General features: G+C 39.0%; 8 protein-coding genes and 1 pseudogene across 16 annotated transcripts; 5 read left to right on the top strand and 4 right to left on the bottom strand.

Annotated features, from left to right (window-relative positions):
* The first annotated feature begins 12382 nt into the window (after window positions 1-12382).
* glp2r (glucagon-like peptide 2 receptor) lies at window positions 12383-25699 on the top strand. Of its 2 annotated transcripts, none has more exons than XM_088284731.1 (13): window positions 12383-12475; window positions 14883-14979; window positions 16717-16821; window positions 17974-18101; window positions 18719-18825; window positions 20132-20288; window positions 20741-20900; window positions 21212-21272; window positions 21362-21428; window positions 22074-22162; window positions 23459-23597; window positions 23678-23719; window positions 24893-25699. In XM_088284731.1, the coding sequence occupies exons 1-13, from the start codon at window positions 12383-12385 to the stop codon at window positions 25259-25261; spliced, it is 1614 nt and encodes a 537-aa protein (XP_088140857.1). In that variant the 3' UTR covers window positions 25262-25699. The 2 variants fall into 2 exon arrangements, with proteins under 2 accessions (XP_088140857.1, XP_088140858.1); XM_088284732.1 differs by having other exon boundaries at window positions 17980-18101.
* Window positions 25700-27852: 2153 nt separating this feature from the next.
* Window positions 27853-36140, top strand: pts (6-pyruvoyltetrahydropterin synthase). The gene is made up of 6 exons (XM_088285351.1): window positions 27853-28033; window positions 29921-30000; window positions 31999-32021; window positions 33305-33361; window positions 34420-34490; window positions 35672-36140. The coding sequence occupies exons 1-6, from the start codon at window positions 27867-27869 to the stop codon at window positions 35793-35795; spliced, it is 522 nt and encodes a 173-aa protein (XP_088141477.1). The 5' UTR covers window positions 27853-27866; the 3' UTR covers window positions 35796-36140.
* Window positions 36141-38720: 2580 nt separating this feature from the next.
* Window positions 38721-39732, bottom strand: LOC148317131 (uncharacterized protein C16orf52 homolog B-like; annotated as a pseudogene).
* Window positions 39733-43379: 3647 nt separating this feature from the next.
* Window positions 43380-78446, top strand: LOC148317132 (putative uncharacterized protein MYH16). Of its 4 annotated transcripts, XM_088284670.1 has the most exons (24): window positions 43380-43477; window positions 43568-43729; window positions 48560-48727; window positions 58111-58338; window positions 60749-60835; window positions 61100-61242; window positions 63483-63573; window positions 68041-68097; window positions 70649-70735; window positions 71295-71540; window positions 71652-71769; window positions 71927-72054; window positions 72177-72373; window positions 72450-72582; window positions 72664-72880; window positions 73675-73811; window positions 73881-73984; window positions 74205-74397; window positions 74464-74667; window positions 75273-75398; window positions 75469-75639; window positions 76053-76253; window positions 76602-76748; window positions 77531-78446. In XM_088284670.1, exons 2-24 carry the CDS (start codon window positions 43658-43660, stop codon window positions 77684-77686), a joined length of 3411 nt encoding a protein of 1136 aa, XP_088140796.1. In that variant the 5' UTR covers window positions 43380-43477; window positions 43568-43657; the 3' UTR covers window positions 77687-78446. The 4 variants fall into 4 exon arrangements, with proteins under 4 accessions (XP_088140796.1, XP_088140798.1, XP_088140797.1 ...); XM_088284672.1 differs by lacking the exon at window positions 48560-48727; XM_088284671.1 differs by lacking the exon at window positions 43380-43477 and having other exon boundaries at window positions 43511-43729.
* A 2605-nt stretch (window positions 78447-81051) lies between these two features.
* Window positions 81052-129063, bottom strand: gas7b (growth arrest-specific 7b). Its single transcript, XM_088284370.1, has 14 exons — window positions 128656-129063; window positions 111678-111795; window positions 102240-102317; window positions 101774-101862; window positions 100524-100577; window positions 94854-94943; window positions 92880-92995; window positions 92594-92668; window positions 86400-86478; window positions 85388-85516; window positions 85116-85239; window positions 82573-82652; window positions 81871-81969; window positions 81052-81798 (listed from the first exon to the last, which is right to left on the bottom strand). Exons 1-14 carry the CDS (start codon window positions 128833-128835, stop codon window positions 81685-81687), a joined length of 1425 nt encoding a protein of 474 aa, XP_088140496.1. The 5' UTR covers window positions 128836-129063; the 3' UTR covers window positions 81052-81684.
* Window positions 129064-132177: 3114 nt separating this feature from the next.
* LOC148317134 (myosin heavy chain, skeletal muscle, adult-like) lies at window positions 132178-146640 on the bottom strand. Its single transcript, XM_088284369.1, has 39 exons — window positions 146623-146640; window positions 146273-146490; window positions 146062-146205; window positions 144351-144507; window positions 144231-144258; window positions 144042-144156; window positions 143854-143946; window positions 143708-143771; window positions 143518-143616; window positions 143124-143227; window positions 142910-143048; window positions 142701-142819; window positions 141818-141967; window positions 141574-141744; window positions 141191-141497; window positions 141038-141117; window positions 140871-140958; window positions 140656-140773; window positions 140458-140581; window positions 140251-140387; window positions 139923-140178; window positions 139589-139831; window positions 139343-139519; window positions 139107-139252; window positions 138945-139035; window positions 137210-137599; window positions 137016-137142; window positions 136823-136941; window positions 136542-136738; window positions 136282-136465; window positions 135995-136160; window positions 135788-135912; window positions 135402-135710; window positions 135130-135333; window positions 134330-134455; window positions 133537-133707; window positions 133263-133463; window positions 133057-133188; window positions 132178-132335 (listed from the first exon to the last, which is right to left on the bottom strand). Exons 2-39 carry the CDS (start codon window positions 146468-146470, stop codon window positions 132318-132320), a joined length of 5817 nt encoding a protein of 1938 aa, XP_088140495.1. The 5' UTR covers window positions 146471-146490; window positions 146623-146640; the 3' UTR covers window positions 132178-132317.
* A 5473-nt stretch (window positions 146641-152113) lies between these two features.
* On the top strand, window positions 152114-154474 carry adprm (ADP-ribose/CDP-alcohol diphosphatase, manganese dependent). Its single transcript, XM_088285398.1, has 3 exons — window positions 152114-152869; window positions 153329-153454; window positions 153579-154474. The coding sequence occupies exons 1-3, from the start codon at window positions 152296-152298 to the stop codon at window positions 153887-153889; spliced, it is 1011 nt and encodes a 336-aa protein (XP_088141524.1). The 5' UTR covers window positions 152114-152295; the 3' UTR covers window positions 153890-154474.
* Window positions 154475-155124: 650 nt separating this feature from the next.
* On the top strand, window positions 155125-168997 carry map2k4b (mitogen-activated protein kinase kinase 4b). Of its 2 annotated transcripts, XM_088284225.1 has the most exons (13): window positions 155125-155415; window positions 156662-156697; window positions 157915-157947; window positions 159921-160023; window positions 160628-160802; window positions 161023-161142; window positions 161249-161368; window positions 161461-161512; window positions 162375-162502; window positions 163204-163281; window positions 163416-163564; window positions 165083-165128; window positions 166435-168997. In XM_088284225.1, exons 1-13 carry the CDS (start codon window positions 155304-155306, stop codon window positions 166546-166548), a joined length of 1266 nt encoding a protein of 421 aa, XP_088140351.1. In that variant the 5' UTR covers window positions 155125-155303; the 3' UTR covers window positions 166549-168997. The 2 variants fall into 2 exon arrangements, with proteins under 2 accessions (XP_088140351.1, XP_088140352.1); XM_088284226.1 differs by lacking the exon at window positions 157915-157947 and having other exon boundaries at window positions 155126-155415.
* A 2381-nt stretch (window positions 168998-171378) lies between these two features.
* myocd (myocardin) lies at window positions 171379-200083 on the bottom strand. 4 transcript variants are annotated; one of them, XM_088284449.1, is made up of 12 exons: window positions 199731-200083; window positions 196055-196120; window positions 188274-188429; window positions 184831-185012; window positions 183145-183249; window positions 182747-183060; window positions 181745-181901; window positions 181086-181604; window positions 180013-180504; window positions 177796-177942; window positions 174417-174474; window positions 171379-172911 (listed from the first exon to the last, which is right to left on the bottom strand). In XM_088284449.1, exons 1-12 carry the CDS (start codon window positions 199783-199785, stop codon window positions 172403-172405), a joined length of 2760 nt encoding a protein of 919 aa, XP_088140575.1. In that variant the 5' UTR covers window positions 199786-200083; the 3' UTR covers window positions 171379-172402. The 4 variants fall into 4 exon arrangements, with proteins under 4 accessions (XP_088140575.1, XP_088140574.1, XP_088140572.1 ...); XM_088284448.1 differs by having other exon boundaries at window positions 171379-172989; XM_088284446.1 differs by lacking the exon at window positions 188274-188429 and having other exon boundaries at window positions 171379-172989.
* Window positions 200084-288358: the final 88275 nt, after the last annotated feature.

Genomic DNA, 288358 nt, shown 5'->3' on the forward strand with positions numbered 1-288358 from the left:
AATTGCTGATGGGTGAATTTTTAAATTGCAGAGCCTTTTTTTGTGGCATTTTTCTTGGTAAAGTTTGGGGAAAACTGTTATTGTGCCATTCACATGGTGCAGCACAAATCCACGGGTGGCGCTGTGCTTTGTTATAAAATGACAATTTCACCGCATTGAGATGGAGAGGCGCGCAAAGTAAACGGGACATATTCGTCTGACCTTGAAGCGATTCCGTGGGAGCGCCTATCGGTTGGCTGTCGAGCGTTTACGGCCCACTGCCAAATTTTTGGTTGAAATCAATGATGTCCCACTTGAATAACAAGACCATGTGTATCATGCAGCGAGAACTTTGCTGCTGACATCGGATTCCAATGCGGGTCTGCACATCGTCCTTTTTTGGCGTGGAATCTTATCTTCAGTAGACAGGAGAAGAATCTTGCCATTATGTATGAGAAAAAGGCCCTTTAACTAGATCCTCAATTTGTAATCCCTCAAAAGAAAAAGAATGTGAAATCGGCAAAGAGGGGATATCAAGTAGAAGACACTTATCGCTAAATCTACTTGGGATGAGGGGAAAAAATGATAGAAGTGGCATTCAAATGTGTTTGGACCACAGCCCGCAAACAGGCACAATTTATGATGTTTATGTTGAGGAATTCTAAGGGGATTTGGGATAAGTGTCAACAATTCTTTTTCACAGACTGTTCCTGAGTTCATCTCGATCGGCACACTTAGAGCATTCACATACAAAAGTAGAATCACTCGCTAAAATTAGAGATTTTATTTTCTTTCTCATGTGAGGACTCACAAGGAGAACGAGAGCAGCTGGGGGCATTGGGATAATCCTGATTTATGATCCTGAACGCATGGTTGAATTTTTCCCTGTGTTCTAAGTCAAGAGTATTTATTGTTTTCAACTCGTTTTTGGGAGGAAATGATTCATCCTGGAAAGAGACTCTGACAATCCACACAAAGGCCATCTGTCACACTTGGCACACGTACTCATCTTGTGTCAAAAAAAAAAAAAAAGGGCATCATATCCGTTTGACAAATGCCAGAATGTGATTGATCGGTACATTGTTTTCCAAACATTCTCACCTGTGTTGATTTACTGTCATTTTTCTGTCACTAAAATCATCACGTTTAGAAACAAAATGTTTCACGTCTTGCCATCAATCGTTATAGACAGGCTATGTAGCACCGTTATTTAAAGCGGCTCTAATCAGAACTCTCCTTTAAAAACGCTATCCTTGATCAAGATGTTTTAAGCGAGATACACACATTATGATTTTTTCTTCTTGACTGATTTTTTTTAGTCAAGTCAAATTTATTTGTTTAGTCCTTAATCAAGGGGAGGGTGGCAGAGAGGAGGATCTGCAGTAAAATAGGTCTCCATTTAACTAGACGATGAAGTAGAAATAACAATTTTCAGTCAGGATTTAAACATTCATACTGAGCTTGCCGCAATTTCCACTGGCAGAACGTTCTAGAATATTATATATAATCGGCAGACTTCCTTTTAGCCCTCCGCCTCACCAAAAGACCAGCATGTTACAAACTGAGATTTTGGGATGGAACATTGGATACCACTAAGTCGCTAAGATATGAAGGTGCAAAGCCATATAATATTTTATGAGTAATGCTGTGGCCTGGAGGTTTGCTGAGTCTCAATGCCAAAAGACACGTCACTATATCAAGAGATGTGAAGAGGGCCCATTATAAAACAAAAAACACGGGAAGCCTTCCGAACTCAAAAAATGGACATTCACCAATGTTTGCCTCCACCTAAACTGTCAGGCAAACATTTCATCATAGCCCAAGATGTTCTGATAACCTACACATTAATGTTTGGCGTGGAGTCTGAAGTATTTGTGTTGGGCGGTGTGTCCGCTGCATGCGCCACAGGGACTTATCTCCTACACTAATACACTAATGCTTGATCTTGAAGTGCTGCCTCCATGAGTGAAAACAGAAATTGTGTATTCACTGTCTGGAAGGGCTGAATTGTTCTCTTAAAACTGGTCTATTTGAGAACACGTCAGCGCTAAGTCCCCCAAGTCACAACACGCTCGCTGATCAGCATACAAGAATTCTGTGATGCCCTTTTTTGACTACATTGATGTGAGGACAACAATCTACAGCTGGACACGGAAAAAACTATGGAGATCGTCATCGATTTCAAAGGCGAGTCTGTGGAGTGGGTCCACACATTCAAGTTCCTGGGAATACAGATCTCCGGTGACCTTCTAACACTCGTCCATTGAGAGCCTGCTGACTTACTGTATCTCCACCTGGTAAGCAGCTGTACTGAGGCAGAGAGAGTGAAGCTTCAAAGAGCAGTCAAAACAGCGCAAAAGATTATTGGCTGCCCCCTCCCCTCCCTGGCGGATGTCTACACCACCAGGCGCGTCAGTAGAGCTCATAACTCTTTGTCCTGTTGCCCTCTAGCACACGCTACAGGTGCACCAACACAAAGACAAACAGACTGAAAAAGAGTTTCTTCCCGAGCGCCATCTCCAATCTGAACTCTCACCCAGTGCACTTTTTCAACACTGTTTTTGTTACGTTTTATTTTTATTTATTCTATTTATTATTTTATTTTTATTATTTATATTTGTGCTGGAGAAGGGAGCTCTCCAATCTCGTTGTACACTGAGTATAATGACAAACAAGGGCATTCTGATTCTGAGTCATTGTAGTATAATTTAAATTAACACCAAAAAGTGTTAATCAAAAGTTAAGACCGATGTGTATGAGCATTCTGACAGATTTTTGATTACTATGATCAATGTACTGTACTTTTTGAATTCCATCCATCCATTATCTGTACTGCTTCTCCTCACGAGGGCAACTGGAGCCTATCCCAGCTATCATCGGGAAGTAGGCGGGGTACACCCTGAACTGGTTGCCAGCCAATCGCAAGACACACATAGACGGACAACCATCCGCGCTCACACTCATACCTAGGGGCAATTTAGTGTCCAATCAACCTGCCATGCATGTTTTTTGGAATGTGGGAGGAAACCGGAGTACCCGGAGGAAACCCACGCAGGCACGGGGAGAACATGCAAACTCCACACAGGAAGTCCTGAGCCGGAATCAAACCCACGACCTCTGCACTTTGAGGCCAACGTGCTAACCAGTCGGGCCACCGTGCCGCTTCTTTGAATTCACAAACTGATATTTGACTTTTGAGATTTAGAACTGCATTTTTTTGTACTTTTTGCTTCCTCTTTGATCTGAGGATGAATTTGCTGTTGCTGTTTGAATAAACCAATCTTGATACACTTGGCACAGTAGTAAGCTGTCAAACTTCTGTATACAATAACACACACACATACACACGCGCGCACACATTTTTCTTGATGTTGAAGTGTCCTTCAACATGGTCTCCCTCATTGTCAAAAGCAACCGCAGCAGACCCTCGATTCCGAGTTCCATTTCGTCAGCCAACTGTCTGTCTGGGATGCTTTTAATATTAGTTTGGAACCATCTGCTGGGGCCCTGTGAACATTGTTTAGTACTACTGGTCCACAGATACATCCACCACACATAAACACCAGAATGTTTGTGTATTTTTAGCGCAGGGCAACAGCTTCATATGATCCAGGGGCTGTCCAGAGGGACATATTTAATGCTGTATAGAAAATTGCATGCTTGATAGTTTGTTTTTTTGCTGCATTAAAATAACCATGTGAGTGTTGAATATACATGATTATTTTTTGCATTAGTTTTATTAGAAAAGTTCATTTGACACTGTTGCTGTTTTTACTATTCTTACATGATGCCAAATACAAAAAGCATCCCATCTGTGCTGTAAAATAAGTTTTTTTTTTCTTCTCCCATATTCTTCACTCATTCTTCATTCTTCATTGGAACTGTCACTATCTAATTGTTGTTAACTTTTAGATATAACAACTAAACAGTTAATGAATCAACACTATCCAAATTGCCCAACAGGTGTATACAGCGCTGCCATTTGGAGTTGATAAACATCTTAGACACAAATGATTTGAACGCCATCTGTTAGATGAGGACAAAAAAAGCAAAATGTCAAAATAAAAGGTAAAGCACAAACAGCAACTATTTGCAAGAAACGTGATTTTTCTTATTCTGTAAATTGCAAAGATTTTGTGTAACCTAATTTGAACATGTTCTTTTTGTTATCTAAGTCAAACTAATTTGTCGAGAAAAATGTCCTCCTTAAACAATCCTAGACTTAGCTACAACTAAATTCTGAATTGGGAAAGTGTCGACTTAAAAAGTCATATCACCTCGAATGTAAAGGTTCTTACAATTTTGTCTGTAGTCATCCGTTTGTCTGAATATTAGTAGCAATAACCCGAGACACTTCACAGCGAATTTCGTTGTCAGCATTCATACCAGTGAACCCATTCTATTGCATCCCACCAACCACTGGTCTCTACCACATTTGACACATGCTGCGATATGCTTTGGATCATTAACTGTCACTTTCCTTCTTCACACTTCTCTACATATCATCGATGTCCCGTGAAAAACCCTTAGGTCCATATTTTTTTTCTTTTTTTTTACGTGAATAGGCTTTCTGCGTCAAAGACATCCCATGAATGTGTAAAGTGAAAAGAAATTTGTATTTTTCACAGGACAGCGACGATGGATTAAGTAAACCTTAGCAAAACTTAATGTAGCTGTCCTGTTCTTGAAAAGGCACTTTTAATTCTAATTTCATATATATTTTTTTTTATGATGCGTTATCACATGCGATATCATTAATCCATTTCCACCCAGCCTACTGCTAAAGCAGCAGCGGTCGATCCTGTTCCTCGAGGTCCACTATCCTACCTATTTTCCGTCACTCCCGGCTGCAACACACCTCATTCAAATGAACAGGATTGTTATCCATCTTCCGCAGAGCTTGCTGATTATCTGATCATTTGAATCAGCTGTGTTGCAGCAGTGAGAGATGGGAAACAAGTAGCACGGCAGACCTCAAGGAACAGGATTGAACACCCCTGCGCTAAAGCATATCTTTTTGTAATAATTCTTTTTATTACTAAATAACAATGTTCCTGGCTTAATATAGGACATGATAATTAAGGAAAGATGGAAGGGGTGTGATAGGCGTGTAGGAAGCTTTTGTACAGGTTGCGATGCATCTCAGCGTTTGCAGCCAACCTTGAATTAAAAACAAATGCAGCAGTTGAAAAGAATTAAGAGGGTTGAGTCCAGTGTCACAGCCCTGTTAACGTCCTGCGAAGTTGTTTTTATGACTTGCCGCAGGTCTTTTGCCCATGTTTGAGAGAAGGATTGGATGCTGGATTTGGACGGGCAGAGATGAAAAGGCAGATTATGTCTAGCCTTTGTTCAGACTAGACTTTGACACGTGGCTGCTTATACGTGATTTAAAAAATCCGAACCGCTCGGCATAATTTTTGTTGCATGCGGCGTATTCACACTGGCTGTGCTGTCAGTGAGTCAGACTAGGAAATATGGTGTCATGGATACCTGTGTCAAAGGTATGTTTATGTATGAAGCCCCGAAACCAAACATTTATTTGGGTTAAATAGCAAAGCAAGCATTCAAATGTTTCACAACAGGTTTAACGTGAGGTGTTATTCAGATGAGAAGTTGCAAACAAATTAAAAAGATGTCATGGGTGATATTTCACGTGACATTTTCAAGCATCTCGTAAACCTTGGCCATCCGTATGCTGTACTGTACAGCTACGCATTTTACTGCACATGCGGTCCTTATATAGCCTTGCTCATCGCACAAGTCTTTTTAAGAAGTTCCACATTGTTTGGATCCATGTCAACACTACCGCATGTGCTGTTACGCAATAAAAGGAATTAACCGAAAGCACCACAGACGATACTACATGGATCGACCGATTCCCCCCCCCCTCCTAAAAAGACTTTTTGTGCCCCGATTCAATTTGATTTTCAATTTTCAGTTCCCGATTTCAATTCGCTTTGATCCTTTTGTTCTTCCAAACGGAGAAACAAATTTTAGAACCAAAATGTTTTATTTTATCGTCTGCATTTTGTCCTTGTTACACGGACTAACTTTTTGTAACTACAAAAAAAGAACCAATAATTTTGACTGTTTAACTAAATTTCTGTCCTTTCTGTGATTTGTCAGTGCCAAAACAAAACGTGAAAATTACTAAATGTACAATAGATTGGACTGTTATTGGTCCTTTTGCGGTCAAAATTTTATATTTTTTAAATCAGTGCGTATTTCAAGCATTTTAAATCAGTTTTAAATCGGTTTTCAATAAATCATTACATTTCTAGTAGTTAGACTATGGTAAATTGTTGATTCAATTCTGCCTAACTACGGTTAGTTGACCAAATGCCTTATAGATGTCATAAGGCCTGCGATTGGCTAGCAACCAGCCCGAAGACAGCTGGGATAGGCTCCAGCACCCCCAGCGACCCTTGTGAGGAGAAGCGGGACAGATAAGGCCTTTAAATTAGTTGTACGATAAAAATATACCATAACGAGTAATAAGGATAAGTGCGTCACTGCTGTTGCCATGGAGACCAGAAAACTTGTTGCAATTTGGGTTTGAAATAAATGGTACATTTGGTAACACTTGTCACTTTCGTTAAAGTGCGGCCATGCCGGGAATAGGAGAAACTGGTCATTTGATTATTCTTGAACAACTTTGGCCCTCAGGGTTGTACCTCACCGAGGTGTCGCGCTGATGCAGTTGTTTTGGCGACCAAGCAACGTGGTGCCTGCGGCTGAATGTGGTGTTCACCCAGGCACAATGTTCCTTAACATCCATAGGCTCTGAGCTCCATTCGCTTCTGCGGCCTGTTTGTTTTTCCGACTGAGAGCTGCCATTACCCCCGCAACCGCCCCTGTCATCACTCTGCTCAAGAAAGAATGTAAATGTTCACATGCTTTGTATGTGATGAATAATATACAGATATAGTTGCAAGAAAAAGTGTTACCGTTTGGAAGAATTGCCTGGATTACTGTGGTCGTAAAATGCGAACTAGGTCACAACAATAGACAGTTTTCGTATCGGAGAAACACGAGACGTAGCTTCTTGCCTCTGCTCATATAGACAAACTTGGTATGGGGGTGGTAAATTATAAAGCACCGACAAGCTGGCTGTTTTGTTTGTTTTAAATTATCATTTTGTGACTGGACAGCCAGGTTAGTTCATTTATATATATATATATATATATATATATATATTATCACTATTACAAGATTCAAAGTTATATTTTCCCGTTAATTAAATGAATGAAAAAGATGAGTGCTTTAAGAAAAATAAATAAATAAACAAAAAAAAAAAAAACGACAACTGAAACTACAGTATATTTTATGTTTATAAAACAAAATAAAACCAACTAGAATTACGGCGAAAATGTCCTTTGTTTTTTCTCAATTTATACATGCAGAAGATGGAAAGTTGAACAGTATTTGCAACTTTATTACACACTACTTAATGCTCTTTTTTTAACTTTCACTTAACAAATACTGCATAAATCCATCAAAAATGTGATTTAAAAACTAATACTCAAACTAATAAATGCCAAACTAAAACAAAGCATAAAAAAATAAAACTAACAAATCGGCTCTAAAAACAAATTATAACTAACTGGAGGGATGAACTTCCAAAAAGGTGAAAACAAAAGCAAAACTAACTATATTAAAAAAAAATCAAAAGCGACTAAACACATCTACTTGTAAAGTACAATACAATATGTATGTATCCCTTCACATTCCTGTCTGAAACTGGGGTTTCCTTGGTGCCTCGAAAATCCAACAAAAATGCACATCCAGAATTATCCTTTCATGTCTCCTGGTATGGTGACATCTTGCAGTTGGAAATTGGAAGGTTCCCCTGATAGCTTGTTAAATTCCAAATTTAGCTCCCACTTTGGCAGTTCTGGGAACTGTGTGTTCGTGATGGGAAAATGAAGATTCATGAAGCACTTGTGATATTTTTTAGTCCTCTCGATGGTTCTCTTGGTTAAAAGATGAAGTCTCATGAAATTGAAAATAATTAAATTTTCACTGCATCTTTAAACAAAAGTACCATCTAAAGGTGTCAAAAATGATCAAAGTGTTTTATGACGCTTCATTTTGTATTTTGTTTCCCATCATCATCATCTTCACACCCAAGTGGCATCTTCATCAAATATCCGCTCTCTTCATTCGGAAAATGGTGCAATTCCCCAAATGCAGCAAGACATACCTGCAGGCATGTGAGAGCCAAACAGTTTACGCATCGGCAGTACAACGTGTTTAGCCTTCCGCATAGCGCGCGCCTGGTCTGCTAAACATTCCTGAATGCATTTGTAGAAAATGGTAAACACTCGCAGCTGTGTGGATCGCCAACTCATGCTTGAACACCACCGCGTGTGAGCTGAGAATCGAGGTAGGACACACACAGGGTGTATTGGTGTGGCCGACCCCCTCTCCACATTTACTCCACTTTCATTCTCTGAATTTATGGTTATTTGTGAGTTTTATGTAACGTCGTCATAACAGATAGTCAGCAGAACAGAATGTACACTCACCTCCTAAATTGCCCGGTGCAGCTACAGCTTACTTGGCCTGTATCACATATATAAATCTCTTCATGAGAAGAGTGTTTGGTTGCAAAGCGCACTTTATTCATGTATTTTTATTTTTTCGGAGCATTAAAAATGTGCCTCAAATTAACTATCGGCACATTTTCGGGCCAAATACTAATCTTATCCCCAGGTCATTCACTGCCATTGACGGATATATAGAAAGCAAAAAGTACACTCCTTTTACCTAGGCTGGCAGTGAATGAGTTAAAAACATTTTACAACTGACTATGTGTTTGTCAAAACTCTCTCTTGGAAAGTAACGTAAATCAAATAATCGCCATGACATCTAAACTTGAGAGTGATCTTTTAGAATGCGTCTATCAGAGAGCAGATTTGCTTTTAACATTCCTGCGAAGCTCAACACTCTTACTGTGCCAGTGCTACGTGATGAAAGAAAACAAATAAAATGATGGAGAGAATAATAATAATAATTTTGCATCAGAGTGTGAATGATTAGAAAAAGATCCTCAGTTAACACTATCATAAAAAATGAAAAACTCATGCAAGATTTTCTTTTCTCCTGACATCTGTAAAATAAAGGCGGATTCAATTTGTTCTAAATTATTTTTCTCAACTTTATACACATTTTTTTCTGATTTTGATTTCAACAAGCATAAGTGTGCTTTTAACTTAGTCTTAGTTGCTTATTCTTTATTCATTCCTGGAGAGTATTCAATTGACACTCTGAGAGTTCAGACAGTCCCCAACCAGCATAATTGAGAACTTTGTGGCTTGCTAAGAGCACTCCGGAAGTTTTGTCTCCAAGCGCAAATCGTAGATTTAATACGGTCACTTTCCAGAAACAAGTCCTTCCAACCTGAGCTTTTGAGGATTTTCCTACATAACATGTTACAGACCGTTACATCGTGGTTTTTGAAAAGACGCAGGCTCATTCCAAGGAGAATGTACAAGATGGATGCCTTGACTAATATTTCGAGTAGTGAACTTTGTCAAAGAGTGTGTTGGATGCTTTAAGACAGTGGTCCACAACCACCGGTCTGCAGACCAGTACCGGGCCGCATGGAGACGAACGCCCCGCCCCCCTTCCAAGAAAAAATATATATACAGTATATTTTTTTATTTTAGATTCATTATTCCTGAGGGGTCCATTTTTAGAAGTTGACTGTAATTTTATATGTTGTACTAAATCCTTAATAACATGTTGAATTAGTCGAGAATTATCTTTATTGTCAGTTCCAATGCTTTAAAAGTGGCAATTCAAAAGCAATGTTACGTCAATTTTTGCAACCGTCACCCATCATGCTGGCTCAAATCTGAAACTCAAGACACTTGGGAAAAATAACTTAGCATTGGCTCAGTCCTATTTGGACCCAGTTTGGGTTACTTTTGATCCAGTAGTCTTAAAGGGGAAGTCAACCCCCCCAAAAAAATATTTGCAATAATATGTTCTGTGTAACTTCGCTAGGCTAAACATCGCGTTTTGATTAATATTGCATTTGTGCTATATGAGTGAAGCAGCAAAATCCACTAGTTATTATCCATCTCGGGGCGGCCATTTTGTCACTTCTGTCTACTAAAAAATGACGTCACAGTTGCCATGATTGGTTGTTAGCCGAGCCCTGAGCAACTGTGATGTCAATTTCAGAAGACAGAAGTGACAAAATGGCCACCACCCGACGTGTACAAAAATGAGTGGATTTTGCTGCTTAATTCATATTCCAAAAACACAATTTTTTGGTTGACTTAAGAGTGAGTGCATGAATTTATTCCTTCAAATTTTCATTTATTGATTTTTTTTTTTTTAATAAAAGTCCTTTTCAAGCACATTTATTGAATAAACAGGTCATAAAAAGACAGACGACCATTCACTCTCTCATTCCTATCGTCACAGTGCGGGAAGTGAACCCACACTGCCAGCTCACTAGTCAAGCCCGTCTATTTTCCATCTGTTTGATTGTGCTTTTAGATCATCCCACAGGAAAATCCAATCTATTTGATGTATGTTTTTCTTTCTGCTCTAATCTTCGCCTTTGCTATCTCTCTTTTGATGTGGACGTATGATTCTATTCTATCCACATATTGTCATGCTTATGGAGCGAGCAGCAATTGAATTTCAGCAGTTCCTTCATGCATCACAGTTACAAGTAGAGCTGGTGCACTCGGTGCTGGAAGAAAATAATCGTAATTCATTTGTAGTGACAAGACAATTGCTCGGAGTATTTTTTTTCCTGTTTTAAGGGCGGGTCACTTGTTGCTAGGCAGAGTTCACAAGGTTTAATTGGAAATGACCAATGGGAAAAAATATTTATAAAATATATACACCAGGCAGACTAATTATAAGTATTTTTTATATGACACTTAAGTATTAATACACAGGCATCAAATATTGATTACTGGTATTGTTTGAACATGTGATATGAGCAAAAATAAAGCGAATACTCAGAGCTGGGCATTTAACCATTTTGCCGGTCAGTTCCCTGCGATCTTGGTACCCTTCTGGCCTCGACCCTCCGGCCTGATTCATAAAAATTGTCGGCCCCCGACCCCTAAAAAAAAAAAAAAAGTGTCTGTGCATGACACCGCCGAAGGAGGGATGCTAACAGCAGAGGTTTATTTAAATCTTGTAGGCTGGCTAATTTACTATTCAAATGCGCTTAATTTATTATGAGCTTATTGTCTTATTTGTCTCGTTCTTTTTTCTTGCCATAAAATAGTGATTAGGTATACTGCAATGTCAATTGAAATTGCCATATCTAGTTCTACTTAATGTTAGATTTTTTTTTTTTACATTGGTGGTGCAATTCTCTTTGTACTTAGTAGAATGTTAAAATGTTAATTTAAACTTCTTTAGAGTTAAAGGTTTTTATTTTAGCATTAATGTGAGTTGTGCACCAATAAATCCAGATTCTAGTATTTCCTATATGGAGAAACTTGAAAATTATCCAACGTTGCAAAACAAATTGTTGAAATGTATTTATTCCCCCTTATTTAAATTAAAATTGCATCATAATATGCTGCATTAAATTTAAAGCAATTATTGGAAAGAAACAGCCCCAAGCATTGCATCTGCAAGACCTCCCTTGCCCCTGATGCAGTCGACACTGTTCCTTCATTCCAAACTTTAAGCAGCTCGATGTAGTACTCATATTTGAAGCAGACGCAGTGGATCCGTCTCGCGTTTGGCTTTGCTTCTGTTAGTTTACATTAGCTCCCCATTAATATTAGAAATTGTTGGTGATGCCTTTTACTGTGTGACAAGGGAGGGGTTGTAGCACTCCCATCTTTTCTCTTCAATTGCAGGTGCTTTTCAAGAATACTGTATATTATATTTAAATATATATCTGTATAGGGATACTCTTTGCTTGCATATTAAAGTGTGTGCCATCAGGTATATTGGCTCCTTATGAATCTTCTTTCCGGGAGAACGAGGTTAGTCGCTGGGCCTTTTCTTGATTGGTTGGTTGGAAGAGGATGGGTTGGGAGAGGCGATCCGATCTTCATGCACTTTCTCAGCTGAACACACGGCAGGACATGAGACAGGAGCAGTCGTCACACACGGGGAAGAATGGATTACGGACGTAGAATTTTACTTTTTCCAGTCCAGACGAGTCAACTTTGAGACCCAAGGGATCATTGGACTCCTTGGAAAAATATCAAAGAAGCGTGGACTATTAATTTGGACATCACAAGAATCTTATAGTCCAAATATTTAAATGTACAGAATGAATTCTCGTTCAACACCATGCGAGGGGTATAGCGTAAAACAAAGTGCACCTGATTGGTAAAGCCAGCCATACTGACTAAATATGATCCGAATAATGAAATAACGGTCATTCTAAATGTAAACACGCATCGCTATGTCTTCCCTGCTGTCGATCCTGAGCGGGAAGACCTGGGCAACTTTGCAAGGGAGGCTCTTTTTCCTGTACTTTATAATCTCCAACCATCAGGTAAGTGAAAATCTACACACATGTGTAAACACAAATCGAAAGAAAACAGTAAAATGTAATAATTATATATATATATATATATATATTAGTGAAGGCCAAATGAAGCACTGAAGCAGTGATATTTGTTTACTTTAGATGATATGCATATACTGAAATGTTAATTTGGAACGAAAGAATCTACTCTCAGCTTTTATTAAGTTTTGACGATGTACAGACCCAAGGGAAACAATGGCGCTGTTCAGAAGCTGGCAGCGTTTGTCTTTGCGCATCTGCGTGTGCAGTGCCGGAAGATAAGTTGATCCTCCGTGAATTGAAATGTCTCCTGTTTGTTGAGTGATGTGGAAAGTCTTCCTAGCACTGCTGGTGGATGAGCCAGCAAGTAACCACATTTTTGGGATTGTATATGTTGAAATATTTTCTTTTCACTTTCAGTCATTCATCACAAGGTGGTGTCATTCCATTTTGCTTTCCATTTATTTGTTAACCCGAGTCCCTCCAGTTTAAATTTAATCAACTTCCATATCAAGCTTCAAACCAAGAGCCCCATCTAGTGGAGTAAAGAATATCACAAGTGCGTCATTAAGCTTCCTTTTGCCATCACTAGAGTTCAGTTGGCATTGCTAATTTTGTGACCGACTGCTGCATATTTGTTTTTCAAGTGATTAAATTGGTGAGCATTGATTGCGTGATTAAAAAAATTACTGCATACAATCTCATTGTCAACTTCAGATACTTTTGACTCACTTGGAAGGCACTATGCTTTTTACTCCATTGGACTCCATGATCGGTACTCATAACCTCTCAGATCTATGACAAATGACCAACGCCGAAGTTATAGGAAGGAGTTCCTCCTCATTCTCCAACTAAAAAATGGCAGTCGGCTGCTTTTCGGTGCACGGGCACCTCTATTTTAGGGTATACAAGGCCTAAGCCACCCCAAAATCTTGAACGTCCTAAACTGTGGCTTTAAACTGATCTGAATTTCAAAATAATTTGCACAAAATATTTGCTTATCGCGGATACGAGATAAACTACGGTCTCGCAACACCTTTACATATAAAGTCAATACAGAGCCAAACAAGAATGTCGTTGACTACGTCACCTACTCTTCAGGTAAAAATGGGCTATCAATGTAGGACAAAATAATCATTGCAGTCGGAGGGCACCGGGACTTGTACAACAAAGCCAGTTTCCAATATGAGCCAAAAAGGAGCGGGCAATATCTCCCCGGCATATTAGTTAAGTGAGTGTGTAGACTTTTGACAGCTGTTGAACCATGATAGTCATAGTTTGAGCAAAAGCGCCGGCCACCCGAATGACAATTTAATTTTTTTTTTTTTCAGGGGTCAACTGTAGAGTAAATATACAAGTTGTTTGAAGAGATATATTGCTCTATTTTCTGATTGATCGGGTACAGTTTTTTTTTCTAACCTTCTGATTGCTAATCGACCCCAAATACCCTTATCTCATCATTTCTGCTTTTAAGAAATTTGTGATGAAGAAGTTTTCAAAATAATGGTGACGTATAGATAAAATAATAACGTGAAGAATTTCGAAGTGTCCCTTGGATCCTTTATTTTTCTTTACAAGGGCCTAGAAAGAAAAAAAAAATTAGTTGCCTTGGTGAGATAACTGAAGTTGCCACTAGATGACTCCAAATACCAAAGAATATACAGTACAAATTGATAACAGTTCATTATAGTTAACAATTCATCAATGAAAATAATTTAAAATTCTTAATATATTTGCTGCTTAGACTGTGTTGAAAATGTTTCTGGGAACCAAATGCATTTGCTTGCTCATTGTACTTTTTCTACCGTACCTTCCATCATCAGTCAAAGGGACTTTTTGTTTATGTGTACTGGCCTCTTTTATAAATACATAAAAGGGAAGAAATCATTGTTTATTAGTCGACTTTAGATAGAATTTCAATGGAGGTTATTTAATTTGCAGAATTCACTGCCATTTTTATTTTTTTGGGCATTTTTAGCTTTTCAATTTAATATCCATCAGTGCACTAATTAGGCAGTCCTTTTAGCCCCGTCAAACCCGATGTGGGTATGTCACTGTCGCTGCAGTTGAAAAACATGTTTTGTTGTTTTTTTTTCCCCAATGGATATTTTTTCTTTATTGGTGTCTGGAAACGTCAACATGAATTCTCACCATGGTTTCCAAATTGTTTGTTTTTTCGGTTCGATTAGGATTAAACAAGGTTAATAATTTTTGTATATACTGTATTTTATAAAACAGCGCGATGCTATCGGGAGGTCCCCGGTTCAAATCTCAGCTCAGGCCTTCCTGCATGTCCTTAAATGTTCATAGAAGACACCAAATTGACAGAATGATGTTATAAATGAACGTCTCCAACTAAAATTTGTTTTTCTCTTTTCCTGCCCCTCCATGTAAGATAACATGCTCAGTGCTTGAAAGTCTGATAGCAGAGCGCACAGACTACTGGGTGGGATGCAACCGAACTCTCACATCAAGTGCACGCCCCAAAACTGGTAAGCTTGGGTGTCAAACTTTATTTACTGTACATAAGAACCTTTAACATTGAATAGAATACTTTCCAGGAAGATGATCAACCTCAGATTTGTTTGTTTTTTTTCAGGAGGGAATCTCATTTGAAATGACTGAAATTCTGTTACAAAAGTATGAATGTTGCCATTATGAAACCATTTTATGAAATAATTTGTAAAAAAAAAAATCTTACTTGTGATGCAAGTATGTCACTGTGAAATGCCCAATCAGCAAAACACTTCGCCTTCTCGTCTCGCTTTAGTCAATGAAAACTTAGACAATGTTTACAGTCTAACTTGTGCCTAATATTCATTCATTCACTCTCCAAACCGTTTATATCATTTATACTTATTCAACATTTTAGATTGTGACAAAAATTGTACCACATTAAGAATGTAGAAACGGCTTGGATAAATTTGACCTCACATGTCCAACAGCAGCTAACAAACACAGAAGCGAATGAATTGACATCACAGTTAACTTCAGCTTGAAGCTTGTTAACCGGTTGTGTGCGGCAGGTGTTATGCACAAAACTGTCGTCCTACTATGAAAGTTTTCACAAGCTGATTGTCCAGTAACATTATCCACTCTAAAGAATGGTGCTTAGCATGGTCTAATTTTGCGAATGGGCAAACTACACCTAATTTTAGTGGTTACACAGATGCATGTAGCTTGACTCAGTTAGAAATGGGCAGTATGCACCGTTGTGGGTGTGAAAGCAGCCGATTGACAGCCAATGAAACATATCCTCTCATTCCCTTTAAAATCTTAGCATGGCAGAAGCTGAAACTAATTTTCTGAAGTCTATGCAGGAGATTGAAGCGCGCAAAACTGAGTTTAGAAGGAACTGCAAATGGACAGCCACGGGCGGAGGATGTGAAGTTGGCCAGGTTGTAAAGGGGCCTCATGGAGACCGTCTTATAACATTATAATTGAGTAATTTAACTTTATTGGTTCCACTGTAGGACCAGTATTACCCAGTGACGGGCCGTGCATTTCACACCTAGGCCTTCAGTGAAGTCCTACTTAGTCCGACTTGAATAAATCCCCTTCTTATTACCGTCATTTATGACACTACAGTTTTACAAATGATATACAGAAACACACTTCCCCACTACCGAGTGAGTGTTGGACGACTTAGCTGCTCTTGAAAGGCCCGTCTTGAAAATGGCCTCGCAAGTGTATCTGCAATTAATCCACACTTTTCCCTCCTTCGGCCATTGTGGTTTAAAAAAGCAAGAATGTATTTTAGATTTTCAAACAGTCGCCAGTTACGACTACCGAGCGTGTTGATATAGTGCTGCCCCCTCATGAGTGAGTATACAATCACAAGCCGCGCTCATTACCTTCAACATAAGGGCCAGCGAGAAGGTCTTACGCACATCAACTCGTGATCTGATTGGCTATTGCAACTGTCCATCAACTGGAAAAGCACCCTTGAGACACAGAACAGACGCACGACTGTATCTGAAGGCCTCGGACGAATACTGCCTGCGACTGGTATTATGAAATCTGCCTGGCAACACAAGCAAGGTGAATTCTGATTGGATAGAAACTCTAACCTACAAGTGCAACACTCGGATATAATATGACATCAATGTAAAGAATATGATCATGATTTCTTGATTATGTTTGGCCAGCAGAGAAGCCCCTTGACTGCCCACCACTGGTATTACTGGTATTATCTGTTGTACCTCTGAGAAACTATTGATGCTTTGCAGGAATCTACTGTAAGGGAACTTTCGACACATTTGTGTGCTGGCCCCATTCACCACCCGGCAACGTGTCAGTCCCCTGTCCTCCTTACTTACCGTGGATCAGCATGGGTAATGTTTTTACTTTTCACAACCCACAGCTATTATATAATAGTGTTGAATCTGAAAAAACGAAATCACCGTGCCAGTCACAGGATCCTAAGTACTTAATGGCCTAAATATTTGAATGTCTGCCCTGTGACTGGCTGGCGACCAGTTCTGGGTGTAGTGCGCCTTTCGCCCGTAGTCAGCTTGGGATAGGCTCCAGCACTCCCACGACCCTGTACAGGATAAGTGGTGTGGATAATGACATGACAAATATTTGAATGTCAGATTCAGGATGATGTGGTTTTTTGTCCTGGCTGTGGAACAGTGGACCAGCTTCACACCCTCGGCAGGGTCCTCAAGGGTACATGGTAGTACACCCAACCAGTCTACGTGTGTTTTGTGGACATGGAGAAGGCGTACGACCGTGTACCCAGAGGGCTATTGAGAGAGGTGCTCCAGGAGTATAAGGTATCGGATGCCCTAGTACGGACTGTTCGATTACTGGACAACCTGTGTCAGATTTTGGGCTGGGAGTTATAAGTGTGTGTGTGGGGGGGTTCTTCGAGAGTATTAGGTACCTAGACCCCTAATATGGGCTGTTTGTCCCTGGACCACAAGTTTGTTCCGTATTGCCAGCAGAAAGTGGGATTCTTTTCCAGTGAGGGTTTGACTCCACCTAGGCGGCTCTTTGTCACAGATTCTGTTCAGAACTTTTATGGACAGAAATGAGGGTGTTGGGCCAGTCTGGTTTGGTGGGCTCTCTGCGGTGGAAGTTGGCTCAGAAATAAATGCTGCACTAGGTGCAAAAGAGTGTGACTAAGGTTTAGGGGTAAATTCCCTCTTTTTTTTTTCTTAGGGTGAATTTAAATGAAACATACTCAAGACTGGTACAAGCTGAACAGTATGCGTGTGCCTCCAGTAACATTTTAATTCCGAGAAGTATCGACGGCTTGTACATTTTCTGAATGTATTCGAACAAACAGCCTGACAAATAATTATTTATGGTCATTACGGCATGGCTAAAACAAATCTAATGATGCACTAGGACTTTAACACATTAGCGTATAATTATACATAAAAGAAAATTATACCGTAAGACCTGCATGCCGTTTAACTCTTTGTGTCCCTCCACTGATTTTATCAACAAGACTAATCGCAAACGTAAATTCCAACTAGCTGCAGACATTTCGAGGAAGGCGCACAGAGAATGCTTGGGAAATGGAAGCTGGCGGCAGAAGGAAAATTCCTCAGAACCTTGGAGGGATGACTCCGAATGTCAGGGAGACCATTATTTTAAAGACAAGGTGAGGAAAAAGAGAGCTGGAATGAATGAACTGGACTTTTTATAGTATGTATGTGTTTTGCTTTGTTTGTTTTTTCCCCAACTCGTTTATGGTTAGCATTTTTTGATCAACTTAAAGTGTAAATTAATCTGATCGACAACATTTTGATAAATGAAACATTCCGTCATATTTGAAAACAATAACCCAGTTGCATTTGATGATGACCTGTTTTTGATGGCATCTCTATGCTCAAAAAGTTATGTCACTTTGTAAAGGTTGAACAATAAAGCCATATTTGCCCCAAATAGTAAAAAATTGTACCGAAATATTTTTTTTCCTTGGGCTAATCAACCATCTCAAAAAAGTGTCATAGAATTACTTTTCTGCAAACTGACCAACCAACAAGTGCCCCCCAAACAGACATCTAATTGGCTAACAGCCACAATTCTCAAATGACCATGAAGTATTTCTTAATTTTTGATTAATTTATGGTCTTTCCAGATTCATCGCGGGCTCATTTCTAACCAGAAACACAGAAGTCATCTGCAAAAAACTTTTTTCATTCCAAATTCAAAGCAACAATTCCAACAATGCTCTGTGTTTATGCTGTCTGTTGTCTTGTGTGTTCGTGTGACTAGGAAGAGCAAATGCTTCGGCAGACAGCCCTCCGGGTCGTCTCTGTCATTGGCTATTCACTCTCCCTGGCTTCTCTCATGTTTGCAACACTCCTCATGGGCTTGTTTAGGTCAGTCATCATGTATAACAAATGCACATGTTTAAAAGTGACTCTGTATCGCCCCCTGGAGTGGAAAAACAAATTCTGATGAAAATTGGGAGGCACTGTCGCACCCCAAGACGTGCAAAAAAAAATAGTTTATGATGTCAAAGTTCATTTTCCAAAAAAGAGGAAATATTTAAGTCCTCTCTAGATGCCCCCCCCCCAAAAAAAATCAAAATTTTACATTTTATTAAAGGAAGGCTTCCTGTGTTTCAAAGTTGAACGGAAATGAAAAGCCTCGAGACGTTGATCACGCTTTACACTGAGTATTGTGACTTTTAGGCCGAGGAAGCGGCCTATATGACGTCATAACTCTCATGATTCGCCGTGACAACTAACGCTGCTGTCATTTGACCCAGATGATACTATCTTGTCATAATTTCACACATTTGATGAGAACCCACGACTCAAGACATTTACAAACGTATTTTCCGTCATAATGGTCGCAACTATCTACTGGCGAAAGGTCTTTGATGTTTTTCCTACTTGCAGATTAATAAAAGCTACCCGATATTTGCTCAGGTGTGACGAAAATGCAATTTTTACCTCATTCACTACCACCCGAGGTAAAATTAATGTGATTTTTGGCTTCTATACCCGACCCGTCAACGGTAGTGAATGAGTTAATCAGGTCAAAATGTGTATTTTCCTTCATATGCCCCTCAAATAAACTGTCAACTCTGCGGAAAGACAATAGCGTCATTGTTTGTTTACTTTCATAAGTGACAGCATCTTTTAGCATAGGTTAATTTTTGACCAAGTGGCAAGATGCCGCATTCCTCTCGCGTTCCATTTTTGTAATGCACCAAAATCAATGGACTATGCTTTTGCTGATTTATTTTTATTTTTTTTCAAATTCCCCTGCTTTTTCTTTCGGTTGACTTTCACATGGAAAGCACCCCTGATGAGCATGTGCTTTTTGATGACATCAGGCTCACATTGTCCTTTTACGCAGCCAACACGTCACACTCGGCCGATAACCGGTTCCTCTCAAATTTTTCAGTCATATTTGAAAGAGGACCTTTCGAAGCATTTCTAATTCCAATTTGGACGCCTTTCTCTTTCCACTTTAATGATATCCAAACTATCCCACTTGGATGAAAAGAGGACCTACTTGACGCGAGGGTGGGGGCAGTTTTTGACTGCTTTTGATCAATCGTTATTGTTCTCTTGATCAAAAGGAATGAAACAGTAGTTATCATCTGTAGTATCTATCATGTGTATCGGTTATATAAGAACTCTGGATAAAGAGTGGCCCTTCTCTGTTTTCCAGAAAGCTCCATTGTACCAGGAACTACATTCACATGAATCTGTTTGTCTCATTCATCCTGAGAGCCGTCGCTGTCATTTCAAAGGAAATCGTTTTATACATCATGTATTCTAACCTACCCAAGGATGACCCTGGATGGAACTCATATTCAAGTTCTCCGGTAGAGTCAGCATTAACACGTAAAATGGGGTACACACCCATATGGATTTGTAAAATATTAAAAAAATAAATAAATCAAATAAGTGTGACGCCCCACACATCACAATTGAAAAAGAAAACCAGCAAATGTGAGATTTTTTGTGTGTGTGTCCTGGGAGGAGCAACACAGCACACCACACACATAACGACATTTCCGCTTACAATCGCGAGTCTCCTCCCCTCCAACAAATCTGTTGAACCGAGACTGATTGATTTGTGAGACACGTAATACAAACACACCACACAGTCAGTCGCTTGTGTCCGGCAACAGAAAGATTTAACGTTAACAATTGTTGACCCAAACGAGAAAATAATGACTGCACCACAACATTTTAGGAACTGATTCAGATTGTTTTTGAAATAGTGATTTAATAATGAAACTAAAGCATGTTCAATTTATTTTTTTCTCAACAGATATCTCTCATGTGTAAATTCTCAAAAGTGGCCATGGAGTATTTTGTGGCTTGTAACTATTTCTGGCTTTTGGTGGAAGCTATTTTCCTCCACACTCTGCTCTTCACTACTGGGTTGACCAAACGACGCCTGTTGAAGAATTACATGCTGTTAGGATGGGGTATGTCTTTTTTTTTCTTTTTTTTAATTTTATGAATCAAAAATATAAAGAAACTAATGGCCTGATTCGTATAACATGACTACATCTTAAGTATTGCTTGCCCATTTTTCATGAAACAAAATTGGACTGGTTGGGAAAATGCAATCAGTCCAAGCGGCGTAATTTGATTTGTTCTTCTCAGATATAATATGCCAACTCTTGTTACTTCCATTTCAGCTTTGAAAACAACATTCTACTGGTGAAACAATCATCAGTATGAATGTAATTACATTTTACAGATTTAACTGTAAATGTCAATTTGGGCTTTTCAGGAATGCCCATCTTCTTTGTGACACCATGGACCGTTGTGAAGATTTTATATGAAAACACAGAGTGAGTACAGCTTCACGTTTATTAATCGAATGAATAATTTTCATCAACAGTTTCATCGTGCTTCACTATTGACGATGTTTGTTTCTAAGGTGCTGGTCAATTGTGAACAGGTGGTTTTGGTGGATAATAAAGGGCCCAATCACTTTGTTGGTGCTGGTAAGTGTTAGACCCGTCGCACACTGGACGATTCATTCGAACCCAACTTGGAATGGACTACTTTATTACAAAAAATTATAGTTGGCTACTTATACTTCGCAATGTGAATGTGAGCATGTATCGGCTTTTGAGGCGCCACATCCAATATGTTGTATTGTATCACTTTTAGTAGGTGTGCATTTTGTGGATAATGACAACAAGCTTGACTATTTCATCCACTGCAACATATCAAATTATGAAATTATAAATATAGATAAGTACTGTTCGAAAAACAGGCAAGCAATTGTCAGCCACTATTAAAGTGTCCAAATCCATCCCTTCAAACTTAATTCAAAACCTTTTATTGAGAAATCACATGCAGAAGTACCACCGCAATTTAGTCTCCGGTATTTGGGATATCAATAAATTAGGCCCTTTATGTCTGGTGAGTAATGGCTGGCAACCAGTTCAGGGCGCCCACCGCCCTCGTGAGGAGAAGTGGTTCGGAAAATAAATGAATGGCGGGATGTCTTGTGAGGGCTTCCAATAAAGAACCCCTTGTACGTTCTTATACGGTACTTAATTTGACTGATTCCTAATCTTGCCACTGCAATTCTCTTAGAATATTTGTGGTTTTGTTCACTTTACATTTGACGTATGTTGCAGATCATTTTCTTCATATTCATCAAGATTCTGCTGCTGCTGCTGTCCAAGCTCAAAGCGGATCAGGTGAAATTTACCGACTACAGATACAGGTATTTTCCCGGGAGATGAACTTTAACCATTTGCAGTTATGTGAGGACACGAACCCCGAGCAGCACGAGACTCCTTGTTAATGACTGCCACCAGTCACAGCAATGTATGATAGTGTAGCTTGCTAGATAATCGTATCTACTGTGTTCATCCTGAAGGAAATTCCTCGATTTCAAGTGTATCCCACAATCATTTTTGCCTCTCAAGCTCACCACACATGACCCGATCCAAAGGCAAGGTTGAGCGTATCTTTTCTTCCAGGCAATGCGCCAGATGACTGATTTATATCAATCCCCCGCAAAAAGTGAAACGTTGCAAAGTAGAGGTTGACTTTTTTATTTTATTTTTTTGGAGGGTGGGGGGGATTTATGTCTCTATTATAGTTTCCAAACAGAGCGTTGTTGAACAGTCGTTGATTGACATAGACAAGACGAAAGAAAATGCAGGGTCATTGCAGCCATTCAGTTCACGGGCTGCATCCACAACACAACCAATCACACGGCTTGTACGAGTGCCCGTGGGTATAAACAAAAAACAAACACTCTGAGTCAACTCATCTAAAACAAAAAGTTCTGTATTTTTTAATTATGAAAAAAAAACGCACTCCGGTTTCCTCCCACATTCCAAAAAACATGCATTTCAGGTTGATTGGACACTCTAAAATTGTCCCTAGGGATGAGTGTGAGCGCGGATCGTTGTTCGTCTATGTGTGCCCTGCGATTGAGTGGCAACCAGTTCAGGGTGTCCCCCGCTGGGATAGGCTCCAGCACCCGCTGCGACCCTTGGGTGGAGAAGCGGTGCAGATAATGGATGGAAAAATCCGCCCAGAAGCCGCAAAATGCGAAGCGCAAAATAGCGAGGGAATAAAATACAAGGGAGATCTCAGAGAGGTACGCTGGGTCGAGGCCATTTAAAGATTTGAAAATGAACAGAAATGTCTTAAGGCGAACTAGGAGCCAGTGCAGAGAGGCTAAGATTGAGGTTATGTGATCCGTCTTCCGAGCTCCAGTTAAAAGACCATCAACAACATTTTGCACCAGTTGGAGGCGCTTTAGGGAGGGCTGGCTGACTCCAAAATAAAGTGAATTGCAGTAATCTAGCCTAGATGTGACAAAGGCATGGATTACTGTTTCTAAGTGCTGTTGGGTAAGAAAGGGCTTCACTTAAGCCAGCTGTCTAAGATGAAAGAAGCTGGATCGAACAACAGCACGGATTTAAAACCACTGTCCATATACTATAGTCCCCGTTAGGTACTTGTGTAAAAATGAATCATGGTTGTGTGTTTTGATGAATGCCAGTTTAGCCAGGGCAACCCTAGTGCTGATTCCTCTTCTGGGAATCCATGAAGTAGTCTTCACTGTACTCGTCGATGAATGTATGGAGGGAAGCATTCGCTACGCCCGGGACTTCATCAATCTCACCCTCAGCTCCTTTCAGGTGAGATTAATAATGCTGATTGCATGCCTGACGATGTTTCTGTCATCTAATAGCAATTACAATGCAATTTTCTTTTACAGGGGTTCTTGGTTGGTGTGTTGTATTGCTTTGCTAATGGAGAGGTATGCTTTCATGTATTGTCTAAAATTTATTTGATTTATTTTTTAATACTAGGACAGGGGTGGCCTGGTTGTATTAGGATACACGGATATAAGTTAGGTTAAAAACGGATCGTACTTAAGCATCGACTGCCAATCAGTGGGTTAACATGGAGCCATGTATTCCGATTAGAAAGGTTCTGAATGACAAAACGGAATGAAAATGCTCCATATAAACACCGCATTTGTAATAAAAAGGCTGAATCCGAATGGAATTTCATTTGGATTCACAGGAGGCGGTATATTCCTTTTGCCAATCCGAACGAGCGTCATGTGAACAGTTCAATCGGAATAGCCAGCTCTGTCTTGACATAAATGTGTAGTGATGTCGTCGTATACGCATTTTAAATTGCCAGTTTTTTGGCAGAGTTCGTCTGCGACATGTGAACTTGTTTGAAAGTACTGATAATTCATTTTTTTCTAATGCCCCTGCGTTAATAAAAATGTTCACAAATACTGTGCTAAATAAATAAATAAATGAATGGACTCCATCTTGATGAATCGCGTGATGTTTATGTCAATCTCCCCGTGTCGCACGTGTAACACAGCTGATCTGATTAACAGGTGGAGCATGTTAACGGCGGCCCGGTAAAGATCACGTTACATGGTCACAGGTGACCAGAGAGCTTTAATGAAAATTATTTCAATCAGAATGACAAAAAAGGTTTCCATGTAAAACCGGCTGTTTATAGTGGAGTGTTGTAATGTTCGAACGTACGGCAAAGTCGTAAGAACTTGGAACTTCTGCAAGTCAAACGTACTTGCAGTATGTTCGAATGACATAGCTCAGTTAAAAGTATTTACTCCATATTGGAAGTTCCATTCTTTGATAGTGGCCAATTTAAGTCCTTTAACAGTTTTGGTCTAAAGATATGCTGTTTGCAGGTTTCACGCCACAGACGAGTTTCTTCATAACGGTCAACCTAATAAGAGCAAGCGGTCTAGAAAAATTTATGTCTGGATGTGAGTTGTCTTCCATAAAATTGAGCCAAAAGATTTTTTGCCAAAGCATTTTTACTATAGCCACAAATCCCAAAATAGAAGTTAGCGACCGCTAGCAGGCCCATTTAAAAATGCACATGGGATTTCTTTTCTCAATCTGTTCTCTTAAAATCATTATTTTCTGTTTGTGATTAGGTACAAGCCGAGCTGAAGAAGCGCTGGCAGATTTTCTTGTTCAACAACAACTTCCAGTTCTGGGGCTGTTCTCAGGGTGCTCCGCTTAAACACCTGTGGAAGTGCACAAAAAAGCACCGCTCACGGTGCCAGCGAAGAAACTCCTGCGACGAAAGGGCGACTTCAACTTTCACCGTGCATCCACACCTGCTACAGGTGGCTCTCCAAGTGAGCGGCGGAGCCCGTGAACGAGAGAAGAAACGACAGGTGGCGAAAGGATGTGACACAACGGGTCTTGACTTTCTGACCAGGAAGAGTTTGTCGAGTAGTGACGGGGAAATCACGCTGGGAGAGACTATGGAGGAGATTCTGGAGGAGAGCGAGTTTTGAATGCACTTAGCTTCTTTATAAGAGGCGATGTAGATAAAGGTATTATAAAGACTTGTTTCAAGAATTGAAAGACATTTTCCGCAATGAATGGAGGAATGTTCAACTACTCAAAAGACGTGTAAAAATAGCTGCTTGTCCGTACACTTGAACAACACGCGATTATGTTATTAATTAAAACACATTTTACCATTTAACACAGTATGCACACTGCTTTTGTTGACCACTTATAAATATCCCGACGGCAATGCATCTGGCTCAAAATCGTCTTACAAATACAATGTATTTGTTGTTCTAAATGTGAATATTGAAATATTGATTAATTAAAAGTGTTAAGCAAACATTTCATCAACTATATATTAAGTTGTTTTTAGCACAGTACAGAATGGCGTACTTTACACAAATAAAATCAGTAATATTTTGCTAGCGTGTGCAATAGCTGCATTTTAGAGTTTAAAATTATTTCCTGCTATCTTGGTCCCATGCAACCAGATGTTTTATTTTGTCAGGTTGTATTTGATTATTCCATCCCCCCCCCCCACACACACACACGCACACAATAATAGAGATTGGCTTGAGCAAAGAGATGGTGAGTATTGTTTCTGGTTGGCGAGCGAGAATAAAGGTGCAATTTGGATCATACGCTTCACCTCTGTCGTCCATTTTAGCACAAGTTTCCGTTTGTTTGTTTTTTTTGTGTTTCCACCTGGAGTTGTGGGCGTCAGCCCCGCCCTCCACCCATAGCGGTCCATCTGTCACACATCAGGCTCGTCAGGAGCACACCTGTCATGAATTTCAATTCGCTTAGTATAAGAGAAGGGCCAAGTCGACAGCCAGTGTCAGATTAGTTTTGCTTTCTCGTGACTGTTGCAAGAATTACTTAGATGTTCTCGCCATGTATTTTCTCATCTCATTTTTTTCCAAGCAAGTAATTATTATTTTGTGGTTGAAGTATTAGTCTCGGGCTTTCTCTCTTCTGTGCTTTGCCTTTTTTTTGTCTTTTTCACAGCAAGCAAATGTTATTTATCCTTGCGTTTTGCAAGCGTTTTCTGTTTTGTCTCGTTAGGCTCGTTCTCATACCGGAGTCGTTTGTTGTACTTCGCTGGTCTCGAGACTCTTTTAAAAATAAACATTTTTTTTTGTTCAATTCCATCTGAGTTTCCTGTTTTCTCTCACACTTTCCTCAAATGGTTCTTGTCAGTGAACGTGAGAGATTTGTTCTTTCCTCAGTTCATTTGAGCGTCAATCATCGTGAACGAACGTGCTGCACTGCCGTTCTCCTCCGTACATTACAGATGTTGGAGATTTGTTTGCTCTTGGGATAGCACTATGTTTGACTGATCTATGTAGCCCTGAAGGAAATAGTTGTATTTGACATGTCTTAAATGAGGTTTCTTTTTGTTGTGGTAGTTATAAGCAGAGAAAAATAATTACGCGCAAATAGTTCAAGTATTTTCGAGAGAGGCCGAGGTGTAAAATGCACGGCGTGCCACTGAGATTTCCAATTGAGCGTTTGTAATCGGTCCATATAATGACTATGACCGAAACATGGAGAGTGGAGGGGGGCGTTCCCTAATTAAAAAAAATAAATAAATAAATAAATAAAATAAAAAATAAAAAAAATATATATATATATATATATTATTATATTAGGGCTGTCAAAATTAAAGCATTTACTCAGGTGATTAATACAAAATTGTTTAACTCAGTTAAATATTTTAACTCGATTAACTCAGCATGATTTACTTAAAAAATAATTAGCATACTTTGCAAATATTGCGCCATATTAGCTGTACATCTTTAGCACGCCTCAGAACAAAACGTGTTCAAGTTACCACTGGGCCTTGCAAACCAACACTGCTGGTCTGGCGCTTATGGGCAGTTTTGAGAAATGTTTAGAAGAAAAATGCCTGTAAAGATGTCTCCATTTCGATCGTATTCAAGAATCAAAGAAAGCTATTAGAACAGTCTTTGAAATAAATATACTTCATATTGGGTGATTTTGCATCAATTCCAAGATATTATTCATGTAAATATCTGTTACAAGCTTTGCAAAAAATTGTAGTAATAAAATGTGATTAATCGTGATTAATCATGGAGTTTTTTGTGATTAATTTGTTAAAAATTAATAACTTGACAGCACTTACATATATATATATATATATGTAAATATGTATATATATATATATATATATATATATATATATATATATATATTTTTTTATTTTTTTTTTTACATATATTTAAAACAGTACGTTAGAGGAAAATGGGCCATTTTGGATCGTGTCCTCCTTTTAAAGTGCGGTTTGCAGGGCACTGGAGAGGATAAGAGCTAATGGATACATGGATAGTAAAAGAGTCAATATTTGACAATCGTGCGTGTCAGATTAATGTAGGCAAGAGGGAGAAGGAGAAAGAATAGGGGGGGAAGCTTCTTCATTTCTGTCTACCTGGCTGATACTGACTCGAGCCTGATTTTTTTTTAAAAAAGTAGCACTTACTTTTTTTCATTTATTTTTTTTTTTGCTTTCTTACGTTTCACTAGAAGGGCATCAACTGTGAGTGCGTGCGTCATGTGAACGTTTTAAGCACGCCCCGTTTTAAACCAATGGTCACGCCGCATGAGTCACGAGAGGCTTGGAGGCTCTCTCAACTGTTTAAGCGTGCTCTCCCCACACTGAACATGCCTGGATCCGCCATGAACAACGGCATCTCGGAGCCTATCGGATACATCACCCGGGTTCAGAGCTTCAGCGCGTGCCACCGCTTGCACAGGTTCGATTGTTGTTGTTGTTTTTTTTTTGCTTTCTGTTCATCAGCTGCGAGATGGTGTAGCGTGTTTTGCTGTGCAGGAAGCTTAGGACCGCGAGGAAAGCGCTTACGCAAGCAGGAAACGTGCGATCTAATCTACTCTCTCCCGAATCTGTGCGCTTTGATTTATGTGAGATTTTTTGAGGGTTTTGTTTTGCTTCCACGGAAGTCGACCACTCTGTTGCGTCCATTTTTATGGGAAACGATGCTAACAAGCATTGCTCTCTGAAATGGATTTTTCTCTGACAGGCGAAACTGATGCTTTAATTACGTGATTATTATGGTCAATGTTACGCCAAAATTTCCTATGTGCTGTACACTCCAGTTATTTATTGGTAGTTAAAATTTTAAATGTGACCTATGAGTTGTTTAATATTCTCTTTGTGGCTACGGAAAGTGTGTACAATTTCTAAGGTTAATTCATTTAAATGGTGTTGGAATTTGCCACCAAGCCAATGTGAATTACTAGGTAATAACACCTTAATTACTTAAATTTACTCGATCCATGTTCGTTTTTATCTTCCGGGAGGAATTTGTTCAAATAAAGTCTCGATAATTGATCAAAATTTGTTCCACCAGTCTCTGATTCTGTGGAGTTTAGGAAATAGTACAAGTTAGAGATATGGGCTACTTTTCTTATCCTCTTGAGGACCCGCACCCAAGATGAATGCAGCCAGGTATAAGAGCGCTCCTAAAATTTAGCCCTCAAAATATTTAGGGTACCTAACTCTAGACATTTTTTGTTAACATATTTCATGTCAGTTGAAATCGTTCTTCCTCTCTTCCCCCGTCTAACGGGTCCAAGGTCCCCGTCTGGTCTCAAGGCTTGATGTCTTCCAGCATCCTGTAATCTTGTCTTGACTGTTTGTGTGTATGGATGTCCAAATTTTAAATAGTTGTCTTTAAATGTGGTTGCCGTGGCTGAGCCTTTGTGAGCCGCCATCAGGACCCCGTTGAGCAAATTTCTTGTGTGTAATGTATGAATATAACATGTGAGAATAATATACAATCAGTAAACACAATCACTTGTCATTTCTGTGCACAGTACTAATAGTTTGATTTGATAAATAATTTTGTTTAATTTATGTTTAACATCATGCCACTAATATATTACAATCAGACACATCATTTAAAAATGCACCAATTTATGGCCAGCCTTTTCAATACAAAGTGCGTTTTGTTAATTTTTTTTAATCCTTATCCTATTTTCAAAAGGTTGATATGACTTGAAAGCCTACTAAACATAAAAACAGACAAGATATGATAAAGAGGAACTTCAAGTAATTATCGAAAACCAGGGAACCAACCTAAGCGTGCATCATAATAGTGCTAAACAGAGTTTGCCTATGGTATCAGATGGTTTGGTTTATTTTGGGACTGAAAATACATTAAAAAAAAAAAATCATCGGGCCGGAGCAAAAGTAGGTCCCAAAAAATGTTTGTGGATTGGACAATTGTCACCACATTTGTCAGACGTTTTGATAAATGCTTACATATGTATTTATGGATTTGAAAAATGACCCTTATTCCCCTAGAATTATTTTTGAACGAGCGTGATCAACTTTCTTAAATTATGGAAATATTGATCTTTTGAGCAGTTTGAAAGAATTGGGAAAAAATGTGCGATCAAGATAGTGGCTCGTTGAGTTCTTGCATAGATGTTGTGGAACATTAAAATGCTTCAAATATGGGCTTCATTTTGGATGTCAGGGGATATTATAAGTTAAGTATGAAAAAAAAACGGGCTCAAGTGTGTAAATTGAAGGAAGAACCTGTAAATCTGTTGCTTCATACTTTGTGTTTACACTGGAAAGTACACAACCTAATTCCAAATTCTCGTCTCCTTTGTAGCCTTCACTTGTCAGATGAAGATAACATAAAGGTGTACGGGAAATGTAACAATCCTCACGGCCACGGACACAACTACAAAGGTTGGTGGAGCTTTCACTTCTGCAGCGCAAAGGTCATCGCTCAGCGCTTTTGTTTTGCATGCCGTGAACGGGAATTCTTGGAAGATGCGTTCTTAGTAATGTGAGCGGTTTCAGTATAATGAGTTATTCTTAGTCACTCTTGTGATTTGATGCGATTGTGCAAATAGCATCAAATGCGGATTACAAGCCCCCGAAATCATAACATCATGGCTGACTTTGTTTAGACATTGATTAGGCGTTTGTGTACTTCTGCAAGTAGTTTGGATTGTTTTGTATGTTACGCAGATGAGAGGAGATTATGGGAATTTGACTAAATGTACTTCAACGGGGAAAATAATAATAAACAACTGACGTTTTTTTTTTTAAGGATTGAGAGGATATTCTGAACTCGTCGAGTGGAGCAGAATATTCCGCTCTGAAATAGAGATGATCAATTCATCGTTTCATCACAATGCCAGAAGACTCTTTTTTTTTTTTTTTTTTTTTTGTAGCGTTCTTGAATGACCCAATAATGTTATCAACTATCTCACACTCAAATAGAGGCTTCCTCCTTTTCCGTCAAGTGCACCAATCAGAGGTGACATGCAATTCATGAGGGCATGCAAACCAATCAGATCACAAGCTGCACAATTACACAAACACGGCGCGCCATTGCAGCTAAACATTATCCATGCGGTACACATCTCCTTTGAGGAACTAACCCTCACCTCCGTGACGTCACTAACGTCAGACGAGGCGTTGCTAAGCACGCAAAACCGAACAAGAAAGGAGAGCAGAAGAAGCCAATGCTAATCACTAAGCTAATGTTGTGTCAACAAACACCAGAAGAGTTTTTTTGGTTTTCACAGAAGTCTGTTTGGAACCACGCTATGGCGGAGAGTAGCCACATACAGTATGAATTACAAATTGGCGGGTAAATTAAGTGTATCCATAGAAAAGAAAAAAAAAAAGGATAGTTCCGCGGTAAGCGCAAACACCCTAAAACCGAAAATGAATTATTTTCATTGTGAATTATAAAATTCTTAAACATTTATAATATAAGCAATATTTCCATTTGTTTGCTCTATTCTGAAAGATAGAATCCTGAGTTACGAGATCTACACAATGATAGGTCCCGAAATATTTTTATTTTTATTAATTAAAAAAAAATCTAATCAGAAGAATTAATCGGATTCTTTTTGCCTCCTTTAACATAAGTTATTTACTTTTTAGGTTCACTAACTTGATACTTCCATTATAATTTTTTTTTTATGTTAGTTTATATCACCATAGGAAACCGCTACTTTGATGTTGTTCATAATACGAATTTTTGGCTATATTGCTCAGGTCTCCAGTCACCATTCGAGGCAAATTAATCTATGAAAAATAGTTTACAAACGGTTTTACAATCAAGTCCAATAAAGATATAAGTGTGAACATTTTTGGTTAAAGGAAATATCTTATTCTACATGCAGTATTACACATTAATTACATGTTTTTTATGTATGACAGCAGGGATTAAATATTTGCTTTACTGAACCAGTTTAAAAAAAATGTACACTACTGCCTCCTTCACACACCCTATTTAGTGTCCTTCCATTAATTATAGATCTTAATGTTTAGATTTTTCTGTTACATATTTCTATTATTTCTGTACTTTGTGAATATTGCTTCATTTGGGAAGAAAAAAATGTGAATTGAAATTGCAATGTGTCAGAAAAAAATTCCAATTAATTTTTTTCCCTATATCCTTCACCCCTACTCTAAAACATGTTTGTTTCACAGTGGAGGTATTCCCAAAATGTTGTCATGCTGGACTATTTAAGGCAACTAACTCATTGAGACTGAATTAAAAATGCCTCTGCTGGACAAGTAAAGAATTGCACTATATTTTGCATCATTATTCCAAACAATCCAAATTCTTAACAGACATAGTTATTATATCCACTCCTTCTTAATAAGAAGTAATAACTGTCCAACATTTCCCAATTATTAACCACCTCTTATTTCTTTCCGCAGTGGAGATAACTGTGCGTGGAAAGGTGAGTATCAGGCATTATTTTTTTAAACCTCCAGTAATACTGAATGCCGTGTGGAAAACATTAGTCCGCCTTGTTTTCTTCAGTTTCTTATTCGTAAAAGGAGTTTTTGGGAATACAATGTCGTGCCCGTCCGATTAATCGCCCTGCCGTTTAAATCAACCAATTATTGCCCTTCTGACATTGACAAAAATCATCGGCCGATTGTATTTCTCTTCATGTATAATTTACAATCATGTACACAGATAACCAGGATTTCAAAATTTTTTACAAAGAAAACCACGGTTGATTCCTTCGATGGGTGTGCGTATTTCAGTTAAATGCAGTCATTGGATGAGTCGATAAGTCGTAAACTTTAAATTATTTATTCATTTATTTTGCAAACGATGCGTGGGCGAGCATTATATTATTATTATGAATTCACTACAATGTGACTATCTTACACACAACCTCATGTCGTACGAAAAAGAAAGATGTTACAGTTGAATAGAATATAATGGTGCCTTTAACAAGACGACACACTTGCACACTTGTATTACTAAAACTCTGGTTAAAATTGAATTTAATTATTTGCACTTTATTTTATTTCTTGAAAAGTTATACCAGTAAGAATATATCGTTGAATATTTCTGGCCCCTGGATATTTTTTTTTTTAATTCATTTTGTGTGTTTTTGTTCAAAATAGACATTTTGTGAACAGACAGAAAAGAGAGAATAGAAAATGACGATACATTTCACATAATTTTAAGTCAAAATACTATGGGGGATTTGTTTATATATATATATATATATATATATATATATATATATATTTTTTTTTTTTTTTTTAATATATATATATTTATATATATTACTAGGACAAAACTGTCGCGTCAATATTTATTTCTTAATCCACGGTTGCATTACTTTCTCACTAGTGTTTCCATCAATGATGTTTAGACTTGAACCACTGCATTAAGTGTCCTGAAGGACATATGACCTTCTTTCAATGAGGTCAAGATCTGGTCCTGTAAAAATGATATTGCATGCTCCCTAAACGACTGCTAATCAATTTTAGCCACATGAATCCTTGCATTGTTATTTTAAGTTATTTCAGGGAAAGGCATTGAACATAAAGATCAATTTGTACTCAGCAGCCCACATGACATGATCTTTACAGTGAATTTATGCAAACAGCTTGCTACACCCTTGCCTCAAACTACCTCAACTACTATTTTTTTTCTCCAGTTCTTGGTTTCCCCTCTTTTTTTTTTTAACTCTCAATGTGCTTGTGTGTTTCTGTATAGATTGATCATACCACTGGCATGATAATGAACCTTACTGACTTGAAGAGGTGTATAGAGGTAAGAACTATAGAATATTTATATTTTTTATTGTTTTAAATATTGAGTTTAAAAAAAAAGTGAAGCCTACTAATGTACTTGGGGTTCTTGGTAAAAATGTTCTTGTTAAGCTTAATTTACATATTTGGCCCCTATTCTCTCCTTTATTATTTCACCCGGTGGTTGTGGTCACACCTTCACCTACTTGTGTTTGCTTTTCAGCAAGATTACTTTTAAACTTTAATGTGGCCTGAAGGGCAAATTTATCACCTGCTGGATCTGAGTCACAACATCCCTTCCAATGAAAGCTTGCTGAGATCTTGCGATGAAAATGAAAGATGAGCTCTACGGTAATTCTGAGAACATTTATCGTGAAGATCTCAAAAGTCCAAACTCAGGACTGTTTTGTGAAAACAAATCACGTTTCAATGATAACCATTCAATAATCTACTAGCATCCATTTTCTGAATCGCTTATCCTCAATATGAATTTTACTTTGAATCTTCTCGGCTATTCTCCCTGGGTGACGTACGGTGTTAAATGCTACTGCTAATTTGCTGATAAAAGTTGGATACGCTCCTCTTGAATGCGGTTTTCCAGCAAGACCTCTGAGACATGTACTCAGTCACCCAAGCACTTTAAATTCAGTTCTGTCACGGTGACATTGCATTAGCTTAGCAATTAGGATTGCTTCAGCATCCTGTCCTGGATTTGAACGCAGGACTAACCAGTCGCGCCCATTTATGATTTTATCGAAAATATTTTATTGTTTGACATTTCAATGCAAATGTTCTTGAGAATTGAAAGATGATTTCACTGAAAAAGGATGTACTGTAATTATTTTTGCTCCTATATTATCACTTGTTAGTGGCATTAAGATATGAAATACGCAGCACTTGTTTCTTGTGATTGTTTCGTATAATCTCTAAATTTTGATTTTGACTGGCCTAATCATGGATATATTTATCTGACAGCAGCTGATATCAAGCAAAGTTGCATTCCTTTATAAATACTTTTGTATTGTCAAATATAACATTTACAAAGTAGAATGTCATTTGAGTCATGGATTCCATTTTCAGGAAGTCATCATGATTCCACTTGATCATAAGAACCTGGATAAGGACGTCCCATATTTTGCCAATGTTGCCAGGTATGCATCTTCCTCCAACTTTGGCCACAGTATACTTCTTTTCATACGGTGGTGACTATTAAAGAAGCGTGGATGATTTTGTTTTATCAAGGCTTTTAATTACATTGTCGTACTTTTAAAAAGCACAGCTACCAACACTATTTAATGGACAAAGGGGCACATCTTATTTCTTTATTTGACACCTCCTGGTCTTCTATCCTCAAAGGAGGAAGGAGGGACAAATATTTGGAGAAATGAAACTTTTGCTACTCAGTTTTGTTATTGGTGCTCTTGGTCCTATCTCTCGTTTTGAAGACGAAGGTCCAATTTTTAATGAGACTCTAAGGCAGGGGTGGGGAAACTTTTTGATTGGTGGGCCACAATGGGTTCCAAAATTTGACAGAGGGGCCAGACCAGGAGCAGATGGATGGAGTGTTTTGGTCACCTCACCTCATCGGAGAAAAAAAATACATTTAATTTTAAAAGAAAAGGAACAAAATCATTACAACAAAATATCTGTCTTTGACACACCACAGTATTTAAAAAATAAAACATTAACAAGGTTTATTCATTGAATTTTTTTCAAATTTGGCAGGCCGGATTAAAACGCTTAACGGGCCGGGCCGTATGTGGCCCCCGGGCCGTAGTTTGCCCACACCTGCTCTAGGGACAAAGATTTTTGTGCCCCCAAGTCATAAACACATCACCACTCAGACACACAGATGAATGAAACTGCTTTGCGCATCATCTTTTATTGCTCACAAGCTGCATATTTAATCGAAAATAATCAATCAGTTATAACTACTTAATTATATTATTAAAAATACTTCACAAAGGGGTAAAAAAAAGGTTGTTTCCTTGATTATAGCTACAGCTGACCTAGTTCTATTTGGCAGGCAGTCCCACTCAGCCCCTTTGTCGGATGGCGTTCCACAGGGTTCGCTCTTGGGGCCCCTGCTGTTTTTGTTTTATTCGCTGCACCTGTGTTCCATCTTAAGAAAGCATGGTATTTGCTTTTAACGCTATGTGTATGACAGCTCTGTTCCACTAAGCAAAAAGGACACTTTCTCCTGAAGGCCACGTTTGTTCTGTCTGAAACAAATACAAGCCTGAAGATGCAGTCAATGTTTGATTTGATTATTTAATTTATTTATTTATTACGACTACGGCTTATTAACAACCCTTTTTTTCCTGTCTTCTAGCACAACTGAGAACCTGGCTGTTTACATATGGAACAACATGGCAAAGGCCATTGCACCGAAAATTCTCTATGAAATTAAAATTCATGAGACAGATAAGAATATTGTCATATATAGAGGAGAGTAGATGTCCACGTTTACTCTCCTCACAAGTGCCGTTTATAAACCTTCTCTGGTTTACCTACTGTGAACTCAAACTAAGTTTGGTTAGACGCGTGTCTTAAAAGGCTGGTACTATTTTTCGGTTGGTATAGTTCCGTTAGTTTTATACCAGATATATTTCCATTTTTATTTATGGATAACCCCATGAGATTAACAGCCATCTCGTTTTTGAGATGGTGCAAGATGATTTAAAGAGATGCTCACTGCTCCTTTAAAATAAATTTTTAATCAATGTTTGTGGACTTTTGTGTGTGTGACAAGAATATGTATGTATTAATATTGAGATTAAATTAAATTCTCCAACCACTGATCTCCAGTTCCTCTCAAATCAATTTACTCCCCTTATCGCATTGACATTGCAATGTTTACACATAGTTCCCATGAAATACATAAGCACTTATTTTGGAATTCAAAATGCCGTTTTTATACATTTCTAAAAGGTGTGAAACTGACCTTTCTCTGATGTTACTTATATTTTGAACCCAACTGAACGTATAATATTTTTCCTTAATTTTTCCAAGGGGACAAAGGCTATGTTCACACAGCAGCTATTTTTTTTAATATAAATTCCCACCTATTTGAGAGACTTGTGGTTTAATTTTTTTTTTTTTCATGGAATTAAATGTCCGTCATTTATTCATGGATTTTCGGCGATGCGCGGGTTCCTATTTAGTTCCTATTCCTGGCGAATAGCGAGGTTCCACTGTGCAGTGTGAGGCTGGTCGAATGGTCGTTTCCCAACCGAAAGGTTGTTGGTTCTATTCTCAGTCCTTGTGACCATTTTAAAGTGTCCTTAAGAAAGACTCCCGATACTCCGCCATCTCCGTCTAATTTTACTCAAGTATTTAATTCATAGCTAGAAAAATAATAGACACGCCACTACAATGAGCTCAAGTTTAATTCTGTGATGACGTTTTATCCTGGTTGTGCAGTGAAGTAAAAAAAAAAAAGTAACTTAAGTTTTACCACCAGATGGCAACCTAACCTAAAAATTGATCTACTGTCACGACAGGTAAATAACGAGAGCTATTCATTTCATTAGTTTTTGTGGAAATGTAACTCTACATTTTATTGTTAGTGTAGTATGTTATCAATCTATCTATAAAATGGAGAGCGAGTGAGAGAGAGATGAAGATCATGATTTTTTTAATATATATATCCATATATGATATGAACTGCATGCCCCTTGTTTTATTTACAGTTAGTGATGGAGATAAATGAAGGTAAGTGATTTCAAAACATTTTCCACCATTAATGTGACCAAAGAACCCGTACAACTAAAAAAACAAATCTTTTAGACCGCGGAAGTGAAAATAAATAATAGAGGTCGTTGATACATAGATGTTTCTGGTAACTGAGGATATAGCTGCGTTCGGATTTTCTGACACAACTACAAAATACTTATTTGAAATGAATCAATGCTGCCATCTGGTTCTGCTATATGTGTGTGTTTTATTACGACACGAAACTCTGACTTACATGTAAATGTATAGGATTAACATTAACTTGGCCAATGTTGACTATGTGGCCAAAGTTGAGCTAACATCCTCAAAAAGTATTAGCTAATATGTGTGTTTACTTCCACGAAGTGGGGTCGTGTCTCACATTGGTCAAAGTTCATTGAAAGGTTTCTCTCTCTGCGACTGAATATAGTATTGTAAATTGTTCATAGCAAGAACACTCATGTTTAACATTGTATTGATAGTCTGCTGTTCGTCAAGCGCGAGCTAAAACTTAAAGGGGCACTAAAACTGAAGATGTAAAAACTTCATTTTAAATCATCTTTTTCAGCTGCTGCTCACTTAGTTAATTAAGGCATGTTTTTTTTTTTTAGTCGCTGGAAACTTTTCCTACCTTCCGAAATCTCGATAATCAATTTGTTTTCAGTGTCTTCAAATTGATGAACATGATTAATTTAGAAAATAACACACAGCAAATTAAGTAAATTTCAGCAAACTTGTTTTAGAAGTGTGTATCAAACTGGTAGCCCTTTGCATGAATCAGTACCCAAGAAGTAGCTCTTGGTTTCAGTAAGGTTGGGGATGCTGGGTTTAGACAAAAGTAGTTCTTTGGTGCCATCTATAGGCAATTGCAGTGCAGTATAAACTAGGTCTGAACAATTCAACAAAATGAAATGGCTGCAATTTTTTCGGGGGAAAACATTTTTAAATTAGCTTTATTTTCTACATATATATATATATATATATATATATATATATATATATATATATGTGTGTGTGTGTGTATCATATATTTTATTTATATGTTGTCAAGAGAAGTTCAACCCTTATATAGAACCAATATAAGTATCAATCCCAAATTATTCGTAGAATAGCATGATTTCACTGTATTCAGGTATTTGTGTCTACTACACACACACAGACAGACACACACACGCACACACACACACAGAAAAGAAATCAACACTAAAATCTTCAACTAAAGCACAAAATGAACGTACGTTTTAAGGCAATTTGATCCCAAACACGTTAATGGTGGCTATACACTCGAATATATTAGACCTTTTTACTTAAGAAAGAATTAGAAAAAAGAAAATAAATACAAAAAAAAACCTAAAGTGAACAGACACACAGAATTTGTTACAGATTGTATCGTGCTGCTCACACATCAGCTCATTCCAGTTTTTGTAAACGCTGCAAGAGGGGTATCTCTTTCCTTCTGAAGATGGTCGACCTTGTATAAATCCATCTTTTGAAAATTCCCCTGCACTCCTTCACGAAGGCCCTCTGAACAAACGGATGGACGGATGTATTTCCCAATCCAATCGGGAGCATCGTGCCAAGAGGAATCACAAAAGAAAAAAAATAATAAAAAGACAGTTTGCATCTTCGGCCTCCCAATGGCAAAGTGTTCCCCTGCGTAACGTACGTCAGCCGGGTAAGCAAACCTTCACGGCGAACAGCAGGCCCACGATGGTGAAAAATATGGACAAAACGAAGAGCAGGAGGAACCCACCCCGGTGTTGTTGGTCAGCTTGTATGGCTGGCCTCCAACTTCATTGACGTAGAAGCCGATGGAGAAAATGAGGGCGGCCATACAGAAGAGGACAACTGACGTAAGACAAGGAGGACAGGGTGAGAATTCCCAGGCATGAGGGATTCAGACTTGAATTGAAACACTGGAAGAATTATTGCACACACACACACCAACAGACTGTACTCATATAAAGGGAATCATTTGAGCAAGAATAAGAAATAAATTCAACAAGAGGAAAATGATTATCATACTCTTTTGGTCCAGAGACCCCTTCAAGGAGAGATTTTTTTCTAAGGACAAGCAGGCAAATATTCATATATAAACTCAATTATTTATAAACTCTACCCAAACGACTAATATTACTGCAGCACAGTAGGTAATTGGGACCTTCTTCTACATTTGAATATATGTTTTATACTGCCTCCTGGTGGCCAAGGCAGGCACAACAGAAGAAGCACAAATTAGCATTTCCATTTATTACAATGGAGAAAGATAATTTGAATGTTTGAGTCGCTAGCATGGTCAAGGAACAGATTTACTTTATGAGTCAAGGCACCACTCCACAGTATACCATAATTCACCATTCCAAATGAATTTAAGTGAGGAGGGAGAGAGCGACGAGACACCTACGACCTGTGAAGGCGATCCAGCGCGCGTATCGGATGGCCTCACGGCGCCAGTGGGACATGACCAGCAGACAACAAGCGGCGGTCAGCGAGAGGACGCTCAGTATGATGAAGAAAAGGGTGGTGACCCACTCCGGCGGCATGTGCGGGGGAATGCAGGTGCCGTGAATGGTCTGGCATTGTCGGACCAGACAGACAGTCAGAGAGCCTGGATGGGGAAGAAAAAAAGTGTTACCATAAGAATTTTTTTTCAATGCCAATACGGGTATGATTTGCCATTGTGTCAAACTGCCACAGTATAGCATTCACTGCTGCTGAGTAGGATACACTCGATGTCAAATTATTTAAATATCGGTGGCCGGTATCGGCAGCCTACAGGAGTACCCGATACTTTAAAATAAGGCCAGTGTCAGCAACGAAGGACTGTCGGAGTTCGGTGTTTGGTTTGAGACATTGAAGAATTAGTTACTTAATTACTATACATTGTGTCTCACAATCCCAACTAAAAAATCAGCCTTCACACAATTAATGTTGTGTTAGTGGGATATGAATTGAGCAGCAAAATCCACTCGTGCTGATTCAGTTTCGAGGGCAGCCATTTTGCCACTTGCTGTTGACTAAAAATGACATCACATTTGCTCAGCTAACAACCAATGATGACTCACCTGTTTTCTGAGTTTGGTCATGTGACATTTTCAAGATGAGCCGTGATTGGTCGTTCGCTGAGCCCTGAGCAATGGTGATGTCTTTTTCAGCCGTGACAAAATGGCCGCCACTGGAGAAATATAAAGTTGGGTGGATTTTGCTGATTGATTCATATTCCATTTAAGCAATATTGTTCCGAATACCATGATTAGACTAGATAGAAGATATTTTTGTAAAGAATATTTTTAAACACAATATTAATCAGACTACCCATGCTTTGGTTAATGCCGGCAAATAGATTGTAATGTTCCCTCAGCTTACATTTTTGGGGACTGTAGTCGATATTTACTACTTCTGTTCATTAAATTTACATTACCCACCCATAACAAAAAAAAAACAACTGTCTGTGTCCATTTTGCACTCATCTGGCTTCAAGATCTCCGCCTTAATTACCACATTGTGAGGGGAGGTAATATAAATCAAATTCCACTCTGACAATCAGCAGGTAGCTGATTATTCCGCCTAAAGCACCTTGTCTCGTCTGGTCGGGAATAACCTTTTGAAATGTATCTCTTCCCTATCCCATGATGAGGCTCAGATTAATGCCTCAAGTTGTTTTGGCAAAAGTATCTCAAATCTTTAAATTGAGGTTTACATTACTTTTTTTTTAACCCACGATGATGGAATTAAATGTGATATCATCTGCGGCAGGCTGGCTCTAACCACAGGGCCACCGTGACCCGACTGCTTCTTCGGCAACAGTATGTGTTTTTTTGGGAGAAATGGCAGTGAGCCAGAGTAAATCCCTGCTGGGGAAGCAGTACAATAACACAAGGGTGTGACAAAGCCATTCTTCTTAAATCTGCAAAGTATTCATCGGCTAGGGATAGAATGTGGAAAGAGTGACTTAATTCGATTTAATATGTGCTCTCGATATGCTTAGAATGGCAGACTGCCTATTTAAACATCCGGAAGGAAGATGTGGAGTGACTTCTCTCAAATAGCATGTATTAACTATGATTCATCGATAATGTTGACGAAAGCGCTGCGCTTAGGCTGCAACAGAGCACCAAATCTTTCCCGGCTATGAATGCAAACGTTTAAGCCAAATATGAATGACAAAGTCAGAAATTGCCGTAAATCTTGCCTGCTTTTTTTTTTTCTTACTGTAAAACCTAATGAATTTTATAAAAGATATTATCAAATAAATTAAATGAAATTGTGTTCGTATTAGTTGCAAATGTGTTTGGCGAGTATAAGCGACAGAAGAAGAATGTTCATCGTAATGCTGTATGCCACAGGTGTCAAACTCTGGCAAATTTGGCCCGCAGTGTAATTATATTTGGTCCACGAGGGTATACCAAATGACTGCGATACCATTTTACGTTCTATATGATAATAGTAACATTCAAAACGATTATAGTAATTTTGAAAACTAAACATTGTATTGCATGAATAAAACCACTTATAATAACAATTTTCAATTAAAAAAAACAGCATTTCTATTGTTTTTAAAAAATTAAATGCTGGCTTTTTTCAAGTTTTACTTTTTGGCCCACTGTGTATTTGAGTTTGACACCAATGCTGAATGCGCTTGCTTTCAGCAGGCGCCTAATAAGAGTTGATGCTCTGCTCAGAGGCATGTGATGAGCTAAGATCATCATCAAAGGAAGCTCAAAGATCCTGGAGCTTACCTGGCGCACTTTGGAACGCACTAAATGTCCATCAGATTCATGGTAAACCGGGCAAACCGGTCAAAGAACGCTCTTTTGAATTCTTTTTGGTAATTTTTATTTTTTTATTTTTGAGTTTTGCTTAGGTGCTAGTTCATCAGAAGAGTGAATTTGCGGTTTAGACATCCAATTGTAAAACCAATGACATAATTCAAACGATGCACAACACATATAACAGTGATATTACTACAACTATTACTACTGCTACTCCTAATGATAATAATAATAATGTAAACCTGAACCAGAATGTGTGCATGACACTCCCCGGCGCCTCGTTAATGACCGACTGTAAATTTAAAAAACTTTTTTTTTTCATTTTGAGAGCAGAAGGTTACATTTTTGAACTCACATGCTGACATCCGTTCAACCAGAAACTGTCAACTGAGCACTTGGCAGGCAATATTCTCGCAGAGAGAAAGAAAATGGAGTTCAAAGTGTCAGGGTGATTAAAAATGAAATGAACATAAGCTTATATGAAAAGATGCATTGATTTATGTTGCCAGTCTGGGTTAGGGTTAATTGTGTCGTCTTGGCTGCCAGGATGGCCGAGTGGTCTAAGGCGCCGCGTTCAGGACCCGGTCTCCCCAGGAGGCCTGGGTTCGAATCCTGGCTGCCAGGATGGCCGAGTGGTCTAAGGCGCCGTGTTCAGGACCCAGTCTCCCCAGGAGTCCTGGGTTCGAATCTCGAATTTCCCCATTGTGGGACTAATAAAGGACAATTGTGAGTGTAACTCAGAAGCGTGACATTTCTGTCAAAATAAATCCTTGAAAAATGAGAATCTACGCCACACAATGATCGTAATTTTTTTTTTTAACTATTTGGCAAACCTTTAGACTTTTCGCGCCTATTGCAAACAATCGACAAACTCGCATAGAACTCTATATTTTTTTTCTATATTGTTCCATCCACAATTCAACCACTTTTATTAATAAATTCCGACAAATATTTTTGCAATAAACATGGAAATACCCTATGCAAATTAGACTGCTCAGTATCCTTCACAGCACATGGTAAAGTCATGAACAAAAGTTGATTACAAGGATATAAGCACAAAATAAATATATTAAAAAATAATTAAATAAATAAACAAATACAAAATAAAAATAATCCGGCAAAATGAAAGTGTTAACTCCAGATTACATTTTTTTTCAAGTTGCAAACTGTTACAAGCTTTACAATAAATAGTAGTTGAAAAATGTGATTAATCGCAATAAATGACGGATAATTTTTTTTTTGCGATTGATTAGTTAAACAAATTAATCACTTGACAGCACTACTTTAACTCGTTCACTGCCATTGAAAGAAAGAAGCCAAAATACATGAATTTTACTTATGTCGGCAGTGAGCGGAATCATTTGAAAACTGCAGTACTGCATTAATATTAAACTTGTATTGTTTACAGGGCATTGATTTTTCTATGAAATTCTGCTTAGCTCTCTTATTAGAGAAAAAAAATCAGTTCAAAGATCAAAGGTTGTGGCGACAAATTAAGATTGCGTTATAGTCAGAAAGGCAGACGCGTGTGCGCGTGTATGTGTGTGTGTGTGATGGGGGTTCTGATGAGGTAGAAGGAGGGGAGGCATGCAAGTTGGATCCTGTTTTCTTTTTAACGTATCACACTCCCTCCTAAAGCTCGGATAGCAAAGGTAACACACTTCCATGTGCTTTCACAAACTCTCTCTCCCTTCCTATCTTTTCCTTCTCGCCTTGTCTAACATACAAATGCTCCTTCACAGGCCAGAGAAAGAACACGCACACACACGGGGTGCATTTCCTCCCGACTGGCTGATGGGTGAAGACAGGATGGGCTGCTGGGAGCTGTGAGGATGGAGAAGAAAGTGTGTGTGATCCAAACGGACTTTCGTCAATACCGGCCTATCGTCAGACGTCTGGCACATGTAAGAAATTAACTCTTCTCGTCTTCGTGGTGTCCCTGCCAACGTGCTCAGTCAGCTTCGGTTATGTAGATTCCGGTGCGTGTGTCCTTGTGCAGATTGCATTTCTCTCAGTAGACAGCATGGCTCCTCCTGGCAGATGAAGAAGTCAAAGATGGGGTGTGTCTTGTTCAACATCTGAGAGCAAAGGGTCATTTTTTTTCGGGAGCTGTATGTTTTTTTTTTTCATTCGAGTATCTTTTAAGTAAAAAAACAACTATTCTAGACAGTTTCTCTCTCTTTCTGTCTCGCTTTCCCTCTTTCTTTCTGGCCATCCCACTCGCATACAGTACTTACATGCCGCAAAAGAATGCAAACACTGAGCTGCAGCTAGGAGACAACGGACAATTGTTCGTGCTTGCAGGCAGATGAGTTGTGGCAGCTCACCTTTTTAATGAAACTGTTGGGCCTCACTGAATTGAAAAAGAAGTCATAATTCACTGTAACTCACTCACTGCCATTGACGGAAATAGACGCCAAAAAGTATATTAATTTTGCCTGAGCTGGCAGTGAATGAGTGAAAGAGGGCAGATTTTTCTGACATTCATTTTACGCAAATCTTGAATTCGGTGATAAGTGGTCGGTCGTCTGGCATCCCGTCTGCTCTTCCTGGACTCAAAACGAACCATTTTAATTTTAGCAGTCCACATAATCGTTTTCTTCATTACTCTTCCGGCCGGTTGATGAGATCTTCGGCAAAATGTAACCTCTACAGAATGTTTTTTTTAGATTTTACTGGGTGGTCTTGGTGGTGGTACAAACAAGATCTTGGTTACAAGTGGCCGAAATGAGCTTCCTCCGCAGGGTGTCCTGGCTCTCCCTTTGCGATCGGGTGGAAAACTGCTTCTCTGTTTTGAGAGAAGCCAGATGAGGTGGCTCGGGCATCTGATTAGGATGCCTCCCTGGTGAGGTGTTCCGGGCATGTCCCACCGGCAGGAGGCCTCGAGGACAACCCAGGACACGCTGGAGAGACTATGTCTCCCGGCTGGCCTGGGAACGCCGGGGATCTCTCCGGAAGAGCTGGAAGATGTGGCTGGGGAGAGGGAAGTCTGGGCTTCGCTGTCGAAGCTGCTGCCTCTGCGAGCCAACGCTGCTCGCATAAGCGGCAGATATTGGATGGATGGATTTTTCTGGGGCTTCTTGCGGAGAGATTAGCTTCACACGGGAGTCTTCTAATTGTCCCAGTACTCCCAGTTAATTAACTTCAGACTGACTTTGATCACTCTAGGGAGGAATCTTTGCCGTTCTGGTTATTCTACAATAAAAATGGTCTTCCATTTCAGCATTTAGCTTTGTTTATAATTTTACTGTACGTCCCGGTATAAAGCAGAGTTGAGCATTCCGTCAGTACCGATGGAGGGTCCAACAGTTCAACTCGTGTTTTCCTGGTGAATGACAAATGACAGAAACTTTGAAACACTGACGGACTAAGTGCAGACAGACGTGGGGTTTTTTTTCGTCCGGCGTTTGAACTGTCACTCAGCCTCGTGTTGGGCACTTTGCCACTATTGACGCAAGATCCGTCAGTGGCTAACTGCTGTTTCGCTGACGACTGACTTGTTCGCGGGGGTGACGACAGTTTTGGTGTGTTTGTGTTGGCTGCTAAATCTCGCCCTAGTTTTTTTTTTTCCCCATTTATTTATTTATTTATTTTTGGTCATCTGATAAAGGAAGCTGGCTTTGCCATATTCTTTTCCGTCCCACCGGCCGTAATGACATTGTCACATATTGCTTTTATTTCACCACTCTGCAAGCTGAGTGTGGTGTCTGTTTTTAACTTGATTTTGCTGTGTGTGCTCGCGCTGCACCTGCGTGTGATGTCGGAAGTAGTATGTTCTCAAAACCGATTGGCTGTCAACTGTAATTTTGCCATGACTGGAGCATGGCTAAAATAACAATTAGGACAAGAACAATAATGGAAAATCTTACAGAAACAAACCAACAGGCAATATTTCTCTTCTTTTGAGAAGACCACCAAGGGCATAACTATATGCTAGTCCTGAGTGCAGGGGTGGGCAAACTTTTTGATTGGTGGGCCACAATGGGTTCTAAAATTAGACAGAGGGTCCGAACCAGGAGCTGATGGATTGAGTGTTTTGGTAACCTCACCTCATCGGAGAAAAAAAAATACATTTAATTTTAAATGGAAATGATCAAAAGCATTACAGCAAAATATGTCTTGGAGTGCGCCTACTACTGGAGATACATCAGAATTGCAGGGAAAATAAAACAAAGTTTATTCATTTAATTTTTTGTCAAATTCGGCGGGCCAGAATAAAGCATTTAACGGGCCACATGTGGCCCCCAGGCCGCAGGTGGCCCTTGCCTGCTCTAGTAGGCACTATTGAATAATTCACACCAAAACCAGCAGACTTTCCAAAAGCTTCTTTTCCCTTTCCATTCACTTCTTAAATAGCTGATTTGTAATTTCATTGGTACACCTTGCCAATTTGCACTTCTCTCTATAGTTCTATTTTAACAAGATAACTATTACTGCACTATTGAACACTACTTTTTTTTAAATTTAAATTAACTAATGCAAAAAAATTACCCCATTACATAGTATTGTATAGCATCTTCAATTCAGCACTGCCAATTATTTCAATCAGCGCTACAAAAAATAATAACCAGCTCTCACAGCTTTCATAACGCCAACAGAGTTAGCTTCTTCAAAATTACTTCACAAAAATCATGTCCTTGACGTGATTTATTCTCGTACCTGACCTGCGGCCAGTCAACTGCATGACTGTCCATGAAATATGACGCGCATGAGTGATCAAAGTCAGCGGCAGCGTTCCTCCTGACCTGGGTATGGGGTTCAGCCAGGGGCCAAGCCTCACCTCGCAGCCCCTACACCTCAAGCAAGTCAATAAAGAGTCTGAAGTGTGCTGTAAAATCGCACTAAAACACTTACTTACATTGGACCATAAAAGTAATCATTTATTCAACAAATGGTGGAAAATCACCCTCTTGATTGGGTGACACTGATACCGAGCCAGTAGCGTGTGAACCATGCAGGTGTGACGAGTAACTCCAATGCCAAACAGCTGTTCATGCATGTGCGAGAATGGAAAGATGGAATTAATACTTTTGGATTTGGGGAAGCATACGAAGGGAAAAGACTTTCCTATTTTATACTAGAACTGCTATTGCAGTTCCATCAGTCGGATGGAAAGTTTAAAAATGAGTTGGACGGTGAGCGAGCTTAAGCTTCTAGCCCAAACAAAACAATTTTCCAGTATGCATCAATCATCCACCAAACAAGAGTCAAGTCAAGTCAAATTTATTTATGTGGCGCACAATCACAAAAGACTCTCAAAGGGCTTCACATGCCCGCGGTTGACACATATTAACGGCATCACCTGATCTTTAACCCACAAAAAGAAAAAAAACACATCAGTGGAAAGAAAAAAAAACAAAAACTTGAGAATGGGCCGCAGAGCAAGATTGCACTACAACAAAGATCCTCCACGATTTGTTTTTATTTTGCATCCAAAAAAACTGAAAAGAAAGTTTCAAGCATGTAATTGTGTGAAAGGTGACAACACTGATATGCAACGTTCATCTTCTTTTTATTTCCCAAGACTGGTAATGATCACCATGCCAAATCCTGCACTGACAGGAAAATATTCTGTATTTGAAGTACGATAACTACAGGCACGGCATGTTCAGTGATGCGCATATGCTCACAGCCCTTCAAGCACACGTCTTAAATCCTAATTCTGACACCATGGCAATTATCGCCAACACACGTGTGGAAGATGATGCTCCCTCTCATATAATTTTCCACCGACAGAATGTAAAGATGTGGTTAGGTCGGTGGGGAAATCACTGTCCGGATTCAGCTAATGACAGCTTGTTTCCAAAAGTACAGATTCAAGCAGCAACAAGTTGTTTTTCTTTTTTCCTGTGAGTAGCCGATGTGCGTTTCTTTCATTCGCAGTTTTCACTCTTGAACTCTCTCTTAATCTTGCACTTCAAAATCAGCTCACACCTGTTTGTTTTTTTAAAAGACAGTAGTTGTATTTGTTTTAAAAACTTAATGATACATGAAGAATTGTGAGTGGAGGTGTGTGTGCGCCAAAGTGTGGCCGTATATTGACAATTTTCGACATATGTATCTTCAAAGTAGACCAAGCAAGTTCAAATTGGACTGCGACACATTAATGTGGAAGTTTGCAATGCAATGTCTCAGTCATTCAAATTTGATAGAATAGTTTAATAGTTTAGTTCAGTGCTTCTCAATTATTTTCTGTTACGCCCCCCCAGGAAAAAGGAAATAATAGGAGCCTGTCCCAGCTGTCTTCGGGCAGTAGGCGGGGGACACCCTGAACTGGTTGCCAGCCAATCGCAGGGCACACAGAGACGAACAACCATCCGCGCTTGCCCTCATACCAAGGGGCAATTTAGAGTGTCCAATCAACCTGCCATGCATGTTTTTGGAATGTGGGAGGAAACCGGAGTACCCGGAGGAAACCCACGCAGGCACGGGGAGAACATGCAAACTCCACACAGGAAGCCCGGAGACGGAATCGAACCTAGGACCGCTGCTGTCTCTCATGTGAGGCCATCGTGCTAATCAGTGGGGCCACCGTGCCGCCCACTGCAAGCTCATATGTACCCCCCAAAAAAAAAACTTTCATAGTAGACTAAAGAAAAACACAGATCAAGAAATGTATTGTCAATTTTTGACATCACAGTCAACTTGCATCGAGGCCAAGTGGGAGAGCGAACGACAAAATCCAGAGAGCAAAAGGATCTTCATATGAAATTGTTAATGATGTTTGCTCGCAGGTGGGGCAGCCGGACATTCACAAATCAGAGGACGAGATGAAGGAGAGAGAGGAATTAAGAAGAACCAGGGAGCAGAATGAGCGGCTCATTCTAATGGTTCGTGAGCTAGAGGATCACAATTTGCAACTTGAGAGGGAAAAGAACGATGCGGCCTCCAAAATACGTGCTGTGAGTCTACTTTTTGACTGTTTTTTTTTTTTCCTTTCAGCTCCTTTTCGAGTTGGTCTGAATTTGTGCTTTATAAGCAAATTTGAACTTGGTCATTAGATCAACTCAGTAGATGGTAGTGATGGAAAAATGAAGCTTCATGAAGCACTTGTGATCGTGTTTACTCCTCTAGATGGGCCTCTTGTTTTAAAGGGAAAGGCTAATGTAATGGAAATTCATAAAATTTTCACTGCAGCTTTAGATCAAGAGTGCCATCGAAAGGAGACAAAAATGATCACAAGTGCTTCATGAAGCTTCATTTGTCCATCACGAATGGATTGATGACATAAGGTGGGAAATGCTCCCATGTATAGAGATTCTTAGTTTCTCTCGTTCGAAGAGCTCTCCTGATGGTGCAAGACAATATGAGGTGTTTTATTTATTAATTTAATAATTAAACAGGACATTGCATTGGAAAAGTAAAGACAATGCCACAAGTTTGGCCCATCAATCTCGGGATAGTTTTACATTCCTGCTTTTCCTCAATGCAGCTCTTCTCAACTTCCATCCGTTTGGATGTGAGCAGTGGTGCGCAGCTATTTTCAAATCTCTCCAGCGGTGTCAAGTCAGATTCCCGTCTGGGCTCTGGCTGGACCACTCAAGATCATTCACAGAAATGTCCTCAGGCCAGAACGCTGATATATTTGCTGGGGAAAGGGTTGTTCTCCTGCTAAAAGATGAACCGTCTCTCCAGCGAGTTCAAGAAAGGCCTCAAGCAGGTGAACGACCAATTCAGGACCAGCCATTTAGAATCTTGGGAAAAGATCCTAATCTTAAAAAATTATGTGTAAAACTCCCACCATCAACGCATACACTATGTTACAACAAATGCGCAATTTAGCACCCACTATTTGGGATCTTGGTAAATCTGGTCCTTAGTTTTTCATTAAATGCGCTTTGAGGAGTAATCCTGTTGGAGTGGTGTAGTTATAATCAAGGAACTACCATGTATGCATAAAAAAAAGCCTAAAACCAAGCAACATATCGATTGCATCTTGATTGAAGTCTCAAATTAGGCCAGTTCCTTTAGTTTTCGTTTGGATCACAAGTCAAACTCAAGGCCTGCGGCTCAAATATGGCCCCTCACATCATTTAAGGTGGCCCGCGAGAGCTTAAAAGGTCCGATTGTCTTAAAATTAAGTCATGTGAAACTACATTTCCCACGATGTATACTGCAAAGTGATGGTATACGCCACTAGATTGGAATAAATGTGTATACAAATTAAAATAAAGAAAGACACATTGAAAAAGTATTTTGTTGAATTCACTCAAAATGAAAATGTAGTTAATCTTACTTACACTGAAAAAAACAAGTTTTTGCTGAATTTACACAATTTTATTTCGTCAGATGTTTGGACCGAATAAAATCATATGGATTCAGATATATATTTTTAAATAAATTCAGAGTCTACTTTAAAAACCTATCTTCAGCCTGATGATTTTCTCATCCTGAAGACACTTGGTGAAACAAAATTGAGTAAATTCGTTTTTTTACACTATGAATATACTTTAAAAAAATTATCTGAATCAGTTTGATTTTATTTGGTGTAACCACTTGTCATAATAAAATTGAGTTAATTCAACGACACCATTTTTAATTTTTTTTAGCATTCTGACACTAAAAACGGAGTAGGCTGCAATCAGCTGTCCGTCTAGAGAAAAAAAAATCAAAGAATGAAAAGGCAAACTGCAATTGCAGCTAAATGGGTTCACGAAACCACAAAACCAAGAAATCACAGGAGCTTCAAAGTCTTTTTTTTACTGGGTTGGTTTTATTGGCTATGTCCAATATTTTTGCAATGACTGATTGATTTTCCATCTTCTCACAGCATTGCTAGTCTTTTTCATACAGCAGACTGAAGAGAAATTAAAATTAAAAAAACTAAGCGTCGACATTCAATGTTGCGTATTGTAGTTGAATGATCATTTGGGCAACAAAACACACTTGTCAGCCACAGTTGGAAAATTAATTGAATTCAACAAAGATGTTGCCTTTTATAGCTGTGCATCAGAAAGATCTGAAATGTTGATTTTCTCTCATACTCAGATGTCATTACAAAAAAAGGAATTTGACCTCACTGTTCCAATACTTTTGGAAGGAAGAGTCACTGTTACACACATTCCCCAGTTTGATTTGCGAAATTTGCTTGAAATACAGAATTCAGATTTCCCATTAAAGTCAGCTCAACCTATCAGCCTTATGTGTATTCTAAAACAGGTTTGAACATGTTAGCACCAGCTTTGTTGTATGGTTGCTGATGTTAGCTTAAGCCATGGTTGGCTGCCTTAGAGTGCTACTAGGAATGCCGTTGATTGTTTATGTCTTCTCTTCACTGATAAGACATCTAAACTCAAATGGCGCCTGGAGAGGATGTACCTTCATAGCTCCAGTTACTGGCAGCAATATGGCGCATCCTGCCTTTTGGATGGAGGCAGTCATCAATATGTTTCTCTTCGTTGAATTGACTGCAAATCAAATAAGTATTTAAATCATAATGTTTGAAAGCACAACACATTTTCTTTAGTCAATAATTTGTTGTATCCACACTGAGCACACACACACACACAAACACACCCCCACACACACAATAGGCCCCCAGTCTTCTCTCCAGGGGAATTTTGCGGCGATGTGGGTGGCCATGTGGGTGTGAATGCATGAGACTCTTATATCAGTTTTAATAAAGACTGTGAGGAGGATGGACTTGGCATTTTTCACTCTAGATTCTTGTTTTTGCCATTTTGTTGTGTTGTATGATTTCAACAGGTCAAGGGGTATATTTGTAAAGTGAAATGCTTTAGGGCCTAAAGATGTCCTTTATTAGTCCCACAATGGGGAAATTTGAGGTGTTACAGGAGCAAAGATATAGATCACACAGAGTCGGCGGCGTAATGTAGCCGTTAATGTATAACATTAGCAGCAGACATTCATAAAAAGCATGCAAATATACACAGTATAAACGTATCTAAGTGTAAGGAAACACTCCTAATGCCTGTCCATTATACAGAGGGGGAAACGCTGGAATGATTGAAAATACTGCAATGATAAAAATATTGCAATGATAAAAGTACTGTAATGGTAAGAGTACTGAAATGATAGAAAAGTACTGCAATGATAGTAAATACTGCAATGATAAAAGTACTGTAATGGTAAGAAGTACTGCAATGATAAAATATACTGCAATGGTAAAAGTACTGTAATAGTAGAAGTACTGCAATGATAAAATACACTGCAATGGTAAAAGTACTGTAATAGTAGAAGTACTGCAACAATAGAAAAATACTGCAATGATAAAAGTACTGTAATAGTGAACGTCCTGCAATGGTAGAAATACTGCAGTGATAGAAGTACTGTTATAAGAATACTGTAATGGTAAACAAAATACATCATTGGTCAATATTTAAGTGCACCATTGGCTGAAAGTACAGTAGTAGTGTATATTGCATCCTAGGACTGCACAATTGCACTAATGCCCTCCCGTTTGTAGGCCTGACCCAATGTTCTTGTTAAAAAGTCTGACAGCAGTCGGCAGGATGGAGCGGCGAAATCTCTCTTTGGTACAGCTGTGGAGTGTTCTAAGAGTGTCATTGAGTGGATGGGCTGGGTTGTCCAGCATTGATGACAGTTTTGCTGTCGTCCTCCTGCCCCCCACTGAGTCCACAGAGTCCAGGGAGCAGCCCAGGACAGAGCTGGCCCTCCTCACTAGTTTGTCCAGTCTCTTTTTGTCCCGGCCCGAGATGCCTCCTGCCCAGGAGACCACTCCATAGAAGATGACTGATGAAACCACAGAGTCATAGAAGTTCCTGAGGAGTGTTCCCCGAACGCCAAAGGACCTCAGCCTCCTGAGTAGGAAGAGTCTGCTCTGACCCTTCCTATAGAGAGCGTCTGTGTTGTCGCTCCAGTCCAGTTTATTGTTCAGATGAACACCCAGGTACTTGTAAGTTGAGACCCTCTCAACGTCTGTTCCCTGGATATTCACTGGTGCAGGTGGAGAGTGCCGACGCTTGCGGAAATCCACCACCAGCTCTTTGGATTTCCCAGCGTTGATTTGGAGGCGGTTCTGCTGACACCAGTCCACGAACCCCTGCGTAACCCCTCTGTACTCACGATCGTCACCGTCAGTGATGAGGCCGACAATCGCAGAGTCATCAGAGTACTTCTGCAGGTGACAGGTTGTGAAATTGTATTTGTAGTCCGAGGTGTAGAGGGTGAACAGGAAGGGAGCCAGAACAGTTCCCTGCGGCGCTCCCGTGCTGCAGAGGAGCACGTCAGACACACAGTCCTGTGTCCTCACGTACTGTGGCCGGTTTGTGAGGTAGTCGTGGATCCATGTGATGAGGTGGTGGGCCACTCCCGCCTGCTCCAGCTTGTCTCCCAATAAGGCGGGCTGGATGGTGTTGAAAGCACTTGAGAAATCAAAGAACATGATCCTCACCGTGCCCCCCGCCTTCTCCAGGTGGGAGAGTGAAGTGTGGAGCAGGCATCATCCACACTGATGCCAGGCTGGTATGCGAACTGGAGTGGGTCCATTGAGGAGCTGACCAGGGGGCGCAGATGGACGAGGACCAGTCTCTCCAGGGTCTTCATTAGATGAGACGTCAGCGCCACTGGTCTGAAGTTGTTGAGCTCCTTCGGATGGGGTGTCTTTGGAACCGGAACCAGGCAGGATGTTTTCCACAGCTGGGGGACTCTGCCCAGCTTCAGGCTCAGGTTGAACATGTGCTGGATGATTCCACACAGCTGGTCTGCGCAGGATTTGAGGAGCTGGGAGCTAATCCCATCCGGGCCTGCTGCCTTCCTCGCCTTCATCTTCCTCAGCTGGTTCTTCACCTGAGATGTTGTGAGGAACAAAGCTGAGCAGGAGAAAGTGGTGGTTGTCTGATGAGGCTGGGAACTGGAGCCTGTGGAGAGAGAGAGGGGGGAGAGAGGGTCTCGTTCGCAGTGGCAGGAGGGGTTGGTGGGGGCTGCAGCAGGGGAGCCTGAGCGGGGTCAGGCATTTGATCAAACCTATTGAAAAATAGGTTCAACTCATTTTCCCACTGCGATCGACGTAATGAGCACCCCTGCTTTAGGCTCATCTGTCGTCACATGACATCATCCTCGTATGACCTGTTTGATCACAAGAGCAAGAAGCGATTTGGGACGAAACTTACAGCAGTGGCCTAAATCTCTATTGTGGACTAAGAGGTGGCTGTTTGTTCCTCGCAACAAGCTGGATAAACTTATAAGGGGCATTTTTGGATTACGTCAGAAGACATGAGAGCAATGGTTGACATCTGAGAAAGGGATAAATATTTGACGAACAAAGCACACAGGGCAGTCGCAACAAATCGTCACAGAGACCAGCCAAAGAGTATCATCTTCTGGATTAACGTCAGTGAGCGAATTATAATTATTTGTCCCAGAATCCACGTGGAACAACAACAACAGCTGTACGTCTAAGAACCATTTCCAGATTGCCTTTTCGTTCTAAAATTCAGGAAAAGGTGGTGCACATGCAGTTGTTGTTGTTGTTGACCTCAATCCCCTGGCATCTTGTCTAAAACCAACGGTCTCAAACTTGTGTTTTAAACTGGGCAGTGATTTTAAATTTACCGGCAAATCGGTGCTGTTGTTCGATCCAGTTTTTCATTTTCGGTAGCTGGCTAAAGTGAATCCCTTTCTTTCCCAACAGCACTCAAAAACAGTAATACATGCCTTCGTTACATTCAGGCTAGATTACTGTAATGCACTTTACTTTGGAGTCAGCCAGCGTCGCTCCAGCGCCTCCAACTAGTGCAAAATGATACTGCTCGTCTTTTAACTGGAGCTTGGAAAATGGATCACATGATTCAAATCTTGGCCTCTCTTCACTGGCTCCCAGCGCACTTTTGAACTTGCTTCAAGATACTTCTATTCTATTCGTCTTCACTGCCTCACCCCAGCGTACCTCTCTGAGCTTTCACCCCAACGCACCTGCCCGCTGCTGGAGGTCAAGCGCAGGTCCCATTGAATGTTAGGCAAGACCCCTCTCTGTCCACTTTTAAAACCCGTTTGAACACAAATTTTTATTCTTTAGCTTTTGACTCAACATGAGACTAATTTCCCACTAATTTATATGACATCACATTGAAAGCACTTTATTACAGCTCCAGCTTGAAATGCGCTCGATAATAGAATAGAATAGAAATCCCTTTATTGTCATTGTACTCAAGTGTGCAACGAGATTAGAGATAATAATAATAATAATGTTATACTGTATTGTATTGTATTCTATTTCCAACTAATATTCAATCTATACCGGATTAAACTCTTGCACTTGGTACAACGTCAACTAGGGGGTAAAAAAAAAAAATTCTCTTTAAAATGTTTTTGATTCTTTTTTTATAAATGGGTTCCGGCAAGTTACACTTTGAAAACATAAACCATCGAGTGATTACAGCCCTGGAGCATGGAACCTGAAGGCACCTATTAGCCCTCGTATCATTTTCTAATAATAGAAGTTGGGGAGCAGCCATGCAGAAAAGCCGACAAGGCACAGAACAAGTACTTTTATGGGAAAAAAAATGCACATGGAAACAAGGCTGCTTGGTAATTTTGCAAATGTCCACATATACGGGTAGTGTTTTCTTATACCAAATACCGTGCCTCTGATGACGGGTTTATAAAAAATGAATATTAACCAGAGAAGACTTGAAAATGAGATCTTTTCACTCCTGTTATGGATGGTTGCTGCTGACCATGAGCTCCAGTATAAGGCGAAACTTGTCTATCAGGTCTGCTCCTCACGTCACTGTGTTGATCTTTGTAGCCAAGCTATATTAAGGAGAGATTAGACTAACAAAGGGAAGGATTTCTTCCGGCTGCGGGGAGGATCACACATTTTGTAGCATATTTTGCGGTAAGGTTGTTTTTTTTTTTTTCTTTGTGGTTTGATTTATCTGACAATGGCAAATTTAAAATCTCTTTTAGTCTAATAATTTTATTAACTGTGTAATTGGTCAGCCACTTGTCACTCTTTGAGATATGCTTTGGAGGAGTAGGTGTATTTACCACAATCTTCTCTGTTGCATTTTGTTATAAGAATACTAATTTGATCATGGGCTGCTGATGTTGACAATGTTGGTTTTTCTAAATCAAGAGACCAATTTGGAATGTTATCTCCGTCAAACTTTCTGAACGTTTTGCCATATACCTATCGAAGAACCTTATCTATTTTGAGTTAAAGTCGGCCTTCCGAATTCAAAGGCAGTCCTTTGCTGGAAGCTGTTCAACACTTGATTTATTCTATTCTGAGCAACATTTTGAGTACTTTTTGAGTAACCCTTTAAACATTGGTAACATCATTTGTCAGTAAAAAAGATAAAAACCTTCAGACAATGCAGCAAACCGTAGCTTTGATGACTTAAGTGATGAATTACTTTCTTTATAAATGGATTGTTGTAATTTTCTCCTTGGCTTCTTGTCACTGGGACACTTCATGAATACAGACTGGGAACCAAGAGAGAGAATCTTAAACAGAGTTGCTTGGGCTCATATTTTTCCGTTAGTACTGGTTTGGAACCTTTTTTTCCACTAAACAGCTTGCTTAAGATGGCAGAAACTCAGAAGGGGAGATTGGTTATTTGAAAATGGAATGAGGCATACTTTGTTTACAATTTTAATATCATACAGTTTCTGTTTTATTTTTTAACGAGGAGTCCAGACTACACCCGCCTGTTGATTTGGAAGAGTATAACTTGTCACACCGGCGCAGGAGTTACGGACTACCTTGAGATTGGGTGTAGTCATAGCGGTGCGTACAGTGTCAGTTTTTGTGCACCATTGAGCACAGTTTCGGCCGACGTAGGAATTGGCCATTGGTTGTCCACATTGGTTGGGTGTTTTCCAACCTTACGGTTCACACAGTTGACTTTCCAAAAGATGCCATTGTATCAACCTCATTCACAAAAACACCCTCAACAATAAAGTAATGAACAGCACTGCATTACTACAACTTTTATTTGCTTCTTATATCACCCCAATCTGCTTATTTATATTATGCAATTTTAGTTCCTCAAGCTCAGGGGTGGGCAAACTTTTTGATTGGCGGGCCACAATGGGTTCTAAAATTTGACAGAGGGGCCGGACCAGGCGCAGATGGATGTAGTGTTTTGGTAACCTCACCTCATCGGAGAAAAAAAGTAAATTTAATTTTAAATGAAAGTGAACAAAAGCATTACAACAATATATATATATATATATATATATATATATATATATATATATATATATATATATATATATATATATCTTTGAAAAAAAACACAGTATTTAGAAAAAAAAACATTAACAAGGTTTAGTCATTTAATTTTTTTCAAGTTCGGCAGGCCGGATTAAAACGTTTAACGGGCTGCATGTGGCCCCTGGGCCGTAGTTTGCCCACACCTGGTCTAGATCTTAGAGTTGTTTTTTTTGTTGTTTTGTTTTTAAATAACAAGGCCCAGTTCTTAGAAGCAAAAGTGAGCTTATTAACTACTTCACTGCCATTGTCGGCTATAGACGTCAAAGATCCATTTGAACTGGGCTGGCAGTGATAGATTTAACGCGTTTAATAAGAAGTGAAATTGGGGAGGTGGGCCTTCCCTCACAATGCTCTAATAATCATTTGAACACAATAAGTGCTCCAAAAGGCCTACATAATTAGTAAAATGAGAAATTTCCCATTTGCTGAATGTAGGACCAACATAAAATTGATGCGGCTTTGCAGTCAGATTTCCTCATTTTTTTATTGTACAAAAAAATGAAAGACTATGGCAACAAAAACAGAACATTGGGTTATCTCTAAGTATCAAAGATTAATTTTCCCCTGTATCAAGACGTGTATGTAACTATCCAAAGCATCAAGGTGCGTAGTCATCTTTTTGACACACCCAAGCCCAATTTTTATCTTGTGTATTTTATTTTTTGGGGGAAGTGGGCCTTCCCTCACAATGCTCTGATTTTTTTAATATCATTAAAAACTTTCTGGACAATCACATTAATTATTTGACATGTGAAGGTTGGGCGCCCATAGGAGTCTATGCAAACTTCTAATACAGGGGGGTTCAATCCTGTACGCTGTCCTGCCTGTTTTCCATCTGTCTCTGCTGCAACACACCTGATTCAAATGATCAGGATCGTTATCCAGCTTCTGCAGACCTTGCTGATGATCTGATCATTTGAATTAGGTGTGTTGCAGCAGAGAGAAATAGATAACAGGTCAGGACAGTGGCCCTTGAGGGACAGGATTGAAGTTATCTGGTCAAGTAATTTGCGCAAGGTTACATGCGAAAAAGTAGCATCAACTAGTCCTAGTCCTCATCTAACTGTGTGCCCTGACCTTCAGGAGCTGGACGCCGCCCACGTTTCGGAACTACGCTGTGTCCAGCTGGAGAAGACCCAACGTGAGTTGGAGCAACAACTATCTGTCCTATCAGACCGTCTGGAAGAAGGGGAGGTTCGTTCAACTCAGTTGGCGCTCCACAAAGACAGGATGGAGGAAGAGTGTAACAACCTCAGACAAGACCTGGACCAATTGGAGGGTGCCCTTATTGCGTGTGAGCGGGATAAAGAGGTAGAGAATCGTTTCCACTTCTTTGAAGTCGAGGGGGTTCAATGACGTTGACTCGAGGCTGACCTCACTTCAATTGACATCTTACTCCATTTGGATGCAGCATAACAAGCACATGCAGCTTCAGCATGTTTGCTTTGAACTCTGGGCTCAACTAATTGACCCAAGTCTGCAGAATTCAGGGACCTCCTGGGTTTATATTCCTTTATCATTTCTTTAATGTAGTATATGAAAATATATTTAATGAATACATGTCAAGGAAACTTTTTTTTCAGGATTAGTCACAGTTTGTTACAGTTCAAATTATATAATAATAATATTAAAATAAATTAAAAAACAGTGCATTTCACCTGTAGGCCTTCAGTGAAGTCCTACTTGAATAAATCCCCCTCATAATACCACCATTTATGACACCACAGCTGAACAAATAATATTCAGAAAAACACTTGCACAGTACTAAGTGAGTGTTGGACGACTTAGCTTCTCTTGAAAGGTCCGTCTTGAAAATGGCCTTGCAAGTGAAAGGACCGTCTTGAAAATGGCCTTGGTATCTGCAATTAAATCCACACTTACCCCTCCTTCTGCCATTGTGGTTAAAAAAAAACAAGAATATATTTTAGATTTTAACGGTCGGCAGTTACGACTTTCGGGTGTGTTAATTCCGTATAGCGCTGCCCCCTCACAAGTGAGTATCCAATCACAAAACGCGTTCATCACCTTCAGCGTAAGGTCAGCTAGAAGGCTCACTGTAACCAACTCGTGATCTGATTGGCTATCGCAACGGTCTATCACCTGTAAAAGCCCCCTTGAGCCACAGAACAGACGCCCGCACGACTGTATCTGAAGGTTTCGGACGAACAGTGCGTGATACTGGTATTATGAAATCTGCCTGGCAACACGAGCTAGCTGAATTCTGATTGGATCAAAACTTTAACCTACAAATTCAACACTAGGATATAACATGACATCAATCAGAAGAATATGATCATGATTTCGCGATTATGGCAGGCCAGCCAAGAAGGCCATGAAGGCCTCAACCACCCACCACTGGTAAAACCAACAACAACAAAAAAACGTACATAAATCCCAGCCATATATTAAAGCATCACAGCTGATCCCTACTTGGACATGTAAACGGGTCATTAATCTCACATGGAGGCCACAATAAATTATATGCCCATTTCAGTACCTAACTAAATCTCCCCGTCTGCTTCCCTGAGGTGTAATAAAGGATTAAGATGCTATCTTTGTCCAGGAATGCCCAAAGAATGCAGGGCACCAACGTCACTGCACGCTGATGGAAAGACTGACTGCATGGTGCAGATTAAGCCTCCACAAATTTTCCACGGTTAATTTGAAGAGTTCTTTTGAGTTTTAAAATGTAGCTTTGGTGGCGAATCCTTAATATGATGTTTTTGTTGGCAAACAGGTTCCCCTGTGTAGTAAAGAACTTTACAAAAATGCTTGTTGGACAACTGAGATTCATTCTAGGCGGGAAAATTTGCAGTTTTCAGTCAGCGAAAAAAGAGAAAAAAAAATATTTCAGTATTATGTTTGTTGAGACCTTATTCAATTATATTTTGAGAATTTGATGATTTGAATTTGCTTTATTTTCTGAGTCAAGGGCAGTGCGCTCGGGTGTAAAAACTGCCACTTCTTGACTTTTGTGCCAGTGCAAGCCTCGTTAAGCATGTTTGTGAATTTGGCAGACCACACTGCGGGGTGCACCTGATAATATCATGCCTGATAGTAGACTAAACCAGAGACCCCCTAAAAGCAGGTCTAAGTGTGGTGCCGGTGGTGTAACGTGATTTTTGTGAATTCGATCCCGGTAAAGGCAAAAAAATCCTGCGCTTCATTGTTATGCGCACTGTATGCCATTTTTTAAGACAACAGCATGCAAGGAACCGTCTTAAGCATTGTAGAAATCAATTAATTGAGCGGATTATTTTATTTTATTTTATTATCACTTTCGTCATCTTTATAATACTTTTTAAAATCACCCTGCTTGACCCCGGCACAGCTATGGGGTGGGAGGGTCATTCGCAGACACAGCTTGAAGCTTCAAAGAATCTGATTGATGTAGTAAGTGAAAGGTTAAGTGCGAGTAGTTTTTCAAGATATTTACATTTGAATAATAACAACAATAAAACCGTATTTTGACCTTTACCAACCTTTTCCCAATTATATGAGTATGAGTATATGAGATCCGATTTTTAGCCTCTGACAACTTTTTCTTTCTTTCATCACAAATACGATGTTGCAGTGAGCATACAAAATAAGAGATTCAATCAGTCGTTCATAAAAAAAATAATGAAAATTATCGTTTGGCCCCGTAAGTGATGTTGTGATGATTCGTGAGTCTGAGCACTTGGATCATTGTCTTCATTGTTCTTCGTTTGTCTGTTTGCAGCAAGCTATAGAGGAGCTGCACAGTGAGGAGGAAAAGGTGGATCTACTAATCCAAGAGAAAACCAAACTGCAGAAGCAAGTAGAGGATGTGGGTGCCTCCCATATGCACTTGTCAGATTTAAGATAAATCGAAAATGATTAGTTCAGTGTCTTTTCTTACTCACTGTAGTAAGGTACGTATGCCCTTTTTGCTCAACCAACACAGAATTGAATCCATTTCATCAATCAGTTTAAAAATTAATTCAATGATTTTCATTCATCCTGAGGGAATTTTCCCAACAGGAAAAATCAAAGCAAATACAATTGCATGGCCAACTGCTGTGTCAAGTTTATTTGCATGGATTCTTTGTAGCTGGAGTATCAGCTGGAGCAGGAGCGCTATCAGCGTGAGGAGCTGGAGAAGAATATTAGGAAGATGGAAGGTGACAACATTTGCACTCAGGAGAGTCTGGAAGGGGTGGAGAAGACAAAAAATGGTCCAGAAGATATCAAAAGGTCAGATTTTGATTTGCATGAATATAAAATGCATGTTGTTTGGATGTTTAAGTTGATGATCAATTATTTATTTTCAGTTCATTTTTACGGGTAAACAAGTGAGGGTATTAAAACTAGATCCCAACAGAGTCCCCACCAAAGCCAAACAAGCCTAAATAAGTCTTGATGTGTAGCTGTCAGTCATGTGTATCACAAAGTAAGTTTAAACTGCGCCGCAAAACAAGCTTTTGCGAACGTAGCTCCACTTGCTTAATCAACCTCGGTTTAACCCACATTCCGAACACATTTTTTTTCCAATAATTTATTTATTTATTTTTACAAAATAGTGAAACTTTATGACCATAAAACCGAACCGTTATGCTTGGCACAAACACACCACCATTCTTCACCAAAAGAACACCACCCCTACAGTGAAGCATCACGATGGCCGCTTAATGCTTCAGGGTTATTTTTTTCTGCAGGAACTTTGGAGCCTGAGTCAAGGTGGAGGAAATTATGAAGAGTTCCTAACAAGCCTGTGTCAGAACTTCACGCTTCTGCTAAAACTCAAACAATGGCAGAAAGGCCTACTAGTACAGTTAGAATGGTGGCAGGTGTGCAATAACTTCCATGTAACATGAATGGATGTGATTGGTAGATTCTGAACACGGCCACATTTCTAGTTGTAAGAGAGCCGCATTATCGCCGTCGTTTCGTTTTATTTCCACTCAATGTTTTATTTATTGAGTCATACAGGTTTTACTGTCAATCACAATAATGTTGGTAATATCATTTCAATTTTTTTACATGCTATTCAGATAGAAGAATAACATTTTAAAATCTCATAGTGAGCATAAAGTAAAAACTGCTTGACGGATTTGCTACTGAACTGATGACCTGCTCTGACATATATTCATTTGAAAAATATTTCCAAACCAATCGACTAAAAAAAAAAAAAAATGTTGCCATGTCCCTGTAATGAACCTCCCGTGAAGCTTGAATGCTTCAACTCTGACATGCTGGAAGATGTCTCCGCTTTTGAGGCTCACGATCCACCCACATGCACTCACTAATAAGAGCAAACAAAGTCATCCGCAGTAACAACTGTCATAATACACCCTCTCTGACACGCTCGGTGCACACCAATGAGCAGTTTAATCTGCATCAGAAGGTTTAAACCCGCCGGTCATTATGTTCTCTGTCACTGTGATCATTAATAAGAACGAATGAGTCACTCTGTTGCTAAGAAACAGGCTTTTTCAAACAGTCCATGACTTGAGTTAATACCAAACCTGTCACTCATGTCATTTCATATGCCTTCCATTTTATTGGCATTACGTGATCATATTCTGCATGCACGAAGGAAAAATAAGTACACCTGTACAATCTCCAAAGCAAAGCATAGATAGTTTATTATTGTGGCAATACAACATGATGAACACCTAATTGTATTTAAATGTACATAGCATGTTAAATTACAATTATTAGCTGACTGTCAATGAAAAATGACAAAGCAGAGAACGGGATCAAGTGCCTCCTAAAAACAATATCTGACGAAGTCAAATAACTCATCACATAAATTTAGAGTAGAGTAGAGATGACGACTTGCTTTATGACAGGTAATAAAATCTCCCTCTCAGGTTTGGAGTTCATCGCCCAATTGCGATCTCTATCATGCATATTCGGTTCATGTCAAACTTATTGACAGCAGTATCGCTTCATCACTTTCATGTGTGAACTCATCAATGTCAGTCGAAGATAGAGTGAGCATAATTGGCGGTTTATGTTGTATTTGATCTTTTTGTGGGAACTTTGGATCTTATTGACTTTTCACATGCAGATTACAGCTGATCTGTTCTTGTGTGGAAAAACAAGATAGAATACATTCTGGATATTTGTGAATGTTCATTTTGACATCCATCCTTTTCCTATATCACTTCCTCACGCTGTCACCAGAGCCTATCGCAACTGACTGACTTTGTTCGAGAGATGATATTTCTTGTAGCTGATCACTCCTACCTGATGCACTGAGGAAACGTCTTTAGATACTGATATAGTGTTGGTTGCCTGGTTCATCACGATGAGGCTAAAACCATATGTATTGGTGATTCAAACACAGCACCAATTAATCAGACAATGAGTCATTTATTTACTTTATGACTTACAATCAGTGTATGTTAACGCTTTAATTTCTCTGTATGTTTTGGAATTATTTTTCCGTAGTTTCTAATGAAATACTTAAAACTTATTTGTCTATACAGCAAGGACACGGAGATAAACAGTACTCACTCCAAGCTTGAAGCCGAAGAGGCCATCAGCAATGGACTGCAGAAGAAGAGCAAAGAACTCCAGGTAAAAATTTAATTATTTTCCCCCGAAAACTGTCTGTCAAGGTTTTCAAAAGCAAACCAAAATGACATTATTCAACGATCATATTTTAATTTGGCAGAGTTTTGTGTGGATGAATAGTGGAGTGGGTCTCCTCGGCATTGTGGGATTTTTGGGTACATATTTTTTTGCTGTACTTGCATAAACTGTAATTGCACATACACTACAGTAGTTGGCAGTGGCACTTTCATTTTCAGTGTGCGCAGGGAGTATAAACAATGTTAATAATGTTACTAACACGTTTCTTTTTTCTCTTTATTGTTAATGGGGATACAAAGTTGAGTGGATGTATTATAATTTTATTATTAAATTATACTTGTTATAGTCATAGCAGAGAGTTGGAGGGGCGCAAAGTACTCCATGAGGCTTAATTGAGGATTATAGAAACCAATATTTATGGCTTCATTGCAGTTTTCCTCACAAGAACAGACTGTAGTAATTACTGAACGTATAAGTGGCTGGAATTATAACGTGCACTTTTAACAGGGACGTAGCTGGAGGTCAGTTTGCGTAAGGGCTCAAACTGTAACTTCCAGAGCACTAAGTGATGCATTCTTGCTTTTGAGCAGAGCTGCTGGGCTCATTGCACAGATCCAGTCATGTCAGGGGAAGGTTAAAACATAAACTCAAAGTGATAAGCATCGACTATTTCCTAGCAGTGGTGTCAGTTGACAAAGGTGAAGCAGCAATATGCTTTCTTTTTACAATTTGGATTTGCGTCTACTTATTTTGTCAAACTACACCAATAAAAATTGGAAAAGCTCTTTTAATGATTTTTTTTCTTCACCTTTGCTGTTATTTGTTTGTTTACATGCACACACACACACACAGACAGAGAGAGAGAGAGAATGTGCAATAATCATAATCGTGATCGAAGTTCGATTAATTGCACAGCCCTACTACAATTTTTGCAAATCTGCGTCATTTGAAAATTGTAGGTAAAGGCATTAACTCCTACTTAGACAAACTGGACATATGCAAAATTTAGATGGCCAGCATCATTATGACATGAACAGTGGAACAACAAAACAGCAACATAAATATCAATAAGCCACAAATTGAAGACAACAATTACTGAATAGACTGAATTGCTGAAGAAGTCATCTTTGGTGAGTTTGTTTGGTAAAACTACAAATCACCACTGAAATGACTGACACAAGCAAAAATGGTGCAGTTACAAGATAAAAGTGCCCAAAAACAACAAAAGTAAATTATACCGTTGAAATTGCACCTACATTTCACCACGTGCTGTAATTCAGTCGCCTAAACTTGACATGGTTATTTCTTTACAACAATCGTTTGCTCATAGTGGTTTTAGTACATGGTCATAAAGCAGTTAAGTTTGAAAAAACATCTCTGCAAAGTGGAAAAATCCCCCGCAAAGCCCTGAAGACGTTCGTTCTTTTATATTGATGCGGGACATAAACGCTTGCTCCGATCTCGTCTATCCACTTCATGAACTTGGCATGACATCATTTTCATTTCGACTTATTTCATCCCGTCATCAACCTAACAGCCAAGAGAACCTGTTGTCGCCTGCTGATCTCTCAAGCTGGCCAAACAGCAGTAAATTACTTTTCGAATCCCTCCACTGCCATCTGAAGACATTTAAAAAGAAGGTGGTAAATTCCGGCCGGGTTGCCGAGGACCTGAATTATGTGAGCATGTGTGGACAGTACGGAGGTCTCTGCAGGAGGTCCGCAAGGCTCGGCGTTGATGATTGCTAAGCGTTACTTGCGGTTGTTTGGCTTGTGTTTTCGCCTTTGATCTACTCAAGGGGGAATCGCAGAGGATATAACTACCCACGCCTGCTGACAATCCCATCAGACACGAGAGAAGAGACCTTAGCTACAGAGGCCACATCTGATTGTAATTCATGGCCAATTTTTCATGTTGGGGGTCCTGGCTGGGTTATTGCTTATGTTGTTCAAAGGTCATCTAATGAGGAAAAAAAAATCTTCTAAGCCAAGTTCATCTATTTTAATTTAAAAAAAAAAATAGCAACAAGTCTAAATTGTATGTATCCGCCGAATTAGCGATCTTGCCTCTGTTGTGTACTGCGGATGCCGCAATGTTTATTTTGAGGTTCAAGGAAAGCTGAAATGTAACAAGAATCAGAAATGTGAGAGTGCGCAGAAAAGAGAGGGGTGTGGACAGAGGAAAAAAATGCTTTAACAGTGTGTGTGTAGGTATTCGCGCGTGTGCGTGTGTGTGAGTGCGAGAGAAAAGTCAGTCAGTCGAGCTGCTGCGTCAGTAACCATGGCTGTTCTCTCTGCAGAAGTCCTTCGCTGGCATGTGAGTTCAATTCCTTTTTCAAAACATGACTCAATCTTCAAGAGATTAGATTCGTTTTGACTAGGAACTTTTTAATATGTCCAGAATATTTTTTTGGAGGAGAAAGTCTGCCTGCATTAGAATATTTCAATCTAGGTGATTATTTTTTTTCCTCCTCAGAACTGTGAGTAGCAAGTGAATGTCTTTCACTTGTGTTGTTGTGTGAATGGCCCGGGGCTACACGCCCCGCCAGACACATTTCCTGACAATATTACACGGGATCGAGGTTGCAGATAGCACAGGAACATGACACAACATGGAACTGACAATTTCATTCTTATTAGTAAAACAAAATACAGCTTTGGCTTGAGGTGAAGTGATGAAAGGACTAGCGTGTGTTGATGATTTTCTCGCCAATCCATCATTATGATTTCATTAAAGCAGCAATGCAATTCTTGAATGTAAAAATTCACATCTGTGGGTTTTGTGAAGATATTTTACCAGTGATGAGGGCTAACATGATCTCTGCGGGTGTTATGCTTTTACGTGCCAAGTCATATATCTGTCGTTATGAAAATATCCTGCTGAGGCGGTGTGAATATGAATCGTTTTTACAAGTTCATCATTCATTTTGAATGTAAAAGAAGCGGCTACAGGTGAATTATGTCAGCAGTGGCTCAAAGCAGCAGTACAGTCACACACAACCGATTGCCAAAATAAATCGTCAATTCATGTAACTTCTTTTAGTATATGATTTATTTATTATGGTTTTGTAAATGTGCATAAAAGATTTTATTAGTGTTATTTGGACATTTAATTTTCGTATTATTATGTGACATTCCAATGACCATAGTTAACAAAAACAAACCAAATAAACATTTTAATTAACATAAAAAAACATAAACTAACTTCCATTAGATTAAAAGTAAATCTATTTATTGAGAAAATGTCCTTGTTTTTTGTTTTTGTCAATTGATATCATGCATGAGTTTTTCGACTCATTTTAAATTAATTTATTTCCTTATTGCTGTACGTCCATACTGAAGAAGGACGGTCGAACAGTCGTTTGAGAATGGCAATTCAGTTTTCATTATTACACCAAAGGGAGTCGTCAAAATACAATCTCATATTTTTTTATTTATTTTCTTTTTATGAGTAGGCTATGTTATATTTTGTTATTAAATTGCTTTTTGTCAAAATCTGTATGAATAAAATAAATAAACTGAAAAAAAATGCTCCATTTAAAAAAAATAAAACTAATTAAAACTAAACTAAAACAAAGCTTTTTTTGAAGAAAATAAAATCTAATAAAATGTAAAAGTAAATTAAACCTGCTACATTAAAATATTGAAATACATAAACCTAACTATAATGAAAAATCCAAATCTACTCTAATGTTGGTATGGACTCAATGTTGCAAAATAATAAACATAAACACAACAGAACTATGCGTGGCATTACAGAGCAATAGTGGCGTTTACCACAATACCGCTATTATTAAAGCAAGAAACACAGTTAAAAAAAAACCAATTCTGTCAACAATGTTGGTCGACCTATCGTAAAAAAAAAACAAAAAAAAAACACAATCTTGTTTTATCTTGAAAAGGACGCCTCGGAAACAAATTTTAATTAAGTCAGATATCATCCTGTCCATTAAATCAGTCTTTTGTGTGCATTGTTAGCTCAACTAGTAGACATAAAAAATTTATTTAGGTCAGCCAATCAGAGGACATGAAAGTGAGTGAAGGCGTAAGAGAGGTGAATCTAAAATTGTATTCAATATCTACTCTAACTGGTGAATGCAGAAGAAGAAAAAAACAAGAACACAAATTCCTCAAATGTTAGGACCGGCTCCCAAACCGGACATATTCGACCTTGCCCTTGGTCAGAATACCGACAATGACTGTGGCTGCAGACATTCTTGCTCTAAATTGCTACCTGAGGAAAATCCAGAGGCATGGCGAATCCCGAGAGGCAGCAGATTGTTGGAAACCAACCGAGTGACCACACAAGAACTGTCCTGAAATAGCAAACAATCTTCTGGGGTGACCCTCCGATATAGCCAATGTGATGCATAAGATAACACAAAATCTTCTTTGTACTTTTTATATTTGAGTAAGTATATACTACATCCATTCCAAATCTGTGTCTTTAAAGGCCCGCATTGAGGAGCTGGAGGAAGAGCTGGAAGCTGAACGGGCCATAAGAGCAAAGGTACGATGCACGACTGTTTACTATAACGACGGTCCTCTCCACAAGTGAAACAAAGAGGAAATGCAAGACAGATAAAGAGCATCTCAAAATTGAGCCTGGCTCAGCTTTAGCATTCCGTCCGGCGGTGTCGAATGCTATTTGTGAGTCAAGATGATGAGTGCTGCTCACCCTAAACTATCTGCACCTGTCACAATAAACTCTGAGAGGAGACCAGGTGTTACTGATTAACAAATTTGATTACCTCCTACAGAATTAGAAATGTTGCTCACTCTTTCTACCGGAGCAAACAAAGGTGTGTCGTAATCGTGTATTGTTAAATTAGCAAATCCGAAATACTCCTTGGCTCCATCGCCCCCCGTGACCCTCGTGAGAAAAAATGGAACAGATAATGGTGATCGATCCATTTTACGTCAATTACGACATGAATAACTCCTCTACAAACATTTAGAATTTGGTACAAACCCAAACGGGATTTTTAGTTCTCTTCTTCTTAGTACCATTGACTTTATTGCCCCCAACAGACAAGTTCCAGTTTTGCCTGCCTCCTGCGCTAAATTCTAATTTCAAGTATCAGGTGCATAGACTTGCTAGTGTGGTTCCAGTTCCCATTCAGAAACAGAGTAATATGAGTGTATATTTGCAGCAGTTAGTGAGGGAAAAATGAAGCTTCATGAATCACCTGTGATATTCTTGACTCCTCTTGATGGTTCTCTTAGTTTAAAGATAAACGCTAAATAAAGCAATAGAAATTCATAAAACTTCCCAGAGACCTTTAAATCAAGAGTGCCCTTTAGAGGAGTCAAAAAACATCCCAAGTGCTTCATGAAGCTTCATTTGTCCATGACTAGTTACAGATTTTTTTCATTGTATATCATCTATGGACGACACATACATTGGATCCCTGTTTCTAATAATACTTCTTCCCTATGAAATCCATTTTAGCAACATGTCACGATTCGGTGGAAAAAAGCCTTAAAGCCAGGTGGCCTGGTTCTTATAAAGCTACTCTACCAAGGTGGGCTTTAAGTCCTTGTTGTTTCACATGACTTGCTCTTAGAGGATGTGTGTATTAAAGCCACACAACACTTGCAGCCTGACTTTGGGACTGAAGACTTGCATGTTCCGGTAGCAGAAAAAGTACATATTTCAACTGGATGTTGAATAGAACCAGAGTGGGCCCTTGGGGGTGTTTTGCCCCACTCTCCCCATTCTGGGTGGTATTTGTTATGGGGATACCCCCGCCAGCTGCCTTGAACCACATTACTGGAGAACGGAGCAAGCAAGGACATGCCCCCCGGTTTATCTGAGCATACCTCCACCACAAACATGCACTCTATTGTTTAAATCTGCCTCGCGAAAAAAGTGAGATATCATCTGGCGACACAGGCTGACAGAGACAACTAATTCCAATGGAGTCTTCTTCCACGTGGAATGTTTGCCAGTTGCAGTAATCAGTCAATGCACGGCTAAATAATATAATTGATTATTGATTACACCGCCAGCAGGCCTAGAAATGCAAAAATAGTTCATTTCGCCAGGGTTTTATCATTAACAGTAATTATGGGGACGTTCCAATGGAGACAGTTGTCCAACTCTGACTGGATTGATAACCAAGCGTGTAGTTTCTGCATGCAGCAAACAAAGGTCGTATAGCGCATACCAGGGTGAGGCAGATGTTGAGGGATGGGTGACAAAGGGGGGGGGGACGCTCTAAAATAGGGCTGAGTATCTGTTTTCACTTGTTGTGCCTTCAGGTGTGTCCATGGAATCAAGGAGCTCTGATTTTACAACGTTTTACAGGGTACTTTGAAAACGAAAACAGGTGTAAAACAGAAGCGTAAAGACACAAAAACTGGTCGTGTACGCAGCAGTTTAAGATGATAGACTGTCATGTGCATTACGTCGATCATGTTTGAGCTTGTAAGGGTGCCTTTTTGCGCTTGGGACTGGAAGCAGTCATTGAGATTTACAAAGTGAGTTTTTAATGGTACATGTCATATTTCATCAAAATATGTGATGTACAGCACATTTTCATTTAGCTTTAGTCGCAGTTGCGTTAAATTGAGTTTTGGTCAGAAATCAAGTCATTTTTATTCATTTATTTGACAAAATGACACAATTTGAATAGGTAGCGCCTCAGGACCACATGAGTGGCCCATGCAGCTGTTCTTAACAGTGAAAGGACATTATGATTTTCTAAGAATGTTGCATGTATTTATCAAACTCGTGTTACATATTTACGGTATCTGTTTCCATATTATTGTGAGAAATTACCAACAGTGTCTTAAATTAATATTGTAAATGATTAATCATAGCATATATTATTATTTGAGCACCTTTATATAAACTGAGGTGGTTGCACGTACGATATTTCTTGTTTGGTTTTCATCTTCCTGATTGCAAGAGAAGCGTGACAAACAACCCCTACAACCAGTCCCCCCACCTATCCCCATTTAAATACTTGAGGGACGACTGTTTCTTTGCGGCAATACTTTTATCAGTTTTGAAAGTGGAATTACACCAAAAGCATTTGTTTTAAACTGTTTGACAGGTGGAGAAGCACAGAGCAGATTTAGGCAGGGAACTAGAAGAGCTCACTGATCGATTGGAGGAAGCGGGCGGCGTCACCGCCTCTCAGGTACAAAAAGTATTTTGACATTTAAAAATCGCACATAGAAAGGTAGTCTATTCCTTTATAAAATTGTCATCACCATCATAAGATGTTTTAGGGAGCATTGTAATTCATTACATGCATTATTATTACTATTATTATTATTAATAATAATAATAATTATTATTATTATTATTTTTTTTTTATTACGTTATTTGAACACAAGGTCCATTGTTCAGTGGTCAAGTACTTATTTTCAAATAAACGCAAATGATAATTCTGGGTCTTTGGGCCTGTTTTTCAAGCAGTTCCTTAGCCGTGTGTTTGGACTTACATTCAAGGATATCAAACCATCAGTAGTCCAGCTGTATAGTTTTACTGAGTGGCTTAAGATGATGTTTCTAATTTCAAGAAACAGATGTGTTAAATTTGCACTCATTCTCCAAATAAAATTTTCTGGCTCTTAAGCACTGAAACTCACCACATTTCCCAGAACGGTACAACAGGAGCAGATAGACCTGTTATTCTTGATATTGCTTTTAAAAAAATTACACAGAGTATTAAGAATAGTTTTTGTGATTAACAGTTGGAGATGAACAAGAAGCGAGAGGCGGAGCTCCAGCGTCTGAGACGAGACCTGGAAGAGTCATCTGTCCAGTCAGAGACGCTGGCTGCAACCATGCGAAAACGCCATAGCGATGTCACTGCGGAGCTAAGCGAGCAGTGTGAGGCTCTACAGAGGACCAGGGCCAAGTTGGAGAAGGAGAAGCAGAACTTGAGAATGGAAGTGGACGACCTGTCCACTTCACTAGAAGGTCTACAGAAAGCCAAGGTCCGTATGTGAGGCGACAAGGAAAACCGGATTCAATCAAGTAATTTAAGCCAAATTCCTTTGCGACAAAGACAGTCTCGAGTGGGTTCACGTGTTTCTGTGTTACCGCAGATGTCCTCAGATAGTCAGATGAAAAAATTGGAAGAACAGCTTCATGAGGCCAACAGGAGAGGAGATGACCTTCAGAGGACACTCACTGAGCTCACTGTGTCCAAAAACAGACTCACAGGTACAGTTAGGACAGTGTCATAACCGTTGATGATCAATGATAATCATTGCTGATGTCTGTGATGAACGCAATAATTGGTAACAGAATTGTAATAACTGGAGATGTCAGTTCAGTAGAACTACATTGTGTTAATCTGGTTTCCTCACTGCCTCTCTAGCCGATAATACAGACACAAGTCGACGATTGGCAGAGGCCGAGAACAAATCTGGCCAGCTGAGTCGTACCAAGTCTCTCCTCCAATCTCAGCTGGAGGAACTGAAGAAACAGTTGGATGAGGAGGTCAAAGTAAGTGTCGCGGCGTGGTTGTACAAAACTCCCAATTGGAAACGAAACGGAAATTAAGTATTTAATATGGCTCGATAGCAAGTGAAGGAAATACCAAACACGTGGTATCTTGCGGTTGCCAGTGTAAGCAGGCAGTCAGTGGAAGTCTGAGCTCGGTGCGGCAGGAGTGCGAGGGGCTCAAGGAGCAGCTCGAGGAGGAGCAGGAGAGCAAGCAAGAGCTGCAGCGGCTAGTCTCCAAACTCAATAGCGAGGTGACACACTTGCGGACCAAACATGAAGCAGACTCAATCCAGTATGCAGATGAGCTGGAGGAAACCAAGTAGGTCAAGTTGATACTCATTTTCTTGAGACAGCTGCATTCACGTCTAACGATCTGAGTAATGCTTGCGTCACAGAAAAAAGCTGGCACTGCGGCTGCAAGAGGCAGAGGAGGCAGTGGAAGCCACTCAAGCTAAATGCTCTTCTCTGGAGAAAACCAAACAAAGGCTCCAGGGAGAGGTGGAAGAGCTGTGCATGGACCTGGAGAAGGTAGTGCAGAGATGTGCTTTATCCCCCCCTAAATGCCTTTGATTATAGAATTTGAAAATACGGTATGCTCTCCATTTTAAGGCAAGCGGATGTGGACAGGCCCTTGATAAGAAGCAGCGGGTTCTAGAAAAGCAACTTGGAGAATGGAAGCAAAAGTGTGAGGAGCTAGTTGCAGATGTGGAGAGTTGTCAAAAGGAGAGCAGACAACACGCAGGCGAGCTCTTCAAACTGAAGACAGTGCATGAAGAGTCTTTGGAGCAGTTGGAAGCACTACGGAGGGAGAACAAGTCCCACCAAGGTATATGTTTATATTTGGTCCACAAACTAATGACAACAGCTCCCTCCCGCCCTTATGCAGAGTGGCGACTGCCTTCAAAATAGAAATATTTGGAGAAAACTAGCTACTATCACATTTCAGGTCAACTTTTCTGAGTAAATAATCCTCTCACTTTAGATTGCTGTTTTCATTAGAGGCAATAGTAGGGGCGGGGTACAATCCTGTCCTGTCTATTTTTCCATCTGTCCCTGCAACTCACCTGATTCAAATGATCAGGATCCAGATTCTCTAGACCCTGTTGATTATCTGAGCATTTGAATCAGGTGTGTTGCTGCAGGGAGGGAGGGAAAACCGGCAGGACCCTCGAGGAACAGAATTGAGCACCTGCGGGTTATAGAACTGTGTACCAAATGGTTGAGGTAAAACACACTGGGAAAGATAAAAAAGTGGCAACGCTCAGCACAAAAAATCAGCAAAGCATCATACTTGCTAGCAAGCTTTTTGCCCACAAAATGAAATGAAATATTGTAAATATTGTTTTAAAAAGTCCAAACCCTTAAAGCCTCACAACTGCTAATACCGTACGTTCGGATTGCCTTTGTCCTCGATGAAAGCAGACAATTTGTCTTTGTGTTTTAAGTAAAGCACATCATTGGCATTTGCTTGGAAAACCACTGAACATATGTGCAACATTTGCAGACTAGTTACAATTTGTTATAAAGGAATTCAATTCATTTTAATGGCTGTAAAGGCGTGCGGGTTGGTGAGACGGACGGAATACCTCTTCGGATATGTCAAGTTGTCCTTACTTACAGAGGAGATTGCTGACCTCACGGACCAGCTCTCAGATGGAGGGAAGAGTGTCCATGAGCTCCAGAAAGCAAAGAAAAAGATCGAGATGGAGAGAGAAGAATTACAGGCATCACTGGAAGAATCAGAGGCAGCTTTAGAGGTACAGCTATATAATCCATTTTAACCTCTGAAAAATTCTCCTAAAAACAATTGGATTCATTCCTTTTAGGTTGAGGAAACCAAGTTAATGAGGCTGCAGCTCGAGTTATCGCAGGCAAAATCCGACCTGGAGCGCCGACTTCAAGAGAAGGAGGAAGAGATTGATGCTGCTCGGTATCTCATCCTCTCGAGTCCCTGTCCTCATCTTTTATGCTCACACATTTTGATCTTTTCTGCCTGTAATACTGTCCTCTTATTTCCTTCAAATCAACATACTACAGCGGTAAGCCCTGTCTCATTCTGCTTTCTCTTCCTTCAAAACCAGCTTGGTTGAACTAAAATTCATCATTTAAGCTAAGCTTGATCCTCACGCTGACCTCTTGACTTCTTTCAGAAAAGTCCACCAGAGGGCGTTGGAATCACTACAGGCCACTTTGGATGTGGAGATTAAAGGTCGCATGGAGGGAACAAAGCTCAGAAAGAAACTAGAGGCGGATGTCACTGAAATGGAGCTTCAAGTGGATCTCCTCACCAAGAGCAACACAGAGTTCAGCAAGAGCGGCAAAAAGACGCAGCAACAGATCAAGGTTTGATGACCATCGCAGTGTTGTGCTACTTTGAGAACTTAAAGGACGATTCTCCTTCTTTTGTAGGAGCTCCAGGCTCAGCTCGAGGAAGAGGTGAGGGGCCACGAGGAGCACAAGGAGGAGATGGCAGCCTTGGAGAGACGTTGCACTCTGCTGGTTGGTGATGGCGAAGAGACTCGCTCCGCCCTGGAGAGTGCAGAGAGGGTTTGCAAAGGCTTGGAGGCGGAGTTGCAGGATGCCAATGAAAAATACAGCGATCTCAACAACCAGGTGACTTTTCACTTTTCAGTTCTTGGCCAGAGAGTAGGGATGAGCATTTGAAGAAATGTTATATAATGGAAAGAGATGTTCAGAAACAAACAACTTAACTCTAAGGTCTCTTTATTGTAACTGCGCAGAGGCAGGTTAGATAGCCGGTGTTGGTGAATAAAATTAATTAAATGAATAAAAAACAAGTCGTCAGATCTGTGAGAGGGAGGGCTGCGCAGTTGTGGGAGTGATCACGGCCAGCTTCACTCTTGTCAAAACGAGACGGATCCTCTCATTCCTTTTAAACACCTCCTCCAGTCAAATCTCCAACGACACTCCTTATGCTGCATCCAGCTTGGCGCAGAACAAATTGACAAATCCGTGCAGTGAACTTTGTTCACTTAAGAAAATCAGCATCTGCCGCCAATGTGCTATCTCTGAAAATAGAGCCAAACCAAACTTACTACCTAACATAACCTTGTTGATAAATTGAACGTTAGCTAACTCAATGATTCAATAAATAATGAAATCACAAATGGAGAGTCAACTGAATCCTGAATTCATTACTTTTCTGTTTAGTTTTTTTTTTTATTGCTTTTTTTTTTTTTATTGCTTTTTTTTTTTAGTTCCAGTCAGTTCTAAGTGGCCGAAGGAAGCTGGAGGTGGACCTCCAAGCTTTGCAGCACGAGCATGAGGAGCTCCAAGGAGAGCTGAGGGGATCGGTAGACAAATCCAAGAAGGCCAGCTGTGAGGTAAAACACAAACACACGTGAGAGAAAATCATCAAGAGACGAGGCGATCAATAACATTGATTGTGGGCAGTTGGCCAGAGTGGGGGAGGAGCTACGCCTGGAGCAAGAACACACACTGCATCTGGAGAAGGTGAAGAAAGGTTTCGAGGCTCAGGTGAAAGACATGAGCGCCAAGTTGGAGGAGGCGGAGCAGATGGCCCTAAAAGGTGGGAAGAAGGTCATCCAAAAGCTGGAAGCAAAGGTAAACTTTCTTATGCGATTTATTGATCGTTCGACTGAGGCGTCTGCTGTAGTAACTCGCTTGTGTAGTGTGACCCAAGCCATATATAAGCCGACTTTTGAATCTGTAAATGAGCTGAATCCAGAAATTTGAAATTGTGAGACAGAAAGACCATGCATTGGAAACACAGATGTTCCTTGCTGTGTCATCCTATTAATTGGTGACCATAAAGAAAAAAAGCCAAAAACCAGATGTGACTTTTCAATATGTCAGTGCCAGCATGGCAAGGAAATAGTTCTTATGTGGTTTGGATTTTGTGGTGTAACTCCCCCAAAAAAGATTGAGTTGCTGCGGAAAGCAGTACAAGAGCCTCACTGACCTCTGTTGGCGCACGCTGTCATTGAAAAATTTGGGCTGTGATGCCGTGTGCGCAGGTGAAAGAGTTGGAGCTCGAGCTGGAGTCCGAGCAGAAGCGGCATGCCGAGACGGTGAAGACGCTGCGGAAGAATGAGCGCCGGCTCAAGGAACTTGTCTTCCAGTCTGAGGAGGACCAGAAGAACCAGCAGAGAATGCAGGAGCTGGTGGAGAGGCTGCAGAACAAGATGAGGGCTTACAAACGACAAGTGGAAGAGGCTGTATGTGTGTTGTTCAACTTTTCTTATCATTCTGTATTTTCCACAAAAAAAGAAAACAACTTAAAATTATTATTTCTCAGTCAATTCAAACCACTTTTAAACAGCTTGGAAAAGTCTCCAAATTATGACCCTTGATGTAATAACTTCACTATTTCTCCCAAAACATAATTTCCATGAGAAAATAATCAAATGAATTGATACATCAAAATTTGCCTCTCTCCTATATTTCAACTATTTTCTTTTTTTTAAAGTCAACCAACATCGTTGCTTTTTAGCATCTGCTCTTCAGCATTAACACCCAATTTTTGGTAGCATCAATTAATAATACATTCCTCAAAAATGATGCAGGAGGAGCAAGCCAACATGAACTTGGCCAAGTACAGGAAGACGGTCCACGAGCTGGATGATGCTGAGGAACGAGCTGACATCGCCGAGTCCGCACTTACTAAGATCAGGACTAAGAAGAGAGGCAGCTTCAGCAAGGGATACTCCTCTGTACGTAAAAATAATGATAAAGTCTGTACTACATGTCAGTGTTTTTGTTGTTATTTTCTTCCCTCCTTCCTGCCATGTGCTTTTCTGTTATTGTTTTGTCAGCTGTGTAGGGGCGTTTCCCTCTCAGCCTTTTCGTCCTCACCAGCCACGCACCTGTTCCCTGTTAATCATCACGCACCTGATTCCCATCTGCTCCCCTGATCACTCGGTCTATTTAAACCTCCCAGACCGACAACGCAGTGTCGGGTCATTGCCGCATTTCATGGATTTCCACGACCGCGTTTGTTTTCTGCCCTGTTCATGCTCTCCGCCCTGGTCTCCTGTCCCTGTCCGCTTAGTTTGTTCCCGTCTCGTTTTGTTCCTTGTCCTTGTGCCCGTTCAGTCTCGTTTAGTTTGCCTTTGTTATTTTTCACCCTGCCACGTTGTTTGTCCCTGTTGAGCTTTTCAATAAATCCCCTTTAAGTTACACCTTCCACTGCTTCCTCGCATCTTGGGTCCCCCGCACCCTCGCCGCAAGGCGACCCGTGACATAAAGCCACTCAAATTGGCTGTGTTCACACTCACAACGGCGCAGAAGTGCCTGATTGTATGAGTAAAGCGTCTGCGACTAAATTCCAAAACATATTTTTTAAATATATATATATATATATGTATGTATGTATGTGCACGTTGCAAATCCAAATTCAACTGCAATTGCGCGTCCAAATGATCTTGTATTTAGTTTTGCATGTTCATTTAACTCATAGCATTCCTCTTATGTCTTTTTTGTGGCCCACCTGCAGGGTTACAGCACCCCGTACCCGGGTGGTCTGGTGCGGTCGGCCAGCTCCGTGGGCTCTGAAGGCCGAGGCGACAAGATACTCAATGACGGCAGCGAGTCCGTTAGCTCTCTAATTCCGGCTTATCTCAACTCCCTCAAGAAGCTGATGATCGACTAGACTGTGTGACATTTATCACATCTTGATGCCGCTTGAGGAAATGACGTTCAAACTGTATGAAGTCTTGAGAGAGAGACTTAAATTGTATTTTTACTCCACTTTCATATTATGAACAAACCCCAGCATTTAAATGTGCACTTTTAATTTTGTCAATGACAACACTTTTTTTTTTTTTTCAAAACACACTTACTTCACCTTATCCTGTACCTCCTGCGTATATTGATGATATTGAATAGTGTGTTCAAACAGATTACATAATTTTTTTCTCATACAGCGGCCTTTTATCTAATACAGGCTAAGCCCCAATTAATCGCAGTGTGCTTCACATGAATAACTAAAAAACTTTTAGCAGATGTGCACCACTTATCAGCTAGGATGATTTCGGTTTTGAAATGTAACAAAAGTGTTATAACATGACATAACAATTATAATACATGAACTATTAGCTGGGTCAAAAAAATAACAACATCACCTGCTATTAAATTTTTTTCAACGATGCAATCTCTTTGCAGAAAAGCAAAGAAAAATAACTCATGTGTCTCACACATAACGGCTAATAAATAAATTGCGGTTCTTGTAAAGTTTGACATAGACGTGCCACCCTCATGAGCCGCTATTTCATCTAAAAACGTTGAATAATATTGCTATCTTTTACTTTTAAGCACATCCTAATACCGCCCTTGACTGTAACAAAGCTTGACCAAACTATTTTACTGTTGAATGAGAAATGTTGTTTTGGGAAATAAAAGATGTTCTTTGAGTTGGTAATTTTGTCACCCATCAATTTGACTTTTGTGATTTGCCCTTTAAAAGTAGAAACAGCGGAGCTGAAACATCGAATATTGCATTTCGTGCATTTTAAAGTAGCAATTGAATAACAGTCATAACAAATAAATACAGACTGTACTGCTGTGCGCACGTTGGCCTCTTGAGGGCAGTGTGGTGCATGTTTATAGACGTCACTTATTTTATTTTAAGGAATCTCACTCCCGAAGTCGATGCTTATTTGCCGTTAGCTCGTCAATGGGATTTTACATTGATTTTAGTATTAGCGCTAGTGAAATTTTAAACAATGAGCAGTAAACAATGTCAATAAACAGCCTAAAGTACGCTCAGGCAAAGCAGAGTCGCATACGTTACACCAGAGGTATTCAATTAAAAGTCACAGAGGTCCACAACGAAAATTTCTTCCAATTAAAAGGTCCGAACCAAAGTCCAACTTCCCGAAATGTCTAGCCCATGTTCACATTTTTATATTGTTTCAACATTTAGTCATTTTCAACAGAGCGCACTTATATACTAAATATTTAGCAATGTTCCCATTAAACACCTTTGCCAGTCAAACAAATATAAGGCGTTTATTTCACATTCAAGAACATGTGGCTCCAGGAATTTAAGGGTGCCACTTCCAGAAAAAACTGTAAAATATCTCCTGCAGAAATATATCAAGTGCTAAGCATTGAGTTAACATCTTTTACCTTTTTTTTTTTAAATCAAAGAGTTATCAGCCTAAAAAAAATGGAAAGCCTAATTATCCGAGTAAACCAGGTCAACATGTTCAGTACACAATCAATAAAAATGGCTGTCCTCTTGAAAAACTAATTCAAAATGAGCTTTGACGCCACTTTTTCTTTTGAATATTTTTTTAACTTCTCTTAATGAGAAAAATGAGTTTGTGACTGCCCTGCCAGTGATTTAAATCTGGGTTGGAACGGAGTCAGGGCCATTGGGATTTGGTAGATTATTTCACACATCTGGGTTTTGTGTTTTCCTTTAAATAATGTTTGTGCAACCACATTTAAGAACTCCTTCACAACTTCCCCATCACTGAATGTTTTTTTTATGTTTTCCCAAAATCCATGATACTTTTACTGAATATTCGTTTGCATGCCGCTGGGATGTAAACGAAAATGTAAAAATCTGTTATACTGCACTCGAAGTTCGATGTTTTTGCCTGCGCTCACCTCAAACTTCAGCAGATAACTGTGCACAAAAGGGCGGTGCTTTGTTTCGCAGTGGCGCTTCGCAATGTTGCGACGGTTTCGGAGCATATGATGCACACTGGTTTTGAATTGGCTGCAGCCAGAACGAAGCTAAATTTCTCCGTCAATTCATTTAAAACGACACGCATCGACCTAGCTAACTTTTTAGCAAGGCATACTGTCAGCAGCACTCTCTTCCGGTCTGCTGCGCAATTGGCAGTGGATCGTAAACAAAAGATTTGATTGGCTCAAATCAGTGACGCCTTTTCCGTATTTACTAGAAATGCAGCGCCAACGTTTGCGAATGCGCCCTGAAAAAAATTCATCATAGATTGGCCATGGGTCCGGTCCGAACCATCATTTGGTGATGCCTGCGCTACACGCTTGCTACACAGAGCAACATGGTGCATTCAGGTTAGCTTCTCAGTGTTGGGAATTTGCAACGCGTAGTGCCGTTCTTCACATGAATTGTTTTTCTTTGATTCTAACGTTTTAAAATTCAAGAGAAATCAAGAAGTAATGCTGTGCAATAATTAGTTTCCAAACAGCTGTGTCGGTTGTCTTTTATTTTTATGTATTTTTTTATATCCTTCAGTCTCTTCAGTATTGCATATCACAATTGGACAGTGTCTCGTGATGGCCAAATGAAGCTGCATTTTTAGATGGCACTCTTGGATTAAAGATGCAGTGGAAATTTAATTTAATTTTAATTGCATTTGTGTTCCTCTTCAACCAAGAGTACCACCTAACAGGAGTAAAGAAATATCACAAGTGCTTTAAGAAGTTTAATTTTTCCATCACTGCCTTGCACCATGCTCCCCGAATAAAATAAATGCATTATTAGAATTTAGATTAGTAATTAGAAATGCATTTCAGATTTGGCTTCAAATTTGCAATTTGTAGACTTTCTAAATTGAAAAGTTTTAAAACAGATTTTTATCTTGCAGTGATTGCTTCACTAATCAAAATGTGTTGCAACAATTTCCCATTGAAAATGTGACAAGAACTGCAAAATTATATTAATTCTGCTGCAATCATTAGTAAGCCTTTCTACATTGTCAAACAACTGACCATATTAGCCAAAAACAGCCAATCTGTTTTTTTAACGTCGGAAATTACCGAACACACCCATTCTATGGAATGTCAAGTAGGATTTAGGTTTGGGAATGATTATATTTGAAACATTTGGACTCATCCCCGTGAAAAATGTGAAAACTGAAATAAGCAATTCAACAATTATGAACAAAATATAAAACTCCTATTTTTTTTTATCCCCATCAATAACTTGTGGATTAGTTTCATTAATGTCTCATCAATTTTAGCTAAACTATTTCTTATTATCTCCATTAAGTATTTGTCCTGTACTGCTTCAACAAAAACAAGTGGTCTGGAAATATTTTATTCGGTAGTGGCAGTCAAAATGAAATCACTAATCTAAAAGCACATCAGTTTAAACGTATAGTTCATGTTTATGGTTAATGGCTGCATCCATAGCTACGTGGAATACGTGCAGGTGTCCCAAAAGTGTGAGGGTCAGTAATCGCATGTGGCATTGAACGGTATTACATAAGCCATAATTTGCGTACACGGTGATACAACACTCGTAGATCAGAATTTGCTCAGCAGCATCAGTTAAATTATTTTGGCCAACTCCTGAAGTGGCACAGGTGAGAATGATCACACAGAGCAAAAGCACATTTAAAAACAGCAACTATACACTGCAGCATGACAAAGGGCAATTTAACATATGTACACTGTTCACTGATGGTCTTTCATCATCCTTGAGACAAAGTCCCGCATCATTTTAGTGTGCATTTGCTTGCATCAAGAAAGAACAAACGAGTTGTTTTAATCTTGACTGTGAACTTGAGATAATCATCCTCAGCAGGTTCTTGATGGAAGGTTATCACCTCCACACTTTGTTAAAAGTCATATAAGGAAACCCCCCCCCATCAAAGGCAGACGAGTCGGTGGGACTGCAAGGTGAGCAGACCGCAGACTTTTCCCGTTGACGATTTATATCTCGATATCCACAGGCCGAATCTCTCCAGTCTTATTCTCCCGCACCCAGAGCTCTCGGTCTTTGGTGGGGTCCACGCACTGTAAAAGCTGGTCCACCGGCTCCATCGTCTGGACAAAAGCGCAAACAGCAGTCTAAGGAAAAACGGTTGACGGCAGAACATCTGGTTTTTAGGTACTTACACTTTGATTGAACATGTCCGTCTCGTGTCGTAATGTGGTGTACTGACACAAGTGCTGCCGCATCATCTCCACTCGCTCCAACTCCAACCGCTCCAATTCCTGGACGGTAAACAGTCGGTCACTCAGACACGAATATATATGTATGTGTATATATATATATATATATATATATATATATATATATATATATGTATATGTGTATATATATATATATATATATATATATATATGTATATGTATATATATGTAAATGTACATGTATATATATGTAAATTATATATTAGTGCTGTGTCAAGCGATGACATTTTTTAACTAATTAATTGCAAAAGATTTCCGTAATTAATTGTGTTGGTTTGCAAAATCCAGTGTTAAATTGAGCAGATTCTGAGATGATGTGCTCAAGATGTACACCTGATATGGTACAATGTTTGAATTTGCATTTGCCAGATCTGCAAATTATTTTAGAAGTAAGTAAAACTGAGTTAACAGAGTTAAAATACTTAATACCATTAAAAAATAATAATTACTTTGCATTGGTGTACAACTACAATCCAACTGAGAACTGGGTCTATTCCGAGCCCCTCATTTGCATAGTTTACCAAAACATTAGGATAGACTAATACACCCAATGTTATGATCAGTAAATTCCTTTGGTATAATTTATTTACATTCCCAAATGACGAGGTCCACACACAAACTCACCAGGCTGGTGGTGACCATCTCTTCAAACCATTTGGACTGCGACTGGTTGTATAGGTCCACACAGCGCATGAGCTCATCTCCTATTCATATGAACAAGACAGAGAAATTAAAAAACATTTTACAAATTACATGAGACATTGTGCAATAACCTTAAGCAGTTTACGACAATGTTACTTTCATTTTACATCGCACTTTTCATTGAACACTCAATTTCAAGATGAGCGTTTGAAAAAAAAAAAGCAACAATAAAACTAGGGTTCCTTCTATTTTTACTTCTTAGTTAAATATTGATGTGATAAAGAAAATGAACTACAGCAAAGCAGAGAAACACTGAACAAAGAAACTGCTTCTCAAAAGAGGAAGTGAGTACAGTAAAGCCTGCTCATAAGGGGAGAAAAAAAACTAGAAGGTCGGAAAACCGGAGCTTAAGTCAATGACCCACAATGACGGCATGATCCGATAACAAATCTTTGTTATGGGAGCTACTGAGTGCCGTAGTGGTTTATCGTTGTTTGCTCCTCTTCCCTCACCCTCAAGCGATTGCAGGCAAGCAGACTGCACAAGCATCATCAACAACCGCTGCAGTTTTTTTTTTCTCCACTGTGTTGCATAAGCACCGCCGAGGAGGGAAGACTGTGTTCTGTGTTTGGATGGAGGCTTTTCGCACTTGTTTGTGACAGCATGTGGTCGGTGCCTGGCTGAGTCATGACATCACATGGCAGGGAGAGGCGACATCTGTTTTTTTCCTCTGAGCAACACACTTTTCCTAAATGTAATGCTGTTTCAAAATGTACTTTACAGTCTACTCATGTGATAAGTTTATCAAACTAAACGGACGGTCGGTTTGTACTTTAAAAGTCAAGCCTCGAGGCGTGGTCTAAATCTGCACAGGGGCAAGCAAAACCGAGTTTTGGTATTTTCTTCAGATCCACGGAGTTAAGCGCAGTTAAAACAGGACTTTTGCGCCATTGTTGGATTGGTTGATTTCATTTCTCCTTTAAGGGTAACTATAACAAAAATGTCAAATGATCGCTACGGGAAGTATTATAAGCTGTTTTGGGTAAATATTTATATGTGCTAATTCCACCACATTACCTCTAATTCTTAATCCTTATTATAGATTAAATGATTTAGTGGGGTGGGGATTAGGCACAAGCATGAGTTTGAGTGTTGTCTTGCACCCAAACCGCTCTGTCAGTAAGCACAAGTTAAAACCCAGTCTCATACGCCAACCCTCCAAGCAAAAAAAATAAATAAAATTAAATTAAAAAAAAATCACACTTTTTTGACGAGTCATGTAAAAAGGAAAAAAATCGCAGCCCTTTGGTTCTCAACACAAAACAAGAGGCAGAGAAGCATCCATGAGAGTTAAGCATTGGACAAATGAAGCTTCATGAAACACTGATAATTTTTGACACCTGTAGATTACTCTGGTTTAAACACTGGAGTGGAAATTTAATTCATTTAAATTAGCCTTCATCTTTAAACTAAGAGAACCATCGAGAGGAGTTAAAAATATCACAAATGCTTCATGAAGCTTCATTTTCCCCAATCACTCGCTTCAATGTCCACTCATTGACTTTATGCAGTATTTTTCCCACCACATAGAGTATCGAAAATAATCATAGACAGTGAAGAGTTGTTATGTCAGTGAATAGTGAATGATATGCATGATCTAAAACATTAACGACATCAAAGTAGTTAAGGAAAGTTATTGTTTAGCACTTCCTGATGAAGGCATAGACAAGGTAAGCACTGATGTTAGCTACTTAGTGACTATTGGAGAAAAAATGTTTAATCAGAGTCCATCAACCATGTGACCTAACGTGGACTAAAGCATTCTAGTATTGTTTATGAAGATCTTGGGTCTTCCTCAAGTGGGAGAATGGAAAATGAGATTGTGAGGCAAATTGGTGCGGCGTCAGCAGTCATGCAAACTCAGCATCGGTCGGTCGTCGTGAAAAACGAAGCTGAGCCGAAAGGCGACGCTCTCGAGTTACTAGTCGATCTACATTCCTGCCCTCAACTGGAGCAGTGAGTCATGACCGGAAGAGCAGGATGATGGATACAAACAGACAAATTCAGTTTCATCCCCAAGGTGTCCGGGCTTTCCTTTAGGGATAAGGTCAGAAGCGAGGGCCTCGGAGTAGAGCCTCTACTCCACCGTATCGAGAGAACCAGATGAAGTGGCTTGGGCATCTGTTTAGGATGGACACTTTCCTGGTGAGGTGTTCTGGGAATCAGAAACTAGGAGAGCCCAAGGAAAGACACAGAACAAGCTGCAGAGTCTTGCATTTCTTGCCTGGCCTGAGAAAGTCTCCGGATCTCCTAGGAGTGATGAAGTGGTTGGGGAGAGGAAAACCTAAGCGTCTAACGACCAACGACTCAACCCCGGATAAGCCGAAAACAACGAATGGATGTGTGAACTATGTTAGGGAAATAAGCAATAACAGCTCTGATACGCCAAAAAGACTGGAATCAAAAAGCATCTGGTCTGCCGAATAAAAAGTAACAGCTGAGTATCCCTTCTGATCGATTCTGACCTGCTTGAGTGGATTTCCTCCGGGCTTTCTTGATGTCTTCTTCCGTCTTGGTATTGAGTTTGATCTCCAGCTGCTGAGTTTTCAACTCCAACTCCTTCTGTCTGTCAGCCAGAGCTTTACGGGCCTATTGGGTACAACAGACAAAGGAGTTTTCAGACTACTCTCTGAATAAATATTTATTGCCACATGTGTGTGATTTTACACTGCGAACATTTCTTTACACGGCGAGCTACATTTTACTGCGAGAACTACCATAAAAAAAGTGTGTGTACCTTTTCCACCGAAGCATAACGACCAACAAGCTGCTTCCGCAAGTCTGCAATGTGATGGTCGAACCTCTTCATGTCTTTCTTAAAGTTCTCCCTGAAGCTCAGCAAAGGTTTCTCCACTTCACTCTGCAGCTGAACCACAACGTAAAAATATACAACGGTTTGTTAATGGCCATGGGCTGAGGTAAGGCTGTGCAATTAATCGCAATTCAATTACGATTCCGATTATTACACGCAACGATTACAAAATTGGTACAATTGTAAAAAAAGATGTTATATATATATTTATATATATATATATATATATATATATACATATATATATATATATATATATATATATATAAATATACTAAATATTATTATATATAAAAAAATTTAAAATAGTACTCGTTTTACTATGTCTAGTAATATGAGTATATTGAGTTGAAATTTGGGCGTTCTATTAAAATTGTTGATTTAGATGCTCCAACAGTAAACTCCAATGCAAACTCGATTTTTTTTTTATTTTAGTTCAAGATAAAATATTGTTTCCGATTATACTTTTTTTTTCTTTGTATCCCACAAAAAATTATCATTGAATAATCGTGATTTCAATTATTACTAAAATAATATTGACTGATATTTTTTTTTCATAATTGAGCAGCCCTAGACTGAGGTGATTTTATTTACATGAATTTTAACATTTTAAACCCTTTTTACAAGGCTTAATTATAATAATGATAATTAATGGGACCTATTAGAAATATGGGGAATATTCATGCTAGCATGTGCGGAAAATATTAATGGTATGAAATCATTAAAAAAGCATTTTATCTGCAGCGGTCTTGAACACAAAGCTTCAGGTCTGTATAAAACGAACACGCCGATGATTAAGTAGAATCATGACAGGTGAAAGCATCACAAAAGTCACAATGTAAATTTTACCAGTATGTTTAAAATATAAACAACAGTATATTGGTGTCATGTATCTTCTTCATATCCACAATATGTATAGTTATATGTCGGCAATTACTTTTGAGGAGAACTTCAGGTGAACCTCGGCTTCATCAGCCAGACTTTTCTTCAACTGGGCCCAAGCCTCCCCCAGCGTCCTAAGACAAGAGAGGGACCACACACAATTTTATGTCAAAAAATGGGCAGAAAGTGTCAAGGAAAAGGGAGGAGTGCGGCAGATGACGGTGAGCGCACACAGCTGGGGATGAGTAGAGGGGCCGGTGCAAAAGTTCAGCAGCTACACCACTCACCAGTAAATCTGGAGAGCTGGAGGTCCAAATGCAGTTCAGCAGATAATTAGGATGTATGAGAAATGTGATCTGCTTCAGCCTTAAGGCTCAACTTCGGGCTACATAATCATGAGGGCTTGTTGTGCTGTTTCAAAAATAAATTAGCTAATTCATATTATGCAAAGATTGTGGCACGTCACTTTGCAAGACGGGACATTTGTTATGACAGAAAAGAAGATGGATGATTATTAATGAGCACAAATAGGAAGGCGAGAGGGGAGAGATTAAAAAATTAAGTACACTCCAGATTGGTTTCTGAAAGGTTGCGTCATACTGTACGGTCATTGATAAGTTTTGAAAAGATTTTAAAGCGCAGTGAGCATCCAACACAGGAGTTTCAAATAGTGATAGACCGATATGCTTTTTTCAGGGCCGATACCAATACCAATTATTAGTAGTCATGGAGGCCGATACCCGATATTTGAAGTCGATATTCATTTGTTGATAAAAAGGGGTAAAATGGTGAAAAATTTTGGAAAACTAAAAACTCCAAAACTTGACTTAGTTAAAATGCCTTGAAGTAAATGTTTATTAAACAACTTTAGTGATTTACAACACGTTAAAGCTTTTGTTTTGGACCTTAGAAAATGGACAACTTAGTTTTAAAAGCTCTCAGGCTCAGCTGAATGTCTTTTAGTACAATGAGAAGAAAAAAAAAAAGCAAACAGGCAGCTTCCTGCTTGGCTGCAACCCACTACACAAGGAAGCAATCAGATGGTGCTGTGGGTGAGCTAACCTGCTTCTGCAGGCAGGGCCACCAGCACAGCAGAGATAGAGAGAGAAGTGTGCTGCAGTGAGACAAAATAAATCAACTTATAATTTATCAGCCTTGAAAGGTAAAAAAAAAAAAAAGGCCAATGCTGGTAATCAGCAAAATGCCAAATATCAGCACCGATAATTGGCCCGGTCGATAATCGGTCTATCACTAGTTTCAAATATGTGTTGTGCTCCGTGAATTTCCTTACACCGCAATTTTAATGAACACAATTGTATTTGTGTATTATTACATTTTGTAAAAAATAATCTGCAGCGTTAATATATATATATATATATATATTTTTTTTTTTTATCCAGAAATAAAGTCATTCCATGTCAATTACTGTGACAGAAATAGTCGTAGATGATCGTGTCAAGACCGGTTTTGTTGATTTCGGTTTTTGACTTTAGTTTCATGTTCTGCCTTGTGTTCTTGTGGCTTCTGTCTCGCCAAGCTTATTGTGTCCACCTGTGCTTGTTTTCCTGCTACCTTGTGTTGACCAATGAGCTCCCTCCAACACTTTGTGTCTTGTCCAGGTGTTCCTCGTTGTCTCGTCAATATGTTTGTATTTAGTTCCCTGTTCCCTTTCACTTCTTGTCGGTTGCCGGCTCCTCCTTTTCTAGTTCGCTTGTTGCTTTGATCCTTGTTGTTTTGTACTTTGATATTTTTATTCATTCCAAGTTCCTTTGCTTTTTGTTTCTTCAATTCAGTACTCTTTATGTTCCTGCTGCCTTGTTTCCTCCCACAACATCCACGCAAGACATTGACAGGTTGATCATAAGTGATCACTGTTATTGTGTTGCAGAGACCAGTCACTTTAGCGGATGTTGCGCAACAATAAATTATTAATTAAAATATATGTAAAAATGTCCGTCTGTCAGATGATTATTAAGTAGATGAAAAGCATGATGAAAATGCGCGGTGTTTGAAGGCAAGTTTGTGCTCTCTAAAGCCGCACAAGCTACTTTAAGAAGAATACAACCATTTAAGGTACAGATGTCTTTTGCAGAACAGAATCTGAATTTAAGTGATACTAATTAAAAAATAAATGTACCGCAATTCTTTAACATTTGTGTCGTCTCTGTTTAAATGACTAATTATGAAATTGTGATGCGACAATTGACACTAGTGTTTAAAATAAAACGGTTCAACTTTTCATCATTCCAATGGACAAATACATTGCATGATTGGAAGGTCACATTACTACTACACAGATGGTAAATTCTGAATAAAAATACTGAGGGCTGGCACTGGGTTGGAAGCTGTTGAATGGCAGGACCTAACTGACAAAACAGCAATTGTCCTTGACAACAGAGCTGGCCTGGGTGAGAAACATAATGGATGTATTGTGCTAATGTGGGCTGACTCACTCAAGGTTCTACATGGAACAATTCCATACCACTTGAGCTTCCTTGTATACTTTCAGTATCTTATGCGCATTTATCGTCTTTTTTTTTTTTACTCCAACAACATGTTGATTTCATGACATGAATCTTTAATATATATACATTTTGAGTAGGTTGAACTATTTTTTTGAGGACCTGGAAGGAAATTCAATATAAGACCTGTATATAAACATTGTGTGAGTTGATTTTGTGGAAAAATTTGTTTTTGGACTTAATGTTGTTTTCCTGTTAAGCAGTTTTGTGCCTGCATTGAAAGGACATTTTATGCAGATCTGTTTACACTGGAAATTAAAAACAAAACAATTGTAATTGTACTATTTCTTAATCTTAAATAATTCCAAGGCTGAAAAATATCATAAAATGGATTGCGTCTGATTTTCAGGTGATATAACTGAATAGCAAAGGCACAATTGTGCAACATTTCTTGCTATTCTCACAGTTTCCAATCTCTCAATAAAGATGAGTTTATCACGAAAGCCGTAGGGAGCAACTATTAAAATCACAGCTTGTTCCTTCTCCCAAAACATGACCCTCAGATTCCTGTTCCTAGTGTTTCCGTGTTCGTTTTCCCCCTTTGAGAACCAGATTAAGCACCACCTCAGCATGATATCTCACTGCTGGCAGACAAGTGAAAGGACGAGTAGTTGCAAAGTCCTTTTTTTTTGGGCAACACGCTTTCCACTCCCTAAATATACTTTTACCATTTTATCCCATGAAATCATATTCCTAAATCTTCATTGTAAAAATCTTATTAGCTTCTCCAACTATTTCTTCATGGCCTTAGTTTTCTCTATAGGAGGATTCAAAGCATGTTGCGGTCTAAGTTGAGTTCTCTTGACACAGAAACTCAGTGGGGAGGTTTGGTTGGCAAGTTGAAGCGATCGTCATGACTGGCTCATTCGACAGTTACGTGCATGTAACAAAGCAGTAATAACAAACATTACATTTGTAAAGAAAGAATGTTTTCTCTTGCTTCACCCCAGGACTTTCATTATAAAATGAACCAAAATAAAATCCACTAATGGAATAGTTTAATTGGAAATCTTTTTTCAATAAATAATTGGCCCAAAATTTGGTGCAAATGTAAAAATTGTTCAGATTTTGGAATGTTTTTTTTCTAAATTATTTCAATGATGAAAGTAGGGCTGCATGATATTGGAAAAACATGCGATATGGTTGTTGAATATCGCGATATTTATATCGCGATATTTAACATGCACTTAAATAAATTAAATTCTTAAAAATATAAATAAAATACAAAAGCTAAATGTATTCTTACCTAACTAATTGGAACTACCCTCGATAATCAACTAATCGGTTGCGATGCACATTTAGGTTTGCCTCTGACTGGTCAACTTCAGATAGAAATTACTGCATTTTTTTGAGATACGCATCTTGCACGAACCAATATTGCGATATTGATATTTATTTGCTATATTGTGAGGCCCTAGTTAAAAGACTTTTTTCCTTAATTTCACAGGAAATACACCATGATGATAATTATAACTTGACGGTTATTACAACATTCACGTGATAAAACCTGGAAGAGTCCACACACTCCTGACACCATTTAAAGTGCCTCTGATGAACTTCAAAAAAAGTTCAGATGTTATCTTCAGATGGCTTTTCCGATCATGACTTTTGTAGTCACATCTTAGAGCACATGCCATGTTCCGCAGAGAACTTCCACAAAGTCGGACAAACTCATTGTTCAAAGTTATCAGTCAGGAGAGGGGTGCACAATTTTTTTAAGGCATTGATGTGATGTGGGGGCAAGGAGGGGTGGACTGTCGGCACTCAAACCATACATCGCACACTGCATCAAATTGGTCTGCGTGGCTGCCGTCCCAGAAGGAAGCGCCTTCTAAAGGATGGTGTGCAAGAAAAACCGCAAAAGGTTTGCTGGAGTCACGCAGACTAATGGCATGGATTAATGGCAAAATGTCCTGTGGTCTGATGAAAACAAGAAACACTTATTTGGTTCAGATGGTGTCAAGCATGTGTAACGGCAACCAGCTGAGAACTACAAAGGCGAGTGTGTCTTGCCTACAGTCAAGCATGATGGTGAGAGTATCGTGGTTTGGCGCTGCATGAGGGCTGCTGGAGGTGGGGAGCTAGAGTTCAATGAGGAAAACAGAAGGGGTTTTCAATCCTATTCCTAGAGGACCGGTTTCCTGCCTGTTGTTCATCTCTCCCCTGCCGCACGGGTCAGATAATCACCAAGGTCTGCAGAACCTGGATAACGGTACTGATCATTTGAATAAGACAGGAAACTGACCCTCGAGGAATAGGATTGCAGACCGCTGGTCTAAAGCATCCATCAGCTATCGATCATTCGTGTCTGAGTGTGCAGCTCTATGTATTTCATCGCAAATACGTTCCACGTTGCAGAACAGGAGCAAGAACAGTGCTAAAGGGCAGTACTTCTCCTGGGGGTGGCGACTGAAAATGACATCACAGTGCCTAAGGGCTCAAGCAACGACCAATCACGGCTCGCTTGTTTTCAGGGTTTGATTTTGTGATATTCGCAAGCTGAGCCCCTAGGCCAGGGATCCTCAATCCTGTTCCACGAGGGCCGATGTTTTCCCATCTTTCCCTGCTGCAACACACCTGATTCAATTGATCATGCAGAAGCTGTATAATGATCCCAATCATTTGAATCAAGTGTGTTGCCGACCCTCGAGGAATAGGAATAAAGACCGCTGGTTTAAAGCATGCATCAGCTTCAGTATCATCCTGGGAAGTTTTAATGAACTCCAATTGCAACAGGGTTAAGGCAGTGCTGGAAAATAATACCGGCCACACAAAATATTGACACTTTGAGACTTCTCAGAGAAATCCAAGCAGCAGTTGAGACTCAAGGCCCTATTTTCATGCCCAGTGCAAAACTAGTTCAAAATGCTCACTGGGTACATAAGTGGTGTTTTCTTTCTTTTGTTAGGTATTTTTGCAATCGCGTGGAGTTCGAAATGGGCGTTTGCACCATTGTGAGTGTGAACACAACCGACTTGCTTCCTGGCCAATGGAAGATGCTCCTGTCATTATCCTAAAATTCGGCGCAGGAGAGGTTTACAGTCTACCTGGCTGGAGTTCTTGCGGGAGGTTGCAATGAATGATTATAGGAGATAGAGGAGATTGACATTCACCCCGATCATTTAAGTGCGCAGCTCTATATATTTCTTCTAAAATCCATTCCACATTTCAGAACACAAGCAAGAACAGCAGTGGTTCTCAAACGGGGGGTATGTGCACCCTTGGGGGGTCCACTGGAAATGACAATGCAGTGCCTCAGGGCTCAGGCAATGACCAATCACCCGTTTTCTGGGTTTGGTCATGGGATGTCAACAAGCTGAGCCCCTAGGCCATGGGTCCTCAATGCTGTTCCTCGAGGGCCGGTGTCCTGCCTGTTGTGCTTCTGCAGACCTTGCTGATTATCTGATCATTTGAATCAGGTGTGTTGCACCAGGGAGAGATGGAAAACCGGTAGGACACCGGCCCTCAAGGAACAGGATTGATGACTCCTGTCCTAGGTCCCTTGTGATGTCATTTTCAGTGGCAATGCGCAAAGACGGGTGGATTTTGCGGGATTTCATATCTGACGTTATCAAATGTCAAAACAGAGACTACTTGAAAATGTATCTTTGAAAGAATCTTTTTGACTGTTGACATACACCTGCACTGAGCATCTAGAATGATGCCTCGTGGAAGGGAAGATTTCACTTTCTTTTGAACAAACCACTCGAGGGGAATGTTTACTCACCCTTCCTCCTGGCTCGCTAGAGGGATCTGGGCAAGTTTGGAGAGATTCTTGGCGTATTCCTCCTCTATTTTTATCCTGAGGGGGGAAGTAAAGAGTTTCATTACCTGTTGTGCGTTTGCACAACACACTCAATGACTGCGCATTTCCTCATGTTGGGCAACACAGTGATGGAGCACAAAAAGAGGAAACCACAATGTTGGGGCTGGTTTGGTTTTCACGGTATCTCGAAAACGAAGCATTAAAGAACCCAAAAAAAGAGGAATGAGACCGAAGTAAAAGAAGGTACCTCTCTCGTACAAATTCAGCCATCTCTTTTTGCATTTGTTTCCCTTTCAGCTGTTTCTGCAGTAAAATTTCAAACCCGGTGATGTAGCTGTTAGCCTGAGGATCCTTCTTGTCAGTCTAATAGATAAACACAGCAAGCACACAAAAAACACTTTGAACAAACACTTAGCAGTACACATGAGAATGTCGCGCCTCGGCGGACTTAATTGTTTTATCGGTGGCAAACTAAGCAAACAGGTGGCGGCATCACTTCAGATCCAAGCTGCTTTTAGAGTCAAGCAGGCATGGCTTACATTTAACAGGCCGCACATTCCACACCCCTCCCCAAAAAAATAAAATAAATAAACATTCAATGATTCAAAACAATCAGTCAAAGCTGGTCGTCATCGGCTTCACATGCAAGCAATACATATTTTTAAATTGTATTTCTTTAATTGAATAAAGACCTTTTGCAGAGCATGACACGCTATCCACAGCGCTCGTTGTGCTCGTAACAACAACAGTAACCATGCTGGGAGGGAGTTGAACTGAAAAATTTGTAAACACTGCATGCGACTAGGAGACTCGGGGTCGCCATGGCAATTAGAGAGACGCTCTTAACCTTAGCGTGATACACTATGATCAAAACACTGAAAGAAATACTGAAACGTACTACTGGGGTCCACAACTTTTTTTTCTGCGGCGAACAATGGGGGGGACAATTGTGCGACGGGGGTTTCGTGCATGCTATCGTCACTCATTTCGCTAGCTTGTATGTTTTATATTAGCATAATGTGAACAAGAAAATTGACATTCATCAACTGTTTTTTTTTTTTTTCATCTGTGCGGCCCGGTCCAAAGTGGCCCGCGAACCGGAACTGGGCCACAACCCGGTGGTTGGGGACCACTGCCATATTATACTGTAAAGTTGCACCAAAGTTCGGATTTGAGTCTTATCTCATTTTTTAATACACAATTTGATTTAATTATTATTATTACACACATCACATGTGGATCACTCACTATACATTTATGCTGCCAAAAAGAAATCACTAAGAGATATATTCTTTTGTTTTGTGATTCGTTATCCCACTGAAATTTGGAGGCGGGTCACATATACTAAGGTCGAATATCTCAGGTTAGAACGGTCTCGGTCTTCGTAATAAAGGTAACGCAATGAACTACTTAGAGAATCACTCCCCCAGGTGCAAATTGGTTCAGCTCACATCCAAAGGTGGTTCGTTCCAGTCTTTTAAAACAGTTTTTGAAGGAACTGAGCTGCAGTTAATTCAATGGCTTTCTTTGTATTTTAGGATTTAATTTTGGTTTGTCTTCAAATCACTGAATGATCTGGCGACTGTCTACTTATCTGGTTTGTATGCTCCCGTGGTCATGTGACCAGCTCTTGCTAAACAGTTCATGTGTCTTATTTGAGATTCTTGAATCTCCTTCTACCCACAGAACAGGTTGACAAATCAACTCCACTGAGTGTTGTTGTTGACAACGTCACATGCATCAGCGTCCGAATCGTGTCGTAGATTAAACATCGCAAATGGTAGAGATTACACTGCAGGAGATGCGACTTCTCAGGCACCAGCGGGAACTCGTGCTGTCCCTCTAGATTGACGCAATCTATTATCCAGCCAGCCTCTCGGGTAAAATTCACTAAAGCCGTCGCTGATTCTCAGCAGGCGCAGTCGTCAGGGTAACGGTGAAACATGAAAGGATACGGTGTTGTTTATGTCCACATGGGCGCAAAGGGATGTTATTTAGTGAAACAAAGGGAAGAGAGACAACGTAAACAGTCTAGAAGGGATTCTTGCAATTTGTTTCTGGTTGGTAGATGTAAACCAGACGTGCATTTCTCTATGCGTGCAATTTTTGATGTCCTAGTCATCATTGGGAGTTTCGTCTGTTTATGCTGATTGTGCTTCAAAATAAAAAAAAAAATTTTTTCAATTTTTGTACACTGTAAAATATATGAAGGTGAACTCACCCAGAAGTAGTCACAGTAACTCCATTCATTTGGTTTAAGCAGCTGTTGTTCGGACATGGAGGCAGGCAGAGGGAAAGTCACACAATTAATCTGGAGAGGGGGAGACAGAGAGAGAGAGAGAGCATCACAAAGAGGGCTGATTAATGAGAAATTTATACGAACCCGACTTGGAAAAAGTTGAGGCTATCAATTCTTGAAAATGTGAAGTTAAAAAACAATTACGCATTATGAAATTGGATTAGATTATGGAATCAACTTTTGTTCTTAAAATGGATCAAACAGTCCGTTTGTTGTTCAACTCATTTTAAAAGGAAATGCTAATTGTTTATTTATTAATTTTTTTTTAGTAATCGGAATTGTTATGATTGCAGCAGTTTGGGGACAACTGCCATATTATACTGTAAAGATGCACCAAAGTTAGGATTTGAGTCTTGTCTCAATTTCTGATCCATGGTTTAATACACAAATTGATTTGGTGAGTTCAAAAGTTGGTTTGAGGAATAAAATGTGATTTCGATTTAAATGAATTTGGTCAAATATATAACATTTATCATGCAACTCAAACCCATTTATTTAATTTTTCCAACTGATTTCAAACTGTAAAATTGAAATTATAGACTACCCGTACTTCACACAATTGGCCATTAAGGTAAAAAAAATTAAATAAAATAAAAAGTGACTTTTGGCTTTTCCTGTCAAAAAAGTCAAAAAATTCAATTCAAGTATTCAGTTGAGGCACTCAACTAATTTTTCCATTTTTCATTTTTCACTCATTATCTGGATTTTGTCATCTTAACAAGGCTTGGCTCAAGATCAAACAGATCCAATCGAAGACGTTTTGAGCAACTGGGAAAAAAAATAAAATTGATTTTGTGAAAAATTCAAAATCCAGGATAATTTTGATTCTGATGAAATCATTTGAACAACTGCCCCCTAGGATCTGTAAGCCATTCCAAATATAAATATATAGAAGCTGGCAAAGAGGTCAAATAAGTGCATTAAGATGATCAGACGTAGATGATATCCAGTATGCTGACAAATGTTCAAGAAAAAACTTGGCAGTTTGACTAATTCTTTCCTTTAAAGAGAGCCGGAGGGGTGTCTCCTAAAGGAAAAAGAAAATCTAAAGAATTCCTCAGATGGAACTGCAGCATCAAGCACTTGTCTGCAAGGGTATGAAATCAGATCCCACGACAACAACGGTAATATTTCACCGCTGGGGTGGTAACATTAATGCTGACAAGTTGAGAGTCAGAAGTCAAACGCCCCTGCAGTCATACAATTCCAAATTTGACCAAACTGTCAGGGGGGGAATATGTCTATAAAGGTGCAGAACATTAGAGTTCAAATTGGGTCACGCAAGACGGGGGGGGCATGTTGCGCGAGACGCCAGCCTGTCTTGTGTATTGGCTCAAGTTTGGCCTTTCTTTTGCTTCCTGAGTTTTTTGAGGACATCACAATAGTATATATATATATATATTAGTGCTGTCAAGTTCTCAATTTTTTTAACTAACTTATCACAAAAAATTCCATGAGTAATAGCGATTAATCACATTTTCCAACTATTTTTTGCGACGCTTGGAACAGATATTTACTTGAATATCTTGGAATTGATGCAAAATCACCAAATATGAAATACATTTAATTCAAAGTCTGTTATCATAGCTTTCTTTGATTCTTGAATACAATGTAAATGGAGACATCTTTACAGGCATTTTCCTATGAACCAATTCTCAAAACTGCCACAAGCGCCGCACTCCAGCAGTGTTGGTTTGCAAGGCCGAGTGGTAACTTGAACGCGATGTTTTGTTCTGCGACGTGCGAAAGATGTACAGCTAATATGGCGCAATATTTGCAAAGTATGCAAATTATTTTTTAAGTAAATCAAACTGAGTTAACTGAGTTAAAAATATTTGGATTAATCACCTGAGTTAACGCTTTAAATTTGACACCCCTAATATATATATATATATATACATATATATATATATATATACATATATATATATACATATATATATATACATATAAATATACATATATATATATACATATATATATATATGTATATATATATATATATACATTATATATATATATATATAAATATATATATATATATACATATATATATATAATGTATATATATACATATATATATATATATATATATATATATATATATATATATATACATATATATATATATATATAATGTGTATATATATATATATATATATATATATATATATATATATACAAAACATGATTGGGAGGGGCCACTTCGATTTACAGTGTCACTCAAATCGGCTGTGTTCACGCCCACAACGGCGCAAAATCACCCAATTGTAACTGCGTAAAGCGTCTGCGAAAATACCAAAACTTTGTCTTGCTCCGCCCCTGCAGAGATTCAGACCGGACCTCGTGCACAGGACACAAAAATAGAGCCCGGAATGTCACGTGATATTCCGTGATGACATCATAACTATCTTCTTTTGTGGATTTTCTACGACCCTTGTTTGAATTGGAAGAACAGAGAAAAGTTCTAAGAATGCATGAGGACAGACAAAGAAAAATAAACATATAACTTTATGTGAATACAGTGCAACTCTGGCATCACGACACATTTTATCTGAGTAAAGTGCCGAAGTTGAGTCGTCACTTTGTTGCTTTGGCAACACATTTCTTCCAGTACAATAAAAGCACTTTGGAACAAGCCTGAGTCATTGGAAATGATACATTCACATTGTCCTTGGAGAAAATGAAGACACTTGGTCACTCAAACTTCTTCCACATTGACGTGAAATACTTGTACTAGTACTTTGAAGCAAGAACTATTTGGAAACAAATTCTCAAAGAATGTCTTGTAAAGTTGCTTTGCCAGGAGCAGTGATGAAATGCTTTGAGTTCAAGGCAGTCTGCTGAGAACAGCTCAGTATTTACCACAGAGTTATGCTCGGTCAGTGTTCAGTCAGTGAGTTGAGCACTTCAATTGCAACCAAAGCTTTATAGCTCAACTCACATGATGGATCTTTAAGTCATGAAGAGTTTTAAAAAGGAAGAGCAGAAAATAATCAAGAAAGAAAATATGTTGGTGATGGGGGGGAAAAAAACGGTGGTAATCGTCAATGGCATTCAAAGGGAGGTTAATAAAATCTTGGAAAATTAAAAAAAAATTTTTTTTTTTACTTGATCATTGTAATGTGAACTGATCTAATCCTAACCTACACTTGAGCATGTCAATTCCCTTGCCCTTCTTATTTCACAAGGCACCTCTGATTGACCAATGTCCATTTTCACCTTCAAACAAAGCCCATTTCATTTCATTTTATAGTCAGACTAGACGCTCAACCACGGCAAAGCTGCTTGTTTTGTTGTTGACAGCAAGTTAGGTACGACTACCGTTTTGTGATGTAAACCCTTTTTACGAACTGAGCTGACCACATGGAGTCTGTTTGATGCACATGCAGAGTTTCAACCAAAGTCCTGCTGATTTACTGCCTTGTCTGTTACATCAAAGGAGCTTCTGACTCAGATTTGTAGCCTCAGCCTTCGTCTTCAATCTCTGTTTTTTTTCCATAAACTGGGATCCTGTTTTAAGGACGAGGCGGTTAACAGTGCCACTGAGGTATTATGAATCTAAAAATGTGGCTGCCTCACTTTTTACGTCTGGATGTGTCCCAACGTGAAAAAAAACACAAGCTGACTTAAATCATGTAGATTCTGCATAAAATGATGTAATTGTGTTATATAACACATTTATTACACTTTTTTGCATAGTTTTGCTGGTGGCGTGACTTATACTCAGGTGCGACTAGATATTAAAATTAGAGCACCCAAAATTCCCGTTCCCTAATGGCGCTGACTTTCTTTTGGCATATGGCAAATAGTTTTGATGCATTACTCTCACATTATTGCCAAAGGAGAGTATAAGAAGAAATTGAACAAGAAGTTGTTGTCGTGACAACTAATGTGTGTCATAACGCCACTTTAGCGCAATACCTGACCAGGATTTTATATTTGGCCACAATGGGATGCGGCATTTTAGCAGAGCTGGGCAGACCGTCCCCAGAGTAGAACGGTCTGGCCCTCAGGGGAAACAATGATCCTAAATAAACCTGCCGTTGGCATCTCTCCCGCAGCGGCCTCATTCACGGAAGCTTTTATTTTATTTTTTTGCAATGGGGTCCGGGGCCAACAATTTTTATGAACGAGGCCGGAGGGCTGATGTCAGAAGGCTACACAGATCACGGCCGGAGGGCAGGGAACTGACCGGCCAAAAAGGGTCAAATGCCCAGCTCTGGATTGTAGGTAAGCCATTTTAAACAAGAAAGAAAAAATGTTTTCTGGAGGAAGACGTGGACGTTTGGAATCCTAACGGAAATCAGTTCATTCAATCATTTTTTTGGAGCACTCTGTATAACTGAATGGCACATTTGAAAAATCTTTGAGTTTCTGTAACGTTAGAGTGGTGCGCACGCAGAGTATCCAGCATTTCCGATTGCACCCACACTGAGGGAACAGGGATTTTGAGAGTGAGTACAAGCTCTAGCGTTTTTAGTCTGGGTATTTGTACGAGAAATTTCTTCCCAAATTGCAATTTATATTCCAGATTACCGTATATATGTTGTTTTCTTTATTATGATGCAGTCATTTTTTGGCATAAATTCCACAATCAGGGTTTTATTAAATACATTTCACACATATCCAGAACACTGCCAATTACACTGATAATCAAGCAGGAACAAATATAAATAAAAAGCAACATTTTGCTGATCTTAACTTACTAGATGATGCCATTTTCTTTGCAGTGGCTTTGCGTTTGTGTCCTGATTATCACGGCTAACAGCCAATAAGAATGATCAATTGTGACAGATGTATTTTACATTCAATAGCTCAATCATATCCAAAAAGCACAATAACATAAAAGCCTCTTAATTCTTCACAATTTTAAATATTTTATTTGTAGGGCATCCCCTTGTATTATGAGTATATGCAAAATTGGTATTTGTGTGCATTTTATTTCTTGAAAATATGACTGTGGATGGTCTGATGGTCATGATGTTTGCTTGATATGGTGCGAATGTAATGATTGTGGTTGCTGTTGACTGTTAAAATGGAATGTTCTTTGCTTGAAACCGATCATTTTAGAGTTTGCATTCATACCGGTTGTTATTTGTTAAATGTTCCGTTAATATTAAAAAAAAAAAAAAACAAACACAAAAAAAACTTGAGGAATCAAGATGTCTAAGAATAGTGCATTCATGTGAAAATGCTATTAAAAAAAAATAACATGAAAATGTTTCTCTCTGTATGCTGATGGCCACCTTAGCCAACCCTGGCCACCCTGTAGCTCCGCCCCTTCATAAAAATACGGTAATCTAGCCACTGACAGCAAGCACTAAAAACAAAAGTAAAAGAGGACAATAGGGGAAAGACACTCAGGGAGACGCAATGAACTTATTTGCTTTATGCGCAAGCCCAGTGGAAGAAATGTAAGCACATTTTAATGATGGTCACACAGGTGATACTACAACGATAATGGTGGGTGGAAAGAAAGATCCCAACAGCAAGATCTGCATTTATCTTCAAACTTGAAACGTATTCCCCGCCTGGTACTAAACGCTGTCTTTGATGTTTAGGTAGTTCTCGGAAAGTGTTCCCACTCACCGTCACTGTGGTCTCCTTGTTCTGTTTCCTGGTGGGCGACGTTGGTCCCGGGCTCTGCGGAGAGAAGAAGGACGGTCCATCAAACCCGCCATCCTCCATGTCAGACATGACTGCTCCACATACACACGCTGCCACTCTCACACAGTTGTTCTACTGCTGAGCGTCTTTCAAATCGGTCAGGAGCTAGCTCTCGCCGCTCCTGCTGCCTGCGTGTGCATGATGTGAGCGAGTGTGTGTGTTGGTGTGCAGACAAGTGAAGAACACTTGCTGCGGGTTGGAGTGCCCATGTGGGTTTGGCGTTCATCCCTCATGAATTTAACTTTAGCTACTTTCGCTTTGATTTTGATTTATTTTTCAAGCATATGTTAATAGATTTGAACATAATTTACATTAAGCAAAGTTAAATCCAGATGTGATCTGAATTTATGTTGACTGCAATGTAAATTAAACCTAATACTTTCCTCCCTTCTTATATCGTACTACTGATGGGAAAGTGAAGCTTCATGAACCACTTTTGATATTTTGACTCCTCTAGATGGTGTTCTTGGTTAAAAAATAAAGACCGGTGCCGGGGAAATTTATTTCATTCCCACTGTAACTTAAAACGAACAGTGTCATCTAGACGATTCGAAATGACCAAGTGCTTCATAAAGCTTCATTTGTCCTTCACTACGAATTCCCACTTTCCTTCATTTACCAATGACATAAAGACGTTCATTTTTGTGAGGAGGGTGAAAGGACAGAAGAGAAGAAGAGCACTCAGACAATAAAATAACAAAGAGAACCAGAAGACTATTTTTATTTTGCTGCGTCTGGGTGTGACGGGTAGGAAAGAAGTAAATATAAAGAGACAAAGTGGTGGGTGGATCTTATGAAGCTGCTGCTGCATCCACATTGCCTTGTTAATTATGATCACTGGAACAGATAGTGTAGGCGGGATTAATCTACTTTAATTGCCATCAGCATCTCTAAGAGGATAGGACGGAGAGAAGGGATTTTTAATGTGGAAAAACATTACTCGTTATTATCTGGATCATCAAACAAACTTGGGAGTTCACCTTTAAATAGAAATGAGTACCGTTTATACAGTATGTTAGAAATAGAATTTTAAATGTGCACATTTTTGTTTTAGCATAGTATAAGTATGACCTGGAATTAAATGCGTGTGTAATGTTCCTCTGATTAGGATCAAAAAGTTCAGATATGCTTCGTTTTTGTTTTTTTTTTGCTTGTTTTTTTTTTTTTTTTACCTGTCGCTCTGTGCTGCCTTTCCGGACCATATTGTTGTGTGGAGGTTCCATATGATGCAAGGGGCTCCCACCTGAGTGAAACCCATTCACTGCGGAGACAAGCCAAATCAAGTTCACTACAATATATTCCCCGTCCCATATGAGTGTGATACTATTCATCTGAATGAATTGAATCAGTTATTTTCAATGAAGCTGATAGAAAAAAAACATGTCAGAATCCTCCCAGGCTCTGTTTTCGTCAGCCTTCAGGATAGATCGAGCCAACAGAGTGACAGAGGGGCCTTTAGTACTGCAATTGAAGCTCCAGATAAAATTAGTTCCAGGAAGTGTCTGTTTCTATGTGTGTGGTGTGAATGAGAGAGTTCTTTGTGCCACTGTGGAATTTTTGTCGAATTCATAGCCTCGGGTGACTAAAAGATGAGGAAGTTGCAATGATAGAGAGTTCAGACAGAGCAAAATAGTAAACCTGTAGGCAGGGAGTTCTTGTGGCGCAGGGATGATTTTGGAGTCCCAGGAGCACTGGAGGGTCTCTCCCATGTTGTCTCTGGTTGGAAAAAAAAACATTATGAGCAGAGTGGATTTTAAATATTTGATATTTTCATTTTAGAGTTTTCATTCATTCAGTATTTATCTGTATGATTTGTAGGGACATTTAAATGAGGGCGTCCGCTGTCAAATCTAGCGGTGTGTATCTTCTCGCAGAAACTTAAAGGGGAAGTCAACCTTTAAAAAATTCGACCCAAAAAATGTCTATGCAGCCCCACTAGTTGAAATATGACATTCTGATTAATATTGTGTTTATGGAATACATATTTAGCAGTGAAATCCACTAATATTTAGCCATCTGGAGCGACCAATCATGGCTCAGCATAAAAAAAATAGGTGAGTCATGATTGGTCGTTACCTGAGCCTGGAGCAACTGTGATGTAATTTTCAGTCGACAGGAACTTACAAAATGGCCGCCCTCTGAGATCGGTAAAAATTAGTGGATTTTGCCGCTTAACTCATGTTATACAAACGCGATGTTAAACAGAGTTATTGTAACGGTGGCAATAGAGAGTTAGATTTTGAATCATTTGGGTTTTTTTGGATACGTGAAATCCAGAGAAGTGGAGCGCTTGCTTTCTTGGCAACACTTACTGTTTATCAATGGAACAGCTCCAAATATAAATTTAAATATTTTTTATTGTATTTATTTAATACAGAAAGCAAATATTGCTCCTTGAAAGTAGCCCGTTAAAATTCTGGATCAATACAAAAGTCAATTTCACATTAATGAGTGAACTATATTCCAAATGGACCTCTATGGAATGTCTCCACAATCCAGAACGAATATAAAAAAAGCTAAGACAATTTTTCCCACAAAAAATTGTTGCGACTGCAAATGAGAGAAATGCTAATGTGAAATCAAGGTTGAATCTAGGTAAGTGTTTATCGCTGCTTTAAAGTGTTTGTGGGGAAGAGAAAAATCTTATATGGTATCAAGCTTCCCAGAAGTACACTTTTTCTTTTTTAGAATTTAAATCATACATCCAGATTTTACTGCTGTTAAGATACTGCACTTACACTCATTAGAGTTCTTTTTACTTTGTTTTTCCCCCAGGACCATTCTCAACACCAGATCCAGCGAAATTAGCTTTCCCTGTCAGGATGTGTGTGTGTGTGGGGGGGGGGGGGGACACTTTATAAAGAACTCTTATTTAATTTGGGCCTTTTCAGTTTGCTCGGCTCTATGGGGTGCTGTTGAACAGAGGAGGCAGCTGAGCCAAGCCCATCTCCTTAAATGACACGCATGGAGCGAAAAATTGGCAGCTTGCTGATGGATAACAGCCGTCCGTGCCTTTGATTTGATTTGATGCATGACATGCAGAAAGCGTGGCTCTCGGGCGCAAACTTGGAAACAGCGATGGACAACTGGCGGCCCACAACCATACTCTGAGTGGCCCTTGTATTATATGTTTCCTCTTTTACCGTGGATCTCGGAATATTCACTGCAGCTTTGGAGGTTTATCAACTTTTTTTATTTGTAAGAACTTCTTGGGTTTCCAAAAAATATATACAATATATAATATTTTAGTCAATTATACGCGGATTTTCACTGTTCACAAATATCCCGCAAGCGGGGTTCCACTGTGCAGTTTTACGTTGTAATATAGCCATTCACCACTAGAGGGCAGACATGGCATAGTTGCTCTTGCAATGGGTCTTACACTGTCCTGTACTACAACGTGATTACAATTTTTTGCGGATTTACTATTCAATAATACAATACAACTTTATTTATATAGCGTATTTCACAACAGCTGGAGCTGTAACAAAGAACTTTTCATATTTGCAAAGACACGCATGACAAATGTGGTTCTGCGCTAATATTACATATTTCAGTCAGCTAATTTTTGTGAAAAAATAAATTACAGAATGAGTTTTTACGCTTAAATTTTATTTGCTGTTCAGAGGTTTTGTGCTGTCCTTGAATGTTAATTCTTAGAGATCCATTTGCACTGGAGGGTGGGGAATCACATTATTTGCTTATTTTTTTGACTGTTCAAACCTTTTGTTGTTGAAGGCTGGATCTTTTATACATACATCGAAAAATGTATTATGAAAATGAAATGTCCAAATAAAAATGAGTGGACCTGCTAATAAGGCAAAGGCAGTGCTCTTATTAATATTGCTCATAGTTACTAGATATATTCTTCCACTTTTTTTAATCTTTAATGGCTGCTTGAGTTTGAGTCATCATAAAAATGCTTACGAAATTACACAATTAACTCATCAGCTGGACAACACAAGTTCCTCTTGCTGCCCACAATTGATTTTGTAAACATGGGTAATTTCTCTCAGGAAACTCTACACTTGTGTCACATACAAGACATTTTGTACATTTTATTTCCCTCAAAGTAAGGGGAAATCCAGCTCATACATTGACCGCAATGTCTTTTTTTTTCTTTTCTAATTTGTGGTAAGTTAATATTTGCCACTTTATTTCACCTGCTGGATTTCAGTCAGTTTGTACCCGATGCAGAAAATTAGCATATCCATAAATATGGATATCTTCTCTAAACTGAAAAATTGCCAAATACTCAATATTTTTCAGCCTCATTGGGCTTTCAATGTATGAGCACAGTGGTAGTGGCTTTGGCCAGTTTATGCACTCTTGACATCTTGCTATGTGTTAGCATAACAACTGTTAGCATGTTAGCATGTGATCTGCTTTCTTTCACATTACTACCTGACCACAGGCCATAAAGTTAAATCCTATCCAAAATCTACTCAGAATGCTATTATACCATCTTAGCATGTCAACTGTTAGCATTTTAGCAAAGGTCATTCACAAGTGGGCTATTGGAAGACTTAACATTTTGTTAAGGTCACAGTTTGAAAAAGTTATCCAGGACAAGTCCAATTTGATTTTTTTTTATTTCCAAACCAGATTCAATTTTTTTTTACCATAATAGCCAATTAGTTAGCAGAATGTACAGTTTATAGTTAGTCTGCAATGGAAGGGTGACCCATGTCTTTATCTAAAGACAACTTGGCTATCCAAGTCATGCTTTTTAAGGCTGCCAGACTTATGTGTGCCACAGTACCAGCAATAACACTAATCAGATTTCCTTGCCACCACCAAAGTGAAGACAAAAACATCTAAATTGCCGTAATTGACCTATGTATCATATGACTCAGTTCCTTCCAGCCGCTTTTGAGAACTAAAAAGAGCCTTAATCATGCAGATTTAAAATATCAATGGCAACATGGAGCACATGAATAATCTTTTTCTCTTTGCATAAATCATTTTAGGAAATCCAAAAGTAGCAACTCAACAGTAAAGATGATGTGATACAAAGATGGAGTGGAGGCTTGTTGCCTGATGTGTTGGTTTGGCCTGCAAATGATGGAAAGTAATCAAGATTTTTGGAATGTTTACTATGTTCGTGCCATTTTGTCATTATAAATATGAATATAGACTTTAACATGTTATATAAATCCAGTGTACTGTACAATCAGTGGGGACTTCCATCAAAAAGCTTATTACAAAAACTAAATTTAGCGGTACAAATGAAGCATATTTTGAGAAATAACGAATGTATATATTGGGATTAATTCTTATTTGAAGGCTTTTTGGGGCCCAGATTATCACATATATAAAACTTTCTCCAAAAGGCATTTTTGTTTTATCACACAAAAAGATCATTATCCGCTTCTCAAAGTTATTTGTGCGTTAAGCACGATGGTCGACATTTCCACCAGATTCAGAATTTCGACAATGTAATTTTTAAACGTGGACAAATTACCTCAGAATATTTGTAGTGTTGATTCGAGGGTTATTACCAATGTATATTTTTTGTTCCTGGTAGCACGTGCTCAGTTTTGCTGATAAAAGCCAAGTGATTATAAACAACATATAATAATTTATCTCGCTGGCTTATGCGTTGGTTGTGATTGTGCACTATGAATGGTGGTTGCCAACTAATAGAAAAAAATATCTGATATGTTTTCTCGTGAAATTTTCATTGTGAACTGTGCATGTTTTTTGTTGTCTGATGAATCCATATTGCACCACCTCTGTGGTTTGACCACAGCATGTCCACAAACTCACACACTTCCCCCAACACACTCATTGCCCACCATCTTAGTTTTGTATGTAAAGCATTTGTGAGTTTTTTAAAAAGTAAGTAAGTAATAAATATGTCTTCTGTAAAATATTTTCCTTGGTGCTATTCATAGTTGCCCACTGGTCAGACAGGGATGAGTGGAGTCCAGCAACACAGGAAGAGAAAAACCTCCAAAACACAAGCCCAGAGCAAGGACACACTGCCCTCTCCTACGCATGTAGTTCCGTTACTATGGCAATACGACGCACACACACACAGGACAGGACAGTATCTGATCGTGCTGCATATCGCAGTGTAATGAAAAGGGGCCAGAGAAAATAGCAGACATGCTATAAATGCTTATTGTTCGGTAAGAATGTGATCAGATAAGAGTTGTAAATTTGAAGAGAAGTCGGCACCTGCAGCGCAGTCATGGCTAAGTGTGTGTCTTGAGACTAAGCAAACAATTAACCTTGTAGATTTTCCGGGACCTGAGAGTTCAGTTCTGAGACACCACGGCACTGTATCCATTTTCTATACGGCTTAGCGTTGGCTCATCTGGAGCAAATCCAAGCTGACTTTTAGCTGAGAGGACAGCCAGTTACACATCAACTTAATTACAAATTTATAGTCTTTATTTGACCTAAGAAGCATATTTTGGGAAATGGGAAGATTCCTTGGTAGTACCTGAAAAAAATAAACAACATGCAAGCACAGGGGGAATATAAAAACTCAACGGAGAAAGGCCTAAACCACCGAACAATGATGCAGACATACCACTGGACCACAGGTGTCAAACTCAAGGCCCGGGGGCCAGATCTGGCCCGCGACCTTATTTTATGTGGCGCGCAAAGGGCAAATCATGTGCTTTTCAAGCATATTTTCTTCACTTTAAACAACATTGAGATATGAGATATTGCCATTTATGGCTTTTGATTTCAAAACTGGCTTTCTATCAATTTGTTGTGTGTGATAACGTAACGTGATCATACAATTATATGGGTTCACAGTCATAACGGCCGTCTGAGGGACTCGTCTGTGCCCCGCCCCACCAAAAAGTTGTTTGACACCCCTAGACTAGAACAACAAGCAGCTGTAGGAAAAAAAAGTTCCTTCATGTGCTGTTAAGTATTCCTACGCCACGAGCAGTTCGTAACCTCTTAATGTTGTTGTCGAAAAAATGAAAAGCGAGTCACAGCGCAAGTGAGCAACACAAGTCCACTGAAGCGTTGAAATTCCAGATGGAAACTTCGTCCAGAGAAAAAAGATGTCTGGCCATGATACCTACCAGTTTAATCCCTTTCGAGAATCTTAAAAGAGAACGCAAGTCTGGACTGTGTCTGACGAACTGACATTAGCACATTAAGCCCCAAATTTCATGTGAGTAAAAGGAAAAGAGGATTAGGAGGAGTGACTCCTTACGGCCTGTGTCTGGGTTATGAGGCATCGGCTAATTTTAGATACGGTCCAGGCCACAATTTGACCACTGGAAACATGATCAGAGGCAAACAAGATGTGAACAGCTCTGTGGGAAAGTGGTTACACTCTGAGGTGTCATCAAATCCACAGCTGTGGTTACACGTGGAGAGTGTACGCTTACGTTTCAAGCAACAATAACCGGCATGTGATTTCCTCTTTGAAAGGGTTGCATTATTTCAAATCTGAATTAGAATGTATGAATTCCACTAAATATGTGACACCATCACGGGTACATTTTTTTTCATAACCCCAGACAACGGAAGACATTGTTTTCTGTGGTTAAGTAGAGGGAACATGCCTTCAACAATCTTTATGGTTTGCTTTTGTGTTTACTAATGATACAAAACAGAAAACGTTGCCGGGGAAACTGTCACACATCAGCAGTTACATCTTGATCTTTCTGTAAACTGTGGTTGAGGTGAACATCCTCAATTCTAACAGCCTAGTCATGCACCGGTTTCCGTAATATTTTCTTGTTTCACTCAAACCGAGAAAACGCTTGCGAAAATGACCTATAATGTAACGTGAATACATTTGCATCATCTTTACCCCATCAAAGGCGCACAAGACTCACCACGACATGATATTACAACCATTTGTCAGGCTTCACAGTGAGTTCACTCAGGGACAGTTAAAGCAGGAAATGTTGGCAAAACAGACGGTGCCTTAATGTGTCTCAACACCGGCGTGGCTTCATGTGTTCAGGGACACTACACATTATAATTGTGTTGAGAGAAACAGCAGCATCAGCTCAATCACTGCCGTCTTATTTTGTTGGCATTTACGATGTTAAGTTATTATTGGGAAATGTGTGCAAATTATCTGTCATAGGGTGAAAATATATATGATGGAAGGTAATCAAGGGGAAAAAAAAATATATATATATATTAATGCTGTCAAACATACAAATTTTTTAACTAATTAGTTGCAAAAAAGTTTTTAAAAAGTACGGGGGCCACATGTGGCCCGTTAAACGTTTTAATACCGCCCGCCGAACTTGAAAAAAATTAAATGACTAAACCTTGTTCATGTTTTATTTTCTAAATACTGTGTTTTTTTTTCAAATACATGTACATTGTTGTAATGCTTTTGTTCACTTTGATTTCAAATTTAATGTATTTTTTTTCTTCAATGAGGTGAGGTTACCAAAACACTACATCCATCTGCTTCTGGTCTGGCCTTCTGTCAAATTTTAGAACCCATTGTGGCCCGCCAATCAAAAAGTTTGCCGACCCCTGATCTAAATGGATCTATATTCATGCATTCATGAATAGTGTTGAGAAGCGATTTTAAATTTTTAACTAATTAATGGCAAAAAAATTCCATAATAAATTGCGATTAATCACAATTCTTTCTACTTTTTTTGTGAAGCTTTTCACACGTATTTATTTAAATAATATATTGCAAATGTCAAATCACCAAATATGAAGTTTATTTTAATTCAAAGACTGTTCTAAGAACTTTCTTTGATCCCTGAATACGATCTAAATGGAGTCATCTTCACGGGCATTTTTCTTCGTAACAATTCTCAAAACTTTTACAGTACATTGAGTTCTGCCCACAAGCACCACACTCCAGCAGTGTTGGTTTGCAAGACACAGTGTTAACTAGGGCAGCGTGTTTTGTTCTGAGATGATGTGCTAAAGATGTACAACTAATATGGTACAGTATTTGAATTTGGTTTTACAAAATTTGCAAACTATTTTTGAAGTAAATAAAACTGAGTTAATAGAGAGAGAGTGCGAGAAAGTGTCTAGAAAGGTTTACAAACCTATTCTTAAAGCTTTAGGTCTGTCACAAACCACGGCGAGGGACATTATCTACAAAGAGAAGACAAGGAACAGTTGTCCACATTTCCCAGGAGTCGAGTATCAGAAATGACCCCAAGAATACAGCAAAGACCCATCCAGGAGGTCACAACCCAGGACAACATCTAACGAACTGCAGACTTTTCATGCTTCAGTTAAGGTCAGTATTCTGTTTTGATACGTGCAGGTGTGCAGCTGATGGCAGATACGGACGCTTGGCGACTCTGCTTCATTCACACAGCTGTCGGTACAAGATTCTTTTGTTATATTTGTTTGCTGCTTTAATACTTGTGTGGCTGAAACTCACAGAGACAAATTCCTTGAGTGTTTCAAGTGGTGATGATAAATACTTTTTCTTTTTTTTTTCAGACCGATACAAATACTCAACTCTTGCATGCTCACCGATACTGATACCAAGTAACCGATGCCACTCATACTTTTAATACTGGTATGTAGAAGTTTTATTAAACCAATGGGAGATCATTTAAGACATTTTGTTTATTTCGGACAAAAGCAGAACAGGAACTCTTCAATATGGTTCGAAAGTTAAGCAAAACTAAATCTTTAAAACGTTACAATCGAAAAAGGATTACTTTGCAGAATGGTGTGGTGTGTTTACAAGTTCCCAAAGTTGCGTAAGTGCCTTGAATGCACCATGTTTGTGAAGCAAGCGTGGGTCATGTATGAGATTCTGCCGTCCCTGAACATGCTTTAGGCTGTGTAATGTCACCTCAGTTGGAGTTTACTGTAAAGCTAAACACACCACAAAAAAAATATTTTTCAATACTAAAATAATTTGTTTTTAAAATTTCGCTAGCACTAATGCTAAAGTCAATGTAAAATCTCATTGGCATGCTAATGGCAAGTTCGCATTGTGATATTGCTTCAAATAATGAAACGCTGTAGAAACATAGACACAAGAAACAAGAAGCCACAAATTCTTCCCAATCATGATTGAGCAGCATCAGTATTTGTCTTTAGTTATCGTTTTTTTAGTTGCTATTATTTTTGCATACTGTGTTCTTATTTTACTGTATTCCTCGTTTATTTTCTCATTCTCTATTAAAGTTAGATTTAAATGAGAGGTTTCAAGGAATTTATACATTATATACACAGAACCAATGCCTTTTTTTTTTGTTGGTAAAACCAACATGCGTTTTCACATGACAAAGCACAAAATACAATCCCAGAGGTTCCAGGTGAGCACAATAAGTCCAGAGACTTGAGAAAATAAAGATTGAACAATAACATAAAAGAAAGATAAAATCCAAATGATAAAGAGATAAGGGAGATGCTTATCACAGCTGGAATGTGTGCAAAGATGCAAGGCATCAAAGGTGTGTCTGTAGCAGAATAACGCAAAGTCTTGAGTTTCATATGAAATTGACGTCATCATTTTGTACTTGACAAAAAAAGAATAGAGCGTTCAAGAATAATGCGTTTAATATGCAGGGATGACTGAGAATGAGGCTTTGATGATAGTTGTGAGTGGGACCGAAACACATGCTACCAGCACAGAAGTCAGGCAAGTGAATCACTACACCATCAGTGACTTTGAGAAGAAACAAATAGCTTAATTGATAAAACATTAAAAGCTCTTTTGTTTCTTTCAGTAACGTTAACACGGACAACGTAGCAACTTTGTTGCTATATTTAGCAACTTTTCTGACCATGGCCTTCTTGTTCAAAAGATTCTTTTTTTCCAGAATGATGGAGCAAAATGTGGAATTGCCTTGATAATAATTGGTGACTTCTAACTCGAAATTGCTAATTTGCTTATTTGATATATATATATATATATATATATATATATATATACATACACTGTAGACATGTTTTTGTAAATTTTGAATTAAATAGTGATACAATGGTCTGGCTGTGCTAATACTTGTACATTTAATATGACTGCTAATAATTTAGTCAAACGTTTTTTATTTCGAAATGATGGCCCCTGACAACAACTCCCGTTGGTCATTTTGACATTTTAATTGCCACCCTTGTCCGAAATTGTTCCATGTATCATACCATTGCTTGCGGTGTTGACGTAGTATCGCCGCCCTTGTGGAGACATGTAGCACTTCCAGTGAGGTGGCAGAGGGTCCCTCAGGTCCTCCAGTGGAAGCTGACTGAGCGATGCTGTTCTCTATCAACACAAGTTAAATAAATGTCAGGATTTAAGAGGTAATCTAGTCGATACACATGTTAAAAAACCTCATGGGATCAAACAACACCAAAAATGTTTAAGACTGTAAGGTTTTCATTTCCTCAAGTATTTCACAACCAGCAAGTAATGACATCAGAGCAAAGACACTCCTTCTGCCACATGATGTAAAAAATAGCAAACCAAAATTCTAGAGTCAGCATATGTCCGTGTAACGCAGATGAACACAAAACAAAAAGAAGGCAAACTGCATACATCTGCAAATGGTTAGCGGGAATACAGAATAGGAAGAAAGAGCCCTTTGTGGAACACTGTAAAGATATTGTGCAGAGACTTGGGACGGACACATGAAAGTCAAATGGTCATCCGTTCAACTAAACGGGGCTGGTTTGAAAATGTGCAGATAGCATTGACAGTCCACTAAATTCCACTGCTCTGTCGTGGCTAAGATTATCAGCAACACTCACCTCCAAAAGTATTGGAACAGCAAAGCCAATTTATTTAATCATGCTGTATACAGTGAAAACTGGCTGAAATGTTCCATTGTTCACTTTCAACAACACGGACAAAATCTACCAAACAGTTTAATTGTATCAACTAATATCATAGCAAGAAAAGAGAGAAAGTATCTGACTAAGTGTCCCGATTTTCTAGATTATAAACCGTCAGATGTTTAAGGAGCAATCAAGAAAGGTAACAAGTGCCATAAATAGCAGTTCCACCCATCTTTCTCTTGTTTGTTTGCTAATCCGACTCCCACCATTGCTGGCAACAGACGACAGGAAACCAAGTATACGGCAAGTCGCCCTTATAGTAGGGGTGGGCAAACTTTTTGAATGGCGGGCCACAATGGGTTCTAAAATTTGACAGAGGGGCCGAACCAGAAGCAGATGGATAGAACGTTTTTGTAACCTCGCCTCATCGGATAAAAAAAAATACCTTTAATTTTAAATGTAAGTGAACAAAAGCATTACAACAATATATATGTTTTAGAAAAAAAACACAGTATTTAGAAAATAAAACATTAACAAGGTTTATTCATTTAATTTTTTTCAAGTTAGGCGGGCCGGATTAAAACGTTTAACGGGCCGCATGTGGCCCCCGGGCCGAAGTTTGCCCACACCTGCCATATACAGAAGTCTGTGCATCCCCTTTGTCTCCCCAACTGGTTACAAACTGATTTCCAAAGGCTGCACTGCTACGTGGTGAAACTTGTTGGCAAATGCATCACGAACATTCCAGTCCATTACTTTGACATCAATATTTATTACCATTGTAATAACCTATTTTAGGGCAAATCAAACTGTATGTAAACTATTATGTGTGGATACTAACACAAACTGGCAGTAAGAAATAATAGCTTCATTATTCGAGGAAAGAAAGTCGTTATTTGAGCGAAGAACTAATATGGTATCAGATGGCTTGTTGACTAACCCGAGACGAACATGTGAATTTTGAGTATTCTCTAACCACATCAAAAGTGATTCTCTGAAAAGACATGAGTAGCTAACAGATTATCTGTTCTATTTCCAACCACGACAGTAACAAAAAACATGAACGCATCTCTTGAGGCAAATGAGTCTTTCACATAATAGGCAAGATTTCCTCTGGCTGTAGCGCAGACCACATTTAATTTTTATATGAACACCCACAAGTCCGGAGTGAGAATTAAATCAGCAATGTCTGTGTTTAACTGTCCCACTCCTGTATAAGTAAATTATGATGAAATTAAATGACTTGCAATTTTAATTTTGAAGTCTGTGCTGAACAGAGCTTTTGTTTTCTTTTTGAATACAATAATGTCCATGATTCCTCTTCAAATACATGCAAAATGCCACAGCGAGCTGGTAAGCCACACCAATCATCACTTACTTTCAATACGATGTTTTACTTTTAATATGCACTGCTCCATAGTCAGGCTAATGTAATTTTAGTGCATTACACATTTAGTTTTACTGATTAGCTAAAACAAGAAATGGTTAAAAAAAAAACACAAAGTGAGGCAGCCAGTACTTTGCCTCATTGTGGTGGTTAAATTATGATAGAAGTGGCATGGCCAGTATTAATATTTTGTATTTTACTGTGTAATGTACTCAGAACAACTCATACTAACAGTTTTGTTCTACTGACATGAAGTGTTGCAGGTAAAATTTTCTCTGTTCATCTTTTAATTTGACTTTGCTCACGTTGTTAAACACTCGTCTGGGTCACAGTTTAGTAACAGTCTATTATGTCAACTGACTAAGTAATAAATTGCAACGGGCAATAAACTCCATCCATTATTATATTAATATATGATATTAATATATATAAATTAATATATAATAATAATATTATATTATTATCCAAAACTCTGATCACCTGAAGAATCCCAACACAAACACAGTGAGAACATGCAAACTCCACAGAGGATGGCCCCAGCCAGGATTTGAACCGTCAACCTGAGAACTGTGAGCTGGTTGGTGTTAACCATTTGACCATCATGCCACACCATATTTTCTTCCTTGTGTGTCATTAAAACATTTTATGTGACATGTTCAATCGTGAATAAACCCCAGTATTATTCTTCGATGGATTTCTGCTTGCGGCGAAAACAGATGGTGGCCATCCGGCGGATATTATGCAGTAATTGTTGACGGTTATTGACATCTGACTATCTCATACTATATTTATTGGAAGATTCTGTGTGATTTGCCTGGGTATGAGTCTTAAAATTGGCCAAAACTGTGTGAGTAGTCTGACCCATACAACAGTATACATAATGTATCAAGAAAGGATGAAGACTTTAGTGGTGACAAATCTTGGCGCATTCTTGTCCCAGCATATGCAACGTTAAATAATGCAACATTCCAGATGGTTAACCTTCTTAAACCCTTCCCGCCGTTGGGTCCACATTCACAGCATGCCAGAGAAGCCGATGGCTGACAACATATACGCAACCATCCATCTCGGCTACGCAGACTGAGGAGGAGTAACCGCAACGATTATAAGTGCTGTGAGAAAGCACTGGATGCGCTTTCACACTTTAGTTCCTATAATTGGATTCCAAAGTAAGCTTCAATGTAAAATGTTACGGTCATAATAGCAGAAATTGAAAAATAAAAACAAGCAAGGCTTGTTATGATTCGTATTTTTGGTTTAGTTTTTAGTTTCATGTTTTTTTTCCTTGTGTTTGGTGTGTCTCGTCATGTTCATTGTGTCCACCTGTGTTCGTCTACCCAAGTGTTAACCAATCAGGTCCTTCCAACCCTTTGTGTCTTATCCAGGTGCTCCTCGTTGTCTTGTCAATTTGTTTGTATTTAGTTCCCTGTTTCTTTTCACTTCTTGTCGGTGCCCACGTCTGTTTTTTTCTTCCTGCCTATTTTGTCAAGTTGATGTTTTTTGTGGGTCCCTGTTGTTTTCCACTTTTTTATATTTTATAAAAAAAATTCTAAGTTCCTCGTTTGCCTTTTGTTTCGTCAATTAAATACCCCTCTTAGTTAGTCTTGCCTCACTTCCCTGCATGTTTTGGAACCTCCTCGACAACCTGACAAGGCTGATGGTAACTAAATTGTAAACTCATGAACTGTGGTTTAATAAAGTTCACAAACAATTCGGTTTAAATCCAGTTCCTCGAGGGTCGGTGTCCTGCTTGTTTTCCCATCTCTCCCTGCTGCAAAACACCAGATTCAAATGATCAGGATCATTATCTAGCTTCTGCAGACCTTGCTGATTATCCGATCATTTGAATCAGGTGTATTGCAGCAGAAGGGATGGAAAACAGACAGGACACCGGTCCTTGAGGAACAGGATTGAGGACCCGTGCATTAGAATCTCAGAAGAATTACATGAACCAAGGTTCCACTTTTGAGTTTTGTCCTGGTACACATGCACAGGAGTGGTTGTTGAATTATTGTCTGAAGTATGACCATCCACAACACAAAATGTCTCAAAAGTTGTTCAGAACAGGAACGCTTTGAGATTTGATGTGTAAAAGTGGAATAATTTCTACACTCACAGCATGGAAAAAATCTATTTGGTAATTCAAATCTTAATGCGTGATTTCAGTCGAGATGAGCCGGTTAGGAACCGTCGACATGGCAATCATATTAATTTGTTTCATATTGCGTATATATCTTTTCATTTTCCCCATTCTGAATTACACATGGTCTTTTATTGTGAAAGGACACATGGGAAGTAATGCCATTAGCCTTAAATTGCATAACTCTATTTCTAAATAGCAGAATGCAAATGAAAGACAGCCAGAAGAAAGCAATTTAGAGGAATGTGGAAGAGAAAATATACTTAATAACAGAGATTCACATCAAGCAGCGAGAGCTGAAGAGATGTTTTAGGAAGAGCATTTTTGACAGAGGAAGCGGTTAAGAATCACAGATCGGCCACTGTCAGTGTGAATGGACACAATCCCTGCTGCCGCTAAGACACAAATATGTTGTCAAATTGGATATGAAACAAATCAGGTTCAAAAGGCACATAAATAGATTATCTGGAAAAAGAAAAGTGAGCACACAATACATTTTTAATTAACTTTTTTGGTTTAATTGTGAAACACAAATCAAATAAAGGGACATTTCACCCAAATGATATTTAGCACTGTAAATCATTGAAAAACACGTACAATGGATTACGATTACTGTCGTTGGTAGTGGGATTACTTAATCGTCATCATTAAATTCCTCATCATTATATTAATAAATTATTCAGCTCTGACTTTCAAAACAATACAGACACGTAAACATGAGAGCGCCATCAACATTAGTTGCATTCCACGAGAATCATAGGGGAATCCCTTCCAATCTTTGACAAACTAATTTTAGGGGAAAACTTTTTTCCAAGATGTTGGAGTCTCTGTCTGTGAAAAATGTTGACCATTCATCCAGAAGAACATTTGTGAGGTCAGAGGTCATAGAGCTTGGATCTGAGACTCCCAATTATTTCACCACAAATTCATCCAAGCAGTTCCCGTGAAGTTGGAATACATAGTATATACGGGACTGTATAATTATAAAATGTTTCAAACTTCCAGGACCGGTACCACGAGCTGCATTTCAAACAAAACGAAAGAGAAACTTATTCTCCTTCCAAGTCATTCCCCTGGAGTCGAACACACTTTCCAGGCCTTCGTTCAGTCATTAAATGAGATAGACCAAGGGTTTTCAATCCTGTTCCTTGAGGTGGGCTGTCCTGTCTGTCTTCAGTCTCTCCCTTTGGCAACACACCTGATCAGGTTCGTTATCCATCTTCTGCAGAACTTGCTGATCATTTGAATTCAAAGTGTTGCAGCAGGGAGAAATGGAAAACAGTCAGGACAGCAAACCACAGGGAACAGGATTGAATACAACTGACACGGATGAATGCTAAGGGGCCTCTACTTCTGAGTCACCACAAAATCAGAAAAAAATAAATAAACTTTAAGTATCTAACTGAGTTGAAAGTTTGGGGATGCAGGACAATATGTAGCAATTAACAAAACATGTTCAAAGACTCTCGGCATTATAATGAAGACAAAAATGCATTGTTCATAAAAAAACAAAGGTACCACAAAACAGCCTCAACATAATTCCGTGTAATGATGACACGGCCCAATTGACATGGACGTAACCAGCTCTGAATAGGACTCCAACCTTGAGCAACAACAAAAGTTTTTTTTCAGGCTTTTTTTTTTTTCCACTGTGGTGACTCATGCACTGATCAGCAGGTTAGTAACGTCTGAGGACAGACTTTGTGCGAAGAGGTGAGTCACTCCATCCCAACTGTCACCATCTGTGTCACCGTCATTCGTCAGTCGTCACGTGATTTGGGAGAAAAGCCAGTCCCCTCATCACGGGCTGTGTGGAGGAGGATGAATACGCAGACTCAGCAGTCCACAGAAACCGTAGTTAACAGGTACGCATTGTATGTGAATGAGCTGCAAGGGTGCACAAAAAAAAATGTCCAGTGGGTTGTTGCTGCAAACTGAAGCCAATTTTTATCATTCCCAGTGGAACCAACTGCACTTGGAAAGTTGAAAGTCTTTATGTCAGGTCATGTGTTCTGTTGACCTCTTCTCCAGATATATTGAGTGGATACAGTATGTGAGCCACAAATGAAAAAAAAAAAAGTCTAGGACAGCTTTGACACCGCCTTGCGAGTTTCAGAGAATCAATTGGCCAAATCTTGAAATAATACTCCTAGCTCAATTTTATAATTGAATATATAGATTCAATATTGGTTTCCGATAAAAGTACTTCACAATGGCAGTCCCTAAATAAACTGTACTTAACCATTTTTCAAATGTAAACACAATTTTAAATGTATAATTTAAATGTCTTAATTTACTGTCACAGTAAAAATAAATTAACCACTTTTAATATTGCAATGCTGACACAAGAATATAATACATTTTTTAAATAACAACACTTAATAATAACAAATATTTATAATTACACAGGTGTAAGACTAAGTGAACCACTGTATCATTTAAAAATGCTATCAAAACACTCAGCCTGAACTGAAAAGTTCAAGGTGGCACGGTGGCCGCCTGGTTAGCACAATGGTTGGCAACTAGTTCAGGGTGTACCGCGCCGACTCCCCGATGACAGCCGGGATAGGCTCCAGCAACCCCCGCGACCCTTGTGAGGAGAAGCGGTACAGATAATGGATGGATGGATGAAAAATTCAATTTAGATAAAAAAATAGCACTGCTCCAGTATGGACTAGTGACAAGTCTCAATTAAAATTACAAACAAAGTATATTACCAGCATTAATTTAATGTTGAGGCTAAGTCGATCTCCTGAGGATTTACCTGTTTATATATTATACTTTTTCCCAGCACTAAATATTACTTACAACAGTAAGCAACGATAGACCATGTCTGCAATTGAATCATAAAACAAAGTGCCAAGTGAATGTCAATACTGCATTGTAGGTTGGGAGGAGCATGAAAGCAAAGGTGTGAAAGGGTTAGCGTTCGGGACTTAAGGGAAGTGTCTGTTTCCTATTTTTCCATTTTATTAATGACACCATCTTCCCTTTCTGGGTTGCATAAAAATGGCTGTCGTAGTGTGGCTAAAAAGAAGGTGTGATGCTGATGAATAACTACAGTAAAGGATGAGTTTATCTATTGCATCTATTGTTTACCTATTTTGAAGGTTTTGTAATAAAAACATAAATACGGGGTTAGTTTACGTTGGATAGATTTGTTTTAGCCAAAAATTACCAAACATATGAGCTGCAAAGCGATCAATGCGAGAAGTTCACATTCTCAGCACTTATCAAAATACAACATTCTGATTAATATTGCATTTGCGGAAGAAGAAGTAAAGTAGGAGTAGATAATTAAAGCGGATATCAACCCAAAAAATGTCTTGAGAGGAATTTGTTCTATGCAGCCTCATGTGTTGAAATATGACACTGATTTATATTGTGATCATGAAATATGAGTTAAGCAGTTAAATCCACTCAATTTTAGACATCTCACGGGGCGGCCGTTTTGCCACTGTTGACTGAATATAACAAAAACAGGTGAGCCGTGATTGGTCGTTACTTGAGTCCTAAGCAACTGTGATGTCATTTTCAGTCGACAGAAAGTGACAAAGTGGCTGCCCCCGAGATGGCAAAAAACAGGTGGATTTTGCTGCAAAACTCATATTCCACAAACAGAATATTAATTTGAATGCCATGTTTAGACTTGAGAAGGCATATAGAACAAATTATTACAAAGAGTTTTTTGGGTTGACTTCCCCTTTAAAATCGTTTTATTTATTGCATGACTCATGGTTGTGAGACCTCTGAAAAAGAGTTTGGGAAGATAACCTAAAAGCAGTTGTTGACCTAAAAATGGTGGCATGTACTCAAAGGCAGATGCGGTGTTTGACCTCTTGGCTTTTGTTCCGCTTTAATTTTTTTTAAATCGAAGTGCTTTATTCAGTTCCGTAGTTCCCAACCTCCGGGACGTGGACCGCCACTTCAGAAATCTAATCGGGAAATTCGATGATGGATTTTTTTTTTTAGGCGACAGAAATTTACAAAATGGCCGCCACCTGAGATGGATTTTACTGCTCTTATTCTGCAAACGCAATCGTAATCCCAATGCCATGTTTCGACGAGTGGGCCTTCATGGAACATATTCTAGTAAAAATATTTTTGGGGTTGACTTCCCCTTTAAATAGCAAAAAATTAAACATTATTGGTGAGAAAAGTAGTGAATGCATTTGAATGTATTTTAGTAATAATTGGAAGGATTTTTTGTAATTTTGGGAGAATTTTAGAGACGTTTGTGCTCATTCCGTATTTTAACCAAATTCCACAAAGATAGGATTTAATTGCTACTAGTGATAGACCGATACGCTTTTTCCAGGGCTGATACCGATCATTAGAAGTCATGGAGGCCGGTGACCGGTATTTGAAGCCGATATTCAGGATGGCCGAGTGGTCTAAGGCGCCGCGTTCCGGACCCAGTCTCCCCAGGAGGCCTGGGTTCGAATCTCGTGGCTGCCAGGATGGCCGAGTGGTCTAAGGCGCCGCGTTCAGGACCCAGTCTCCCCAGGAGGCCTGGGTTCGAATCTCGAATTTCCCCATTGTGGGACTAATAAAGGCATTATTATTATTATTTGTTGAAAAAATGGGTAAAATGATGTCAAATTTTTGAAAATTAAAAACTCCAAAACTTGACTCGGTTTAAATGCCTTTAAGCACATATTTATCAAACAACATTAGTGATTTACAACATATAAAAGCTTTTTTAGATCTTAGAAAATTGACTTTTAAAACTGAATTGTCTCACAAAATGCGTACGGCGCTCCCGAGCTCTGTTGCATGTCTTATAGTTCAATGAAAACAAACATCTCTTTAAAGTTTACTACAGTAAATAGTTTTCTATTTGTTGCGAGTTGTAGAATACTGAACTTTATTAGAATTTCTGTTGCCTTGCGTAGTGAGTGTGACTCGAGGTAAAAAAAAAAACCAATCAGGCAACTATCTGCTGATTGGCTGCTACAAGGAACCAATCAGATGGAGCTGCGGACAGGCCGATCTGCTTCTGCAGGCAGGGCCACCAGCACAGCAGAATAACTTCCAATACATTGACTCATTTACTGCCAGCACAGAAAAAAATGAATGTACATGTTGGCTTCTATTCTCGTCAATGGTAGTGAATGAGTTTTAATAAAGTGCATAAATTTGTATGCAAACCACTTGTAACCCATCTGAATCAGTAACTCCCGCTCAAAATTTGTGAATAAAATCTAGTATCATTGAAACATGTTTCTTAAACCACTCACTTCTATCTTAAGCTGCTCCACAATGAACACGTATTAAAGCCCCTCAACCGCTTCATGTGCTGAAAACCCAAACCAGCTCTGCTACGAACAATGTTGACATTTAACTGGAGCATTTTATTGCTAGTTGTTTCCCTAGTTTACAGATTTTACTGCTTCACAATGCAATAGTGATCTTCTTTTTTAAAAAAAAGCCTTCATGACCATTGCTTCACATTGTATTGTAAATTGCATCAACTTCAGCTGTCTCACATGTATTCCAGAGGCTTTTTTTCCTTTCCAAACAACATCATCAACATGCGAAACAAAAAAATAAATCAGCTTAAAATCCAAGTTTGCGCAACATGACGACCAATACAAAACACTCCCACGCAGACTCTCAAGGGAGCCATAACTCCATCATCGCCATTGAAATAAGCAAAGCCGAGGTAGAGAAATTACTGTAAGCATTCTTTGGAGCACAGAGTTCCCAACTCCTTAGGGATTGCTCAGCAGACGTCGAGACCTCGTGAAACATACAACCAGGGGGAAATTTCTCACACATACACTGAGCAACTCGCTGCCTGGCCGAGACAGACGAATATATCCAAGACATGACAGGATGCAGGATAGAGTTAATGCATGAGGAAAAGAGAAAAGGATCAGTGCTTGGAAGGAGAAAGAACAACAAGGCATTCGGACGCTATCTTTATTTGGAGATATTGTTACGCATTGGGGAAATGTGGGGGACTGTTGAGACACTGGAGGAGAAGGATGCATTTTCTCACACACACTCTTAGACTTTGACGCTGTACAGTGCTTGCTCACATATGCTCAGACTAACTGCCGGCATTGTCTACTTAGGTCCTGTGTGTGCATGTGTAGGCTCGTCCTCACAGATGACAATGGCTGTTTTGTCCCCCATTTACAGTATGAGAAGTGTATAAATCTCTGTAAAAACCATAACCACTACATATATTTTATGCTACCTCCATGGATTGCAGACAAAAATATTGGGACAGCTTTTTGTTACACCTATATTAGCAGTGGTGGCCACTGGGAATTTCGGGAGATTCCTGAAGGGCCGGTCCACTTTGATCAGATTCTTTCCATCCCACTTTCTACAGTGATGAGCTGTGATTATTGTTTGCCTTTGTTTAGTTTTCATGAAGTCAAAATAGTTTTCAAAATTAGCTGTGCTGTCTTCAGCGTTGCAAAGCGACTTTTCTATTTTTCAAAAATGCGAGCAGTGACAATTCATACAACACTAGCCCCCATGTTAGCCACATTCTCTAGTATAGTATAATAGTGCCCTGATAATGATTTGGACTAATATTTGTCAGCGGTTGATGCTCATCTTAAAAATTTTGATTGATGCCCAATGTAGCCATGATTTTTGCAAAAATATGTTTTTGTCATGGTTTTTCTTGTTTTATGACTTTGGTTTTGTTTTTTCCTTGTGCTGCTTTGTGTGTCTGTCTCGTTAAGTTTATTGTGTCCTCCTGTGCGTGTTGTCCCACCTCCCAGTGGTAGCCAATCAGCTCCCTCCAACCCTTTGTGTCTTGTCCAGGTGTTCTTCATTGTCTCGTTAATTTGTTTGTATTTAGTTCTCTGGTACCTTTCGCTTCTTGTTGGCTCATTGTCTGTTTACTGTCCTGTGTCGACTGTTCTGTATCTACTGATGGTTTTCAAATCAAGTCCTAGTGTTTGTTACTTTGATCCTTGTTGTTTGGAGCTTCAGTATTTTTGATCTTCCCAGTGGTTTGTTTGCATTTGTTTTTCTTTAAATTAAATACCCCTTTTAATTTATGTGCATTTGGGTCCGCATCCCCTCGCTCAAACTTGACATCTATGTGGAATTCTGATTATAATAGTGTTCTTCATTTTGATTTCTTGATTCCAATTCCAATGGCGCTTAACAACCGTTCAAGTTTAAATCGCTGCTAACATTTGCATCCGCTGCATGATGTTATAGGAAAAACAATTACAAATATATTTCATAAGCCTGTTAGTGGTCATAATATTGTTTCATCTCGAATCATTTGGGAAGCTTCATAAGCACATAGTTGTAAAAACAGTGTCCAAAAATAGGATAATATTGTATGTCTCAGGAAAAGATTAGCTTTGACGGCTACACTTGACAGCGTCCAGAATGGACAACCAATATAATAACTTAGTCAAAGAAATCCTACTGGGAGTGGTTGTCGTTAGTAGGACAGTTTATTTACATGTCCATAGAAAACTCCAGAGATCATATTCCATTTGTATCATGAGGACTAAAATGCACAAGCAAGTCCAAATGAAAATAACTATAATTACTATGACCGAGCTAATGTTTTTTTTTTGTTTTTTTTTTCCAAAACACAACTCAAAATAGAAACATGCTTCCAGTATAAGATTAAGTCTTAAAAAAGTTCATTTTGCCTCAGAAACCCCAAATTGGTAGCTAAAATGTCTCACAATTAAAAGGTTTCTGACTGTTACCACAACACAAATGGCTTTTTCAGTTAGCAGGCGCTACGTGCTGGGAAGCTGCACAGCAAATGGTTTCGGTGACAGCGCAACCGCAAGATATGAGAAAACCTCAAATGGATTCTGCAATCTCAGGCCAGTTGGAAGCCAAACAGCTGATATTTCACTCTCGTATGCATATTTACTGTATGTATGCGTGAGATGACAGAAATTACAGTATTTTGATGTGACGTAAGCACAGAGGGAATTTTTTTTTTTGTGCGAGGAAGCACCTGGGTGGCTTCTTGCTGCTCTACAGCACAGATCTGACGCCAGGAATTCCACAAAAGCCCACTCCTCACTCTTCGGGTTCATTATAAACACAGCTGACACTACGCTGATAGAAGCAATATGAGGCACCAAGTGAATGGACATAGCTAACACCTTGTTGCAAATTGCTTGAGTTCCCTTGGCAACATAACTATGTAATGACAGACTGTCATTGACACGGCAAAAAAAAAAAAAAAAAGTACAAGTGGCACAATCCCGATTCTTTCGCTCTCAAGTGGCGCAATTTGAAAATGCATCATGTGAGCGTAAATGTAGAAAAACGCATGGATTGAGATATCTTCATATCGGCTCTCGGCTTCTTTCAAAAGAGAAATAGTACAGAAAAAAAGGATGAATTAAAAACATGAGATTAATACTAGCAATGCATAGTTAGTTTTTTCAATCCATTGCAGTATTTATTTCATCTTTAGTTTCAGTACATATTTTAAATCCAGTCGAGATGGATTTAATTTGTAAGAACTGTGTAATTACATTTGCCTTTTTTGCTTTGCAAACTTTAACATTTGTTTAAGTACAATTTGTATTTCACTACGACCAACTAAGCAATTACATTTTTTTTCAGCCAAACAGAGCGCAAGAGAATGATAATCCTGCCAGACTGCTTGAATGTTCATTTACATCAGAGGTGTCAAACTCAAGACCCGGGGGCCAGATCTGTCCCGCGATCTCATTTTATGTGGCCCGCCAAGGGCAAATCATGTGCATCACTTTTAACAACATTGAGATATTGCTATTTAATTGTTACCAGTCCTTCACTTTTAAAATAAAAATAAAAATTGTTGACCGAACAATTGCATAATTGCTTCTGATTTCTAAACTGGCTATCCATCAATTTTTGTGTGTGTATGTGATAGTATAAGGTGATCATACATTTATATTGGTTCACAGTCATAACGGCCCTCCGAGGAAAACCAGAACTACGGAAAATGAGTTTGACAGCCCTGATGTACATATCCAGTCCAGTAGACGTTTCACTTGAGAGTAATCGATATTTATTTTTTTCAAGACTGTACAATTTTTATAGCGATGTGAAACCCTGTCAAAACCAGTCGATTTCTGCGCCAGACATGTACTAGTTATGTCCCAAAAAAATATCTGCGATATAAAAGTATTGCGGCAGGTGAACTAGCAGAAATCTAGTCTTGTGGTTTTGCCATTACACACCACCGCAATGGATTTGAAGTTTATATAATAAATAAAATGGCTGTCATTGGTGAATGTTAAATTGCATTTTTTTTTGTTTAATTTCAAATCTATCGTAGAAATATTTTAAGTTAATATAATTAAAAATTAACTCACAGTCCAAATACTACTGACTTCAGACTCGATATGTAGCAAATTTCTCATTCATTAAGGTTCCCTTCCAACACTTATCTGATATTCTTCTAGAAAATGGGGAAGAAGTCTCTGCTGTTTGAACGATATCTGTTTTAAGGTAATGTGTCTGCTCATTACCGACTTTCATTGACCATTTCAAACAAATGAAGTTGCAGTACGATGATGTCATTGAGGTCGCGATGTCGACGTGGGTTGTTTCAGATCGTGTAAAATGTACGCAAGAGAACAATCGTTGATCAATGGGAAACAGTGTGGTACCACGCGGCTACAGGCCTCTGAAGCACTTGAATGAGCCCTTTTATCCCACAAAGACACATTATTAACAAGGATCTCTCGGAGATGTATTTTACCAGCACTTGGCACTAAAAATGCATAAAAAAAATACAATTCAACAATATGCTGTCAATCGACCGTCAAAGATTTCAAGCAAGGAGAATGTCACATTTCTTGACTGGTCTATTCAAAATTTGCACTTTTTCCTCTCTCAAGAGTTACTTTAAGTTAATCCCTTCAATGAACAAAAGGTTGGTGAGTCATTCGAAGGTGAAACGTAACGCAAACATCACAAATATCCGGCCACAGTTTCAGTCAAAGATACTGTGAAAGCACTGCGACTGTGATAAGTCACACGGCCAATCAAAGTAGCACTTCACATTCCGTTGAAATTAATCTGTTTGTGCCCCAAACAAATTTACCAAAATTGCATTAGACTACCTGCGCCAGAATGTAGGCATCTGCTAGCAATTTCTGCTACCAAATTTTGAGCACACACACTCGATGCGCTGGAGCACCTAGCTTAACGCAGACCAGTCTGCCAAACTGTCAAGCTTGCACCTGCACGACAATTATGAGATTAAAGCATTTTACTAGCACCGTCTTTGAAAATAGAGCCCAAAGTGTCCCCTCAGAGCCAACCAGTGATCTAGCTCGGGAGTGGTTCAGTGCGGAGTGGTCTCTGCTTAGCTATGTGTTGACAACAGATGAGTCTCAAGCAATGCTAAGCTAAATTTAGCATTCTTGCGGTTCAATACAAATGATCAGCTTTTAATTCTCACACAAAAAATGATATTTAGTCTTCAAACACCATGAAATACTTTCCAACAAGTGTTACAACGCTCCATAATACGTGGTAAAAATACGTGCTAACTAGCCAGGATATGTTAGCCGCTAATTCCAAGACGCTGCCTGTGTTAAAAATGAATGGGATGCATCCGGAAAGGAATCTGTTGTAAAAACGCAGCCAAACAACCCAAGGTATGCTCCAATGTGGAACATTTCCCTACCTGCAGTGTCAACTGTCCATCAAGGGAGGCGCTAATGGACTATGAAAAGGTCATGAGTGGTTTTGCTAGAGTACGACGTCGTACAACGTTCACGGGCAAAAAATCAAAATGCGTTGTCCATTTTTTTGTGATCTACTTGGACAATTTGGTCAACTTTATTTTCCTAGCCTTATGTACATGTATTTAACTTTTGTCCGATGAAGAAAACGGAATTTTAGCAAGTTCGGCTTAAAAGTATCATACCATCAAACCTTTGTTACGCTCATTATTGCAGCATATACAGGAATCCCGCTAACCTGTTTTGCTGGTTTGGTCACGCGACATTCCGCATATGCTCTAGAGCATAAATTTAACCGAAGTGCTGCCTCCATAAGCGAAAATACAATTGATACTTTCACTTTCTTTATTGCGGTTTCATTGTTTTCTGCACTTGCTTTTATCTTACACTCGGTTATAACCAGCCTCTAGCTCCGCCTCTTGTCGTCAAGGTAACAAAAGCATGTGCAGCTGCTCATTTGCATGAGACATAACCAGAAAATACATGGTCTTAAAATTCGGGGTGTTTTTACTGAAGAATGGTACATATGTTACTAAGACACCTGAGAGTTGTTTTCGATTGTTAAAACATGGGTGGGCATAGAATAATTACATTTTATCGGGAAAACGGTCATACTGTAAATGTTGAATATGTGCGTTTGTCAGTTTGAGGCATGAAAGTTCATGAACTCATTCATATTTTGAGCAAAGGAGAACTGATACATGTTTTTGTGAACAAGCTCATCTCATGCTGGCAACTGTGAACGGCTTTTAGTTCATTTTTCTTCTCAAGAGTGCTAGATATTGTTAGTATTTCAAGAGAAAAAAAACAGCTAAACACCCAGTGGATGAGCCTTCATATGTAGGCTGACTAAGGACGTTATTTGGCAACTGTCATCAAAAAGCATGATGGCACCTTGGACGAGATAAAAAGAGGCTGTGGCGCTTACCTCACTCGGGAAGTTTGTATTGTTTAGTTTGGAGTACAATTAAGTCCACTACTTTGAGTAAAATTTACGCTTGAATATTTTATTCTCTTCCACGTGTAAATTTACTGGGACCAAATGTAAAACATTTAGAGTAAATATACTTGATAATATTTGCTATGTACAGTCCTGTTTTTGTTTTAATTCAATAAAAAAAGCAGCATTCTTGCAACAAGTTTTCCCTTGTGAGATTTTAGGGTGAAACTCAAAGATGTCTAAGACACAGAAAAACATTTCTCAATTTTATTTTGACAAGTGGTTGCATGAAATAAAATCATTGGATCCAGGTACATTTTTTTGGAGACTATACATTTACTCAAATTAGGTATCTGGATGCAGATGATATGATTTTGCACAACACTTGATGAAATAAAATGAAATGTCAGTATTTTGAGGGAAATGACCACAATTTTGAGGGTTCAACTATTAACTTATCTAGGGTCATTAAAAAGTGACATCCGTTAAGATGTTAAAAATCGGTATATCTGCGTAAACTGTTGGTTCACAGCCAAAAATCAATCATGCATGACATGCAGTCATGCTGTGATGCTTTGCACAGAAAACTGTCACTCATGTCATCCAAAAGTCCACCACTAAATCACGCTGACGTTACCGAAATCATTTCAGGGTATACACTTTAGAAAACTTAAAATAGAAAATAAGTGCCCACGTCTCCCCTCCAGTGAAAGTGAGGGCCTGACCCCGAGGAACAAGAACAGCCAGTGCGTTCACGCGCACTGAGAGGAGACAGGAGAATTTCAATGGAATGTGAGAGGAATGAGGAAGTGTCCAGCCACTCAGCAAGATGCCAGTCACTGAAGGAGGTTTGACTAAATCTGATAAACACAACACGGGGAATTTCATCCGTGCATGCATCAATGCTGCCTTTCTCTTTTACAGGCTGCTCCATGATCATTTGTTCAATGAAATAGCCTGACTTTGCATTTTTTTCATGCAATATTTTATAGATGTGATACAAAGTTTAGATTGTGGGTTTAATTAGAAAGTCACAAGGCTGAGCATATGTGCCTTTATTTATCAGAGCGGAATCCCAGTGACTGGCAATTGTGCTCCTCAAGAAACAAACGAACAAATAGATAAATGTGATTGGGCAACAGGGTAAGTCGTAGCATTTAAGAAAATGTACTTTTAAATCTCACCTCCAGCACCTGGACATAACTTGAAGGAAACCATCCTCGGGCTCCATCTTTTTCTCCTTCCCACCAGCCTCCAGGGGGAGACTGCACCACCTTGATCATCTCCCCGGCTTCAAAACTGAGTCCCTGCTGGTGCTGCTCTCCACTGAACGGGTACAGAGTTTTGCAGTATGATCCAGACATCGCCCGGAAAAAAGCAAAACTTCTCAGACAAGCTGCCTGATGACAACGTTTGGTGTTGGTAAAAGTCCGCACCCCGGAAGATATCCGGAATGAAACTTTGTGGTGAAACTTGTTTAAAGTAGATGAACAGGTTGTCGGGTGGTCACCGTCAGTACGCCCCGCGCAGCTCTGCTTCTGCAGGATGCCTGTGCGCTCTGTTTGAGGCCACAAAACTCACAAGTCAAGTTGCGCGGAGGCAAGGAAAAGCAAACAGGAAACCAGAATTGAATTCAAAATAAAATCAAGGAAATAGGAACAACCTAAAAATAAAAGCTGTTCGTTTTTCATTGTAAATACGACATACTGTACTTAAAAATCGACTCTGAAATATATGCAAAAAAGAAAAAAGGGAGAGTTTTAAGTTTCAAAATTCCTATCAAGCTTTGACTATAACCTCACATTACTATTGTTCCCCGCGCCACTCGCGTCTCCGACTAAAGCCACGCCCCATCACTGACGTAACCGTGACGTTGGCTGTGTGAAGAGTGGACGTGCACTTTACGTAGAGTGCACTGTAAACAAGCCGACGTTAGACTTGCTGTCACTTTGGTAGAAGTATGACATGTGCAACTTCCACATTTTGGAACTAACAAAGGTTAGCTTACCTTATTTTTTTAGTTGGTTAAATGTTGTACATGAAACGAACATTATCAGACAAAGTCGACCTGTGACGATTATTAAGTAATTTAAGCCAATTTGTCATCGACTTGTCATTTACTTGATGTAGAATCCGAGTTACCAAACTTCGTAATTTTCTTAATATTTAGAATACTATCATTGAAAAGCTTGGTAAACGCAGAGAACATACAATTATGTTTATTATTCCCTATCAATTATCAAAGCAATTTCAGTCTGTGTGGGGAAACAACAGGGAACTCAGTTTAATAAAAATCATCATTTGAACGCAACAATGAATATTACATTGACATTTTCAGCAGAAAAAAATCTTTCCGTAAAATAATGTACAAATGGAAAGTAATATGAATGTAGTAAAATGCAGTATATAATGCAAAAGAAATCACTTTATTAGTGTACAGATTTGTTTTAATATGTGCAATAAGCATAAAAAAAATGAACAAGCAGTACAAAATTATGAATTTATAAATTTTCTATTTTCGCGACTTAACAAATATATCACAATGAGAAGGCATTTGTTGTTGATAAATGTCCAAATTTGAGCCATGACAACAAACCAACTCATTTGATTTAGCGGAATCAAAGAAAAATATTAAAATAAACTTTTAGGAAAACTTGTTTTTTTCCACATCTTTTTAGAAATCTTCACTGTCAGGTTTGTACTGACAATTTAAACAAATATGCAAATGTAATTTCTTTGTAAATTGAAAACCTGTTTTTTTTTGCTGGCAATAATATTACCCGTAGTATATTGCGAGATCTCCCTCTCAGGCTCTGCCTGAGATGGGGTTCTGAATAGTTTTAAAAAAGGCTCTTATATCGTCTTATCTAATGATATCTGTTACTTGCTATTATCTCTTTTGAAAACATAAAAACATATTTTCATATTATGATGTTATCGTGAATATTTGGTTCATCACCACATGAGTTCTATTGATTTTGGATCAAATACATTTTGACTTGATTATGTATTATAGGCAGTATTGTGCAAAGTACATCATGGCTTTCTCCCATATTTCAAAAAGAAAAAGCACACGATCGTATCAATGCAGACGGCAAATTTCTCACGTGTGCACGTGTCCTGCAATTGACTTATATTATAGTCGGTGGACTGATTTGATATAATAACTGCCAAAAGGGGGCGCCATTTAACAAGGGACGAACTCAAAAGTGTCATGCGTTCACTTTTCGCTGGCTCTTTTAATTACACTTCGGATGGTAATTTTTCAACATTTTCCCATTTAAATAGGAGCACAAGAACAAAATAATACAGATTAAACATAGTAATAAACTAAAACACTTGATTATAGCTCATACAATAAAATTAACTAAAATCAATTTCTTTTGGAGTGACTGTGTTAGTGTGTACCCGAACCTTTATTCCATCAAACATTAATTCTGAGAAACAAAGCATTAAATCCACAGTTTAGACATTGTTTCTGTTAATTCTGTTAATTCAATTTAATCATCATCATCTACTGTAAAAAAAATATAAACCATCAATTTCATAAATCACTTTGGTAATTCACTGCCAGCACTTATTGCTGTCAGGTGACGGTGAGTAGTGCTGGGAAAATTAAGCTTCATGAAGCACTTGTGATATTTTTGACTCCCCTAGATGGTACTCTTGGTTTTAAAATAACGTCTGTTGCCATTTATTACATTTCCACTGTTTCTTTAAACCAACAGCACCATCTAGAGGAGTCGAAATGATCAAGTGCTTCATGAAGCTTCATTTGTCCTTCACTAATGGTGAGACCAGCTTTATAGGCTAAATTGTTCATTATGTCACCCACATCCCTACATCTAAAGCACTTCTTCTATCTGAATACAGCATTACAGAAATATTGTAGATGAAAACTTGCTCCCGAGCGCTCTTGACTTCATAGTGGTGTGACAACTCTTAAATTGACATGGCCACATCAGTGAACTGCAAAGGGTGAGTATTATTGTTTGTCATTATCAACAAAAAAGTGTGAATGTGACAAAATCTACTTCCTGATCACCATTGAAAACACAGAATACCCATTTATCAGCAATATTGTGGGAATGAAGGCAGTGAATATTTATTTTGTTACGGCCCTAATTTTTCTACGTGCGCCCTAAATTTGAGGAGCGAGGCCACTGTGCGCCTCATAAAAGAAAAGGTACGTAAGTCTGGAGCCGTGGCTAATACTATTACTCACTAAGGTTGCGGATGTGATGGATTCTATCCTCGCTGAACACATTGCCGGCCAATTTGACTTATTGTAATATACAAAAATATATGAAAAAAAAGAATGAATTAACAAGAGAAACAATTGTTTTTTTTTTATTGAAATTGTGATTTGTTACCCGACACATTTGTCATCAAAGGGAAAAAGTCATTTTGGTCTTGTATTGCATGACAAAGGCCTGACACTTTAGTATTCTAATTATTTTACAGCATAGTGAGTTGTCCGCATTTTCTTTTGCTGTTGTATTACAGCAAAATACATGTTTGACATCAAACCTTTGCCAACCAATCACATTATAATCACTGGCACACTATAATTTATAATTAATTAAATAATAATAATTTAAAATTATGCTTATTATTGTGGAAACAGCTTTTAGTATGATGCAGTACAATTCTACGCCACTCTTTCACCCCTGTGGTTGGAGGCATTAGTTGTGTATATCTATAGATAAAAAAAAAAGAATGCATGGGACTGATTTATTCAACAGCTTCACAGCAAAACAATTAGTTTAAATTCTTCAAACGTAATTCAGATAATTGCGCTCAGAGTTGATATCAGCGATCCTCTGGGCATAGACGTTCTCCAGTTCTACTCTGATTCAGCAACCTAGGCCACAAAATCACATGAGAGAAGAGATATATATTTTTATTATACAGAAAATCCAAAGTGTTTCAAGGCAAAGGCTTCATGATATCAACTTAGTGTGTGTGTGTGTGTGTGTGCGTCTTGGCTTGAGCTGTGGTTGTCTTTTAAACTATGTCAATAAAATTGAGTTGTGTATATGTATTCTAAATTATACAACTTAAATTTAGTCATGGGTTGAAGTTTAATTAAATCTCATCTGAATTTCTATAACTAAATTACAACACATTAAAGGGGAAGTCAACCCCCAAAAATATTTACGATAATATGTTCTCTGTGCCTTCACTAGTCAAAACACTGCATTCTGATTAATATTCCGTTTGCGGAATATGTTAAGCATCAAAATCCACCTGTTTTAAGTTATCTCAGGGGGCGGCCATTTTCTCACTTTCTATCAACTGAAAATGAAATCACAGTTGCTCAGAACTCAGGTAAGGACCAATCATGGCTCACCTGCTTTCTGAAGCTGAGCCATGATTGGTCATTAGGTGCGAAAAATGTCCGTCCCCTGAGGCGTAAAAAAAATGGGTGGATTTTTCTGCTAAACTCATATTCCACAAACACGATATCAACCAGAATGCCATTTTTTCGGCTAGCTGGGATGGGAAGGTATTCTTTAAAATCAATTGTGTTTTTGTCACCTGTTATGGACTATGATGAGTTCAATATTAGTTCATGAAGTTACCCTTCCAAACTCTCTGCTTTTGCTTCTCATCTTCATGACTTGAGACTCAGCAATATCTGCTCGCTCCTGGGCCTCTTCCAGTTCATGTTGGACCTTCCGTAATCTGGCAAGATTAGCATTGGCCTGCTCCTCCTGTGCAAACGATATATTTGAATGAACATTCTCAACTGTTCACAAAGTTCTGTGTGGTTCACCGAGGAGCTTACCACTTCTTCATTCTGCCGTTTGTATACTTTGACTTTAAGTTGCAGTTTATCAACAAGGTCCTGCAGTCTCAAAACCGTCTTCTTGTCCTCTTCCGTCTGGTACGTGAGCTCCCTGATCCGCCTTTCATATTTCCGAACTCCCTTGATAGCTTCCGCAGCTCGTCTCTGTTCACTCTCCATTTCACTTTCCAGTTCGCGCACCTGAAACACACACCCAAACGCAAGAACTGATCTCTCAGCGTTGTCTACAGACTTCATGAACATGTTCGCATACCCGAGCCTCCAGTTTCTGGAGTTGCTTCTTGCCCCCCTTCAATGCAAGGTTCTCAGCTTCATCGAGACGGTGCTGCAGGTCCTTCACCGAGGTCTCCATGTTCTTCTTCATCCTCTCCAGGTGGCTGCTGGTGTCCTGCTCTTTCTTTAGCTCTTCTGCCATCATGGCGGCCTGAATTTTCAATCATTCATTGTGTAGTTAGTGCTCTACTTGCTTGACTTCAGTGCAGGTAAAAAAAAAATGGGTTTAACTCAGTGAAGCGTGTATGAGACAGTGATTAGCGACCAAAGTTGGGTGTTGTGTGCCTTAGGCCAAAAGTCAGCTAGAATTAGCTCCATTGGATGGATATAAGACTTTCCAACATCACGTCCCCCCCAAAAATAGATAAATAAATACTCTGGCCAGTTATCTCTTATGATAAGAACAAAAGAAAATTCTGATGCCTTCCTAATACTGCTTATACGTAATCGAGTTTAAATTTGCAGTGTATTTCGGGGTTCCTATGATTTGTTGTAAAACCAGGGGTTGGGTCCTCAAGCAAATTCTTTCTTTGATGACTTCAACCCAGGATGGAAGAATGAGAGAATGTTCTTTAAATTTACTTCACAACAAAACTGGCAAAAATGGTGACCAGTTTCAGGTCTTCAGCCCACCTAAATCCAAACATCAACAAAATAATGAACCCAACTTTCAGTAAAAATAACTCCGCTCCGCCGGTTAGGAAAACAACCGAGCATTTTTTTAGTGTCATCATGAAGTGTTCTAAATAAATGTGACATCATGTGATATTTACATCAGTGATCGCTTTCTTTGCTTTCTCATCCGCATTGCGAGCCTCTTGGATTGCGTCCTCCAGCTCGCCGTGCAGCTGGCTGACATCCGCATCGAGCTTCCTCTTATGGTTGAGAAGACTCGTGTTCTGTATTCCAATGAGAAACAATCAACAATAATTACCACCGGTCATTAAGTCGGCAAACAAATCTTTAATTCCAGGGTAATTGAAACTGATTCACAAGCCATGCAACAACAAAAAAATATACAAACCCCCCAAATTATTCAGAAAATTCTGAAAAAAAATCATTAGATGTTCCGTATGAGAGACGGGTGGAAATGTGGTCAAGAAAATCCTGGAAAAAAATCTGAAAATACTCAAAATTTAATTGTCTGGTCTGGCAAGTGGGGTGTCCAAGCATATTTAGGGGTGGGGGGTACCCTCTAGCTCAGGGGTGGGCAAACATTTTGATTAGCTGGCCACAATGGGTTCTAAAATTTGACAGAAGGGGCCGGACCAGAAGCAGATAGATGGAATGTTTTGGTCACCTCACCTCATCGGATAAAAAAAATACATTTAGTTTTAAATGAAAGAGACCGAAAGCATTACAACAATATATACGTCTTTGAAAAACCAGAGTATTTATAAAATAAAACATTAACAAGTTTTTTTCATTTAATTTTTTTCAAGTTTGGCCGGCCGGATTAAAACGTTTAACGGGCCACATGTGGCCCCCGGGCCGTAGTTTGCCCACGCCTGCTCTAGCTCCACTAGCGGCTAAGAGACGTCACATTGCTGCAATTCTATTCCATTTATTCCACCTGTGAATGCAGCAGCCCAGCTCTCTCGCAGGCATCAGCAAGCTCCTGCTCAGCTAATTTGCGGCTTCGGTCCGATTGCTCCAGTGCAGCCCTCAGCTCTTCCACTTCAGCCTGCATCAAGATGTTCCTGCGCTCCAACATTGCTACCTGCTCCTTTAGGTCTTCTTGGCTGCGCAGTGCATCATCTAGGAGAAGCGTTTGCTCCTTCGGATAGAAAAAAAAAATATGATTCTGCTGTATGTGTATTGAAAGATGCCGGTTTATCGTTTCACCTTGAGGTGGACTTGCATGCTCTTCAGCTGCTTCTGGGCCTCACAAGCCTGCCGATTGGAGTGGTTCAACTGCATCTCCAACTCGTTGAGGTCAGTCTCCATCTTCTTCCTGATTCGCATGGCATCGTTCTTGCTGCGTACTTCAGCATCCAAGGCGGACTGCAAAGTGTCCACCACGCGCAGGTGGTTCCGTTTCATCTGCTCAAACTCTTCGTCCTTCTCAGCCAGCCTACAATCCACTTCCCCCTTGACTTGAGTGAGCTCAAGCTGGATACGGAGAATTTTGGATTCTTCATGTTCCAGGGAAGCCTGCGATACAAAAGTGGCATTTGTTACAGGTATTCCTACGAATGTTGAGCTTTATACAAAAAAAAACACCACACTACCTCAGCCTCCTCTAAAGCAGTCTGTATCTCTGTTTTTTCAGTCTCACTATGCTTCTTAGTCTTCTCCAGCTCATGCATGACTTTGCCATTCTCACCAAGTTGGTCAGAGAGGTCGGAGATCTCCTCTACAAAGCATATTTAATATCCGATGAGGACATACGTACGGTAAATATTTGTACACATTAGAACATTCTTAAATCAACTTACGCTGTAAGTTTGTATTCTCTCGTTTGAGGACCTCGAGGTGATCCAAAGCTTCTTCATAGGAGTTCTTGATTTTGAAGAGCTCTGTGCTGAGGGTGCGACATTCCCGTTGCGAGCCTTCCAGCTCCGCTTGACTTTCTTCAAACTTCTGTTTTGACTCAGACAAAATCTAAACAGAATATAATGCATTGGTTACTCAAATGTATAAACATCCATGCAGTGGCAAAGTTAAGTACGTAATCGCCTATTTTTATCTTGCAAGTGACTTTCGCATAAGGTATCCCTCCGACCTTATCAAAGCTCCGCTGTTTTTTATCCAGGAGAGCCGCTTGCACATTAGCCCTTTCCACTTCAGCCATCAGGTCGTCCACTTCTCCTTGGAGTCTCTGCTTTGTCTTTTCCAATGAGGAACACTTGGCATTCACCACCTCAATTGCCTCTTCAGCATCTTGCAACCGTTGAGTGAGCTTTTTCCTGAACCAATGCAACATTTAAAAGCTCAGTAAAGAAAATCTGTCGAAGAATGTATTTTTCTTAGAAGAACACTAACTTTGCTTCTTCCAGCTCATCGTTGTGCTGGATGGCGTCAGTCTCATATTTTGTCCGCCATTGGGCCACCTCGCTGTTGGCTTTGGACATTGCCCTCTGGAGTTCAGCTTTTCCCTCCTGCTCCTCTTCAAACTGCTCCCTAAGCAAATCGCAGTCATGACGTGCGGATTGGAGAGCGTGAGCCAGCGCACTCTTTGCCTAGTAGAGAGGGAGAGTTGTGTTTTTTAAACAAAAGCAAACCTGAATTTCATATGCTCGAGTTGTATTTTGGTGACAACTGACCTTTGTTTCCTCCTCAACTTGTCTCTTGAGTTCGTCAACTTGCTGGGTGAAGGCAAGCTTGGCCCTTGACAGTTGAGAAAGGATTGCTTCTTTCTCCTCCAGAAGACGAGAAAACTCACCTGCTCAAGAGTTTAATTCAGTGAGCAAACAAAGAAGAAAGGTGTAAACCGTAAGACAGTTATGAGAACTTTACCATTTTCATTCTGGAGCCTTGCCCGTTGTGTGTTTAATTCAGTGATCATACGAGAGTCTTCATCATGTTTTGCCTTGTATTCATTCAGTTGGTCCTCCATGGAGTGGCAAAGTTTCTCATAATGACTCTGTATTCGTTGATAAAATCCATAATTCATTCATGAAAACACCAACGTGTACACAATACCAGATTACCTTTGCTTTGACTGCCACCTCAATGTTGCCAGACATGTCATCGACCTCCATCTTGTATTCACTCTTCTCCTTCTCCAGCTTTTGTTTGACCCGTTGCAGGTTGTCAATGTGCTCGCCCAGCTCGGCAACACTGTCAGCATGTTTCTTCCTCAAGGCGGCGGCTATAGCTTCATGGTGGACCGTTGACTCCTCCAGGTCCCGTCTCAGTTTCTGAAATTCCACCTCTCGCTTCTTGTTCATCTCTATCTGGGCTGCGGTGGCCCCTCCGGCTTCCTCCAACCGCTCGCTGATTTCCTCAAGCTCCCGTGCGAGTTCACACCGCTGTCGCTCCACCTTGGCTCGGGCTACATGCTCCGCTTCAATCTCCTCTTCCAGCTCTTCAATGCGTGCCTAGGGAAGACACAGATTCAAAATATATGTGTATGGGTGGGCCACAATGGGTTCTAAAATTTGACAGAGGGGCCGGACCAGGAGCAGATGGATGGAGTGTTTTGGTAACCTCACCTCATTGAAGAAAAAATATACATTTAATTTTAAATGAAAATGAACGAACGCATTACAACAAAATATATGTCTTTGACACACCACACTATTTAGAAAATAAAACATTAACAAGGTTTATTCATTTAATTTTTTTTCAAGTTCGGCGGGCCGGATTAAAACGTTTAACGGGCCGCATGTGGCCCCTGGGCCATAGTTTGCCCACGCCTGCTGTTAACAATGGTGGTTTTATAAATGAAATAAAGTTCCGATTTTTTTTGTGAGGGACGCTCAATAAACCAAATTTGAGGGTAAGTCAGGCTACATATGAGGAAAACGACAGCAAATGTAACTTGCGAAGCACAGGAATTTGCACAACGGGTCGTCCCAAACCCAATCATCCGATGGGATTAACCCAGCAGATTTTGATTTTAATGAAACTTGGTGTACTTGTTAATAGTGATGGCACAACACAAAATCTCAAATATTAGGTTAGTCCGAGTAGGTCTTTAGGCGAGGAGTTCCAGAGATATACGGCTGTCGTTTTTTTGCAGCAAATGTCAACGCTCACAACAAAGCCTTGCTGCGATTGATCAAAAATTCGAGTTTTGTTGTTGTTCCATCACTATCAACAAGAAGACTGTTTCATTAAAATCAAAATCTACTTGGTTAAATCTTTTTTTTTAGGGGGAGGGGGGTGCATGGTATGACCCTAACATAAATCATCATAACGCTCACATCTCCCTCACAGTTCTGATGAGGGACAACAGACCCTGATCACTTCCGTGCCACTGATGCAAAATAAACATCAACCAATTCTTGACTGACCATGAATGAAAAAAATCAGAAGGCCATCATTTCTATATTAAACATTGCTTTGATGGGTTGTCATTTGTTTGGAAAATTGTGAATTTGGAGGTTTTGTGGCTAGCTGTAAGATATGAGCATCACAAATATGAGAAATAACATCTTAAAATATTTCACTCTGAGTTGCGAGTGTGCAGTATGACATTTGAGTTTTCACTTTTTGAACTACCAATGTAAATGTTTCATGATATTCGTATTTAAAGAGATTTACGATTGGCCGAATTCAGAATAGTACCTATTCATAGTGATGCGAAAATGAAGCTTCTTGAAGTACTTGTGGTATTGATCACAAGTGCTTCATGAAGCTTCATTTGCCCGTCACTAGTTATTGAAGCCTCTGTGAAAGTCCACTTTCTCTGGGTGCACATTGCTTTCATTCGTCAATTACCTGCAACTCTTTGAACTTCTTCTGAGACTGCACAGCTATACTCTGCTCATCTTCCACTTTGGATGCTAGTTGGCTTAATTCAAAATCTTTCCTGAAAATGTCCCAAAATAAATATCCCAATCAGTTTCCATGCTGTTCAACTACTTTCATGTCAGTACCTACTTTTTCAGGTGCTCCTCCAGTATTTGTTTGTCATTTTCCAAATCCATGATGCCTTCTTGGGCTAGTTTAAGATCTCCTTCGATTTTCCTCTTGCCCCGTTCAACGTCCATGCGGTTCTTTTTCTCTTGTTCTAGAGACCCCTCCAACTAGCCCATTGACAGAAAGATACATTTTTGTTCAGATTTTAGTCCAAGAACTTTTATAAGACTTGGTTTGGATACAAATGGAAGACCAACATCATCAACTTGCTGCTCCAACTTGATCTTCGCTTTACTAAGAGAGTTGACTTTGTCTTCCTCCGCTTGCAGGTCTTCCAGTGTCTGCTGGTGTGCTTGTTGCAAGGCTGACTTCTCCTTGGTCAACTTGGCAATGGTATCATCCAAGGACGACATCTCCTCGGTCAAATTTTTGACCTGAACAAATATAAAAACATTCAATAAACATTTTTTTTTTGGGCCACCTATTGCCTCGTAGATGCAAACCTTATTTTCAGTGGCATGCTTTTCCTTTTCAACTTTGGCCAGGGTAAGCTCTAAGTCATCAATATCTCTTTTCAGCTCAGAGCATTCATCCTCAAGCTTCCTCTTCTTCGCAGTGAGTTCGGCATTCAGCTCTTCCTCTTCCTCCAGTCGTTCGCTCAGTTCTTTGGTTTTGGCTTCCAACACAATTTTGTTCTTTATGAGTCCATCACATCTTTCTTCTGCATCTGCCAGGCTCTCGCCTTCCTAGATTACAAAATACAAGACATAAAATCATAAAATATAGGAAAACATGACATTCACTCATCAAAGAAGGTTTCTTAAAGTCTCTACTCACAGTTTGGATCTGAAGACACAAATCATTCTTCTCCTGAACCAGGGAAACCATTTTGGCTTCTAGCTCCTTTCTCTTCACCTCGGATTTCGCTAAATCCTCTTTGCACTTTGCAAATTCTTCCTTCATCATGGCCATCTCCTTCTCTGTCTCAGCACTTCTCAAGAGCGGTTTGATCTTGAAGTAAAGCTTCATCCATGGCCAGTGTTTGACATTCATGAAGGAGCGAATGTTGTACTGGATGGTGTAAACAGATTCTCTACAAGCGTATGGAATTCATGCAATTAGTTAATATGATTCAAATGATTGCTTTTGCCATCATTTTCTATACCTCCTCTCTGTCATTTGCTGAATTTCCTTTCTCCTGAGGAAGCCACGACACAAGGCTTGAGTGATGGTGATGAGAGAGGCCAGTCGCTCATCCCTCATTTCTTCTAGAAGACCCAAAAGACCTGCTTTGAAGAACACCTACAGAAACAAAAAGTATGATCTTGAATTCAATTACGGAGCATTATCAGAGTGTCTCTACTGAAATTACCTTTGTATGTCCAAATCTGTACTGTGTATGATCCACATCTATAGATCCTAAGAGCTTCTCTGCAGCTTTCTTGTTGTCAATGAATTGACCTTCGGGGATTACACTGGCGTTCAGTACTTTGTATCTATAGGAAGATTGAAGAGAAATAGATTTAAAATTACACGTTAATTCCTGAGACTGGGAAAACTTTTTGCTTACCTTTGCTTGAAATCCCCATAAAGAATCCGACTGGGAAACCCCTTCCTGCAGATCCTGATTCCCTCCAGCACACCATTACATCGGAGTTGGTGTATAACCAGATGGTGTTCCATAATTCCTGATTGATAGCCACAGTCATAAGATCATTTTGCCTCTAATGACTTTGAGGTTTGAGGAAAATCGTGAGGGTGTATAATTTGGTGAGACAAAAATACCTGGAGTTTTAGTTTCGTTTGGAATGAGACACCGAACAAAATGTGGATGGGTACTCCTGAGATTTGTCATGAGCTTCCCAAGGTTCTCCTAAGGGAGAGAAATCGTTGTCATTATAATATTTCAACACCCCAAAGTTGATTTGAATGCCATTCCAAGATGACGTTACCCTGAAGAGGGCTGAAACTGTCTGAAAGGATGAGCCCTTCTTTTTTGCAGACTTCTTTGCGCTTCCTCCAGCAGCATTATCTGAGAGCAAATGTCTTATAAGAATGTTACAACCACAAAATAAAAGTGATAGACTACTGATTTAAGTTCTTACCATCAGATGAAGAATAACTGCTATAAAGAAATGCTAATAGTTTCAAGCCTGCCTTTTGGAAGAGCTGGACAACAGTTTCATTGAGCGGGTCCTTGTTTTTGTCTAACCAGCCCGTGATGCTGTAGTCCACAGTGCCAGCGTAGTGCACCAGAGAGAAGTGAGCCTCGGCTTTGCCTTTGACAGGCTTTGGCTTCTGAAAATTATTTGACTTTCCAAGATGTTGGTCGTACAGTTTGTTTTTGAAGGTGGTATCTGACGCCTTTGGGAACATGCATTCCTCTTCAAGGATAGAAAAGATTCCCATTGGCTGTGGTGAGCAGAGAGTAAAATTAAAATACATGATTTGACATATTTCTAAAAAAACAGGATTATTTTTAAACAACCTTTTCAATGAGCTCTATACAAGCAGCCAGATCCATCCCGAAGTCAATGAACTCCCACTCGATGCCCTCTTTCTTATACTCTTCTTGCTCCAACACAAACATGTGATGGTTGAAAAACTGTTGCAGTTTCTCGTTGGTGAAATTGATACACAGCTGCTCCAGACTGTTGTACTGAAAAACACAACCATTTGACTTTTACCAAGGGACTCCGTTGTGATTCCATTAAACGTGAATGTGCACGTACGTCAAAGATCTCAAAGCCAGCAATATCCAGGACGCCAATGAAGAACTGACGTGGCTGCTTGGTGTCCAACATCTGATTGATGCGAAGGACCATCCACAGAAACATCTTCTCATACACTGATTTGGCCAAAGCACCAATCGAATTGTAGACCTGCGCAATGATTTCAAGATAAATAAACTGCACAAGCTCTGGCGTTCCTGTGTGGAGTTTGCATGTTCTCCCCGTGCCTGCGTGGGTTTTCTCCGGGTCCTCCGGTTTCCTCCCACATTCCAAAAACATGCAAGGCAGGTTGATTGGACACTCTAAATTGCCCCTAGGTATGAGTGTGAACGTGGATGGTTGTTTGTCTGTGTGTGGCCTGCGATTGGCTGGCCACCAGTTCAGGGTGTCCTCCGCCTACTGCCCGATGATAACTGGGACAGCACCCCCTTGTGACGAGAAGCGGCAGGCAGATAGATAGATGGATAGATATTATATTTTTTTTAGCAGACCCTTGCAAGCCATTGCAGTGTGGTGCATTTTAGAAAGTTTTGCGCCGTTGTGGGTGTGCCTCTGATGGAAGCAGATCCTCTTATTCCTCTTGAATTGTGTGCACGAGAGGCGCGCTGGTAGCCTAATGTGTTTGAGTCTTGCGGCAGGTTGAGGCAAGCAAAGTATGTTTAGAAGGAACTGCAAGAAGACCTCCATGGACGGATGATTTGAAGTTGGCTAGGAGACCACGGTCTTCCACCCACAGAACGGCTTACCAAGTTAAATTTGTGTCGTGAATGTTGCCATTGTTTTTCATTTTGTTAGCATTGTTGGAGGTCGTTTATGACGTTGGCATGATATTTACATTGGTTTTATGATTTTGGCACTTACAGTATTTTCAGCGTAAATGTACCTGTTGCACAGTCTGTCCTTTGGTCACATACTCGTTGCCCACCTTCACTCTGGGGTAACACAGCGCTTTCAATAGGTCCGCAGAGTTCTGACCCATCAAATAAGCTGCTTTGTCAGCAACTGATTAAAATGAAGCAGGAAATCCAAAAATTGAGAATTCATAAATACACAAAGCAGAACATGACGCTGAGTTCTACAAATCCAAATTACCCTCTGTCCCATCTGGCTCTGCCTGCTCTTCTCTCTGTTTCTGTTTGAACTTCATATTTCCATAATGCATCACAGCACCTGTGAGCTTGTAAATGCCGATCCGCTCCTCTCCACTGAAGCCAAGAGTGTCAATGGCGCTCTAAAAGAAGAATGGGACAAAGCCTCTGACGATTCGCTCCTGTCAATTAAGCTGTTCTTTTAAATTTTGTCTTACATCTGTGGCCAACAGCTCCTCACTGTCATCAATGCTGGCTACACTAATCTCCCCCTGGCTGACGAATGGGTAGTCATACGGGTTGGTGGTGATAAGCAGAGCCTCTGGAAGGATAATTTTGAGACATAATGCATAAAAACATCATTTACACCATTGACTACTATCTAAATTAGGGGTCCTCAATCCTGTTCCTCGAGGGCCGAGGGCCGGTGTCTTGCAGGTTTTCCATCTCTCCCTGCTGCAACAAAGCTGATTCAAACGATCAGATAATCAGCAAGCTCTGCAAAATCTAGATAATTACCATTCAGGTGTGTAGCACCAGGGAGAGATGGAAAACGGGCAGGACACCAGGCCCCTGAGGAACAGGATTGAAGACCCCTGATGGAATTGTTACCTATTAGCTCAGGCTTCTTGTTGGACATGATCTGGTAGAAAATATGGTAGCTTCTCTCTGCAGACAGCTGGAACGTAACTCTGGATTTTTCCAGCAAATCTAACAAGCATGAGTTAATCATAAGCAAAGATTGGCACCAATAAAATGCAAAGACCTTTGATTTTTTTTAATTTTTTTTTTTATAACTCACATGTTTCAATATCAGCTGAAGCCAATTTCCCTGTTGTACCAAAATGAATTCTTATGAATTTGCCCTGGAACGATAATAGTGACAAATAAATATTGTTGTTTTTGTAAAGGCAGAATTATTCATGTAACTCCTGTTGTTTTACTCACAAAACGTGAGGAATTATCATTTCTGACAGTCTTGGCATTCCCAAAAGCCTCAAGAAGAGGGTTAGCAGAAATGATCTGGTCCTCCAGATTTCCCTAAAACGAGAACAATAAACTTAATATACAGCATAAAATGCAAAGAAAGATTATTTTGCTTTCAAGAGAATGTCGACAAATCATTTTATAGTCACCTGTAATTTGCCAGCAGCACCCGCGTCTTTCTTTTTGTCCCCTGACCCTGCAATTGTTGCAAAGTACTGGATGACGCGCTTGGTGTTGACAGTCTTCCCTGCACCGGATTCTCCGCTACAGGATAGAAATAATCTTGAATCATTTTAAAAATCAATCATTTTATTTCCTGGATTAAACATGCGACTTACGTGATAAGGATGGACTGGTTTTCTCTATCTAAAATACACAAGAGCACCGTTTACATTCTAAATTACGGTGCTTGGAAAAACATGCAGAACAGTTTAGATGTGTTAATGCAAAGTGTTTACCAGTGAGCATGAACTGATACGCATTGTCGGAGATGGAGAAGATGTGTGGTGGTGCCTCCTGGCGCTTTTTGCCCCTGTAGGCTACCACCACCTCTTGGTTGTACACCGGGAGCCACTTGTAAGGATTCACAGTGACGCAGAACAGGCCGGAGTAGGTCTGGAAAGTACATCACATACAGTATTTTTGTAGCCGAGCACTTGCATATGCGACAAGGGTATTAAAAATACAATATTTCATTTCGAAGCACATTGGATGAAAAAAAAAAAAATGTCGCACTGAGTGAGCGATAAAACATCTTAATTCTAAAGAACTTGATTACCTTGCAGAACAGTGACGTAATGTGTTTTTATTTATTCATTTTCGTTTTATTTGCCATCTCATTATTTATTCTTTCATTTATCTAATTTATATATTTGATTAAATTATTGTTGTATTGCATTGGAGAGGGGAGCTCTCTAATCTCGTTGCACACTGTGCAATGACAATAAAGGGATTCCTGATTCTGATTCTGGATAAATGCAAGCGATTTCACGAGGCTCTAAATTCATGGTGCCTCGGCGTCACTGCTCACGTGCAACTTTTTTTTTTTAAAATGTGCATTTATTGTAAACTGTGTTGTAAAATTTAAAATACCCAACATTCAAAGTACCACTATGCATACATGTGGAGCATTTTAACGATCCAAAATATCTCAGGAACCTCTAAAATGTTACTCTCTTTCGTTGACCATCCAAATATTACACAAATATCAATAAAAAAATGTGGTTATTTGCGCACTTGATAGACATGCAGAGCGTTTGGCCCCAAATTGCTTGGATGTCCTGTATAGGTGGGATTGAGGAGCAAATTGTGCGAGTTAGGAATTTAACTCAATATAAATTAGATGATGCATCAAGCATTTTTTAGTCTAGATATCTTCAGCAGTTCTAGTTTAATCTGGTATTTAAAAAAAAACCATTTAGTTCAGATAATTCCTGTTCTTTTGCTTTTTTTACGGAGCCCCTAAGGGGAAATGGAACTTAAGAGAACAAAATAAAAAACTGCGCTCCTTCGCAAAGCTTGCGAGATTGTGTTTTGTTTTGTTTTTTATTTTTTTTTTTTTTTTATTAAATGCTGTCCTATGTACTCCGGGGTCATTTTCAGGGCAAATTTAATTACGTTCAAATTCGCTTGAAATACAAATATATAAAATCAATTTCTGCACAGTTAAGCACGGTTTCCAAATCAGTGAAAGACAAAAGAGGGCGACTTTTAACGACAAGAAGCATTCCAAATCTTGCTCCGTGATTCTTGCCGTTGCCGACGTATTGCCGGGACGGCTCAGAAGTACATAAACGCGTATCTGACAAAAAAAAAAAAAAACGTTCCCTTGGGCAAGAAAAAAAAATATTAATTTATTTATTTTTAAATTTTTTTTTTCATTTCCACTTCACCTTCAGAGCCCAGTAAATATCTTTAGAAGGTTTGCAACTGAAAATTCGCCGAATTCAGTTATAACAGCCAAGGAGTGGAGGTCTCTACTCTAATCGGTGACTGTCTTGCGTAGCACTATAATTTTTAGGTAACGGCATAAAATATGTTTCGATCGCACATTAGCGTGTCAGAAGTCCTGACGGACACATAGTCGGTCAAGTGTGCAAAATACTCCCAGACCAAAAGTTACGTTCATTTCATATGTAAGCAAAATAAAATAAAGGGGTCAATGCTCACATAAATCATCCATGCTGCGTAACGCTCTTTGAGGTTGTACAGCACAGCAGCCTCATTGAGGTGGGTCATCATGGCCATGTCCTCAATTTTGTCAAACTTGGGTGGATTCATTGGAAACACGTCGTCATCCGTCACTGTGACAACCTACAAATTTAATAACAGTTTTAACGCGGCTCAATATGGCGTAGACCCGTTTTCTGTTCTACCGTACCTTTCCCGCATCTGTTTTTACAGTCACTTTCCCCTTATCCTTGCTCTGTATCGTGCCCTTAACAAAGAGCTCCTTGGTCTCCACCACATACACAGAAGTTTTAGCGTCAAAAGGCCGATTCTGGGCCTCGATCCGCTCTCGTTCAGGCCGCCTTAGGTACGGGGCCGCCTCCCCAAACACAGCCATTTCAGAATCCATTTTCAACGTTGTGGTTTTCTCTGAGGACACAAGTCACAACTGTTATCATTCTGTCTCCTTTAGTATTTTTAACGACCAGATACACTCCCGTGAAGTCCAACAGGATTTATCACTCAACAACCCAAAACAATTAAACAGTCAAACATACTTACCAGCAGAAGTCTCAGCAGGAAAAATGCAAACGACATCGGCGCTAAAGTCTTTTATAAGGTCTCCCCAACACCTATATTTAGGGCAAAGCCATGTGGCGGGTAGAGGAGCGATTACTTTGGCATGTGATTTAATGGGGATATCACTGAGCTTTTGTTGTAAACCCAAGGCACTGAGTAACTAGGATTATGGATAAAAAAAAATGAATGTCAAAGGATGGCGACCTCCACAAGCGATACAAAGCTTGAAACAATTAAGGCTCCATCGAAGATGATTCAGCCTTGGCAACAAGCACAACACACACTAGAGCTGCAGTTGTTCTCTTTCACTCATACTGTCTACTGTATGGGAATCTCAGAACGCAAAGTCAAAAGAGCTTTAGAATAATGCCTCATCATGGGCCAGGGCAGTCTTGTTTGGGGGATTCTGGCCTGACGGGGTTTATTGTCAAAGTATGTGTCAATACGACATCGTAATACCGAGGGACTATTCTGAATGTTCCATTCTTAACATTTGAAGGACATACAGTTAAGTCAACATAATATATTACACACTGGACAGGCTGCCAATTTTAGGCTTTGAGATATTCGGCAGATATTTGATCGACACGTGCATGAAGATAAATACCAAGAAATCCCGGCGATGATGCGTCTGTGTACCTCATATTATCCACTCAGTGCTATTGACTGTAAATTTTGCGCTGCGTTATCTCAGTTTCACTTTCCAGCAACTTGCAGATATAGTAAGGTAGAAACTAGCGATGTGAGAATGCCGTAAAGTAAGGTAGGTGAGAAAAAAAAGATGAGGGAAATGTTTTCATTGGTCCTGAAGCAGGATCCAGCAGCACGAGAGCTAGGCACGGTAGGGAAATATTGAAATGTAAGATTTGGCAGGCTATGAATTTCTCATGCAAATGTTTTGGCAATACTTTCCAATATTGATAGGAAAATGAGCTTCATGAAGCACGTGATATTTTTTTTACTGTTCTAGATGGCGCTCTTGGTTTAAAGATAAAGGCTAGTATAACGGAATTGTCTTAAATTTCTACAAAATCTTTAACCCACAAGTGCTATTTAGAAGAGTAAAAAATATCAAGTGCTTCACAAAGCTTCATTTGTCAATCACCAGTAATTTAGTCTTTATTTATTGCAGGATTGACACTTGTTGTTGCTCACCATCAGAACATGATCAGGTCTCTGTGATCCGACTTTGTGATTAGTTAACATTGTATTTGAAGCAGTTACGGGATATTTACATTTTATTTAATATATAAACAAATGGATATCAGATGAGTTCGGGTTAGGGTTGGGCCATCTGGATATCAGAAGTCAGTGCCAAGTCATGTCCTGAAATGCTTGTCTTTTTTTAGTCAGAAAATGTAGAATCAGATTTGGATAGATAATATATGGATTAGGCACACCTTGAGGGTATGGGATATAGTCAGGACGAAACTAGGAGGGGGAAGGTCTATAGCCCGTGCCATGTCGTTGGTTGGGAATATAGACTTTATGCCGTCAGTGAGGGACAGCGGATTCAAAATGTGGGAATGTAATGACGTAATGATAATTGAGCAAATATTTGAGGGTAACGAATTGAAATCCTTCTCCCAGTTGCCGACCCAGTTCACAATAACACCAAAAGATTCATTTTGTTTCCTACACGTTTGGCACTATATTCAGACTCACGTAGAAAGGGACAAACTTAAAAGAGAGCTGTTAAATGTGGAAAAAACTTCATTATGGTAACTAGACATAATATCCATCCATCCATTATCTGTACCGCTTCTCCTCACAAGGGTCGCAGGGGTGCTGGAGCCTAACCCAGCAGTCTTTAGGCAGTAGGCGGGGGACACCCTGAACTGGTTCCCAGCCAATCGCAGGGCACACAGAAGGCAAACAACAATCCGTGCTCACACTCATACCTAGGGGCAATTTAGAGTGTTCAATCAACCTGCCATGAATGTTTTTGGAATGTGGGAGGAAACCGGAGTACCCGGAGTAAACCCACACAGGCACAGGGAGGACATGCAAACTCCACACAGGAAGGCCAGAGCCGGAATCGATCCCACGACCTCTGCACCGTGAGGCCAACGTGCTAACCAGGCGTCCACCCTGCCGCCATGAGAAATAATTCCTATTGAAAACCATATCTCACAAATATATGGAAGCCTAATAGCTGATATATAAAGACAATTGGGTAATAGAAATTAATATAATAGAGGATAACATTTGGGAGGAGGTGTTTGAATTGCCACTCAGGGGTCACTAGCAACTTGTGTAAAGAATTTGACTGTAAAACAAAAATGTGGTTCTTTAGGACTCCTTCGGTAATTTCATCATTAGGTAAAGAACCAAAATCTCTGCTTTGTTGGAAAAATGGTGGAGGGATAGGTGATCATTCATATGTCTTCTGGGACTGTCCCATACTGACAAGATTTTGGAATGATGTAAAGCCGGAGTTGGTGAAGATATTGGACATTGATATCCCATTGGGTCCCATGCTATGTATGCTCGAATTATCCCTGGAAAATGTAACAAGTGGAAACTAGATATATATGCTCTGATGGTTGCAAGAAAGGATATGACTACAAACTGGTAAAAAATCTTAGTGGATAACAAGACTGAAACAAATCTATATAATAGAGTGCGTTACTGCTAAATTGCAGATGAAAATTTAACTATTTCTACAAAGATACACATATGAACATAATATCTTATACATCATGATTATATCTGTAATTAGCAACACCTGTCATGATCCGTTTTGGTTGGTTTTTGGTTTGATGTTCGCTTTCTGGTTTTCCTTGTGTTTCTTTGTGTCTCGTTGGTTTGTTGTGTGCACCTGTGTCATCCTGATCCCTGGTGTCACCCAATCAGCTCCCTCCAGCTGTTTGTGTCTTGTCCAGGTGTTCCTTGTTGTCTCGTTACTTTGCTTGTATTTAGTTTCTGGTTTCCTTTCAGTTGGTGCTGGGTCATTGTCCATGTCAGCGTCTCCTCTTGTGGTGTCAAGTAACTTTTTTTTCCATGCCAAGTCCAAGTTGCTTTTCTAGTATTTGTTTGGTTACTTTGAACCTTGTTTTGTGCTTTGTCATTTTTTTTATTTTCCTCGTTCTTTGTTTGCATTTTAGCTTTCTTTTGGTAATTAAACTCTTTTTGTTAAAACCGCTCCCTGCCTGGCTTCCCTCCACCATGCCAAAATCTGACATCAGTGGTGAAGGTTTTCTAGCAAAGGTTTTATTGAGGGACTGGATGACCCCAGTCATGGCAGGGACAGTGAGGAGGTAGGAAAATGTGAACATTCCAAGTACTACATGTAGTGGAATTGTTGTTACGCTGGTCAGTGTGTCACTTGAGGCCAACGTAAACATTGAAGTCATCCCAAAAAAAATTATTAAAATGAGCTTGAAAAAAAGTAAATGAAATTTCTTTTGAACAAACTATTACTCAACAAGGAATAGATTAAAGGAATTATGAACTGTTTAAGGTGCAAAGCCTCAAGTTCCTTATTTACCTTCCTTTAACTGAAATTTCACGATTAAATTGAATTCCAAAAAAAAAATAAAGCAATGAAACATACTTGCATATTGTATTTCATTCACAACTCACACCAAACTGACATTCTTTTCTACCTGTAATTTAAAGTTATCTTAAAATGAAACACTATGATAAACTGCATCAATCTTTCCTCCAACAAGTCCATGTGTGTCACTGCTAGGATTTTTATCTGGAAGGTACTTGCCTCAAAAAATATATTTTTACTTTGTGTTTGTCCAAAATAATGAATTGGCGCTGATCTCAGCTCACAATATTCTATTCTCTTCTCAGTCAGGACACAATCCTTGACCAAAGAAGGAAGACAACTAGGATTCCACTTTTTACACGTGCCCTCTGTTGGAGAAGATAATTGGAATGTGACAACTTACCCGTGTGACAACAAGCCCTCTATTATTATAGTCTTTGAAGTGATGTATTTAAACTGTCACTCAGTTTAAAATCCCTAGTCAGGGTCATGCAGGAGAAAATGAGATGATTGTAAACTGACAAGGTGGGTGCTAAATCATGAACAAGCAGGCTATGAACCTTCAGCTTACATTGTTTCCATCTTAAGTATGGGCTACATTAGGGAGTCCATCGGGTTTGATATTCTTAGGGACTGTCCTCAAAGGGACAGTGTTGCTCAGTGTGACACTAAGTGGATTAACACACAATTTTTTTCTCCTCTTGTTTTAACAGCAGTGTGTGTTTGTTTCTATTGATTGAAATGGTTTTGAACAGCACCTCCTCGTGTGTCTAAGAAAGCCAGTCTGAATGCTGTGGATTGTTTATTGTAATCTGTAATGTAACAGATGGTCAAATCTCGTGGCTTATGAGTAAATGTCAAGTCGAGTTCAAGTTGTCTAAATAAGGGGGTGCTAAGCACGGGTCACGCTCTATTATCTGTCTGAGATTGCATTTTGATACAACAATAGTTTCTCCCTGTGCTACAAGGCTATAACATTCATTTGTACAGATGCAGCCAATCATTTGCCTATTTGAATGGTAAAGGGATTTGTTTTTTTTATATGGCTTTTTACGTGTATGCAAATGAGTTTATGATTAGATTTCTTGGATAAACTATTTTTAAAAGGAAATTCCTCTGAACTATGCAACTATGGAAGAAATAAAGTGATTATTTCTCTCCAAATCATCATGCGGGAAAATTTAGGCATTTGGGCTTCAGTAAAACAATAATAATCATAATAGTAATTTTGTGGTGCATGTTTTTTTTTTCAGGTTAATCCCAGGGACTTGGAGCAAAGCTTTGACAAGACAATAAAACAAAAATAATCGTTTTTCTTTTTTAGATAAGCAACAGTTGTTCGTTCTTAAATTCACATTGTGTATAACAGCAAAATTTATATAGTCTATTTAAACAGTGTATGTGTGTTGCAATGTTAAATGGTATGCATGGAATGAGTATTTATAAATTCAATGTAAATACATTACGTATATCAGCACCCTTTGGACTTTAAAAAAAAATAATTTGATGTATTTATTCGTTTATGCTGCGAACCTGTGTCAGTTTCTGTGTTGCTCCGTGTTCCCTTATAAGATAATTATAGTTTTTTTGATAGTTAGTAATAGTTGTTTGTATTTGTTAGGATGGAGCATCATATTTATAGAATTATCTGCAATAAAAATGATTTAGTTTCCACCTGTTGGCAGTAAAGAGAAATGCAGGTGTAAAAGTAAAAAATATATATAAATACATAAAATGTCAAGTGGGAACTTGGTCCACAGAGCAGAATATTAAGAACCACTTATAGTCACTGTCGAAAGCAAAAAAAAACATATTTCGGTATTATTGACCGCCGGTGAATTTAAAACATGATTAAAAAGTTTAAATTTTCACCTTTACTTTCTGTTCCCAAGCATCTTATTTTATTTTGAAGGTACAAGCCGGAAGTTATTTTCTCTTTTTTTTTTATTATTTTGAAGGTACAAGCCGGAAATGAAACACGGCCACACCATCAGGGGCTACAGCACAGGGAAGTCGTCATCGGAAGTGACGTATAGAAAATGACAGGCAATGATGAACGTGACTTTTCACGACATGTGAAGGGATGACGCGCACTGTACACCTGCAGCACTCCTAAACACACCGGCTCACCATAGTGAGCCAAGAAAACGCCGGCAATGGACGACAGTTGTCAGCGAGCGCCGCTTTTTACATTCGGCGTGATAGCTGACGTCCAGTACGCCGACATGGACGACGGGCTCAATTTCAGCCAGACAAGAACGCGATACTACCGAAGTAGTCTTGGGCTGCTCAGAAAAGCTCGGGAAAACTGGTCCCACTCGACCGACCGTCCAAAGTTCATCATTCAACTGGGAGACATCATCGACGGGTTCAACAAGGGTCGCGGAACCTCCATTCGAGCGCTAGAGAAAGTATTAGAAGAGTTTAGCTTCAGTTCCATAGACGTTCATCATGTGTGGGGCAACCATGAGTTCTATAACTTCAATCGAAGCGAGCTATTGCGTTCCAAGCTGAACAGCTCCGTACTTGCTGACGCGACCCTCAGCGGAACCCGGGCCGGTGGCGATATCTACGCCTATAGCTTCAGTCCCTTCCCCGGGTTCACATTTGTCGTGTTGGATGCTTATGATGTGAGTTTGCTTGGTGTAGATGAGGACAGTCTGCAGTACCGCGGTGCTTTAAATTGGATTAAAAAACATAACAACAATGAGGATCTCAACTCCCCCCCTGGTAAGGACACATACGGAAAACCTTTTTGGGACGTGACGTCACATATAATTGCAAAACGATACTAGGGCTGCGTAGTATCAGATCGATATCGATTTTCTTTCACATAGCCCGATATCCTACACGAAAATCTATAGTGATAATTTTATTAACCTCTTTTTCCTGACTTCATGCGTCTCTTTTTTCTTTTTTTTCTTAAATTCACACTTTTATAACAGCTAATTATTTTTTGTCTTGAAGCAAAGCTAAACTGATTAAAAAAAAATAAATATCTACTTGTTGTAATTTGAGAACATTTGTGAATACCTCAAGTCAAGGTCCAAACTCAGTACTCCTTTGTGAAAACAATTATAAATATTTTATACTACTTCTGTATATATCTGTTATACTGTACAAATTTTGTAGAGTAATAAAATAAGTTTTATCCCTTCTGTAAACAAATGACTTGATTTTTGTTCTTAGGATTATTTGATGATCTAGAGCAGAGGTTCTCAAAGTTCAACGGTGGTTTCAGCAAGGCCCAGCTGGCGTGGCTCGAGTCTGTTCTGTCCTTAGCCGACAAGAAACGTGAAAAAGTCACCATTGTCAGTGAGTAGTATTTTTATTTTTTTTACTACCGTTGCCTGCTGTGCTACAAATAAGATTAAGAAGTGAATAAAACGTAACATTTGGAAATCTCCAAATTAGTTTCTCGTCCTGTTTTACTATCTAGGTCACCTCCCAGTCCATCCGTTCTCCACAACTCCCATGTGCCTGGCCTGGAACTTCGATGAGCTTCTCTCCACTATACAGTCCCACAGCAGCGTGGTGTGTTTCATAGCCGGACATGATCATGACGGTGGATATTGCTTGGATAAAAGCACAGGAATTCACCACCTTACGCTGGAGGGAGTCATCGAGACGCCGCCAGACAGCAACGCGTTTGGAACCGTCTCAGTGTATGAAGACCGGATGGTCTTGAAGGGGGTCGGGAGGATTCCAGACTTGACATTTTCTTTCCCTGGCGATGGAAACCAAAGATGATTGAACTTTTAGTTTTTTGTGGATGCCATTGTTTTGTATGTACGGTATCTGCATTATATATGTACATTTACATGGTGGAGTTTTTATGAGGAAAATGAATCTGGAAGGAATCATTGTTAAATTTTGCACTGAACTGATTACATTTGAATGGGCTTAAGCATATTGTCAGGCAAATATTGTATGAGCAAAAAAAAACATAGTGTCTGCATCAGGGCCTATGTTTTATACATTTATAGCACTTTAATTTTCACTGGAACGATTTGGTAAATTCTGAATGTATTGTATGTTTCTATTTAAATAAAACAGTCCGCTGACATGTTATTAATTTAATTATTTTAAAATCAGACTTTTTACATGTGTCCCATTTGCAAACGTATGTGGTGAAATCTTTTGGTGAGCTACTGCCGTCATGGCTGATTTTCTAGTGACACAATGAGCTTAATATTAGACTAAAAATGCAAATGACACATTTATATAGCCAGTTGTCAGGATATATTTGTGTAAATGCATCAGTGGTGCAATTTATTATATTTGAAAGGGCATGCACTAATACCGACTGAAAAATAAAATTAACCGAATGATGGATTTCTGTTTTTTTTTTAACTTCTTTTTTGCATAACTTTCAAGAGCAACTCAGTATTATTTGGTTGAACCTGTGTTCAATCACAAATATACACTGACCACATTTGGAAGAGCAACTACTTTCGTTTGAATATTTCTTTAATTCCCCCTTAACCTAAATGACATGTTGGCTGCATAAGAAATGCATAATATTTGCCACGCCCGTTATCAAAACTGTTTCCAAGATTGGGCCCACATTTTACATTAACATTTTTCACAGAAGGCAATAGTACGAAAGAAAATACAAATTATCTAGGCGTGAATCGGAGTAGTTGAATCCAAATCAGTTTTTCTATTGAGTGAATTGTAAAAAATAATCTGCAGTAATTGTCTGCTGCCATCTAGTGGAAGTGTATTTATTGTATTATATCGCTATACGTCGTTGGCAAAAATTCAAAAGTTGTTTTGAATAATTATAAGTGAAAATGGACAATTAATTAACAGCCGCACACCATGCTTTCTCGCGGCATACTTCGGCTTAGCTGAGAAGACTAATACGCAAAAATTAATACCCAATCGACTCAAATGTGATAACGTGTGTGTATGTGTGGGAGTGGGGGGGGGGGGTAAATGAATTTATTCTTTAATTAAAAAAGATTGGAGGCGTTGTTTGAAGTGGGAAAATGTGCTTCTGGTTTGTCCGACGGTACGTTAAGGCAACGTCAGCAAAGACGTGGCCATATCGCATCTGCTGCGTTCAAGTTGCGCAGTGTCCCGTCTGGAGGCAGAGAGAGGGCGAAGTTTCACTATCTGCATTGCAGCCCGAGCGCTGCTGCCGGAACCCAACACAACAATGGCGACTCCCAGTCCTGACAGCAACTCCTCCAGCTCCAGCAACAGCTTCAGCATTGTAGGATCCGCGTCGCACCAATTCCACCAGCAGACACAGAGTAGCAGTATGCAAGGTACACAAACACATTTTATCTTGTCGATCTTAAAACGGGATCTGTAAGGAAATGTAGCATTGTAGCTCCCATAAGTAGGAACTGTTGTAAAGGTAGAGAGATTAATATTGGATTATGTAGTCAGACCTTTCAAAATAAAATGCAAGTCGTTGTTGGATCCTAAATTAATTGCTTAGATACGCGAGTAAGCCCATGAAATATTAGTCCAAATATAAAAATCCTCAACAGAAAGTCTTTTACGACCACCATGTCACGTCTTTGTAAACTATAACACAAAAATCACCAATATGGTGTATGTAGCCTTTTACGTTGAAGCTTACATTTGACCGTTTCCGCTAACGCCTTAGCTTGGTTTAGCTAGCTTCAAACAGCTCTACAACCAACTCACAGCTATGAGGCTAGCATTGATGTGGTAGCCTCGTTTAGCTGCTGCATCGCCGGGCCTTTTTGGCATCTTGGAGACTTGTATTGCCCGAGTCCGTCACGATCCTCATTTCTCAAAAACTATTATGTTTAAAACTGCAACCGATGCATTTAATAAGTAAATATAAGACCACCGTCACTGACAGTGCTGCCGTTGTGCTCATACTAGCAGTGAGCAAACCAGGCCTGGATTGAAAGTATTTCTTCTTAGCCAGGCCACTGTTATGTTCACAATAGCTTATAACAACTCAATTACAAATACATTATAATACATGCTCTTAGTCACTGGACTTTTAGGATTTAATGCTGGTGCTGAGCCAATTGCATTTTGCAAATGTACCACACATTTAGATCAAGTAATATTTTATGAAGCATTAAACACACTGTATCAGGTGTAATTCTCCTTCTAGTCCTAACATATCCTTGAGTGTGTCATCTATTCTTAAACGTGTTATACTGCTATTACAGTAGAACTTATAATGATAGGGTCATCTTCCTTGTATTGAAGCTCCTGGCTGCAAATTCTGGATCTAATATTGTTTCACAGTGACATATGTGTCATTCTGCTGACACAATGTTGTCAGACTTACTTAATGACTAATACTTTATGACAAGAGTGTGATTTGCGCATTAGGCAGCATCGTGTTCGGTGAAGGATGCATTATTAGTTGATAATGGATGACATTTTCATTAAATGTTTTGCCCCGCCTTTTTACATCACGATGTGATAAATGGCAGCATCACCCTATTCACAAATGTGTATTTGCATGATCTTATTATTTGGCACATGTGTAGTATCAATACTTTGATCTAAACCCTACAGAAACCAACAGCTGCTGGAGATGTCAAAATGAAACAGGTATTCACATTTATCTTACTAGGCTTTAGTCTCCTGTTGGAAGGGATCTGTTTGCCATTTTTACAGTATCTTGGGCAAATAAAATCAATAATTTGGTATTATTATTTTTTAAAAATGTTTATACAGTCAAACCTCTATTCACGAATGACAAATGTACTAATGAACTGTACTGTGTTGTGGTTTCTCCAGCACAGCTGAATCAACATTTACTGTATTTTAGTCACAGGTTTTTGCTCTAAATAAACCACCAGTACGGTTCCCAAGAAAGTGAGATAAAATCAAGTGAAAGTATTATTAGGATGTTGCAGTTGGACAAAGAAGGACATCCTATCCAAATATGACAGTGTTTATGTTTCTGATTTTGCTACACAATTTGGTTTGATGAAATCTACAAATTATGTCCCATTCTTAAAAGAAAAGCAGTTGTAAAGGAAGCTGATGTGGCTAAAAGTGTCATTGTATTCATTTTTAACTCAATACATAAAACAAGGTAAGCATGACTTTGTTCTTGGGCCAGAACAGATTAATTCAATTATTTTATTGAAAGGGGGAAACAAGTACTTTGGTAATTTGGTCACAGAATGTTTGAAATTCATGAATCGAGGTTTGGTGTTGTTCGGTAAGTTTCCTTTATTATTATTATTATTTTTTAATTTCAGATTCAGATTTAGTCCCTTTTGTATGTTGCCACCTACATTTTAAGTGAAACGTCTCTAAAATGTCTGATGCAACACATGCAACAACCCGCATGCATAAACAAATGACAAAAATACAGTAAGTATTGTAAAAGAGTTTGGTTCGAAATTCTTCGCTGGCAGCTCACTTTTGAGGGACACTATCACAGAGGTATTGTGTCAACTAATTAGGCAACAGTGTTCATTATTGTTGGCAGTTGTTTGGAAAATCACTGAATTAGATTGAATTAAATTGTAGGTGCAACTCATTTAATGGCTCCTGGGTGTGACTCTTAAAATAAAATTAAAAAAAAGCCCCATAAATGCTAATTAAAAAAAGCAAAATTACTGTGTTGCCCAAACTGCAAGGATCTTTTTAAAAAAAAAAATCCTGAATTTGCAAACATGTGAATATTGTACAAAAACAAAGTGCAGAAAACTCTTTAATTATTGTTACTTGCTGCCATGATGCTTTCAAATAATAAAAATTCGTAATGTAAACAAAATCAAAAGTAAGTATGTGTTCTTTTATTGTTACTTCAGGATTTCAGATAAGCCTGTCTGGAGTTTCCCAAAGTAAGCAAATAACTTGCACGCTAATCACGCCACTCTAATCTCTTGGTGGGTACGCGTACACCTCAGTAGTCTCAGGTGCTTTTCCTAAACCTCTGCTGTTCAGCTTCTGGACTCTGATTGGCTTATGTCATGATGGGCTGCAGTCAGGGGTACATTTTAATCTTGATCGTTTCCATTTGATATGTTAAATGGGTGAAAGGAAGCCACTGTACACTTCTGAGGCAGCCTGTGTGGTGCTCTGGTAATTTGGGAGTCTGTCCACTCTCCACTGCTTAACTCAACTTTGGCCAAGAACGCCATGTTTGCATTAGTGCTTTATAGTAGTGGAATCGCTTTGCGCCTTTATTTGAACAGGGCATGACAAAGAGGACGTAACGCTTGAAAGCAGCACTTTCCATCAATAGGTGAAAGTTTTGTATTTGCGATCAGGGGTTCTCAACTGGTGTCAATCCCATGATCTATAAGATGCGACTCAAAAATAGAGAAGTCAACCAAAACAAAATGAAGTTCACCTTGTATATTTAAAACAATCACATAGCTTAACATTTAAGTTCTATAATGTGCTTTCATCCTTCTAACAACTGATTGAACACAAACGGTGCTGCAACACATGTAGATAAATTGTGGCTCACAAACATGAATGTAATCCAAAATAAAATGTTCACCTTGTGTACTTAAAACAACCACATATCTTAACATTTGAGTCCTTAATGTACTATAAATCCTTCAAGCGATTGATTGAACACAAATGATGCTGCAACACGTGTAGACAGACAATACTGCCCATGATCTATAAGATGCGACTCAAAAATAGAGAAGTCAACCAAAACAAAATGAAGTTCACCTTGTATATTTAAAACAATCACATAGCTTAACATTTAAGTTCTATAATGTGCTTTCATCCTTCTAACAACTGATTGAACACAAACGGTGCTGCAACACATGTAGATAAATTGTGGCTCACAAACATGAATGTAATCCAAAATAAAATGTTCACCTTGTGTACTTAAAACAACCACATATCTTAACATTTGAGTCCTTAATGTACTATAAATCCTTCAAGCGATTGATTGAACACAAATGATGCTGCAACACGTGTAGACAGACAATACTGCCCTACTATTTTATACTTAATTGCCATTACTGTGTTATTATAAAGTACAGTATTTTTGAGTGCCATTTCTCCTCATCAAAATAAACAGTTTGTTTGAAAGGGAAAAAACTGGAACTGATGAATGACATTTCCATTCTTTTCAGTGGGAAAAATTGAATTAAAACCATATTGCAAGTCATCACTGGAAGACACACATTTGGCCAAATGTTAATAGGCGTGTTGTTGGTCTAATGGCCAGGTGTCGTCGTCATCGGGAATAAACATAGCAAATTATAATAAAATAGCTAGTCCAGCAAATTTGTGTGTTGGGAACCCCTATAATGCACCTAGATATAGGATAACACATTTTAATTGGCATCTCGAAATAACTCAACCGTATTCGAACTGTTTTGGCCCACTTAATTCTTCTTTCCAAAAGGTTGGAGTTGTAACACTGGTGATTCCTTTCTCTGTTAATGCGTTACATTTGTTACTGACCCCTCTGATTGTCAAATTTTAGGGCGCGTTTCAGTATTAATTCCACACCTGCCGTCTCAAGTGTATACGTATATCCTGCAACATTATGACCATTTGCACCATGTCATGATATCTACCACCACTATTGTATGAAATGTTCATGATATATTTTTTTCAATTTTTTAAAATTATTTATCAATACGTTCATTATTATGGACTCACAGTACCGTTCTTGAATATCATATTGTGCAAGTGGTCAAATAATGTGGCTGGATGTTGTAGCCTTTAGTGTGTAAGCATTACATAACGCTTGCAGCTCTTCACATGTAACGCCATGTTTTGCTGTGCGTCATACGAGATGTGCATGTTGCGGCAATGTGTTTTTTTCTTTTTCGACTGCCAGGTAAACGTAAAGCGCTGAAGCTGAATTTCGCCAGCCCTCCGGTGAAGCCAGCGTCCCGCCTTCCGCTCAATCCAACGCCCCCTTCCTTTCAGAACCCCCACATGTGAGTAGGCCCGGCCACGTTGGATTCATCATTTTGCCCGTTGTCAAGGCAAGAAAGGAAAAAAAGAGAATGTGGCTTTGTTATTACTTTGGCTGCGAAAAGCTTTCTGGATTGACAGTTCAGCAGCTATAAACAAGTCGATACACTACATATGACAACTTCCTTGCTCGCCGTTATCCAAGACTGCTCCTCATTTTTTGCTCGGTACCAGCAGCAATCAGAAGCTGGCTTTGTTGTTCACAGACCGCAGTGATATTGTCCCACACTTGTAACATTGGAAAAGTACCGCCGGAAACGCTCATCTCCACTTTGGTCATTTCAGAAAGTAGTTCTTATTCTATTATTACAAAAACATGTTTTGTGATTAAACGCCTGGAAGTAAATGGGAAGGAATTTGAACGAAAGATGACAAACTGACAAAGCTGGGCACTTGACCCTTTTTTTCCCGACAGCCCCCCGCCCTCTGGCCGCAATCTCTGTACATTCGACCCTTCGGCCTTATTCACAAAAATTGTCATCCTCCTAATTTGTTCCTCCGTATGCCTATTCTGTAATTAACTCCATCTTGTTTCATCCCTTCTGTCCAATCCTCATGGTCCGCCAGAGAGCGGCTGAGAACGCACAGCATCGAATCGTCAGGGAAGCTTAAGATTTCTCCTGAGCAGCACTGCGACTTCACGGCGGAGGATTTGAGAGACCTCGGGGAGATCGGACGTGGGGCGTACGGCTCCGTCAATAAGATGGTCCACAAACCCACGGGCCAGATCATGGCAGTCAAGGTGACGTCTTAAATCGGCTAACATTTCTCTTGTTAACAAAATTTTGAAGATTTTTTTTTTTTAAAACTATAGATGATATACTGATTGCTTTATAATAAATGAAATCATACGACAAACTATATATATATTGGTCTACTACTGTCTTCAGAGTACTGCAAGTATCTTCTTCTGAAATCTAACCTGTTTGTGCTATTTTTTTTTTATTTTTTTTTGCTCTCAGAGAATTCGTTCCACTGTGGATGAAAAGGAGCAAAAGCAGCTGCTGATGGATCTCGACGTGGTGATGAGGAGTAGCGACTGTCCATACATTGTTCAATTCTACGGGGCTCTCTTTCGAGAGGTATGACAAACTTGCAAGGGACGCCGAATGCGTCAGGCAATAGTGCTCCTGATCATTTTCATAAATGTGTGTTGTGTTCTAAGATTTTATTTGATTTGTGTTTCAGGGGGACTGTTGGATTTGTATGGAGCTCATGTCTACCTCATTAGACAAATTTTATAAATATGTATATTGTGCATTCGATGATGTTATTCCAGAGGAAATATTAGGCAAAATAACATTAGCGGTAAGTAGTGCATTAAACTTTTCCCACTGTTTATTTTTATGCCGTATCGCACATATTAAAATTATTGTTGTATTTCTGTGCCTTTTTAACAGACCGTGAAAGCACTGAACCACTTAAAGGAAAACTTGAAAATAATTCACAGAGGTGAGGCGATGATGCATTGTGTATGATCGTTGTTTGCAGTATTTTAAGTATGATGTCATTCCATGGTTGGACTTTCCGTGCTGTCGTCCGTTGCCGGCGATGGTGGAAGTCAGTCGCCAATCAAATAATAGGGGGGGGGGGATTGCACCCCCAGGATTTGATGCTATTTTTATATTAGCCTGTCAATGGGATTTTTAAATTGGCGTTAGCATTAGCACCAGTCATGTTTCTAAAACTGCCTTGTAGTTAAATATACAATATGTGTACCGGGAGTCTTTGTTGTTGTGTGTTTAGCTTTACATTTAACGCTAAAATTAGATTTCAGTGAACATCTTAAAGCAGTGATGGACAAATGAAGCTTCATGAAGCACTTGCGATGTTTTACTCCTCTAGATGGCACTTGTGGTTTAAAGATGCAGTGGAAATGTAATCAATTTCCCTTTGCACTTGTCTTCATCTTGAAACCCAGAGAACCCTGTGAAGGAGTTAAGAGAAAAAAAAAATCACAAGTGCTTCATGAAGCTTCATCTTCCTATCACTACATTAACACATACTCAGAGAGGGCAGAAGAATATTGTCTCACACACACACACTTGCTGCACAAGCAACATGTTGCATTCAGGAAGTATCCGCAATGTCAGAATTTGTAAATACACATTAATAGCACATTAATAGCGTTTCTTATATCATATTTTTATGATTGTGAAAAGCCAAAATGGAAATCATGATTGAATCCCACATGATCAACAGAATTTTCAACAAAAAAAAAATATTTATAATTTCTACCTACAAATTGAGCATCAGGACACAGAATTTTCTTCAAAGCTGGATTAAAGGAACATCTCACTCTCAACCATTCTAGACATCAAACCTTCCAACATTCTTATGGACCGAAAGGGTAACATCAAGCTGTGTGATTTTGGGATCAGCGGGCAGCTCGTGGACTCCATAGCCAAGACCAGAGATGCTGGCTGCAGGCCCTACATGGCAGTAAGTCAAAAGAATTATAAATTGACACCCATGTGTTAATCCCAAATACCAAACCAATTAATTACAAGTAATAACAATGAACCGAGCAACATTTGAACAGAAGTGGTGTTCGACTGCTCAACGTTGCTTCTTTTGTAGAGGCCGCGCAGGAATACGTAAATGAATACAATTTTAAATTAAAATTTTAAAATGAACCACAAAAGCTCATGGAGGATATTAATTGACAAAAAAAACAAAGGTCATTTTGCTATAATTATAGTGACTTTTTTTTTTTGTTTTACAAATGTAAAACGGTTTCAATTGATCTTTTTTTTAAAGCCCTCTCATTTCCATTTTATTTGATTAACAGAAATGGGTTTTTTTTTTTCAAATTTAGTTTGACTTATTTACTTACTATAATTTGGAGAGGCATTTCACAAATTAATTTGTATGATTAAGTGGTGAATTAAAAATAAAATTGTTCATCATCAAAATTCACAATTGGAAATGTAAATAAAAAAAAATAAACACCTTGATGCTGGTAATAATTAAGCATAAAAAATATTCCTTTTAACATTCATTGTGTTCGTATTTGTGTGTGTGCCCCTCATTGAATTTTGATCGATGGACTTTTTCCTTGTTTAATGTGAACTTGGCATTATTCACTTACTTCACCTAGTGGAACATAAGAAAAATAAAATTGTTTTGTGTGTGTTCTTCAGCCTGAAAGAATAGACCCCAGTGCCTCGAGGCAAGGTTACGATGTCCGTTCCGATGTATGGAGCTTGGGAATCACTTTGGTATGAAATCCACACGCTGCTATCTCCTAAATCACATTTTTTTTTCATTTATTATTTTTTATATATAATTATGTCTGGACTAACTGGAATTGCAGAACAGTTTCTAAATTCACACGTTTTGTGTTTGCTTCTAGTATGAGCTAGCCACTGGAAGGTTTCCGTACCCCAAGTGGAACAGTGTTTTTGACCAGCTGACGCAAGTGGTGAAAGGAGAGCCTCCTCAGCTCAGTAATTCTGAGGAGAGGCAGTTTTCCCCAAAGTTCATCAATTTTGTCAACTTATGGTAAGCGAAATGCTGTTTTACTTTAAATGGCCTGCCTCTCTCCTCGTGCCTGCCATGTTGTCAGCACCGATCGTGCAAGCGTCAAGTCACTTTATTAAGGCAGTCTTACCGAGCCCCTGCCTCGAATAGCGAAACATTTCGAATGATTTACAATACATGCCACAAAATGGCTTGCAAATCACTTCAAACACAAAGGATCATAAAACATGAACAGATGGAAACAATCATGTAACCATGTTGCATAACGCTGACGTTGAAATTTCAAATCTATACGATTGGTCTCTCCCTGTGAGTATGTTATTGCTCAATCTAAAGTGTTGTAAATTGACGATGCAATGTTAATAATAGTTAATCAAACGTCATTATTTTGGTTTCCTGAGAAGTGATGACTTTGAATTACGAGGCGCACGCCCGTACTTTTTTTTTTTCCCCTCTTGGCCAGGTCGCCATTGCGAATCAGAATCTGTTCTCAAATGCCTTACCTAGATGTATATAAAGCTTAAAATCAATTCCTTGATAGTAGTTGGCCTACTAACCACATAATGCGCTAGCACAAACTAATGTAACATCACACATGGGTAAGCAAATATATTTACGAGCTTTGTACCCAAAAATTATTGAGTCAGGAAACTCAAAATATTTTGCAATTACATACAATAATAATGTTTGATAATACAAGGAAGTTGTAACGGTCATTAATAGACTATATGATAGCTGCAAAGTGAGAAGCAGTATCATACTTCCAGGTTTCTTCAATGCACAGTATGCGCCACCAGATGGCGCTAAAGTAATTGTTTTAGCTTGAGCATAAAAGCAACAAAAATATGAATCTGATTTTCAAGGGGGGAATGCAGGGTGCGAGTACTCTCAATGTCACTGGGATAAGAAATTTCCGTATGACTTTTCAAATGCAGTTTTTATATATTTATTATGGTAAATAAATTATATATCAGAATGCCCTTTATTGTCATTACACTTTGTGTACAACGAATTTGGAGAGTTCCCCTCTTCAGGGCAATAAAACAAATAAGTTAATTAAATATAACAATTAGATTAGTTAAAGATTATGTTCCAGAACACCCCTGCAAAAAGTGAAATCTACGCTACCTAGGCGTGTTATTATGTTATTTACAGCACTTAAAAAAGACTTAGTGTCTTTAGGCACACTTTTAATTGATATACACCCATTTAAACATGTATATTATTTTGAGGGGGAGTTTTTGCCAAGTCATGTTGTACAAGTATATAAAAATATGCTCCAAGGATATCAAATGAAACAATACCCTTACTTATCGTAAATGTATAAGCTCCTAAAAAGCCAGAGCTAACCACACGTTTCGATAAGTCCACTGTAAAATGTCCAATCTTCTCTGTTCTATCACTTTATTCAAATATCACAATGCAGCAAAATTCATTTGACTAGTTACCTCTCGCAATATTAAATCAAACGGGTAAACCATTTCTGTGTGTGACTTCATACGTTTGTGGCTTCTAAAAATGACACTCTTATTTCCCCAGCCTTACAAAAGATGAATCGAAAAGGCCAAAGTACAGGGAGTTGCTGGTAAGTGTCTCCTTTCTCGGAGCGAATGGAAAATGTCATTGTTATATCTATATACTAATGCTAATTTCCAAAATGTCATACAGTCTTTGTTTCCATCTCAGTAATGCCGTCATTGTATTTGATTGTCCTGTTAGAGTGAGCTCAGCCAAAAATGGGAAGCGGTCAATTTAAACTATCGATTCACATTTCTATCATCCCCACCAAATGATTACAAGCTCGGGTAATGGCTGAATGGGCAAGGTCACTCCACTTGGAACCACTACAAAAGTTAACTGCATTCAAAACATTCAACGAGCAGTGGCTACATTTACATGGGAGGGGGAAAAAATGTTTTATTCCGATCAAAGTTCAGGCTAAAATTATGATCGGGTGCACTGTTTTTCAGGGACATTAAAAATATTGATCCCATTAGTTCGTGTCCGTGCATCACACGTTCGATCGGGCCGATATGCTTTTTTTCCGGGTCGTGGAGGCCGATAAACCGATATTTCAAGCGATATTCGTTAGGTCAAAAAAAGGTGTCAAAATTTTTAAAAATAAACTCCATGTATTATAGACCAATGAAAACAAAGATCTTTTTAAAGTTTACTACGGCAAATTAGTTTTCTACTAGTTGTGAGTTGTAGTAGACTGACATTTATGAACATTTCGGCAATGTCTTTTCTAGTGCGTGTGACTTGAGGTGAAAAAGCAAACAGGCAGCTCACTGCTGATTGGCTGCTACCCACTGCACAAGGAACCAATCAGATGGTGCTGTGGGTGTGCCAATCTGCTTCTGCAGGCAGGGCCACCAGCACAGCAGAGAGACCGAGACCAGCTTTTAATTTATTAGTCTTGAAAGTAAAAAAAAAAGTGTGATTCCAATTATCGGCAAATGTCAAATATCAGCTTGGTCGATAGTTGGTCTATTACTAGAACAAATTATTTTTGTATGCGCAGATTGACCAAATATACCGCAAATAGTCGGAGCGACAAAACATCGCTTTGTCCAATTCTATTTCAAACGTTCATATATGTTTACCGTTTGCGCTGTTACGTCAAGTTCAGTCTTACGCCCGCCTTGTCTTTCGCTTGCTCTGCATTTTTAGGCTTTAAATCCAAATAAATGTGTTCATGTAAACGTAGCGCGCGTGTCTATGAACTCAGTTTGGATCCAGGTCTGTATTACGTGGTTTTACAAATCAAATAGACACGTCATCATCATTCTGAATCATTCTTATCCTGATAATTGATTTATATTGTGCATGGATAAATTTGAGTTCTCAGAACTCGAATGTTAACTATTGCGTGTATTTGTCTTGCCTAGAAACATCCGTTCATCCTCATGTATGAGGAACGTTTTGTGGATGTCGCCACTTATGTGTGCCGTATCCTGGATCAGATACCCGCCTCTCCCATCTCTCCGATGTATGTGGACTGAGGGAGTTGGAGGTTTTTTGGGGGCGGGGAGCACCGTCCTCCCCACCATACAGCGGGTGAGAAGCACAGAGCTTCGCATTCTTAGCTCTTGGACTTTTACAGAATCACCGATTTAGTCACGTTCCAAAGAAGAGAGGAACACGAGTGGTGCAATGAGATAAATATCGTTAAAGCAACCCTTTTATCATACATCACCTCATTTAAAGTCACTCATTGTTCACACTCACAAAAAAAAAAAATCTACCAAATAAAACAGACAGAGCAATGTCGCTCGTGACTGAAAATAGCCACTTATTGGATTGTGCGTTGTGGACTGTATGTATGCTTTAGTGTGTTTACTTCTGTCAACACACACGGCCATCTTGGACTTTGGCTCCATGGTAACTAAATAAGTATGCAAAACGCGCTTGTCTGGGTAAATAATTATGAATATGGTTGTGTGGCTTTATGTCCTTCTTTCTCTGTCAATGTGGAATCTGTGAGTGTTTGTCTTAACACACAATGAGGACTATAGTCAATGCTCACGCTCAAGGTCGCCCTAGTTTGCACCTCTTCTGTAATGTCATTGCATTCGAGTCACTGGGATAAGCAGCATTTTTCCGAGGTTGTTATGATTCAGAAACCGGTCTGGGGTCGTTTAAGATGATTTTAGATTTGGAACCCAATTGAGTCAAACAATAATTTGTGGACTCTTCCTTTTATGACTATTGAGGTAAAACAAACTCAATAGGAAAGCAGATTATTTCTGAATTGTTCTGCAGATCTTTTTATTTTTTTTATTTTATTTTTTTACCTAGTTGAATCATGATCATCAGCATCTCTATTTTTAGTGATGGACAAATGAAGCTTTGTAGAGCACTTGTGATTTTTTTTGACTCCTCTAGATGGCACACTTGTTTTAAAGATGCAGTAGAAATCATATAAATTTCCATTGCGCTAGCCTTTTACCTTTAAACCAAGACCGCCATCTAGTGGAGTAAAAAATATCACAAGTGCTTAATGACGTTTCATTTTCCCCATCGCTTCTATTTTGTGTTAGGTATTGTAAATATAACATTATTTTTCTAATATTATTGAAATTTTATGTTTATTATTAATTTGGTTTAGACATGAAGCAAATGTTTTAACTCGGGCTGTCATAATTAAAACTCTGGAGGTTAATCTAAAAAATTTATTTTTATTAAATATACTTCATGTTTGGTGATTTAGCATTAATTATTTAATTAATTTAATTAATTAAATTTATTATTTAAATGCATATCTGTTACAAGCTTCACAAAAAATAGCAGTCGAAAAAATTTGATTAATCGCAATTTATCATGGAATTTTTTCGTGATTAGTTAAAAAAAAATGAATCACTTGACAACACAAGTTTTAACGCAAGCTGAGCAGAGTACATTCCTATTTAAACAGATTCACATTAGAAACATCCCTAAATAAAATTGAGAGCTTATTGATGAGTTCATGACCGAATTTTTATTTCCGATAAAACAAATGCTTATCCCTGCGACTTGAAAATGATGACAATGCACAAACTGGCTAATGCAATGCTTGCCTGATGTAAAGTTACTTGATGTCCACTGATGTATATGTGTATGTATATAGTGCATCTAATCTGCTGTTCTTGGCAGGTTTTGCAAGACCATTAAGGCCCAGTCGAACAAAACAACAAACATGTTGATGGTGGGGAGTACAGGTTAAAAAAAAAAAAGAAAAAGGAGTGGAATTTTCCATTTGAGGGTGGGCCTTGATGCCTCTTTGCATCCTGTCCTCGCACTGTACAGTTTTATTGCTCATCCACACTGATCACAGATCCACCATGCTGCATTACAAAGACAAACAGGTGCACCGATGTATATTTGAGAAATAGCCCGCCGAGGCTTTCCTCCTAATAGAAAAACGACACCAGTAAATGCTGCTAAATAATGTCCTCCTTCCACTTTTGCAACAAAAACTGTTGAGCACGGTGACGGAAAGATCACTCTTCACTTTGATTCCCAACCGTGGACTCAGCATGTTTTTCCCAAGCATGTCGCTCTGGCTTGCACTGAAGATGGAAAAAAAAAACTACATGACTGTGTATTTCAATCAAAATGCCAGAATCCACCCCGAACAAGATCGTAAATTAGGACTAGTGAGATTCGTTGAGATGCATTGCAGTAGAGGCGGTGTTCTCTCTTTAGGTCAACTGGAGAATTCTGTCGCTACTTATTCTGTCTGTCTTTTATCTGTAATGCGGAAATGGTGCACACCTACCAAAAGAAAATGATCTGTTCCTCACCTATGGGGTATGTTTTCTAGCCCTAGTGAATGCAGATCACTGGGGTACATGTTGTATAAATTGCAATCTACTAGAATGTTCATATTAGATTATAAAATAATATTAAGGGCAATTAATATTATATTGTATGTCTATCGAGGGTTACCAATAAAGTTCCTGTGGAAAACACTGGACTTGGTTATGTATTTTATTTTATTTTTTTTATCATCAAAAGAAAAAGTACACGCTGTATTTTGCGGTGGTGAATTTATTGCTCAATTTTCTTTAGTGTACAGGAATGCAGGAATTTAAAAAAAAAAACATTATTAATCAAGCAAGTCAGTGGCCAAGCAACATTGCCGCTTCTGTCAAGTATATACATATTTTTTTATACGGAGTTTGTCATGGAGAAAGTTATTGCTCAATGAACCCAAAGATTATATTCTACTAACGCAAGGATGAAACGTAGTTATGGGAAAACGAAGCTTCATGAAGCAGTAGTGATATTTGCTACTTCTCTAGATTAGGGGTGGGCAAACTTTTTGATTGGCGGGCCACAATGGGTTCTAAAATTTGACAGAGGGGCCGGACCAGGAGCAGATGGATGGAGTGTTTTGGTAATCTCACCTCAAAAATACATTTAAATTTTAATGAAAGTGACAAAAAAGCATTACAACAAATGTCATGTCTTTGAAAAAACACATTATTCAGAAAATAAAACGTTAACAAGGTTTATTCATTTCATTTTTATCAAGTTCGGCGGGCCGGATTAAAACGTTTAACCGGCCGCATGTGGCCCCCGGGCCGTAGTTTGCCCACTATTGCCCTAGATGATGCTCTTGGTTTAAATCTAAAGGCTCGTGCAATGGAAATTCCTAAAATTTCCACTGCATCTTTAAACCAAGTGCCATGTAGGAGGGTCAAAAATGATCGCAGGTGTTTCATGAAGCTTCATTTGTTCATCACCAATAAAAGGTAAATGCAACAGCTGAATAGAAAAATAATGAAATAATTTAATTTACCAGAAAACCTTAAATTCTTACTGATAGTGATTGTAACCTTGTGAAACTATGGGGAATGATTCCAGAACTTTCTTGGTGTTTTGACCTACTTAGTGGTGGAAGAAAATAAATAATTTCTTTTAGCATTAAATATCGATGTAGGTTGTATTTTTAACATGTGAATGTCAGTGCACTGTCATCACATTAAATGACCAATGGAAACACATTTTATTACATACAGTGCACAACTTCACTTAAACATTATAAAACAGAAAGTACAGCATACAGGGTTGATTGATTTACAATTCTTTAAATCATTTAATCCAATAAACATTTTTTTCTGCTTGATGACTGTTTTGTTAAAAAAAAAATTAAAAAAAATCATATTCTCATGTTTCCAAGATGAAGACCAATTCATGATTAGCTAATCCATTTTGTCTTTCTTTGGAGCAGGAAAAAACTGCATTTTGATGAACTTTTATAAAACATTGCCATGAGCATACTACAATAAATTGGTGATCAATGTTTGAAGAGAACATGTGAAAATGGAAAATGGACTAAAAGCATTTGACATTTTGAGAAACACATAGCCTTGCGTCTAGCAAACTCATTTCTCGCAAGAAAGCAAAAAGCTGTCAAGCGTGTGCGAAGTATTTTACATGTGCAACAAAGTGGAATTGCTTTAATCGGGCACCTACTTTGTAAAAGGCAGCTGTGGTGAGTTATAAGGCAGTATTCACAGTAGAAATAAGTATACAGGTATACTTATATATTACATTTATTATTCACAAGTGCTCGTAATGGACAATTTATGATGGCAAATGAGTTAAGAAAACGATTCATTTTGAAGTGGGTATTTCCGTTTGCATCACATTTAAAAGGCGAATGTCCGGAGTTTGCTTTTCAATCCAAAACAGGCGACAATCTCAATAGAGAAAGGAATGTCAGTATAAATACATGAAACGGCACAAATATTATTACACCAAATAAATAACTGGTTGGTTTTTGAAGTTGGAAAGGACAAAAAAAAAGTATTTGTTAGAAAAATAAATGATCTGGCATTGTTTTAAATGGTTGCATGGTAGCAGAAATAATTGGTAAATGCACAATTTCTGCCGATTAAAATAGATATGCTCCCCAGAAAATAATTCAAAGGCATTCATTTGTTTTACTAATGCCACTCCAAGGATAAATATTTTAAACAAACAAAATTTCGAGTTAAAAGGGTCCCTCAAATGAATGCCAGGCATTTCTACATGAGGATAAAAAAAATCCACACACCCTCACTTTAAAAATTTTTGTGATTTAGAAAAATCATTCCACATTTTTTTCCAGTGTTATTGTGACCTATACTTTGTACAAATCAAATCAAAAATCTTTTCACAAAGTGTAAAAGCAAAGAACAAAAAGGCTACGGGAACAGCTGAAGTTTATTGCGAGCTGGCAGGTGTGTTCTTGCTCGCATTTAGCAAATGTTTGAATGTGATTGGTTGATTCTGACCAAAGCCAGATATACGAGCACACACAATCGTATCTCAGTTACTTTTACTTCCCTCTAGGAAAAAAAAATAAATATATATATATATATATATATATATGTATATATATATATATATATATATATATATATTTTTTTTTTTTAATTGAGTAGTACATGATATAGGTCACATTAATAGTGGAAAACATGAAATCATTAATCTAGGTCAAATTTTTTTTACGTCACAAAAAAGAGGCATTTTAACAGGGGTGTGTAGACTTTTGATACCCACTTCAAATTAATATCAGAAAGCAAAAGTGTATCAAATACTGCATCAATTAAACTAAAGGTGCACAGTGAGTTTTGTTCATATTTACATTCAAAGATGAAATTATTAACACAAACGTAGGACCCAAAACTTCAAAATCAAAATTTGGACCAGAGTGGCGATGCTGTAACACTTTTTGAGCATTTTTTTTTTCAAGTGTGTATGATAAAGCTTTATGATGCTTGAAGTAAAATTGTCAGGAGAATATTTCATTCATATTCATTTGGGTGTTGTGCACATTTATGGTTCAGGGATGACTGATTGTGAGTTTGTTGGGTTGGTTGTCCTGTTTTAAAATCAAGCATGGTTACTCCTTTGCTGTCCCATGCGTGCTTTTTTTTTTTTTTTTTTTTTTTTTTTTTTTTGAAGGCTCCTTTATACAATTATGTAAGCTGGTGGATATCATAAAGGATTGTCAGGACAAGCGACCCCATCTGTCTTCTGGCTGCTTTAAGGCCAGGAATGTGTTCAACGCAAGAGCACAGTTGGTGTCAAAGCTGCTTGACCCAGTTAGTTGAGTTTTGCAAAATGTAATTTACCAATTTCCATAAAACTTTGACAAAATGGCATAATGTATACATTTTTTATACTTTTTTTTTTTTTAACAAAAATCAAATATGTTCCTCAAATAATGACTTGATCTCAAGGCCATCGCATACACATAAGGTGCGTAAATGATAAAGTCTATCAGGATTGGCCTGAATCAAGATTGTTGGGCCTCTACTCTTCTGAGTCTGTTCGATTACTAAAAGCGAGTTTCTTGGCTTCGGCTTGTCGAACTGTCTGTGTTTACCAGTGCTCCAGATGAAGGTCCATAGCAGAGTTTAAGTTAATATCAGTGACATCCAAGAACTCTGCATTAAAAATGCTTGGCACAATGGGCGTTGGAACATTGAAGGCAGTGGTTGAGGTTGATGGCGTCAGGTCCAGCCACTCCATCGTCTCCCACGGGGTTTCACTGAAAGCCATGCTGACCATCCCTTGCACCTCGGGGATAGCAGACACCTTGTTGAGGGGTGAAAGAGGCGTGTCCAGCAGATCTCTATTTGCCCCCACTTTGTCCTGTTGGGGATGGTGAGGGTGGCGCTGCTGGTGGTTATGGGGGCTGCTGTATCCGTCACTGTCTCGGTTACCGTCGTCTTCTTGGTGCCCGTCATCTGGGGTCATCTTGACAGAGGTGGCCTCCCCTCCCCTGCTCATGGGGCCCAGCAGAGTCTCCAGGTGGTCATAATGAAGCTGTGTGGGTGAATGGTGTTCGTAGTGGCGGTGGAGCCTTGGGACGAGTAGGCTGGGGTACCCTGGGAACACAGTAATGTGAGGCAAGACTTTGGTTACAGAGGACCTCTCCTTGTCTTCTTTGGCGTTAGCTGGCATCTCTTGAAGAGAAAGAAGATGAGGGAGTATCGCATCAGGTTGACGGTTTTGTTACCAATATAGAGATTTACGAAGTCTAGGTACAAACAATTAGCATGTGTTCACACTTGATCGGATTTGTTAAACAAGCTTTGAAGAAAATCAGGTGCAGACTACTTTATTTTTATTTATTTGGCAGCACATCTTTGTCACACCACGTGCGAGGTTCAACATTTTGTTACAGATTCCAGTGAGTGTAATCACAAATTCCACCAAAAGTACAAAAACAAATTGATAAGGATTTTCCATCCTCCAATGAACATGTCTAATGAGAACTAGTCATAGTCAAATGAAACTTCATGAATCACTTTTGATCGTTTCTGTTTCCTCTAGATGGCACTCTTAGTTGATGCAGTGGAAATTTAACACATTTTCCTTGCACTAGCCTTTACCTTTACACAAAGCGCCCCAGCTAGTTTTTCAAAAGCTTCATTTGTCCATAACTGTTTAGAGACATATTGTAAATTGGTCCAGTATTTTTTTTTCTTAGAGTGCTTCATAAATCTCAATTTAATGCTTACAGGCTAACAAGTTTATGCTAACGCGATAATACAACCTAACTTGAAAAAGCAATAAGCCTGAATAAAGATTTTATATATTGCCCTGTTTTTAAGTTTTATATTGTATGCAATGCCTCTTGACAAGGATTTTAAATCTTGCTCTGTATCCCAGTACTGTTTTTAATGAGACTTGATAAAAAAAATTCTAATGTGCTAACCTTTGTTTAAGCTAAAATATAGTAAATCCAGTTGCTAATTTGCAAAAAGTGCTAAGACAGATGGATAAAAAAAATACATCTTACCTAGGTTTTGCATCTTATAAGAATAGACGCATAATTCTAAATGAGAAAATGAATGTACGTTACTATTTAGTACGGTAACTGCAGCAACAGCGATGTAGAGGACTGATTTTCATGTTTCCGTGCAGTCAAGTATTCTATCAAATGAGAATTGATGAAATGCAAATATGCTAATTGTTGCTCAGCAGCAGTTTTCGGTGGTGGATTTTTTTTTTTTTCCAGAAGCAGGCCCATATATTTATTAAGGAATAATAACACGGGCTGCTTTGCTTAGCAAAGAAATACCTCTCCTGCTTAGCATCAAATAACATATTAAACCAAGTGTGACACAAATCCAAATATTCCAAATAAACAACGGTGTTGAACTGTTCTGCGTTATGTGTCGCTAAAATTTTGCCCTGCTCATGGAACAAAATAGTGCGCTTGACGTCACTGTAAACTATTACAATAGAATGCATTATATGAAAGCTGATGTTCTCACTTGACCATCGTGCATTATCGACTTTTTTAATATGCATTTTTTTTTATCGAGTTTTGTTACTGGATCGTGCGTATTTTATATACATTGATAGAATTAGTATTTGACCTTACCTCCACTTTCTATGAGGACATCCAAAAGTTCATCCATTTGCTGGCTTCTGGTCAGTTGCTGCAACACATAAGTGTTGAATTTAAATAATGGTGATTGATTGCTTTCACTTTGTAAAGATAAAAGCCGTTAAGCAGCCTATCGAGTAGCAGAACAGTTATTGAAATATTTCTTGGAAAAAAAAAGACCATTAGACTGTTTAGACTATTTAAAAAAATGAAAAAAATAATACGAAGGAAGCAGTGTAAAGTATTTGTCACATAGCTCTTTAAAGGGGGAAAAACAGTTTTTTATGTTTTGATGTTTTTTTAAAAAAAAGTAAATTGCTAATTTATGAGTGTGGGATTTATGGAATGTTAAGTGATATTGACTGGGTGCCATCTCACTTCATTGCAATAAATTTTGGGCTGATGATGTTGGAGGATTCTGTACTTTTGCTGGTGAACATGAAATAGATTATTAGCACACAGTTAATGAGGGAGAACCGCTCAAATGAGGAAAGGGAAATTGAAGCAGAAGAGGCTGAAGATCATTATTTTGTTTTGAATCATTAACATCATTACTGGTATAATGCTCTATTTTTTGCAAGTGACTGACATCTACCTTTTGGATCATACAATACAGTGGAACCTCGGTTAACACCTTCAACTGAAATATAAGCAATCCGATGTCATGTTTCCTATTGAAATAAATGGAAATGCCATTTACACATTCCAACCCAGTGCGAAGTTACCTTATTATTATCATACATAGATATATCTGTTGTAATTTCTGGACTATAAAGCGCACCCGCATATAAACCGCAGCAGCTCTTTTAAAAAATAAATAAATAGAAAAATATTTAAAAAAAACAATATACAAACCGCACCAGGCTATAAAGCCGCAGTTTTCTATGTTGGAAAAAAAATTGTTGTTGACTGTTTGTGAACAATTTCTTACTGTGAATGCAAATAAAGGTACATAAACAGATTCTTAAAACAGTGCCTTTTAACGCGGCAACAACTTTGCTAATTAAAACAGAACAGACCCAAGAGCAAAAGAAAAAAAATACAGATTTATTTTGCGATTTTCTGAACTGTAGAGCGCCCCCTACCGGTGCAAGAAAAAAATTGCAGAAAAGCAACATTGTTGTATTAGCCGCATGGTTCAAAATCTAGGAAAAAAAGTAGCGGCTTATAGTCCGGAAAATACAGTATGTTGTTGAGTGATGTGTTAGCTCTCAAATCACTGTACGTCTTAACATTTTCACACAGTAGCCTATTGTGTGTACAACAACACTATTTTCACGTTAAAGTTTTTTTTTTCCTACTTTTTTTCAACAGTAATTTGACCAGGCTTCTGCACAGTAGTGCAGGGCAAATAAAGCTTCATGAAGCACTTATGACATTTTTTTTTCTATTCCATATGTTGCTCTTTGTTTAAAGATAACGGCTAGTACAAAGGAAGTGTATTACATTTCCAGTGAAACTTTAAACCAAAAGTGTCATGATTTGTATTTGTTATTTTTGGTTTAGTATTTGGTTTCATGTTTTGGCCTTGTTCCTGTGTCTTGTCTCGTCTTGTCGATTGTGTCCACCTGTGTTCGTTTACCCAAGCCCTTTTGTTAACCAATCCGGTCCTTCCAACCCTTGTCTTGTCCAGGTGCTCCTCGTTGTCTCGTCAATTTGTGTGTATTTAGTTCCCTGGTTGCTTTCCATTCTTGTTGGTCCATTGTCATTTTCACTGTCACTGTCGCTTGTCCCTGTTGCCTGTCCCTGTCGTTGTCCAGTTTTTCCAAGTTCCTCGTTTGCCTTTTGTTTTCTGTTATTAAATGCCCTTTAAGTTACCCCTGCCTGGCTTCCCTGCGTTTGGGTCCTCACCTACCTCAACCCGGACCGTGACCAAAAGTCCCATTTAGAAGTGTAAAAAAAAAATATACATCACAAGTGCTTCATGAAGCTTCATTTGTCCAAACATCGACCAATGATGTATTTTGTTTACCATTACAGTATTCTTATTACAATACTTCTATCACTGTAGTATTTCTACCACTGCAGGACGTTCACTATTACAGTACTTTTATCATTGCAGTACTTTTATAATTACGGTATTTCCTATCATTGCGGTACTTTTACTATTACAATACTTCATCATTGCAGTATTTTTCCATCGTTGCAGTACTTCTACCATTATAGTACTTTTATCATTGCAGTATATTTTATCATTGCAGTACTTTTACCATTACAGTACTTTTATCATTGCAGTATTTTCTATCATTGCAGTACTTTCCTGTCATTTCAGTACTCTCACCATTACAGTACTTTTATCAGTGTAATATCTTTATCATTGCAGTATTTTCAATCATTCAGTAGTTTTTATCATTACAGCGTTTCCCCCTCTGTATAATGGACAGGCATTAGGAGTGTTTCCTTACACTTAGATACGTTTATACTGTGTATATTTGCATGCTTTTTATGAATGTCTGCTGCTAATGTTATACATTAACGGCTACATTACGCCGCCGACTCTGTGTGATCTATATCTTTGCTGCTGTAACACTTCAAATTTCCCCATTGTGGGACTAATAAAGGACATCTTTATCTTTATCTTTATCTTTATCTTTTATTACTACCAAACAGTGCTATCACTTTTGGGTTTTTGGGAGCAAAAAAAGCATTTAAAGGCATTAAGAGCAAAGAAAAAAAACCTAAAATATCTATAATGCGTGATGTATGAAGAAAACGTTTTCACAGCCCAAGAAAAAGCTCAAATGAATTTTCTGCGTGCATGCCAAGACTGTTCGTGAACTGAAAAGAACACATAACCTGAAGGCAATCCGGGAATTTGGAAAATGAGCTTCCACTGTATATTGCGCATCAGCCTGACTGCATTATACTCTATTATGGTCCTTTGTTCATTATAACGCAAAGTATGCATGTATCTTGTGTGTTTAAAAAAAATGTGTAAACTAAAGACAGGGCAGAGAACAGAGCAAATACAGTATGCGTTTCAGAAAACTCAACAGAATAGAAAGAAATGCCATTAGGTCAAAAAACAATTTAAGGGCCAGCCATGATTTGTAGGATTTTAAACTCGGATTCAAATTTACCTGCATGACTGCATCCTCATAGCATGGGGGCTGTCTTAAGTCAGACGAATGTGAGCTATTGAAGGACACTTGGCACTTTTGGCCAACGTGACGAGGAGGGGGCAAAAATGACATCTACATGAAACAGGTGAGAAGTGACATTAGGTCTGAGCTGGTGCTTACCACTCGGGTGTCTTTAATGAGAAAATCGTTCAACGGATTATTAATTGGTTTGTAAATGGAATGATGGGGCTTTGTGGACGCAAAGAAGATGTCGCTGAGGTAAAGGCGCAATTTATGTCGCGATTGTTTACCTTTGGTTGCATGTTTGGGTTGCCGGGTTTGGCTGAGCCGTTGTGATTGAGGCTATAGTCTGATGTATTGGAATAAACTCCCTGAAGGCTTCTTTGGTCTGGAGGATAAGAACAGTTGACGGGCTGAGAACCACTCTTGTGAGGTACCTGTTGGAAGAGAGCATGCTCAATATTAAAGTCGTATTCAGTCATTTTGAATGCATTATTACCAACATTTTTCTTGTCTAGATTATTTGCGTCCGTCTTTTTGCGAGTGATGGGCAAATGAAGCTTCATGAAGCACTTGTGATTTTTATTTTTATTTTTTCACCTCTCGATGGTGCTCTTGGTTTAAAGGTGACCCCTCGTGCAGTGGAAATTGATTATATTCCGCTTCCGTTTCATCTAGAGGAGTCAAAACCAATCGCGAGTGCTTGATGAAGCTTCATTTGTCCTTCACTACTTTTTACCCCCCCAGAAAGCACAACTTTGCCTTGGCTTTCTCAGTAGGTTACGCTGACTTTCATCTTGGTTACATCTCAACATTTCAAAAAATGAAATGAATTGAATATGTAATCCTTTGTGAAAATACTGTTTTGTTTTCACAAGCTTGAATTTGACCAAATATGTGCCGGTTATCGCAGAAATGGTCAAGTACTTTTATTTTGACATTGTGGAGGCCGTCTTGACTTTTTCAATGAATAACCTTCATACCCCATTAATCTAAGGCCCACTGCCGAACGTAACTGATCTGAAAAATTGTGGGAAAAAAAATGATTGTCTCCCATGAATACATTAACTTGACACTGTAACAATCCAAAACGCTTGAGAAAGTAAAGGGAGAGGCTATATTTTAGAAGCTGTTGGTAGTGATTGCTTTATTCATTCATTGTCGTCATGGAGTTTCATGATAGAGACTCTCCATGCTTTGCCTTTTCAGGCTCATATGAAATTCTATAGTTAAGTATTAGAAAAGCATTAAACTTTTTGGGGTTGTGGCCTACAAGCCATGTTGTAGTTACCCTGCCAGAACTGAACCCGATAGATATGTTTCAATGGTTATTAAAATATAACTACATTTAATGGTTCACATTTCTTGAGTGCTTACTAATCCTGTTCAAGGAGAGTAGGCTACAATTTAGCGACTAAAATAATTTGGTTATATGATTTTGATTGTTGTTGTTGACTGAACAAATTTTCCAATTTTCAAGAAAAATATTATCTTTTGTTTTTACTATGTTATCAACAATTAAGTATATCACTACACAAAACATTATGAATGAGTCTAATAAAGCCAATTTGCTTCACATTTGCAGCTTACTGCTTTTATAAACCTGACACTAGCTCATTTGCATACTGAAGTGTGATTGGATGTTGGGTCTCCGATCACTGCAGACAGCTATCCCTCACAATGATATATTTTATATTTGAGGTGGCAAGCAAGACATTAAGTCAGTGCGAAGTGGAGCGGAGGAGAGAGGCTTGAGATAGCAAAAATATGAAATCTAATACATTTTGGAGGATTTAGGCCCCCTCTTGCCCCTCCCTACAACCGGCCGTGGATGGCTGACTGTTTCTTGTGTTCTTGCGTCTAATTTTCAATTGCAGCAAAATTAGGATGGCCACTCAATCTCAATCAAACTAGCGGCTGAATCCGCCATACATTTTAAAAGGACGGTTTTACTGTTAGGGCACCCAGCCCTGCACCTTGAGCCCCTCCCCTTTTGTGTGTGTGCATGTGACTTTCAGGGCTAATGAGACTAAGATGCTGGGACCAGGTGCAAGCAATTACCATCAAGAGTATTTAAGTTGGGCCCTGTATGCACGTCGTTGCCAGATCAACTCTCTCACTCAAGAGTTTTGCCATTCAGCCAGTTTGCATTGTATACCCAACAAATGTTTTAGCATCCTGACCTTGCCTTGTTCCCTATGTTCCACAAATCATTTGTCGTTGTACTCCTTGCTTGCCAGCCCTGTACCCTGCAACGCCTCGCATTTCTTTCTTTGACCTGTCCAATCCATCTGCCTCTTTGCTCTTGGGTCCTCCACACACCCACCTGACATTTACGTTCATTCATTCCCAATCTGAGCTCATGTGGTTACTGACATGGTGCCCTTGAGCACCACCAGCCAAGTTATCCCTTATGAAAAATATTTCAACCTTTAAGGTTCCACTAATTATTTAAATTCTGCAGATTATTGTTCTACGGAATATTTGTCTAGTTAAATGCATCATACCTGCATAATGCATCCTCTGGTACTGCAATGGGATGAAGGGTGACCGCAGCCGTCCCTCCCCACTGGTGGTGATAGCATATATGGGTTGCTTGGGGATGATGGCTGTGGGCTTCCGGAAGGCTTTGAGTCTCGTGGTGAGCACTGCGGACTGAGGAAAGCAGTCATGGTGGACGGGCTTCCCGAGGGAGGGGCGGAGTTCATACAATGTGGCCCGCAATCACCTCCCATATTGGGGAGCATCGCGTTGCATTGTCCCATGTCCTCCATGCAGTTCCCTGGGGAGCTCTTGATATGTTTGGGAGAGGAGAGCGGACAGCTTGAAGACAATGACATGGGCTCTTGTTTGATGTTGACCTCGTAGGGATGATGGCCCATCATTGCTGGAGGTTGATTGTGCGCGGAGAGATTGTGGGGCTGAGATGGAGCGATGATGCTTTGTGTTGCTCCGTAGCAGCGCTTTCTCTTGTGAAGCTGCATCTTGAGCTCCTCAACCTAACAGCGTGGGCAGAAGATTAAACGTTTGATTAAATTCGGAGTCATACTGTACATTGTCTCCGGAGAAATTGAAGTTAACTTTGGATGATTTTCAACTGCTCAACTTCTCTGTGTTTGCACAATTATTTGTGGACATTCTTGAAAGTTCTCCCGTCTTTGGCTCTGCATGAGACTCAACATTGTTTTACTGTTTCATTGTGTTTACTGTTTTTATGTTTGTAATTTGTAGTTTGTTTTTACTGTATATGTCTGATTTTGACTTTATGTGCAGCAATTGGTATGCAGCTTGTTTTTAAAGCGCTCATTACTGTCTTGAGAAAATGATTATAGAGTGAAATTCGTTGTTCCAAAGTATCGAGGCGAGTTCATTTATTTTTTTGCTAGAAAATGAAAACATTTCTCCGTCACGAGATTTGTTTTATTTCCGGGTTTCTGATTCGGATACAGCACATTTAGAAGTAAATGCCTTTTTCTTGAGCCGCCCTAGTTTTCATGTGTGATAAAAATATCGGAATATTCCACTATTGCTCCATTGAGTCATTCTAGGATTTGTTTTAAAGCACACTTGCTGCTCTCACCTGTCTTTGCTCCTGGTGTAGCTTCCATGTCAGCTCTTCAATCACCTTCTGTTTTTCTACCAGCATTTTGTCTTTTTCTGCATCCATGCCCTCCATTCCTCCACCCTCCCCCCCTCGCGGTCCACCCCCTCCTAGGCCGTCATCCACGCCGAGCTGGCCTGGAGATGGCTGCAGAGAAAATTGTGGCGGAGAGGACATGGGCGCGTCGCTGAAGCTGTCTGGGAGCGAGCCGCTGAGGGAATGCTCAGAAGATGCCGGTGAGATTGGTGGGGTAGAAGAGGTGCTGGGATACGGGTAATATCCACCCTGTGACAAGGTGCTGGAAGAGGATGGGGACTGGTAAGAGGACAGCGAGCCTGTTGGAGTTACGGGGAAGGTCACTGTGGTGATATCAGAGGAGCCCGATGGAGATGAGCCGGAATTGGAGTCCTTGAAGGGCCGGAGTCGCTCAATAAGAGCCGTCTTGGTACCTGACACGGGCAATCCACGGATACGAAGATGCTGCCGCAGCTCTGATACCTTGCGAAACCAAAAAACGTATACTTAATTTGTTGGCTGCCATTGATGGCTAAATACATCAAAGATATTTTTTTTTTACTCGGCTGGTAGTGAATGAGTTTAACTGGAATCACACGGCGGTAAAAAACAGTAGCACCTACTTTAAGGTCATCCAAGTTGGCAGGCAGGGGGTTAGGCTTTACTACGGAGATGTTGTTCTGGTTGGGATATGTGGTCTTGATTGGTGAGGAAGAGTTGCTCTCGCCAGCGTTGGATAGACCGTTGGGCGTGCAAACTGACAGCTGCTCGCCAGACCCTCTAAAATCAAAGATTTGAACCCGTTACTTATTACCAAGACCGACGCAATGTATTCTTACACTATTACAGAGTAAAATTAGAGTACAGATGGACAAATGAAGCTGCATGAAGCACGTGATAATTTTATGACTCCTCCAGACCAGGGGTGTCAAGATCCATTCCTGGAGGACCGGTGTCCTGTATGTTTTAAATCTCTCCCAGCTACAACTCACCTGATTCAAATGATCAGCTCATCAGTAAGCTCTGAAGAAGCCTGATAAGTATCCTGATCATTTGAATCAGGTGCGTTGCAGCCGGGAGAGATGGAAAACATGCAGGACACCGGACATCCAGGACCGTAGTTTGACACCCCTGCTCTAGACGGTACTTTTGGTTTAAAGATGCAGTGGAAATGTAATACATTTCTATTACACTAGACTTTATTTTTAAACCAAGAGCCCCATCTAGAGGAGCAAAAAATATCACAAGTGCTTCATGAAGCTCCATTTGTTCACGGCATACAATACGTCGGAAAAAATTGGTTCTGTATTTTTTTTTTCTTAGAGTGCTTCATGAAGCTTCATTTTCCCGTCACTATCTGATGGAATGCTAAGAGGCTAACATTTTAGTGCTAATGCAAAAATACAACCTGAGTTGAAAAAGCCTTAAGGCTGGATAAGTATTTAATATCTTGCCCTGTTTTTAAATATTATTTATAATTAAGATGGATAAAATGCTATCACATTGTCTGCTAGGTGGTAGTGCAAAGCTTCATTTGTCCATAACTACATTAAAGACATACGATATGTCACTAAACAAATTGTTTCAGTATTTTTTTTTTATTATTATTTTTGCCACGTGCTTACTTCTGCATGTGTGCCTGCGAGTGCGGCTGGTAACTGAAGGCAGGCTGCCTCTGCTGAGCCTGTCCATGCATCTGTCCAGGATGTGCATGCTGCTGAGACTGGGAATGAGTGTGAGCGTGTTTCTGCTGGCTCAGTATCTGCAGCTGAAGAAACAGCTGCTGCTGCTGGAGAAGTCGGGCGTATGCCGAGTCCATAGGCGGAGGCGACTTATCAGCCTTCTGGTCCGGCGGTATGTACTGGTGGTATTTAAGCTTTTTCACTTTGGGCTTCATGTCTTTGGGCTTCTTATGGCGGTTCTTGTCTGATGTCTTAGACTGTTTGGAAAGTAAAAACACACGCCAAATAATTATAAGCACGGTAAAATATGACGCCATGTTATTCATAATAAAAGTGCAAACCTTGACAATAGCTGGAACTGGTATTGGGGGCGTGGCATGGTTGTTGCAAACTCCAGACTGTCCTTCATCCTGACTTTGGTCAGACGGGTCTCTGCTTGTGCCCTCCTGTTCACAAACAAAATACAATTTTTTGCAACATCTACTGATTTTTAAATGAACTTGTTTTGTACCTCGGGTATCCCATATTTTGCCTGTATGTAAAGTAGAAATGCCACACTGTGTTAATACACTCAATTTGCTGTAACGTGACTCTGAATAATTATTTCCACATTCGAGCACACAGTATCGCATGTTTAAACTTTAATTTCTAAAGGTTCGAATCCTCTCTATGTCTGTAAACAAATTTGTGGTATGCAACCACTGTTCATTGTTATTTACTATTATGAGGCCCAAAAGTAAACTTTGATCCACAACAGAGAGCTACAAGCAGAGAAAATCATAAAACAAATAAAAACAGTTTTTTACTGCTACTTAAATCAGGAATAATCTTGAAAACACTGTCCAGTAATAACTTGTGAGCACTGAAGACCCCTGGTAGAATAAGAAAGTTCTCAGTGGGTGCACTCTCCCTCAGCACGTTCAATTTTTGCATTTACAAATCGAACTAATATTAATTATAATTGTAGTGAATATGTCCTTCGTTTTTTTGTCTTTGGCAATAAATTTCACACGCGATCCTTTTGGAGTTGATTTTAAATGCATTTATATCGATATTAACCGCACGGCCGTTAGCTGGAAGAAGAGAAGGTTGAACAGTCATCTTGGAGTCATAGTCAGAAGCAATGTTATCAAGCAGCAGCCAATAAAAAAAAAACACCAAATGATGTTGTTCTTGGGCGATGAGTTTGCGTCTGGTTTTAGCTTGAATGACTCTCCGACTCTTGACATTTAACTCAGACTGGAATTGCTTTTCTTTTTTAGTTCGTATATATATATATATATATATATTTATTTATTTATTTATTTATATTGGGTGCATGGCAACATCTAACTTTCGAAGCAGTATGATTCATTGCACTCCTGCACTCATTGTAATTCAACGTGTGTGGACCAGTATTACGGTACGCTCTATTATGAAGATTTTTCAAAATATTTTTATTGAATTTTTACTTCACAATTCTTACCGTGGTCTGTTTTTTTTTTTAACCTTGCACACCAGATTAGAACACGTTTTTAAAACAAAAACTACTACTAAAACTAAACTAAAAATGTTTTTGAATAAAACGAAAACCAATAAAAACCGAAAAATAAACAAAACTAACTACATTTAAAAAAAAAAAAACTCAGAAGGAAATAAAAAATATTAACGTAATTACATTTCCAAAACACAACCCTGCTACCAGCTCGGGCAAAGTTGCTTTATTAAGTTTAACCTGACCATTATTGTTGATTTCGAATTTAAATTTAAAATCAACGACGGGTTAAAATTAGGTTAGTCAGTCTTGTGGAGAAGGAACTGCTTGCCTGATGCAAAAAAAAAAAAAATGCAAGAGAAGTGGGATGTAGTTTAATCAGACACCACAAGGTGGAAGAACAGGCTAAGATATGCTAGGCGAGACTAAGAACCTTCCTGAATGATGTCCCTAACGGCGCCTCATAAGAACCTGTCACTGTCAAAGTGGGCAGAAAACAAGCAATCCGGATCTTGCAAATCTGTCGAGAAGACAAGTGTACGGTTGTTTGTACCTGCTGTGTGCCGGTGAGCGCAGGTGAGGAAGATGAGTGCATGCTGCCGACCACTTCAGACGAAGCGCAGGCCGAGCCCTGAGACTCGTCGCTGTGATTTTGTTCGGGGGACAAACTCTCACTGCTGCTGTCCTCCTCAAAGGCATACGAGTCCTCTTGTTTGGGGAACTTGCCATGGTTTACTGCAAAGGAGACCCCAAATGCGTTTAATCATCAATTATAACCGAAATAAAATGCAAATAGTGAATATCACGCTTAGTCTGTCGTTGCAATAATGGATTTGGCAATTTAAGCAAATTAAAATGAACTGATGATGATTGATTCTGCCACTAAAAAAATAAAATATCCACCAGACCTTTTCGCCAATGAGTTTGAACGAGAAATTCTCCTTTACTTGAATGATTGAAGGCCTCCGCCAAGACCAAACAACCCCATTGTGGGTTATTTTTCATTCTTGAATATCATTGCTCTCCGATGAAAAACGTGAACCCTTCACTTCAAGATTATTTTCACAACTCCAGCCTATTGTGAAGGTGTAGCTACAACTTTAGCAACACCGCATGGACAATCATCCCCAACTGACGTTCAAAACACAATCATCACGTCATCCCATTCACTTTGCTCTGATGACGAGCAAAGAATCACAACCCAAAAGGCTTTTATCGCATTTACTTCGTTGGTAAAAAATCAAATGGCGTCATCCTTTTAAAATGTGCCTGGTATATGCAGCTGGATGACAAAGTCGTTTATTGATAACTCAAAATTAATTTCCCATTTTACGGTGAATTATGCAGATTCTAGTGTAAAATATGGAATAGGAAGGCGTTATAACGTATCATTTAAAGCCATTAGTACGTGACACAACCTCAATCAAAAATATAAATAAATAAATTCTGGACAAACGTTTCACATTTCACATACATTAATCGTTGTGTAAAAATAGCTGGGTAAAAAGGTTTCCGATTCCTCCTGAAATGTTACATACACGGTGACTGAAAATTGTCATTGACATTATTCACTGAGAAATAAAGAAAAAAATACCTGGTCGAATATATATCTATACACACGCACAACGACACATAGGGGTACGATGATTCATTACGGTAGAGCTGTAACTTTTGATATTTAATAGTATGCAACAATATGTAAAAGCTCTCCAAAGCCCAAACTACCCAAGATAATTAAATTTAAAGAAACAAACCAATTTAATGTATAACTGATGAACATATCCTATAAAAGACGATTCATTACGATTCTCAATACTTGGGGTGTGATAAGGATCCCACGTATAGCTCGTCAAATCAAAACCAATTTTCTGATTTTAATTGATTTTTGATGCTCGCTATATATATATATATATATATATATATATATATATATATATATATATATAATAAATAACTAAATAATAAAAATAAATTAAAAAAATTAAAACATCATCATCATCATAATTAACTGGAGTTGCACCGCAACCCCCAAGTGGAGTCTGCCCCCATTTGTGAGAAGGACTGCTGTGTGGAGATAGAATACTTTTGGGCATAATATAACTTTTGATCAAGAAAAAAAAAGTAGTATATTCAGAGCTAAATAAAGGAAATGACATTACATATTCATTTGAACAGAAAATTAGATTAAGCCTTAATTAGAATAAACAGTGATTAAAAAAAAAATCTCAAATAAATTAGTGTGTTTTCCTAGTGTGCTCATGGCTACTAGAATGAATGTTTGTTAACGTGCGACACTTGACTTGCATGTCTCACTGACACCTGGTACACACTCAGTACGGAGGTGTTTCTCCGCTCTGGTGAAACACTGACATAGCCACTTTACATCCTCATTGGCTGTGTTGACAAGGGCTTGAGCCGCGATTGGAGGAACTGAGAGCGCCTATCTGAGACGAAGCAATGGTGGAGATTGGCGTGTATGTGTGAGGGATGGAAGATTGGACTTTTTGCATCCAAACACGTGACGGCCAAGAACAGATCCCTGGTTTCAATCACTGCTGTGGGCTCATGAAACCCAGTGACCCCTCCCGCCCCACCCCCCTTGCAACACCCACACACACGCACCCACATGAAGCTTCATACAGTTAAGTACGTCCCCATCATGAAACTGCGTCAATCGGATCGCATGAAGAGACTGAGGTGATACACTGAAGGAACTTCTGGAAGGCTTTGGACACTTCCACTCTTCAAGTGGCTGTTTAGGAGTTAGGGCGGGGTCACATAGTTTCCAGTATTACCGCACAGAGGTTGCGAATACTGTGCTCACGGTTCACAGCTTAAAGGTGAGGGGTTCATGCTGCTGCCAAGCGACAGCCCGGTCCCGTCAAAAACCTTTGTAGGTGGCTTGCTGGAGCCACGCGGGCCCGTTAAAGCCAGAGACAAGTGCTAAAAGTTGGGGAGGTAGTTCCAAACATATAGAGCCCAACACACATGCTAGCAAAAACACTTCTAAAGAGAGAGGGTGGCCTAAATACAGCTGTTGCTCATCCCAATAAAGCACTTTCATCCTTCTGCCGCCGTCGTGTAAACCAGTTGACTGCATCTTTCTTAACGCCGAGTGTTTACTGAATGATCAAGGCAAACAGAACCGCTAACCTCTATAGTAAAACATGTACACAACATTACACTGTCAGGAATGATATAAAGAGAGCACAAAACATGGAGGGGGTTGCAAGACAAACATTACGTATATTGCTAAATCAAGTGCGTCCGAGTTGTATTTCCTGGAATCAAAGGGAAGAGCAGGAGGGCGTTTCAAGAGGGCTCCCCAAACACTTGAACCTCCCCAATAAACAACGATTAAACCTCCAGATAAATACACCCAACAGGCTTTTATCAATTAAAATGAACATTTTGGAGATTTAAAGTCAAACTTTTTGGGTTTTCACTATGATTTTTTTTTTGTCTCTCGAGCAAGTGCACAATTCTCAAATTTTGTTTATATAAATCACAACAGTACTTGTTTCTTTTTTCAAGAGGTCAATCTGTAGACTTTAATGCACTAATTGTTGCTTTGACATGAAGTAAACTCATTCACTATTACTTTTTGGTTGGCTTCTTTATCCGTCAATGGCAGCAAATGATTAAATAGAAATTTTATTAGTAACAAATTTTAATTTATGGGTTTTTATATATATATATATATATATATATATATATATATATATATAGTATCTTGTACAAACTGGTGTCATGGTGATTAGCTCAAATTCGCCTTTCAATTTTAGTTGGTGCAAATGTCGAAAAAACCCCACAAGAACTCAAGTGCATGCGCCCCGAATTACTGTGCGCTCCATTTTATTGAGTTTCAATTAGAAAAGGAGCATGCTCTCCTTTTAAATTCTCCATGCCGGGAATGCTAATGTGGGGGGCACTCAGGTTGAGATGCAAGTCCATTAAATGTGTTAATACACTCGAGGAGCATCTCTCAGTTGATACCTGTCACGGTGAGGGCAGAGCCTAGCGGAATGATATTCTTTTGGACCAGCTCCAGAGGACCCGGCCTGAGAGCCAGCTTCTCATTGAGTTCCTCTGCGAGGCGACCTCGCTTTACCCTCACTTGGTCCTCCAGTGAGGGACTGACTGAGGCCGAGTCTGGAGAACACACAGCAGGGCCACACTGTCAACAACATGGGACTCACCGCACTATAGTGCCGGGTTGCATTTACGATACTTTTGAAGTGCTCACACTTTCAGTCAGAGAAATGATAACTTTCACTGGATATGAAATGACTCTACATTGCAAAAACATCAAGAAAGTCCATCCATCCATCTTTTATATTGCTTGTCACCAATAGGTATGAGCAAGAGCCGAAATACGCCATGGAGTGGTCATCAGCCAATCACAGGACGCTTAGAGAAAAATCCACCATTCACACCTACGGACAATTTCGAGCGATGTATTTTCATGGCGTAAATCTGGTGCGGCACGCCTTGCACAGACTGGCAGATTTGAAAGAGGTGGAGCTGCGCCGCTGTGGGGGTGATCACGGCCGACTTGTATCATGTAAAATAAAGTGGCTCCTATCATTTTCTTTGAATGCAGAGCACGAGTCCCTGCCCCATCAACACAGATCACTCATGTGCCACCTCGTAGGATGATTGAAATTAATAATAATAATAATAATGATATGTTCAATATATTTTGTGCCAACTACAAATAGAACTGGGATTTGATTTTTTTTTTAAATGCCACACTAACGCATATTAGAGCCCACCTTTGTAAGTTTATAGGCATGTGTTGCAAACAGTGTACGCAACACTGTTTGTATAAAGCCAAAAGGGCACAAATGATAATGTTCATCTACACCGGTGACCTTGTGATCTTTTGTCACCATGACGATGACTATAGACTATCCCTTTATTTTTTTTGCTAATGAGTTTTAAGTACTAAACTTATGGTCAACCTAGCATGTCACAAGTGTGCAATAGTTCTAATGTGTGATGCCTGCCATGTCAACATTTATTTTCTTTTGTAATAAATTGTCAAGATTTGTTTTTGTTTGTACATTAAATTTTGATTGACATTTTTTCCAATTACTGGACTGTTCAAATAAATAACAGATAATAACTGTGGTATATCTTTGCCTTTGCGTGACTGGTTGGCTCATCCGCCCTTGCTGTCCTGTGAAAAACTTGAATGTCCAATTTTGTCATTTAAAAAAAAACACTAATGCCTTTCATGAGAAAACCACATTAGTGTAAAAATAAACAAATTGAAAAAAATGGAGAAAAGTGTTTTTCACAGGACAACGACGATATTTTCCCCATATCAGCATTTTGTGTTTCCTGATGTTTGCCGGTGATGTTTTTTTTAATTTTTATCTTATTTCTAGTTGTGCATGCTTTGGTCGGCTAAAATGCCAACCAAGAGACTCTGCAAGTGTTTACTTTTTCTTTTTTTTTCTCCTCCCTTATCTATCATCTATCCAGCAGCCTCACGCCATGTACAGCCAGAGATACGTTGACTTACTAAAAAAATAAATGAACTGGCTGTAATTAAAGGGCTGCAGCAGGTGAGATTTTCAACCTTTCACAATCTCGCTCGGCTAAGCTAGTACAAATAATCACATCCAGGGCAAACCGGCTTAAACACCTCGCCGCAGCACTCGCAGGAGCGATTACGTCCAAGTGAGGCGAGCGCACCAAATCATTTTGATTATCTGAGTGTGAGAAAGAGAAACAGAACTTATTTGGTCAAACTGAATTTGAGTCCGATTTTTTTTTTGTTGCCAAAAGCAAATGGAGGAAAATGAGATTTTTGCTGGAAACCTCAGGTAGAGGTATTAATATCGAATAAAATAATTATTGCATTATATTTAAAATAGGAATCAGTAGTTCAAGATTTTATCCCTGCCTATATTAGATTTTAATGTTTTTTTTTTTCAAGTTTCTCTAAGAGTGTCTTGTATTCTTCTACAATAATATGCCTAAAAAGTGCAATGGCAAAGAGGAAACGCGTGACAAACACAAGATAAGTGACAATGGGACCTATTTTGGAACAGGAAAGTGTTTGGCTTCTTCACGATCTCAATAACATACACAGAATTACAAAAATTAATGTTTTCAAACATAGACATAATTCATGATAGCAATTTGGTGAAAGTTACTATTGTATACATCCGCTTTAAAAAAAATGTTAAGATTAGCAATATCCAAATTGAAATTACAATTATACCACACACAAAAAAATATTTTGTAGTGCTGCCATGTGACTAATTAATCGGAGAAATGTACTTGATGTCGTTTAATCGTGTTTTTCAATTGTTTTTTTTTTTATAAAGTTTGGAACTGACATACTCGTTGCTCAACTGTTCAACTGTTGCATGTTCGCTGAACAATTCAATTGTGGTATTTATTTTTTTTCCAAAATGACTGTGAAAAGTCAGTCAAAGTATATTAAAACTAGTGCTGTCAAGCAATTAATTTTTATTTAACTAATTAATAGCAAAAATTCACATGATCATGATTAATCATGTTTTTCAATTACAATTTTTTACGACGCTGATATTTACTTGAGTAAAATCTTGGAATTAATATGGAAAAAAATAAAAGTTAAATTTCGACTGTTCTAATAGCTTATTTTGATCTTTGAATACGATTATTTTTCTGTAAAATACCGGAAAAACAATTGAACGATACCATATTAGTCGTACGTCTTTGGTGTATTTAAATTTGGCTTATTAAACTGTGCAAATTATTTGGGATTTCTCCAATGAGCCATTAAGCAATTTTTTTAAATAAAAATCCGTCTTTGCGACAGTAACTCTCTTCTAAGTTTGACTGCACACTAAGCAGTGGTCAGCTGCTACAGGAAGTAAATACATCTGAGTTAAATATTTTTAGTGCGTTTTAAATGATTTAAATTCATTTAAATGAATGCATTCCTTTTGACAGCCCTGGTTTTTGTTCTACTATCGTGTACAGCATATGGATATGCGCAAATGAAACTCCTCCTTTCAAGAGTATGTTGCCCCCTTCAAAATCCATTTGCTGCCCACCATCAAGATGACATCATCATCTGTTTATAGCCGTGGAGTCTGTCCTTCTGTCCCAAACGCCTCTCCTGTCTCAGCCTGGCTTGATTTAATATCACAGCGTTTTAACAGTGTTTAAACTGTGTAACCAAACTGCCTAAAAATCTACTCAACAACCGCAAACCGGGCCCACATAGGTAGAATGTAACACGATCCGGTGAGTTTGAATCTGGCTTACACAGTTTCAAACATCCACCAAGCGACTTAAAACATGCAACGCACTTTAAAGCTATTGTAATACATATACCTTTTTGTCTGTATTTGTCAAACGTAAACACGACACTGAGAGGTATAACGTATGGTGCATTAGGTAAGAATAGTTCCATCCACAAAGGATTAAACATGGTGCACAAGAATAAGATTGTGTTTTTACACAGGGACTCATACAAAAAGACGTCCATTAAAACTGCAGCGATCCCCTTATTAGTTTTATGAGGAAATATTAGATTGTGTATTGTAGGTGTGTGCAGCCAGCAGGCAGGTCACATGCCAGTCAGAACTGACAGATTGCGATGAATGCTCGAAGAGTCTAATAAACACCAGATGTTCCTTTCGGTTATATATACAAAGACTGTGCCATGTTTTTCTACCCAGCCGGAATAATGCTACCTGGCAAACACTCAAAGCAAAAGGGTAATGCATTGCTCGGAAAACAACCTTAAGGACAAATCAAAAGACATTCAGTTTAGGGCCTTGACAAAATAAAATTGAATAAACGGATGCTACTTTCCCGCAATCAATAGATAACACGGCAATTGAAATGAGTTGCGTTTCCACTTGCTGCCTTATCAGTGAGGGACTCCGACAACCTGATAGGACAGCGCCCGGCCTCTGGATTCTGTTCCCTTGCACACTTACTAACAACACTTAATCTGGGGACTCAGTAAAAATGGCAAACAGTGCCAAAGATATCGTTCAAACGTCCGTCAAGTTGATCTAAACTAGTAATGGACAAATGAAGCTTCATGAAGCACTTGTGATATATTTTGGCTCCTCTAGATGGCACTCTTTTGTTTAAAGATGCAATGAAAATTTTATGAATTTTCATTGCACTTTGCCTTTATCTTTAAACCAAGAGCACCATCCAGTGGAGTAAAAAATCTTACAAGTGTTTCATGAAGCTTCATTTTCACATTACTAATCTAAACCTACTAATGGTTGCTTTTAGCTCGTTGTGATGGACAAATGAAGCTTCATGAAGCACTTGTGATTTTTTTTTGGCACTTGTGGTTTAAAGCAGTGTTTCTCAATTATTTTATGTTACGCCCCCCTCAAGCAGGAAGAAAACAATTTGCGCCCCCCCCACCACCACCCACTCTCCGCCGCAACTATCAATAAAAGCATTTTTGTTGCAAAACTAACCTTAATACTCGCTATGCACAATGGCCAATGAGAGCGCCACTGCCAACTACTGGAGTGGATGTGCAATTACACTTTATTGTAGGACGGCAGGAAAAAGAAATCTTTCCCAGGGTCACACAGCCCCCCTTCAGCATCACACTGCGCCCCCCTCGGCCCCCTCTATTTGAGAAGCACTGGGTTAAAGATTCAGTGGAAATTGAATCAATTTCCATTGCGCTATCCTTTAGCATTAAAGAGCGCCATCTAGGGGAGTAAAAAAATATCCCAAGTGCTTCATGAAGCTTCATTTTCCCCTTCCTACCTCTTTGAAGTACGCTGCAAAAGAAAGCATTCAGATAACTTAGTCATTGCACCTAGTGGGGAGCATCCAATTAACTCATTCACTACCAGCCGAGTAAAAAAAAAAAAATGGACGTCTTTAGCCGTCAATGGCAGTAAATGAGTTAAAAAAAAAAAGATTGGATGACGATAAAGAGTTCCCTGTAGAATGGATAGATGGGCCTTTCGGGTGTTGGCAGTCAATACTAAACAAGTTTGGAGAAGTATTACTGCACAGCCGTGACCTGAAGAACAGCGGAGACCATTAATCTGGATTATGGCAAATATTTAAGTGCACTCTCCGTTCAGTCAGTCCTCATCACGACGTCTCAGGTGACATTTAAGCATTTAAGTCGATACTTTGGCAGCTCCTGTTTGGTGCCGTCCTGTTCGGAAATTCAACACAGCACTCTTCAGATGCTGTGTTGTAAACGGGTAACGTCCATGCGGCGACTGAGTGCGTCTTCGACATGAAAGCATTCCTCTGCGGTCATTCACCGGCTTGTGTGCTGACTCACTGGCCTTGCTGTCTCGCTGCATCTATCCTCCACAGCCACAAATTTAAATTAGCAGAGCATTTCGCAGTAAAGGTCTAGCAATCCTAATTTGGGTCAATATCAAATTATGCATCTTCTAAAAAAAAACACCTACTGGATAAATGAGTTAAATGCACTTTGTAGAAGGCTCATGCATTATTCATAAACTGAACTCAAAGGAAATGCTTTCATGTTGGGAAAAATAATAGGCCAACGGAACTGTTTTTGCATAGTCTAGCAGTTAATGGAAAAGAAAATATATCCACCTTGAATCAGGAATATTTAATAACGAATGATAAGATTCACACTTCTTTGGAAGTAGTGTAGATAGAATATGGGATGATAATTTCACATCATGATCATATCCCAGTTATCAGTAGTTTGTATATAATCCAAAATGTATATAATCATGAATTGTAATCAGCAGCAGCTAAAATAAAATTCATGCATGCCACATTAAGTATTTGTTTGCTGTTTCGACATGCGCAGAATAGCAGAAGCTTGTTCAAATAAAAAAAATGAAATAAAAAATAACTCTTACTCATATTGTTAATATGTTATAAACTCAATTGTACTATCGTGAAAACGCTAAAAAAAAAAAAAAAAAACTATTAACATATTTTCACTTGAAGGGGAAGTCAACCCCAATATTTTTTTTTTTTGCAAAAAAATGTTCTTTGTACCCTTACTAGTTATTCTGAGTTATAATGCGTTTGTGGAATTTGAGTTAAGCAGCAAAATCCACCTGTTTTTAGACATCTCAGGGGGGCGGCCATTTTTGTAATTTCTGTCGACCAAAAATGACATCACAGCTGCTCAAGGCTCAGCTAATGACCAATCACGGCTCACCTGTTTTCTGAAGCTGAGCCATGATTGGTCGTTAGCTGAGCCCTGGGCAATTGTGATGTCATTTTCAGTCGACAGAAAAGTGACAAAATGGCCGACACCTGAGGTGGAGAAAAACGGGCGGATTTTACTGCTTAACTGACAAATTTAATATGAATCAGAATGCCACGTCTTGACTAGTTGGCCTGATAAGAAAGAAAATTCTTCGAAAGAAAACTTCGGGGTTGAATATTCTAAGTCATATGAAGCGATACAGAACGTTGGAACAGACAAGGAAATTAAAAATGACCCTAATGTGATGGTCTAAATAAATGTTTCAATTCAAATTCCAACGTTTTCAAATTCAAACTTCGTAGACTTCAATTTTTGTTTTTGTGGCGCTGACGCTTTTGTGTGTTTTTGTGGTGGCGATTGTTCGTTTGGTTTATAGTAGTTGCGTTTTGCTTTGTTTTGCTTTTTTGATTGCAAGGCCATGTTTTCAGTTTAAATAATAATAATTTAATAATAATAATAAATAAAAACTTTTGCCAATCAAAATCGCAATTCCAACCGTCTGAAATGTAATGGATGCACTCTGATTGGTTTCATCCACTTACAGCTCCACAATTGTGTTTTGCACTTCTTCAACTCTTTTTCTTCCGATGCTATCACAAAAGGGTAGCAGAGTTTGCGATGTCACATTACCTTTCTGTCATGATCCGTTTTTGCCTTGCCTCATGCTTTGTTATTATCTGCCCAGCTGACGTGGGGGCGTTCACTCCAGCACCTGTTTCCTGTCTTGTCGTCACGGCTGGAGAGACGCGCCCACCTGCCACGCACCTGTTACCCATTGATGATTATGATTACCACGCTATTTAAACGCGCCACGCTGACGGCTCAGCGTCGGATTATTCCTTGTCCTCATGTTCATGTCCCAAGTGTCTATTCTCGCCATTCTTGTTATGTGCTTCACGTGTTTCTCGACCTCGTTTCCGTCCATTGACTCCGCATCTAGCCTTTGTCCTTCTCGGGCGTGTTTGCTCGCCAATTGGCTCCACTTACCCTTCCGTGGTAAGCTATTTTCGTTCGCTTTATGTTTCTTGCCTTTTGCAAGCACTTTCTGTTTTTCGCGTTGTTTTCCTGGTGTGAGTTTTCCACCAACACTTTCTGTTGTACTTTCGGCACCGCGTGATGATTTGTATAGTTCTGTTTTTATAAATAGTTTGCCCAGTCCGAATAATAAATTCCTTGTCAACGCATCTTGCTTCTCTGTGTCTGCGTTTATAGAGTCCACCCCTGCTTTTCCGGCAACGCAATCCTTACACTTTCAGAACCGTGTGTGCACTTGTATTTCTATACAAGTGTGGACTATTGATCAGGGGTCTTCAACCCTATTCCTGTTTTCCATCACTTCCTGCTGCGACACACCTGATTCAAATGATTCTGCAGACTTTGCTGATTATCTGATCATTTCAATCAGCTGTGTTACGGCAGTTATAGAAATTGCCCTGTAAGGATTTTTAAAAAATGATCCAAAGTCCTACCCCGGAGTCCATTTCGACAGTGTGTATGTGTGTGCATGTGTTTGTGCGCCCGTGTGTGTATATGTCTGTCTGCAGCTGCGTTGGACGATGTTACTCACGAGGCATGATGCCTTGGTCTGCCAGCTGCTCTCGTGTCCTCCTCTGCTGAAGTCTTAACTGTAGCACTGAAGGTGAGGAGGGGGAGGAAGAGGAAGAGGATGATGACAGAGTCAGGCAGACAGATAGCAAAGACGAACAGAAGGCAAGAAATGACAGACATTGAAAGAAAGGGACAGTGAAGAGAACAAAAAAAAGCAGTGGGGGGGATTATACAGCCAATCTGCGATTGCATGGACGAATTCAAAGCATGGGGCGTACTTTTATGACACGGAAAGAAAATTGTTAAGCAATCTAATGTACAGCCGTATGTATTCAATGTATTCAAAACAGGGGGAAAAAAAACTGAAAAACAAAAAAAAAAAAACAAAGCAGCTTGCTCACAAATATTTCTGCGAGCAGGATGTCGGCAGTGATAAACACTGCTCCTGGCTTTAAACAGATCCGTGCAACAGTGTGTGGTCCCGAGGGTGTGCGCACACTCCTGCACGCTCAACGTGTGTATGTCGAATTGTACAAGAAGAGTCTACGTGGGAGTACGGGGTCATAAACATCAAGACTCCCCGGTGTCTGTCGGTTGACTTGTGTCGGTGGCTGGCCTTCTTTCATTATCTTTGTTCGCCGGTGCTTTTTTTCCCTCCCTGCTGCTATCTGAAGGTCTTCTTCTAACATCCTGGATGTGACACACAAGTATGAAATGTTCCTCCTTTTCTTGAGTTTCGAATCATTTTTATCCCCCGATTGCTCATTATCTGTTTCAGGTGGCTTGCATTCATTCAGCTTTGACCCCATTCAAACTTTATTTGACGTCAGGCTTGCGGTAAAGCGCCGCGTTATGGAACTCCAATCGCTTTGCCTTCATCTGACATCTGCTTTAGTTTACAGTGACAGAGGTCGTGACCTGTTAGTCGCATCATAACAGAGAGGACGTCGTCGCGGAATGTACGATGACCAAAAAACATGCAACGGAAACAACCCCCGTTGGTTTTCGTCTTGCGCTCTTCCAAAAGCTTCGCATATTTAGCCAGCGAAAGGAAACAGGTGTTTTCTGTCGAAAAAAAAAAAAAACCTCCACGTCGTCTATGATTTTAACTCTTACTCTCAAAGTTAATAATTCTTCGCCAGACGCACATCAGCTGCCATGAAATCCTCATTGTTATGGAGAGCCGCCTTTCAACCAGATGACCCCTTCTCCTCTAAAGGACATTTGTTTTCCGATGTGGCTGTCGTTGGTATACAAATGCAGTACCATAGTTACAACATTTCAGATTTATTGCCTAAATAAATTGTCACTTTGCCCGGTTGGCTCGGGCACAGCGGTGCTATTGTGATTTACGAAAATGCACAATGCTAGAATAAAAGCGGCAAAGAATTCGGCCTCAGACAAAATTACTAATGAGACAGGTCTCATTTCTTCCATCAATTCCCGGAACTTCCCCTCGAGCAGACAGAAATGTGCCTCAGGGGAGATGTACGAGCGCGACTGTATAACTTCTCATAAACAGGTATTAGTAAATAGAATGTTACTGTTTATTTTAGACCAATAGCAGTGGATTTCCATGAGCGTAAACTCGCCCATCGTATCCCGATGCACACGAGACAATCTTTGGCAGATTTGTGAGGTAGAATCAACAAGTCGTTGCAAAAATACGGATTTTTGGACTGCGTCCACTAACAATGACTGAAAAATCAACAGTTGGATCTTGGGGCGATGTTCGGGTACCCAAAACTGTTATCGATACCTGAACGCAGAACCTTGACTCAGATTTTTTTTTTTTCGGATAAGAAAAAAAAACAACTTTGCTACTTTATGTGAGGATGCATATGTCAAACAAAATTTGTAGGGATGCAAATCTGCTTTTCTAGCGCTGATGGTGGAATCCGTAAACATGGTGTAACATCAATCGGAGTTTCTTTTCATACCTTTGTCACTCGGCGTTATGTAACATCAGTCAGCTATTTGACTCGCTAATCGAATCAACGTGAGAACCGCTCTGTTCCTCGCACACACTCGGAGCAAAAACACTGGTTGGTCTGCGGGGAACACTTAAGCGAGATCTTTATCTTTTCTTTTTAAATTCAACCATGCGGCGACGGTTTCCCATGGCTTTGATCATGTCGTTCAAGTGGGTTGTAAAATGATCAACACAATCACCCATTTGTGATTTAAAAAAAACAACAAAAAAAAACGATTAATCGAAACGCTGGATCGTGCCTCACTGCAACTAACACAAATAGTTTTCGTTTTCAACTCATGAATTCAGCCCTGTCAAGATTAATCCACTCTGACTGTATCATGAATCAGATCTGGAGTAAAACGACCTTTATAGGACTAAAGACAACGTCGCAACATCTGTGACAAATTAAAGCAGCTCCTGCGCCTGTTTTTTTTTTTTTTTTTTTTTAGAGCAACACACAACCTGAACCGTCACGTTTTCTCTTGAACCCTCCCGCGTTCCCTTGAGCACCGCGGGTCATTTCCCACCCTGCCAATCTAGTCTAAACAGCACAAAAGGGAAAAGCCCCATTTGGTCCGCCACTCCTGCAATGCAATTACATTTTTGAGACACAGCAAAAGAACCGGGGACGCGCGCTTGTTATCGCCGATTGCGAGGACCTGCAAGCATGGCAATTCTCTACTTTGAAAATGAGGAGCGTTCGGGAATAAAGCGCTTTGAGCGTCGATCGCCGCCACCATCAGTTACATGTTCCTCAGGGAGATGGCAGTGTTGCACACACACGTTCTGTATACAAAGTCGAGTGCACGTGCACTCATGCTCGGATCACATCTTTGAAATGATCCTTCCATCCATCTTCTATATGCTGCTGCTTATCCTCGTGATTTCGGGCGTTTGTTTTGTTTGTTGGCAGAATTTCATCGTCTTTAAATTAGCTTGGTAGAATTTGTCAAGGACTTTCTTTTTAGGCTTTTTTTTCAGTGACTGCTGATTGAATCTTAATGACAAAATTATGGCATATGCAAAAAAAAAAAAAAACTATTTGGTGTTGATTCAAATTAGGATTTGATCATGAAAAAATGAATAAAAAAAACTCGAGAACCTCAAATCTACATGTATATTTTTTCTTTGCTTTTTTTTTTTTTTTTTTGGAAGAAAAGTGTATAAACTTGTCAAACAATGATTATGAGAAAGCAAACACAGATATACCTCTACTCCTTTTGGTAAGACACTCACACACAAACATGCGCCATTAGCTTCCAATTCAACCTTATTAAGATAACCTCCAACCTCTCAGCAATGTCTAATCTCCCTTATCAGCGTGCATCCAGCCAGAGTGTCAAAAGTAGCTGGCTTCTCTCAGCGGCTGACAAGCAACAAGTGCACCAACCTGTCTGAAACATCACTCTTGAACGTCAAACTTTTATAGAACTGACCAAAGAAAAAATGAGAATCAACTTGGCGGATCGTTTGTCTTGCCTCCTTCTTGCGAGCACCTGTCACTCGGAGCTAAGGAGCACACCGCGAGTGTCAACACAGCTCGTACTCGAGGACCGGCAAAGGGCATAATGAGTTGAGCGTTGTCTGGAAATGTCAAATGTTGACCGGCGAACCACTCGCAAAGGCACGTAGGAAGGAACACAAATGTTTCACTGGCGAATCAGATTGTGACTATTGGTTCGGTTCTAATAAGCGTGTGTAAAACCAATCAAGTCCTTACCTGATCTAAACTTGCTTCGTATCAGTATGGAGTGTTCAGAGCCCAGAAGAGTCATAATGCTTTAGAGTACAGTTCCAGGGTTCAAAAGTTGCAAGATGCAGTCATGCACACTTGGGCCCGTCTTGGCGTCTTCTGGACCCCAAGACTGAGATGAGTTGCAGCGGACTCTTGTCTACCTCATCTACAGATCTTGCAGAAATTTAAAAAAAAACATGAACGCTGTAATAACAGAACTTCTCTTGTTGTGTCAGTTTCAGTCGCCAGTGTTTACACGAGCAAGCAGATCTCCGAGCGCTCCCCTTCTCTCCCTCGGAGGGTTGATGTGGAAGTGTGTGAGTCTCGCTGAGGCTTTGGTCCCATCTAAGCTGAGAGCTCTGAGTTGGGAGTCAGGCGAAGCACACTGAGATATGCCCTGCTTGGGGAGGGGCTAGGCGGCCTGGGGGTTGCACTACAGACCCGCCCGTAGGAGCCGGAGGATGGACGGGGTTTGGCTGATGACTTCTTCCTCCCATGATACCAGTGTAAATATATCTGCCTATCAGCCCTGCTGTGTGTTATTGGAGGGGAGAGTCACAGAGAAAAAGCTCAAGTTTGAGCGTTCGGAAAACTTTTCACACTGTTGATAAATCAGACTTCCAGACATATGAAAAAAAGTGTGACCTCATAGGTGTTTTTGATGCTAAGTATTGACATAAAGCAGGGGTGGGCAAACTATGGCACGGGGGCTATATGCGGCCCGTTAAACGTTTTAATCCGGCCCGTCCAACTTGAGAAAAAAATTAAATGATTAAACCTTGTTAATGTTTTATTGTCCAAATACACATTTCAGAATCAGAATCAGGAGCACTGGGAGGGAGAGCCGTTAGCCGCTGCGTCTATGCGCGCCGCCATCTTGGAAAAACAGTCCTCTACTATTACATTGCCCCCCTCATACTTGCGGTTCGGCAATTTCTTTGGGGGGAGGGGTGGGCGTCCCCTTTACAATGAAAATAAAATAATTCCAATGCATTTCAATGGTCATCGGATTTTTGCTGTTTGCGGGCTGTATCATTTGACGTTGTAATATCAGCATTCACCACTAGATGTCAGATAGATTTGTTGCTCTTGCACATGATCTTACACTGCTCTATACAATACAAGGCCGAAGAATTTTTGGGTGGGTCAACTATACTTGAATAAAATAACATTTTGAGTGAGTCGATTTTTGTCCCCAAAAAAAAAAGGATGCATAAAATTGCGAACTATGCGTACAATGTTGATTTGCTGTGCAGCAGTTTTGTGCCATCCTTGAATAGCATCTTTTATACTCGAGAGTGCTTTGCACTGGAAAAAATAATTGCACTGTGGTTATGTTTGGGTTTTCAAACCCTTTGTGGTTGAACGCTGGATGCATTGAGCATGAAATATATGAAGATATAATTATGTAGATTAGTTCAATAAAAACAAATAGACATATGCAGATAGAGTATTTTGTTCGGAGGCATATGGTCCTAGTCTTCATAAAATGTGCCCATCCCTTGTCAGTAGCTTCTTGTTTTGCTATTTTGTATACGTGCAGCCTGATCTTAATGTGTATGCGTGTCTAAATCAACATGTCATGTAACAAAACAAACCAGCACTATAAAAACATGATTGTTCCAATGTAGTTTCAGTTATGAGTATGACTGTACAATCGAAGTGGCAGTTTAGTCATTCTCCCAGCAGCTGAGCCGCGGGATTATCTTATCAGCAGTTGGATGCAGATGCTCCACTCTGTATTTAACAAGTCACCCCTTCCTCTAGCTCCAACATACCAGCCAGATATTTGTCAGAGCAGAACTAAGCTGCTTGCCCGCTCTCCTCCGAGCCATCCGTCAACAAGGGGATGTCTGCTGGTCATGCCAAGGCCTTCGCTGTGGTTGTTTATCCATTCGCTTCATTTGAGGCTGGAATGCAAAGTTATACAAAAAAAAACATTTAACTGTAAAGACTGTTTGAGCGCTTAGAAAATGTTATTATCACGTCTGAAAAATGTTCCCAAACGCTTTCTCTTGTCTAAGCGGAGTTTCCATTCATTTTTTTTCAATAGCAGTTGTCCTCATTAGGGTCATGTGTGCGCTGGAGCATTCCTAGCTGACTTTTTGGGTATACACCCTTGATTGGCCAGTCCACACACATGAAACACAATTCTGAGGAATTTGGGGCATTGTGTAAAATGTAAATAAAAACAGAATCGTGATTTGCAAATCTTTTCCAAACTACAATTGAATGAATTATGAGGAAAATATTTTTACTTTTCAAACTGTTGAATGTGTTTTTTTTTTCCTAATTTGAATTTGATGCCTGCATCACATTATACAACTTCATTCATTGCAGACTCTGGAACCATCGTCAGTTTACAGAGTTCGGAATTTTCCATCACTCACTGCTGCAACACACCTGATTCAAATGATCAGGATCCTTATGTAGCTTCTGCAGACCTTGCTGATTATCTGATCATCTGAATCAGGTGTGTTGCAGCAGGGAAAGATGGACAATAGGCAGAATACCGTACCTCGAGGAACAGGATTGAAGACCCCTGACGTATACGGTATGATGACGTCACGCCTGTAGGATTTGGTGGCTTGATGTGTGGATGTTTCGGCGCTGCATAGCTTCTCCCACCACACATCAAGTAGCACTGCCTGGCTCACTACCCCTGTCCTGTCTTGTCCTGATATTTGTTACTCACAGAGTTCCTTCCTCAGAGGGTGTGTTTGTCCTTCACGGATTAGAACGCAACTTCTGTGTCATGTAATATACAATTTCTCTGTCTGTTCCCTCACAAATTGGTTCTGTCTGGCTGCATTTCCAGAATCATCACAACACAAATAAAAACAGAGAGAATGCTTCACACTCCCCTTGTTGCAAAGAAAAACTGCTTCATCATAACAAGGCAGACACTGTAGATTAGGGGTCTTCAATCCTGTTCCTCCAGGGCCGCTGTGCTGCCTGTTTTTCATCTCTCCCAGCTGCAACACACCTGATTCAAATAATCAGAATTGTTATCAAGCTTATGCAGACTTTGCTGAATATCTGATCATTTGAATCAGGTGAGGAACAGGATTGAGGATCCCTGGAGTAGAGCCACCATGACCATGCAGCCGAAAAGGATATAAAGAAGAAAAATAAATGAAAAAATTGTTTTGAAAGTTGCAAAAAAACGGGGAAACCGCCAGTGTTTGTTAAAAAAACAGCTTATTAACGTTTTATTTAAAAAAAAAAAACATAACTAGAGGCACAGGACACTGTAAAAACTAAATCATTTACTGTAGGCAACACGCAAGCAAAATGACACATCAGACGTCAGAAGCAATGAACAATAAGTAATCTAATCGATACTCCTTTCTAACGAATTACGCAACAAGAATATTGAAGGGAATAACCTGAACGGCTGACATGAAGAGAAGTTGGTGTTGTTTATGAAGCGCTACTTCCAAGTCAAATTCCTGAACATTTTGGATTTTAGTAGCCTGCAGGTCTGGTAACAAATAATTCAAAACAAATAAATAATTCTGACTTGGTCCATTTGCAGATCAATATTTGAAAAATGATTGCAATTGTAGAACTGAACCTCCTAAAAACATTTTTTTACTCACAAATAAACCCTTAAGCCACATGTTAAGCTTCACTTCCTAGTGATCTTACTTTTGTCTAAATTCTGTAAAAGACCGCTGTGACACAGCACTAATAAGTCACAGAGCATTGAGAGCTTTGTCCAACTCTGGCTCACTGCTCTTTACTACCCGTTTTTAATCTCTTCCCAGCATAAACACTGCTTGGCCTTTGTTGCAGTCGAAGCCTCAACACACATACCGGTAAAATGCACGCAGCACAACATATCAGTTCGTCTCATAAATAACGCCCTCTCTGTTTGCTGTGAGCCTGCGTGCTGACGTGTGTCAGAGCGGACGCCAGGGAGCCATACAATGCTACAAAATTCAAATATTTACACAGACGCTACTAAGGCTGCAAATCTGTCGCAGACGCAGATGGGCACATTTGTCTCGAATTTGCCGTGAATGAAAGCTCACACGCACTGCAGCGCGCATGGGCGTCTTTAATTAGCAGGTGAAAGTGCTTTAAGGGAAGGTCTGTCAGAGGGTTTGACAGTGTACACACAGTGTTTTGGAGAGATTCCTAAAGAGGTCACCCAGCCCTGGCTTAATCCTCCCCTTTAATTGGGCCCTATGTCAACAGACGTGACAAGTCTCATCTGAAATGCTTGGACCAGTATGTGTGTATTTGCGAGACAAAAAAAAAAAAAAGAGCCAGTGATCTTCATGTGTCGCATAGATTGATTTGAGTGCACATTTTGTATTTCATATACAATCAGCGTAATCTAATGAGACATCCCCTTGAATCCCACGCGGCGCGATGTTTATTGGCCGTCCGCACAGACATCTAGATCAACGAATGTCATTTTGTGTTTTCTGTGATTTCTTGTGTTTTAGATAACGCAGACGTTAACTTGCTAAAATGTGCATGAAAAATATTATTTAATTGACATCTGGATTCAACACAAGAACTCCAAACACTTAATAAACTCAGTTTGGAATGTTCACATTGTTGGAATCGGTTCCAATAAATCACCAAATCGTGGCGTGTTTTTGCTATGCTGATACGGGCCACCATGTAAGTTATTATGGGTCAGCACTGGCATTTTACTGTCACTCAGCCAAGATTGTCTCAGCCGGGACTATACGTGCTATTGTACTTCGAATGGAGTCAGTGTGAGACGCCGTGATACTTGGCTGGAAAACCGTATGAGAGGAAACTGGAAGGCTTAGAACCTTCTTTATCCGTTTATCTTCTTCCTGCCTGTCTGCTTCCACTTCACACCTTTCACCAATGACTTATGAATGGATTATTAAAAGAATGAGCGCTCACAAGGAACAAAAAGCCAACATGAACAGTGCGTCATTACACGTATCTTCACCTCACTGTACTACAGATAAATTCTTTCATTAGATTTTGTTGAATGGTGCGCGTGTGTGTGTGTGTGTCGTGATCTGGATTGGGGCCAAGTGTGTTTCACTTGGAGTCTGGATATGGAGGGGTGAACGTCCTTTGCTCTGAGTCGCAGTGTCTCCAAAAGTCTCAAATAAAACAATAAAAGTTGGTTTGTCGCTTTTGCGTTACTTACGCCGTCAAAACACAATTTATCAAACATGAAACAAGAGCAAGTCAAGCTTGTATTTTTTTCAGAAGGTCTGCTTACAATTTAATAAGCAGCAACTTGAAATTGTGTGGAGAATATTTTGTAAATCTGCAACCTGTGAAATAAAACATAATTTGTGTTTTCTGGATTTTTGCATATATATCAACTAGTGATGGGAAAATTAAGCTTCATGAAGCACTTGCGATATGTTTTACTACTCTATATTGTGCTCTTGGTTTAAAGCTAAAGACTAGTGCAAATTTAATAAATTTGATAAATTTCCATTGCATCGTTAAACCGAGAGTGCCATCTAGAGGAGCCAAAAACCATCACAAGTGTTTCATGAAGCTTCATTTGTCACCCCCCACAAAAAAGTTTGGAAATGTATTCCAGCCAACACCATTTGTTTAATATTGTTTTTTTTAAGATGAAACACATGATTGATCAATTGGTATATAATATTAATAAAGTTTTAAAAATAATTTGTTTTGATAATATAAGCGACAAAGCTGTGTGTTTGGTTTCTTGAGGTTCAAGTGTTGTTGAGTGATTACCCTAACCCTGACCCTACCCCTAACCCTAAACCATTTTTGGGATGTGGAGTAAGTTGAAAAAACTGGAGTACAACAAGCCAAGAAAGAGCAATTTGGACTCGGGAATCCTTGACGTCGGACTACTCTCGACTCGGCCGTGTCCCGTTTAATTTTCATTGTTTTGAAATGGAAAAAAAAATTGAAAATCCGAACAAATTGAAAATGGCAAAATGGATCAGAGCATTTATTTTAAGGTCGCAGTCTACCGTTTATTTAATTGCAGAGATTTATACAGCATGTTAATATCATGATTTATGTGTGTTGATTTTGGTTTACTATTTTGTTTCATGTTTTCCTTGTATTGCGTTGGTGTGTCTCTCGTTAAAGCTTATTCTGTCCACCTGTGCTTGTCGTCCACTGCCAGGTTTTGACCAATCAGCTCCCTCCAACCCTTTGTGTCTGGTCCAGGTGTTCCTCGTTGTCTTGTCAATCTGTATGCATTTCATTCCCTGGTTCCTTTCAGTCTTGTCGGTTCATTGTCGTCAATGTCTCCTGTCGTCTGTTCCTCAGTCCTTTTCAGTTATTATAGTATTATAGTCAAGTTATTTTCTTACTTTATCCAAGAAGTTTTGTAATTTGATCTTTTTGTATGTCCAAGATTCTTGTTTGCCTTTTAGTTCTCCCAGCCTCACTTCCCTGCTTTTGTGTCCTCCACCATGTCGAAACCAGAACCTGACAGTTAAACTGTCTGGAAAGTCCGTATCATGTCCATGCGTTTATAGGAAAAGTTAGAAAGATGCGTTACAGATCAAAAAAGTGTCTTAAATAAATCTGTGAGGACAGCCTGGGAGCAAAAAAGAAAGTGACAGTCTCGGAATATTGAATAAGTATTTTTCTTAGCGTCATTTATCATGTTGAATTTTTGTTGTTGTTTTTTTTTTGTTTTACAAATTTACAAAGCCATTTGACATTGATTGATGGAACTTTCATTTGTTAGTCGCTAGAGTGAGCGTGATACGGTCATTTCTCAGCACTCAATCAGTGTTATCAGAAAAACGGAGGGCTTTTCCCACGATACGGGCTGGCAGTTCCGAAAGAAAAAGATGGGAATGGAGAAATTGTGAAGGCAAACAAATCAAGTATTAGAAAAATAAAAGAAAAAAGAGAAAACAGAGGCCAAAGGCACGGCGTACAAAATAAACCAGGAATATTTTTCTCCGGGCGGAGAGGTGGGAAAGCCAGGATCGGGTGGATTTTCGCATCCGTTTCTCCTCCGTCTTTAAACTGGGCTTCAGAAGAAAGACATTTCATGAAAAGCCAAACCAAAAGTGATAGAAAACCAACTCTGGCTTAGCCAGGTCTCCCCTCCTGTCCCCCTTCTTAAATCTTCCTGCTTTCTTTATCTCCGCCGTGGCTCGGTCACCTCCACTCGCATGGGCGAGAGCGGCGCATGTCTGCCGCCAATTCCAAATGGAATCCACAAACACTGCAAGCGCTCTGTGAGGGAGATAGGTTGTCTCCCATCTTGTACATAAACAGAGCTGGGAGATACTGTTTTATGTTTTTTGGTTGTTTAGCTTTTTTTTTTTTTGCAATTGACTCAGATGGAGTGTGCAGGGGCTGGCCAGGGGCCACAGCAGTGTCGGCAGAAGGAGGAGCGGGGGTCCACGTCTGTGAGGCTTCAAGCCTGCATCTCCATAGCTTAACTCCTAACACCTGCCTATTACCGAGGGGCTATGTGTCGGCTTTGCGCGGCATTCCTGAATTTTCTCGATCAGAAATTTAATAACTTAAAGTCTACTTTGTTGTTGGTAATGTGTGTACCCGTGACTAACTGGACCAGATGAAAGGCACATTTAGTCGAGCAATCATCTCTCATGTGATTTCTATTATCTTGCTTGACGAATTATGAAGAGAAACTAATTAAGGAATAATTGGTGATATTGAAATAAAGCGTGTCAATATTAGTTGAAATAATACCGGGTCAAACACTATGGATAAAACCGGGCATGCTGTGCGAGTGGGCTAGAAACGCTGAATCTTTTACTGTAGTTTTTTTTTCATAATATAAAAAGGTGAATTCACCTTATACAATTTTGAGTTAATATAAGGCATTTTCTTCGCAATTAAAAACATTTCCCGTGTGTTTTCGCAGCTTTCAAAAATAATCCAAAGAATCAAGAATTGTAACCAATTTTTTCACGCCCTTGCTGGACTTGGCTTGTTTTGAGAGTCCGAACCCCTCATTGTATCCACCAATAGCAAGTATGGATTTTGTTGCGATGACGATTAAGGCTGCACTTAGATCTAAAATAAATAAATGAATAAAATGATGCTAGCCACTAGAAGACAGATTGAATTGTATTTTCCCTCATAGTGGCAGCACTTCACCACCAAGATACCAAATCAGCTTACATGTTTCCAAAAACAATGCCAAAAATCCAGTTTCTGAAAATGAATTTGGCGGCGGTTGAAAGTGGGTCTGGATCTTTGCTAAGCTTTGCTGTCAAGTCCCACTGGCGCACGGAAATATGGCAGAAGTTGATAAAGGTTGCACACGAGTGGACCCGAGTTCCTTTTAGGACAGGTGTGGGCAAACTACGGCCCGGGGGCCACATGCAGCCCGTTAAAAGTTTTAATCCGGCCCGCCGAACTTGAAAAAAATGAAATGAATAAACCTTGTTTTTGTTTTATTTTCTAAATACTGTGGTTTTTCAAAGACATATATATTGTTGTAATGCTTTTGTTCACTTTCATTTAAAATTAAATGAATTTTTTTCTCCGATGAGGTGAGGTTACCAAAACATTCTATTCATCTGCTTCTGATTCGGCCCCTCTGTAAATTTTTTTAACTCAATGTGGCCCGCCAATCAAAAAGTTAGTCCACCCTTGCTTTAGGATCATTTAGATTTTGCATAAATGCAACGGAATAATAAAGTCATACCTGTCTTTGTTATACAGACCCGGCATGTGGTACTTCTCAAATTAATATTACGACAAAGTAATGCAAATACACGAAGAAATATTAATTTTCATTATAGTTTGTGGTTTTGCTGAGTATTGATTTTTGGGCTTCTTATTTAGTTCTTTAATCATTTGTCTGTCTGACAATTTGTTTCACTGTCCCCGTATTTCTCCCAGCACATTCACGTCACCCAACTTTTCATTTTAGAGGTTCAACTATGCGTGTTTTGAGACCGTGTGAGGTGGTGAGAGCGCTTGTGGAGAACATGCAATCTCCAAACCCGGAAATGTCTTTGCGGGGTTGACAGTGCTAACCGCTGGACCACATTGCTGCCAATAAAAAGACCCAACAGTGCAAATATTTCGCCATGTTGTGTCACTGACATGGACTGTCAGCCAGCGCATATTTTCTCGCAATGAGGGTCAAACAGAGCCATGTTGTTGTTGGTGTGCCCCCACCATGCCCTCCTCACAACCCCTCACCCCCCCTCCCCTCTCCACAAAGGATATGTACGCAATCACACTCAGTTTCCCCCTATGCAGATATCTGATCAGTTATGAGAATTTACATCCTCACAGAGATTGCACCGCTACGTAATGTGATCGGGGTACAGTGTTGGAGGTGGTTGACAGATCGAGAACAGACCCAAAGGTTGCCAATGGCTACAGACTGATTCCTGAGTACAGGGCTGGTATCTGCAGGACTGGACTCCACTTGACCCTTCAGACTTATTTATAGGAACGGGTTTGTGTGTGTGTGTGTTTCGTTGCATGTGCGTGCACGTGTGTCGCATGTGTTTTTGCGTGGTCACCCTGAGGGGAGGGCGTCTTATCTGCACTGGCTTGCATTCATCAGGGGTGACATTTTTTACCATTCCGCATTCAAAGCAAACACATGGCTTCATGTGCTATCGGCGTTCAGTGCAACATTGAGGGGTCTGACTTGTGCAACTTGTCAAGTACGAAATCATACCATGGTCATGCTAAAGCCCAATGATTCAGTTCTTGGGTGTTTCTCTCTTTTGTCCTGGATTGATTTAAAAAGCTGCAACAACATAGGTTCCATGACAGTTACAGTTGCCTAGTTCATTGTTATCATATGATGTGTTAAAGGCGACAAAAATTTGCGTCTTTTTTTTTTTTCAGTCTGTTAACCTCAGTACATCTTTCCAGCCTTGCACGTTGCGTCGTGATTGAGAGTGATGGGACATAAACTCGAGCAGATTTTGCTGACTCAGCAAATAGACTTATTGAAAATCGATTACCTTTACTTTATTGATTCTGGCAATTTTCAGAGCTCGGCAGCAGACTGGTTAAGTCTACTACGCCTTGGGGAGTCAATGAAAGTCAAGCTAAAACAAACCTCCAAGAATCGCAGTTAAAGTCACAAGTTGCCAATATGCGTTTGCATTCTCCTGTGTGCTGTTAATTTGGATAATACACTTTTGTGTATGTACTACAAACAAAAAATATGTGAAAAGAAATATATATATATATATATATATAGATATATACTTTTAAAACACAGCTAGATACAGTAGATACAGCTGATTTTATTTATACCCTCATGAGGATAAGTGGATCAGATAAAGGACAGATGGATGGATGATTTTATTCTGTGCAGCCGCTTGATGAAATAAAACCAAAAATTGCCTCCTATTGTACCTGAAAGACACCACCTCCTTCACCTAAGTAGAGTTTCAGTTGGCGGAGCTAGTAAGCACTTTCGACGACTAGTGGTGAACGTTGTTATTACAATGTAATACTGCTCAGTTTCAGTAAATGTTTTTAGTTTCAAAACTTAATTGAGTGCGAGTGTGGGCTGGAAACCGTTGGCTATCCCTGATTGAGTTTTTAATCAACCTAACATGCTAGTTATTTTGAGAGAGGGAGGTAGCTAGCAGAGGGGGACCTTTTACAAAATTTTGCTGATCCGTTTTCCGTCAACAGTCAGGCTGCCCGTCTGTCATTTTTAGTGACGAGCCAAATTTACCCTTATAATCATCAGTTCATCGGTTAAGTCTGTGCCCCCATAAACCCCCCCCAAAAATGTCAGCAATCTGTCAGTGACAAGTGACTGAACGGTGACAAAAAAACGTACATTTATGGTGAAAGTGCGAAAGAAAATTGCTAAGGATTTACCATCCCGCACTGTACATCGGGTACTATGTCTAATGCTATTGATGGACAAATGAAGCTTCATGAAGCACGTGTTATGATTATTTTGTTCCTCTAGATGGCGATCTTGTTAAAAACATACAGTAGACATTTTATCTATTTCCATTGGTCAAGCTTTTTCTTTAAACCAAGACAGCCACCTAGAGAAGTAAAACTATCACAAGTGCTTCATGAAGCTTCATGTTCTAAATAATGACATTAAAAAACTTTATTCTACCATTGACTTTACACATAAAAGGATTTTAGCTAGAAGAGCAAAAGGTCTCGATTTGCGACTTTGCAGGACGCTTATTTCATGTTGATGATCCCTCTGCTAGTTTTCCGGAGTGATTACCAAATCTGTCAGATGTGGATCTTTAAAAACATACTAGAAACAACAAAATAATTTCAGAAAGCTGCAATGTAAATTAATGTAAATGGTATGTCTAACCTTATCACTTAGACTCTAAATTTTCTGACGTGTCAGTACGGAAAATTACACGCCCAGCTTCTGTCTACAACCTTTTCAGGATTCAACAAAGTTATGTCTGACCTTTCTTTCTTTGCTGAGCCGACAGCTTCGCAACACATTTTGCTCCATGATTATTACCCTGTGTACGGTCACAGTGTCCAAAATGTTTGGAACAACGTCGAAGGACTCGCTCCACTGAAATGACAGCGGTGCCATCACAAATTATGTTAAATGTCACGCAGTTTAAAACCCCGCTGTGCTTTCCCATTTGTTATTGACTTTGCACGGCGTAATAGACGTGTTCTATTATGGAATCAGAAGCTTTAAGTGGCGACATTGGCCCAGTGGTTCAAATAATCTGAAGACATATTCTTATAGCCACCAACTCCGATTTTTAAAGTGCGAACAAGGCGACGGTGTGTCACTGTGACCAGATGTGTCACTTTCCACACGCATGCAAACGATGTAGGATGATGTCACTGGCTGCCTGAGACGTGGCGTAGCGCCACGATCGCAGGCCAAACAACTCATAGACTCCACACGAGCGAGGAGGACAAGGGAGGGAGGGGTGGGCAGGCTGAGGGAGGGAAAGAGCATAAACGGTAGGAATTGTGACGAGCCCACAGTGTCCTCGACCGCACAGAAATGTTCGCACTGAGCACACGTTTCCAGTCGTTCCGAGAAGGCCTCTAATCATAACATCTCATCCAGCCTCAAACCTAAATCACACTTGGTAGCTCGTTCCATTATAAACAATATATGGCTGCTACAAACTTTCATTTTGTTTGTTGGTTTGGTTTAATGTGTGTTTATTTACACAAACACGAGACAAACATGACTATAGGGCAAAACTTTCTGATTGGTGGGCCACAATGGGTTCTAAAATTTGACAGAGGGGCCGGACCAGGAGCAGATGGATGGAGAGTGTCGGACAAAAGCATTACAACAAAATATGTCTTTGACACGCCACAGTATTAAGAAAATAAAACATTAACAAGGTTTATTCATTTAATTGTAATTTTTTTCAAGTTCAGCGGGCTGGATTAAAACGTTTAATGGGCCGCATGTGGCCCCCGGGCCGTAGTTTAGAGGGAACTTGTCCCAATACTTTTTCCTCGAGCTGGGCACTTGACCTTTTTTTGCCGGTCAGTCGCCGGCTCTCCGGCCGCGATCTCTGTACCATTCCAGGCTTATTCGTAAAAATTGTCAGCCCACGACACCGTTCCAGCCCCGGCCTATAATCAACCTAAAATGTTTCCTTTTATTCCCGTTTGAATTGAATTTGGATTAGTTTTAAAAGTCTAAATACACACATTCTGATCATCAAATAGAAGAACAATAAAGATGGTTTTGAATTCAAGCCGAGTCATTACCACAACGTGCATTAGAAAAGTTAGTTAAAATATTTACAGAGCGCAAGTGTAGGGATGTGAGGAGTTTTGAAAGGAACCAAATTTGTTGAGTTGAACAAGTTTGGAACTGACCGCATAGTTCGCCAGTGTTGTTATGCCAAGCAAAGGAACAGATGTCAAAGTTGGATGACATTTAATAGAATCATATAAGACTTAAAATATTCCCATTTCTGTCATTGTTTTTCCTTTACATTGCATATTCATTTCATGGTTCACTGTCTCTGACGTCTGCATATACTTGTCCGTTGTACTGTCAAAGTGCCTACGGTGACGTGTGTGGGGAGACACTTGACTTCTGTGCACTGGCGAGAAATACAACCTTTGCATACTTGACACTAGCTTGCGATTGCTCCTCACCCGTTGTTCCTTGGCATGAGTGACAGCTTCGGAAATGCTTGGGCTTCTCAACATGTCTCAGGTCGCAATTTGTTAGATAAACAAGCCTGTCAATACGGACGTCTGATCACTTATCAGGGTGAAGAGGACTGAAGACAGATTTATTTATTTTATATATATATATATATATATATATATATATATATATGTGTGTGTAAGGAAGCATATAGACATTTGTTTCTAAATGCTACTAACCATCGGCAGCATTACCAGACTTTTCCAGCCTGAAGACTGTCGGCTACTGAGAGCGCATCTCGTGATTGGTATGAATATTTTCTTTGACCTTGTATTTAATGGCTGGATTTGGCTGCTTAGCGGTTGGGAACATGGTGCACGGCGGCCCTTATCATTCCTGTCTGTCAGACACAGGAACACTTATGGCCTGTGGGGACGGCTGTCTGAAATTCTCGAAAGGTCTGCTGTTGGCTCAGTCTCCTCAGGTCAGAGATCACGCTGGTCATTGGCTTGCATACCAGGCAGACACGAAGGTATGGGTTGTGATATTACAACCTGGTTCCTGTTGGTATTGGATGAGGAAAAAATACATTTACAAGACTAAATAAAATAGACTGAAATATAGTGGGGAAATGTTCTTTGATGAAAGTAGCCATACGGTATATATACAAAGAATGTGGGAGGGTTGTACTGTACGTTGCTCAAAAAAGGGAGCACACGCCACATATCGCAGATCTCCTAACTCATAATGCTCATTTGTGTGTATGCCCTCCACATGCTTGTATGCAAGCTTTACAAAATATGGTCTTCAAAGGGGATCGTTTAACATTCGAAATTTGCAATCTTTTGGAAGATTAAGAAAAGTTTGCAAAAAATTCCCTTAAGAATACCTTACACTTTTTTTATACTCAGTGAGCTAACCATAGCTTGTTGTTCTCTATATGTACATATTAAGGCAGGCGTGGGCAAACTACGGCCCGGGGGGCCACATGCGGCCCATAAAACGTTTTAATCCGGCCCGCCGAACTTGAAAAAAATTAAATGAATAAACCTGGTGAATGTTTTATTTTCTAAATACTGTGTTTTTTCAAAGACACATATATTTTTGTAATGCTTTTGTTAATTTAAAATTAAATGTATTTTTTTGTCCCATGAGATGAGGTTACCAAAACACCATCTGCTCCTGCCCCCCCGTCAAATTTTAGAACCCATTGTGGCCCGCCAATCAAAGGGTTTGCTCACCCCTGTATTAAGTTTTATTGCAAGAATATTTAAGCAGACACACAAAGCTTCTATTCGGGACTGATTTTCTTCCTACTTGGTACTCTCAAAATTCTTCCAAAAGGTGATTTAGCTGACATATAACTCACAATTATGTGAATGCCGTTGTCTATGGGTCCGAAAAGTGGATTAGGTTTATTGAATGGCAGGAGACAAAATTTACACTTACAGAATTTACATAAAATTGGTAAAAACTTTATTTCCGTGTGTGTGGGGGATCTAGTTCTGATATTTCCTAAATTTCTGAAGTTTCCATTTCACGTCACTGGAGATATTTTGAAATAAGCACTTTAACTTGACATGTAAAACAAACTAATCCCACCAAAAACTTCTCTTTTTATTAGATGCAACACATTCTTTCAGCAGGACTTTGCAGTTTATAATTTCATGGCAAGCCAAGGAGCGCGTGTCTTAGTATCATCGGACAGCCGTCTGTCAAACCAAAGCAAACAGTGGATCAAAAGCCAGATACCTGTTGGAGCTCTTCTTCGTTTTAATGAAATTTCCAAGGTCTTCTGAAAATGAAGGACAACATACATAAACAGAAAATGATCAGACTAGATTGCTGTCCTGAGCGTTAATTGAAGAACATCTACATTTATCCCTGATAGCATCGACATACAATTGGCTCGAGTGCGATCGCAATATAAAAGTTGATATTGTGTTATTTTTGCTGAAGCTCATTCCCATAGCTTCTGGTATGTAGGCGAAAACTCTAAAAATATGACCCTCACTGCCATGTTATACTTGGCCTATGGGATGGACAGCATTTAGGAGATATTTGGAGGCAACTTTTAATGGATTCTCTGCTCCATACTTTAATGAAGAACACGTCTAAAATAATCCAAAGGTCATAATCAAAACAGTGCAAGGGTATTTTTCACATGGTGGGCACAAGTTATCCTGAATGTGCTTTTTTTGGAAGTTTGGATTGTCACATTGTCAGAAAGTTCTGCAGACCTTGCTGATTATCTGATCATTTGAATCAGCTGTGTTGCACCAAGGCGAGTTGGAAAACCTGCAAGACACCGGCCCTCGAGGAACAGGGTTGAGGACCCCTGGATGACAGAACATTTCTATTTACACCTGATGTGACAGTCAAGTTCCATTGGATTTGAGTTCAAGTGATTGCAAAATTCAGACTTATTCCAGTACTGAAACGATAACATGAAAAAAAATGAAACGTACAATTAAAAAGCAGTGGAATAATAGCTGACAAAATAGCTTCAAAGCGCTTTGTACTTGTATTGACCCCCCCAAAAAATCTAAGGGTACTAATTAGGATAAAATAAAATAAACATTTTAAAATTTTGAACATTTGAACTCAAAATAACATTTTTACATATTATTTGATATTTTATATTCACAGGACAGTATTGTGCAAAGGTTTAATTTGTTATTCTAGCAATGTCATTAGTATCATATACAGCAGTAGCCTTCAATCCTGTTCCTCGAGAGCCACTGTCCTGTTTTCCCTCTCTCTCTGCTCAAACACACCTGATTCAAATGATCAGGATCCTTCTCCCGCTTCTGCAGACTTTGCTGATTATCTGATCATTTGAATCAGGTGTGTTGCAGCGGGGCAGGACAGGAACAGGATTGAATAACCGTGATATCCAGTATCTTTTTTAACATAGCATAGATCTCCGCTCAGGGTAAACTAGTTCCACACATATTCCATTGCGCTTTTTTTTCTTGTTTTTGCCCATGCTGTGTATTTGTAAGCTTGTTAAAGACGAGCAGGGGCAATGTTTCTTGAGGGTGTATGGTTGTTTATGGTGAGTGGTGACAAATAACACTGGTGAACACCAAATTTCAATCAGAGGTGACTTTTTTGTGTTCTAAAATGTATTTTAGACGCTGTTTTAAAATTTTTCTTACATTTTTTTTCTAAAAAATTTTTTTTTTTAATTCTTAACCCTTAATTCCTATATATTATACTAAACATACTACTACAAATGATATTAATATTATTCTTATTGTTATGAAACCCAGATTTAAAAAATGAGGGCAAATTCAGAATCAGAGCAAGAAAAAAATTCCATAAAAGTTTCCTTGCACCTCTGCTTAATAATATAGTAAACTTTTGTTGACCAGTGTACTACATAAAAAAAAAAGAAAAATTTTAGGTGCCTAACATAATTCATTTGATTTCTTCTGTTTTGAAAAATGCATTTACTTTGAAGCAAATGTTTTTGAAATGTGTCACATACCAACTTTATATCTTTTTGAATTTGATTGATTAAATTCAGCCTTCCCTTCTGCCAAATCTTTAGCTAGTAACAGGTAGATTTAGAAAGCAACTTGCACAATTTGCAAAATAAATAATTCCAGATGACACTGGATGTAGCTCATATCTCTGTGAGGACGTGATGACTGCAAAAGGGCGAAGGTTTGCAGCGATGTGCACATGCTGGACGCCGACACGGCGTAAAACAGCGCTGTCACCACATTAAAACTAAAATACAGACTTGGTTTTCAAACGGTTATTCTGTACATTTAAAAATAAATGAATAAATATTTCCAGCTTTTAATATTGGAATGACAACCAACTTTTTTTTTTTTTTTACGATTTTAAAACGTACTATTAGAACAGTTGAACTCAGTATTGTAATCCCTCCCTAAAAAAATGTTTTCACACAAGCTATAAGTCACATCACTTTTAGAATAGGTATTTTTTTTCCCTTTATCTTGGTCTTATTTTTCGATCACAAAAACCTGGCATGTTGAAGACTTTTTATATCCACTGTCAATTCATCTTTATTCCACAAAAAGTACAGCACAAGCCGCTTGAGCTTTTCCTGACAGTTTGCATTGCAATAAAAGAAATCTTTTGGCCACCGCAAAGCTTGAATAATGGATTTGAATGCCCCAGAATAAAATTCAGCATCAGCTTCGAAGAAAATTGGATTCAAGTAAAACATCCATAAGCACACTGAAGCCACAAGGAGGATTTTTCGCCAACAACTTCAGGGGTCATACCGGGCTTATATTTCAAGTGGTCTCAATTTTGGAATTCTCTATTATGCTCTTTTTTCGCAAACCGGGGGCTAAATGTGACTAAAATGAAATTTGATCACTTGTCATATTTGTTCATTCTTTTGTCCTTGTGATCTTGTGGAATGTCATCAGTCGCGGCCCATGTACTGTTCCGATTGAAAGTACGATTAAAATTATTTGCCGGAATACCCCGATGTTGTTCATGTCAGCTATCTTAAACCAAGAATGCGTCGGTTGGATACTTATAAAAGCCTGGCTCGGAAAATATTCCAAAATGTATTTCATGTTGCTATCATGGAACTATAACAGAGTCAGGAGGGGGAAGTTAACAAGAACGCAGCCTTTTCCAATTTCCAAAGAGATTTGTGGACATTCTTAGTGTCACCTTACTTGGTGAGTTCACAAGACTGTACATTTGTCATTTTGAGAAACGGCTGCGGATTCCGCGAGGACAAGAGTGACCCCCACCAGGCGCTACTACCGCCGCAGTCAGTGAGAGTCAAACGCAGACAGCAGTAAACTAAGAACTCCTCTCTGACTGGATAAACTTTAAAATGATCGGCCTTAAATGAGCTTTTTTAGGTATAGTAAGACGTGAACGTGTGGGTTTGTTGATAAGCCTTCTGGAATGTGGACAAGTCTTGTCTTGCTCGTTTTTTTATTTGCACCTGTTCTCTTTAGCCCAATGAATAACCTTCAGCCACTCGTGTCTTGTACCTCATTGTCGCCTCTGTTCTCTTGTCTAGAGTTTACTGATTTCTGTCATTCAGTGTGTGTGTTGTTTTTGTTGTCAGTCAGTTTCCTATTGTCGTGAGCCTTTTTTCCAAGTTATAGTTTGTTACTTTTGTGTTTATATATTTTTATTTTTATTTATTTTATTTCATTTAATTTTTTTTTAAGATTTCCACACTCCTCTCCTCTGGGTCAACCTGACTGGATATAAATCTGATATGTATGCAATGTGTCTGCAGTATGAACGCTCTTCTAAACACTGACCTATCGTCAACAAAATCCCAATATACGCTCTGCACGGGCTTGAGAAACTGCTGACATCGTCCGTGAATCTTGAAATCCCTGAAAGGTTGTTTTGAGAAACAGTTGTTGTATTTACATTTGACTTTAATTGAATCCCACTTGGAACATGAAGCACAAAGTGGTGATAGTTGTAGCCTGTCATTTTTATTAAATGTCTCCGTTAAACAAGTTGATCGAGGGGCGTTGCCTCATATCTCCAAAATATTTTTACCTCCTCCCACCTCACTACTGTGGCGATATGAGATTGAAAAAATGAGCCCCTAGGCGAGACAATATCTACTTACGTAAACACTGCGATGTGTGACGTGTCTATTTTTTTGGTTGCTCAACGTAGAAATTTCAGAAAATAGACAATTTGATGTTTATCAGCATTTTTGTCTTAATTATTGGGACTCCATTTAAATAGCTGTCAATTACATGCACATTTTCACTATATGTGGTCAAGCGTTGTCCCTACCACTCCACGAATATTTCAACAAAAGCAGGCTTAATCATGTTTTTTGTCTTATTTGGAATGACATGCAAAACAAATGATTTTGAGTGAGTTGATTTTGATTGAAAAAAATTAAAATAAATTTTTTAACTAGTAAATGTTGGTTTGCTGTCAGCAATTTTATGTCATGCTTAACTTTTTTTTTTTATGGTTGTTTGTTTTACACCCTTTGTTGTTGAATAGTGGATCTTTGGTATATGCTTTGAGAAATGTATCATGACAAATTAAATATATTAAGCATGGCTGTCAAAATTAAAGCTGTAACTCTGGGGATTAATTAAAAAAAAAATTAACCGAGTTAACGCAGTTAACTCAGTTTTGTATATTTCCAAAATAATAAGCTTACTTTGCAAAGCCAAATTCAAACATTCTACTGTATTAGCTGTACATCTTTGGCACATCTCACAACAAAACTCAAGTTACCGATGGCCCTTGCGAACCAAGACTGCTGGAGTGTGGTGCGAGAAATTTTTTCTGAGAAAAATGCCCGTCTCGTTTAGATTGTATTCAAGGATCAAAGAAAGCTGTGAATTAATATATACTTCATATTTGGTGATTTTTACATTAATTCCAATGTATTATTCAAGTAAATATCTTTTATAAGCTTCACAAACACAGTATTTGAAAAATGTGATTAATCGCAATTAATTCCGGAAATTCTTAGCGATTAATTAGTTAAAAAATGTAATCGCTTGACAGCACTAATATTCACATTCACTTATTTTGTCCATGTTTAGAAAAATTAGAAGTGAATGGCGCTATGTGGGTGCCCAGTAGCACCGATTTAAAACAATGAAAAAATTAATAAAAAAATTAAATTAATTAAATTAAAAAATAGTTGCAGTTGTGACATATCCTCGAATGACACGTCACATAGCATCGTTATTGTGAGAATAGGTGAATGAAGCAAAGTCACTTTGAGCAGTCGGAAAATTTAATGTTGAGTGTTGATGCTAAGCGGTAATCAGGAAAACCATTTAAGGAAGAGAACGTTATACCAAAAGATTGATCAAAATTACATAATCCTTAACGGGAAATTAGGGAGTCAATCCATGTTAGCCCACTACACATCAACATGCTATGTGCTTCTTATTCCTTCGTTTGTGTGTGTTCCATCTTCATACGTGTGTGGAATATTTGCTGCAAAGACCTAATCACAACCAGGTGTCTCCCATTGAAATGACCACATGGTTCTAACTTTCTCCCAGTTTTGACAAATACGTACCTGGGTTGATCACGAGTGAACCCGTAAAAATGAATGATTTTTATTCATTAGTGAAATGGCTGAGAGAACGCAGTGGAATGGAGCGGAGAATGATTTCACCTCGCATGCAACCTTTCATACTGCATTATTGTGTACATTGGTGCATGCATCGTGTTAATTAGAAGCAGGCCCGATTGTATTTGGCTGATCGACATATTTCTTTCAAATGTCAATGTTCTTTGAGTTGTTGGTTATATGTAAAGAGGGCAATAAAACCTGGGCAGAAAGGCTTTAATTTTTATGATCTGTGATCGCAGTTAAAAAAAAAAAGAACACTTGACAAAAACAGTGTTGCAGTCGGCCTTTTTTTTTTTTTCTTTTTTTTTTTTGCATATCAGTTGGACGTAATCCGTAAATAGCGGTGGTAGAGGTTAAAAGTTGAATTTCGACATAAATGTAATGACGGAAAATAGTTTGTCCATCAGATATAATCTAATTGTACTGGAAATAACTCATTTAAGGTGTTACTCAAAAGGTTTTTTTTTTTTTTTTGCTGTTGTTAATTATGTACAATGATTCTTCAGTAATGGCTGGATGTGATTTTCCAGTGATACATTGACATCATGGATATTTGCTCCATGACATCATCACCCTATAATATTTGACTATTTAAGAGTCGGTTGGCTGAGAAAAAAATAATCCAAACGAGCAAATTGTTCTCTGATTGAGGTCAAACTTTTGCGCGTTGGCAATGGTGGGAAGTCGCCAAGTATTAAAACATCATTACTGATCGGTACCTTATACAAAAACGTGTTATTCCGATGACTTTTATGCCCTGTATTTACTTTCTCCTGCTAACTTTGTCAAGTCAGTAGAGTTACTTTCTCAACCTTCACAGATGATGACACGACGTAAAAAAATGCGGCGTAGACCAAATTTTTTTTTCTGTTTTTTAGATCTTATGAGGCAACAAAGGGCAACGACAACAGATTCAAAGTAGATAACTAATTAAGAGAATTATTGATGGCTACAAGAATGACTGTGACAACAAATTTTCAACTTCGGCGGGCCGGGTAAAAACATTTAACGGGCCTCATGTGGCCCCCGGGCCATAGTTTTCCCGCCCCTGGTCTAAATCCTAGTCAAACACAAAACAATCTGATTTGTTCAGACCTTTGTATTTTTGTAAAGGTTATTCAGATTATCACAGTTGTTGCTCCAATTTGTCATCCAATATTTGAGGTAAATTTCCATAAAAATGTTCTGAGCCAATGAGACCTTTCTCAAAGATGACTTTCAGTGCACGTCAGGGGAGAAACTTCCTTTAAAAATTAGTCTACTGATAATTACATCACAGTATTAGGTACCATGAGCTAGACTTTAAGTACTACATTAAAGTGAGATCATTCTGATTTATTTTTCTCCCATGTGGCGCAGTTTTCTACTTCGAGAAAAAACAACATGCAGAGAATCAAATATGAGCCGCTAATAGCTCCTAGTGATGCTTTGATTCCCAACTTTACAGACATTACTGTCGACAATATTATGTATTTGCCTATTCTAGCTGCTTTATCTTCATGTGTAATGTGAATAATTTTTTGTTTGAATATTATTTTCCACAGCTGGTGTTGTCAGATACTCACACGTAGATTAAAAGACGATTCTCATCTGCATAGTAGTTCTAATTAATGTACAGCTGCTCCTCGTTCTGATTCAATACCTGAAAATGTCATTTTTTTAAAAAACCTTTCATTATTAATGATTATTTGTGTGTGGTCCTAGAGTCCAGTGACTGCTGAAAACGAGTCAATTTAAATGTATATTAATTCAAAAACTGGAACGGTATAGTATTCGAGGTATTGTACTGGATTGAATGAACATCTATCCACAGATTAGAATACAGTTTGTTAAATTGGATGATGTTTCTTCATCTTATTTGGATGATGTTTCTTCATCTTATTTGGATATTGTTTGTGGCGTCCCCCAAGGGTCAGTTCTGGGCCCAAAACTGTTTATTCAATATTGTCCGGAAGGCAACAGATGCATTCGTGTTGTTTGCTGATGATTCCAATATTTTCTGTTTTGGAGGAAATTCAAATGACTTAAATGACTTTAAATGAAAATATTGAAAATCTGGTTTGATAGAAAAATCACTAAACTTGTATTTAAAAAATAGTAATAATAATGCTGTTTGGGAATTACAGATCAAATGTGCGAATACAAATAAAGATCAACCGGGTGCAGATTTACAGTGTTGCAGAGCATAAATTCCTTGAATGTTATAATCGATTGAAAACTGAGCTGGAAGCCAGATACATATAAAACATAAATAGAATTAAATGTATACCATATTACAACTCGCTCCGCATTCTGTACTTTTCCATAATTTTAGTTACTGCATTGAGATATGGTGTAATAATTACATAATTCAGTCAGTTTACGAATTACTTTACAAAAAAAGCGCAATAAGAATCATTAATAAAGTAGGCTACCACAATCACACTTATTTAATTTTCTTACGGTCCGAACTTTTAAAATGTGCGCGTATAATAACATTTCCAACAGCACATTTTCTGTATAAAGTTAAACATTAAGATACAATAAAATATTTAGAAAATGTTTGGATCAATAGAAGTATGAGAGAATGTATATCTGTTAAATAGGAATTATTTTCCATGTTGTGTAATTATGATATTTTTTTTAGAATTAATTTGATCATAGATGAGGAATAGAGAAAAACTGGAGAAGCGTTGGCATTAAAAAAAAAAACCATTAATACATATATGAAAATGAATGTAAGTAACTTGAAACATGGAAATTGTTTAAAATTGCGCAATGGAAATCAATCATTTCAGGTGTGTGTGGCATAAACACTTCACGGCTTTGAGAGGATGATTTCCCAAACGATGATCATAACCCCTGATCAATATCGGCGAATGATCCGTCTGCTCCCGCTTTTCTTTCAGGAATGCGCTCCAACTCCCGCATCTTGAGTCATGAGCCGGATCAGAGCCGTATATTGTGTTACTGTTTTCATTTCTACCGTGAGGATTTCTCGTCTTGGTCAAAAATTCACGGCCCAAAGCTCTTGTATCCACAATACAACACCTGGAAAAAGAAACTCTTCATTAATCTCCGCAGGCCCTCACAATCTGCGGTTTTAAGAAGTGCTGTTTCCAAACCACATGCGAGGCGGCACGGCGGCGAGGCGGCCGAGCCTTTGTTTTAGAATAACTCTGGGTTATTTTCAGGTCATTGTGGCCGAGTGGTTTCTTAATTGAATTTTAGAAGCGTTTTGTTTAATATGCCATCGTTAAAGCTCTCTAAATATAGCTTGGTGACCTCATCTTTTCCGGAGCTTTGGGAGAGATAATCCGAGATGGTTTTTATCTTTCAGTGCTAAGAGCTGATAAAGAAATCATGAGACTTGCTCACATTGATCCCTGTTTGTTCAAAACTTTATGCAGTACTAATTGCTGATGTTTCGGAGACTATAGCGTTGATATGTTTTTCTTTACATGAACTTTAAATTTCCGATCTCCCGCATGTTTGTGCGTGTTACGGTCTCCACATTAATTCCCGGAGGCTTTTAATAACCACGGCTGGTATCTTGCGGTGACACTCTTTCCTTTAATTGTCCTCATGAAGACCCTTCCAAATAATGAATTCTTTGAATCAGAGCTTCTGGAGTGAGCCCATAATTCCCTCAATATTACATTTGTCTCTGCTCAACGGGGCATATTAATGACAATCACGCAAAGTTTAATTGCGTCCAGTCCTGTTTCCAAAAACATTAGCAACAAATCTGAAAATCCCATTTAGAAGCGTAATCATAAAGATAATATTCCCCAAGGTAAGTCAAACAGCAGAATTTCACTGCTTAAATATGGATTCGTTAAAATGCAGTTAAAAATTAATTAAATGCATGCAAATAATACTAAACAGACAGCACTGTTGATGCAAAAGATGTCACACCACAACAGTTGTGTCAAATTTGAGCAGGGTGGATTTTGTCTAAACATTAGAAGCCATTTTCAAATACAGAAATATTTTGGGGTAGTTTGTATTTTTTGTTGTTTCAAATAAATAGGACATTGTTTTTTTTTTAAATATGACAGTATAATTGCATGTGACCAGACCAACCTTAAAGGGGACGTCAACCCAAAAAACTTTCTCGACACTAATATGTTCTATGCGCCCCCACTAGTCAAAACATGGCATTCTGATTAGTAATGTGAATGTGGAATCTCTAGGCCGGCTAATTTGTCACTTGTGTCCACTGAAAATGGCATCAGAGTGGCACAGGGCTCAGCTAACGACCAATAATGGCTCAGCTGGAAAAACTGAAATATCAAAATTTAATTTCTTAAATGTAACCAAAATTAGCTTATTTTGTTAAGTATGATCTGTTAAGTTATTTTTGCATAAATTAAAATTCCCCCATAAATTCTTGTATTCTGTTTTAAATTAACTTATTTGAACTTATTCTTGCCATTCGTAGGTGGTTTTAAGTAGTGTGAGGATTAAAATTAACACCTTCAACATGTTAAGATGACTGACCAACAATCAAAGGACCTGAAGTGGCTTTCCAAAATTCAAATTGACATATTTTAAGATTTTACATAATCTAGTAAGAAGATAAATGAAAAATACAAGAATGAAAACAATTACACAACAATTAAAACTGAGGTTTAGCTCTTTATTTAGATCTCATATTTTGTTATATTATTTGCTAAGCAATTTTTTGGTGATTTCCAGTCATGAAATCTAAATTAACCAAATACAACTTAATATTTCTTTATCTTAAGAAAATCTTTGTAAATATTACAACTTAAAAAATGTCAATATTACTTGTTTTTAAGATAAAAATGCAAATGTCTGGACTGCTGTAGTTGATATCGGCCTGCTATTTATTTTTCAAAATCTTATCAAGTAAAATTTTCTTGTTCTGTTGGCGGGTATTTTTTTAATTGTATTTTTAATTTTATTTACTATTTTTCTTTCTATCAACATACTTTTTTCTTAAAATTTCCGGAGGGCTTTTTGCAGTGTGGTGAGCCATGCTTGCTCATCACCGGAATCCTGGGCAACTGTGATGGCCGCCAGCTGAGATGGCTAAAAAGGGATTTTGCTTCTTAACTCGTATTCCACAAACGCAATATTAATCAGAATGCCATGCTTGGACTAGTTAAGGCAAATAGAACATTTGATTGCAACATTTTTTTAGGAGTAAACATCCCCTTTAATAAATGGACATTAGCATCATTGAAAATGGCCCTCTTGGATTTCAATATGAGTAATCCTGTTCTAAATCATCTGTGTAAATGCTTTTTCGTCTGTCCGTGCACCGCCATTGGCTGTCAACCAGTCCGAGGTGTACCCCACATCTCACCCAAACTCACCTGGGATCGGCTCCAACTCACCCACAGCCTGAGTGAGGCTAAACCATCCAGAAAATGGACAACCGGCCTCGCCAGAAATATCTGATAAAACGTCCAGGGAGTAAATGTAATGGATATTTCCAAACAATCTTTAAAAGTGACACACACATGCTGTTTAGCAATCGTTATTTATATCACACTTACTTAAGACGCAGTAAAAAGTAGAAAGTGCTCTAGGTGGTGTTAGTGACTAAGGGACAGCCAGTTAATTTTTTTTTCTTGATAATGACATCATCTTCTTATTAACTTGGCAGGACGAAAGACAGGGGCAGAACACCCATGAAGATTCATCAACAATAACGCAAATACAACAGCATTTCATTTCTCGGCCTGTGTCTGTGACTTTGCAGTCGACACAAGGGCCTGCAAACTCTCTGCGCTTGCAATAGCCATGTTCTATATTTATATTAGCTGTATATTCCAGATACTGTAGGTGGACAGCACTTGGCAGAGAGTTAAATATTTCAAAGCTGGAAAAAATAACGTGTTCAGTCTTACTCACAACATACTGTCGCGCATCACATTTTTATTTGCAATTTGTTTACATGTCTGCTGCTGGTGTGTTTTACTGTGCAATTATTTTTTTAGTGGACTCCTAAATAGGAAACCAATCACAAACTTGGTGCATCATAACAAATGCAAACTTCACATTTTTATTGAGAAAGTGACACTAGCAGTTTATTCGTGATGTGTTGGTCACGACCAGAATGATGAATAAACAAGTGAGTAATTTTATGGATATTTCATTTATTGCTCAAGCATACTCATGAGGGGATTTGTTATGATGTTGAGATGAGAGATACTAAGGTAAACAGATAGTTGAGCGCTATTCATTTTAAAACCCTAGTTGCAATTTTGAATCTTGAAATTGAGTTAATTTCAGCTACCATTGATACAGAAGCAGGTGGATGGATGGGTGGTGTTGTGCTTATCAAAAATTGAAGTTGTGATGGGGGTAGAATTTCATATATGACAAGGGGTGTCAAACTCAATTTTGTAGCCGGGCCACATCGTAGTTCTGGTTTCCCTTAGAGGGCCGTTCTGACTGCTAGCCCATATGAATGTATGATCACCTTACGTTATCACATAGACACAACAAAATGATGGAAAGATAGTTTTAAAATCAGAAGCCAGTCAGTCATTGTTCAGCAATTTTTCAATTTATTTTAAAAGGGGATGATTGGTAACAAATAAATAGCAATAGCTCATATCTCAATGTTGTTAGTTAGTGAAGAAAAAATGCTGGAACCAGGAAGTTGACGCACATGATTTGCCCTTACGGGCCACATAAAATGAGATTGCGGGCCAGATCTGGCCCTCGGGCCTTAAGTTTGACACCTGTGATATATGGGGTGATTCATACCCCCCCTTGTATGATCGCAATCATATTTTTCAATAGGTCAGTTTGTATGCTATAAATGAAGCAATGTTATACCATTGCCTCATTATTCAGTCGTGTTTGGAGTGTGTCGTCAAGCGTTTGGCTCGGCTCCTGCGATGTTTGGTCGCTCCTGTCTGGAAACTGATTTGAAGAATGAGGGGATTAAGTGAGCGTCGGAATTTGAGGAGATTCCAGTTTGTGTTCATCTGCCTCTTCAATTACGATCTCTCTTGCGCTACTCATGACATCATGGAAAACTTTGCAGTCGGCGCGCTGTTGCTTTCACTATTCGGAGGCTCCAATGGGGATGCGTCAGTCTAAAAATAAAGGTTGAACTCACATGCTTGCTAAGATAGTGTCACCTTTGTCCTTTGATGTCCAGGCTTACATTACTGACAAGTTGATTGGGGCTTTGAATCCTCCCTCAGATATTTGATCACGCATTACTCATCAGATGTCTTCATTATTATGTTGAACTGCATTTGTTTTATTTGGCACGTACAATTTATTTTAAAAGACATACTCCTGGCTTAACTGTTTAATTTGTGGATGTACACTGAAAAATTAAATTGTTTTTTTTTTTTTTTCAAAAATGTCCATGAAAAGTCAGAAGTATATTAGAAGTAGTGCTGTCAAGTGATTAATTTTTTTTAACTCATTAACTCATTTAATCCCAGCCGTTTTCGCAAGAAGAAACACATCAATCACAGTACTTTTTTTTGGCTTTTGACTGATTTTGCAAGGCCTAGCAATATTGTATTCTAAAGATTTAAAAACATGGAGCTCTGACGCAAAACGCTAAGACGTATAAATACGTCTTTGGGAGGCGGGGACTCTAATTTGAAAACGTATATATACGTATTATGGATTGAATGAGTTAATCACAAACATACAAGATCGTGATTAATCGTGTGTTTCCATTATAATTTTTTACAAAACTTGGAACCCATATTTATTTGAGAGAAATCTTAGAATGAATGTGGATAAAATATAAAAGTATATTTCTACTCAGACTGTTTTAATAGCTTACTTTGCTCGTTGAATATGATTTTTTTTCTGTAAAATACAGGAGAAAAAATGGAATGATACATCAAAGATGTACAACTAATATGGTATTTGAATTTGGCTTTGCAAAATGTGCAAATTATTTTGCATTTCTCCAATGGGCCATTGAGCACATGTTTATAGTAAAACTATCTAAAAGTCAGTTTAGCCAGTAACTCTCCACTAAATTTGACCGCACAGTGACTAGAGATCAGCTACTACAGGAAGTCAATTATTTTTAGTGCCTTATCAAATTTAATTCAATCTCCATTGTTAATGCTTTTGATAGCCCTACTTAAAACTAAATTAGTTTTAATTAAAATCTCTGTGAAGCTAAAATAAATGTCTAAATTTGTCCAACTGCGGAGAAGTGTTGTTCACACCCCTGCTGAATCTGTAGGATTAAAAACAATCACATAAATATATCAAATCAAATGCGGCTCTTCGATTCTGCTGGGGCTATCTGTGATTTTGAAAAATAAATACACAGGGTGATCTGTGATCGCCCTGGACAATTTTACACTATCCGCGCATATATAAACGTACTTTGCATGCTTCAATCTCCTGCATGGACTCCACTTTCATTCTGGCCTTGTGCAATAAATTTCATGAGAAGGAGAGGAGTCTCTTCGATTGGCCGCAGTCTCAGCTGTGTTCACACCCACAACGGCGCAAACCGCTCGAACTGCATGTGTCTGCGAAAATTGCAAAATTAAGGAAACCATGCAATGGAACACGGATCAGGCGTCATTTTTTGGTTTGCTGAAGGAGGCTCATTTAAGTTGCGCTTTCATTTCAAATAGACATGGACTATTTTATTTGAAAGTATGCTTCAAGTAAGCGTCAACGTGCATGTCTCATTGAAACTGGCATAAGCTTTACATTTTAGCTCCACCGCTTGAGTATGGGAAGATCTAACTTCTGAGATCCTCTGACTGGTCATAGACTTAGCAGCCTATAACCGGTGTCCAAATATTCTTAGTTCCTATCAAGAATTCTCTGCAGCTAGGTCGAACTAATGGTTTCTCTCCTGGTGCAATGATGTCACGCAATTCATAGAATTCATCATCGGCTATGGTTATCTGCCATCCACTGCAAATTTTTGTTTACTAAAACAGGTTGCAGCTTGCGACTCCTTGAAGAATTGTCGTCCTAGTATACGTAATTACACTGAGCTGGTGGCACCATCTGCTCGTATGGAGGGAAAAAGGGGTTCTACGTGGCTGCATTCATTTGTCGAGTAATTAGTATTTTAGAGTAATTAAGTATATTTTCGAAACAGGTGCAAATCTCCATCAAAAGATGATGGTGGTGTACCATTATTGGCGTAGATAGGATTTTTTTTCCCCCTCCTTTGTATTCCACGGATATCTCACGGCACAACAAAATTTTTAAGAAAACAGTGATAAAAAAATAATTATATATACACCACGGAGATGTGTGGAAATGTGGGGAAAAAGAATTCCCGTAATAAAATAATTAAAAAAAAATCGGGGGCCCGTGCACACAATTTATAATTAGAGAAAATATTGGTATAAAACATATCTAGGCCAAACGTAAAAATCATATGAAATTGTGCTACGTGACTACGTATCGACGCACTGCACAAATGAGTTCACTGCATGCCGTCGGAAATCTCAAAATCTCTTCTAACCCTCATAAACTGCCGTATTGAAGTACAAAAATGAATGTCACATCGTCGCATTCCATCATCAATGAATCAGAAGAACAATCTTCAAATGCGGCAACTTCAAGAGTGACATCATCCAAGTACATTTGGTCACCACTGGTCACTGACCAGTATCTTGAGCATATGGCAATAAAGATTAACATCCCACTATGTTAAAGATATGCTAAAGTCGTAAACACGATGCTTCAAGTCGCTTGTCTTAATGTCTATTCACTCCTTACTCTGTGAATCATTAGCGAGAAAGGGAGATACTGTAGCATGCTTGCATCTCGCCGAGGATGAGCGAATCGATAAGAGGACAACTGTTAAGTGGGACCTGCTATCTCTTCATCTCGACGTGCAATCCAAGTGCCACGTGTTTGGGCTTTTTTTTTTTTCCCGTGTTGACACAGATACAGAGCATCATTCCCTCTGGTGTGGCCTCAGATAACATCAGACTATAACCTGGCTCTTTTGAAGACAGCCTTGTTTTTTTTTTTCTTTTTTTATACACATTCTGCCCTCAAGCTTTCATTAAATTGTCCATTTTCCTTCAGCTATCGCCACGTTGTAAACAATCCGATTGCGTCCAGCACATTGCAATTCAAGCAATCTATCAGGCCGGTAAATTATAACAAGATAGATGAGCATCATTTTTTTTTTGTGCTCTGCTTTGTTTCCCTTGGAATATCTTCACCTAATCCAGGAGGGGGTTGTCAACATGGTATAAATTGTCAGAGAGGGTCCCGGGTTTGTGACTGGGTGGGCTTTTAAGCAAGGCCCATCAGTTAAGATTTCATTAAAGCGTTTACTCCTGATGTTGTATGGAGGAGTCGCAGTCTCCCCTTTTAACGGACTTTGATTTACTGTTTACTGTTGTCTCGTTTCGGAGGTAAATGCACGTTAAGCAGCTCGACTGATGTTTATTTTGCGCTATGATGCGCAAACCCTTTTTATTTCTTCAAATGCACTCCATGTAATCTGTGTGTCAAGATATGGACTGAGTGGATTCTGAATTTTCTATTGCGGTCTTTTTAAGCTTGAACCCAAGCAGACCATGTTGAAGGCATCACCTATTTCGATGTTCGATTTTTGTAAGTTTTATTATTATTTTTAGAAGTGGATTTAATACTATTGCGGTTATTGGCAAACTATTATTCATTATTAATTATGTATTTATAGGAAATGTGAAGTGTGGTTACTCCCCAACAGCTACAGCCTTAACAGCAAGGGTCTTCAATCCTGTTCCTTGAGGTCCGCTGTCCTGCCTGCTCCACACCTGATTCAAATCATTAGATAATAAGAAAGGCCTGCAGACGCTGGATAATGATAATGATCATTTTGAGTCAGGTGTGTTGTAGCGGGGACAAATGGAAAACGGGCAGGACAGCGGCACTCGAGGAACAGGATTGAACACCTTGCCTTTACAGGATTAAAGATTTATTTAACAGCTCTGATTTGGTGACATTTCATTGTGACGGCAGACTTTTTTGGCATATGTGGAGTAGTTTGTGATCATAATTTTATTGGCCTTGATTGAGTTATGGTACAGGACAGGAAGATGTTTTGTAACAATAGATCCCAAGATCATAATCGTTTTTCTAAATGTAAGATGTTTCATTTATTTATTTAACAATTTAGCAATGTGTCATTTTTGTGTTGGGCTTGTTTTTTAGGTTACTTCCGTGTGTTTTTTAATTTTTTATTTTATTATTCCCGATAAATATCAGCGCGATCCGGAAGAGTCACTCACTGAATCAGTTCTGAAGTGTAAATGATCCTGTTCTACTTGCCATTTTAGTTATTTTACACAATCTTTAATGACATTATAATTGTACTTGTGTTTTCACATGGGCAAAGATTATTAGAAACCAGGTTTGGTCACACTTCCGTTAAGATATTTAATTTTTTTTTCCGGGGTTGGCACATTTTTTTTCTAATGAATCAGCTTACAAAAGTCCAATTTGACTTTACAACTTTGACTGACATCTACTAGGCATTTGGGTTCTTGTGATTATTTGATAATAATAACTGTAAATAATCTATAATTATATTACAGTCCGGATAATACTGCAACACACACAGAAACACACACATTCCCCCTTGAACAACATATTTTTACTACAAGGCCTTAAATACTGTGCATGTATACGGGTTATATTGCCCCATTCTATTCCCCAAGCAGAGCTTATTAAAGAAAACAAAGCTGTATGTTTTTGGTGCTCTTAGGTGCAAGCCCCTAGAGAAGTTGTAGCAAATGGAAAACATGTCTGGGACTCACTTCGAGTTCATTTTCCATATAAACACTTTGGGGGCCTTTGGAGCTACTGAATCTTCAGTGTTTGCTATTTGTTCAGGAACAGGAAGGTCAGCTTTTGTATAATGTGCAGAATGATGGCAGCAACAGTAAATGATGATGGCTGAAGCATGTTGAGGAGAAAAAAATAAAAATTAAAATAAAAACCAAAATGCACCGCAAATTGACACGAAGCTCAGAGAATATATCTCAAATCTTGACTGTTTTTGTATTCCTCAAACAATATTATGGGATGTAATCCAGCTCCAGACACTGCAGTGGATTTTTTGAAATGCAAACACTCAAATGGATGTTTGCTGTGTCTTTGACGCTAGTTTAAACTCAGCTCATGCCAGCTCTCAAACGGTTACGGCTGACTTGGTCACGTGCCTCGCACTGTGATGTGCACACTCTATTCTCTATGACTCTTTGGAAGGGGAGTTAAGGTGACTGGAGATGAGAAATGACCCACGGGGCAGTGAAGTGTGGGTCCCGATTGCTATTAAATGCTCCAAGGACCACTCTAACCGTCCAGGAGACAGGCAGCGTGTTGGACACCTGCAGAGGGCTGCACAGGGTCATGCAAACACTGCACAGCTGACAGAGGCACAAAGCCAAGAAGTCAAGAAGCAGCCACCATCCACAGAAGGGAGAACGCTTTATTTTCATTCTAAAACAAACTGAGCTGTGAAGTCAGCTCGTTGAAGTGTTTATGTGACTGTTTCATCGTGGCGACGTATGATTGCGACAGAAAAGTTCCAGGACTGGTCTCACAAAAGATGTCATTTAAATGCAGTCTAAAAGTTCCCTCATTGGATTGTCACATACTTTCTATCTTGATGTCAGCCACGTGTTCGCAATGGGTCCCACTCAAAAATAAGACTGAGCCAGGTCGGGTGAGTTGGGAGGTTTCTCTCGCGTGGCAGGAACTGACAGATGCTCAGGTCATTTAAAGTAATTTAATTTTGCATTTATTTCAGCATCCCGAAATACTTAAAGAGACAATTGGACCGTCTGCAACTGAAAAAAAAAAAATCACAGGAAGCCATGAAACCCTTTTGATATCAAAATTGAGGCTAACACTGTATGTATAGTTTTTGTTTGTACTTACATGATCCAATTGCGGCAATCCCAAAAAAAGCAATCCGGATCTGTGTTCCGTCCTCATTTTATCGCGTGTACTCTCAGTGGCATACAGAGGTGAGTTGATGCCCGACATGCTGTCACAGACGGACTTTTACCCATCAGAAACCAACCGTCAACGTTGTAAGTGGTGTGACAGAAAATGGGAAGTCAATTGGGTTAACCGTCTCGGTGGGACAGGGGGGCAAAAGTATGACACGCGTAAATAAAAAAAATACAATTAAAAAAATGTGTCATGAGTTGTATTTGTTATTTTTGGTGTTTGGTTTCATGTTTTGGCCTTGTGTTCCTGTGTCTTGTCTCGTCAAGTCTACTGTGTCCACCTGTGTTTGTTTACACAAGCCCTTGTGTTGACCAATCCGGTCCTTCCAACCCTCCGTGTCTTGTCCAGGTGCTCCTCGTTGTCTCGTCAATTTGTGTGTATTTAGTTCCCTGGTAGCTTTCAGTTCTTGTTGGTCCATTTTCGTCGTCACTGTCGCTTGTCCCTGTCGTCGTCATTGTCTGATATTCATGTCCCTGGTTTAATGCCTGTCTCGCAGTCCAGTTTAGTTTTGTCACGACATTGTGTTTTGTTCGTTGTTTGTTTGTAGTTTTTGATATTTTAGTTTTTCCAAGTTCCTCGTTTGCCTTTTGTTTGTTTTTTTTGTTTGTAAAATACCCTTTAAATTCCCCCTGCCTGGCTTCCCTGCATTTGGGTCCTCCTCAACCGCAACCCGTGACGTGACAAAATGTGTATATCACCAAAATTCTAAATTCAAATGCTCACAGCTCCCTTCCTGTACATTTTGCGGCATAGCTACCAACGTCATTTTTGTACGACTTGCATGTTACTCCCAATTTTCGCAACTGTAGATCAAACGTACAAGGGCATGGCTACAGTAAACTTTTTTTTTTTTTTTTTATATATATTCATGTATGACAACCTTGAAATATCAAATTTTTCCTCTGGTCTGATGTGTGTGAAAAATATGGTACATTTTCCTTCATAGTTAGTTCCTCAAAAATTTGATTCTTTACAAATAATAATAATAATCATATGATAAGGAAATGATAATGAAAAATACTACATTATATTTTAATATTTTTAACTCCTGTGACAGCCGCGCAGAAGGATCAAAGCGCTTCATGCGGCAAGCATCAAAAGCATTACATTTTCGTTGCATAGAAAATTGCCGTCTGCGCTTTTCCACAATGCAGGAATACGGCCAAGAGCAACAAAGCTGTGACATATTGCAGTCAGTAGCTCAACATGGCAATTTTGTGTGATTTTATGTGCTGTATAAATGAAGAATAAAGTGAGACAAAGGCTATTTATGAGACCATAAAATTCTGAGGTTATCTCAAAGTTTTTATTTGATGCCGACATAGTTGAGGGAGAAATGTGGGGACAATACCAAAGGTGGTCTTTTGGGTACTAGTATTTCCTATTATAGTTGTGCACTAACAACTCTCTTACATAGTTTATTGTTATATTCATGAGCAATTCCACTGGAAATATTCATTATCTTTATTTCACTCAGAACTAAAAGACAGCCTGCAGTATTTCATGGTGAATAACAAAGCAGATTTGTTGCTTCATTTTTCATATCTTCACCCAAAGGTGCAGCGAGTAACATTTACTGAATCTTTTCATCAGTCCTGGTCATCTCTCACTAGATGATTATTCCTTTGAGTGGTCACATCTGGCCAGATCTCTTTCCTTCAGCGTCTTTCATGCCTTCTCATTTTTATCAGGAACATGCAGGCGACCACGAGACGAGTAGAAGTCAAGCCAGACTTGCAGATGTTTTTCATGGACTGTAATGCATTATTTATGATTAGGTTCGTCCAGGATTTCCACTGTTTGGTGAATTAATATAGCAATTTATAACGGGGGATTACCTGCTCCATTCGTCAAGCAATCAGCTAGGCCGCATTTTTCTTTTATTCACTTTGATGAAAAAAAGAAGACTGCATTGTATTGATTGCAAATAGTCACACACAGGTACACACAGTGACATCTTTGACAAAACCAGTTGACCAGTGGTGGGCAGTATAGGCCATCAAAGCCTTCTATGCTGGCCTAACATAATCAAGAAATCATGATTGGATTCTTCACATTGATGTCATATTATATCCTAGTGTTGTATTTTTAGTGAGAGTTTTTATCCAATTAGAATTCAGATAGCTCGTGTTGCCAGGCAGATTTCACAAAACCAGTAGCACGCTCTATTTGTCCGAGGCCTTCAGATACAATCGTGCGGGCATTTGTTCTGTCAAGGGCAATGAGCTTTCAGAGTTAATAGGCAGTTTGCGTTAGCCAATCAGATCACAAATTCGTTAGAGCGAGCATTCTCGCTGGCCTTACGCAGCTTGTGATTGGATACTCACTAGTGAGGGGCTGCGCTATGCGGAATCAACACACCCGGAAGTCGTAACTGGCGACCGTTTGAAAATGGAAATATATTCTTGCTTTTTTTTTTTAATGGCCAAAAGAGGGAAAAGTGTGGATTTGATTGCAGATACACTTGCTAGGCCATTTTCAAGACGGACCTTTCAAGAGAAGCTAAGTCGTCCAACACTCACTCAGTACTGTGTAAGTGTGTTTCTGTACGTTATTTATCCTGCCATGGTGTCATAAATGATGGTTTTATGAGGGGATTCATTCAAGTAGGACGAAGCAGGACTTTACGGAAGGCATGAAATGCACCGCCCGCCACTGCACTTGACTATGTAGTTTTGTGGCTTTCACACTGTCACGACAATTAACTGGAGCAAATCCTGTTACAAATATTTTCGAAGTGTAAAAACATAGCAAGGCACCCACGGCAAGCACAGCCTGTCATATTTGCTCTTCCCGGCCAACAAGGAGCTTGCTGTGTCCCGTCTAACCCGTTTCGTCAGCGGTGGCCTGAAACGTGATCCCTGTGGACGTCGGACATATAATGTAAACATAGCATTAGGAGCTCGACTATCCAGGAATGATTCCTCCCAGGGTAGTTTCAGCATCTGTTACGGACACCTTCTTGATGTCTCCTCTGTGAGGAGTTTTGGCATGCCTAAACCAGATCAGACTTCAGGGCAGACCTCGGACACGGTAATCAACGGCAAGTAGAAAAGAATTGGCCTCACTATTCCAATACGTTTGAAGGGGACTATGTTAAAAATATGGAATTCGATAAACTTGCAAATAATAAAAACAAGAACCACTTCTGTGTGTAGTTTGTTCTAGAGCAGCGTGGGAAAACTATGGCCCGGGGGCCACATGTGGCCCGTTAAATGTTTTAATCCGGCCCGCTGAACTTGAAAAAATTAAATGAATAAACCAGTTTTATTTTCGAAATACTGTGGTGTGTCAAAAACAGATATTTTGTTGTAATGCTTTTGTCCATTTTCATTTAAAACTAAATGTATTTTTTTTTCCGATGAGGTGAGGTTACCAAAACATCTGCTCATAGTCTGGCCCCTCGGTCAAATTTTAGAACCCAGTGTGGCCCATCAATCAAAAAGTTTGCCCACCCCTGTTCTAGAGAAATCATGATTGCGTTGTTTAAATTTACGCATTAACAGATGATTTGGTAAGATTCGGAATAATGTGCCATTCTATAATAAACAGTAACTTGGCTAAAATATTTACTTAATTCGCTAAAGTAACTTTTTGCAACGGGCTGTCATTATTGTTATGGCGTCAGGTGCCACAGTCCGTGTAAATACTGCCTGTGCACTTGTTTTTAAAATACCCCCCCCCCCGTCTGGCTTCAACAAATAGTCAGACATGCTGGTGACCTCTGGGATTTTTCGAATGGAAAATATAACAGAGCTGTTTGCTGAGCGGGGGGATAGCAGAGCAGCAGTCAACTGTCAAGTGACAGACAAGACAACGTTGTAAAAGAGTACAGGCTCCATCTCCCGCAGCCCAGCCCCTCTCTCAACCTGTAAACACAAGAGCATAGCTTTTGAAGAACTATCCAAAAAACAGTGGTCTTATGAACGTGATGTTGCATTTATGAACATGATACAGTGGCTTGAAACTCAAGTTACAACTTAAGGAATTAGCTGACATATTTACAATGATGGCACTCGATCAGCAAAACACACAAAACAAAGAAACAATAAGATTAAGGTAAAATGATCGACCGTTTCTCTGCATCTTCTCAGCCTCAGCTCATATTTGGGTTGAATCTAATGCACGGGATTATTATGGTTCTTAATTTGAAAGTACATTAAACAAGCCCAACATTTTTTTCTTACTTTTACCTATTTTATGACCATCGTGGTTTAGTCTAGAAGGCCCCTAAAAGCAGCCAGTGACAGTTGATGCATACACAGAGCTGCTGTAACTTTGGGTAGATACAGCGTTGAAGCAAGTCACAAGGTCAGATGTTTCAAATAAACACCATGAGGCTTCAGTAAATGTGTGTGCGTGCACGTGTTTTTTATTTTTTTTTGTTTTTGCCGCATGTTGAGAGGGATCAGTGCGAATAAAAACACAAAATATTAGTGACAAATGAATCGTCACTTTCAAAATCAATATACTGTATTTTCACAACCATAAGGCGCGGTCTCAATTACGGGTACAATTTTTGTATTTAACACATATATAAGGCTCACCGTATTTTTGGCGCAGGTATGGTAAAACTAGTGGCGGGCAGTGCACTTCACACGTAGAGCTCAGTGAAGACCTACTTAGTCCGACTTGAATAAATCCCCCTCTTAAACCCATCATTTATGACACCACAACTGGACTGATAATATACAGAAAAACACTTAAACAGTACTGAGTGAGTGTTGGACGACCTAGCTTCTCTTGAAAAGTCCGTCTTGAAATTGGCCTCGCAAGTGTATCTGCAATTAAATCCACACTTTTCCCTCCTTCGGCCATTGTGGTTCAAAAAGGCAAGAATATATTTTAGATTTTTGAACGGTCGCCAGTTATGACTTTCGGGTGTGTTGATTTCGCGTAGCGCTGCCCCCTCACGAGTGAGTATCCAATCACAAGCTGCGTTCATGTCATAAATTGTCATAAACTCGTGATCTAATAAGCCATCACAACTATCAATTGTGAAAGCACCCTTGAGACACAGAACAGATGCCCGCACGATTGTATCTGAAGGCCTCGGACGAATAGTGCATGCTACTCGTATTATGAAATCTGCCTGGCAACACAAACTAGCTGAATTCTGATTGGATAAAAACTCTGACCTAAAAACACAACACTAGGATATAATGTGAGAATTGGAAAAATATGATCATGATTTCTTGATTATGGCCAGCAGAGAAGGCCTTGACCGTCCACCATTGGGTAAAACATACGGCAGCTTAAACCATACGGTAGCATGCATCGGCGCTAAACACATACATTAGCATTCATGCCAGCACATGTTTTTAAAAAGGCCTCGGCCACTGGTTGTACTTTTTGAACGTATTGAACATGACAGGTTCCCTCTCGTCAGTCTTATTGCTGTGCGGCTCTTCCGAAATGATACCGGGTTTTGCGATAGCTCAAACAGTGCCGGCAGACACATCAGCATTATAAAGCGTGCCGCGCCGTCCACGTTGGAGAAAAATTAAGACTTTAAGTGCTCCTTGTAGTCATGAAAATACGGAAATATAAACAGAATTCCGATCCTTTTGAACTACTATCATAATCTGATCATTATAAACATTTTAATGAACTGCATTTTACCACTTTTATTTTCATATCATAAAATAATCTAAAAAAATTGGAATTTAATTAATGTGATACTTTTCAAATGTGCAAGGTTACAGATACTGATTACTAACTGAATAATATTAGTCTGCCCAGCCGTTTTCAAAATTGGTGACAGAGGCAGTGAAAAGCAGCACTCTGCTACTCTGGTCAAAACAGCTGGGCCTCTATCGTATTCTACTCCAGACTGTTTAGTTTGATGGCTTTCGTCCACATCAATCACCGGAGGAATGGAGCCACGAGCATTTAATCAACACTTTACTCAGTGAAAATGGTGGATTATGTCTCCGGACCACTTCTGCACACATTGAACATAAACAGAGTGGTATGAGCAAAGCAGCAGCCATTGCGTCGCGTCTTGTCTGAATGCACGTGCCGAGAGAGATGAAGATCTTCCAGAGATGAGGACATGTTCATATTCTACAGTTAGCCAGATGTGTGCAGAGTGTTATGATAATAAACTGCTTGTTATGAAGCCATCATCTTCCAAAGCTTTGTCGAGTCAAATTCAGTGGAGTGTGGTGGATGAGTTTGTGTAAGATCTCATCGATGTCGCCTTTAACCCCGGTCCCAAAGGGGCGAGAACAGTAACCTGTGTAAATCTGGGAATTTGGAAGTATATACATTTGGGAAGTCAGACAAAACCCGATGTAGAATCTTGACACATTTCAATGAATAAGTTGGAATATTTTACTGCAGAGAGGATGAACATTTTAGGCAATACACAAACAGGAGAAGTGACCGTGACCTCTTATGAACTGGACTCGAACAAGTCCAACTCACAGGAACACAGAGAACCATTTTAACGAACAACTGTGAGAAATAATTTGTGATTTTGACCAAATAAGCCATTCTGGAACTACAATATGTCAAATTTTAATGTAATTCGCATGGCAGCAGACATGGTGGTCTACAAACGTTTGAGACTTAAGAGTGGACACTGTGTAATATCAGTATATGATCAGAGACTAGATAAAGAAGCTAAGCGAAATAAATTACGGACAAAAACAGCTTGTTCCCTAATATTACCAATTGCCTGCAGCTGTGACTCAGAATCGCCAACCTTCTCAATGATAGGATGGTAGTTTAAGATTTTTTTTTCAACCATTATGAAGCAGTTTATCTTGAAGACTTAATAATTGAGGATGTCAAATAATCAATTTTGTCTTCCCCTTCACTCTGGAAGATACAAACTTTGGACGAAAGGTACGTGACACCCTGGCCTGGTTGCCGGTTAATTGCTGACAGCTTTTTAAACTGATCCCACGCCACCCATGTGACCTTCCACTATCAATTCACAGGTTCTGTAAATTCTGAATTTAAATCTGGATGAGTGCTGTTGTTCGATCCAGCTTCTTTCATCTTAGACAGCTGTCTAAAATGAAGCCATTTCTTTCCCAGCAGCACTTAGAAACAGTAATCCATGCCTTCGTTACATCCAGGCTAGACTACAGTAATGCACTTTACTTTGGAGTCAGCCAGCCTCGCTCAAGCGCCTCTAACTGGTCCAAAATGCTCCTGCTCGTCTTTTAACTGGAGCTTGGAAAACGGATCACATAACCCCAATCTTGGCCTTTCTTCACTGGCTCCCAGTGCGCTTTAGAGTTCGCTTTAAGATACTTCTATTCGTCTTCAAAGCTTTAAATGGGCTCGGCCCAGCGTACCTCTCTGAGCTCCTCCACCCCAGCCCGCAGCCTCAGGTCTGTGGACAAAATGCTGCTGGAGGTGCCGGGGACCAAGTGGAGGCTCGCGCCTTTTCTGTTGCCGGCCCTTCCCTATGGACTGAGCTCCCATTAAATGTTAGGCAAGCCCCCTCTCTGTCCACTTTTAAAACTCGTTTGAAGACACATTTTTATTCTTTAGCTTTCGACTCAACATGAGACGGCCGCTGTTCTGCTATTCTTCCGGGATCTATTGTTTATGTCTTTTAATTTATGTTCTAATTTTCCTCAAATTTTTATTTCACCATATGGAAAGAGCTTTGTTACAGCTCTAGCTGTTGTGAAATGCACAATATTTGTATTGTATTGAATTCTGATACAACAATAAATGCATACTCTTCAGAAAAAGAGTCTGTCTGCAGGTCTTGGAAAGTTATAGTTATTTTAATAAATGAAAGTGCAGTCTAGCAACATTGTTTTGGCAGTTACACACCTAAACACACAGACTATAACATGCAATTTGCGATTTCCATCCAATGTGATGCTTACGGGCAGTCCATGACGTTCAAAGGTAGATCTGCAAATACTCCACCTGTCTCCAAACAACTCCGATGACATCACCGAGACTCTGTCCGGCAATCTCTGCCGGTGAGTGGACTCCCTGCTGACAACATGAGTTACAGCCTGTGTGTTTGACTTGTCCAATACAAAGAAACCATGTAATCTAAATACATAAGGTAATATAAATACAACGAAACCATATAATCTCACACAACAGCGATGCCGACACCAATTGTGTGTGCGCAAGACTGACATTTTCTCTCTGCCCCCCTGCTCAATCTCTACTCGGGTAGGCTGGCACTCTCTGTGTTTAGAAAGCTCCCGGAAAGTTTATAGAGGGTGTACTTTTGCTGGGCTTTGTGTGACAAGTTTGAACGCACCATACCCATCAGCCTCAAAACAGCCACAGACCTCCCTGGAACCCACTCTGCCAATTTCCATTCATGCATTCCCCGACTTCCTTCAGATATCTGTCTCCAAAATCCTGTGTTGACGATTAATTTTGTCTTTGTCAGCCCACAAGCTTTGAATATGAGCTTTCATGCAGGAGTACAGGGGTAGGGAACTCCAGTTCCTGGAAAGCCATATCCTGCCCATTTTAGATCGTTCCTTACTTCAGAAACACCTGATTCAAACGATCAGCACACCAACGAGGCCTGTAACGATTCTGATTATTTGAATCAGGTGTGTTTGGACTACGGAGAGGTCTAATACAGGCAGGATATGGCTCACCAAGAACCGGAGTTCCCTACCCCTGCTGTAGTCCAATAAGAAGAATAGCGTAATCGGTAATGTTGGCAAACTCAAAATTAGCACTGTTGATTGATTTCATGGGTAGAGACCATTTTAAAACTGAGAGCTACTTCTTGGGTGTTGATCGATGTGAAGGGCTACCAGTTGGAGCCACACTTCTTAAACTCAATCACCGTCAGCCCAGGTAAAATGAATGTACTTTTTGGCTTCTATATCTGTCAATGGCAGTGAATGAGTTAAATTACACATTTGATCCAATTCTTCAAGGATAAATTATTGCCTCATCCTTGTTTGCCTGACATCTTGTCGCCGTGAATGCTATGGTATGGTCTTGCGATAGAATACATAACTTTTATCTGTATTACTTTTTTAATTATTCTTTTTAAATATTGGAATTCCAAATTGCACCTAATGAAAGTGTGCTATGTGAAAAAATGGTCATATACAATAAGTGACTTTTTTTTTTTTTTTTTTTAGTTAGCTACACATACCTTGTATTTTTAGAAATGGTCCCCGTTGATTCTGGGGCTTGGGGTTCCCTGGTGCTCACAAGCACCATTTTTGGTTATCCCTGAGCTGTTGTTCATATTCACAAAGCAGATGTATTAATTTTTTAATATCACAGATCCTTGGTTGCCATTTTTTTATATTCACAGAACATCTACAAGCTAATTTACTTTCATACTCAACCCTTTTATTCACATGGCATCACCTTCAGCTAGTGATGGCCAAAGGAAGCTTCATGAAGCTCCTCTAGATGTAATTCTTGGTTGAAAAATGCAGTGTAAATTTAATACATTTCCATTACACTAGCCTTTACCTTTAGACCGAACGTGCCATCTAGTGGAGGAAAAAATATCACAAATGCTTCATGAAGCTTTATTTTCCCATTATGCCCATTTGAATTTGACTTAGTTATTTTAGCTTTTCCAAGTTAGCCCAAAGTTAACATGTTCTCCCAGTGTTTACGTGGGTTTTCGCCGATGTTCCAAAAACCTGCATGCTAGCCTAATAGAATACTCTGAATTGTCCACAGGTGTCAAAATGAGAATGAACGGTTATTTGTCAGTATATGTCTTGACTGGCAACCACTCCAAGGTTTTCCCATCTTCTTTCCCCGAAGTCATCTTAAATATGCTTCAATTACCAGCAACCTTAGTACGTTTGTTTGTATTATGAGATTATAAAATAGCAAATAAATACTACTTTACAAAACACTGAGATCCCTACGAACAATATTCAAGGAAAAAACACTTTTTAGTGCCACCCTTGACAATTTTGTTCGTGACATAAAACACGCACGAACTGCTCTGAGCAGAGAGTGCTGATGTACCACTCGTCTCAAATGCATCCCGTGGCGAAAACAGTGACGCAGCCAAAGAAATGGCAGAAGTGGGGTGACGGTAATTACGAGTGGCAGCAGAACACATTTGCTGCCTGCTTAGCTCGTTCCGTGTTAAGACCTGACTCTGATTCGAGACCTGGCAACTCCAACAGAGCAAACCAGTCATTACCTCACTGCTTTTAAACAGCTCCGAATTCCTCTCCAAGCAAATCCAATTTACCCACAAACATTGATTCTAAGATCACATTTCTCTAAAATAGCTGACCTCTATATTTTCACAATGAATCTAAAACATAGCATGGCTAAGCAGCTGTCTTTCATTGTCTTACACTTTTTCAGTCTGTTACATTTTCTTTAGTAATTATTTGGAATTATTTGGCAGACTCAATGCAACATACTCTTTATTCATATTCAAGCATTTCTAAGTGAGAAGGACGCTATATTTTAATGTTATGTGATGCTATTGAATTGCATCTCGTTAGTGTCGACTGACTCAACATCCACAAAATTATAAAAGTAATGACATGTTGCTCCTGTCATGATCTGTTTTGGTTAAGTATTCAGTTTTAAGTTTTCCTTGTGTTCCTTTGTGTGCCTCGTTATTTTATTGAGTACACTTGTGCTTGTCATGCCGGTGCCTCGTGTCATCCAATCAACTCCCTCCAATCCTTTGTGCCTTGTCCACGTGTTCCTCATTGTCACGTCAATTTGTTTGTATTTAGTTCCCTGTTTCTTTTCAATCCCAGTCGGTTCATTGTCAGCGTCAGTTATCCTCTGTCCTTCGCCCATGCTACGTCTTTTTGCTTTTGTCAAGTCTTCCTTGTGTTTGTTTTGTTACTTTGAGTCTTGTTTGTAACTTTTGCGTAAATTTTTGAATATCCCAGTTACTTGTTTGCCATTTTGTTTTCTTTAAATTAAATCAAGAGCAACCCACAATCCTGCTTCCCTGCGTTTGGGTCCTACTCCAAGATAATTCGTGATAACAACAACTAGCAAAAAACTTACATTAACTTAATCAGAGTTGGTAGCGGTGTCATTAAAAAAAAAATGTACAAGTCACCAAAACACATCTACAACTGGCATCAAAGTATGGAAAACAACAGCTTACAGCTTTATATTCTATACTATAGCTTTAAATCAGGCGTGGGCAAACTACGGCCCGGGGCCCACATGTGGCCCGTTGTACGTTTTGATCCGGCCCGCCAAACTTAAAAATAATTAAATTAATAAACCTTGTTAATGTTTTATTTTCTAAATACTGTGGTGTGTCAAACGCAGATATTTTGTTGTAATGCTTTTGTTCATTGTCATTTAAAATAAAATGTATTTTTTTTCTCCGATCAGGTGAGGTTACCAAAACACTCCATCCATCTGCTCCTGGTCCGACTGCTCTATCAAATTTTAGAACTCATTGCGGCCCACCAATGAAAAGATTTTCCCACCCCTGCTCTATATGTACATTATATATATTTATATACTCTTACTAAAGTACTATATTTACTTGGAGTTTTACTTTTTATCAGTGGTGGGCCGTCAAGGCCTTCGCAAGGCCTAAATAATCAAGAAATAATTATCATATTCTTCCCAATGATGTCATACTATATCCTAGTGTTGAAATTTTAATGAGAGTTTTTATCCAATCAGAATTCTGCTAGCTTGTGTTGCCAGGCAGATTTCACAATACCAGCACGTAGCACGTACTATTCGTCAGAGGCCTTCAGATACAATCGTGCAGGCATCTGTTCTGTCAAAGACGATGAGCTTTCAGATTTGATAGACAGTTGCGATAGCCAATCAAATCACAAATTGGTTACAGTGAGCCTTCTCGTTGGCCTTGCGCATACACGCATTGCGGAGTTACGTTCTGGGATGACCAGAACAAGTTAAATCATTTAACTTGATATTGTTTAATATAATGTCCATAAATGGGGACTTCTTCAGAATAATTCAAGTTTTTGCAAGGAAAGGAAGGGTAATATCAAGCTCCATAGCTTTTAGCTTAGCTTCTGTCAAGTGCTAAATCGTCTTTGTTTAGTCCAAGTGGACATTCGACAATGCGGCTCTGCATTGCCGGTTAAACAATTTTAAATCAAAACGTCTGCCTGCCTAGCTGGCTTAGTTATTAACAAGAACATGCTTGTCCCCATGTAGTTACAGAAGCATGACAACCTCTGTTACGGGATTAAAAAGATCTCATTTTACTTGGACTTTTATCATCAATTGTAGCAGACAGTAGAGGAGACACACAGCAGCACATTCTCCCACCCAAACATTTATACGTGACACTCCACAGCGACTCCGTAGTTTGACATAGGACTTAAGTGGAATTTTTGGGGGCTCAAAATTACTTTTTTTTTTTTTTTGACACGGTAACAGAGAAACTAGAAATGTTAAAAAATATATGTACATGATGTGGCTCTGGAGTGTATGGTGTCACATTATCTGCAAAACACCCGATGTTCTTCAAGGCAGAAAGACAGGAGAGTGTTTTTCCAAACTCACGGCCACAGATGAATCTAGTCTGCGTACGCTCACTAGATCATAAAAACTCTGCGAATATAGACTGTTGGAGAAACATTTAGATAATCCATCCTCTCAAATATTCATAACATCAACCGACTGCACATTGAGTTTCATATATCCAGATAGTTCCAAATAAAAACGATGAGCCCTTTCGCTCTATTTGTTTTAGAGGAAACGCTGATGCAATTCTAGGAGTCAATAGAGCGATATCAGTTTAATAGGAATGACTGTTTTCTTTCAATTTTGAGATGGTTGTTCGTAAAAAGTTGGACTTTGAAAATAGATAAATAAATAAAATGCAAAAAATAGATGACGAGGAGGACAAATGTGTTTGGTTCAATGGCAGTGGCTGGCCGTGCATTTCACACGTAGGCCTTCAGTGACGTCCTACTTAGTCCGACTTGAATAAATCCCCCTCATATTACATCAATTATGACACTACAGCTGGAGAAATAATATACAGAAAGACACTTACACACTACTGAGTGTTGGACGACCTAGCTTTTCTTATAAGGTCCGTCTTGAAAATGGCCTTGCAAGTGTATCTGCAATTAAATCCACACTTTTCCCTCCTTCGGCCATTGTGGTTTAAAAAAAAAAAAAGCAATAATACATTTTACATTTTCGAACGGTCGCCAGTTGCGACTTTTGCGTGTGTTGATTCCACATAGTGCCGCCCCCACACGAATGACAATCCAATCACAAAACGCGTTCATTGCCTTCAACGGAAGGCCAGCGATAAGGCTCACTGTAACCAACTCGACTTATTGGCTATCGCAACTGTCAATTAACTCTGAAAGCTCATTGGCTTTGACAGAACAGATGCCCGTACGATTGTATCTGAAGGCCTCGGACGAATAGAGCGTGCTACTGATATTGTGAAATCTGCCTGGCAACACGAGACAGGTGAATTCTTATTGGATAAAAACTCTCACTAAAAATACTACACTAGGATATAATATGACATCAATGTGAAGAATATGATCATGATTTCTTGATTATGTTAGGCCAGCAGAGACAGCCTTGAAGGCCTTGACTGCCCACCACTGTTCAATGGACAGTACTCAAAACTCCTGTAACAGAAGAAAATGTCTACTGGTTCTGATTGCAGTCTTATGCAAACTATAGACTGGACCCAAACAGGAATTCAACAGCTTTTGCTTGGGGACGAAGGAGAGGTGGAAATTGGGTTCACAAGCAAAAAGATAAGAGGAAAGCACAGGGCCGAGAATTGAAAGCAGGGACTTTGAATGTTGGGACTATGACAAGGAAAGTTAGCATGATGGTTGGCATGAGGACGAGGGCAAAAGTTGATATACTGTATTGTGTGACCAAGCTCGACAGGATGCGCATCAACCGACCGCGCTAGAAACGAGCAGGCTAGCAGGACGGTGAACGAGGAAGCTAACGCCTCTTGTTTGCAGCTGTTGAAGATAGCTATTCATCATTGGAATGTATTTTCAACGCCGCATTTATCTCATTTTCTTTATTGTTTTCAAGTGATCTGTTTTGCTGGACGGTGCGGAAGGAGCTAGAGGAAGACCTAAGATAAGTTTGATTTTGTAATTGTAATCATGGGATCCTTAGGAGGACTATTGTGACTGTGAATCCAGATAAACACAAAAAATTACGAATTTTGAAATTAGAAGCCAGTAAAAAAAAAACGTGACCTTTATTTATTTTTTTTAATGTGAAGACAATCAGCATATTTGGTATTTTCGCAAAAAAACATGAAGTCGAGGCACATCATTTGCTTTCGGGCCTTGATTTTGACACCTGCGCCCTAATGAGACAAGGAAAGAAAAAAAAATAAGAAAAAGTGTGTAAGGGATCAGCAAAATAATCATAACAAAGGAGGACTTGCCTCGTGTTCAATGAGCTTTTCTCTCATTGAAAAATAAACAAACCATTCTGGCGTGCAAGTGTCTTATCTCCTTTGTTGTTCCCGTTGCGATTTGTGTTACGCTTCCAAAACAAGCATAGACAACTAAATCGGAATCTGACGGTCTTAGGAGGCAGCACCTAAATAAGTATGTGAGTCTAGAGGTGGCAGGACTTTGGCCAGGGATTGGTTGGGGAGGAAGACAAAGGAGAAGATTTAGATGTGCTGAGACAATGGCAGGGAGGACAAGACAGTGATCAGATGAATTTGCTTTGAAATGAGGCGAGATTTATCCCCATATAACACATGATGAGAAATGCAGATGATATTTAGAGATATGCCCGTTTTATTGATTGGAACTATATTATATTAGATTTGTAAGCACGTACTCTACATTCCAAAGACAGGAATAGGCCTACTCATTTTTAGTCCCTCTGTGAATTCTCATCAGATGTTCAGTCCTGCCGAGTTGGTCCGAATCAGCCATACGGCATCAAGAATGGACTTTCTGGTACCCCGTCAAACTCAGTTGCTGCACACCTGAGACACAGCCAAATGAATAACAAAATAAAACAGTGCTGTATACTTTTCAGTCCTACAGACCTCTATGACTTGTTTTTATTTCAATTTTTGTTGTTTTTCATTTGACGGATCACCGCACGGTCCGTGTCTGTTATTTTTGTTGTATTTGCTTTATTTGGCTGCGTGACATCTTGTGCGATGACGTGGAAATTATACCCTCGCCGCTGATTGACTGGCTGTCGCAGATGTGGGACAGACTGGGACTAATATACTGACGGTAACTTAGTGACGGACATATATGCCCACACACACGCACACATTTTTATATACATATATATATATATGTGTATATATATACACAGTCAAATATTTTCAAGTATCTGTTAGCTTCCCAAAAATAGTAGTTGAAAAAATGTAATTAATAGCAATTAATTATGGAATTTTTTCAATTCGTGAGAGAGAGAGATATCTGATGAATAACATTACATTAATAACAATAAAAAACAACTAGAGCTCTTTAAAGGAATTTGTACTTCAAGTAGTAGGTATAGATGATCCTCTAGCGGTCTAACATACAAAAGGCCCCTCATTTAAAGACCCCCCCCCATGTTTACAGAATCACTGAGTGGTGATCCGCAACGAAACCTGCATCGTCAGTTGAGTGCTGCACACTCCTCAGCAGGAAATAAACACCAATGTCAGGGTGAACCCTCCTGAACTCTAATAGGCTGCTAATTGGCGAATGAGTCTGACCTGTACACTTTAATGCTCACATGAAAACATACACAATCATACATAAGTCCTGGCACAGAGCTGGGAAGGTTTTTTGGGACTCTCATTTTAACGCAAGAACAAATGCTGCAAATTATCTAAAATATCAAGTATATTTTAGGAGTTGAACCTCAATAATGTCACATTTTAGATAAAAATGCAATTTTATTGTTGATACTTCGAACTGACTCGATGTTCAAGAATATTCTAATTCTAATGGACAGCATGAACAAATATTTTAAATGTGTCATTAAGTTCATAACCGGTTTAAGACTTAAAAGTAATCCGAGTTGACATAATCCTGGCACCAAACATTTAAACATTCAGTGCCTGTGACATTTAAAACTCTCCTTGACATTTTATGTGATTCTGAGAATTCTGCCAAGAATCCCAAACCAGTTTAAGTGCGAGGAAATATTAAGAGATTTACTTTTCTGATACTGTAAAGAGATTAGTTAATTATTTTGTTCATTAGATACAACACCACAGAAATAAACACGGCAGATATACAACAGAAAATGTTTACTCTTCGATACATTTCAAAGCCTCCTTTGGGTACGGAGTGTTTAAACAGCTTTATAACTTGAACGTATCTGGCTCTGATGGAAGCGATTGGAAGCCAAATTTCTAAAGAGCAACTCCGTGTGATGGAATGTTGTGTATAACACTTCAGGGTCGGGATCCCTATGAAGCGGAGCAGTGAGTAAGAAACAGTTTGCTGGTTACTATGTTAAACGCATCAAGGGGGGGGGAATATTGTAAGACACTTGCACAGTTGGAAAAGATACAGCTCGACTAGAATCCATTCCAAGAGGCTTACCGTGTTAAAAGATTTTACTGTACATCTATCTGGTCCTCAGTTACTGCTTCAGTTTTTCAAATTTAAATGTAGATTGGAATGCGTCAATCCAAGCTATAAACACAAAACATTACAATAAAAACAGTAAATGCAGCAGCAACTGAGTGTCAGCATAAAAACACTCGCTGGGTGTTTCGACGGACTGAGGCAGATTTCTATTACACATGACAATTTGGGGACAGAAAGTACACTCAATTTTAGACCGGGCGAAATCAGGTCTAAATTGCGGTGCATGTGTTGAAACGTGACTTTGCTCGATTAGATTCTGGAGCAGGCAGACAAATTTTGAGCTCTGCTGATAAAAATTCATAAATTCACAAATATGACATCAGAGTACATCAAACCTTCTGGAGTGGAGGGAAAAAACTGACTTCAAGAAAACTGGACATTATGATGAAAGGCTGGCCATCTTGCTTGTTTCAAGAATTTATTGTTTTATTTATTTGATACTTCCAGAGCGGCATGCAGTCGCACTGCAACTATCTTAGAGGTTCAGACCGGCAAAGAATAGAGGATGGATTTTATGATCTTTCAATAATCAATTATTGTTTTATGTTTATTATTTGACTGCTCGAGTTAAAGAGTTCAGCCGGTATGATGTATTTCATTTTATTTTTAAATGCTTTTTTGATGTTCGTAGATGCTCGTAATGATATGGTAGTGGAGAGATTTGCCGTTGACTCCAGTGAAGGCCTATGTCCAAAATACAATCTTCATTTTAACAAAATGCTCAAACAGCACAAACAGACCCAAGTCAAATCAAAGACCAGCCAGGGGTAACAAGAACAAAAACATGAGGTAGAAACTACCAAAATAAAAGCAGTGACACACTAAAGCAAAAACAATGTGTCTTCTCACTCGCCCACATGGATACAATCTCCACCTGGCATTGCGCTAAAACACTTGGTAACTCTAGGACGAAAATACACCAACAGAGCTTTTAATGAGTCTTCTCAGAACTTCTGGTGGATAAGCTTTTACTTTGTAGTCACGGCTTTCTTTTGGGTTATCTTGGTGGAAAATCATGAAACTATGTAATATGTTAAAAAAGTCGGTTTCACCTCCAAATGTGTAAATGTAAGACAAGTCTCCAGTTCGGTCAATCACTCTGTCAACCAAAACCAGCCATGCTATCCAATACAACACATAAGTTCCTCTACCAGATCATGTATCAGCTATTTATGACTCCTCTACCCAAGTGCTCCATCCATCCACCCATCCGACAAAACCCATCCAACCATCTGCCGTATCTGTCCACTCTCATCCACCTTATAACAAATAGTCATTAGTCCTCATTTCTCTCTTTCCAGTGCTATTGCTGTCCCTCCGTTCCTGTGGCAAAACGTGACATTTATGTTTTGACCAAGTAAATCACAGACTGCCGCCTGGGTAATCCCAGATTTCCTATGGTCCGACTCTGAGCTTAGCAAAGGGCTTGACTAACAGCTTTCTTTTCAAATGATTGCTTTGCTACACTACTTCAGAAGGAGGCAGCAGGCATGAAATTCAATTATGGAGCACACGCTCCAGAGCCTCTTCTGCTTTAATCCCTCGTTTGCCCTGAAAGATTCTCAACCTCTTTCAACCAAGTTCTCTCTCACTCTCGTCTCGCTCTCGCCTAGTGTTATCCTTCTACATGCCCCGAACATCTTGTATTTTCTCCCATGCAATATCTGGCTTTGAACTCGAGAATCCACCCGTCCTTTGGGTTTTATATTGACACATTCTTGCACTTCTACACATTCTGCCATTCCTGACCTCTGGATAGTACAGTAGATCCCTTTCACCCACGATGAACTTTCGAAAACACAACTCTTAACGAGCTGTTTGATTACAGTTTGGACCACTGCGATACAGTATATGACAAAAACAAACTTTTCGTTTCAAAGTTGAATCATAACCCTTGAACCGACGGCGTTCTAGCAACTTTGTCATGTCTCTAGATCCACGAGTCTGTGGGAGAAATGAAGGGTTTTAAGGTGGGTCAGTGCCAGGCTCTGTTTGGTCTGGACCACCAAGAAATGCAGGGAAGTTTCCCTGCTCTGGATACTAGCCTGGGAAATCTAACATCCCCTATTCCTCTCCCATCCCCAGACCCTCTTGAGTATAAGATAGACAGAAGGGGGGTCTAATAATGTCATTTCCCCATACTCAAAATACCTCCACTTAACTATATTGACAAAAATCTTCTCATGCATCATTTTACGTCTTTGTCTGGGACTCGAATTCGACCTTCTTCTACTGACTCTTTGACTTTCTACTTGTGCCTTGGGCTTTACTTCTAGCATTTGCATGATGGGGTGTTTATGTGTGAGACTCAGAGAGGTCGACTGGAAGCGGCAGTTGCGGTCTGGCCTGTGGTCAGACACTCATTGGCAAGAGGTAATGACATAATAGCAAGATTTGTACTTGCAACAAATTGTTAGATGTGATCTTCTGGTGTCGTTTGCAACAACTAAAGCAACAACATAGTTCCCGTAATATCAAACTCAATTCCAAAGGATTTCTCGAATATAGTCACTGAGAAAATAGTTGGATGACACGCTTCCTGGAGTCAGTTGACTTAATCTGAAATGTGCGTAAAAAGTTGAGACATGTAAGACTTGATAAGAGGCATGACTGCTCTTTTATCAGAGTTGCTAGCACAGCCAGTTGATTGTATGGGAAATCCATGCTTTCTGCGAGAAGACATAGTTAATGGTGTCAGAAAGGCCAAGAGGCTTGGGACTCACAAATCACATCCGCCAGTATGAGCCTTTTCAATCCAACATGATGCGCAATGGCTCCATGTGAACTTTCACACTGTCTGTTTACATGGCCCTTCAAGTTTCGGGCTCTTCCAATTATTATGTTTTTGATTCTGTGACAGCCAGATTTTTTTTTTAAGCTTAGCAGTTGATGGCAAGACATGGGACTCCCAGGGGTTGCAGGCGGGGGGGTTGTAGTACAATGGATAGAAATCGTTTTCCAGACCACAGGGAAAGCCCCTGTAAATTGTGGTACGCCGGTCACAGTCTTGTTGATGGTCTTACAGCTGTACTAGTTGTGCTTGTTTGTACGGATGACGTTACGTGATGGGCCTTTTTGGCAACACTATTCAAAATTCTTTGTTTGAGTTTGTTTGTAGACTTGCAGATGGGAAACAAGATGTGTTCATGTTCTCGAGAAGTCCTGGGGGAACAAAAGACTAAGGGGGGGAGATTTTGCTAAAAGGCCATGTCGACTTGGCAGGACTGGAGCAAAAGCATGCCCAAAATGCCACTATAATTCTTCGAATGTGTTTTGACCTTGCCATTAGTAACGTGAGGTCATAGTAACACATGTTGCCAATATCTCGGACGGACAGCTTGCAGTGAACTAGTGTTGTATTTTAGAGGAAAATGGTACCAGGTCTAGGAGGTTCTGCCCAGGAGGCTGGTCGTCATGCAAAGACATCGAGAGTGCAATAAAGGTGCAGCGAGGTCATAAACACTACGGAAATATATATCACATTTTGATAAAATGTACGGAATTTTGAGCACTCACTGAGATCCATCCATCCATTTTCTGTACTGCCCAGGAGGCTGGTCGTCAGCACCATGCGAAGACACAGAGAGTGCATACAGGTGCAGCGAGGTCATAGACACTACTGAAATATATATCACATTTTCATAAAATGTCCAGAATTTTTAGCACTCACTGAGATCCATCCATCCATTTTCTGTACCGCTTCTCCTCACAAGGGTTGCAGGAGGTGCTGGAGCCTGATCCCAGCTATCTTCCGTCAGTCTGCGGGGGACACCCCTAATTGGTTTCCAGCCAATCGCAAGGCACAAATAGACGAACAACCAACTGTGCTCACACTCATACCTAGGGGCAATTTAGAGTGTTCAATCAACCTGCCATGCATGTTTTTGAAATGTGGGAGGAAACCGGAGTACCTGGAAGAAACCCACACAGGCACAGAGAGAACACACTGGGGCCGGAGCCGGAATCCAACCCACAACCTCTGTATTGTGAGGCCATCATGCTGCACCCACTGAGATGTATTCATTTTTATTATGTAACCATTTTAAGATCTTGAATCCAATCCTCAGTGGATTTTTGATTATTTTTTTCTTATATTATGGCGTTAAGATGGAATGCTTAATTTATCAATATATAGGATGAGTTAGTTCATTTTAGTTTATAATCAATGTATAATCATAAAATCAATAACAAGGTAAGCCCTGTCAGATGAGATAAATCTACGAGTGATGTCACTAGGTTTCATGATCAAACAATGACTCGATTGTTTCTTTAGCCTTCTAGCTACGCGGCTACTTAGTAGCGGCTAAACTGCTAATGACCCATGAGCAGCCTGTGTGAACTCCTCTCAAATTGTTATGTTTTCCACGTCATCCCTTGGGTGATATTGTTCAGATGATTGCGACCGTTTTCCAAAGTAGCAAAAGTTCTGTTCACGTCAGGGTTCGTTCAGTCGCATATGTTTGCTAAACATTTGCCAGACGTTCGCCAACAGCTTTTTTGTGATTGTGAGAATGTGCTCAAAATTCACTTAGACAAGGAAGGAGCAGGCGTACTTTCACATTTTTCTATCTTGCCAACAATCGGAAACGTTCGCCTATCAGTAAGATTGGGGCTTACCAAGGGGTGATATTTGTGCCACAAGAAACTGAATCTGAATATGACCGATTTGGGATGTGAAATGCTTAACTTGAATATTTGCATTGAAAACTGAATTATTGAATTGAAAACTGAATTATTGAATTACATAAATTGTGTAGTTATGTTAAATTTTAATCAGAATTTAAATAATAATTTAAATGAACTAGGATAAACTTGAAAATGAATTTAAGACTTTAAAAATTGAAGACTTTTAATTCCTAAAAAAAAGTTCACCTCACTAAAAATATACAAAGTTAAGCAATTCACAATCAAATCGATGATATTCATATTCAGTTTCTAGTGGCACAAATATCAGCCCATACTTTTTGGAAACTGAGCATTCAGACTTTCCTTATCTCAAGGTCAATTAGAGTTTTCACCTAAACGGCTTGCGAGCATATCCCTCTGGACGCCCTGGGAATCTATAACGATACGGTAAGTGGCTTGAATTTGTTCGTAGAATTATACAGTATATCAATGACATAATGAGAAAAAAATCAAATAGTCTGCATCTTAGTCAGTTTAGTGACGTAAAATATTCGGCGCAACCACTGTGGCCTTTTTCTATGAATTATAAGATGGGGGAAGTTTTCAGTTCAAATAGCGGCCCTTGTGAATGTGATGTGATGTGGCTATAGCTCCAGTCATGACAGAATGTGTGGGAAACACAAAAAGGGGCAGTCAGTGTCACATGTTGTCCTGCTCACAAAGATTTCTATAGATTTCTATTGTTATTAAACCAAGACGGAAATAAACTGCTTTCATTAGACTGTGAAAACATTGATCTGTTTAATTTATAAAATATTTACATTCGACTCAGAAACTTACAGTATTGCACCTGTTAACAAACCACTTTCATTATTTGAAAGTTCAACATAAGGAGAAATGTCTGGAAATAGCTTTCCCATGAGTCTCTGGTCAAAAATAAAATAAAGGGGGCTGGCAGAAGCCGCCCACCACACTGGTGCGACCCTATCATGGGAACCATGCACAACTGTCTGCAGATATTCTAGCGGAACACTTAAAACAGCCATCCCCGAATTCCCCTTATTTAAATCACTGGAATACAAATTCTCATTTATCTTTAGCATGCTATACACTGGAAGTTACTCCTGGTAAGCGCGTGTCTGCATGACTGCCAGGCTTATCCTCAGCTCTGACACGTGTAGCTTTAAATGACTTCTTGACTTGTCTTCAACATGGTGCGCGAGCAGAGTAATAAGCTCATGGCATTAAAAGTGTGAGAGTGAAAGAGCCATTAAGACCCGCAAACAAAAAGAAAAGGGCATGCTAGCCAGCACACACATGCTAACGTAGCATTCGTCAAAGAAAAATATTGACGCGCAGCGAAAAGACCATTTATTAAAAGAAAACAACGTACAGGGTTGACGTATCTCTGAACGGCCAAGAAAATTGTTTATCCACCAGAGAAGAAGAAAAGTGAGGATTCCAGTTTAAATGATTCCGGTTGTAGATTCAGTTGAATAAGAAGACACCAAACATCAGTGCTTACCTTTCCTTAATTCATTCTCAGACGGTACTCTATTTTTGGGACTTGACTTGGCCAGATAACCCATTTTCCACTGTAAGATTTTTTTTTTTAAATAATCCTCCTTTTAACAACGCTGTTTTTCTGGTGTGATAAAGCAAAGTGAGCACATGCTATCTGCATTCTTCTGTGGTTGAATGGCTTTGTCGGGATGAGTAATATAGTTTGATGCCTCCTCGTGTCACATTGAGGTTGTTTACACGAGGGACAGCGCAGAGATCCCAGAACAAGACAACACACGTGCACGTCTTACCCAAAAAGAAAAGAACTCCGTGGGTGGGCAAGCATTTCTTCCACTAATGCATCAAAATCATGAAGCGACCTTAGATGCATAAGATGCGTAAAATGAATTAGTGTTAAAAAAAAAGTCAATTTCATCGCAAGGATCCACTCCTCCTTTTCAACCCCTATCCTTAAAATAGCAATACAGTCAAAACAAAAGGGTCACAGATGAAAAGGCCTTCCTCTTTAATGGCATCCGGGGAGTTTCGGGGGATTGTAGGGTGCACGCTAAAGGTCTGGAGGTTAGAAGTGGTTCATTGATCTAAGGGGCCATGAAACAGGACCGTAGAAAGAGTCTTCACTGCACTGTGCGGTCCAATTTTGGGAAATAAAAACACACATTGTCCTTTGTTGCAATAAAATTAAAATTAAACAAGAATTATGTTGTTGTAATGTGAGAAAAAAGTGCAATTTTACCTTTAAGAAAGAAAAAAAAAAATGACAAAAACATTTTTTTTTTCCAAGTGAGATTTTTATTTTAAAAGCACATAGAATGCTGAGGATGTACTTTGTAGATTTAGGTTTTTGTGCATTTGTAACAGAATTGGCTTATTGCCATTCAATATATGACGTAAATTAGCTGACAGCAACAAATGAATTAGTTTGAATTACAAGGTGTATAGAAACAAAAATAAAATATAAAACCATTAAATAATAATTTATGACATCAGGGTTTTGGCGGCCGATCATCAGTGAGTAAAAAAAAAAAAGATACTCGATCACTGATTACTGTGCTAAACAAAATGACCATGGAGTGAAAGAATTTCTTTATTATTCATAAATATAAACAGCATAAAAGTCTGCATTATTGAATAGTGAGTGAAACAACACTACCAAACGCAAATGGAGAAAATTTTGACTATGTTAATTAAGAACTTTGTGTCAACTAGACCAGGCTACATTCCCCTAACGATTCATTGGATCTGATTTTTTTGGTTAATGGTTTCACACCTGACCAAATAAATCACACTGAGGAGGAGTATGAACTCTAATTAAAATGGGACAAAGGATGCCGGTGTAAAGGCACTCTCAGTCTACTTCTTGAACCACACCAGCAGTCCGATGATAGTATTCATACGTAGATTGCTCAATCATCCCCTCCATCTAGCACAGGGGTGAGGAAACTTTTTGATTGGCGGGCCACAATGGGTTCTAAAATTTGACAGGGGGGCCGGGCCAGGAGCAGATGGATGGAATGTTTTGGTAACCTCACTTCCTCTGAGAAAAAAAATACATATAATTTGAAATGAAAATGAACAAAATAATTACAATATATCTGTCTTTGAAAAAACACATTATTTAGAAAATAAAACATTAACAAGGTTTATTTATTCATTTTTTTTTCAATTTCAGCATGCCGGATTAAAACGTTTAACGGGCCGGGCCGCATGTGGCCCCCGAGCCATATTTTGCCCACGCCTGATTCTAGCACAACACAAAACGATGCTAAGCACAAGGATTATAGCAAGCATGGCATGTTGTGTAACTCCAAGAAGTAACCTCTACGGTCACCTTTGATCCGAAGGAAGTCAGTTGCCAGTAAAGGGTATTAACCTCTCTGAGGTCATGAAATAATGCTGGCATGAGAGCCCATCAGTGAAAAGCTTACAAATCTTTATGAGATAAGATTCGTAATGTCAGATGACTTTTTCGTTTTGGGTGTCAGTGCGGGCGGGGAGTTGTCGTACAGCATGTTTTCCTCACTTTATTTGCAACACATGCTTCCAGGAGCCAACCAGATGACCTCAAGCACAAAAACCAGAGGGATGCTTAAGTGACACTGGTTTGACATTGCAGGCGATTTGGAAATACGCCCACACTCCAGAAGCATGACAGTAAAAAAAGACACCATTAGCTACTCTATGACAGCTTTGTAATAAATGTCACAAGTACAAACTCAGTCTCAGGCAGACACTAGACACAACGTCAGCAGCTAGCGTGCACAGAGGGCCTGCAAAATGACTTTGAGGATTCAAAGTAAACAAAGCAGCTCCTGCCGATTGATATGTTTCATGTTGAAGGGGTGGAGGGATTTTACTGGATGGAAACAATCACGTTGTCTCTTTCAACAAGTATTGGTGTTGTTTGAAATTTGGATGTCATATTTATGTGTATATATATGTTAGTGCTGTCAAGCGATGACATTTTTTAACCAATTAATCGCAAAAAGAAATCCGTAATTAATTGCGATTAATCACATTTTTTCTACTATTTTCTGTGAGGCTTTTAACAAGTATTTACTTGAATAATGCATTGTAATTAATGCAAAATCACCAAATATGAAGTGTGTGATCCTTCAATGCAATCTAAACTGAGTCATCTTTACAGGATTTTTTTTTTTTTTAGGAAACGATTCTCAAAACTTATCCAGTACATTTAGTTGTAAGCACCACACTCCAGCAGTGTTGCTTTGCATGGCTCAGTGGTTACTTAAGCACGGTGTTTTGTTCAGAGATTATGTGCTATAGATGTACAGCTAATTTAGAATTTGGCTTTCCAAGTTATGCAAATTAATATTTGAAAAAAATACAATTGAGTTAACTGAGTTAAAATATTTAATTGCATTAATTAAAAAAAAAGAAATCTTGAGTTAACGCTTTAATTTTGACGGCCCTAATATATATATATATATATATATTAGGGCCGTCAAAATTAAAGCGTTAACTCATATATATATATTATATATATATATATTAGTGATGTCAAGCGATTATTTTTAAACTAATTAATTGCAAAAAAATCCGTAATTAATTGCAATTAATCACATTTTTCAACTACTATTTTTTGTTGTTTGTTGTTTTTCGCTTGTAATACATATTTACTTGAAGTATTGTAATTAATCACCAAATATGAAGTATGTTTTAATTCAAAGACTGTTCTAATAGCTTTCTTTGATCCTTGAAAATGATCTAAATGGAGTCATCTATGCGGATATTTTTCTTCAAAACAATACTCCAAGCTTATACCGTACATTTAGTTCTGCCTACAACCACCACACTCCAGCAGTGTTGGTTTGCAAGGCCCAGTGGTAACATGAGCAACGTGTTTCGTTCTGAAATGATGTGCTAAAGATGTACACCTATTATGGTCCAGTATGTGGATTTGGCTTTGCAATGAATGCTAATTATTTTTTAAGTCAATAAAACTGAGTTAAAATGGAATTTTTATAATTGAAGTTAAGTGAATTGAATTGGAACTAATTTGCTATGGAAAATATGAGTAATAGTCTATTTACTAATTTTGTTTTTTTTTAGCTCCTGATTTAACTTAGTAAATAAAAAAATATGTGTGGGGTTGGGAACTAGCACATACCTACAGTGTGCACTGAAAATATTCCTCACAAGGTACTCAATCATATTTAGGGTGACCTGGGGGAGCTCGTGCGGGGTTTGAGGATGGAACCTGCGGACCGGGTTACAAAAAGTGCTGTTCCCGAGTCCAGCTGCTCCACTCCTCTGCTTTAAGGTTAAGGTTAAGGTTCATTTTTAATGCATTACACATTTACCATGTGGGGGCAAACGTAAGAGGCCAAGTGGCCTCCTCCTGGCACGTCCTGCTTATCTCTCTCCGTTTTTAGTGACCAAGCAGCCAAACAGGACATTAAAGGAAGTTAGAAAAAAAACGAAAGACAAATGCAACACATTAAGGAAAGCTATATTCGCTTACAACAAGAATGAAATAGTTTTATTACCTGATATGAAAAAAAAAATCAAAATGAGTTATTAAGAACCATTCAAATCAGGAATGAAACAATACAAGCCTGCATAGCTCGATGCTTGCTCAAAACATCATTCTTTCCCACGTGATAAGAGGACCGCCTTTCCACTGAAATGATGCTGACATGATGTCATGCGAGTTCTCTCAACTACGACATCAACCATTTCATCAGACCAAACAGCCAACAGCAACATCCTCCATTTTTCTCCGCCTATCTCCTCCTTACAAGTTTTGAATATTAGTTTTAAACAGAGAAGAAAGAACGGGTCACTACTCTCAGTGAGTTGTGGATTTTTAAAAATTTTTTTTTTTAAATCCAGCTCATCCTTTCCGCCGTGATTGATAGATTCAGTGCAACATCTGTTTCATGAAACAAACAGCAAGGTTGTAACTCAGTGAAGGAATTCACAGCCTGATCCAGCGCCATTCATCCAGACCAGTGCCCTTTCTGGACACTTTGACTTTGGTCTATTTCAACCCTGTTATTTTGATCTATGTATGCACACTGCTTAATGGATAGATTGCTACGCTGAGGGATTTCAAAGCAGGTGACCTCAAGACCTGTATTGTCAATACAGGCCCATCAGGTAGCGTTCCAAAACATCACAAGTCTTGTAATCTTATTCTGCGACTTAAGCATGTGGAATTCTTGCAGCTTAGACGTAGCATAGCAGCACACTTTTGGAGCGAGGAAGAAACCAACTACAACTACATGACATGCATATGTCTTTTATTGACGGTAGAAAGTAAGATATCAATTAGCATCGTGACCTTACCTATAGGGATGGACTAATGAAGCTTCATGAAGCACTAATGATAATTTTTGACTCCTCTAGATGGCACTCTTGGTTTAAAGATGCAGTGGAAATATTTTACATATCCATTGCTCCAGCCTTTATCTTTAAACATAGAGCACCATCTAGAGGAGTACAAATATCCAAAGTGCTTCATGAAGCTTCACTTTTGCATCACTAGTATCCGTGATGCTGATATACTGCGTTCCCACGACACTGCAAATCAGCTGGTGTTAATTCAACACCTATGGTGTTAATTTTAGTAAGTGTGAATATGCATTCACACTGCCTGGTGTTTAACATTTACAAAAGTGTTAAATGTTCATACCTCAGGTGCTATGCAAAGCGTCATTTGCAGTGGTGTAAAGTATTCTGTTATTACACTCGAGAGCCATGACGACGCATTCACTGCAGCAATGACTCCATCTTCTCCATCCGGAAATCTTTTTATGGGTTTCGCGATTGCTCGGTTAGCTCTACTTGTCTGACTGCATTAAGCCACTTGTAAAATTCAGTGGTACCTTGGACGACTATTTAGCATGGCCGCCTCACAGTTTGGAGGTGCTGGCCTTCCTGTGTGGAGTTTGCATGTTCTCCCCATGCCTGCGTGGGTTTTCTCCGGGTACTCCGGATTCCTCCCACATTCCAAAAACACACATGGCAAGTTGATTGGAAACTTGAAATTATCCTTATGCTGTGATTGTGCATGTCAATAGCGTGTGATGTCACAAATGTGCATTTAAAGACTAAATATTCAATAGGTGTGACCGGTGTGACAAGGATGAATGACTGTATAAAAATGATAAGCATAGTCGTCCCACTTCCAGTAATATCTCTGTCAGTGGTCAATGAATTCCCTTGTCTGTCTTTCTGGTATATTCTACGTTCCCACTACACAGGAAAGCACCTGGTGTTAATTCAACACCTATGGTATTAATTTGAGTAAGTGTGGATATGTATTCACACTACCCGTGTTTGACATTTACAAAAGTGTTCAACAAAATGTAGCAGTGCAGTAATAATGACTCTGTAGAATGTTTACATTAACACTAATGAGTGTTCTTGCCAACACTATACAGTGTGACGAAAAATACCCCATGCATTACTACCTTGAATAAAACACATTACACTGTTATATTTTATTAAATCCATGTCAGAGTCTGAATCCGTCTCACAAGTGATGAGGAAAATGATGCAGTAAATTCCACCCAGTCAACTTGTGGCCGAGCGTGGTTTAAATTTCAAATGGACACCAATAAGAGTTGAATCCCCATTTTAATAATGTGTCAGTGTGACATCTTAGATTACAGAGGCTATTTGATCACTGAATGGTGTTAATGCATCATCAACATTCTGGTTTTAACACTTCAGCCAAACTTTTAACACTGGTACATTTGCACTGAAAATGATAACTCCCGAAAGAGTTAAACTCAAATTGTTCTCGGACAGAACACCTCAGTGTCTGTCTATAGAGCATGTCAATTTTTTTTACTTTACACATGTTTTACTTTTTCTTATTTTTATTGAAGTATTTTTACATTTATTTTTTAACAGGGGTTTGAAGAGAAGTTACTTAGAAGACAAGACAAGAATATACACTCTGCATATAATTGAGCAGTTCGGTTTTAATTGCTTTTATTGATGTACAGTGTCCTTGAGGGTCTTGAAAGGCGCTTGCAAATTGAATGTATTATTATTATTATTATTATTATTATGAGGTTGAGCCTCAAATATTGTGACAATTTGCCCTCTAATCTGACAAACGTTGCACCAATTTAACTTTTGCCATTTTCCATGTGCAAAGTGAGGATGTCAAACATGATTTGTGACTATAGTTATAGCCACAGAAAACTCACACAAACAAACACAATATACAACTGAATGTCAAGCCTAACGACCTTTTATACAGTAATGCGACATCTATTGTCAATGGATTCTCTAAATCATTGAAGGGAAACGGTCCGCATACTGTATATAAGTTCCCCACCATGGTTCACAGCCTAGAAGACAAAAGTGCTGCTCAATTACCAGCCTTAGCTGTGCCACAACCGGCCAACCACGGAGGTGACCACAAAAGAACTTGGTAGCATTCAGCAGGAAATATCACCGCAGCCAATTACCCATGAGCTCATATGTTGCCAAAACATCGTTTTAATCCGAGAGGTCAGCTCACCGAAGGCTGGTGCAGCGTTCAGCATCAACTAAATCAAATGAGTCAGAGGGTGGCAGTCAAAGGGGGAAGTGTTCATTTTGGCAAACATAAACGAATCATAGATTTGACGTGCTGCATGTACCAAGAAACTGTCAATCATTAGAATTTTGATCCCGACACTCTTGTCATGCATGTGTAAATAGGCTGGTAAGTATCGATCTTCTGTTGTGTGCAATTTTACTGATTCAGAGCTCCCAAAAGGAAGCACCATTAATTCATTTTAATTGAATTCACGATTAAAACTGAAAATGGGGCTCGATTTTTAACTGATTTTGTATACATCAAAAGGTGGTCCTTGGGTTATGCGGTACTCCAACTACACCGTTTTGACTTTACAACGCCCGCCATTTTAGGTTCACTCCGCAGGCTAATTTTTTTTGCCAATATGCGATCTGCATTTAATTTTTTTATGACTGTCAGAATTTCTTATAAAAGCGACCCAGGTCAGATTTTTTATGAGGTCCTAGATCGTCTACGTTTTTTTTTGTGACCGCAGTCTGACTGTCCATGTCGCATATATCCGAACGGGACGTCATCATGTGGTCCGTGCAAGCAAGAGAGAGATATTAACTGTTTGAAAGTCCGTGAATGTTAAAATGTTTTGAATAACAGTATCACCTTTGATTTAATCCCAATTTGAGTTTGACTCAAAAAATTTGCTATGATTGTTGTAGCCACGTTAACGGCAATGATGTGACGTCATCTTTAGTGAGTTCTCCATGAAATGAGATCAAACTGCCCAGCCTCATTTCACCCAAAATACTGCATTCTCTCCTCCCGAATCGCTCCTCTGAAGATATGAGATAATAAAAAAAATACACCTGTGGGCCCTACATGCTGAACCACATTTACTTCTCTAAACACTATTGTGCAAGTGACGTTGCCTCTTTTTCTGCACATCCGGGTCACTTTGATTAGGGCGTAATAAAGCGTTAATTCTGATTTATTCTGTAATTCAGATTACATCACCAGGAACGGAACGCGTTCTTATACTGTACTTTATTAAAACCAAACGGATGGAAAGGGAATGGAGTGTGGTTCCCTCAGATGGTGAAATTAGCATCAGCAATCCTGGATTTTAATATTGCCAGCGGGTGTGTTGGCTAAATATTCAATTTTTATTACAAGTTTTTTTTTTTGTCCGTATCTGTGCAAAAAAAATCAACAAATAAAAAAAAAAATTATGGACAAATTATTGTCAACTTTCCAGCTGACTGGTTTGGAAAATCTCTTTCAAAATCCCACAACTACAACGGCGCTAACAAACCACGTAAGTCACTGTTCCCGAATGTTAGAAAAGATACACAAAACATTTAAAATCACACCTTTCAGTCGTGACATTTCTAAAATTACCATTTCCCAGACACACTCTCCAAAAGACTCCTCCATGGCTTTCATCGAACCGATGACACTTGAATCTTACAGAAAACAGTCCCAAGACGCCAGTATGATGTTTTACACGGTTTCATTCCTTGCAATCCTTGCAATGGTTCGTGCGACGGTGAATGATGAGCGCTTACGCGTAAAACCGAATATATACACAAATGAAAGCATAGAAAGTCAGCAGACATACTGCACTTTGCTGTCTGGCGGGGGTGAAAAAAAATGGTAAAAACACCAATTGTGCCACAAATCTCCTTGGAGCCACGTGCGCCGTCATCGTGGAGGTCAACTGGCGAACTAGCAAAGCATGAAGAATGGCAACATTTGTAACCGCCAGACGTCTCACTGTGAACTTGTATTGTGATAAGCCGCTGATCCTCATTATTATATTGGGATGATTCCTGGAAGCTTGACATCACTACTTCCTCTGATGTGCGCGGATCATTTTTCCTTATATGACACTAAGATAATTAACGAATCTGCAACAAATGACTTCATCCTGTGGAATTCTCGGCGGTATTCTTAAAATGTGTACCGTTTCTATGTTGGGACCAGTGTGAACCGGGCACCACCTTTATTGCTTAGAGTCTTGGACCCTAGCACAGGCCTGGGCAAACTACGGCCCGGGGGCCACATGCGGCCCATTAAACGTTATAATCCGGCCCGCTGAACTTGAAAAAAATTAAATGAATAAACCTTGTTAATGTTTTATTTTGTAAATACTGTATTTTTTAAAGACATATATATTATTGTAATGCTTTTCTTTACTTTCGTTTAAAATAAAATGTATTTTTTTTTCTCCGATGAGGTGAGGTTACCAAAACACTCCATCCATCTGCTCCTGATCTGGCCCCTCTGTCAAATTTTATAACCCGTTGTGGCCCGCCAATCCAAAACTTTGCCCAACCCATACCCTAGGACCACCCTTTTGGCCACGGTAGCAGTGATAATCCAAACTGAGCCACCCAAAAAGAACACTTGACATTTTGAAATCGCAGTTTCTGACACAAAGTCAATAGCTGTTTAAATCAGGCCACCGTGTCTACAAACGCAACGCTGTTGATTTGCCGGACAAGCGTACACACAATTGTTTACTTGGACCGAGTCATTGGTTGGGAATGCAAGCTGCTAATATTCTGTTTGTGTGCATGTGTGTGGCCATGTATGTACTTGATGCAATTGGCTGAATCTGGACGTATATACATTGTTACGCTGGCCAAACACTTCTTACATCAAATATTTGTAAGCACTTCAACATCAACTGTGTAAATAGGAATTTGTTGTGTAATTCCAAACGTGTAATTAGTGCACTAATGGGCTTCCTCGCGAAGAAGAAAGCCTGGACACATCTGCACGCTTTGTGAGATCATTACATTCTCCAGCACAGGTTGCGTTACACCAGTCAAAGTCTAATCAGGCAGAGAAAACAAAGAATTTGAGAGCCAATTTAGAAACCAAATGATGAAAGGTCATCAACAGCCAATAAAATGAAAAATAGGATCGGAGTGCCAAAAAGACACTGTTGTCATTGTTGTTTTGTTTTGTTCGATCACAAAGTGATGTGAAGGGCAACGCTGAGCGTTCAGATGAAAGTTGAGGGAATTGGATGAGGATTCCATCTCATGAACTCAATCCCTTTAAGCCTCGTCACAAACTCACAAGGGTATTTGACAGATTCGGCAATGATAGCCTTAAAACCAGTTTGTGCATGAATGTAGAATAAAGTCATTAAGGTTTGGAAAGGCATTACTCAATCTACCAAGTATGTTGGGCTTCTTGAGAGCGTGTTATATATTCAATCTAAAAATCTTGACATGTCGTCTAGACTGTGATGATTTGCAGCTCTCAGCGACGAACAGGATAAAACGCACAAGAAATGGATGGACGGACGGAAATCTAGTTTTAATCTTATTCAAATACTTGAAAGAGCCTTTAAAGGCACTGGGCCTGCGTGAGGTTTGGAACACAGACATCATATAGTATTGGAAAGTTCCCGCATGAGATGCTATTACCTTTCAAATTTCTGGGGTAACTGAAATTCTTGTTCTGGTTGCTATCCAACAACTGACTAGCCATACACAAAGTGGCTGATGGGTGGCGGAATCCTTTGTTTTGTTCAGAAAAATACCCTTCATGTCTATCTATAATTCAATCAAAAAACTGTCTTGTTAGATTTTGATTTTGAATTTAGTTTGTTTACCTTGTGTTCCGTTGAGTGTGTCGGTCTGTTATTGTGTCCACCTGTGCCCATTTTCCCAATCAATTGTGTTACCCAATCAGCTGCTTCCAAATCTTTCTGTCCTGCCCAGGTGTTCCTCGTTGTCTCGTCTTGTTTGTTTGTATTTAGTTCCTTGCTTCCCTTCAGTTGTTGTTTGTTCATTGTCGTTGTCACGTCCAACTGCGGTTTGTTTGTTGTCTTAGTCCGAGTCAATCTGTTTTTGTAAAGTTTGTATAGTTACTTTAATCCACTTGGGCTTTTGTTTCGTTAGGTTTTTTTTGATGGATGCTATTCCAGTTTTGTTTAATTTAAATGAGATCATTCTTAAGTGCAGGTCTGGCTCTCCTTCCTACACCATATGAACCTTGACAAAACCATCTTGATGAGTGTAACTCATGAAGCACTTGTGATCGTTTTGAAAAATAATTATAAAATAATTTGTATAATATAATTTTTTAATAATTATAATTTTGGATCCTCAAGGTGCCACTCTTGGTTTAAGGATGCCATAGAAATGTAATCAATTTCCGTTACAAGAGCCTTTATCCAAACAAAGAGCAACCTCTAGAGCACAGGTGTCAAACTCAAGGCACGGGGGCCAGATCTGGCCCACGACCTAATTTGCTGTGGCCCGCAAAAGGCAAATCATGTGCGTCAACTTCTTGTTTCTAAAATAAATTGAAAAAATTTTGAACAAACAATTACTTACTGGGTTTTTATTTCAAAACTGGCTTTCCATCGATTTTTTTGGGTGTGTATGTGATGACGTAAGGTGATCATACATTTATATGGATTCGCCGCTATAACGGCCCTCTGAGGGAAACCAGAATTACCATGTGGCCCGTCCACAAAAATGAGTTTGACACCTGTGCTCTAGAGAAGTAAAAAATATAATTTTTACTGTCACTACATCTGACATAACGTATCAGTCAAAATAAAAGCAGCGATATTGCAAGAGCTTGTATGGCTGTGAAAGGAATGGCCAGACTGGTGTTTAGTGATGTCACCACTGACAAGATATGAACTAAATAGTGATGTGTAAACATATTTTACAAAACTGATCGAAAATGACACCAAAACCTTCTATGAATCCAACTCATTAACAATGCTAAGAAATATTATAGCTTTTGCTTTAGGTGTTACTCCCTTGCCTAATCCGAAGATCCACAAGCAAGCAGCAACGAAGGTTTGAAGAGAAATGTAGCAAATGTAGATATGAGTCGTACAAAATAAGAAAAAAACAGATGTTTTACATCTGGCACGATTTCTTCCGAACAGAAACACATAAGTTGTTATTCCAATTACTCATGTCTTCCCATGTAATTAGACATCACAGGAAAAGCAGTCTGCTGCATTTCAGCATTGCGAATAATGTACAATTTGTGTGCCAGTACAGTTAACTCGGACTCTAATTGGACACATGTGGCGGGATGTGTTCTAGTAATAATTCATCAGCTGACGATGAATGCACATTGAACAGTAAACTGGGAACATGTGTGCTACAGTATTAAGTTGCTTGAACTGTCATGTAAAAAAAAAAAAAGGTTTTCCACCAAAATTCATCTTAACCATTTTTTTGGGGCAAAAGGTATAAAATTTAGCTCCAGTATAACAAAAAAACAAAAAAAAAGCAATGCTAAGTGCACTTATTTTATAGTGGGATTAGCAAATCTTTAATGTATCTGTGAGCTGCATTTCAGTTTTACGTAACAGTGGAGCGGTTTTAAAGGGAATTATATATTAACCGCCCCAGCTCAGAGTCTGACTTGCCACCACGTCTGGGGAATGATCTGCTACTTTCAAGTCATGGATGGACGACGCTGTCTGAATGCGTGACAAAGTCCAAAGGTAAGCAGAGCTGCTTTGGGTTTTGTTGAATGAACTCCGATCCCTTGTCGATATATTATAAAATAAATTAATTTATTTAAAAAATATTTGCCTTCTTTCAATTGCAAGTGTTGGAGTCAACCCTAATTTCAGTCTAACGTACAGTCGTGAGGTGTTCCAGCCTGTAATCCTTCTTAATATAGACGTATGCAAGAACCCATCATTGTCCTCAGAGATTTGTAAATCCCAAACATTTACAACCTGTAGCACATACCCCAGACTAAATTTTCAACTTTCACTCAAGCTGTTAACATGACCATGGAAATCTATGAGTTCTTTTTCAGAGCCACAGAAGAGCAAAATAACATCATTAATAATCTACGCCACTACATATTTTTTCTTTAAAAGGGATATCTTAGTCTCAGATGCGTAATTGAGGGGTTTGCTGGTTTCTTGGCTCGACAAAAAGCAAAACGAGTGTTTCGACGTGCACGGAAACATCAGAAATCATCATATTGAACTCTATCACTACAAAAAACTCAAGAGTGGTTTTATTGGGATATTTCCCAATTGTTTGTTGGGCTGACTTTCAAAAATAATACTGTGGTCACATTGGACCCAATTTCAATAAATGCCGCAAGAACGCATCATTGATTTTGATGCTGTGAAGAAACGAGGGACCTACAAGACCCTCCAGTGAGTCATTGTTGTTCTCTGAAACTTTCATTACGTTGGCTAGCAACGCACTTCTGTTCTGTTGTGGGTTTTGCGTTCTCCTGGTTTGGATTGGGCACTCCTCGCAGAAGACATACTGTAAAAATTTTATTATGACGTTTAGGGAGTTCTCGTAGTGCATCTGGAGGTTAACTACGTAGTTGACCGTTTTCGTCTTTGTCGTCTTCTACATTAAAAAAAAAAAGTACTTGATACATGAGAAGAGTTAATTATGTTTACTTATAAACAGTAGTTTTTGTTCAATTTTTAAAATGCACTAAACATTTACCCCTAAATATATGAAAGGCAACAGTGGGTAAAAAAAAAAAAAACTATGATAGACTGACGGACTGGCTGACGGCCCTGAATTTAGTGGTCGAGAACTTTCAAATTTAGTGACGAAGGAACCAGGGTTAAAATAACAATAACATTACACTTATGGTTCAGCTTAAATAATGACGGAGTGACGATGACGGTCAGGCGACCTGACGAATGACAGACTGGCAAAATATACTGACGCGCCCACCGCTGTTAATTTCAAATCCTGACTGAGTACTCATCATATGACCAGATAAAAGAATGTTTGGTCACTTTAGAATGAGCTCACATGAAATTATATTTGATCGTGATAGCAATATTAAAAGTATCTTAACACTAGCTTTAAAACTTTCCTCATTTCCCAATATAAAATGTGTATCGTTCCTAACTGAGCTATATAATTCACATTTGTGTCCACTCCTTCAACTACCAGCCCAGGTAACATGAATTCACTTTTTGGCTTTTATACCCGTCAATGGCAGTGAATGAGTTAAGAAATGTCCATATAAACAGACCACATATAGAGAAGCAAAACTAGAGAACAATGTATTTAGTAAGTGAAGGAAAAAAAAGGGAATGCATTGAAAACTCTCAACAATTCCACCAAGCAGTCCATATCAGTCAACTGGAAGAGGGAAAAACATCTGCAAAAATTGTATAGCTCAACCTTTACAGCATAGCACAATCCTATTAATAGTATATGATACCCGCTAATATTTTATCTATTAAGTAGCACACAGTGCTGTGGCATTCACTTTCCTCACTTTTTAGTTATCAGTTACACCAAACCTTTGAGCAGTTTCCCCTTCCTTGTTTCTGACAGCACGGTCCCGAAGCTCGATTCGCCGAGTCACCCGAGTTTGTTTTTTAAGCGGGGATACGGTCGGCTGTAGAGCCATACACTTCCTCTGTAAGATCTTTTAAAACCCTTCAACATAAACTGTGTCATTACTTGAAATTGAGTTTTGCCTCATGCCCTTAACAGTGAGTAAACAATTTCCAAATCTATGAAAATATATGAAAGGGCTGCAGCTTTAGCTCATGCTGCCATGCCACAATCATGTTATTAATGGAAGAAACCAGATTGTTTGGATATCATATCCCCGTGATAATTAAATCCAAATGTTTTGAAATGAAAGCTTATCCAGAACATGACTGCTGGCTGTATTACAGATGAATTGATTCAGTGCATGTAAATAAATACACGGATAAGAGGGTTTGTACATGACTGAAAGCAAACACTAACCTTATTTTTCAGTAAACCCATAGAGGCTAGTTATCTTGTTGTTATGAGAGCAGCCTTGCGGAGTCAACCAAGACAGAAAACGGCGGCGCATGCTCAGCCACTCCAGATGGATGATGTTGCCACCAAACACAACAAATGGCATCAGATGCCTGAAAGTGTCTGGCTTTGTGTTTCAGAGACAAACACAGCACTCATCAACTCGCTCGTATTTCCACTTACCGACATGAGCTCCTTGTCCATCTGTTTTCCATAAACAACAATTGAATAGAGTTATTTGAATTTGCCACTCGACTGTCATCTCCATCCACCACTCACAGCTTTTTATGTCCACTTTCCACTTGTGAAGGACAAATGAAGCACTTTTTTTTATTATTATTTTTTTTAATGAATTTTAATTTAATTTTTTTTTTACACCTTTATAAGGCACTCTTGGTTTAAAAATTCACTGGAAATGTAGTGCATTTTCATTGCACGAGCCTTTATTTTTAAATCAAGAGCACCATCTGGAGGAGTTAAAAAATATATCACAAGTGCTTCATGAAGCTTCATTCTGCCATCATTTCTTTCCAGTATAGTAACCATCCGGAGAAGACAAGTGAGTTGGAGAGAGCTGCAACCTCCTGAAAGTGACTTTCTTTTTTTATTTTGCCTTCATTGCCTGAGGACAAAAAGTGTGTTTATTGGGCAACTTGAACACTTAAAGAGATCAATGGAATCTGTAACAATATAATAATAATAAAAAAATCTTGAGGACCAACTCAGAAGTGTATTTTTTTTCTTGAGTTATGTGTGTGTTGTGTGATGCTTCAACATGAGTGGGCCAATGGTGGCAACCCCGCGAAAACAAAAAAAACATTTACAAAAGAATCTGACTGAGAATCTTGGTTGCTCATTACATCACAATTCTCACTTGCAAAACTCTGCCACAAAGTTAAAATGTGTCACTTTTTTTCTTTCTTTGTTGTACTTTCACAGCTCAATAATGTATTCATTTCAATTACTTTTGATCAGATAAACAGGTGGCAAGCAACTTGAACTCACAGGGTACATCCTGGACTCACTCAGAAGCTCTCACCCTCAAATTCACACGGCGAGAATTTACAATTAACTTCACATGCATTTGTTTGAACTATCCTTTAGCATCATCCTGATCCTAGTCTACTTTTATTTTTTCCAGCATGTTTATGACTGTGTAATAATCCAATTTTCATCTTTCCTTCTAGTGTTTGATCATGCATTACTTTGTGCTCTATAAACAAAATTTAGAGTTAAAGACTGTGAATTCGTAAAGTCGTTTCTTAGCTTGTTCTGGTTTTGATTTGTGATGCATGGTGATCTCCTATAAATGTTTTTAGATGTAACCTACCTTTTGATTTACATTGCAGGCTAACATACATGAAATGGTAAGAAATTGGAAGCACGTGTCTTTTGCTTGTTTCATTAAATTTTGGGCTGGCACACCTTGGACTGTAATATCCTGTTACATGTTTGCATTGTGTTTCATTCTCATGCCGCAAACTAATCTTATGACGTGCCGTCAAAGGCAGGCAGCCATCGTGGACCAGTTCCACGATGGGCAAACATGAAAGGAATCAATATGAGGCCTGATCCTGATCTAACTGCGTGTACCTGTTCTAATATCCACGCATCTGTTTAAACAAGAAGCAGACCCGGGGTCGTTATTATAACCCCCATTTTGATTGAATCATGTAAATGAGCCAGGTATCAAATTTTTGATCTGAACATGAAGGTGGACGGTATGGGGCTAACGTCACCGCATACTTTGCTGTGAGTCATTGGCCACACGGCTAAAAAGGAGGAGTCAGGAGTGTATGGAGTGACCTAATGATGTAGTCATTTACCATAGAGCAAGTCACTTCTAAAAATAACAGTCAGTTCAGACTGAAATAGCAGCTCTATTTCTGTTTGGTGTTTCTGTTGGAAGCCGCTGGTGCGCTCTCTCCGGGGGGACGGGGGGGCATGCTTGCGATGGAGAGCAGAAAGAAGGGAGAGAATGCAATGTTTTGTTTTTCACCCCCCCCCTCCCCTTCCTTTCAATGAGGGAGGGAATACCTTGGAAAGATGACGGGAATATTTTCCATCCATCCCTTGAAAACATGCAAAGCCTTGTAACTATGTATGTAAGACAAAAATTAGTTTTGAAGAACTCTTTGCCGCGGAATTCTTGATTTAAGACTTGCGGTCTACGTTTGCTTCTCCAGTATCGTCTCCTCCTCACTCAACAACGGACTGGAATGACGGGAAGCAAATTGATACCATTCGTCTCGGAGCTCACGGTTAAGCCACTGATGTGTCACATGATTATGAAGAGGGTCAAGAATTACATAATCAATCACTGTGACTCTTTTCATGCCGTCGGTATGAATACCGAGGGATATGAACCAAGATGTTACGCATTCTCTTTAATCTGAAGAGCATAGCCATCGTCACATTCGTCCCATCTGTTGCACGCATAAAGAACTCCTGTTTAGGTTGGCTTGCCTTGAAATGCCTTTTTTGCTGCAAGAACTTCCCCCGGTCTTTTTTTCCAAACGCGCATATAGTGAAATGTGTGTTTTACAGAAAACGATTAAGGAGAGTGACGGGTGTGTGGGGGTGTAGAACAACAGAGCTACAATCCTTTGCTTCTTTTACGCTGACTTGTCTGCAAATTGGCGCATCAAGATGCATCATAATAGAGCCAGGATTTATTCACCTGTCCTGTTTAAAGGAATTCATTGAAGCGGGAGATTGGCCCTTTGTGAAGTGTGCGTTTACACAGCTGTGGCAGCTCAACGCATTGCGTGGTGATGTCAGTGGAGACAACAACAATTGCTTTCAGCATAATGCGTCCTGTGTAGTGAGTCTTTACACTACGTTTTGGTTTACACACTGGCGGCGATCTACTTGGTACTCCTTTGGAAGTGGTAAAATTTGCGGCATCGTTCACAGAATCCGAACCTTTCACACAGAACGGTGAATCGGTAAAAAGATGAATTCAGTCATTTTGTACTATATGACCAGTGTAAACAAACTACAAGCACCAGGGACGTGCGGTCATGGTAGGCAAGTGAGGCAGTGTCGCCCCCTGCAGGCTGATATCAGTAAGCAAAGATTTTAAATATATCAAATAATAATGATAATGATGATGACATAATGTTGAATTTAAGTTCCATGGTATGCATAGATTTTTTTTTGTTTTCATCCAAAAATACCCAAAGATTTCATTAGTGATGGACCAATGAAGCTTCATGAAACACTTGTGATTACTTTTGCCTCCTCTAGATGGCACTCTCGGTTTAAAGATGCAGTGGAAAAAGTAATACATTTCCATTTTATCCATCTCGAGGAATAAAAAATATCACAAGTGCTTCATGAAGCTTCATTTCCCATCACTATATACCATCATTAAAATAGCTGAATTAGCATTTCCCGTTCAAATGTGTGGCAAAGAACTGCAGAGAGGCTGGAGGCACTGCACATTGTGATCTCACACACACAAAAGAATTGCGACTCAGGCAGTTAGAGCGTACACTCAGTTGTTGCCGTTTCATCACACACGTAATGCACGTGCAATGCTGATCAACAGCCTTTCTACATGTGATGGGAAAATGAAGTTTCATGAAGCTCTTTTAATATTTTTTACTTCACTGGATGGGGTTCTGAAAAGTGTTGTGATGAATCACTAATCATTAGCTGTTAAGTACAAATGTGAACCATTAAGAGGCAATATTTTGGTATTTTGATTTCGCTACTTCAATCAACATTTATTCTTCTGCTATGCTTTCAAATTACATGAGTCAAGTCATCGGCCGGCTTTTTCATCTGTGTTCATTTGTCTTTCCTCCTAATCATCATATTTATTTATTTATCATCATCACCATACGGGCACATATTCATTGTTAATTATAGAAAAACTGGGGAGTCGAATAATTGTCAAACCTCCTCAGTAGTCCACATCATTAGTTTATTTTAATCTGAGTCTTCATTTATTTTCTTTCTTGTCTCAAATAACCCACGAATGTCTGGTTTGTCGATTAACACAGACTAGCTCTGTTCTAAGTGGCCTGTACTGTATATATAATTCAATTCCATCTTTTCATGCACGACGCACTGCTTTCCACCAATTTCGCTGCATCTCAATTTCTGTCAATCTCACGCTGAATTTATTTCTACAGACTCCATTTATGAAAGTGTCATGTGAGAATCTGAAGCTTATTTTTTACACGTAACATCATCTGTTTATCTGTAAAGGAGCTATATATCTGCTTGTGATTATTTAGTCTCCACTCTGAGAAATACAGACGTGAAACCTCATCGCCTGGTTTGTATAGCCCCAAACTCGTCCGGGGTTGGATTTTTTTTTTTTATGCCAACTAAATGAGGAACATTACAAGATCAGAAGATAGTCAAGCGTAGATTGACTTGAAAATTTGGAATACTAGTTTGAGTCTCTGCTGGGGTGCGCCAAAAACTGATATTGCCAGACGTGTAATGAGGTTGCATCGCGGTAAACGTCCATGCATTGGAACCGGCTATGTGGATCAAAGATGGACAAAAAAACGCACTGCTTGCTCTCAAGCACCATCCGTCGATGACGTCATCACTTATGATAACGGACTCAACTCCAAACACGAGCAGGGTGAGGGATTAAAGCACGATGAGGCACCTACAGTTAACCAGGTACATGATGTAATCGCTCTCTGAACGCATGAAATTCCGGAGCCAATTGGAAACAGATCTGACCTGACACATGTGATTGTAGCATGTTGTTTGAAGACCAGAAAGGAACTTTGGATTTACCTGGCGGTGCTTGTCATTATTATCATTTTAGTCATCCATAAAATCCTCAAACTTTGCGTACAGTACGTGGTGGTGACTTAAAAAACTGGAGATGAGCCTCAAGCTGCACCAGCCTAGGGACATAAAAAGAAAAGACTTCGTAGCCACTGATGTGAATTTCCAGCCAGTTGTTTCTGATTAGGTGCAGCTCCCGGGATCAGCTAAGAAGATACGTTCGCCTGTAAACAACCCTCCTCCTCGTATTGCTCTGACTAAGGTCTTAATTCTTGGCTCCTGACAATCACCAACATTAAAATATCTGCTAACATCTGCCACTTTGATTGCTACTGCACTGTCTGGTAATAGTTTTTATGAGAGGTGAAGGCTGAAACAAGCTATGAAGCAAATGCTATTTTATGGTTGTCCGTCTTTTGGTTTATCGACCAGCAGAACAAATTGAACAAAATATGTGTCTCATTAAAGGGGGAAGGCAACCTAAAAAATAAAAATCTTTACAAGAATATGGTCCGCTAGTCCAGGCGTGGGCAAACTATGGCCCGGGGGCCGCATGCGGCCCGTTAAACAAACTTGAAAAAAAATTAAATGAATAAACCTTGTTAATGTTTTATTTTCTAAATACTGTGGTATTTCAAAGCTATATATATTCTTGTCATGATTTTATTCACTTTCATTTAAAATTAATTTTTTTCAAAACACTCCATCCATCTGCTCCTGTTCCGGCCCCTTTGTCAAATTTTAGAACCCATTGTGGCCCGTCAATGAAAAAGTTTGTCCACCCCTGCACTAGTCGAAACATGAATTTAGATTACTGTTACGTTTATGGTATATGAGTAGTAAAATCCACCTGTTTTTAGCCATCTCAGGGGGCGGACATTATTTTCACTTCTGTCGACTGAAAATGACATCACAGCACAGCAAAGCAAGTGAGCCGTGAAGGCTCGTTATCTGAGCCATTAGCAACTGTGATGTCATTTTCAGTTGATAGAAAGTGACAAAATGGATTCTGCCAGAGACGACAAAAATCAGGTGGTTTTTGCAATTTAACTCATATTCCACAAATGCAATATTAACCAGGATGCCATTTTTATACAAATGAAGCCAAATAGAAAATTTTATTGCTAATAATTTTTGAGGTTGACTTCCCCTTTATTATTATAATTATTATTATTATTTTGAATTTCCTTTTTATGTAATTTACAAAATGTGCTGTTTCTGAAATCCTGGACCTTTTAATAGGCATGCTTTTGGATGGAAAAGCAACAATGTGGCAATTGGGTTAAAGTATTGCTAAGATGCATCATTTCCTATCAAAATACTTTTTAATGAATATTCAGAATGTTTCAGAATTGGGGGTTTGTGTTTTTGGTAAAACATTCAAAAATATTCTTCAAAATACGTTGATAAGCAAATCAATGAATTCCTGCGAGGCAAACCGCGAGTAAGAGGGGGTCAACTGCAGCGGAGGAAATATATTTATAATTCGTGCCCATTCCAGGTCTCAGTGCACGTGTTGCCAACTGGACTTGATAACGGTTCTGTTTCAGTCAACTGAAGTACAAAAAGACAACAGAGTTTGTATTTACCTTGGTTGTACTATTTAAAGAGGAGCAAGTGGTGTAAATTATTTTGGCAAAAAAAAAAAAATAAATAAAAATCATCTCCTGTGTTGAATCACTCTTTAAGTTCCAGCAGACGCTTTAACACATTTCCCCTTAAATTAGAAAAACAAGTCAACCTTTGCATTATCACCTCAAATTTCTACTCCGTCTCTAATCATCTTCTTAAGTTACCTTCCAAAGCCCACAGTTATGAATCTTAAACTCTGTGCCTTTGAAGTCCGTATCACAAAGTGTAGTTGAGTGAAATATCTTTATCCTTTTCAACCATACTTTGATCAACTCGAAGGAGTGAAGTAGAAAACTACTTGAACTGAAATTGGACCAGTCAAGCAGAGGACATGCGAATTTTGCAATCTTTTATGAATGACAGAACACAATATTATTTCACTGTTATTTATGTAGTTTCTTTGTTATTCCAGATTGTTTCGCTTTGTGAAACTCAAGATCTATGTAACAAGCTGCCAAAGATGTATGGTATTGGAATATTGTAGTCAGTTAACTGTTCTGGAGAGAGGAGATAAATGGCAGAACAGATGAGTCTCGATACAGCAGAAAGGTCATCTCGCGCCGATGAGCAGGTGGTGCTCACTAGGCTTGGTTTAAAAAAATTGCTATATCGATTAGAATGAATTTTCCCATTCATAAAACCATATATTTATACTTTTAATTATGACTCTTTCCTCATAAATGTACATGACTTCACGCGTCACGCGAAATTCTGTCACTATGCCAAAGTAGCGTATCAAAACAAAATGACGGAAGCAGTGAAGTCAGCGCCAAGCATGAAGCCGGAGCTATTTATTATTATTATTTATTTTATTATTATTATTATTATTTAATAAAATGTGTGATTAGTGTAATTGTATTGACTTCATTTCTTAATGTAAATATTAATATTTTTACAAATGAATCTAGTTACAGCAAACAGTTTGGACAAATTGCAGCACAGGTTCTTCTAAGAATGCCTTCTATGAGAAAGTAAAATTGTTGATTGATTCATAAATCGATCAAAGTGAATCGTGAATCGAATCGAGCCCTTGTTTATCAAATCAATTTGATTTTGAATCGATACTCAGCCCTCGTCTTCACCCAGTGCCATCGCAGCTCTGCTGCTGCAACGACAACATATTAATATTGAAATTGTATTTATTTGAAGACGAACTTGAAAAAAAAATATTAATTACAGAACATCGTCCTTTTACCTACAAGCCGTAGAGTTAAATAATTAAGAAAAAGGAATCATATAACAGGACATTCATTCTTGCTTTCTGCTTTTATCATTTTGAGGCTGGAAATGATCTTGAGTGTCACAAAGATGCACAAAAACAAACCATGCTTGCATGTTGAATCAGACCCGTCAACATACGCGCGAAATATATGGGGGGCCCTAAACTTCAAACAGACAAAAACATTATGTCAAATTATTGTTTGCCTCTCACCTGCTTTCTATGATGATTTTTTTTTTTCAAATGATTTATCGACTCGAGTGTTACTCGTTTGATAGACAGATCAGCCCCTGGGAAAAATGGCATTGAAGCAGGTTGGTGGGCATTAAGAGCTTTCAGTGACGCCCCAAGGCAGGCTCATGTTATACCCTGTAAGAGAAAGGCTAATATTTTACAGTCAGCTTGGTATTTACCAGAAGCTTGTATCCTTCACTTCAGATCAAGACGCAAAGTATCATAACATTCTGAGGATGAGCAATGAAGCGGCTTCTCATCTCTCTTCCGAGGATAAGGCTCACTTACTTATCAGTGAGGGGTTCAGTCATTGGTCACAAGGACTACAAAGCAGAGCCGCAAACTCGCCCCGCTCACCCAAAACAGCATTTGAGGACTGAGGAATAAATGTGGCCGCCTACCATGACGCTTGAATGCGGCATGTGAAAAGTGACACCGTACAACTCTCTGCATGTGAACCGCAATGTGATGTCATCCATTAAAAATGGCAATAAAAATGCAGAAAATCTTTATTTATAAAACTTGAGAAGAAGAAGGCAGACCGCTTGATTGATGGAATTGTTACCGAGTGCACTTAATAACGCTCTAAATTTGGATCTGATTGTATCCCTGTTGTGAGTAGGGAGTTCTGGCTTGCGATTGAGGCATTACCTCAGCTGCTTTGAGCAAGTGTTGTGTGCTTGAAGACCGGGCAGGAAGGCCAATGTCATCTAGTCGTAATGGTAACCCTCAGCATGTTGAATTCGGCACAGCTGTTCTTCAGCGAATGGCTAAACGAGCTCAGCGGTGCGCATGCAGTTATATTCTTTGACTTACGTCGTTGGACCTGGTCATGCTGGTTGAATTGGTGAAATGAATCAAGTGTTATGGATTTGTTTCAATGCCTTTAAATCTTGTACCCTAACTTGAATTCTGATGATGATGTTGAAACTTCCAATGAGAGCGTCCATCCATCCATCCACTGTCCATCATCATCATCACAGCTTGTCATTCGCCAGTAAATTAAACAAGCACAGTTAATGCCTTGCTGCGTGTGTACATTTTTGTTGTTTTCTTATTCCACTGGAAAACATGTAGTCAATACAAAAATATCAACAAATGGACAACAAATGGTCCATTTTTTTATATATATATATATATATATATATATATATATATATATATATATATATATTAGGGTTGGGATGATTCACTTAACTCCCAATTCAAATCAAATCACAATACTTTTGTGACGATTAGCTTTCTATCACGAGATTGTTGATTCTACTGTGATTTGTGATTCAATATAACGGTTATTGCTGTTTTTCCTCAAACGATACATTGTTTTCTTATAATATACTTTTAATAAATATTTGCCAGTTGCTTGGCTCAGACACTGGCTCATCCAGTTGACGAACTGTGACTCTGCCCCATCACAACAAATTGGCTCGATGCTTCCATCTGCTGGCGGAAAGCAGTAGCTTCACCTTTACTTTTTGTCAAATTGACATTGATTTATTAAATCTTTGCATAAAATAGCTTAATATATATATATATATATATATATATATATATATATATATATATATATATATTCCAATTGTACTCACTATCCTATCTCTTTTTTAGCCAAGCCTTTCTTTACTTTTGTTTCCTCCTATTTATGGTGAACAAACTCCAAAAACAACAGATTTACGTAATTATTCAATTTTTTTTTAACTGTGTGTATTCAAACCCCTGATGCTCTTTGCTCCGGCTGAAAAATGATGCCTACCAAAAAGTCAACCAAAAAACCCAAAGTCTAACTAAAACCAGATGCCAGAAATACTCACTAGTGGGTTTTAATACCTTATGCAGGCACTGTAAGCAGTTTTCTGATCTCACTTGGAGCAGAAGCAAGGAGATTCCTCCACTGAATTTATGATTACGATGTAATCAAAATTATTAGTTGATGTTCTTGTCTGGAAATGTTCAGATTCCACCTGACCTCCCTAATGTAATTGGATTAGGGTGTCAAATAAATATATTTAACAATGCATAATATCACCATTTATCAAAGGACTGCGATCCCCTTTAGACTTACGTAGCGTATATGTCTGCATATCAAATCACATTTACATGTTTTCTCCTTGCATGAAATCCGATTTATGAATGTGGTAATCAGTGTTTTTTTTCACATCAGTAAGGTTCAACTGTTCAACTCTTAAATTTGCTGGAAAGAGACCCGATTCATTTTGACAATGATACAATGTTTATGCAAATTTTTTTCCGCTAAACGTAAGATGTGTACGGTGCTAGCTTTTACTTGAGGTCCCGTGGGGAGGAATTTGAGACATACAAATGAAATTGTTTAATTTTGGAACAAGAGCGAGATCGGTGTCCGTGCATTCCACACGTTACATGAATATTTCATTCGTACAAGCGGCGCTCAAAGCAGATTTCAATACATGTCGTGATGTGAGACATACGTGTAACGGAGAAGCCTTCGGTTTTCTAAATGGGCTTCACATTTCCAATAAACTGATGATATGCAAATAGGATGAACACCATTAAAAAAATAGTGTTACGTGTCGCATGTATTGTGTATTATATATGAACTTGCGTCTGAGTTTTTGGAACCGATCAAAAAGTGAAACGCATCACTTTGTTGATAACATTGTTTTTTTTAACACTGGTTTTAGTGAAAGAAAAAAAAAAATAAATGATCAAATTAACAATAGCCAATGAACTTCACTTCAGCAATTTTTTTTGGAGACAGTTACTGTCTTCCCTGACTTGCATTTGATCGCTAGACTCAAAACAGAGTTCACAACAAGTCAAAATCCAATCAAATATTTAAAACACATTTCCTCCCACAAATGATATGTAGCGAGTCCAAAAGCCCTCAACTGAAAAACCTTCAATCAAGTTTGCCTTCAAAGCTCCGCCATCCAATGAAGGAAAATCCAAAACAAAAAGAAATGTGAAGATTTTCTTTAATACATCAAATCAGCTTGGTGCATATTGTTTCTCGGCCAACACAAATAATACACGGTTTCTTTTAAATCAAGAAGGACGTGTTGGGACAGCCAGCCAGGGTGCAGAGACTACAGAAGGGGAAAACTAAATTACGACGCCTTTCTCATCTGACTTGTAGGTTCAGGACTGAAGAGAAACATTTCAAATCCCCAAATGTTTGAGCCTGTAGCTGAAGATATTGGTATTTTTGCTAGTTCCAAAACCTTTGAACACAATCCATTAAAATATTATGGTGAACTTAAACTTTTGTAACAGTGACAGAGTGAGATAGATAACAGAAAGATTGGTGATCTTTAAAAATGTTAAATGGACCCAGTGCAACTTGGACAGGTCACATTTTAGCACATGCATACAAATAACTTTCAACAATGCGTATCTATCAATGCTTCATGAGACTCAGGTCCTATTTTTGTTGACAAATGTACTGTGTTCTGCGTAAAAACTGGCACATCTTTATTTTCCTGACAGGGAAAGAAGTTTACCGTGTTTGGGAATTTGGCAGGCCGCGCTACGGCCGAGGGGGTTTTCTATTACAGGCCCCCGACGCACCTGACAATTTGTTGACTGATTGTAGACTCGATTTTAGACCAGGTCAAAGCAGGTCTAAGTTGTGGCGCATTTGTTGTAACACGATTTTGGTGGTTTTGATACAGGCACAGGCAAACAGATTCCGCTTATGTGTCATTGTATACCGTTCATATGAACCTTCTGAATCAATGTAAAAATAAACTAATTGGAAATATTTTTATTATGATTGTCTTAAATATATTTTTAAAAGCACCACTGTACTGCAGCACAACTGGTGTGTGTGTAAGGTGGGGTGTGAGGGCGTTGCCGTATACTTGATCAAGGACTGAACGTGGCCTCCAAGTGTTCACAGGATTGAGGACCCCTGATGTAGACCATAGACCTCTCCTGCGCAGAAATTACAAGGAAGGTGGGGAGCCGCTTTGATTGGCTAGGAATCAAGTCGGCTCTGTCCGGTCCTATAACTGTGCGAACGCCCATTTCGAATTAATTCCTAATTTCTAACCTATCAACAAAAGACTTGTGGGGGACACAAAAATAGGGTCCTGAGTGTTCCAAAACAATGTTAGATAGTAAATCTACAACTCAACTCATGGAAAATGTTCGAAGCAGGACAATGAGTTCAAACACGGAACCATCTAACTTGATGAACTGAAGGCTTTCTTATGAACGCACCGAGGGTTCAAATCCCGGCTCTGGCCTTCCTCTATGGAGGTTGTGCGAGTACTTAAGTTTCTTCCCTCATTCCAAAAACATGCACATTAGGTTAATTAAAGACTCTAAATTACCCTTAAATATGAACTCTTGTTTTAGGCTCCAGCAGAGTCTAATAAATGGATGCATGTACGTATATTTTTACTCTTCTCTGCTCACAAGCCTTCTGTACTTTTGAATGGTTGCAAATCAGATATGTAAATTATCTTTTTGCGCCAAGTGGTTGTTTAGATATTGGATGAGCATGAGTCTATTCGTTGTGATATCTGGTGAGTGAATAATCCCAATGGCTTATTGAGTAATTGAGATGAGATTGTTGATGCCTTCAGGATTTATTAATATCCCACATCAGTATTTATGTAGCTTCATAGAGTATGTACAAAAATATGGACTCAATTACAACTGGCAGCAAGGGCCACGCTTAAAAATCGATTTGCACTTTAAGACATCATGAGGTGATGTCCGCCTTTCTTGAAAATTAGGAATGAAGTAAAGTTTAGTCTTATTTTCCTTTCAAATTTAGACACATGCTGACTAGTTAGCAATTGTCCTGTCTTGGATGAAATAAGACATCTGCCATGCTCTCCGAGTCCATTAAGTTGCGCCACCTTTGGGACAAGCTTGCCCCATCTTGCTGATTTTTTTTTTTTTTTTGGGCGAGCACATAGCATTGAAGGAAATGATCTATCATTCCGAGTAAACTGTAAACAGCCTAATGACATGTGGCAATATAAAATGGAAAATTCAAATAAACATCAGCGTGTCTGTTTGGAGGCACTGCTGGTACAATTGGCCAAACATTGGGCATTTGAGTAATCATTACTAGTCATAACTCAGCACGCTGGAGATGTTAAATAAACAGTATACTTCGGTTAGGCATATACAACAAGGCCCAAATTTACTTTAGTCGTATCACAGGAATCTGTGAGGTGAAGGACACTCACCACCCGTGCCAGAAACAGCATCTTTTAATGTCACGGCGTGTCTTTTTGTCAACAGTCAGCGCTTTTTCCCTGAAAATTGATTGTATGCCTTGGTGGCCTCGACGGAGATTTGTGAATGTTGCGTGACGTTACAAGATACCCAAATTGTTTTGAAACCTTCGGATTTACATGTGGGAGTCAGAAAAGCTCAACAGAACATATTGTATGACCGGGATGTTTTACAAGTTGTATTTCAGTGTTGAGCTTTACAAAGGAGGCTATAGCATCTTCTAGCATTTTAAAAGTGGCCTTTTGCTTTTTGTCTTCTCTCTTGGTTGTCACAGTGGACAATAGGTTCCACGGTTCTGCCTTCTTTGGTGCATAGAGGGCTATCTTCCGAATGATTACCTGGCAAATGTGGGCCTATGGTCATGGTGTTAGCATGTGCTGCTAGCTGCTATTGCTACGCAATCTTCCCCTTTATGGCTTTCCTTGACCGATGCCTATATGTCTGCATCAAACACCACTGTACCTTTAAAAAAGAGATGATTTAAATACTCTATATTGCCCAATTTTCACAGATGAGAGGTTCAGAATATTTGAAACATTACTCAGGATGATAATGCTAATCTGGTTGGGATATTTAGAGGGTTCAAGTCACCTAACAGCATCAGACATGTTTTTGGAATGTGTGAATCAGCAACAGTTCCGGGATTAAAACACGCACATACACATATAAACATGGTCAGACAAAAAGGCCAAGAGTCTAACAAAGAACCTTTTGACTCTTAAGATGGTACCTACACACTTCATCAAATCTAGACTTGAACCTACTACCATAATAAAAATACTGTGATGTGAATGTCTCTTTATTTATTTATTCAACCATTATTCATACCAGAAAAGGCAATTGAGAACTCATTTGTATTTGAAATGTCGGCCAGGCTGAAGACGGCAGAGTTATACATACAAAATACAAGCAAGTATACAACAAACTGCATAATTTGATGTACATTTACATGATACATCGCATTACACCGTAGCACATACTGGACAAAAGGTTAATAAAAGTAGAAGTTAATAAAACTGCTGGAATTGACTATGCATGGTGAGCAGGGAGCAAAGATGCGGTGGAGTCTTGACAGTGAGAACGAGTGAGGGGCAAATGAAGCTTCATGAATCACTAGTGATCATTTTGGGCTTCTTTAGATGGCACGATTGGTTTAAAGATTCAGTGGAAATTTAATCAATTTCCATCGCACTAGTCTTTATCTTTAAAACAACAGCACCATCTAGAGGGGTAAAAAATATCACGTGCTTCATGAAGCTTCTTTAACACTGTGAACCAATATGTGACTTTGACAGTGCCTCTCAAAACCAACCAGTATCTTTTTAAAGGTATTTTTTAATACAACTCTTTTGATTCTTTAGATTATTCAGATTATTTACATGTGCCTAATTTTGTAGCTGGCCGGTGTAAAATCCCAGGAGGCCACCACAATATTTTCAATAAGTGCTTATGAAACTACAGATCGAATGATGTGAAATGATTAGGAACAGAATAAGTCCAAAAATAAAAAGTGTCAAAATAATTATGACTTAACTAGTTCCAAAATGTTCAATGCTAAATAAGACATGTAAAGTAAGCTTCACATACGTATGTGTCAGTCAGTCAGTCCCATGATAGCTCTTTCTAACCCAATATCCTGTTTCAGAGAGCACGAGTCTGCAGCAAGTTGCTTTTGGCCCCTGACCAAGTATGAAAATTACACATCAAGTAATAACATCCAGTTCTTTAAAAGCCATCAGCGTTCCTTGAACAGAACTCTCCATGGCTGCGAGGCCAGACCAGACTGGCAGAACATGACTTCCACATCCACCGCCACCACAAACCACAAGCCCCCAAAATCAAAACCCCCTTTACACCCTTCAGCCCGATGATCAACAAAACGGGGGTTCATTTCGAACTCTTCGTAAGGCCGTGCGGTTCACCGACCACAAGATTTGGCGATTATAGCTGCTCATAAAACCAAGATGACACAGCATTGGCTTCCATATGCTGTATCTTGTTTTGTTGAAGCTGGCATTGTTATTAAAGTTTAGGTTTGGCTACGTCAACTCCGTCACACTAGAGCTATGACGACATACATTGACATCACGAGTTTGGTTTCTCATCATAATTTGCATTGCCACCCAGTGTAAGAAGTAATTGTTCTTCTGATTTTTAATGACCTATACAAGGCGAATAGAAACCACACCAATCCAAATGTGTTTACTATTACTACTGTCGTTAAATCATTCCAGATTTATTTTCGGAAGACTTTCTAAAACACAACCACGTACAGCAACATTTCGCTGTCCAGGTATCAAGTGGAATTGTTTTCAAGATCCTTGACAACCTCAGGTTTGCTATACACTAATGAAGAAGTCAACTTTAAGAAGCGATTGCCAACAACTCAGGAACCAGATTTCAACTAAAAACCGTTGTTTTGATGAATTGTGGCACATCCTCAGTTCCAGAATTTGCAGGACATTTGATGGTTAGCCAGCTCTGCCAAAAATTACTTGGCACGTGTTACATAATAGTTTTCAACTCAAAGCACAATTTATGACACAGGGGGAAATGTGGATGGGAGATGAAACCGGATGCAAAATGACTCACATATTCTCGGTCCGCTTGCGGTGTCCTTGTGGTTGGAGTGCTTTCCAGCAATTGATGGCTGGTCACTGAAGTCACTCATTTTACTAAATCAAATACTGTAGTTGGCTCCGTGTAGCTTAATAAGCATTATTGAAAGGGCGAGTTTGCCTTGGCATTGCAGAGGAGTAACTGGAGTAACAGAGTTGTCAATTTGCTGTGCAGGAGCCCCCTCCTGTGGTGACTGACAGTGCCTTTGCTGTGGCTTTCAAACAAGCTCCAATAATGAATAGACTGGAAAAAGATTACAAAATACAGTTTTGCTGCATTACTAACATTTGCGCAGGATTACCTAAGAACAAGTAAAATGTGTTCAGAAGCATGTGAGCATTTTTACAGTTCAAATGTACCTCACAATTAGGGTACAAAAAGTAATGTTGATTTGTGTGTGTGGGTGTGTGTGCATTGTTGACATTTATGAATGTTAAAAAGTGCTCCTGATTTTTTTTTTGCATGGCCATCATCAAACAAATTTAAGTCATAATCAAAGGCACAACAAGTATACACAAAATGCTGTTTTTAAAAGAATGTTTTTATTATTAAAGGAGTAAAAAATCAAATGTTTTGTATAACCGGGAATGAGTCTTAAATTCATGATTTCACAAGGGGGAAGTATTCTTTTCCACATAGACTCAGGTAGCTTTTTTCTTTTTCTTTAATATATGAAAAACTCCTTTTATATTTACTCGGTTTACCTTTGTCTGATATTTTTATATGTTTTATGATATTAAGCATTAAAATGAAGAAAATATGCCCCCAAAAAAATCACGGCACTGTATTTATGAATATTTGATGGAAGTTACAGAATATGTATGCACCTGTCTAAAATTCAGCTTGATATCCTTGAAATAATTATGTTAGTTTTTGTTGCTTTTTTTTCCAGAATCATGTTTAAATGCTGGACCCATAATTCCTCGTGAATGAAATCAAAATTGCTCAACACATTTACTGATACCTTATCACAACTGAAAATTGTGACTCACATAGCAAGCAGGACCTGTATATTTTTTAAATGTTTTAATTCACTTAAAAATATGTTCAAACAAGAATTCAAAAGAAAAATTTAATTCATTTCTCTGTTGTAGTTTCCTTGCAATTATTTAATTTAGATTTTTTTTTAAATCGAAGATTATGCTTATTTATGCCAACAGACAGCCAAAATCCTGTTCCTCAAAAGCCAGTATCCAGTCTGTTTTCCATCTCTCCCTGCTGCAACCCACCTGATTCAAATGATCAGATAATCAGCAAGGTCTGCAAAAACTCGATAATGATCCTGATCATTTGAATCAGGTGTGTTGCAGCAGATAGAAATGTAAAAGATACCTTACAGTCGTGTTCTTATTTCAAGTTAAAAAGTTAACAAAAAAACAGAAAAAAATGAAATTGTTGTGGGATACCGGACCTCGCCTCACTGCAGTTGCCAAACGCTAATCATTCTTGCTGATTCTGGCAAGTTAAAAATTACGGTGAATCAAACACAGCTTCTATTCTGCATTTCAAAAAGCAGCCTCCAGATAGAAGAAGGGAGCAGGCTCATCCAATCAGTAGCCAGGTGGCCTCTTTGAGTTTGACAAAAAAGACCGGAAGCCAATGTCTTCTCTGTGGTCGTAATCTTCAAAGTCATTCCGTGGAGCTCAACCTCCTCAGTTGCTGCTTCTTGTCAATCGACTCATGGCACAGCAACACACTATTCCTTGCAGTTCTGTTTGTGATGGAAGACAAAGGAAGAGTCGTTTGATGTAATGTAATGTAATTCGATTCCACATCAGAATGCTTGACAGGACTACAGACGGTCTGCTCCTGTCATGTCGTGCCAATTGACTGCAGGTATTGTTTGTGAAGTTAAATCATTGTGGCATGGAAGATTTAAAAAATATATATATATATATATATAATTTAAAAGTATTTATTTTTGAAACTTTAAGATGACAGTGGAAAACCTCACTTGCTGTATGTGAAAATGCAATCGCCCCAATTGTTGAATAATGAATTAGCTGTGGCTAATGACATTTTCTGGAAAGCCGAGTTCAATTTCCCTGACCAAGGCCAAGCCTGATTAACTCCAGACCTGTTCAATTAAGAAATCACCTAAGGAGAAACTATCTGACACAATGAAGTCAAACAGCTCTCAAAACGCGTCTTGTAGTTCAAAGTATTTCAAGAACAGTTTAGAAATAAAGTGACTGACATTGATCAGTTTGTGAAGGATTACAAAACTTCTTTTAAAGCTTTGGGACTGCGCAGAATCACAGTGAGAGAGATTACCAACAATTTGGAAACAACATGGAAAGTTTGTGGTGCTGACTAAAATCGCCTAAAGGACATCTCATCCAGGAGGTAAAAAAAAAGAAAAAAAGA

Source organism: Idiotropiscis lumnitzeri, chromosome 20, assembly GCF_059441095.1.
Source record: "Idiotropiscis lumnitzeri isolate Australia: NSW breed Sydney's pygmy pipehorse chromosome 20, RoL_Ilum_1.0, whole genome shotgun sequence".
In the NCBI taxonomy this organism is placed as follows: domain Eukaryota; kingdom Metazoa; phylum Chordata; class Actinopteri; order Syngnathiformes; family Syngnathidae; genus Idiotropiscis; species Idiotropiscis lumnitzeri.

Bases quoted from the DNA above. Each gene is read 5' to 3' on its own strand.
- glp2r (XM_088284731.1), top strand. From the start codon at position 12,383: ATGTCTTCCCTGCTGTCGATCCTGAGCGGGAAGACCTGGGCAACTTTG. The intron at 18,102-18,718 runs GTGAGGAAAAAG...TCGTGTGACTAG, and splicing joins ACCATTATTTTAAAGACAAG to GAAGAGCAAATGCTTCGGCA. The intron at 20,289-20,740 runs GTAGAGTCAGCA...TTTTCTCAACAG, and splicing joins ACTCATATTCAAGTTCTCCG to ATATCTCTCATGTGTAAATT.
- pts (XM_088285351.1), top strand. From the start codon at position 27,867: ATGGTCACGCCGCATGAGTCACGAGAGGCTTGGAGGCTCTCTCAACTG. The intron at 30,001-31,998 runs GTTGGTGGAGCT...TTCTTTCCGCAG, and splicing joins CCACGGACACAACTACAAAG to TGGAGATAACTGTGCGTGGA. The intron at 32,022-33,304 runs GTGAGTATCAGG...GTTTCTGTATAG, and splicing joins AGATAACTGTGCGTGGAAAG to ATTGATCATACCACTGGCAT.
- LOC148317132 (XM_088284670.1), top strand. From the start codon at position 43,658: ATGGAGAAGAAAGTGTGTGTGATCCAAACGGACTTTCGTCAATACCGG. The intron at 71,541-71,651 runs GTCCGTATGTGA...GTGTTACCGCAG, and splicing joins AAGGTCTACAGAAAGCCAAG to ATGTCCTCAGATAGTCAGAT. The intron at 75,399-75,468 runs GTAAAACACAAA...GATTGTGGGCAG, and splicing joins CCAAGAAGGCCAGCTGTGAG to TTGGCCAGAGTGGGGGAGGA.
- gas7b (XM_088284370.1), bottom strand. From the start codon at position 128,835: ATGTCTGGATCATACTGCAAAACTCTGTACCCGTTCAGTGGAGAGCAG. The intron at 101,863-102,239 runs GTTTACTATTTT...TTGTCTCCGCAG, and splicing joins CAAGAACTCCCTGCCTACAG to TGAATGGGTTTCACTCAGGT. The intron at 82,653-85,115 runs GTCAGAATCGAT...TCATATGAATAG, and splicing joins GAGGAAATCCACTCAAGCAG to GAGATGAGCTCATGCGCTGT.
- LOC148317134 (XM_088284369.1), bottom strand. From the start codon at position 146,470: ATGGATTCTGAAATGGCTGTGTTTGGGGAGGCGGCCCCGTACCTAAGG. The intron at 144,157-144,230 runs GTAAGTCGCATG...TCTATCCTGTAG, and splicing joins AACCAGTCCATCCTTATCAC to CGGAGAATCCGGTGCAGGGA. The intron at 141,745-141,817 runs GTACGTGCACAT...TGTGTTTTTCAG, and splicing joins CTGGCTTTGAGATCTTTGAC to TACAACAGTCTGGAGCAGCT.
- adprm (XM_088285398.1), top strand. From the start codon at position 152,296: ATGGACGACAGTTGTCAGCGAGCGCCGCTTTTTACATTCGGCGTGATA. The intron at 152,870-153,328 runs GTAAGGACACAT...TTTTGTTCTTAG, and splicing joins GGATCTCAACTCCCCCCCTG to GATTATTTGATGATCTAGAG. The intron at 153,455-153,578 runs GTGAGTAGTATT...TTTACTATCTAG, and splicing joins TGAAAAAGTCACCATTGTCA to GTCACCTCCCAGTCCATCCG.
- map2k4b (XM_088284225.1), top strand. From the start codon at position 155,304: ATGGCGACTCCCAGTCCTGACAGCAACTCCTCCAGCTCCAGCAACAGC. The intron at 156,698-157,914 runs GTATTCACATTT...TTGTTACTTCAG, and splicing joins GAGATGTCAAAATGAAACAG to GATTTCAGATAAGCCTGTCT. The intron at 160,024-160,627 runs GTGAGTAGGCCC...ATGGTCCGCCAG, and splicing joins TCCTTTCAGAACCCCCACAT to AGAGCGGCTGAGAACGCACA.
- myocd (XM_088284448.1), bottom strand. From the start codon at position 199,785: ATGACTCTTCTGGGCTCTGAACACTCCATACTGATACGAAGCAAGTTT. The intron at 196,121-199,730 runs GTAAGGACTTGA...CCTCACCTTCAG, and splicing joins ACGAAGCAAGTTTAGATCAG to TGCTACAGTTAAGACTTCAG. The intron at 185,013-188,273 runs GTATCAACTGAG...TCTCCTTTGCAG, and splicing joins CTCTGCCCTCACCGTGACAG to TAAACCATGGCAAGTTCCCC.